Genomic DNA, 208,619 nt, shown 5'->3' on the forward strand with positions numbered 1-208,619 from the left:
CTTTTGAACATCCCTAATTTCTTTTGCTTTACCATTGGTAACCATGCCTTCATCTGTCTTGGCAGCCACACCTAACTATCCTCCCAAACCTGCTAAACCTTTCCCTGACCACACATTTGGTCAATGTACTAATAACAAATTATGTAAATTGATGTCTAATAATATTTAGTAACCCTACAGTGAAAAAAAAAACTTGCAATATTTAGACATTCTGGGGCTGGAAATGTTTAGATATGAGAAGAGATTGATTAAGCTGTGATTAATGTGTTTAGAATGGAGGAAGCTATGGGGATAGCTAATTGAGACATAATAAATTATGAGAGGCCTTAGTGGAATTCTTAGCAGGGAGGGATACTGATTAAATAATTAGTAGAAGGACCAGATGGAAATGAATTCTCTTTTACCTAGATGGAGTGAGGAGTCTAGAATGTACAACCTGAGTTGAGTGAAGGCAGAAGCCCTTGTCACATTTTAAGTGGTTAAGCACTTAAAGAGCTCATATATCTGCCCTATGAGTTTGGATCATTGTGTTCCTTCCCCCACCTCCCCCCCCCCACCCCTTCCAATGCAAGCTCATCCTTGCATCCTCCCATTCCCCCCACTCCCTGACCTTTCTCCAGCTGTCTCTAAGCTCGGGGAAAAATGTCAGTCACAGGTTTTAGGTTGCGAGGAGGTTGCAAGATGAGAGATTCAGTACAAGCATTTGGAACGGGGGGACACCATCTGTGTGGGGCTCACGACTGATCTCCCCTCTGTCAGAACCCTGGCGAATGGATCATTATCACTAAAGGTTTGTCTATGCAAATAGCATCACACTGTCGTCACTGGGCTGTGTGGAAGCTGTGGGGAATCAGTGACACATTGTGCAACAGGTGAGACGTGTAACCTCACACTAAATCACAAAAGGCTTACCAAATGAAAATACTGGTGAGGTTCAAGTTTATTGTCATGGGCATACGTACCCAGGGTATAAATGCCATGAAAATTAGTTTTTTGTAGCAGCAGCACAGTATGTTACACAGCAAACATAAATTAACATAAACTTAAATTAACATAAATTATACATAACCTACACAACAAAATAACCAAAATTAAACATAACAACATTAGCGAAACAAAGGACTGCAGATGCTGGAGTCTAGATAAAAAAACACGATAATGCTGGAGGAACTCAGCAGGCCAGGCAGCATCCATGGAGAAAAGCAGGCGGTCAAGTATCATCATCTTTTTCATAACAACATTACTGTACGTTGAGGTAGAGGAAAAATATAGTCTGAGGTAGAATTAGGGTTTTTCAGGTCAGTTCCAGAACCTGACGGCAGTGGGGAAGAAGCTGTTGTTGAACCTTGAGGTGTGGGTCTTCAGGCTCCTGCACCTGATGGCAGCATCGAGAAGAGGGAATGGCCTGGATGGTGGGGGTCCTTAATGATGGATGTTACCTTCCTGAGACATTGCCTCTTGAATGAGCATTAAAGGCATGCATTTCTGAAGCCTCTTTCACAATCACAAGATGCCCCCAGGTATTTTACAATCAATGAATTGACCCCACTTTTGAAATGTAGGAAATACAGCAGCCAATTCACACACAGCAATCTCCCAGTGTAGTAATAATCAGGTGAGTTGGTTTAATGACTAATATTAGCTCAAACACCCTCTGTTTGAAATATTGTTGTGGGAGATTCCCTGTAGATATGAGAGGGCAAACATGACCTTGGTTTGATGCTTCACCAGAAAAAAAACTGACAATGCAGCCCTCCTTCAGTACTGGACTGGAAGGTTCAGCTTAGATTTTTCTATGGAATTTGAGAATTCAGGCTTCACGTTCAGAAGCAAAGATACAGATTTATGTACCAAAAATATTCTTGTATTTTCTTAAGGGCAACAGGGCATGTGGAGAAACCATAAGTTTCCCCTCCAAGTCACACAACTTCCTGACTTTGGTATCTGTTGCCATTTCTTCACCATTGCTGGGTCTAAGTCCTGAATCTCCCTCTCCACTGTGAGTCACCTTTATTATGCTGACTGGAAGGTGGGTCACCATCATCTTCTCACAGGCAAGTTCAAATGGGCCAGAAAAGCTGGTGTTGTCAATTGTACCCACATCCTGAAACTGTATTATTTTTAAAAGATTCTGTCAAAAAATACCTCATTCTGGAAACAGGATCAATCCCCTGACTTCACTTGACTGGACAAGCTGGTTTTGTGTGTGTGTGTGTGTGTGTGTGTGTGTGTGTGTGTGTGTGTGTGTGTGTGTGTGTGTGTGTGTGTGTGTGTGTATCTGTGTGTGTGTGTGTTTGTCAATGTGTGCGTTTGTGTGAGTGTGTCAATTTGTGTGTTTGTGTATCTGTCAACGTGTTTGTGTGTCTGTGTATACGCATGTCTGTGTTTATGTGTGAATGTCTGTGAGTGTGTGTGTGTGTGTGTGTGTGTGTGTGTGTGTGTGTGTGTGTGGGAGTGTGTGTGTGTGTATATTCATAGTCATGTGCCTTTGTTAGTTCAGAGCTCATGGATCACACCTGCAAATTCAAGACTGGTGCAGAGGTGTCAGAAAGCTCGGGGACTGCATTCACAATTGAACTCTGTTTGTAAACCCCTTCCTTTCCACTCCCTTCCCATAAACAGTGACTCACAGGATGCAGTGTGGATTTTCTGGAACAGCTTGTTGTGTCTGAATTGAGCTGGCTGCAGTTCAGTGGAATAGCCACAGGCCATCACTCATGCACAAATCCTTAGTTAGTAGACCACAGACGACAAGAGGGGCTCTCCCTAAGGGTGGGAGATTCGGGTAGGGAGTGAAGAGGTGGGGGTTACATGAACAGAGTGGACACCGCAGCGCTTGCCCTAGACAGGAAGTTACAATGAATAACCCAATAAAGACAAGGTATTTCGTTCTAAGAAATTCAATGTTATAAACTACCTTATCAGAGGAAGTTACTTGGGGAAAAAGATATTTATTTTTAAGCAACTTTTCAACCTGTTTTTTCCTTTGTGAATAGGCTATTTGGTTGTTGTGAATTTACTGCCTTTCAACCTACATTATTAATAAAAAATAAAGTAATATATCGAGGAGCTGTGACTCAGAGCTGTGACCGGCAGTTGTTATAAGCTGAATCATTGTCTCTTGGACATTTTACTAGCCTCAGACTGGGTTAAAGGTTTTTCTCCCCCCATGCAGGGGACAACCATAGAAGCAAAAGAAGGGGGCCCACCACTGATCAGGGGGCAGCCCCACGTGAGTTCCAAAAGGCTCAAGTCTGTCCACTTATTCATGTTTATTTATGAGTAGGAAAATCTCACTGCTCGGCCAGCTCGCTAAATGTAACAGAGCTCTAACCACAGATACGTGCAGATAAGGGGAGGCCATACTGCCCATCTATTTCTTGCTGCTATGTAACCTTGCAATGTCTTCCATCGTGGAACTAAGCTGTTTCCTGAATGACCCCAGAGCTTTTGGCCTCCTCTATGCTCTCCAGACACCTTTGTAAACTGTGCGCTATCATGTAGTGTGCCTCTTGACTTCAGTCTTGAACTTGCCATTTATCTTATTGTATCTACATCCTCTGAACTGTGGTTAACTTGAGATGATGGTTAAGGTTAACCTTCTCCACCCCACTGTGCATTTCATACACTTCTTGATGAGGTCCCCTCTCAGTGTGGTTTTGCTTTGAATCTGGGTCCAAATTTTTAGAACCTTTTCTAACAATTCAGCCCCCTTAAATTGGAGACCTGACTGATTCTGAGCAATTCTGTGTAGCTACTGACCCGTAGGTCCATGCAAATAGCCCAAATTAACTGACGTTATCAATTGTTCCTTATTCTCTTTAAAAACTACCATCAGCACACCTCTTGTCTAGTAAGCCAATCTTGTCCTGTTTCTTAACATCTTGTGACCATCTTCTTCAGTGTGTTGGTGTGCCTGAATCCATGCCTTTGCTCCTGGGTTGAAACCCTCTAATGAAACTCTTTCATGCCCTGATACACCAATGAAACTACCCCCATCAAAGTCACAAACATTCACTGTGACCGGAAATTTTCTTGGCCACCCTCCAATCTCTGGCACTGTCTCGCTCTTGATCTCTTAATCATCCAACCTCTGCAAAAGTTTCCAGAACTGGCTTTTTTCCAAAGGTTTTACCTCCAAGGAACTTTGCTTGTCTCTCCAATCTCCCTCACTAATATGCTTCATCCATGTCAACATTATTCAAAGGCATAGGGTGAGCTTCCATAAGGTTTTCTTTCCAAGATTAGTCTCTCACAGACGAGACTAGCATTTATTTCCCACCCTTTTCCTTGAACTGAGTGCTTTGATGGGCCATTTGGAAGGACATTTAAAAGTCAACACATTGTTTTTGGCCAGGAATCACATTCAGGCCAGACCAGGCAAGAACAACAGATTCCCTTTCTTAGAGTAGATTAATAAACCAAATAGGATTTTGAGACAATCCAGTAACTTCATGGGCACCAATACAATTTTAATTCAGGATTAATTTAAACACTTGAATTTAAATTTCTGAGCTGTCTTGGGAGTATCTAAACTTTTGTCTTGAGACCTGCAGACCAGGCTTCTGGATGCTAGTCCAGTAAGTTAATCGGTACTGGTTTATTATTGTCACATGTACCGAGATACAGTGAAAAACTTAGTTTTGCAAGCCATCCTTACAGAACATTTCTAAATATAAGTACTTTGAGGTAGTACAAGGGAAATGCAGTAACAGAATGCAGAATATAGTGTTACAGTTACAGAGAAAGTGCAGTGCAGGTAGACAATAACGTGCAAGGGCCATGATGAGGTGAACTGTGAGATCAAGAGTTCATCTTTAACATACAAGAGGTCCACTCAAGAGTTTTATAACAGCAGGATAGAAGCTGTCTTTGAGCCTGGTGATGCATATTTTCAAGCTTTTGTATCTTCTGCCCAATGGAAGGGGGGAGGAAAGAGAATGTCCAGGTTTGGGTGTGCCTTTGATTATGTTGGCTGTTTTTCTGAGGCAGCGAGAAGTGTAGACATAGTCCACGGAGGGGAGACTGGTTTTTGTGATGGACTGAGCTGTGTCCACAATCCTCTGCAATTTATTGCGGTCTTGGGCAGAGCAGTTTAGTGATGCATCTGGATAGGATGCTTTCTATGGTGCATCTATAAAAATTGGTGAGGGTCAATGGGGGCATGCCAAATTTCCTCAGGTGCCATATTCTTATAGACTGAACCAATTGTACCACAAGCAATAGGGGTCCTTGTATTTTCATTGATATCCTGCAGTACTGTTGTTGTCTTTGGTTCCTATCTTTACTCTTCCTGAATTATAGCTTGTGTCTTGGAATGCCGTTGTGCTCAGATCTGCCTGTATATTGGGTAAACCAATTCTGATTTGTTCATGTGCTTTAAAACAATGAGTGCTTAAGGTCTGAAATGCAGCCAGTATGAACTTGTTGGGCTGAAAAGCCTCCAGCGCCATGGTTATTTTCTGTGATTTCGTGAACTTAAATTGCTATATTCACACTTCTTCATCCAATGTTACACTATCAACATTAAATACATTGTATTAAATATTCCCAAAACATAGAAAAGAATTCATAGGAGTATTAGCAAACAACATTTAATCTGAAGCTATATGTGAAGAGGAAATCAAAACCTTGGGCAAATAAATAGCTTCAAAGAGAAAAGGAGGGAGGTGAAGGGGTTTAGGCAGGGAGTTCCAGAGTTTAGGAGCTGATGGCATTGCCTCGTATGGTGTGTGATTACATTTGGTGGTGATCAAGAAGGCATAGGAAGGTAATGGAGGCAGATACGATTACAACGCTTGAAAGGCATTTGTATCAGTACTTGGATGGGAAGGGAGTAGAAGGACATGAGCTTAATGTGGGCAAAGGGGATTAGCCATTGATCATCATGGCTGGTATAGACAAGGTGAGCCATAAGAGCCCATTTCTCTGCTGTGATCCTATGATCTTTGGAAGAGATCTGTGCAATTCACAACTGAACAAGGGTGCAAGGTGATGCAATTGGTTGGAGATTATTGATGAGAGAGCATGGGTGTATTATGCTTTGTCTTTAGCTGGTCCAATTCTTCCTGCATATCTGGATCATCCCAGACACCAAATCAAGAAGCCAGCACTTTTCAGGAGCTTACACCGTAACACTTGAAGTGATTTTGTCAAAGTTTGGGCTGGGGAAATTGAATGATGCAACCTGCCAAGGCAGTGCTGAAGGAGGCCAAAAGCATAGAACCAAGTAAGGCAAATGCAAAAAGGATGGGTTTCTGGGAAACAGAAGGAGCAGATAAAATGGGAAGTATTCCACAGGACAAGGTGCTAACAGTGAGGGCAAGTGCTAGTTGCAAAACAAGCTGTGCTGAGGCAGAGAAGATTAAGTTTCAGCTGTATACTGAGCATGATAAAGCATTGGAGGTCAGCTTATATATGGAAATGTAACTCTAGCATACATGTACACACACACACACACCCAACCACACACGCACGCAAGCACACGCACATATACACACACGCACAGATATTGCAAATCGAATGTCGAAGTGACACTCTTAGGTATAAGGTGTAAAACGTTTTTCCAGAGAAAATGATGACCATTGATCCACATTCTTAAACTTGCAACCAGCTATGACCTCAGTAATTGGCACCCAGCTCCAATTGCCCTAATTCTCACACTGCCAGGTTCAGCTACTTCCCTTCAACCATCAGGTTCTTGAAGTGACCTGCACAACCCTAACCCCACCTCAGCAACGGAAAACAGAACACTTCTTTCACTACCATGGACTTCCCTTTGATTGTGGAGATTTTTTTGCACTAATGTCATGTTTTGTACAGTTTTATTTTCATCACTGTCTTGTATAATTTACATTCTGTGTGTTGTTTGTACCAACGTGCCTGTGATGCTGCTGCAAGCGAGTTTTTCATTGTAACAGTACCTCACCGTACTTGTGCACATGACAATAAACTCGACTTGACTTCATCTGGTTAGACCAATGACATAAAATGGCTAGGTCAAGTTAGACATGTAGATTCCAGACTCTGAGAGAGCTGTGTCATCAAAGAGCAGCTAATGTTTATAAAGAAGATGTTGATAATATTGGAGTGAGTATTTGATTCCACATTAATCAAGCTACTCCAGAACTTCACTAGTGGACCAAAATGCAGTGAGAAGCAGTGTCAGATTGACGATCTTCCAGTGCAACTGAGTCATCGACCCTTTACTCAAATACCTTTGGTCTGAGCAAAATGTTCTAAATGGATTAGCAAACTAGTGAGCAGGGTTTAAGAGGGGGTTGAATTAAGTGAATGTATGTCTGCTCTGTCTCGATGCTTCAGTACCCCATATAAGCAGTCCTTGTCTACCTCCTCTGTGAACTGGTTGGTATTAGTTGAGGTCACACTTCAGCTGGCACAAGAAACTGAAAATGCCATGCTGGTACAGTAGGCAAAGTAGTGCAGAGTGTTGTTGGAGCAAAGTAACCACGGGAATAGTGATTGCCAACTCTCATTGCTAGAGAGGTGTCAAGGTTCCTTTCCCTATTGTTAACCATCCTCCTCTTAATGAGCAGTAATTTAATAAAATAAATCTTTTCCAGCAATGTTGAGTGCACCTTTGCCTGTTGGTGGGCACTGTCACCATGGTAATCAAAACTATTTCAATTGTATGTTTTAAATCCCACTAAAATTAATACAGGTGGATGAGACTGCCAGCATGATCATATCACTGATTATCCCCTTTATGTAAGCATCTTGTGGGGGCTGTTACCATGACAACACATCCCCTTTAAAGGACATCACGGCAGCAGGCTCAGAGTGATGTGGTGGCCTATCATTTGTGATTGAATAACTTAACCTGGAAAGAATTATCTCAATTTATGCTGGTTTGATTTAAGGACAACCATTCCTGTACAGGTTTAAAGAGATATGGTGATTATGATACTGCACAAGCAATCCAGAGGTCATGGATTGATGAACCAAAACATGTGGATCGAAATCCACCATTGGGAATTTAAATTCAGTTAATTAAATAAAACTAAATTTCATGGCTACTTCTAATAATGGGGAACATCATATTACAGGACTGTTGTTTAAAAGACTTGTTTCAATCTGAGGTCATTTCTGCTTTCTTGAAATACCCATGTCCTGAATATGAAACAAATTAAAACAATTAATCTCCCCATTGATTGTTTCTTAAAATAATAGGAGAATTTAGTATGTTTAGATCAAGTTATGAAGTCCAGAAGAACCCATATGGAAGTTAGACTAAGAAAATATTTTCTCCTTCAGCAGCACATAAAAAGCTGGAGGATTCTTTCTGTGTTGCTCTAGATTTCCAGCATCTACAGCCTCTTGTGTCTCCTATTTTTTTCCTCATAGTTCTGTAATTTTGTGATGCATGAACATTTGTTAGAGCTTCCCATTGGTATTGACCTACAGGGGAGTCAGTTGTTATAGGAATAAGGCAGCAAAGAGGAGTTGAGGCCAAAGTTTAGATCACCCATGATTACATCGAGTGGCAGCATGGGCTCAAGGTACCAAATGGCCGATTCTTGCTCCTATTCCCTATGTTGCTATGACACTGGTTCTTGGCCTCATCTACATCCTGCTTCCTGTAAGGAGGGAGCTTGGCAAAAGGTGGCTAACCCTATCTTGATGACTTGGTAGTTGGACAGACATCAATTATTGACACTATTTACAAAACTGAATAGATCACCAGACTGTTTGAATTAAAGTACTGGCTAGTTATTTCTTTACAACGTAGAAGGAAGCCATTTCAGTCCATCAAATCCATGCTAGCTCACAAAGCAATTAAATTCCCACATTAATATTTCCTGTAATCTATTCTCCCCACAATCCCATCAACTCCCCCCAGATTCTTACCAATCAGTTGCACATTGGGAGCAATTTACAGTGGCCAATTAACCTACCAATCCCCACGTCTTAGGGATATGGGAGAAAATGGTGTGGGTGCACTTTACAGGAATTCATAGAGGATAACTGCATAGCACTGAAGTAGGTCCTTAAACCAACCAAGTCCATGCTGACCATCAAACCCCCATTTACACTAATCCTTTTTTATATTCTCCCCATCTCCCAGAAATTCTCCCTGGATCCCACCACTCGTCTACACACTCAGGGCCAATTAACCAATCAACCCACATATCTTTGGGAGGAAACCAAAGCACCTGGGGTAAACCCTCGCAGTTATAGGGAAAACATGCGAGCTCCACACAGACAGCACTCCCACATTGTGCCACTGTGTCACCCCACAACACCAGTTTGGGAGGCTTTACATCCTCTCAGTGAAGGTTGCAATTTTTCATGCATCTGGTGAAGTGTTTAAAGTACGCTGGCTGTATGAAAGGATCTGATGTGGAGAGACATTCTGAAGAACAAGATAAGATATTTAATTATTAGTCACATGTACATCAAAACACACAGTGAAATGTGTCTTTTTGCATTATTGAGAATGTGCTGGGGGCAGCCCACAAGTGTCGCTACCCTTCCAGCACCAAGATAGCATGCCTACAGCTCCTAACCTTGTACGTCTTTGGAATATGGGAGGAAACTGGAGCACCCAGAGGAAACTCACGCAGACACGGGGACAACTTACGAACTCCTTACAGACAGCGGTGGAATTGAACCCGGGTCACTGGCGCCGTAATAGTGTTACGCTATCAGCTACACTACCGTATCACCACATTGTTTGGCCTCGTCTTAGTAATTGAAAAGGTCAGACTTTGGCCCTTTACCTTACACTGTGGGCATGAATAGACAAATGGACGAACATGCAAGGGGATGCAATTGCTTGGAGACTATCAATGAGGGAGCAGAGATGTATTATGCTGTATCTTCAGTTGGTCCAATTCTTCCTGCATTTCTGGATCTTTGCTTTTTAGTTACTGAGTTAAAAATCAATCTGTAGATTAAATGCAGCGAAGTAGGAACAGTCAATGTTTCTGTGCTGTTTGACTCTAATGATATTTAGGGGTAGCACAGTGGCAGAGCTCGTAGAGCTGCTGCCTCACAGTGCCGGATATCCTGGTTCAATCCTGAACTCGGGTGCTGTCAGTGTGGAGTTGGCACGTTCTCTCCCTGTGATTGTGTGGGTTTCCTCCGGGTGCTCCAGTTTCCTCCCACATCCCAAAGACATGTAGGTTGATGGGTTAATTGGTCACTGTAAATTACCCTGAGTGTGTAGGTGAGTGGTGCTTGATGAGAATGTGGGGAGAATATAAAATGAAATTAATGTAGGATTAGTGTAAAGGGGTGGTTGATAGTCAACATGTACTCTGGTTGGTGCTTCTGTCCTGTATCGCTCTATCATTCTATGACATGTAACAGGTTCAAGGTGCTGAATGGTGTTCTCCACTGAATGGGATTATGGTGTCGATGGGTAATTGATGGCTGGAGTGGGCTGTGGGATGATGAGTCTGTTTCAATGCTGTATGACCATGACTCAATGACTAAAAGACATTTGGACAGGTACATGGATAGGAAAGGATTAGAGGGAAGTGGGCCAAATGTAGGCAAATGGGACTAACAGATGGGCATCTTGGTGGGCATGGATGAGTTGGGCTGAAGGGCCTGCTTCCATGCTGTTTGGCTCACCGGGATGTTGCCTGGGATGGGGCATTTCAGCTATGAGAAGAGATTGGAGAGGCTGGGTCTGTTTTCCCTGGAGCAAAGGAAGTTAAGATGGGACGTGATTGAGGTATATAAAATGAGGAGGAGTGTTTGGTAGGATAGACTGCAGGAAATCTTTCTCATATCAGAGATAAAATTAGAGAACATAGATTTAGAGTAAGGGCTGAGAGATTTAGAGGGGATCTGAGGGGGACCACTTTCACCCAGAGAGTGTCCAGTATCAGGAGTACACTGCCTGAAGGAGTGGTGGCAGCAGAGTCATTGACAGCATTGTGGTACAAGTGCTGGAAGATGAGATTAATACCGATTGGTGCCCATTGGTTGGCATGGATATTGTGAGTGAAATAGCCTGTTTCCATGCTGTTCCATGACTCTGTAACCCAAGAAAAATAATGGATTTTCCCAGGGTTGAGGAATCAAGAACCAAAGGGTATAGGTTTAATTTGAGAGGGGAGAGATTTAATAGGAACCTGAGGGGCAACTTATTTTTTACACAGGGGGTGGTCAATATGTGGAATGAGCTGCCAGAGGAGGAGGTTGAGGCAGGTACTTTAACAACATTTAAAAGGTACTTGGACAGGTACATGGATCGGAAAGGTTTAGAGGGATATGGGCCAAATGTGACGGGCTTAGATGGGAATCTTGGTCAGCATGGTCAGTTGGGCCGGAGGACCTGTTTCTGTGCTGTATGACTCTATGATAGATGATAGAACCTGGAGGTTGGCCTGGCTCCAGCAACTGTATTAGTAACTGCCTGCCAGTCTGCATGGAGTGCTTTTGTTTACCGTAGCTTTGCATCCCGTCAATAATCTCCAGTTGTCGACTGCCACTGCCTCCTTTTGCAAAGTTTTCCATCCTCCATCTGGGCAAACTGCACAATGCTGGAGCCCCGAGGGTCCAATTAAAAAGGGACAGATTGTTTTCAATGTTTTGTGGTGAACTTTAATCCAGCTCACCTGTTGGTTCTCAATGCGACGAATCCAGACTCATTAGTGATGTAACCCATCACACCCAGTGAACCAGACAGTTCAAACCACAAACACATTCCCTTGTCTGGATTCAGTGGGGGAAAGAGAAAGAGAGAGAAAAAAAATGAGATAAAGCACAATAACAGACTGGAGAGATAAGCTTCACCTTGTGGACTCCAGAAATATTTGGTAATGTGGGCGAGGTCCAGACACCGGCTGTGATGGATCAGGTTTGAGACAGAATTCAAGGCGAGTTGACAGCTTCATCCCTCTGCAGGTTGTGTGAAGCCAGGTTAGGAGTCCTCAAAGCTTTTATTCGTGTTTATGCCGTCCCTCACTCAGGTGAACGCGACCAAGAGCGCTGACTCCCATTACGCTCCTGGGACACGTCCTTCAAACAACAGCAATTTGATTTCATGCAACACTAAAGAATTAAAATCTGGGTTACCAACCTTACATTTTTAAGTAAGAGATGTTATTATGGCAGGGCTCAAAGGGAAGGATTCCCTGCTGTAATTCCCAGAAGTTCTTGCTGGAAAAATCACCACAGGTTGTAATTAGGCCAATGGCAAGGTTACACCGGTCATTCCCAAAATCTTGGGCCACTGAGTAGGTTCCTCTAAGAACTGCTGACGATCTATAATTTGGCACACTGGCACATTCATCATCTCCCCACCTGCACACTGCAACTCGAAGTAAGGAATGCATCTGTGGTATAAAGATCATTTAATTTTTACTTGAAATCATAGGATATTTAGTGTAAGGCCCAAGTGTTGAAATTCAGAAGAGTCAGTCCGGAATTTAGATTGCGAAAATGAAAGCTTCTTTTTCTCCCCCCCGATTGTCCTGTGTTTTTGTGGTTTGGTCTGTTGGGGGTTTCTCATTTGTTTTGAACTGCAGGGGATACATTAGGGGGATCAATGAGGAGCTGGAGTTGAGGCCATAGGTCAGGTCAGCCGTGACTATTAAATGAGGAGGAATTTCTTCAGACAAAGGGTGGTGATTTTGTGGAATGCGTTGTCACAGAGAGCTGTAGAGGCCAAGTCATTGGGTGTATTTAAGGCAGAGATTAATAGGTTCTTGATTGGTAAGAGGGTTAAGGGGAGGTGGTGGGAGAATGAGGTTGGGGTAAAAAAACAGCCATGATTGAATGGCCTAGCAGACTCGATGGGGTCAATGGCTTAATTCTGTTCCTATATCTTATCAGATAGAACATAACAGCACAGTACAAGCCCTTAGGCCCACGACGTTGTGTCAACATTTTATCCTGTTCTTATATCTATCTAAACCTTCCCTCCCACATTGCTCTCCATTTTTCTATCATTCATGTGGCATCCCCCTTATACCTTCCTCCAATCACCTTAAAATGATGCCCCCTCGTGTTAGCCATTTTCACCCTGGGAAAAAGTCTCTGACTGTCCACTCGATCTATGCCTCTGATCATCGTGTAGACCTCTGTGAAGTCACCTCTCATCCTCTTTCTCTCCAAAGAGATGATCTTATAAATGTCTTACAACTGCAGGCACACCTGACCTCCTGTTACTAACATGTTGGAAACACTCTGCAGATCAGGCAGCATCTGTGGAAAGAGAAACAGTCAATATTTCAAGTCTGTGGCCCTTGGTCAGAACTGGGGATTCTCCATCACCTCCTCTTACATCCCTGGACTCAATGGTGATCTGTAATGGAGTCATCCAAATCCTTCTGGAATGTGCATTGACCAAGATGGTTTGGATAAAGATCAACTGGTCGTTGTTGAGCTTTGTCCTGAGCTGTTGCACGACACAGGGACGCACATTAAGATGGACATTGACTGCTGCTGGAAGATTGACAGCTCAATGAAAGTTGTACTTTGGTCTGCCCAAAACTTACTGGTCATCTGCCACAAGGAGGGGCTGCCCATGACCAAACCTTGTGGGATTGCAAGTGAAGGACAGGATGAACTTTGAGGCAACAAATAAGATGTTGGAGGAACTCAATGAGTCTGGAAGCATCTGTGGAGGGAAGTGGACAATCCACATTTCTGGTTGAGACCCTTCATCTGGACAGCTTTGAGGCAGCTTCTAGGAACAGCCAATAGTTTAAAGCACTCATAGCACACTGAGGAGCTGGAAACTTTGGAGTGTTTGGTCATGAAATGAATATTGAGGGAAGATTTACGTTACACACATATGGTTAATCTTATAAATGTAGTGAGCACCCTTATCATGTGCCATGCACTGTAGAAAAATGTACCATTTATGGCAATATATGAATGTGCTAAATTGTATTTGTATATTTTATGAATATATATTTTTGAAGAAAATAATGAATCATGAAGTCATACAGTACAGAAACAGATCCTTCAGCCCATTATGTCCGTACTGACTATCAAGAACCCATTTAGAAGGTATATCATCATGGAATCATAGCATTATACAGCATTGAAGCAGGCCCTTCAGCCCAACTCATCCATGCTGACCAATGCTTAGCCAAGCTAGTTCCATTTGCCTGTATTTGGCCCATATCCGTCTAAACCTTTTCTATCATGTACCTGTGTAAATATCTTTTAAATGTTGTAATCGTACCCACCTCTCTCACTTCCTCTGGCAGCTCTTTCCATATACCCGCCACCCGAGGTGTGAATAAGTTACCCGTCAGGTCCCTTAGCCTTCATTAGGAGATGGATCCTCATAGTCATAGAGATATACCCCATAGAAATAGACCCTTTGGCCCACCTATCCTGTGCCGACTATCAACAACCCAGTTATACTAAACATACATTAATTCCATTTGTTTTAATTTTCATCCACTTTCCCCAAAATTCTTCCAATATTCTAAACGCTGGGGGCAATTTACAGTGGCCAGTTATCCTACCAACCTACGGAGGAGGCCAGAGTACCTGGAGAAAACCCACATGATCTCAGAGAGAACGTGCAGTCACCACAAATCCAGCACCAGAGGTCAGGATTGAACCCGGGTCTCTGGCACTGCAAAACAGCGCCTCTACTCGTTGCGCCACTGTGGTCTGCTTCCTAGCACGTGCTGCCAATCCGTCTGTGCGTTCTCACAGCCAGCAAACAGCAGGGGTGGTTTGATGCTGAGCTGTTTGATGCTCTGAAACTCTGGATCAGTTTGTATATTGTCTTTCACACTCAAACACAGGAATGAACAAATGAATAAGAAAAATAAAAATATAAAAATAATTGGTGTTAGTTTGCTTCAGCTGCCTTCGTTGAACAGAGTTTGGAGTGGTTCAGGAACATTTGTTGGGTGAGTCATATCCGACTAATCCCAAATGACCCGCAGCAACGTGACCTACCAAATGCGATTACATTATCAGGAAAGGTGAAGGTTGCTGGGTTATCCTGTGTGTGCTTTGGACATCATTGAGGTTAGAGTGGCCATCTGGGGTAATCCTTCACTGGACAAACATTCTCATCTCTGTTCAGCTTTCAAAATAGTATTTTTGTCCCCAAGGTTGCTTGTAATGCAAGGAGTTAAAGGCATAGCAAAAGACAATTAGAAATCTGTGGCCTTGGTAATCAAACAGGCAACAGTGTACCCCCATAACCAAGGAGGTAAGGAGAAGAAGCATTGAGAGGGAAGACAAGCCAATGGTTAATTCAATTTCAAATTCGGCATGGAAAGAAATATAAGAAGAGGGCCAGAAAAGAAATAAATAAATAAATAAAAATTACTTTTGGGAAGCTATGCAGAAACTGGTCATTTGGCTATTGTTTGAGGTACTATAATGAAGCACCTGCTGCTGCGCAGTTCAGCTCATCAAAGCCTGTCATCACCTTAAAAGCTTCCAACTATCAGCTCAGCTGCCTTTTGAAAGGACAGTCAATTTAAAGGACCCCTTCAATTCCACATTTATTGCACTCTGCCCATTAATTGGACCCCTCCAATCCCAAATTTACTGGATCCCTCCCTATTCCCCATTTACTGGGTCCTCCCCCTAATTTCCTATTTATGAGACCACACCCATTTTCCATTGACTAGGCTTATTCCCATTCCCCATTTACTGTATCCCTCCACCAACTTCCTATTTCATGGACCTCTCCTAGCACACATTTATTGGACCCTTCCCCCGGTACACACTTACCGGATCTTTCAGCATCTCCCATTTATTGGACCCTTGCCTCTAATTAGTCATTTACTGATACCCAGTAGATTTCTGCTCCTGGTTCCACCAAGTTCCCTGTGGGATACCCCAAGGACCTTGGGTCCGCACACAATTAGGAATCTGGTCACCTCCTGCAACTCTAAAGATTCTGGTCTGAAACCCCAGACTCAAGGTGCTGGAGACATAGTAGTACTTAAGAGCTGAGAACTCAACAAGGGCGTGCACCACACAGAACAGCTTGGGGAGGGCTTGGGGCAAGAAAAATTATTTTGAAAAACAAAAGTCAAATAAATTGAATAGCTGGTTGAATCACAAGATTATAGTTATAATTTTGCTAAAATGTTTATAATATAGCTATAGCCAAAGTATGGAGATCTTCTGGTCCAAAGGTGATACATTAAATAGCCTCATTATACTGAAAGAAAATCAATACAATACTCACAGGTAACATCTATTTATTGCAGACACATAACTCCATCTTAATCATATGCACACCTTGTGGAACAATCACACATTTAGCTCATTATTCTCCTCCCAGCTTCATCTTATAGGGCTTTTTAGATGCTGGAAGGGTGTAATTGGTCAAGTGGGTTTATTGGTATCTTGAAAAGCAATGAAGTTCTCACTAGCTGCCAATCAGTCGCTGTAGCCTTGTGTACACAAGAGGGAAACTGGCAGAACCTAACTAACAATCCTTCATTTCCCATCAGATATCCTATCACAGCAGGAACTCTGCTTGTTGCTATGGTCATGACTGACTGGCCAATCAATAAGGATGTTGCTAGTTTATTGGCTTGTTGCCCGAGTGGAAAATATATGCTAAGTCTCTCTGTATTCGTCTCTAAAGTTACATGGTTGTGATGTCAGTCTTGTTTAAAGCACACTGTCATGTCATTTGTCTGTGGAATGATTACAGTCATCTAATTCCTTCTTCCTATGTCCTCCTTGTAACAATGCCCACAGGAGTGGCTAACTATACCCACATTAATAAATGCACTTTAAATGAAACTGGGTCAGAATCCTACCCAATTCTATCCCATGCGTTGAAGGCCCATCAGCGTGATCATAACTCCTTTGTAGTCTCACACTCAAGCAAACAAAAAAAAATACTGTTAACGTTCTTACATGCTCCCCCAGGTTTTCCTCATGGTTCATTTATAAAAGCCCAATCTTCACCATTTGTTCAGCCTGCACCTACAGTGCACCAGTATCGATGTGAAGTGCGGTTTGAATGATGACTGCTATCACTGCTGTGTTCCCAGTGTTACTCCTGCTCTGGTGTATCACATACAGTATATATGTGTGAAATGCACCATCCTAAGTTCAACCAGTGATATAAAGTGATGATCGCTTTGATTTATCATACAAACCAATTGCTTAGCATATAAAAATCATTCGCAGTTGAATATCTAGGCCAATCTGTTTTAGTGATGTTGGCTCAGAGTTAAATGTTGGCCAAGACAGTCTGTTGCATTTCTTCAAATATTGTCAGGGTCTTACATACACCAAAGAACAGACAGGAGCATGCTTGTAACTCACTTGGGACTTGAGCCCACAATTTACTGACTCAGAGGCAAGAGTACTGCCCACTGAATCGGAACTAGCTCTATCAAGCCAGGAAGAGCTGAAAGGTATCCTGTTTCAATTCTGCCATTTTAATGAGCGGGTGTCAAGCCACAGGACAGTGCCAGAGGTACTTAACTTGAGGACTGTCCTCCATAAGTTTGGCTATGATGATAACTTGGAACAGACAGATGACTATCTCCACCCTCTGCTACATGTTCCCTATGATTGCACAACTGAGCTGAATCAGTGCACCTACCTGTTCCTCCAGTGTGTCTTTGAGAAGTACGATGCAGATAATGACAGTGTCCTCTCCCCCAATGAGCGGAGGAATTTATTCACTGTGCTCAACCCTGATCTCTAGATTCAATGCTGATCTTTCTGGGTTCAATCCTGACCTCCAGTGCCATCAGTGTGAAGTTTGCATGTTCTTCCTGTGTGGGCTTCCTCCGGGTGTTCTGGTTTCCTCCCACATCTCAGACATGCAGGTTGGTAGGTTAATTTGCAACTGTAAGTTGCCCCTAGTGTGTAGGTAAGTGATAGAACATGGGGGCAGTTGAGGGGAATGTGGTGACATTGGAGTGGGTTTAGCGTTGATGGGCACTTAATGGTGGATGTGGACTCAATGGGTTAAAGTGTCTGTCTCTGTACTGCATGACTATGACTGATCAGTCAGGAATCAGTTTGAGAAGTAGAGGTTGGAGGCACCTGTAGATCGACTTTTATATCTTGCAACCCACGAGAATTGCTGCCTACTACTGGTATGGAGGCAAATGTCCTCTACTAACTCCCCCACTCCTCCAATCCTACCTCCCTCCAATTATATCAGCAGCAAGTCACAACAATCTTCTGCAAGTTGATTTCAATTCTATGAAACCTACAGATACTGAAAGGTCTGGATAGAGTGAACGTGGAGAGGAAGTTTCCATTAGTAGGAGAGTTGAGGATCCGAGGGTACAGCCTCAGCATAAAGGGATGTCCCTTTAGAAATGCGAGTAGGAATTTCTTCAGCCAGAGGGTGGTGAATCTGTGGAATTCATTGCCACAGGGGGCTGTGGAGGCCAAGTCATTGGGTGTATTTAAGGCAGAGATTGATAGGTTCTTGATTGGTAATGGAGTTAAGGGTTATGGGGAGAAGGTGGAAGAATAGGGTTAAAAAAATATCAGCCTTGATTGAATGGCAGTGCAGACTCAATGGGCCGAATGGCCTAATTCTTCTCCTATATCCAGAACAGAAAAGCACCTTCCCTTTTAATATTTCCTGCCAGTTGAAGGGTAGATTTTCTTATGCAATAAAAACTTAAATAAACACAATGGCATCAACTTTCCAAAGCCTAGACGTGGGCAACATTTCCGTTCCTGGAGAGCGTTCCATGCCAGCAGCTGTTTCCTGTTCCCCCATTCTTTGACACCTGTATCCTTTAGCTCACCACAACATAGCTCTACTTAAAAACAAGAATCACATAAATCAACAAGCCAGAAGCACAGTCTTCATGAGAGAGGAGGAGAGACACCAATATTTTTTCTGGGTGGTTAATAAAACATAGTATCTTTAACATGGTAAAACATCCCAAGGAGCTTTACAGGAGCATTGTTGAACAAAAACCTATGGCGAGGCTTGTAAATAAAAATATAAGAGCAAATGATTAAGGATGCAGGTCCTAAGGAGAGTCTTGAAGAAGAAAAGAGAGGGAGAGGGGGATGTTGAGTGTGGAGAGGGATGAAATTCCAGAGTTTATGTGCTTGGCAGTTGAAGGAAAAGTCACTTCAAATGATTAAGTTTAACAATAGACAAGTGGCCTGTATTACAAGTGGGTTGCCAAGCAGGAGGAGGTTACAAGGATAGGGTAGTTAAGAAAGCTTATGGGATGTTAGCTTTCATAAGTCGTGGGATCGAGTTTAAGAGCCGCGAGGTAATGATGCAGCTCTACAAAACTCTGGTTAGACCACACTTGGAGTACTGTGTCCAGTTCTGGTTGCCGCATTATAGGAAGGATGTGAAAGCGTCGGAAAGGGCGCAGAGGAGATTTACTAGGATGCTGCCTGGATTGGAGAGTATGGATTATGAGGAGAGACTAAGGGAGCTGGGGCTGTACTCTTTGGAGAGGAGGATGAGGGGAGACATGATAGAGGTATACAAAATATTAAGAGGAATAGATAGAGTGGACAGCCAGTGCCTCTTTCCCAAGGCACCAATGCTCAATACAGGAGGGCATGGCTTTAAAGTAATGGGTGGGAAGTTCAAGGGAGATATCAGAGGGAGGTTTTTCACCCAGGGAGTGGTTGGTGCATGGAACGCGCTGCCTGCGGTAGTGGTGGAGGCAGATACGTTGGTCAAGTTCAAGAGATTGTTAGCTAAGCATATGGAGGAATTTAAAATAGGGGGATATGTGGGAGGAAGGGGTTAGATAGTCTTACGCGTGGTTTAAAGGTTGGCACAACATGGTGGGCTGAAGGGCCTGTATTGTTCTATGCTTCTATGATAAGGTGGTGTAACACTGAATGGATTTGGAAACAACCTCAAAGAATTTGATGAAATAAAGGATATTGTTCACCATGCTACTTGTCTGACAATGTTGATTCTGCGATTAACAGTTACAACCAGCCAAAGGGATAGTCCTGGGAGACAAGTGTTGGTGGGGCGTTTGTGAACCAAGTTGTCATTGGCCTTTATTGTCCAAGGGTCAAATTCCCCAAATGTAGAAAGAAAATTGGCCAAGAAAATGAAATTAGTTAAGATGTAGCAACTGGTTGATGCCAATTGAGAGTGTGGATTGCAGGAGAAGACAACCCAGGAGCAAAAGGGTGCTGAGATCCAGGAAAGAATTACAGCTGGAGGTGTATTGATAGAATTCAACACAGAGGATGCAAAAAAACAAATGAGAGCAACCAGAATACTGCACTTGGAGACCATGTGTTTGGCCCCTTGCTTTTATGGTATATATCAATGACTTGGATTTAAACGTGGGGACAATGTTTTGCGAAGTTTGTTGATGAAATCAAAATCAACAGCATAGTTGATTGTTCCAGGCTGCTGGAAGTCACTAATGGACAGGGTAGATGAGCACGAAAGTGGCAAATAGAGTTCAGTTCAGAGAAGTGTGGGGCAGTGCATTTGGGAAAACAAAATGCAAAGATGTATTGTACACGGGGAGGATGCTAAGAATCTTGGGATCTTGGCTTGCATGACCACAGACCCCTGAACAGGTAGATCAGGTGGTTAAGAAGATAAAGTTGATACTTACTTTCGTTACTAGCCAAGGCATTGAACACAAGAACAGGAAGATAATAATGGAACTGGACAAGACACCAGTTAAGTCTTGTTAGTGTAATGTGCACTGTTGTAGTTATCATATTACAAGAAGGATGTGACCATACTTGGAGAGATGCAGAAGAGATGCATGAGGATGTTACTAGTTATCGGAAGAGACTGGTTAGCCCGGGGTTGTCTTCTGGGAAACAAGGCAGACTGGAAGTTTGACTAAGAAGTGCAAGTGACCTGTTCTAGGAAAATAGGAAGCACCTACTTCATTCAGCAGTGAGGACAATAACTGGGGCCCATAGCTTTAAGTTAATTGGTGGAGGATTAAAGAGGAGCTGATTAAATTTTTTTTTGATGCCAAGAGTAGACAGAAACCCCCATCACATTTAAAAATATATCTGGATGACCACTTGGAGAACTGCAAACATTGAACCAAGAAATGGGAAATGGAATTAACTTAGATAGTCCATTTCTGGCCAGCATGATCATGATAGGCCAAATATTCTCCTTTTGTGCTGACTTTAACTTGGAGACAGGCGGAGTCCTGTCTATCAATAAAACTGAGAGAGGACAGAATTTGCAAGGACAGGCCAATGTGACGATTCTGAGCCTTTTGACATTGGACATCGTAGGTTTGGAATTGATCAGGATGGATTGAAACAATTAGATAAGCCTCCTCCTTTCCAAGGAGAAATGAATGCTTTGGTGAAACCTAGAGATTGGTTTGGAAGAAGGAATCTAGGGTAACAGGATGGGAACTTAATAAAAACATAACTCATTGGGGAGGGTTGTGCCAGTTAGACAGAAATTAGATTGAAAAAGGAAGGCTTGCATTTCTATAGCACCTTTCACATCTTCATGATATTCCAAAGAGCATTACATTGAATTTTAGTCACTGTAGTAACATAGGAGACACAGAAATAAATTTTCCTGCAGCAAATGCCCACAAACAGTCAAGTCACAATGACACCTGAGAATATTTATTGGTATTGACAGAGGAATAAATACTGCCTAAGTTTCTGACTAGAATAACCCTGCTCTTTATTGGAAGGGTGGCATTGGATCTATCACATCACCTAAGAGGGTAGGAGGGGTTTAATATAACTTAAGGATTGATTGGCAAGGAAGTATAGTCTGAGTATAACCTAGTTCTACTCAGCCCCTCAACATTGCTACTTGGTTTAATTTTCTACCAGCTGTAAGGGTCTTAAGATAAGTGAATTCTTAGTTATTTGAACCTACCAGCTGTCTGCAATTGAGGTTTGAGTCCAGTGCTGTATGGCATATTGCAATGATTTATTTAATAAATAAGCAGTATCTCCACAGATGGCTCACTTAGTTAATAAATAACAGGAGTGGAGGCCTGGGTTAGACGAACCATGATCATATTGAATGGCGAGGAAGGCTTGAGTTGCCAGATGGCATAATCCTTGTTCCTCTTTCTTGTGTCCACATATGACCCTGCCTCTCTCACCAGCTTCTCTCTCTCAGTGGGCAATAGTATGTGGTTTTTAGGTTGGATTTCTGTTCTACTTTGAGGTACCCAAACAACAAAGTCCTCTGCACAATTGGAGACAATATTGCTGGGTAGCTGGGGGTGGGAGAAAGGAGCGTGAGTGGACTCAGCTGAGATTCTTTGCACTTGGTGACAGTCAAGGCTTGAGCCCGAACAGGGACCATGACTATAAATCCCACAGGCGATGAACATGAGAACAGGAGAGTGAAGGCCCATCCTAAATGGCCAAATCTCCCAGCTGATTTTCTAGCAGCACTGGATTGGCAGCAGCTCAGTAACAAAAGTTCCTGATCGTGAGAGCGTAATGGCTCGTTTACTTGGAGCAGACATCTCTGAAGGTGATGCTCAAAGAGCGTGTCTGATGAAAGATTTTAGACTTTTCTTTCATTTTCACAATGGTGACATTCAAAGAGATCACTCACAATGCATGTGAGACACGAGCTAGAGCTGTGGGCTTTTCTCTGTGAGACAACCACATCAAGGAGTGTTCTGCACGAACAGCCCCCTACCTTTCCATTCAAGTAAAGCTTTTGAAAGGTCTCAATACAATGCCTTCAGCAGAATGGCAAGCATCTTTCTCTTTCTTATCTGGTTTTGGTATCTTCAAACCAGTATGTTTCTCAGTTGTATGATTTGGCTATGCCTCACTTTCTGACCCTTGACCCTGGAGTTCCAAGTGCATCCCACCAACTCCCACCTCCCCCAGATCAGGCTGAGGTTCCAACAAGCTTCTGTCGCTGCATTAGATGATATGTAGTCATCTCATTCCCCTTCCCCCTCACGATGGTTCCACTATTGAAACTGAGACAGTCACCCATTCAAGCTGATACTTTGTTTTGCGATCTCTCTTATGTTCTCAGTCTAAAGGCTCACAGATTCCATCAGCAGGTAGAGAAAATCCCACCATGGCAGATGGAAACTTAACTTCAGTTACTTAAATAAATTTGATATTAAAAAGATAGTCTCAGTGATTGTAAATCCACCAGATGTCTGTTAAAGTCCATCCTTAATTGAAAGATATATTCACTCTATCCCCACTCAGTCTGGCTATGAATCCAGACCCACAGCTATGCAGTTGACTTTTAACTGCCCTCTGAAATGGCCAAACAATGTCTTGATTCAAAGTAATTAAGGATGTGGCCATGGTATTAGCAATGCCCACATTTAAAAGTGAACAATTAAAATAAAAAGTGCTGCCTTGTTAAAGTTACTGCTATTCACGTTGAGTTGTAAAACCAAGGCCATGCTTCCTGGAAAACAGTGATGTTAAGATCTGGAAGTATCACTTAAAGGAAAACAGCAAGTGGCAGATTCACACAAAAGGCCAGACTGGATTGTTCAGAATCAGCTGTACTTTATCAGCAATCCTAATTATTGATGTTAGTTTGTCTTTTAAATTCAAGAGTATTCAATTCACAGGATTTATAATTAATATCTCCAAATCATTAGTACTCCAGATTACTAGTCTAGTAATTTACCCACTACACTACTCTCTCTCAACATTATGTAAACAGCTTCGATGGTGTAGTCAAGTTCTGGAGTAGGGGTTGAACCCACAAATTTCCTGACTCAGAAATAAGAATACTACACACTGAGCCACAGATGACATTTGCACATTGTCAAACCAACTCAGGCTTTTATGATGCAGCATGCTTCCATTTTGTTCAGCAAATATGACGACAGCAGAGTCTCTATCACTAAGTTCCTTGTCCATTCACCAGATGCCTTCAGGAGAACAAGATCAAAGGGCCTAATGGGGAAGTGCTGTGGCAGGAAAAAAAAACAAACTGACTGCAAACAAGTGTGGGTGCTACATAACCATTCCGAATGCCAGTGAAAATAGGATGTGCGAGGGGTTGAAATCACTTTGTTCAAAAAGAAATGCGGCATTGAATTTCTATGCATCATGCTCCAACAGCAAAGCAATAATGACACCAAACAAGAACTTGACCATTTTTGGAGGGTACTGCAAGGGATTCATGTTATACACATTATTAAACATAATTACTGGGGAGGGAGCTGGGTTCATGTATCCCCTGCTGGTCCCTCCCTCTTCACACTCCTATAGCTGGATAATCTGGTGATGTTGGTTGATAGGTGGAGACTGAGGACAACTCCTCAAATTCATAATGTAGTAGAGCTGCTGGTGTGTCTTCGTGATTATATCAAAATATTGGGCCCAGGATGGATCCTCCAAGATGTTAATGCCCAGGAACTCCCGTTGCTATGATAAAAGTATCCAAATAGATCTCTGGCAAGATTTAGCTGTGGCTACCAATTGAGCCCACACACAGTACGTTCCCACCATAACTTTAGATGAGCGACTTTCTGCAATGGCAGTTCCGCATCAAGTTCCTCGATCTCGCTTTCCTGAAAGTACCCAGTAGTGGACAAGAGTATTTAGAGCCATTAAATCACTATTCCAATGTTCTGGAGGGTGAATTTGGAACAAGGCTGATAGAAGTTTATAAAACTATGAGAGGTATAGATAGGGCAGACAGTCAGAATCTTTCTCCTGGGGTTGAAATGTCAAATACTAGAGGGCTAGCATTGAAGGGGGTGGGGGAAGTCAGTGCAGGGCAAGTTTTTTTGTTTCACACAGAGTGGTAGGTGCTGGATGGAATTGGCTGACAGGGGTAGTGGTGGAAGCAGATATGATAGCGACGTTTAAGAGGTTGTAGAATAGACACATGAATACTCAGGTAATGGAGGTTAGTTTAATTCAGTATCATATTTCGCCCAGACATCGTGGGCCAAGGGCCAGTTCCTGTGCTGTACTGTTCTATTCTCCGTTAAGATGGGAAGGGACGAAGGTGGAACTGAGATATGGACAAATTCAAAATTGTTAACAAAATTAGACTGGGTCCCTGCAGTGGGCACAGAACCCACAAACAGAAGTGAGAATATTGCTCATTGAAGCTGAAACTAAGCACACCCTCTCAGTGCTCTAGGTGAGAAAGCTTGTAGAAATAAGCACGTCAAAGGCATTGTAAGTCCTTGGGAATTCCTTGTGGATGCTGAATAGCTGAGCATACTCAAGGCTGAGATCTGTTGGGTTCAGGGCAGAGGGAATCAGGGGATCTGAGGAATTAGGCAGGAAAATGGATTGGAGGCACACAATCTTAATGAATGGTAAGGCAGGCTTGAGGGGACTATTCCTATTCTTATTTCTTATGTCTTCAAGGTATTAGAATCCAAATATCTAGAAATAAGGAGAGAATTGTAGCCGTTGGATAGGTCAGAGTCTTTTCTGGAATAAAAGATCTGTCTATTTTCATGTCAAACAGGAAACCACAAGGAGGGAAGAACCTGGATAGTAGTTTAATCCAAGCTGCCAATGCCCAGTGATTATATTTAAACAGGACAGCATCCCTGAAGGAAGGAAGCAGACAGAGTCCACAATGACAATAGAGGCAGTAAAGGACGGGACTGATTATATTGGCAGATTTTGCTGTCTAGCCTGATAAGGATCTGTTGTTTTTTCCACTACCAACCACATCCCCAATCAACTCCACCGAGTGTATCGACAGCTGTCCAGCAGAGAATGGAGAAACAATGGACAGGGACTGGTGTGCAGTCTCCAGATCCCTTTTCCTTGTGCTGAATTCCTGATAATACCTCAATTGGAATCCAGACTAAAAATAGTCTCTGAAGTTTGCCTCCCCTGTGACTCATTTAGCAAATGCTTTCCAGCCACACAGAACCAACTGAGTTTAAGGCTCCACCCTCAAACTATCTCAAAATGAGCTAATGTGGATCAAGGAGAAAAAAAGCATTGAATAACATCTATTTACAGTAAGACTCTGAAATAATTTGCTATCCAACCATTCCCAAATCCTGATACTTCAGCAGCTGGCTCACAAAGTACTTCCTTTCAATTTGTTGAGACCACGACCTCTGTAGTCCCTTTCAACTCAGTAGAGCCCTGGTTTCTGTGCTCACTTTAAACTCTCTGGGTTCACTGGAAAATTTATTAGAATAGTGTAATTTTTTTTTAAAAGGAATTAATCAAAAGCGTGTTGGGATATTGACGGGAATAATATCCAACAGACTGGAAAATCTGCCAGTCCGATTCCGCCAAGTCCCAATTATGCTGGATAGTCGGAGTTCTATTAATAGAGTATTTCTTGTGTCTTCAGGAGAATTTAAAGCATTTTGTGCCAGAGCAAGATGTTACAATATAATAAATCCGGCAGCTAACTTGTACACCAAAAATCCCCAAAATCTAGGTCGCTGGGGAGAGGAAGAGAGAAGTGAAATTTATTGGACACATGTTGGTGCCTAGTTGTGTCCACCCTCTGTGTCACTGTGTATTCTTAAGCTAATGGGGGAATTTTGCCCATCTGTACATTTTTTTCAGATGAATCAATTAAAAGGAAGTATGATTAATTTTAACATCCTTTCCTCCATCTATTTTTGAATTTCTAATATATTCAGTGAATGTCGAAAAAGGCACCAGTTAACCACGAACTGCGATGCCATGTCATTACAGTCAACACTTGCAGAGGTGATCAGTGAGAAGATGCAACTTTTATCACTTAACCTACTGTCCTTTCAGTGATAGGATGCAGGTGATCTGTCTGCTTTGATGCTGCTGCTTGAGGGGTAACTATTAACCAGGATACTGTGAACTCCCTGCTCATCTTTGAAACAAGAAGTAGGACTTTTGTTTCACAGTTAAACTGGAAAAGATAGAATCATAGGGTTGTAACAGAACAGAGGCCATTCAGCCCATTGAGTTTGTACTGGCTTTAGCAGAACAATTCCATTTGTCCTTTTCCCCAGATCTTTCCTCATAGCCTGCAAATTATTTTCCCTTGTCCTATCCAATTCCCTTTTGTACAATGTTTCCACCACCCCTGTAGACAGTGACCTCCAGGTCATAACTGTCCTCTGTGTAGAAATATTTTTCTCACATCTCCATTACATCTTTTGCCTAGACACTTTAAATCTGTACACCTGATTCTTGAACCATTTGCTAATGTGAAGAGCTTCTCTCTACTGTTTCCCTATTTAAACTAGGGGGTCACAGCATCAAGGCTCTTCTCAACCTTTTGTTCCAACGTGATCTTAATTCCCACATCAAACCTGCCTGAACTTGATCCAGCGGGTTTGAATACTGTTGCAAAAGTTTAAAGGGATACAGAGTGATCATCAAATAATAGAGCGTGGAGGAAGTGGCCTCTGCTGCGAAATGTGACCACATTAAAGATACTTAATGAAGATTCACAAGGCCGGATACATGGATGAGAAGGGAAACAAGATGTCCGATTCGATAGCGTGCTGATGCTCATTGCACATGGATAATGACCAACAGGATAGGATATTGGACAAGGACCACTGCCATTGATTCTTTCCAGCAGGAAGCAATGGAGGAGGTGGTGGGAGAGGAGGAAATATTAAAGATTATGAAGCCAAAACAGAATTGGTATCCCACCATGGTGACTATATAATTCATATCTCACCTCAAGCCACTTTAACAGCAGTTCTGTTTCTTTAGGAATCTGTGTGTCTTGGACTTGCTGTACTCTGCAACACTTACCCTCAAAATCAAAGAGAATGAGATCTGCTACTGTCTTATGTAAATCTGCAGGCTTTGAAGACTGCTGTTGGCCTCCTGGACTTTGTTAACCCCCCTCTTCCCCAGCCAATGTTTTACCAATATCTGTCATTTCCCATTCCAGCAAGCTGCAGAGGGCAAGCTCCACTCCTCGGGTATAATTCTAATGAATCGCCTCCACACTGATGTTTACACTTACAACTGACTGAAGATAAAACATCTGAAGTTCCCCCCCCCCCCCCCCCCCCCCCCCCACAGGATCAGAGGATAAATGGGCTAAACTTGAGTCATTAATGCCAAGAAGTGCCGTTCCCCTTTTCTCCCCTTGATCTATCCAGGTGCAGCGCCAACTCACCACAGTATTCGCAGAGCTCAAGAGTTAAGTTATAAGCAAAGTAGGGAAGTATTTCTTGGGAGGTATTGAAAGATTAAGGCTGACTTAATTTGGGCAGTTTGCATGTATTCCATAGATTAGATAGGAACAGACTTGTCGCCTCTACACTCAAATAAGCTGCCAACCCCCGATCAGATATTCTGCATTTTAGAGAGCAGTCAGGTTATTGGACTAACAAAGGAAGAATGGGATGATTGAATCATATGTGGGTTCAAATCCCACAACAGGTGAAGAATTATACTTAAGTAACTAACTCTAGATTTATTGAATTACTTGTACTTAAATAAATCTAGAGTTAGCATTAGTAATCAGAAAAATTACTGGCCTTTACTTATTTGGTTTCACTCATATGTAACTTGAGATACATTAAAACTCTTGATTCTAGAATGACCTTGTCTGGAGGCTCAACAGAGATGGGGTTTGGCAGTGACATTGACATTCTGTGAATGAATGCATAAAATGTACGGACAGGAAGAATTAAGAGGAATCTGCGGAGCAACTTCATGGAGAAGTTGAGTATATGGAACGAGCTGCCAGAGGAAGTGGTTGAGGCAGGTACAATAACATTCAAAAAACATTTGGATATGTACATGGATAGGAGGGGTTCAGAGGGATATGGGCCAAATGTGGGCAAATGGGACTAGCTTTGTGGGCACCACAGTTGGCATGGATGAGCTGGGCTGATGGGCCTATTTCTGTGCTGTATTCCTCTGACTCTATGAAGGGTTGGTTGGGGTTTGAAGGGCAGAGAGAAACAGTGGCCCACCCTGGGTTCCTGCACCCACCATACTTCAGACTGCTTGGACTGTTAAATAAGGCTCTGCCCACAAGGTGGTCAACAGCATGGCAGGCCTCCAACAGGTGTGCATTACCTTTATTCCAGGGTCAGGCGTCTTCAGGGAGAAAGGCCAATAAACACAGCAGTATAGGAAGGGGGATGACCAGTCATTCATTCTGGGGGATTCTGCCCTGTTCTTGTGGGTAGATTCTCTCGAAATCCATCTCTGATGTGTTACCATGGAGTAAGGAGAAAATCTGCTGAGTGATTTCAACCATCTCGTTGTCTTTGACCTTGACATCGAAACCACTTCAAAGATGGAATTTGCGTCAAGCAGATAAGGACAAGGCAAGAGTACAAGAATAACAAGGCATCCTGGTTAAGATAGTGGTTGTGAGGTTTTCTATAAAAATGGTGTGAATCTTTTCCGATGTAGGAATGTGAAAAACTGTGCCAACTGTCATTAGAGTACAAGACCGTTACTTTGCAAACACTGTGGGTTCACCGAGTTTCAACTTTCATGTGTGACTGAAAGAATCAACTGAGAGAAGTCACGAATTACATGCAAAAGTTACAAATATCCTGTCTGTGTAAATATTCTGAAAAATATATTTCTTTTACTGCTATTCTTTGTCAACTTCAATTCAGGTCCTTCATCTTGGAAGATTTTCTGTTCTGCATTTTGTATGAGTCAGAGGGAGAGTTTGGGGTGGGGGAGAATAATTCTTATTTAATTCACTTGTGCTGAGGTGGAGATGGTTGAGAGCTTCAAGTTCCTAGGTGTAAATATCACCAATAGCTTGTCCTTGTCCAAACACACTGATGCTATGGCTAGAAAAACACACCAGTGCCTCTACTTCCTCAGAATGCTAAGGAAATTCAGCATGTCCTGATTGACCCTCAGTTTTTAATCGATGCACCATAGAAAGCGTCCTATCTGGATTCATCACGGCTTGGTGTGGCAACTGCTCTGCTCAAGATCACAAGAAATTGCAGAGAGTTGTGAACACAGCTCAGCACATCACAAAAATCAGCCTCCCTTCCGTTGACTCTGCCTACGCTTCCCGCTGCCTAGGGAAAGTAGCCAACATAATTGAAGACCCCACCCACCCTGGACATTCTTTCTTCTCCCCTTTTGTTGGGCAGAAGATACAAAAGCTTGAAAACACACACCACCATACTCAAGGACTGGTTCTATGCCACTGTTATAAGACTCTTGAATGGACCTCTAGTACGATAAAGGTGAACCCTTGGTTTCTCGGTCTACTTTGTCATAACCCTTGCACCCTATTGTCTACCTGCACTTTCCCTGAATCCAGGTAACACTACCTGCATTCTGTTATTGCCTTTCCTTTGTACAATCTCAACATACTTATATTTTGAAGTGATCTGTATAGATGACATCCAAAACAAAGATTTTCACTTATCTCAGTACATGTGACAATAATAAACCAATTACCAAGAGGACATTGGCATCACTGATGGGACCAGCGGTTATTGTCCATATTTAATGGCCAGTGGTGAAAGGAAGTTAAATTTCTTACTGGCTTGGTTGTATCACCAACATTGCCAATTTAGCCCAAATATACTTATTTCATTGGCCATTTGCATACTGGTACACTGTTCTAGTGACTTTCAGTTTCTGCTAATGGCCTTTGAGGTGGTGGTGGAAAGGTGCTTTCTTGAAGCTCTACAGTCCTCTTGGTCAAAGGGTTGTTGGAGAGAGAGTTGCAGGAATTGGACCCAGTACTGAAGAAGAAACATTGATATATTACCAAGCCAGGATGGTGCCTGACTTGCAAGGGGCGTTTCAGCTATGTGCCTGCATCCCTTGTTGGTGGCAGAAGCCATGAGCTTGGGAACTAAATGGCTTTCTGTGTAAAGACTTCTCAGGAAGTATGCATGTGCATTTCACAGAATCAGAACTAATTGAAAATACAAATGTGCTGACAGTTTCTGCCTCTCACACTTCTTTCAGGCAGTTCCAGACCTCTACCACCCTCTCAACGTTAAAAGGTTTCTTTATCTACCTGCTAATCCCTCTACCAATTATTTTAAATCCACAGTCCTGATTTTTGACACCTCAGTTACGAAAGTGGGTCTCCTCTAATTATTCTGTCTCAGAGCCTCGTAATTGTTATGCACCACAATCGTCAACCCAATCCTAGCCTAACCTCCTTTTTCCATTCCTCATCTCTGAGAGGCCTCCCATCATGGTAACTTATGGCTCCCTTGACCTCACCCAAGTGGAAACATCTCATGCAGGAGCACTGACTATTTGACTGCAGGGAGCATTACCATTCGGCCTGACCCTGTCCATACATCCTGACTTTCTTTTAGGGTAGCAGCTGATAGGAGAACTGAGACTTTATATTTTAGAGTCATCCATGAGGTACAGCAGAGGAAACAGGACCTTCATCCCACTGAGTCTACACTGACCATTAAGCACTCAAGTTCACACTAATTCTATCCTAACCCATTTTATTTTCCCCACATTCCCATCAATTCCACACTAGAGGAAATTTACAATGGTTGATTAATCTATTGGCCTGCATGTTTTTGGAATGTTAGAGGAAACCCACACAGGTACAGGGAGAACGTGCAGACTCCACACAGACAGCACCAGAGGTCAGGATTGAACCTGCATCTCTGGAGCTGTGAAGCAGCAGCTCTACCAGCTGTGCCACTGTTCCACCTTCTGCAGACTTGCAGCTGTGGAGCCTACTAGTTGATGTCAAGAGTTGGGATGTCATGTTATTGCTGTATAGGACATTGATGAGACTGTACCTGGAATATTGTGCACAGTTCTGGTCACCTTACTATAGGAAGGATGTGATTAAACTGGAGAGGGTGCAGTGAAGAGTCACAAGGACGTTGCCAGGACTGGAGTGCTTGAGTTATGCAGAGAGACTAGATAGGCTGGGACTGTTTACCCTGGAGCAAAGGAGGCTGAGGGGTAATCTTGTCAAGGTTTATAGAATCATAAGGGGTATAGAGAAGGTGGATGGTCAGTCTTTTTTCTGGGGTAGGGGAGTCTAAAACTAAAGAGTATAGGTTTAAGGTGAGAGGGGAAAGATTTAAAGGGGACATGGGCAAGTTTCTCACACAGTGTGGAGGGTATATGGAACAAGCTGCCAGAGGAAGTGGTAGAGACATACAATTACAACAGTTAAAAGAAATTTGGACAGGTTCATGTTAGAATGACATAGGCCAAATGTAGGCAAGTGAAACTTGATCAGGAAGCCACATTGGTCAGCATGGATGAGTTAGGCCAAAGGGCCTGTTTCTGTGCTATATGACCCTATAACTATGACTAAACCATTTGAGTTTGAGTCAGGAAAACTGTGGGTTCAAATCCACTCCAGAGGACTATGCAAAAAAAAAGTTGACACTCAATGCAATATTGAGGGAGCACTGTGCCATCTTTTGGAAGAGATGTTAAAATCTGCCCTGTCAACCCAAAGATTCCAATGCAATATTCAAAGAGGAGTTCCTCAGTAATTCCTAGGAAATCTTGTGAATTTGACCTTTGTTTCTTATTTTACTTGCTTTGGTCTCATACTCAAGGCTGGCACCCTGCCCACCTGGAATGCAACAGTCAACCCTCAATGTGGACCTGAGAGTATCTGAGAATGAGGAGCAGAAGAGCTCTCCTGATTGCTTCCAAAGATATGGTCAGTGCAAAAATCATTATATTTAACACACAAAACACTGGAGGAAATCAGCAGATCAGGCAGCATCTGTGGAGGCAAATGGACAGCTGACATTTCAGATTGAGACCCTTCATCTGGGCTAAGAACCTTCCTTGAGACCCTTCCATTGACTGTCCATTTCCCTCCACAGATGCTGCTTGACCTGCTGAGTTCCTCCAGTGTTCTGCTCCAGATTCCAGCATTGACAGTCTCGTGTCCTCAATCATTGTTTTTTAACTGGCTTTGCTTAGAGCTCATGCACTTTCCTCAGTTACACAAGCAGCTAAAAACAATTATATTTAAAATTAACAATTGACATGCTATATCTAACTATTTTTAAATGAATTTTTCTATTGTATTTAAATATTCTTAAACATTTAGATATCTTATTTAGAGTATCACTTATTTTTATATGAAAATATTATAATCAAATCTGTATGGAAATTTCAGTGGAACCAAATGTACAAGAACTGGCTCATATCCTTGTGTGTGCCACCAGAGTTGAGCTTCTCTCCAATTATCTCTTGCTGGAGAGTTTCCAGCACATGGTAAAGTTTATTATGAGAGGATGCAAAAATCTCAGCAACTTTTATGGGGAGGTGTGAAATCACATCTTCAGACGATGGAAGTAAACATTGGACTAGAAATGTTATCCTGTAGCAATGTTTACTTCAGTGCTACATGAATGAAAATGCACTTTGGACTGAATGGAAAGTAGTAATTCCTCAAGTCTGTCTAGAAATTCAACTGAGCATTTCCTGCTTTTGCATCCAACATTATTTCACCATCAATTGACATCATTTCCCATTGCCTGGGAAATTAGTCCACGTTGTTCACTTGAGGCAATCATAATTTCACTATGATTTGGGAATGAAGACTCCAGTAAGGTTCTCATCTTTCTAGTTCCTCACTTTCCGATCAACCCACCCTCTGACCCTCCAACGCCCTCTTCCCCAGGATTAAAACAGTCATGGTCACACCACCCAACAAACAGATAATTCAGTTTGTTCATGGCAGGTGGAGATTGCTTGCCATGCTTATGACACACTGCCCCACAACTGAGGACGTAAACAGATAACCATACTAGAGACTGTGGCCAAGTAGAGATCAGACCAGGTAAGGAGGCAAACTTCCTTCTTTGATGGAAATTGATAAACAAGGCAGGCTTTCACAATTCTGTAGTCTCAGACTCACCGTTACAAGACTTTTTAATAATAGTAGATTTATTCAATTTAAGGTTCCCAGCTACAAAAGTGGAATTTGAACCCATGTTTTACAATCAATGGCCCAGAAGTCTGTGAGTTAGTCTAACAGCTTATCCACTACACAGTTGCATATTATAGCAGTTCACTACAACTACCAGACTAGTACTGTTTAGAAGATCTGTGGGGCTGTTTGTGAATTGTAGCATGACAAGAGACTTCAGTAAGTGGGAAAACCCAAGACCCTTGGCATCAAAGTCTGTAACTGGGGGATCGAGAAAGGTGATCAATTAGGATTAGAGGGAAGTTGTAGAAAATTACTTTCATGTTAAAAAAAATGGGGGAAGGGGGATGTGGAGTGGATTGAAATGGGGGGGGGGGGGGGGTGGAGAGGGTGTGGGACCTCAGACTGGAACGCACCACCTGAAAGTGGTGAAAGCAGAAACCCTCACCACCCTGGATAAGTACCTGAAGAGTCATTGCCTGCAAGGATATGAACCTGGGACTGATAGGTGGGACTGGATTAGTTATTTTCTCTTTAGCTTGCACAGAATCAATGGGCTGAACATCCTCCAATTTCTGTCAGGAGTTTCTAGTCCTATAATACCTGCTTATGTAACTCAATGTCAAATGTTTGTCTGGCAATCCTTCTGTGAAGTGCACTGCATAACAGCAATTTGTTATTGACTGAAGCATTATATAAGTTGTGTACCCAGTCTCCTAACCGGAGAACCAGATCTGGTGGTGTGAAATGTGTTGTCAATGTAGTGAGAAATTTAACAGAATAAAGATCCTCTAAAGCTGCAACAGGCAGAAAAGATAATTGAAATCCACATCACCTGCTAAAATGAAAAGAACAAGCAGGAAATTATTTTAAAGTGCATTAAGTGCAGCTTCCTTTGAACTTGCAGCATTATGGCTGTCAAGTTAAGGAGCTTTTATCATCCAGTAAACCTGTCGCACAAGATGTATTTTTTCCCAAGTCCTCCCCTGTTTCTGGAGGCAGTGACTCACAATAAGCTATGGTTCCATGTGCTCAGAGTTCTTGTTGCATTACAGGGTGTTCCATACCAAGGGAATACCACATTGTCTGAGGTGCAGTTTTTCAGGTAAATCAAAGCTTCTCTGCCCACTCAGGTTGACGTGAAAGGTCCCACAATATTGTACAAAGAAATGCAAGAATGTCCTAGTCATATTTGTCCATCAGTGATCATGACCTAATGAGGTTATCTGGTGCTGTCTGTGGGACCAGTTGTGTTCAGATTGGCTTCTGAATCTATATTGCAGCAGTGACTCAGTAAGGTGCTTCATTGGCTGTGAGGTATACCGAGGCATCCTAATGTCATGGAAAACATTTTTCTTCTACATCAGCTCATCACAGCCTGTCTGAACTTCTAACCTGGAAGTGTATATATCCATATACATGTATAAATGCATGCACAGATATGCATATTAATGTATGCACAAGCATACCTATGATGTCTTCACAAAGACACCAGTGGCTCTACTTCATTAGCAGTTTGAGGAGATTCAGTATGTTAGCAAAGACTTACAAATTTCTATAGATGTATTGTGGAGAGCATTCTGACTGGTTGCATCACAGCTGAGTATGGAGGCTCCAATGCACAGATCTGGAGGAGGCTGACAGTTGTAGGGTCAGCCATCTTCATCACAGACACAACCCTCCTCACCATTGACGACATTTGAGAGGTGGTGCCTCAAGAAGGCAGCATCCATCACGAAGTACCCACACCATCCAGGACATGCCCTCTTCTCATTACCACCAGGGAGGTGGTACAGGAGCCTGAAGACCCACTCAATGATTCAGAAACAGCTTCTTCCCCTCAGCCAACAGATTTCTGAACAGTCCATGAACCCACGAATACAACCTTGTTATTCCTTTTCTTTTGCACTATTTGCTTTTGTCATTTATAGTAATTGCCTGTCTTTGCACTGTACTCCTGCCACAAAATAATAAATTTCATGTCACAAGTCAGTGATAATAAATCTCATTCTGCATTAACAGAGTGTGTATGCACCTGTACTCACATCTACACACAAACCTCCTAGGACAACATGTGGATGACATTTACAGCACGGAGGGAGGCCATTCACCATTTCTATGTTTGCAAAATGAGAATAAAGGCTGAGTCACCACTCACTGAGTGTGAAACAAAGATAAAAACATTCACAAAAGGAAGAAAATTAGCAAAGTTTAAGGTGATTCCATTATAGACTGAGTCAAGAGAAATTTTTATTGGGGGATAAGGAAATAGCAAAGAAATTAAACAGTGTCTATCTTCCCAGAAGTAGACATGGAAAATTTCCTCAAAATACTGCAGAACCAAACGTCCAGAGTGAACAAGGAGCAGAAGGAACTTAGCACTGGTTTAAAAAACAGTAATAGAGAAATTACTGGAACTAATAGGGACTAAGTCCCCAGGACAGTGCCCTGCATCCAGAAGCTTAGAAACTGTGGCTATGTAGATAATGGATACATCTTGCAAAATTCCATAGATTCTAGAGCAGTTCCCACAGATTGGATGGGATCAAGTGCCACTTACTGATTAAGAAAGGAGAGAAAAAAGAAAACAGTGAACTACAGGCCAGTTAACATTACATCAGTAGTAGGGAAATGCTGGAGTATGTTGTAAAGGAAATGATTAGAAAATATCAGAAAATAAGAATGGAATTGGGCAGAGTTGACATGGAGTTTTGAAAAGGAAATGTTTAACAAATCTATTAGTTGCTTGTAGCTGGTGGAATAGAACCTGTGGACAATGTGTATTTGGACTTTTAGAAGATCATATAGTGCCACACAAGAGTTATAAAACAAAATTAGGGAGTTGGGGATGATCATAGCAAGGATCAAGGATTAAATAATGGACGAAAGAGTAGCAATAGAGGGTACACAAGCGACTGCAGATGCTGGAATCTGGAGCAACAAATTGCTGGAGGAACTCAACAGGTCAGGAAGTGTCTCTGGAGGGAAGTGGACAGTTGATGTTTCAGGTTGATACCCTTCTGGTCCAGATGAAGGGTCTCAACCAAAAAAGTCGGTTGTCCTGAATGGCTGAACCTCTATTTTAAATCAGACAGAGGATAGAAGAACTTTCTTCACTCAGGGTGGTGAATCTTTGGAAATTTCTATCCAAGAGGGCTGTGAAGGCTGAGTATACTCATGACAGATGTATGGATTTAGACATTAGGAGAATCAAGCACCAGTGTGAGAAAAGGACACTGACGTAAGATATTAGACATGATCTCATTAAATAGCAGAGCAAGGTGGAGCAGTCAAATGGTCTACTCTTGGTTGTAGTTCTTATGTTTGAATATTCAGACTCAGCAAGGGAGCCTATACTCACATGACCTAGGTTGGGACCCTATAGACAATCTGACTCAGCAAGGGAGCATGGACTTGTACTCAATACAGCAGGGCAATCTTACAGACACAACATAACCAGGGAAACTGTACACACCTATCATAACAGAACCTCAACACATACACAGTACAGCAAGGAAGTCTATTGACACAAGCAAACCCTGTACTCACATGACCTGGCAAGGAAGCTTATAGATGCCATCTGCCACACTATAGGAGTCTGTGGATATACCTGACACAGCAAGTGAGCCCTGATGCAGCCAGGATACTTGTACCTCAGTCTACATCACTAAAGCAGAATATCTGGTCTAATCAAACTGCTGTTTGTGGGCCCAAATTGGCTGTGTTACCTTCATTATAATGGTAGCAATGTTTCAGAAGTTCTTAACTGGTCATGAATTATTTTGTAACATCTGACTGAGGTGAAAGGTGCCAGAAAAATGAAAATCTATCCTTGTTTCAACCTTCCATGAAAACATCTAGCCAACTGTTAATCACATCACAGCTGGTGCACTGCACCAGAACAATCATCTGCCCTCAGTTTGGCCACAAGGAGAAACTAGATAGAGTCATAGACCACTACAGCACAGAAACAGACCCTTCATCTCATCTAGTCCATGCCAGCCTGGTTTTCTGCCTAGTCCCATCTACCTGCATCCAGACCATAGCCCTCTATACCTCTCACCTATGCACCCATCTCAAGTGGGACAATTGAACCTGCATCCACCACTTCCGCTGACAGCTCTGTCCACACTCACGCCACCCTGAGTGAAGTAGTTCCCCCTCAGATTCCTCAAATATTTCACCTTTCACCCTAAACCCATGTCCTCTTGTTCTAGTCTCACCCAACCCGAGAGGGGAAAAAAAGCCTGCATGCATTCATCTTATCCATCCCCTCAATTTTGTGTACCTCTAAGATCTGCCCTCATTTTCCTGAGCTCCTGGGAATAAAGTCATAACCTATTCAACCTTTCCCTATAACTCAAGTCCCCAAGTCCCAGCAACATCTGTATAAATTTCCTCTGCACTCTTAAGCTTATATCTTTCCTGTAGGTAGGTGATCAGAACGGCACACAATACACTAGATTCAACCTCACCAACACATTAGACGACATCAACGTAACATCTCAACTCCTGTACTCCGTGCCCTGATTTATGAAGGCCAAGGTGTCGAAAGCTCTTTATAACTATCCACCAGTAACACCACTTTCAAGGAATTATGGATCTATTCCCTGGCCCCTTTGTTCTACAGCACATCATTCTCTGTGTAAGTCTTACCCTGGTTTGTCCTCAAAGTGCATCACCTCACTTGCCTGCATTAAATTCCATCTGCCATTTTCCAGCCCATTTCCCAGCTGGTCTAGATCACTTTGCAAGCCTAAATAGTTTTCCTTGTTGTCCATCACACCCCCAATTTTGGGGTCATCTGCAAAATTGCTGACCTAGTTCACCACATCTATATTAATGATTTAGGTGATAAACGGTGGGCACAGCACCAATCCCTATGGCATACCACTGGTCACAGGCCTCCAGTCAGAGATAACCATCTACTACCACCCTCTGGCTTCTCCCACTAAGCCAACATTGAATCCAGATGACTATTTCATCCTGAATGTCAAGCAACTTAACCTTCTGGAGCAGCCTCCCATGTAGAACTTTGTTAAAGGCCTTGCTAATGTTCATGTAGACAATGTCCACTGCCTTCCCTTGATCAACTTTCCTAGTAACCTCTTTGAAAAACTAAGATTGGTTAGACATGACCTGCCACCCATAAAGCCATGCTGACAATTCCTAATCAGATCCTGTCTATGCAAATACTTATATCCTATCCCTTACAGGAACTTCCAATAATCTACCCACGACTGACATCAGCCTTACTAGCCTACAATTTCCTAGCTTATTCTTAGAGCATTTCTTAACAATGGAACAACATTAGCAATCCTCCAGTCCTCTAGCACCTCACTTGTGGCCAAGGATATTCTAAATATCTCTGCTAGGGCCTCTACAATTTCGGCACTAGCCTACCTCCAGGTCCAAGGGGACACCTGGTCAGGCTGTGGGGATTTATTCACCTTCATTCATCTCAAAGACAGCAAGCACGTCTAATCCAGATACAGCCCATGACCTCAGTTCTTTTTCCTCAGTTCTATAGACTGTGTCTGTCTCGAATAAATACAGATTGAAAAAATTCATTTAAGATCTCCCCCATCTCTTTTGGCTCCAATGCATAGATGACCATACTGATCTTCAAAAGGACCAATTTTGTCCTTTACTATCTTTTTGCTCTTAATATAGAGATAGAAACCCTTTAGATTCTCTTTCACCTTGTCTGCCAGAGCAACTTCATGTCCTCTTCTAGCCCTCCTGATTCCTCTCTTAAGTGTTCTCTTGCATTTCTTATACTCAAGCACCTCATTTGATCCTAACTGCCGATACCTGATATGTGCCTCCTTTTTCTTTACCAGGACCTCAACATTCATCTATGAACAAGGTTCCCTTAACCCATTAGCCTTGCTTTTTATTCTAACAGGAACATATAGATTCTGTACTCTCAATATTTCACTTTAGAAGGCCTCCCACTTACCAAGCATCTCTCTACCAGAAAACAACTTATCCCAATCCACACTTGCCAGACCCCTTCTGATGCCCTCAGAATTAATCTTCCTCCAGTTTAGAATCTTAACCCTAGGGCCAGTCCTATCCTTCTCCATCTTGAAACTAATGGCATTATGATCACTAGATCCAAAGTGTTCCCTTACACTCACTTCTGTCACTTTCCCTGTCTCATTCCCCAGAGGAGATCCAGTATCACATTCTCTCTAGTTGGGACCTCTACATATTGATTAAGGAAGCTTTCCTGAACACATTTGATGAACTCCAGCCCATCCAGTCCTTTTACAATATGGGAGTCCCAGTCAATGTGGAAAGTTAAAAATCACCTATTATCACAATTTCATATCTCTACAAATTTGTTCCTCTAAATCCTGCTGACTATTGGGACTAAGATAAGATTTCTTTATTAGTCACATGTAACAGTGAAATACATCATTGCATAGAGTGTTCTGGGGCAGCCCACAAGTGTCACCACACTTCCACCACCAACATGCATGCCCACAACTTCCTAACCTGTACGTCTTTGGAATGTAGTCCCATTAACGTAGTCATCCTTTTTTATTCCTCCATTATGTTGTCTGAGCACTGCTGTGACATTTTCCCTGATGAGTAATGCCTCCCCTCCCCCTTTAATCTCAAACAGAACCCCAGAATATTGAGCTGTCAGTCCTGCCACTCCTGCAACCAAGTTTCACTAATAGCTACAACATCATCATTCCACAGACAGATCCGTGCTTTAAGTTCACTGCCTTAACTACAATATTCCTTGCATTGAAATAGACACATCTCAGAACATTACTCCCACCATGCTCAACCTTTCAGTTTCCATCTTTGCTTGTAGCCATAACATCTACTTTTCCCACAGCCTCTTCACTTGCTGCCTGCTACCCACCCTCTGCAACTTAGTTTAAACCACCCCCACCCCCTGCTCAACCTTTCAGTTTCCATCTTTGCTTGTAGCCATAACATCTACTTTCCCCACAGCCTCTTCACTTGCTGCCTGCTACCCACCCTCTGCAACTTAGTTCAAACCACCCCCCACCAGCAGCACTAGCAAACCTTGCTGCAGGGATACTGGTCTCCCACCAACATTTCCCCCCTCCCCCCCCAGTTCAGGTGCAAACCATCCTATTTGTACAGATCCCACCTGCCTGGAAGAAAGCCCAGTGATCTAAAAATCTGAAGCCCTCCCTCCTGCACCATCTCCTTAGCCATGTGTTAACTGCATTATCTTCCTACTTCTTGCCTCACTAGCATGCGACACAGGTAGCAATCCTGAGATCACCACCCTGGAGGTCCTGTCTTTTGACTTAACACCTGACTCCCTGAACTCACTTTGCAGGACCTCGTCACTTTTCCTGCCCATTTCATTGGTACTAACTGGTACCACGACCTCTGGCTGCTCATCCTCCTCAAGAATGCTATCGATCTGAGACATGACCCTGGCACCTGCAAGTCAACATACCATCTGGGAGTCTCGTTCTTGTCCACAGAACCTCCTGTCTGCTCCCCTGACCAATGAATCCCTGTCACTACTGCTTGCCTCTTCTACCCCCTTCCCTTCTAAGGGACAGAGCCAAACTTAGTGTGAGACCTGACTGCTGTGGCTTTCCCCTGGTAGGTTGTGTCCCCCCACCCCCCCTCACCCAACACTATCTAAAATGATAGACTTGTTATTGAGGGGAATGGCCACAGGGCTACTCTGCACTGACTGCCTATTTCCTTTCCCTCTCCTTGATGGTCACCAAGCTACCTGCCTCCTGCAACTTAGGTGCGACTGCTTCCCTGTAACTCCTGTCTATCAACCCCTCAGTCTCCCAAATGATCCAAAGGTCATCCAGCTGCAGCTCCAGTTCCCTAACATGGTCTGTAAGGAGCTGCAGTTGGATGCACTTCTCACAGGTGTAGTCATCAGGGATATTGGTGATCTCCCTGACTTCCCACATCATGTAAGGAGCACACCACTGCCCTGGGTGTCATTCCCACTGCTCTAACCATTCAATAGAAAAGAAAGAAAACTTCACAGAACATCACCTTAGCCTCTGCCTCTATTTACCAAAGCCTCTTGAGCCAAAGCCTCAGTCCCCCACTAACACTCCAGCAATGGCCACTCCAAAGTGGCCAATCTGCTTAACCCCAGCTTTTTATTGGCTGCTGCCAGGATGTTAAAGTCTTTTTAACGCCCCTTCAAAGACTGGACTTTTCTCACTGGAGCACAGGAGAATGAGGGGTGACCTCAGAAGTTTAGAAAATTATGAGCATAGAGAAGGTGGATGGTCACAGTATTTTACCCAGGTTAGGGGACTCTAAAATTAGAGGGCATAGATTTAAGGTGAAAGGAAAAAATTTAGAAGTGACCAGAGGGTCAACTTTTTCCACTCAGAGGGTGGTGGGTATATGGAACAGGCTGCCAGAGGTGGGTATAATTACAATGTTTAAAAGACATTTAGACAGGTACATGGATAGGAAAGGTTTAGTGGGATCTAGGCCAAATACTGGCAAATGGGACTGGCTCAGGTAGACAATTTGGTCAGCATGGACAAGATGGGCTGAAGAGCCTGTTGCTGTGCTAGATACCTCTATGACTATGAAAATTCAAAACAGTTTTGCCTCAAAATCTCTTTTGCAAAGAAACCAAAGTAATGTCCTCACATTGGCCTCAAACCATAAATTTCTGATACAAAGACTGGACCTTGTGCAGTGTCAAACTGTCAGATGGAGCAACATTACTTGCCAGTTTGTGTTCCTCCCCCCACCTTTTTATTCTGGTTTCTGCCATCTTCCTTTCCAGTCCTGATGAAGGGTCTGAACATGAAGTGTCAACTGTTTATTTCCCTCCATAGATGCTGCCTGACCTGCTGAGTTCCTCCAGCTCGTGTGTGTTGCTTCAGATTCCTACAGAATCTCGCGTCAGATGTACAGCAATGGCAGAAGTCACATTATGTGCCTAATTGTGCAGTCAATAGCCCCACCTGGTGGAATTCTGTATTTCGGTTCACATTCCCTTGTTTCCTGCCAGCGGATTCACACCTAGGATATCACAAACACTGACCAACTCCCAGTGCAGGGAAAGTGATCGATTGTCAGAGTTTTTATCTGTTGGAAGAAAACTCAATCGGACTAGTCTGAAATTGGAGGATAAAGAACAATAAGATCTGCCAGTATTCTGGTCAAAAATTTCTCACTCAGCCAACACCACCCAAAAAGAAATCAGCCAACTGATTGGATTAGTCTGTAAAGAGCTCACAGAACTCAATGCAATGAATGACCTTCTGTTCCATGATTATCATATTCATGGTGTCTTACTAGGGCAAGATGGACACATATCTGTCTAGTTATTATTTAGGTGACTGGTCAGTGCATCTGAAGTTCCTCACTGTATATATGGTAGGTGCTTCAGACTTTGTAGTGAGGCTGGGGCTGTAGGCATGGTGAGATACAGTGACAGACAGCATGCAGAACTCAATAAATGGAAGCAGAATTGAAATGGGTGATAGAATTGGCTGGTAGTAGTTAATCCCATCTCTCATACACATTCTCATCCAGCAAAGGCCCACACTGAGAAAGGAAATTTGCAGCATTTTCTCCCCTTCCCCCCCACCATCTAAACCCAACTTTGAGACAGCTCCAGAACTACCTGCTCCTCCAGTACAATTATAACCCTCAACGTTGTGGAAAGTTGCCAAGTATTTCCTTGCCACCAGAGGGAGATCAAAGCTAATTACAGGCCAATAATATTCAGCAAAGTGAAGGAGTTACCACTGAAAGCTTTAAGAAGTGACAATTACTCACCAATAAGCTGATCACTGAGAATTAATCTTGCTAGGACCACACATTTAGACCAAATTGGACTAAATAACTGAATTCTCTAAGAGAGGTGCAAGTGGCTGCTTTGACACGAAGGCTAAATTTGGCTGGATGTGGTACCGAGCTACCCTGTTATACTGAAGCAATGAGCACCAAGGGGGAACTGTTCTGGCTGGAGTTATACTGTGCATAAAGAATGATGTTTGTGATTGTTGGTGGTGAATCATCCCATCCCCAGTACTAATGCAGGCATTTTTAGGGCAGTGTCCAAGGCCCAACCAACTCCATCAATGATAGTCATTCCTTCACAAGGTCAGAGGGCATATTTGCTGATTATACAATGGTGAATACAGGCAGCAGTGATGCAGCAGGTACAACTGGTGACCTGGGTTCAATCCTGACCTCTGGTGCTGTCTGTGTGGAGTTTGCATATTCTCCATGTGACTGTGTAGGTTCCCCTACCCCAGGTGTTCTGGTTTCCTCCTGCATCCCAAGTACATGCAGGCTGGTGGGTTAATTTCTCCTAATATGCAGATCAATGGTAAAATCTGGGGGAAGCTAACAGATATGTGGGGAGAATAAAGCGAGATTATTGTATGGCTGGTGTAAAGGGGCGTGGGCTCAGTGGGTCACAAGGTCTGATCATTCACACATCCTCCATAAACGAATCTGCCCATGGTTATACTCACCAGTGCCTAGACAACATTCAGACCCAGCCAGATAAGTGGCAAGTAATATTTGTCACATATGCCAAGCAATGATCATCTCCCCAAGGGACAACTGAATCACCTACCCTTGACATTCTATGGTTGAGTCCCCCACCATCAACATCCCACACATGAACATGAGAAGGCCATTCTGCCTCTTTGCCTCCTCTACTATAGAGATAGGGTTATACAGTACAGAAACAGGCCTTTCAGCCCAACTCATCCAAGGTGCCTTCCTGAGCTAGTCCACATTTGCCTGCATTTGGGGCATGTCCCTCTAAACCTTTTCCATCCATGAACCTGTCCAAATGTTGTAATTGTACCCACATTTACCACTTCCTCTGGCAAATTGTTCCATATACCCACCACCCTTTGAAAAAGCTTGCCTCTCAGGTCTCCTCTCACCTTAAATCTATGCCCTCTAGTTTTAGACTCCCCTACCGTGGGAAAAAGACCACATCAATCCATCCAATCTACTCCCCCCACCATGATTGCATAAACCTCATTAAGGTAGATTCTCCACCTCCTTTGCTCCAGGCAGGACAGTCCCAGCCTATCCAATATCCCCTCATGGCTCAAGCCCTCCAGTCCCAGCAACATTTTTGTTAATTTTTTTCTGCACCCTCTCTAGCTTAATCACATCCTTCCTATGAGAGTGACCAGAACTACACAATATTCCAGGTGCAGTCTCACCAATACCATGGACAGCTGTAACATGTCCCCAACTCTTGTAATGCCCTGTCCAATGAAGGACAGTGTGCTGTACACCTTCTTCACCACCTTGTCTGCCTGCATTGCCACTTAGTGGAACAATGTACTTGTATCCTCAGATCTGTTCTACAATGTTCAACAGGGATCTGTCAATAAATATTTGGCTTACCTACTTAAATTTCTCCTCATTCCAGTCCTCAATAGTCTTCCTTTATTTTGGAACTGTGATCCCCAATTCTAGATGCATCAGCCAGGGGTAAATCATCCTCCTTGTATCTACGCTACCAGGCCCTCTAAGAATGTTATGTTCCTACGAGCTCACCTTTCATTCTCCTGTTCTCTAGGGATCAAGCTGACTTAATCTCTCATGTGACAGACCTGCCACCCCAGGAACCAATCTGGTAAATTGCTTTATTATTGTCACACATACTGAGGTACAGTGAAAATCTTTCACATGCTATCCATACAGATCATTTCATCACAACAATGCATTGACAGAACAAGGAAAAACAATAACAGAATGCAGAATAAAATGTTGCCATTACAGATAACATGCAGTGCAGGCAGACAATAAGGTGCAAGGACATAATGAGGTAATTGTGATGTCAAGTGTCCATCCAGGGGACTGTTCAATAGTCATAACAGCAGGATAGAAGCTGTCATTGAGTTAGTGGTAAGTGCTTTCAGGCTTTTGTAACATCTGTTCAGTGGAGGGGGGGGGGGGGAAAGAGAAGAAGAGAATGTCCAGGGTGGGAGGGGTCTTTGATTATGTTGGATGCTTTACTGAGGTAGCAAGAAGTGTAGTGTAGACAAGAGGCCAGTCTTACAGTCTCAGGCAGATCAGTTGCCATACCAAGCCGTGATGCATCCAGATAAGATGCTTTCTATGGCACATCGATTAAAATTGGTGAGGGTTAAAGGGGACATGCCAGATTTCTTTGGCCTCCCAAGTTTCTCCAGTCTGGTAAATCTTCACTGCATTCCTTCTATAGAAAGCAAGGAGACCAAAATCATACACAGTATTCCAAGTGCATTTTCCCCCAAAGCCCCTTACAATTGTAGTGACATATCTTTATTCTTGTACTTAAGTAAAGGCCAACATACTATTTGCTTACCAAGTAGTCTGCTGCATGTTTACTCCCAGTGAGTTGTGTATCAATGAACATCATTTTCTGGCATTTTGTCATTTAAAATATTTTCAGTATTTGTGTTTTGTTGAAGGTGGAACAGGTTATAGAGTGGTTTCCAAGCAGTATTTTGTCCTGAAAAAGTGAAGATGGACAATAGCCCCACCTGGTGGAACCCTGTTATATTTTAGCTTGCATATTACTTTTAGCTAGTTCTGGAAAATACCGATCAATTCTCCCACACAATAAGGGATTTCACTACTGCCATAAACAGAACACTACAGCACAGCACAGGCCCTTCGGTGCACAATGTTGTGCCGACATTTTATCCTGCTCCAAGATTAATTTAATCCTTCCCTCCCACAATGTAGCCCTCCCCATTTCTCCATCACTCGTGTCTAGGAACATTTGAGGTTCTAAGCTAATGTTGCCCCACAACCTTTGCTGGCAGTGCATTCCATGCACCCACCACCAAAAAACTTACCCCTGACATCCCCCCTATACCTTCCTCCAATCACCTTAAAATTATGTCCCCTTGTTTTAGCTATTGTCACCCTGGGAAAAAGTGACTGTCCACTCAATCTATGCCTCTTATACACCTCTATCAAGTCACCTCTCATCCTCCTCTCCAAAGAGGAGCCCTAGCTCACTCAGCCTCTCATAAGAGATGTTCTCCAATCCAGGCAAAATCCTGGTAAATCTCCTCTGCACCCTCTCTAAAACTTCCACATCCTTCCTATAAGGAGGCAACCAGAACTAAACTCAATATTCCAAGTGTGGTATAACCAGAGTTCTATAGAGCTGCAAGATTCTTGCAGCCAACTGTTGTCCAACACACCATACACCTTAACAACCCTATTGACCTGCATGGCAACCTTCAGGGATTTATGGACATGGACCCCAAGATCCCTCTGTTCCTCCACACTTTTAAGGTTCCTGCCATTAACCTTGTATTCTGCCTTCAAATTTGATTTCCTGAAGTGCATCACTTCACCTGCCACTTTTCAGCCCAGGTCTGCATTCTATCAATATCCTGTTGTGATCTGCAGCAACCTTCTACACTATCCACAACACCAACCTTTATCTACATATTTTGTCCTGAAGTGAAGATGGACAATAGCCCCACCTAGTGGAACCCTGTTGTATTTTAGCTTATACATTATGTATAGGGACTTAGTGAAATTTGAAATTTTATTTACAACGTGGTAACAGGCCCTTCCAGCCCAACTAGTCCATACCACCCATTTTAAACCCAATTAACCTACTTGTATGTCTTTGCAATGTGGGAGGAAACCGGAGCATCCTGAAGAAACCCACGCAGACACGGGAGAACGTACAAACTCCTTACAGACAGTGACGGGAATTGAACCCCAATCGCTGGCACTGTAATAACATTGCGATAACTGCTATGCTACCATGCTATATTTAAATCCCAGAATACCCAGCAGCCACTCCTGCCCTTGCAACAGCCAAGTCTCTGTAATGGCCACCATGTCATAGTTCCATGTACTTACCTATGCCAAGTTCATAGCCCTTGTTCCTGATACTTCTCACATTAAAGTAGGCACACTTCAGCCCATCCAACTGCAATTTTGCCCTTTCAAATGCCTATCCTTAGTCTCTCTACACTCTGCATCTTGCATCTACTTGTACACTAAATGAACCAACCTCTAACCTATCACTCTGGTTCCCATCCCCCACCAAACTAGTTTTAAATCCTCCCCAACAGTTCTAGCAAACCCGCCCACAAGAATATTGGTCCCCTCCAGTTCAGGTGATACCTTCCCCAGAAGGGATCCCAATGATCAAGAATCTAAACCCTGCCCCAATTCCTTAGCCACACATTCATCTACCAAATCATCCTATTCTTACCCTCACTGGCACAGGCAGCAATCCAGAGGTTACTACCCTTGAGGTCCTACTTTTCAGCTTCTAAATTCCCTCTTCAGGACCATCTCTTTTCCTACCTATGTCATTGGTACCAATATGTACCATGACCTCTGGCTGTTCACCCTCCCCCTTCAGAATGCTGTGGACCTGATCTGAGACATCCCTGACCCTGGCACCCAGGAGGCAACATGCCACCCAGGAGTCTCTTTCAGGTCCACGGAATCTCCTGTCTGTTCCCCTTACTATGGGATCCCCTTTCACTACTGTCCTCCTCTTCTCCCGCCTTCCCTTCTGCACCACACTACCAGGTTCAGTGTCAGAAACATGGTCACTGCAGCTTTCCCCAATAGGTCATCCCCTCCAACAGTATCCAAAGCAGTATACCTGTTACTGAAGGGAACAGCCACAGGGGTACTCTGTACTACTTATTATTTGCCTTCCTTCCCCTGACAGTCACCCAGCTACCTACCTCCCTATAGTTCTTATCTATGTACTCATCATTATTCCATAGAAGCCAAAGGTCATCCAACTGCAGCTCCAGTTCCCTAACAGTCCATAAGGAGCTGCAGCTGGATGTACCTCATGCAGATGTAGTTATCAGAGAGACAGGATGACTCCCAGAACTTCCACACCTCACAAGCTGAGCACACCACTGACCCTGGAGCCATTCTCACTTCTCTGGCCTGGCACCAAAAGGGAACACCAAAGCAAGAAAAGAAAGGAACTTACCTTCACCTCTTCTCACCAAAGCCTCAGCTACCCACTCTAATACCAGCCACTCCCAAAATAGCCACTTTGCTCATCCCTGCCTTCCCTTTATTTGCTGCTGTTAATAAGCCAATCAACTGGTAACAATTTGCAAATGTGCCTCATTTAGACTCTTGCAAGGTGAAACTCACAAGCACAAGCACAGAGACTCACCTCTTTTCAAAGGTCCTGCTCCAAATCCGGGTCCAACTCCCGACTCTGCAAGGTGAAACTCAAATTAGTACAATCTTTTGAACAAAACTTTATATTCCACTCTAGCCTCCTTAGCAATTGCTATATGTGCAAAAAGATGTTTCTACTGAGCACTGTAGACATTGAAGCTCCCTCTATATTGTGCCATCAAACAACTCTAATGCAGACACCATATGGTTTTCATAAATCTTGCCCTACACTCTCATGACATGCTAGGAATGACCACAGAAAATATATGGAAGGAGACTGCTCCAGTTTAAAATTTTTAATGCAGCCTTTTTCCTAATCTCTCTGTTCCTTCCTGGAAACATTCTTTGCCTTTTCCTGAGGAGGTCTGATTGTTGATCCACTGACAATTTCCCCCATGGTCTGACAGGGATCCAAAAGAATAACCACACCACGTCGCAGGTGGTGCACAGATGGAGAATGGACCACACATTTCATGCAGAGGTTCCCTCTAGTGGGAGTTACGGACCATGGAAACGGGCCCTTCAGCCCAACTGGTCCAATGCAACCAAGATGCCCATCTAAGCTAGTCCTATTTGCCGACCATTGGCCCATATCCCTCTAAACCTTTCCTATCCATGTACTTGTCCAAACATCTTCTAAATGTTGTTATTGTATCTGCCTTGACCACTCCTTCCGGCAGCTCATTCCATATACGTACCACCCTCCATGTTAAGAAGTTTCCCCTCAGGTCCCTTTTAAATCTTTCCCCTCTCACCTTCAACCTATGCCCTCTAGTTTTTGATTCCCTTTCCTTGGGAAAAAGACGGTGTGCACTCACCTTATCTATGCCGCTCAAGATTTTATACACCTCTGTAAGGTGACCCCTCATTCTCCTACGCTCCAAGGAGTAATGTCCCAGCCTGCCCAACCTCTCCCTATAACTCAAGCCCGAGTTCAGGCAACATTCTTGTAAATCTTCTCTGCACTCTTTCCAGCTTAATGACGTCTTTCCCATAACAGGGTGATCAAAACTGTACGCAATACTCCAGGTGCGGCCTCACCAACGTACAACTGCGACATAACGTCCTACACTCAGTGCCCTGACTGATGAAGGTAAATGTGCCAATATTGCCTTTCAACATGGGAGGCCATTCATCCCAGTGAGTCTGTGTTGGCTCACAGAACAATACCATTCCCCACTGATCTTCCCTGTAACCTATTCCCACCAATTCCCATCCCCACCCCATGGATTCCACCACCCATCAACACACCAAGGGCAATTTACAATAACCAATTTCTGGAAAGTGGGGGGAAATCAGAGTACCCAAAGGAAACCCATACGGTCACAGGGAGAACATGCAAACTCCATGCAGACGGCTTCAGGATAGAACAATGGTTGTTGGAGCCATGAGGCAGCAGCTCTACCAGCTGTGCCACTGTGCCAGTCTACCACCCAAGTGGGAGAGCCAGAAGCCTTGAATCATAGAACATAGAACAGTACAACAGGGGACAGGCCATTCGGCCCAAGATGTTGTGCTGATCTTGATGGCAATTTATACTAAGTGTCCACCTCCTGTGTATCATTCATACCCTTCCATTCCCTTCATGTTCACGTGTCCATCTAAAAGCCTCATAGACTCCACCAAACTGCCTGTTAACCCATTGCAGGCACCTACCACTCTTTACTTAACAAATTGCCCCTCACGTCACCTTTAAGCTTCCCCCCTCTAACCTTAAAATCATGTCCTCTTGTGTTTGACATTACAAATCAATTTCAAATATACTTGGAACAAAGGATCAAAACTCATAGGATAATCTGGAAAAGCATCATTACCAGCTCAGCAAATCTTATAGAACAAAGGCTCCTTCATTTCTGCCCAGTCATTCCGAATGACATGCATTGGCCCAGACACCATCTCCCATGACTGTGTCTGTGACCACCCAGTGATCATATTATGGGAAAGTAACGCACAGAATTAACCACATAATTTAAGAAGTTTGAATGGCAGCTGGAAAACTTAAATTCAATTAATTCAATAAATATGGAAAGTAAAGCTAGGATCAGTAATAACAACTCTGAAACAATAGGGGTTGGTGTTAAACATCCGCTGGGTTCATTAATGGTCTTAGACAATCGCCAGCTAAATGAATGCTTCTGCTGTTTTGATTGGCATGTTGACAAGAGGTTAACAGGGATCAAAGCTGCTACAAGGCATCATGAGGAAGTCAATATGATGTCTTTATCAGCTTCTGCTGTTTTGATTGGCATGTTGACAAGAGGTTAACAGGGATCAAAGCTGCTACAAGGCATCATGAGGAAGTCAATATGATGTCTTTATCACATTTTCACAGGAGTTTCCAGTGTACACATTGGCTCCTGGCTTTCAACTACTTGCAGTACTTTAGCGTTCGTTCATTATCAAATGTTTTAGGACATCCAGAGCTTATGAAAACCATATAGAATTGACTGTTTTTCCCTCTCTGTATTGAACTGTTTCCATATTGGCACTTGATTAGTTAATGTTTCAGGCTGGGACCACAATACCAGGCACATTGCTCCTCCTTGTGGCCCAGGCTACATTGAAGAGTGAAGATTCTGATGGGATGGCATGTTGTTGTCCATAGTTACACCAGAGCCCTGGGGTATCAGTCCAACCTGAAACATCGCAAATCCTCAGCAGAAGGAGCCTTTAACCATGAAGTGAGACCAAAGGAACCACCTTCTCTGCCGTTTACATAATAGGATAAACTTCAGAAATAAAACGTGATGAAATGACCAGTGCACCACAACCTCTTCTCTTTCTATTTATGGTGGCTCAGAATGGGATGTTCCTGAATTGGGGAACATGGGAAGCTGGGGGCAGTTTGTGGCTAACCCTCAGAGAAGGAACAGGGAACTGTGAGGGAAAGGGAGAAGGACACGTCTTCTGTCTCTGATTTCCAGCACCTCTCTCTCTCTCTCTCGCTCTCTATCACCCTCTCTCTTCACTTCTCATCATTATCATTCCATTTCCATCACTCTATCCCTATCATTTCCTCGCCACCTCTGCTCTTTCTGTCTCTAACTCCCTGTATGTTGGTGAAATAAGGGGATAAAAAGAGTGTTTAACCAGAAGTGAGAGAAATTGATATTGATGCCATCAGGTTGGAAACTACCGAGGTGGAATCTGAGATGCTGTTTCTCTAATCTGTCTAGACTCAATTTGGGAGTAGAGGAGGCTGTGGACAGACATGTTGATGTGGGAATAGGAAGTAGAATTAAAATGGCTGGCCACCAGGAGATCCCGGCTGATATGGCAGACGGAGCGAAGGTGCTCGACAAAGTTGTCTCCCAATCTGTGTCGGGTCTCACCGTTATAGAGGAGGGTGCACCGGGAGCACAGGATGTAGTAAATGACACCACTGGATTCACATTTCCAGCTTCAGTTCCTAGTCTGCACTGAGTTATCAACACCAGATAGGACATACTGAATATTCAAAGGAAGGGAGTCTGCAGGTATTGGTGTTCCCATTTCTCTGCTGCTCATGTCCTTCTTGGGAGTTCACTTGGTGGGTTTGAGAGGTTCTGTTGGAATAGTCTGGCAAGTAACTAAAGTGCAGTTTATGGATGGTTCACACTGGAGCCACTGTGCACTGCTTATGGAAGGAATGAATTGTTAGAGTAATGCCAATGAAGTGGCTGCTTTGTCCTGGATAGTGATGAGCTCCTTGAGAATTGTTGGTGCTGCACTCATCCAGGCAAGTGGAAAATATTCCAACAAACTCCTAACTTGTGCCTTGTAGATGGTGGAAAGCTTTTGAGGTGTCAGGAAGTGAGTCACTTGCTGCAAGATACTATACCCAGCCTCTCACCTGTTTTGTGGCTGGTCCAGTTGAGTTTCTGGGCAATGGATACATTTCACACCCGGTTTCTCAGTTTATGCCACCATATCTGATGGAATCACTGACCTTCATGAGAAAGTTGAGTGAAGGTAAGTTTTAATTAACATATAAGTTGAACATAGTTTAAATTGCACTCATCAGTTTAATTAATATTTTTAAATATTTTATGTTCTCCATGCATACCTTCATAGTTTACAATGTTTAGGTTTAAGACCTGAGTTTTTGATTGAACTAAATCACTTTCAATCTTAATAGAAAATCTTATTATATTGTGATCACTCTTCCCCAAACCCCTTAACAACAAGGTTATTAATTAGTTTTTTCTCATTGCACAATACTAGATCTAAAATAGCTTATTCTGTCATTGGGTCAGAATGTCGATCTAGAAAACCACCTCATCAGAAAGCTATTGGGGTGGTCCAAAGACAAGGCTTTAGATTCAGCTACACATATCCAAGTCCCAATTAATGTTGCAATATTTAAGTTATAATATTAAGGAACAGAATGTAACAATTTTGTACAACATTCAGCTGATGCAAGGTCCCTGTAGTGAGGTGATGAGTCCTCAGACCACTTGTGTCTCCCTATCAATGTTTTGGCCTTGGATATACATTGCTCATCTTGAGGGGGAAGAATCTAACCAGTTGAAAATATTTCAGAAAAGAACATGTTGAGCCCTCTGGATCTGTTTTAATTCTGTTCTGATAAATGACCGAACAATTTGGCATTTGACAGACACGCTTCCAATATGTTCCCCGTTGCCAGTCACTTCAACTCCCACTCCATCACAGATATGTCAGTCCTCGGCCTCCTCCACTGCCAGAAAAAGTCCAAGCGCAAACTGGAGGTACAGCACCTCATTTTCCGTCTTGGAACCTTGCAGCCTAACGGCATGAACATTGAATTCTCCCACTTTAAGTAATCCCCACATCCATACCTCTTCTTTTCTTCCCTTTCCTAGCCTCTCTCTCTTCCCCCCCCTTTTTTCCTCCTTACCTTTGACCCAGCCCCCACCCGATCTGCTCTCCCCTCCTCCCCCATACCTGCCTATCACTATCTCGTACCTGCATCTACCTATCACCACCCTGTGCCCACCCCGCCTCCCCTCTTTTGTCCACCTATCACTGCTCTGCTTTTCCCTCCTATATATTGGGCTTCCCCCTTTCCTATCTTCAGTCCTGACGAAGGGTCCCGGCCAGAAACGTTGACCGCCTGCTTTTCTCCACGGATGCTGCCTGGCCTGCTGAGTTCCTCCAGCATCATCGTGTTTTTTCGTCTAGATTCCAGCATCTACAGTCCTTTGTTTCTCTTCCAATAGGTTAATACCCACACTACTCCTAACTTCCCATATTGAAGGAGCACTATATCCCAGAACACCATAGAGAGAAAAGGGACACTATGACACCGTGGTCAATGCTTTGAGTTTTTATTTATAAAGTACAGACCATTGTTTTAACAGCAAGACATGGGTTCACTCTTTACGGCTGTAGCCTTGCTCCAGTCGGACCCTGGAGAGCTTCGGTCCGGAGCTGCGTCCGGGGATCCTGCACTATAGTGGGTAACAACAATCCCCCCATCGTCACAGCATCTTCTCAATTCATTAAGGCCTGGATCACAAGAGCGAATAGTGCACGTCCCACCGAGAAACCTACAGGTTAGGCTGCTCGAATCTGAAACCAACGTTAATTATTCCAGAGTCACTTCGGTAACCGTTTGTAGCAAGGAGGGCGAGAGTTAGAACTATATAGGCGTAGCACCATTCACAACCTCAGATTATTCCAAGAGCGTTTACACAATGAAATGCTTTTTAAATTCGGTAATAGTGTAACGGCGGCGAGCGAGATGTGGTAAATAGCATGGTAATTAAATAAGTTTTAGAAATGTAAATTGAGAGGAAAATGGTTGCTCCCGAAACACGGGGGAGATAACCCCCCACCCCCCCGGTTCACTTAGAAATTAATGATCCCACGGCAGAGGAAGACGGGGCTCCAGATGATCTCCAAATTTAGCGATGACCTCGAGCAGTTCTTCAGTGTAGCATTCCCTTAGTAGTTGAAAATCAAAACAAGAAAAAAACACCCTGCAGATTCTAGAAATCTGAAATGAAACAGTAAATGTTAGGAATACTCAGCAGGTCAGGCAGCATCGACGGAGAGAGAAATAGGGTTAACGTTTCAGGTCTATAAGCCTTTATCAGAAGAGGCTGGTTGATCTGTCGAGAATTTCCAGCATTTTCCGGTTCTACGTTTAGTCACCCTCAGTTTCCACTTTTGCGTAAACGCCGATGAGATGAAAATCTGTTCAGAAATTGCTGGCCGAGAGGGCGAGCGTGTAATCCAATACACCGCGGTTAATAGTGGATGCAGAGAGTCTGTCGGAATTGCCCGGTGTCTGAGCTTTCGCACTGTGAACAACTCTGCACCCCGTTAAAGAACGAATCCCGACTACCAGCCCTTCCTGTCATTCCTGGAGCAGCTCAGAGCCCCGGGATCGAGCCTCCAGACTGATATTCCGGATCCTCTTGGGTGTGTGAATGATCCTCACCTCCCAGACCCCAATGTTGAATGGTGGGCGGGGGGTGGGCGGCGGCGGTGGAATGCACTGGTTCTGAGTCCACCCCCTATGCTTTCTCAGACCGATGCAGGCAGCCAAAACAAAAATTCAGGCGGGCCACCGAGGAAAGGAAGAACGGACTCACCGACTAATTGAAGTTTTCGAGACAGCAACATGAGACCCAGCAGCAGCAGCAGGGTTCTCATCCTGTCGGGGATAAGTCCTGGGAGTCAGGAACTGTGGGGTGGATTGTAGAGGCTGCCTGTCCTGTCCTCAGAGCTATGGTTTGTACTGTCCTGGGCTCTGTATGTTATACACCATTAGAAACTTGCTCTTTCAGTCACCTCCTGTTCCTATTAAGTCACTTCTCCCTTTGAAGCGCTTTGCCAGTCAGTTAAAGATTTACCCTTCATCCGGTACAGTTATAGTAAGAGGTTCCTGAAAGTCTTTGGACTCATCGACCCTCACCGATTTTTAATCGATGCGCCACAGAAAGCATCCTATCCCGAAGCATCACAGCCTTGTACGGCAACTGCTCTGCCTGAGACTGCAAGAAACCAGCAGAAAGTTGTGGACCCAGCTCAGTGCATCAGGGAAACCAGCCTCCCTTCCATGGACTCTGCAATTCTTGCTGCCTGGGTAAAGCAGCCGGCATAATCAATGACCCCACCCATCCATGTCATTCTCTCTTCTGTCCCCTCCCATCCGACAGAAGATACAAAAGCCTGAAAGTAGGTATGACCAGGCTCAAGCACAGCTTGTATCCTGCTGTTACGACACTATTGAACGATCCCTTTGTAGGATAAAATGGACTCTTGACTTCACAATCTACCTGGTCATGGCCTTGCACCTTATTTTCTGCCTGCAGTTTTTCTGTAACTGTAGCACTTTATTCTGCATCCTGTCATCGATTTTCCTTTGTACTACCTCAATGTATTGGGGTAATGATATGATCTGTATGGATGGCATGCACAATAAAGTTTTTCCACTGTACCTCAGTATATGTGACAATAATAAACCATTTTACCACGATCAGGTGGAAGTGAATCTTCCTTGAACAGGAGTCAGACTCTAACGTTCTTGTACAAGCTAATGGAAGTCACCTCAAACCTAGAGCACAAATCAATCACAAGCGCCAATCATTAAACCTTGGGGTACTGCCTTGAAACAAGTCAGCTGTACATCATGTCTCTGGACATACCCAAATGAGCAATAAAAGTGAGTGAGCCACCTGGTGTGTGCAGCTCATTGGCTGAAGTGGTTGGATGTGAGGGACAGGATGCACATCTGAGAAATTATAATGTACTTTTCAAAGAGTGACATGCAGATCAGCTGTTTCCTCAATGACATTCACTTCTTGTTTGAAGGAAGAGGTGCGTTGGTTGCAAAGTCCAATTTCATTCGCAAGCTGTACACCAATCCACACCTACATGCAGCAACACCTTGACAACATTCAGGTATGGGCTGATAAATGGCAAATAACATCTGCACCACAAAAGACGAATGACGGAGCAAGCATGTGCATATAGGAAGGTGATGGAAACCTCTCAGCTTGCTTCATACAGTTCCAACAAGAGCCAGCTCTGCAGCATTCAGGGCACACCAGCTAGCTTGACTAATACATCATTGACTACCCTAAATATTCATCACTGGGATACAGCATCCATAGTATGCAACATCTACAGAATGCACTCCAATTCATCTGACTCTCCACGGCTTCATCTCTCACTGGCTTTCCACTCTGCTGTTGACCACCTAGACAACCAGAACATGCATGTCAGGCACTTGTTCATCGACAACAGCTTGGTGTTCAACACCACATCCCCTCAAAACTGTCAAACTGGGCCTCTGTACCTCCCTCTGCAATGGGATCCTCGACTTCCTTAGTGGGGGACCACAATCAGTACAGACTGGAAAACTCATCTCCTCCTCATTGACTGTCAACACAGGTGCATCTCAGGGCTGCGTGCTTAGCCCCTTACTCTACTCTCTCTATGCCTATGACTATGTGGCTGAGCATAACTTGAATACCATCTACAAATTCACTGATGACACTGCTGTTGTTGGCAGAATTAGAGGAGTGATATATCAGCTGGTTGAGTGGTGGTGTAACAACAACCTCGCACTCAACATCAACAAAACCAAGGAACTGATTGTGGGCTTTAGGAAGAGCCTGCAGAGGAAATGGTGAGCGACTTCAAGTTCAAGTTCCTGGCTGTTAACATCTTGGAGGATCTATCCGGGGCCCAGCATATAGATGCAACCACGCAGGCAGCACACAAACATCTCTACTTTCTTAGATTTGAAGTGTCATTGAAAACCGACAAACTTCTACAGATGTACAGTGGAATGTATTTTGACTGGTTGCATCATGACCTTTGGGAAGTTTAAGGCATAGGAACACAAGAGGCTGCAGAGAGTGGTGAACTCAGCCAGTTCCATCACAGGTATCCCCACCATTGAGGACATATACAAGAGATGTCGTCTCAGGAAGGCAGCATTCATCATTAAGGACCCCCACCATCTGGGCCACACCCACTTCTCATTGCTGCCATCAGGCAAGAGGTACAGCAGCCTGAAAACCCTCACCTCAAGATTCAACAACAGCTTCTTTCCCACTGCCATCAGGTTCTTGAACCCACCTGGAAAACTAACTCTACCTCAGACTATATTTTCCCTCAGTTTATATTGTCATTATGTCTATTTCTGTTTATATTGTCAAGCATGTATAATTTGTTAATTTAGGCTTGTAATTTATGTTTGTCACATGTACTGTGCTGCTGCCCATGACAATAGACAAATTGTTTGTCTAGGCTACTCATACCACACTTCCTACTTCACCACCAAGAGAAAGGGCTTGGATGCCTAAGAACACCAACAGTTACAGCTTTCCCTCCTTCCTGACATGGAAATATATTGCTTTTCTGTCATTGTACCATTTAAATTCCAGAACACCATCCCCCATGGAACTGACAGAACAACTGCTATAGTTTAAGGTGACTCATGACTGCCTTCTAAAGCAATGGTTGGCAAATAGTCATTTTGTGAGATTCAGATGTCCTAAAAGGTTAAGACTGTTTTTATTTAATTGCACACCTAGTGAAAAGTTGAACCAGAATCATGCTAATCATTGTGCAGTTAATAACCCCACAGCCAGATTCCAACTGTCAATATTTTCCAAAATAAATTCCAATTGTATTTTAAAACTGAAAATTGTAGATGTCATTGAGCCCAACATGTTAACTGCCTATGCTATTAATCTACTACGTTTTCATGATTTCAAACCCTCCCCCTTAAACTTTCTCCACTCCAACTCAAATCATTTTACATCCCTACAACACCACCAGCATCCTCATGGTAGGCTAGGGGTTAATGAAATATTTGCCACTGGCTGTGCTATCAGGATGTTATCTAACACCAACACCGTGACAGCAGGATGTTAACTGAATACAGCTGTATGCAGGCATGGGCATTTGCTGACAAGCTGTAGTTGGAATTCAAATTTGAAGCATTGTTTTTATCTATTTAAACTTAAACATCTATGGGTCTGTATGGACCACAAGTGGTATTGGTCAGGTCCGAGCTTGTATGTAATTTAGAGGCTTATGGAAACACTTTCCATCAGAAACTCCTGAGATTAAGCACCCTTTCAAGATCAAATTTTGGAACACCTTGGTTTTCAATGATCACTCCCCATGTTCCCTGCCTAGTTGGAACATCTACTTTATCATGTCCTCAGGATTTTATGTTTCAATAAGACCACCCTTCATTGTATTCCTGCAACAGGTTACCATCTGAAGACCAAGGAACACAAGCTGGTAAGAAACTATTATGGCTTTAGAATGCAAGCAATGCTTTAAAAATTCACTGTGGATTATCTGTGATGATCACTCTTCATGATCTTTAGGTTAAACAATTTTATAAGACAACAAAATACCAAGGATTGTTGTACCAGGTCATGAACTGGGATAAGAATTAATTGAGCTGTAGGCTCTGTTAGTTGCTTACTTCTGGACAGAAATAAAAGCAAATCAATCCTTGACTGTTATATACCAATTAGGTAGATACAATTCAGCCTAGAAGCAAATTCACTAGTATTGTGCAAGGCTTTGTTTACAGCACTCAGCAGCTAAAGAGAACACATGAAAATGGTAGTTTACCTGGCCCCTTAAGTCTTCCCTGCCATTCAAATAACCATAATTGACCTGCTCCAAGTCTCAATTCCTGTTCCAGTTACATTAAGCTGCAGTTTCCTGATTTTTCAGAACTGCATCAACATTAAATATCTCTGGTTATCTCACCAAAGCTTCCCAGCAGAGTATCACTGCCCTTAAGGATTATTATTCATCTTGGTTTTAAATGATCACTCCCTTATCTTGTAACCATACACTAGTGGGGAAAAAAGTCAACATCCATATGGTCACATCAAGGATTTTACATTTCAATGAGATCTCCCTTCATTTTCCCCAACCTCCACAAAATACATCCCATTTCAGCAAATCACAATCCTCTAAACCCCAGGAATTCACCCAGCTAACCTTTCTGAATCATGCCCAATGTGTAGTACCACCAGGTGCAGATTCAACCTTCTATACAATTTAATAACTCCAATGCTAAACACCAGCCCCTGAACGATGCCAAAAGCCATATTAGCTTACATACTTGCTGCAGCCAAATTGTTTCACGAAAAAGTAGTAACCCTATACTTATTTGTAATGTCCTAATTATATGATAATCTATGTTTTAATTTGTCCTACTAAGCTGCACAACCATACCTTACATTAAGGTCCATTTGCCAAGTTTTGCTCACACATGCCATTTACTTATATCCCATCAGAGAATCCAGATATCCTCATAGCAACATGGCCCTTCCATTTTCATGTGACCAATAACACTTGGATTGCTTATGTAGCCATTCAATGATTAAATTCGTGCAATGAATGGTGCCGAAGAGCCGCTGCAAAATGTTTTTTTCCCAATTTAGCTTACGGGATCAAACTGGCTTTCATTTATAATGCCTGATATCACCTTCAGGCAGCTCAGATGGAGTTGAAATTGATAAGCGATTCGCTAACAGTTAAAATAGAACTGTATTTATAATTTATTGGGGCTTGAAGCAAGACTTCATTCAAATGAAAGTTAAGCCAAAGGACAAAGAGGAAGAATGCTTCCTCAGTTCAATTCAGATTTGGCGACATTGTCTCATTAGTTCGGAATGAATCCAAATTTGTAGAACCAGGAAAAGCCAAAAGGGTAAATTGGTTGTAGGGACCAGTGAAGGCGGAGTACGTCAATCAAAAAAACACGATGTAATCGAACTCGGAGAGGAGTTCAACATTAATGCAGGAAATCCTCAACCACTTGGTCAGGTTTAAGCAGCAGGGTATGATCTGAATGAAGATTAGATTTACCTCTTTAGTCCGTAACTTCTGAGGAAAGAAAAGTGCTTGACGCTAAACGGGGATGTTTGATGTCTAGTCATTGACTACGTTTATGCAGAAGAGAAAACCTACATATATTTCGCAATTTTAAAATCGACTTAATATGAAACAGCTTTTCTATTGTATTGCCGGATATAATCAACTAATTCCAGACGGAGATAGGAACAAAATTGATAAGTGAACAAGTCTCCAGCAGCTAAAATAAAACTTATTTCTCGTCTATTGGGGCCTGAGAGTGACTTAAGTCCACATACACATTTTAAAACCAAACGACGTGAGTTTGTGTATTTTAGCTCAATTCAACAGATTCGACAACGTTAGCATTCATTCCCAATTAGTAAGACAATTGATGGAACTAGGGAAGGCTACAAAGCAAAATGGCTGCAGATAACCAGTGAAGAAATGGAACGTCAGTCCTGCGAAGCGAAACACGATCGAATAAAACTAGAGGGCGTTCCAACATTAACGCAGTACAACTACTCAGCAAGGAACGCCAAGCTTGAAGAATCACATTACCTGCAGTCTGCTACCACACTCATGCAGTCCATAATCAAAGAAAACGGTGTGGTTTTGAGAGTAGACGGATATTGGCCGACAACCTGCTGCCCCAAGGGTCAGGTCAGCAGCTTTAACAAGGTGTTTTGTTCCGAATAAATCCATGTGCACCGTAACCAGCAGATTGCGCTCCCCACACTGTACGACTACAGTAGGCAAACGGGATAAACTTTGAGCCTCAGACGTTCGCAAGTGGGAGCCGAAGTTCGATTCAACGCCAGATTTCACTTTTCTCCATGGAAACCGCTGGCCTCTAAAGTATTGCCAAATATCGGAGCCACAAACTGCCCCAACAAACAACAGTAATAAACCCACACTTCTTCCATCCATGATGCCCAACAACACAAACATTCTTTCGTTCACCGACCACCACCTTTTGTACACGACCTTCAGTCAGCTGACCGGAAGCATGCGTATTGAATCAATTAAACCGCCCGAATTCCCACATTGTTTCCATCCAATGACAGAGCCAATGCATTTATTGTAACGAGAACCGAATTTGATGTGGACCAGCATGAGTGACGCTCTATTTCTCTCGTGTCGTCTGACCAAAATCATTCCCAAACATGCTCTCGTAGGAAGGTAAATGGTTAATTGATATAAATGACATAACAGAGATTGAGCGAACGACAAAAAGAATGTAATATTTGCACTTGGCTTCAGAAGGACTTTCACTGAATTCTTCATATTGACAACAAATACACTTTAGACAAAACTAGAGGGAAAGTGTAAACCTACTTATAATCTCCCGTTTACTACACCATTGTTGGTACCAAACCTCATTGGCTCAGGTTACGCGCCCTCTAGCAGGGACTGAGTTGATTTGTATTGGGACCTGTTACATCACGCTCTGCCAGCATCCGCTGACCCGAGCCACAGCGGTAGATGGGACTTGAATAACTTCAGATCTCCGCCCCTTCTCAGTGAGTCCCGAACCGGATGGTTTACTCCCGAAATGGCAGCAACGGAATCGAAAGCTCCCATAAATGCTATGTGTTAATGACCAAACACTCTTGTGTTTAAAGTTCTTGACCGGTATCCAGCCTTGGCTCGACCACGTTTAATGAACGTTTGCTTGCCAAGTTTTATAACGCACTGCGTGTAAGGGCACTGGAGAGAAGACAGATTGATGAGGATGTCACGAAGGGACAGAAGGAAATAGATATGAAAGACGGGATGCTGATTGTCTTGATAAAAGATCTAGCTGGTGTCCTCAGATGTTAGTAAAATGACAGACACAGAGAGAATGTGGCGAGGAGAGTAACTGAAGGTCATCATTATCAAAGAACAAGACGGCTGCTCGACTATCGGTTCTCAATTTGTGTTTTGCTGCGATCACCTGGCTCAGACCAGCTCACAGTCCTGTTCCAAATATAGAACGGAGAGCTTAATTCCAGATGGTGAGATGACGCTGATCTTACATTCCCGCCACCTAAGTGTTACGCAGTGACCGTTTGTGTAAATCAAAGGCAAAAGACTCCAATATTGGAAATATATCTGCCACAGGAGAACGCGTTGGTGGTGTTGACGGTCAATTATCGCATCCCCAGAACCAGCGCTGGACTTCCATATGGCTGCGTTCTGTGACCTATCATCTCCAGCGATTTCCTTAATTACAATACCTTACTTAACAAAGTTGGAAGTGCGGATGTTTGTGCAATATTCAACCCCATTTGCACCTCTTCAAAATTGAGTCTGTCCTCCGCAGGCACAAGACAACGCAAAAGCCTGGGATGGTGGAAAGTAACATTCCCGCCACCTAAGTGTTAAGCAGTGAGCGTTTCCAAAATCAAAGTCTAACCATAAACCCTAGGCATGCTACTGCCTTCCCATCGTGGAGTACCCCAACATTAAGGATCTGGGGTTACTGTTCACCAAAAATTCAACTGGTCCATCCTGTTTAATAATCTGGGCCAAAGAGCAGATGAAAGGCTGGGAGTCCTGCGGTGAGTGACTCAGCTGATATCAAAAGTCTTCCCATCGCCCAAAGGCATAAACAACACGTGTGATGGAATTATCTGCTCATTATTGGACAGCTTCCGTTGCTCAGTATCATCCGGGATAAAGTAACTTGTTTGCCTGTCGCCACATGCCTCACACTGAACATATGTTCCCTGCTAAGAATGTAATCGGTAAATGATTGTCATATGTTCGGAGGTATAGTGAAAAACTTTGTTTTGCATGCCATCCAGACAGGTCATTTCATCACATCATTGCATCAAGGCAAAAACAATAACAGAGCGCAGAATATCGTGTTACAGTTACAGAGAAAGTGCAGTGCAAGCAGAAAATAAAATGCAAGGCAATGAAGAAGTAGCTTGTGAGGTCACCAGTCCACAGTATCGTACAAGATATCCGATCCATGCTCTTATAACAGCGGGACAGAAGCTGTCTTTGAGCCTGGCGGTTGGTGCTTAAAGGCTTTTGTATCTTCTGCCTGCTGGGAGGTGGAGAAGAGTGAATGTCCGGGGTGGGAGGGGTCCCTGAGTATATTGGCTACTTTTCCGAGGCAGCAAGAAGTGCAGACAGAGTCCATGGAGGGGAGCCTGGTTTCACGATTGACTGAACTTGTGTCTACGGCTCTCTCAATTACCTTTCATTCTTGAGCAGAGCAGTTCCCATAACAAGCTCTAATGCAGCCGGATAGGATGCTTTCGATGTTACATCAATGAAAATTGGATTGTGTTAAAGGGGAAATGCGGAATTTCCTTCGTCTCTTGAGGATGCGGAGGCACTGGTGAGCCCCATTAGCTCCAGAATCAACGCAGTTGGACCAGATCGAGCAATTGGTTATGTTCCTAGATCTAGGATTTTGGAGACGAGTTTGTCTGGAACTATGGTATTGAAGTCGGAGCTGTTGTCAATAAGTTGTCTGACGGAGGTGTCATTGTTATCCAGATGCCTCAGATCAGAGTAGCGTCAGAGAGATGGCATCTGCCGTGGACTGATTTTGGTAGCAGGGGAAGTGGTTACTTGGGAGGCTGGAGTTGATGTGTGTCATGACCAGTGTCTTAAAGAACATTGTGAATGTGGATATCAGAGCCACTGGGCAATAGTTATTAAGGCACGTTTTCTTAGATTAGTAGATTTGCAATTGACACTTAAATTGGTAGAATAGTGGACAGTGAAGAAGGTTATCCAAGATTATAAAAGGATTTTGATCAATTAGGCCAAGGAATGGTACATGGAATTTATTCCAGATAAATGCAAGGTGCTGCTTTTTGGCAAGACCAACACACTAACAAAGCCTTGGGGGGGCTGGGTAAGAAAGGCGGACTGTCGTGGGACACAGACCTGGGAGTGTATGCAACAAAACAGACCACTGAGGATTCTGATTTTAATAGTGGAGAAAGAACACCTCAACAGTATAAAAGTTCCAGAAGGCTATACTTATTAAGAGATAAAATATAGAACAAAAATTAACGTAACGACTCTTCAACCCTTCTGCCCAGCGGGCACTCTAGAGGGCTGGTTTTAAGGATCCGACTTCACCACAAGCACAGAATGCCCCAACTGTCTTTGGCATCCTGCACAAGGGAGAGGATAGACAGTTCACTCGTTTTGGCAGGTTACAGATCCCAGTATGGAAATTGAGACGCAAAGTAACTTGTGATATTGGTTCAGTTTCCCTCTACAGTTTTGCCCGACTTGCTACTTGCAGATTCCGGTAAAACCCTCGTGCTCTGCAATTTACTTCGAACACGGTTCACTTCTGCAAGTGTCTTCCAGTCATCTCTCAGCTAGACGGTACTGAAGACATTTGTATCTGGTCAACCTGGCCACGTTGACGTCGTCTCCACCCCACCTCCGGAACTCAAGGCATTGTTTCAGTTCGGCTGAAGAGTTGAACCCAAATGCTCGCCATTTGGCTCCATTGACGGAGGCTGACCGTTATTTTTATTTTAAAAACAAAACCTAAAAGTTGGCGCATTGCAGGCGTTACCCATAAACCAGAACTGATTAACAGCTGGTATTATCAAGCGCTGTAAATGCTCTATAGACCAATGTACACGTTATCACTATCCACGCCAAGCAGCAAGGGTCGTTACCCAGACTAAAGGAAAAAAAATAGTACCCGAGATCTTAAGTATTAAGTTGTTCTCGCTAAAGCGACCAAAATTAGCCTCACGTTCTTTCACAAAGAAAAAATGCTACCCATGTATGCTTAGCTGGGGGGGGGGGGGGGGGGGGGGGGGGAGGGGGAAGGAGAAGCGGCGCAATTTATTCAAAATAGGCAATAGTCGTCGACACTCGTTTCTCAATCTGACCCCTGCGTCACTACGGTCAGTTCCTGGAAGTTTCAACACATGCAATGGCTAGGTGAAGATCAAATTTGGAAATCTGAGCAAACATGGAGGTATTCATTGTATATAAGAGGCATTAATGCTTCTAATTGAGTTGTTACAGTGCAGTGCTTTGTTCTGCAGCACTGCCAAATTCTGCCACCGTGGGGGGTGGGAGGGAATTGGGTATTGGTTTATTACTTGTGAACTGCATTAAGCAACTTTGACAAAAACAATGTCCCAATGCGGATGAGTCACAGAAAAGTACTAGAAAAGAATCGAGCAATTTAAACTTTATTATTCAGTTGAAAACTAGTTGAACGGAGTTTGCTTGCGTTTCCTGTACAAGAAAATGACGATCAAAGTAGTGGTGGCGAGAAAGACAGCTGTCACGACCAGGGCCACGAGCACGACCGCTTCAGATATCACACCATCTAAAGGAACCAAACAGTTGTTAATGAAGGAAACTGTTGCGAGGGGCGTGGGTAGGAGATTGAAGAACTCTCCAGCTGGCGAAGTCTCCCGCCCACGTTGCTCCGTCTCATGGAAGGACTGGGTTGCCAGGTCGGTCACTTCGGGCTCCAGGATGATCAGTGGTCCAAGGGAGGCATCGACCTCCCAGTTCATTCCACCATCTTTCTATGAAATACTAAACTTTCGAGTTAAGCAGCAGAGCAACCGCCAACACCCAGGAGGAATGAACGACTTACCAGCCTTAGTTTGATGGTCCCTCCGTCTCTGGAATGAACCACACCCTCCCTTGTGGCAGTGCAGTCGCCCACACGACAACAGGAACAGATATCGACGCTTGTTTCTTCCAGTGGGGCCCACCTAAACAACAAAACGTGTTGATCCACTGGGTCAGGCATGACAACCGCAAGCTCTGCGATAAAGAAACAGCTTACATGTTCTGCGTCTTCTGGAAAGTAGAAGCTTTGTTCACGGGATCGATCTGATCAACTGCAGCGACTTTCAAGCGACAGGTGATGAAAATTTGAGGGACACATTGAACAAGTTATTATACGACACTTCGCTGACACGTCGAACCAACCGTTTAGCTTCTTACCAAGGAACGCTCATCTCCAAAGAATCGGAAGGCATCCAAGTCAAAACGGAGCTTGTCCACCTCACGTTCAGCTCCTGCCAACACGAAAGCAGAAAAGGAATCCTCAGCCGCGCTGTCCAGGAGGAAACTGGACAAAAGAGGGATGTGAAAAAAGTGAACACATTGATACGTTATTAGTTGGAGAAATCGAAAGGCTACTTACCCATTGTAGTCAATGATGCATCTTGGGGTGGAGTACTTGTCCCGGCTCAATGTTGCTACACAGCGGTCAATGTAGAGCTTCAGGGGCATGTGGTTAATCATTGAAATAGAAGCCTCGATGTGAATGAGCTCACCCAGGTAGTACGTGGTCGAACTATGCTCTGTCAGCCAGTCATCTGTAGGACAAGACATCTATAGGACAAGACAGCAAGGGTAGAGAGAAATGCATCAACACTGTCAGTTGGTTGGGTCCCGATACTAGCCCCCTCCACATACCATTCATTAGCCACAGGGAGAATGACAGACGTCTCTCTCCGGACCTGGTAGAGCTGAATGGTATCCAGGTGGGTTTCATTGGGTTACTCCTCACGTTGCCTTTCCTGGAAGGACAGATGGTGATAGTAACATTAGAGAAAATACGTTTGATCAGAAACCCACTTTTGATGAATTCATTATGTTACCTGAAATAACGGCATTGAACGGGAACAATTGCTCCATTAGTTCGCACAATAGTCGCTCCATGAGCCTGGGGAGTGTGGTTCAGGTGGGTGGTGTAGACAAGGTAATCGCCAACCATCTGAAAAAAATCATTAAACACAAGGTGATTCAAATGAAGATTAGACGTGGCTTTTTTGGACGCAATTTCTTTTTAAGAATTAATCTTCGAACTATGATTTATCGGACGCTGAATGTGGATGTTGGATCTCCAGATATTGACTAGATTCGTGCTGAAGGGCAAACCTACATGTGCTTTGCTATTTCAAAGTTAACTCGGAGTGAAAACTCAGGGGGTGAAACAGCCTTTCGCTATTCTACTGCTGGATATAGCCATGAACAAAGTTGTTAAGTGAGCATGCCTGAAGCATTTAGATTAAAATATGCTTTTCTAATCTATTGCGGCCCGAAGGAACTTTAAACAAAATACAACGAGAGTTCGAATACTTCAGCTCAACTCGTTACCAGATCAAATGGATTCAACGTTGGCATGCATTCCCAACTAATAAGACCATTTATACAACTAGGGAAGACCAAAGTGGTTACAGACACCACTGAAGGCAGAGGACGTCAGTCGTTCAAAGCAAAACACGATGTAATGAATCCTGGGGATGAGATCCAACATTAATGTAGTGCAACCAATCAGAGTGAAAGCACAAAGCTTGAAGAATCACATTACCTGCAGTTCACTACCATACACATACAGTCCATAATCAAAGAAAATGGTGTGGTTTTGAGTGTAGATGGATGTTGGCCGACAACCTGCTCTCTCCAGCGTCACGTCAGCAGCTTTAATGAGGTGCTTTGTTCTAAATAAATCCACGTGCACCCTCACCAGCAGATTATGCTCCCTACATTGAACAACTACACCACTCAATGGAGATAAACTTTGCACCTCAGACTTTCGGAAGTAGGAGCCAAACTTCGATTCAACACCGGGTTTCACGTTTCTCCATGGAAATCGCTGGCCTCTAAACTGTTGCCAAATATCGGAGCCACAAACTGCCCCCAACAAACACCAATAATAAACCCACACACTTTCCCTCAAAGTCCCACATAATGCCAAACAATACCATACCTTCATTTGCCAACAATCAAATTTTATACACACTCTTCAGTCAGCTGACCGGAAGCATGCACAATAAGTCAATTAAACAGCCCGAATGTGCACATTGTTTTCACCCAATGACAGAGCCAATGCATTTATTGTAAAACGAGCCTAATTTATTGTGGACCAGTAGGAGTGACGCTCCATTTCTCTCGCATCGGCTGACAAAATCACTACCAAAAATGTTCACGAAGAAAGGTAAATGGTTAATTGATATAAATGATATAACATGGATTGAGCGAACGACAAAAAGATAGAAATATTTACACTTGGCTTCATGACCACTTTCACTGAATTCTTCATATTGACAATGGATACACTTCAGACAAAACTACAAGGAAAGTGTAAACCTGTTGATATTCTCCCTGTTAATACATTGTTGGTTGTGCCAAAACCATTCGCTCAGGTAACACGCCCTTTACCAGGGCCAGACTCAGCGTTCATCTGTGTGGGAACCCGTTACATCATACTCTGCCAGCATCCTGACCCGAACCATAGCTTGAGATCTCAGCCCCTTGCCAACGAGTGTCAAAGACAATAGTTTACTCCTGAAATGGGAGCAATGGAATGGAAATCTCCCATCAATGCAACGTGTTAATGACCAAACACTCTGAGTTTGAAGTTCTGAACCGGGATCCAGCCTTGGCTGGACCACGTTTAATTAACGCCTGCTTGCCAAGTTTTATAATGTACTGCCAGTAGGGGCTCCGGAGAGAAGACAGATTGATAAGGACGTCACCAGGAGATAGAAGGAGATAAGGATGAAAGACTGGGTGCTGATTATCTTGATAAAAACATCTAGTTGGTGACCTCAGAGATGTTAGTAAAACAACAGATACAGAGAGAACGTGGCAAAGAGAATAACTAAAGGTCATCATTATCAAAGAATTATCATCATTACAAAAAGTCCAACAGGGAATTTGGGTGGACAATAAACTCTGTGCCAGGTTCAAGGTCTAGACCTCAGAGCACTGCTCTCCTTAGACGGCCAACGGCTGTGCTCACCGATACCTCCTTTCTCTGAGAGGTGTCTCCCGAGGTAGGGAACGTGACACTCATTTTCCAAGGTTTTATCGCGAACGTTTATTGTCGGAGCGCGCGGGGCAGATTGGTAGTTGATCATCGTCTTACGGATGTTTAATATGAGGCAATTGTCTCGTACCGCCAGTGTATTTCATTGAGCTTGGAAGTTCCCAAGGATTGGAAAATGCTGTTTCTTTCTGATTGAGGATGAAATAGAGTACCTCACAGCTTCATAGATTCTGATATGCCATATAATTGACCCGAAAGTTCGACCATCTATTCGCTTCCACAGATGTTGCTTGACCCGCTGACTACCCCCAGCAAATTGTCTTTTTGTACATACAAGATGATTTAAATCGGACATTACTATTTCTGGTTTGAGGTGACGTGAATCATCCTGGGAGGAAGTGACGGTCAAATTTCCAGAACTGAAGCTGTAAATTTCAGAGAGATGGGCAGAGAAAGAGACAGAACAGTGTGTTTACCACCACCAAACCTACCAAATCCCATGTGGGGGCAGTCTTCTTCTAATCAGAAAAATGATCGAATTGTCTTTGACAGTGCTGTGAAGCGGCACTTGCACTACAACTGCCTGACCATTGGTGCTCAATTTGGGTTTCGCTGGGATCACCTGGCTCAGACCGCCTCGCAATGCTGATCCAAATATGAAACAGGGAGCTTAATTTCAGATGGTGAGGTGACACTGATCTCAATCTCAAGGCAGGTATTTAACACGTGTGGCATCTAGGACCCTCGGGAAAACTGAATTCAATGAATAATGGTCAATCAAAGAGAAAAGACTCTTATGTTGGAAATATATCTTCCACGGGAGAACGTGTTTGTGTTTATTGAAGGTCAATTGTCGCATCCCCAGGACCAGCGCAGGACTTTCCTATGGCAGCGTTCCGTGCCCTACCACCTTCAGCGATTTCATAAATTACCTCCCTTCCTTAATAAGGTTGCAAGTACAGATATTTGCGCAATATTCAAACTCATTTGCAACTTCTCTAAATTGAGTCTGTCCATCCCCGCAGCCATAAGACAAGTCTCAGGCCTGGGCTGATGGAAAGCAACATTCCCACCACCATAGTGTTGAGCATTGACCATTTCCAAAATCAGAGTCTAACCTTCAACTCTCAACATGCTGCTGTTTTCCCGTCGTCGAGTACCCTAACATTAATGATCCAGGGATCACTGATCAACAAAATACAACCGATCTATCCAGATTAATAATCTGGGCAGATTGTGACAAACCCCTTTCACTCAGGTAATGCAATCTCTAGCAAAGTCTGACTCAGGGTTGATCTGTGATCAACAAATATGATGCAATTCTCTCCCCTTTCTTGGACAATTGCAGTTGGAACAACCCCCAAGAAGTTTGGTACAATCCTGGATAAAGTAACTCCCTTGACTGGCATCACAGCCCCTCGCTCAATATGTGTTCCCTCCACAAGCAGCCCACACCATCTACAGAATGCACCTTTTCTCTCCTTTAATACTTCAAGAGCAATTGCTCATATTTTATGCTTATTACATCAGTTTTTTCATGATGGAGATTTCGTTGCGTTGCAAATGTTTCTTTCATTTCCACTTCACCCCCTCAGGTCACATTCGCTCCATTTGTTCCACATGCATCCAACATCATCCCCGAATCCAATAGTCACTGACTGGATGCCGTTGCTGCCAAGGCGCCCGAGCAGTAATTAGCCTGCAGATAAGATGCCCATGGAAGCACGTAGTAAACCACTGAAATTGAGGGTGACAGTGGAGAGATTCAATAGTGGCATATTTCCAGCCCCAACAAACTGATGAAAACTTGGTGGAATGTCAAAGTGCCAACTGTTCATCAGCACCGCCATGTATTCATCGTGGAACTGCAGGATTGTATTTGTACTGGTATTGGTTCATTTTTGTCACTTGTACCGAGGTACTGTGAAAAACTTGTCTTGCATACTGTTCGTACAGTTCAATTCATTGCACAGTGCATTGAGGTACTACAGAGTGCATTGAGTTAATATGGAGTAAAATCAATAACAGAATACAGAGTAAAGTGTCACAGCTACAGGGAAGTGCATTGCAGGTAGACAATAAGATGCAGGTCAAACAAGGTGAAATGTGATGTCAAGAGTCCATCTCGTCATATAAGGGAACAGTTCAATGGTTTTATCACCATGGGATTGAAGCTGTCCTTGAGCCTGGTGGTTTGTGCCCTCGGGCTCCTGTATCTTTTGCCTGATGGGAGACGAGAGAAGAGATAATGGCCTGGTTGGTTGGGATCTTTGATTATACTGGCTGCTTCACCAAGGCAACGAGAGGTATAGACAGAGTCCATGGAGGGGGACTGGTTTCCGTGATGCGCTGGGCTGTGTCCACAACTCTCTGCAGTTGCCTGCGGTCCTTGGCAGAGCAGTTGCCATGACAAGCATACCAGGGATTGTTAACAGACACAGCAATTTCATTCATCCTGCAGTTGCATCAAATCAAAAGGTCCAAAATGTGCCTTTCAGGAACATTTAATTTCTTCAGAATAAGAAATGCCACGTCACCTATTGTGGGCGATTCGACTCTTTGATTCAAGGTAATTCCAGCAAGGATTATATATGAACAGGAAATGAGAACAAAATCAGGATTAGGCCATTCGTTCTCTCGAGGCTGCTCTGCCATTCAACATGGTTGTCACTGACCTTTTACCTCAGCACTTCTTTTCGCATGGCTCTTGATTCCCTTAATGTGCAAAATTCTACCCGTATCTATCTTGAACATAATCAGAGATTGAACCTCTGCGGCACTCTTGATTTGGGAATTCAACATCTATTATATTCTGGGTGAAGAAACCTCATTTACTCCTGAAAGGCCGACGCTTTGTTTTGAATCTGTAAACCCAAGCCTAGCCGTTGACTCACCAAGCAAGAGTAAACCAGGATCAGTAAGAACTTTGTCTTATCTGATCTCATTATTCTATATTCGGTAAAGTATAGGGCAACCATCGGATAACCACACACACCTTCTCCGTCGTGGAAATAAATGCCGAGTTGTGTTGCTTCACCTGCATTTCAATTATATCCGCCCTTAAAGTTAGAAGAATTTGATTAAAGGAAAGTTACTTTCTTAATGGCTTCCTGGAACTGCGTGTGAACTAGTAGTGATTCGAGTACATGGATACAAAGTCTCCCCATATGCACACAGTTTTGATTCTCTTAATATTGAACGAAAAAAAAACACTTTTGTACCAAAGTGGATGTTAGTTTATCACATTATATTGCACCTGCCACGTTCTTCGACCTTCGGAACTCCGGCCTGGCGCCTCGCCCCGCTCCACTCTGGCCAGGCGCCCCTCGCCCCGCACCGCCTCTCTGGCCAGGTGCTTCACCTTCTCCCGCCTCGCCGCTCCGGCCCGGCGCCTCGCCCTCCCTCGCCGCTCAGGCCGGGAGTCTGTCGCATCGCCGCGCTCCGGCCCGGCGCCCCTCGCCCCACCCCGCACCACCCGAGCTCCTCCTCCCGCCTCGCCGCTCCAGCCGGGCGCCCCTCCCCGCCTCGCCGCTCCAGCCGGGCGCCCCTCCCCGCCTCGCCGCTCCGGCCGGGCGCCCCTCCCCGCCCCGCCCCGCCCCGCCGCTCCGGCCGGGCGCCCCTCCCCGCCCCTCCCCGCCCCGCCGCTCCGGCCGGGCGCCCCTCCCCGCCCCGCCGCTCCGGCCGGGCGCCTCGCCCCGCCCCGCCCCACCACCTTGCGCCTCGCTTCGCCACTCCGGCCGGGCGTCCCTCGCCCCGCCCCGCCTCTCCGGCCGGGCACCTCGCCCCACCTCGCCGCTCCGGCCGGGCGCCCCTCCCCACCCCGCTCTGGCCAGGCGCCTCCCTCCGCCCCGCCTCTCGGGCCAGGTGCCTCGACTCACCCCGCCTCGCTTCACCGCTCTGGCCGGGCGCCCCTCACCCCGCCCCGCCTCTCTGGCCGGGTGCCTCGCTTCCTCCCACCTCGCAGCTCCGGCCGGGTGCCTCGCCTCCCCCCGCCTCGCCGCTCCGGCCGGGCGCCTCACCCCGCCCTCGCCCCTCCGGCCGGGCGCCCCTCGCCCCGCCCCGTCGCTCCGGACGGGCGCCCCACTCCACTCCACTCGGGCGCCCCTCGCCCCGCCTCGCCTCGCCCCTCCTCGCCTCGCCTCGCCCCTCCTCGCTCTGCTTCGCCGCTCCGGCCGGGCGCCCCTCGCTCCGTCGCTCCGGCCGGATGCTTCGCCTCCCCTCGCCCCGCCGTCGCTCCAGCCGGGCGCCTCCCTCCGCCCCGCCTCTCGGGCCAGGTGCCTCGACTCACCCCGCCTCGCTTCACCGCTCTGGCCGGGCGCCCCTCACCCCGCCCCGCCTCTCTGGCCGGGTGCCTCGCTTCCTCCCACCTCGCAGCTCCGGCCGGGTGCCTCGCCTCCCCCCGCCTCGCCGCTCCGGCCGGGCGCCTCACCCCGCCTCGCCCCGCCCCGCCGCTCCGGCCGGGCGCGCCTCACCTCACCCCGCCTCACCTCTCCGGCCGGGCGCCCCTCGGCCCTCGCCCCTCCGGCCGGGCGCCCCTCGCCCCGCCCCGTCGCTCCGGACGGGCGCCCCACTCCACTCCACTCGGGCGCCCCTCGCCCCGCCTCGCCTCGCCCCTCCTCGCTCTGCTTCGCCGCTCCGGCCGGGCGCCCCTCGCTCCGTCGCTCCGGCCGGATGCTTCGCCTCCCCTCGCCCCGCCGTCGCTCCGGCCGGGCGCCTCGTCTCGCCGGCCCGGCGCCCCTCGCTCCGCCCCGCCCCTCCGGCCTGGTGCTTCGCCTCAACTCGCCTCGGCGCTCCGGCCGGGCGCCTCGCCGGTATGAGAAGACGAGTTATAAGGCTAACTGAAATAGAACGAAGTGTATTGTATTCTGAAGAACTTTCCACGTCCTCCAGCTATCTGAGGTTCAGAATTGCATAGACAGCGGTCACTGTTAAATTGTAAGTAAAGTCAGAATTCTTGCCTCCCCTTCCAGCAATGTTGTTGAGAGCAATGCAACAATATCTGCTGTAAGGAGAGGTCAATTGTCCTTTCCTCAAATACCTAGCCATGGCAGTCATGCTGTCCAGAGATGAGTAATATCTCAAGGTTCTTTCCTAAAGAACATTTGTATCATTTAGTCAACATATTCCAATATACTTGTTGAATGTCGGTTACTGACATTGACAGACTATGAGGGAATGGGTCTTACACCAATCATCCAAGAAACAAAATCTAATATCAACCCACAGTATCACAAATTGGTCTCCAACAAAGATCCACCATGCAAATCTTACAATTGCAGATAACGTTGGACATCCTGGAAGCCACCGCTCACAGAAGCCAGAGATCGGTGATGATATTTACCACCTCATGCATCACAGCCAACGAAGATTTGAGCACCAAACAAAAAGTTAGAAAATTAAGACTTCAAATCTTGCACAAATCTCTTCATCTGTTTGGCAGCTGTGATAACTATCCACCTACACACCTCAGAGATATGGACTATCTGAAGGAGACACTCCGCGCATTGAAAACCTATTGCCAACGTCATCTTCAAATCCAATGGCAAGAAAAGCAAACATACTGAATTACATAGGATACATGACACATGTACAGGTTATTTGGTCCAGCCAGTCTCCGCCACAAGCTTCTCCAGTACTTATCACTTTATGTATATTAGTGTAACACTCTGTTCTCTTCTTCCTCAGATGTTTGACAAAACCTCCATTTAAATGTATTTAAACTGTTGTCTGTGGTGGCACGGTGGCACATTGGCACAGCTGCCTCACAGTCCAGCGATGGGGTTCAGTCCTGACCACAGGTGCTGTCTGAAGTTTGCATGATCTCCCTGTGACAGCATGGGTTTACTCCGGGTGCTTCAGCTTCCTCACACATCCCAAAGACACGTGGGTTAGAATTCTAATTAGCCACTGAAAATTAACCCCAATGGGTAGGTGAGTGGTGGATTGTAGGGAGAGGAAAAGCTGAGGATCAATGTTGGAATAATGTTAATGGTTGGCATAGACTCCATGGGCCAAAGGGCTGTTTGATACAATGACTCTAGAATGACCCTCCTAATTAAATAAAATAGGTTCCTCACAAACTGTTTTTTTTAAAGAGAGATAAGGGACTGAGCCTGTTCATTGTTTTCTTTTTGAGATCTACCATTCTCTTTCAGGCGCATTTCCACGCAGCTTCACTCCATCCTATCCAGAGCTACTTATCTCTTTCATATAACATGATAATAAAAACCAAGTTGGTCCATCCAATATTTAATGCAGGTTAACAGCTTCTAAATAAAATACTTGATTCCATTTATGGAAGTTTGACAAATTCAGTGTCTTCAGTACCAGAGAATCTCACTGGATTTTAAACACTTTGGGACCCTGTGAATTGGTGAAGGGATCCACCGAAACCCGGTATGGTTCTGGTCGGTGGATGCTGGCTGAAGTTGACCAAACACATCTCAGCACATGAAAATAGCGAAAGATATTGCACTTGCTAGAAATCTGGAATAGAGCAGAGTATATTGAAAACATTCGGCAGGCCAGACGGCATCTATGGAAGGAGACTCACTGTTAACATTCATTCCAAAGACTTCTCACCACAACTTGGAAAAGAAAGTGACCATGTTAGCTCTAAGCTGCAGTAAAATAGAGGAAGGACTGGTTACGACAAAAGGAATATCTGTGATAGGGCGAAGTACGGTAGCCATGAGAATATGTTGTAGAGCCCCCACCCAGTCAATAGAGTTAATGGGGACAGTCTGAGGGTGATAATACAAAGAAAGAAGTGTATTGTGTTACAAAATGCAGGGCTCTGTGAAATGAACAGCAGGCCACACTGTACTCATGGAGCAAGAAGAACTGAGTCAATATCACAGCTGGATGTCTGATAGTAGAAATGGTCTGTTCTGATGCAGACAAGATGCTGAAATTTGGAGCAACAAACAAACTGCTGGAGGAACTCAGTTGGTCGAGCGGCATAGTTGGGGGAGGGGGTGAAGGACTCCCGCTCTGCTCTTCATACTGGCCATCTTCTCTCTCCAATCTCAGTCCTGATGCAGGCTTTCGATCTGGGACTTTGATAGTTCCTTTGTCCGACAGATGCCGCTCTAACCGCGGAGTTCCTCTAACAGAGAAAGTGAGTTATCTGAACTTACAGAATTTGATATTGGACCTTCAAGAGAATGCAGCATGACCAGACAGAAGATTAGAACATGTGCAAGAGACTCGCCGGGCCCTGTGAATCCAAACTTTGTTTCATTGCGACATAGTGATTCATTTCCATTTCCTCCAGTCCAGCATATTGCATTTGGTGGTCACTATGTGGTCTCCGTTACATTGAAGATGCCACGTATAGAGTGGGTAACTGCTTTCCAGACCATCTGCATTTAGTCTGCGTGGGCAAGCCTGAGCTTCCCGTTGACTGCCACCTTAATTCTTCATCCCAATCCTACTATGACCTACCTGTCTGCATCCTCCCTCAATGTTATAATGGGGACCAACACAAGCTTGGGGAACATCACCCATTTTGCCACATTACAAAATTTCAGACTCAAAGATTCCAGCATCTGTGGTCTTGTGTCACCAGATTCTGGAGTGTTGCTTTCTCTGTCCGCATCACCATTGACTATATCTTCTGTAGGTCTTCTTTCTTTGATGATAACTCAGATCAGCACAGCCCTGTTATTTGCAACACATTAAGCTTCTTTGTCAGCAGCATCACCCTCTAACTACCCCTCTAACCTGAGAATGTCAACAGCTGATAACCATGACAACGCAGGCCACAGCCTATCACAAACATTCCCTGGGTCCTATCCATCCACGCGTCCCCCACCTTCTCTGCATCTTAAAACTAACCCCTTTTCATGCCTGTCGAAGGATCTTCGACCTAAAACGTTAAAGAATATTCCGTCTGTCGTTTCAGGTATCACGTGAATATATTTCAATATTCCTTTCAACGTGCATACTTGGGGCGAGGGTTCAGAAGAGGTTTACCAGGGTGCTGCCTGAATTTGGAGGATATTGGCTATCAGGAGTTTTTGGAGGCTGATAAAAGTTTATAAAATTTTGAGAGTCTTAGACAGGGTAGGCAGGCAGAATTTTTTTCCCCGCGTCAAAATGTGAAATACAAGAAGTATTAACTTTCGGGTGGAGAGGAGGAGAGTTTAAAGAGAATGCGTAGATTTTTTTTTACATAGAGAGTGGTAGGTTCCTGGAATGTGCTGCTGGGTGTAGTAGTGGAAGCAAATACAACAGTGGCGTCAACGCGGTTTTTACATAGGTTCATGACTATGCAGAGGATTGAGAGATATGGGCCACGTTCAGGTAGAGGGATTAGTTTAATTTGGCATTGTGTTCGGCACAGACATGTTGGGCCGAAGGGCCTGTTCCTGTGCTGTACTCTTCGACGTTCTCTGTTCCTCGTCAAATGTTCACTCGATATTTGAGCGTCTCTGCTCGTTGCCACGTCAGACAAGAAAACAATCGGTTTTGCTGATAATTTATCATGATGGCTCATCTCAACGTGAGATTTCTGTCCAATGGCAACAGGGAAACACAGCCCCGTAAGACCAATGTAAGGAGGCATTAGTTCTGACCCTTGGTGGAAAACGTGGACATTTAGGCCGATAAATTGACTCAATCTGCATGTTTCTGGTCGGGTGGCTGCGGGTCGAGTATAAAAGGTGATGAGGGCGGTGTAAGGATATGGTTGTGTTGGTTAGCATAGTGTGGGTGTTTAAGAGAAAGCGGTCGTGTCTGCTGCTGTTCTTAATTAGAATAGCTTATTGCTCTGATGTGTGACAACAGCTCAGAGGTCAGCGATTTCCATGGAGGAAAGTGAAACGCAATGATGCCTTTCCTTTTGCTTCCTAGTTCCGGGCGCTTGAGGTGCAAAGTGCTCCTCCGTTGCGGACTGTAACGGTGGAGTGCGGGGAGGACAACTTGTTGGCTAAGGTCCACCTGGATTTATTTGGAACTCGACATCTCATTAGAGCAGCTGATTTAACGCTGGGAACCGCAAACCATCGGCCAATCGAAATTTACACTTGGAACTACACTGTTGTCCTTGACTGTGGACTCCACGAGTGTGACAGCAAATTACAGGTTTTTGATTTGTTTGGTTTAAATTCAAATCTCTCTCACAACTAGGCTTCGCCAGTATCTTGGTTCGCAATTTCTGGTGTGATATTGCTGTTGTGGGGATGTCTTGTTCACTTGTTTTACTTTTAAACTAACTTTACATCTCAACACCATTGACGTTGGTTACCCAGTTTTCGTGGGCTCTGCTTTGTAGTTGGAGCTGCCCTCAAAAGAGATCGCTTTAATACTAAGCGACCACTTTAGCGGATAAGTTTGCAAGTACGTCCAACCCCTCTATGCCTGTGGTTGGAATACCTTTTTGCATTTGAAGCGTTTAAGGGCAGGCAGAGTTGAATCTGCAGCTCTTAAATCCTTGAGATTTTGCTATCATTTGAGCAACCACGTTTAAGTTTATCTCGGCACCATCTAGAGATGAATATCCACCATACTGAACTGCAGTTCTGTATTGGTTCAGTGCACTTGCGCAACTAAATAGGCGGAGTATGTATTAACAGCTCTACTTTCCTACACTACAGGGAATGTCCCTATACTCGGTAAATAACGAAGTATCAAAATCTCCCGCATTGGTCTGAATGCATAAAGAGTCACTTTTCTTCTGGACTTGGAGTGGGCGATCGCTGTAATGCAGTGTGGAGTGACTTCCATCTGAGACCAGATTTCTGCTCGTTCTTTCTAGATGGTTGGAGATTACTTTATCTACACCACCCACCTGAACCACACACCCCAGGCTCATGGAGCGATCGTTACCATTCAATGCTGTTATTTCAGGTAGTCCGCGAGTTTTAATTATGTGCGAATTCATGATCAAATGCGTCTCTCTCTTTCATCTGTCCTTGCAAGAAAGGCAACGTGAACAGTAACCCAATCAAACCCACCTGGATCCCATTCAGTTTCTCCAGATCCGGAGAGGGACATCTGTCATTCTCACTGCGGCTAATGAATGGTGGGTGATAGGTGGAGCTGACTGTTACCGGGACTCGACCACTCGCGGTGTTAATACATTCCTGTGCCCTTGCTGTCTTGTCCTATAGATGACTGGCTTACAGAGCATAGATCGACCATGTACTACCTGGGTGAGCTCATTCACATCGAGGCTTCTATTTCAATGATTAACCACATGCCCCTGAAGCTCTACATTGACCGCTGTGTAGCCACATTGAGCCGCGACCAGGACTCCACCCCGAGATACAACATCATTGATTACAATGGTAAATAGATTTTCCGATTTTTCCAACGAATAACGGCTCAACGTATTCACTATTTTCATGTCCCTCTTTTGTTCAGTTGCCTCCTGGACAGCGCGGCTGAGGACTCCTTTCCTACCTTCGTGTTGGCGGGAACTGAACGTGAGGTGAGCAAGCTCCGCTTTGACCTGGATGTCTTCCGCTTCTTTGGAGATGAACGTTCCTTGGTAAGAGGAAACATAACCTGAACTCTATTGTGAAAGGGTCGCTTATTTCAAAATTCGTATTTAAATATCCCTCAGATCTTAATCACTTGTCGCTTGAAAGTCGCTGCCGTTGATCGGAGCGATTCCACGAACAAAGCTTGCACTTTCCAGAAGGTACAGAATAGGTAAGTGGCATCTCATCTTTTCCCACTACCTCCGTGGCCGGGACGTCCGATCGGGTTACCCAAGTGGTTCTTAATTTGGTTTCGGTGGACTCCATTGGAGGAATCGAGCGTCGATGTCTGTGCTTTTTGTCATGTGGACGACTGCACTACCACAAGGGAGTCCGTGCGTTTCCAGAGGACGGAGAGACGTTCAGCCTGAGGCTGGTAAGTCCTTCCTCCTGGATGTGGGACCTTGCATCTTCTCTCCTTAACCAGAAGATCTTCTCTTACAGAAGAAGATGGTGGGCTGAAGTGGGAGGGCGAGGTCTCGCTGGGACCACTGATCATTCTGGATCCTGATGTGATCAGCCCGGAAACCGAGTCGCTGAATGAATTTGAGCAGTGCGCAGTGGAGAGAGCTGCAGGAGGTGAGTTGGTTACCTGGGATACTATTCTTGCCATACCCCGGTATTCCCTTCTTCACCGTTTACTTTGTTTCGTTAGGTGTGGTATCGGAGGTAGCCCTGACTGTGACGGCTATCTTTGATCTCTGCTACTTTAATCGTCCCGTTCCTGTGCAGAGGAAACAAGCGAACTCGGTGCAGCAACTTAAACTAAGCAATAAAATCTAATTAGATTCTTGATGTTTATTTCAACGGATTTGGTGTACGGGTCTTCTGTCCTGGGAGGGGCTGATTTTTTTCGCCCTCTTTGGCGGTTACTTAATAGTATTCCAAGATTTAGTTGTATGCCATGACCGGACACGCCAAGAGTATTCAGCAGCCGAAATGTGCTTTACAACGAGCCAATTTTATGGAAACGAAACTGAAACAAATCTTGCTCCGGTTGGCAGGACAACGTTCTGCCCCTCAAAACGTATTCAAGTCCATAACAAGTTGACTCCTTGTTACGTGTCGGGCCGAGCATAAATGCGAAGACAGTTTACAATTTACAATTTACAGACGTCTTTCATGGGCGAACAGCGCTGCAGCCATTCTTCGTGCTGTAATCCATTTGGGATGGAGGGGCTTAAATCCCTTCGCATTCTTCCAAATGAAGATAAAAGTAGGATTGTATGGACACTCGGAGAGGTTACTAGCACGCTCAAGATCATCATCCTCATCCAGCCCTACTGAGTTGACTTCCTTTGTATCCAAAGTCTAGCAATCGCAGTTTAAGTAATCATCAAACGAGCATCCAAAGCCTAAGGTATTCCGAGGTGATGAAACTTTATCACGTCTTTCATTGCTGACCTTTTAAAGAATTATATTTGGACCCTCACCTCGCCTAGATTCTGCAAGGTGAGGAGACGGCAACTTGACTTCAACCTGTTGAATGTCTCATTAATTCTGCTCATGTCATACCCATAACTTTTGGAATTTGCGTTAAGCTATCTGTAATGGTACTTGAGATATTCATCCCGATTTTTCTTGTATACAAAACATATTTGTTTCACTCCAGATCTGAATTCTTGGTTTGTCACCATGCAGTGACAAACGGCTCTGCCACCACAATTGCATCTTCTGAACTATTTCCACTATTTTTCAGCACCATTCCTGTGAAAAGGGGATTGGATATCCCTCCAGGAAGTATTCTCAGCTGAGAATTTTGCTGGTGTTCAGTGTCCTTTGTATTACTTCAAGAACCTCAGACAACGGTCTGACAATTTAGCACCTTGCAATGCTCATAACTTTACTGTATCATAGCTCTAGTAAACCTAGTTTTGATTTCCTTGTACTCTCCTGTCTTCTCTGGCAAGGGGATAGCCTTCGCCTCCAAAAGGGTAATAAAAATGTAAGATGCCTGCTGGAGTCTTGGATGAGGTCAAGTTGATGTAGGATAAAAATAGAGGGCAGCCAGGAATACATTGGAATAATCATGTGCAAAGGATGTAGATGGGGTTTCAACAACATCTGAAGATGAGGCTGGAGTTGGGTGAAGGAAATCATTCTCAGAAATGGCACTGACATGAGGTGTAAACAACGTGATTTGGTGGTAACTGAATAAGGAACATGGTGCTAGACAAATTCCTGCTTAACAAGCTAGCTGTATGGCAAGCTCTCCAGTAACACTAGATTGTGGATGAGAAGTGGCAGAGATAGTAATAAATTCTTGGCAAACACCAGATGTAACTGTATTAACAAAGGAAGAGGTGCAATTGCTGGTGAATCTTTGGAAGGCTTTGCTAAGTGGTGTCAAAGGCTGCTGATGGCTTGTTCAGCATTTGAACCATCTTGAGTCATTATTGACTAGTTAGTTATCTCAGTGGCTGGAAGAAACTGCCTTGAAGGGATTCAAACAATTCCTTCATGTGTCATTAGGAGGTAATAGCACATTCAAGTAGTTGGGTGAGAGAAGATATTGGGGAAACAAAGCTTTTGAGAACAGGGATGAAGGGTTGGATTTTTGAGGACAGGGTTAGATGTTTGATTAGAAGGGGTATGATGCTTAGGAGGGAGAACTGTTCTCATTGGCCAATGAGATAGTAGGGATGAGCACTTCAGTGGAAAAAGATTGAGGGAGGAGGTGGGAGAAACTAAGACCCAGTGGGTGAGAACAATGCAACAACTGATTTGATGGGATCTCAGACTAGGTAAAATTGTATGAGTTCCTTCCATGCTGAACCTCTAGGGTGGAGGAGGCTAGGGAGAGGCATTCACATGATGCTTAAAAGGTAACGTGGCTCCTCCTGTTTAAACAAAAAAAAACCTCCAGACCTTGAAGTAATGGCATGGTTTGATGGCTTGGCTGCTAATGATTGACCTAGTATTCCCTGCATTGCAAAGGAATGGGAGATGTATTGACCTCTCAGATGGTCAATGTGATCATTTTTCTGATGCACTGAGTTTTTTTAAACTCTATCCCAAATAGCCTGATTTTTTTTTTTCCACCTTTTCTTGCATGGTGATGGCACTTGATGTGGATAATTTCATTGGGAGCTGTAAACCTGTGGATTCTTTTGGAGGGTAACCTTGTCAGAAAGTTGATATTAACTTGTGGATTACTCTTGCTTTGCAAGATGATCATGGGACAATGAGAAACTTAACCCAGAGGCATGATTACCGGCATTGAACCAAGATCTAACCTGGTTTTAACATGCAGTGTATAGTGCTTCAACGTTGATGTCAAACCTGCCCACAAGGGTAGTGTTTTGGCAGGGCTAAATGTTATCTTAGTCACTTCATCATGCCATCACTAGATCCTCACCATTGGTCATTTGTCACCTGGACTGTCACTGATTTTCAGGAAATCTTTCCTCCAGCCAATTACCTTGCCTTACACCCCATTGTCTTCATTTGATGGATAACGCTCCATAATCTCCACCGCTTCCAATGGGATTCCACCTTCACAAACTGTAGCCCTATTGCCAGCTCTTTCATAGGAGATGCAACACCTTTTTATCTTTCCCTACCCAACAGTAGGAAATTGCATTCCTTCCAGGTACAGTAGGTGTTCATTTGCACTACAATTCAGTATCTTCCAGTCAGTGCTTGGGATATGGCCTCCAAACCATCTGCAAGGGCAACAGGAGATTCCAGTTTTCTGTCACTTGAATTATTCATTGCATTCCCACTCTAACCTGTCCTCTTGCATAGATCCAATGATGGCCAATGTAGGCTTGATGCATTTGTCATCTGGTAGAGTACAGCCATTTTAACTTGAAGATAATTTTAGGTACCACCTGCATCTTCTCTTGCTCTCCCAGAGATGTGGATATGCCTTTCCTTCTCATTTTTTGTCAGCAACCACCAGTTGTTAAAGTAATTATCCTGATCTTTGTTCTGCAGCCTTTTATTCTCTCCACCTTTTATCATCTGTTGAATTAAAACATTGTTTTGTTTCTCCATTCTGATCAATAGTCTTGATCTCAAACATTGACACTCTCCTTCCCACTGCTGCTTGATCTAATGATTACCTGCAGCATTTTGCTTTGTTCAGATGGCCTCTGGTTTTTCTTACTGGTCCAATAATTCAGATAACTAGGGTAATATTATAGTATTCTGCCCAGGTATGACTTTGATATGTAACTCTTGTGGATTTTGATTTTAAACTGGTCTTGTGCTTCTGGATAGGAGTCCAATCTGCTTACTACCAGAGGCTAAAAGTGCGAGTTACTTAATCTGCTACACCAATACATAACCTAAACTGAAAATGTGGAACAGTAGCATGGTGTTTGTTACAGTACTAGTAACATGTTTGAATTAAAACCCTAATTTGAAAATTAGGGATTTTAAACTCAAGTGACTACATGTGGAATAAAAGCTGGTGTCAGTAATGGTGACCATTAATCCACCAGATTGTCAGTAAAATCCAACTGGTGCATGACCACTCCTTTTTGAAGTTGATCTACCATTCAGCAACATTCTAAACATGGAAATGAAGTTGACAGATCTTATTGTTTCCATCAATTGACAGCTCTGTTTTAATTAATCTTCCATCTTTGACAGCACCACCATCACTAATGTCATTCACTCCCCCTTGAGCTCCACTCAATTACAAGCAACTATAAAACACTAGTTTTCTCACCTTTCTCCAGTTCTGACAAAAGATCATCGACTTGAAACATGAACTCTACTTTTCTCTCCACAACTGCTGCTTGACCTGCAGAATGTTTCCAACATTTTGTTCTACCACTTAGTTGTTCTGGCCTAATGCAAGTCTAGGCACACAGTAATATATTTGACTCTTAACTGTCTCTTGAAATAGTCCACTCAGTGCAAGAGGCAATTGAGAAATGGTCAATCAACCCAATGAATGAAATGGGAGTAAATCTGTGTGGTGCTATTTGAGAATACAATTTGCATTCAGTGAGATAAAGCCTTTCAATGCCATATTCTTAACCAAACATCTTTGGTGTAAAAGATCACAAACCTAATTCTACAAAATACAGCCATATCAATGCTGTAATTATTGGACACTTAAACACCATCTTAAAGACACACTTCCTGTAATCTTTGAGACAAACCAATCACTAGTATTCTATTATGACTGAGGTTGGATTTTACCATTCAAAAGCTACTGTTAAACTAACTTGAATTGGATACAATACTGGATTATCATTCCTCGATTTTTGCAGTGAAGAAAAAGCAGCTTTGACTCTTCAATTATATAGCATCATTTATTGAAAATTTTATACTGCATGTTTTTGCCCACTTATTTTAAGCTGTAAATTAGTTTCCACACCCATGAAACTGGAGCTGTTCAGAAAATATTACTAGGTCTTGACAGAGTTGCATGTACCTCTCTTCTTGGCATTCTACGTTGTTTGGCCACCTTTCTATCCAAGTGTGTTCTCCAACCAAATATTTCACTCTGAAATGTTGAAATTTCTTCATTATGAGGAAGAACAAGCACAGGAGAACTGATAACAAAAATTTTCTGAATTGACAGTGGCATTAAGATTTTTGAAATTAACGTTTAGATAGTGCTGATGCTGAGAAGATGTTCCCCCTGTTGTGGATCCTGAAGATGGAAACCACTAATGTAAGAGAGTCAGCAATGAGGGATGGTGGGAATCTGGAATTTTTATCTCACTGGGAGTAGTTGAAGTGAACAATACAATATATTCAAATGGAAGCTTCAAAAACACAGGGTGAATTGAATAGAAGATTACATTAATAGGGAGAGATGAAGTTGAGTGGAAAGTGGCTCATGTGGACTACTGTAGGCCTTGGTCATTCAGGACCAAAGTAGGAAAATATTTCTTTATCTAAGGTTGAGAATCTTTCAGTGGAACCCATACTCAAGAGGTCCATGGTTGAGTATATTCACGGCAGTGTCCAAAGACTTTTGGATATTTAGTGACTCCAGGAATATGGGGCTAGAGCGGGAGAGCAGCGGTGAGGTAAAAGATCAGCTTTTGAATGGCTGAGCAGGTGTGAGTGGCCAATCAGCCCACTCCTTGTTTTACTTCCTTTGCTATTATGCAGGAGCATGGGGGTTTCCCAAGAATCCTGTCACAAACAATCGGTTCATTATCAATTTCAGCTCTGTGGAATCTTGCAATGCCAAAATTTAGCATTGACTGCATTCATTGGTTAGAAGGTGTGTTGATTTCAGGGCAGGTGAAATCTGCACAAATGCATCTCCCTTCCATTTCTTATGTGTCAATTTGTCATAAATTATTGTCCAGGGGCTTAAATCCTATTTTTAGTCTCTCTCAATTTGTAATGTCTCTTACAGATTATATAACAAGAAATATGGTTTAAATTTTGAAGTTGGATTCTCCTGTACACATTGTTCATGCAAGAAAACTGGAGAATGAACAAGAGTATCATTGATTCAGATTTTTGCACCTTACCTTTCCTCATCCTGCCACAGATCTGATCTCTGTCCCATTATCAGATAATCTTTGTTCAGTTCCACATTAAATGTTTCATCACAGTTGACATGTGTGATTAGCAGTCTCGTTTCCCTTTCAGTGACTGGATCACTTCCTAAGATGAAAGTCTATAGTGTTAGATGAAAGACTAATCTGATCCATCATGTTTCAATGATGTCAAACTTTTTTGGCAATGTGCGAAATCATGTCCAAGTAACTCTTGGTGCCCAATATGTTTTTGACAAACTATAGGTGGCTAAATTGCCAACGTTGTCCAGTTCATCATTACATGTAATGAATTAGGAATCTTGATTTTTTTTCTAATTAGAAAATAAGTAATAGAGCCTTCTGTTGGGTGTATGATCTCAAGGCTATGAATGTGAACTTTGGCACTTCTGTAATTTTGTGATTTTTTTAAATGATGAAATGTAAAGCAGTGAGTATGTGAGTGGTTTTGATTAGGTTTTAATTCCTTGTTATTGAATGGTAGAAGATGGTTGTTCAGTAAATCATTATGAGAGGTACATTTATAAGCTGTGCAAGTATTTATAAGATGTTCCTGTTCAAATGAAGCCATTTGACTCAACAATGCAACTGTGGTCTTGCAGAAATTCTCTACAGGGTAACACTTCCATTGTTGCATATTCTGTAAAGAAGCCAAATTCTGCATTGGGAATTCAGATCTGGCCACAAATGCATCACCTCAGGTGCTGGAAGTAAGTTTGAAAAGTTAAGGTTCTGTTACCTACTTTTTGCCTGGTTGGAGCAAGGGAGAAATGGGAGAGGTTCTTGGCCTTTCCTTGGAAAGTCCTAATTTGTTCACCTGAGAACTGGCAATAGCCTATGGTGCATGTGTTGGTTTGATTTTAGCATATAAATTATAAGAGAACAGTCAATCCCTGAGGGCATTCTCTACTGTCCAGAGGTGATCTTGACAATTGCGCTGAAGTAAACTAGTCTCAACACCCTGATCTGTGAAAGCTGCCCAGTGTGCAAATTCTATTTCAATACAGTAAATGCTCATTATTTTAGGACATTAAGAGCTAGTTAGGGAGGTGAGACCATCTCTGCTCTGGGATACTTCCCAGGCCTAGTCCAGCTTTCTCCATCTTGCTACTTCATTTAACTTTTCAATTTTTTCTCTGTGATCATGCTTTTGGTTTATATATTTTAAAAGAAACTAAAAATAATGTGCACATTTCTATACAAATAAGAGTTCAGGATACAGTAAAACTTCTGCTGTGCAAGTGTACATCCTCAGGATGAATATTTCCTGATACTTGTCATCAGTTCCAAACACTTACTTAATTGCTTCCAATCACAAAGGGCACTAGGCTTAGTGTTGACAAAATCCTGCAACCTCTTAATTTTAGTCTTCGCCATATTACTAGAAAAAGAACTGTGGGTGTCATCTTCTCCTCCACCCCACCACAGTGGCTTGGCCAATATCTGTTCTTAGTGCAGATGATGAGGTAGTTAATGATACAGCATGATTATTACAATGCAGTCATCTCTCAAAGTCACCTGCTTAAACCATGAAACATGAAATACTAAAACTGGGACAATCAGTGAATATGATTGTTTCAGGTGTCTCGAATCAGCATCACTACTGATCCAGGTAGAACACTCTGACAAGGAATGTTGCCAGCTGTTAGTTCTGAAGTTTCATTTTACCATCAGTTATATTCTTCCTCTTTCAGCCCTATTCCCACCCAACTTCTGGTATCTGTACCAGGTGATTGTGTTAACCACCTCTTTCTCTGCACTGCTCTCTACTCTTTCTTGAACCTGAAGGTACTTCTCAATTCCATGCTAATGTTTCCTTCAAAGCACATTGAAATGACTGTCAACAAAATGATAAATGCCATCCTGTGAGGCATTAGTGGTGTAGAATTCTCTTCTTCATTTCCTCCCCAGCATGTCTGCAGACTGTGAAGTTGTTGATCATTTTTAACTCTACAGTCCCAACCAGAGAATCTCCTGTCACTTTGTTAGAAAACACTCTAGAAGATTTAGTAACCTTCCACCATACTGATACATGTGATTCTAATGAATTAACAATCGCCATTCTGCTCTGTTGTGTCAAGGATCGTGGGATGTGATGGCCAAATTGTAAAGGTTAAGAGGCTCCAGGAAGCAGCTGGGTGCAATTGAGGTATAATATCTAGGATCTGAACTTTGTTACTATATTTAGAATCATGTATGACATTAAATGTTCACTTCACATGCAGAAGTGTGCCCGTGATGGAGTAGTCTGTCCACTTACCAAAGATTTTTTTTGCTTGTGTGCTGTCCATGGTCCTGAAGTATTAAACGTACTCACCTTGTTTGATAAGAGTCTGAATTTGTATTTTGTAGAAAATGTAATTGTCTCTCCGTTCCTTCTCAAGGAATGTCACTTTGTAAACTAGAAAAAAAGAAATTTGATTTCAAAAACAGTGGCCTCAAAGTTGGATTACACCAAGATAACATACTAATGCAAGAAAACATACTTGGGCCATTGAAAGAAATCTTAAATTGGCTAAATCCAATGTGAAATGGAATTAGTAATGATATATACCCTTGAACAAATTCTAAGATTGGACCCTTATGATTCCTGGTGGGAACTCGCCCTTTTCTGAACATCCCCTGCCTCTATGGAACCGCTTTGAGGACACCTTCAATGGCTACTATGGAGGAGAGGAAGGCATGAAGAAAGAACAGGATAGTTCTCACATTTGCTTAAAGGGATGTGCAAGTCCTGGTTAAAGCAATACATGTGTAGTATGAAAGCACATGGCTGTCACGTGCCAGTGACAACACTGACCCCTCCGGTCAGAGGACAGCATGTTTATCCAATCGAAGTGACGCCACTGTCAATCAAGGTTCGACTCCACCCCACCCATTAGGTGCGGGCATAGGGATTGGCCTTGGAGACCACTTATGTTCCTGGGCCTGCCTGACCATTGGTCTTGGTAAACACCTTTGTCCTTGATCCCCAAGCTATTGGCCCGTATAAATTACCTGGCCAGGCTCTACCCAGCCTTCCAGCACTATAAAGAGTGCTGCACATTCCTGGCTCTTCCTCTTTCGACTGCCCCAGGAATAGTGAGACAACACTGCAGAGACCACTGGTAAGAGTGTGCACCACCACATGGTTTGGGAGTGTCTTAGTCAGATTCCAGGGAATGTTGGGGCCAATGCTTGTTTGGGTCAAGGTGTTCAGGCATTGAAGTGTTTATCCCTTGATAAGCTGTACCTTGTTTGTGTGTGTGAGTGTGTATCTCATCCTTGTTGTGATTTCTTTCTCCCCCCCCCCCCATTTTCACAGACGTGTGTGTGTGTGTATTCATTCTGTTCCCTGCTTGCCTTTGCGATTAAGCTATTTTTGAGATCCAAAGACTGTCCAGAGTCCTCCATCTTTGAGATCCAAAAGAACCTTTTCACACAACATGTCATGAGGGAGACCAGGAGACCCACAAGGCCCATCATAACAGCATGGTCATAGGAAAATACTACAGCCTCCTGTGGAGTGTAAAGCCCCACATAATGGAGCAATACTGAATGAAATTTCATTCTCTCTGAAGATATTCCAGGCTGATCTCCATACCAGCATTTACACTTCAAGGGTTCCTAAAAATATATTCTATGCCAAAATCTTAGTTCTTTTAATTGAGGTGAAGAATACAGAAATATTGTAGCAATCTGTTAAACTAACTGCAGCATGGATTTATTCTCTCATTTATTATATTCGGTGCAGCTTGACTTTGACAGCAAGATGCAATGGCATTTTGTGTCATCGAGCCTCTTCTGGCTGATTATTGATATGAGTGTGGAGAAAGTCCTGTATATACTGTAGAATGTTTGGTAGCTGCTTTTGGAAACTCCCTCTCCCTCTAAGGAAACCATTAGCTTGCCCTTCCAAATATGTAGATGCAATATATCAATTGAGCACATCCATGTGGTAAGCTTTTCTCTTCCACCTGCTGCTCTATAGATAGGAGTACTAGATTAGTAAACCAAGGGTTTACTAAAACAATCTAGTAGTTTAACGGTTATCATTACTGATAGTAATCTTTCAAAGGCAAACTTTATTTAATCCCACATCTGCAGTGATAGGATTTGAATGCACATTTTTAGACCAATTGTCCAATCCTTTGTACACCCTAACCCAATCCCATCACTTCACAACTGTCATCCAAATAGCAATAGACATGAAGTGTTAATCAACATGATGATCAAACATGATTAAATATAAGATCATGAAATATGCATACATTTGTGGGATCAGTCAGAAGACTTGTGACATAGTTTGAATAAGGATATCTTTACCATAATCAGTTCCATGGGTACATGACACTTCATCACGTTTTGCAGGGTTTTCTTGATTTGTCTTTACAGAAACGCAACTTCCTGCAGATTCAGAAGGAAGGAGAATTTGTTTTCTGAAATAACTCCGTACATCACTTAAAATTCTTCACCACTTCTTAAAGACAAAGGTGGAAGGCTCCATATTTAACTCTGTTCTCTTTCTCTCAATGGCCTATCAATATTATAATGGATAACTTTCCTAAAGATCTTTAAGAACCACTTAGCTTTATATGACATAAAAACAAAGTGCTGGAAATAGTCAGCAGTGAGACAATGCTCTGTGTAGAATGGAAGCAAGTGAATATTTCCGCTCCATCACCATTCTTGAGTTCTGAAACCTTAACTCTGAATCATTAATTCCATTTCCCTCTCCAGATGTTTCTGAACCTCGTTACTCTTTATTTCAGACATCCAGTATCTGCAGTTTTCTTTTTGATTTTCAAGTTGATTTGTCAATTCAGGATGATTGACACGAACTTTATTTTATTCCAAATTGAGTTAATTAGTTTAATTAGAATGACCCAACTGCCAGAATGAAATTTGATCCCAAGTTATTTATCCTGGCCTCTGGATTTGTTTAGCAACATCAACAGTACACTAACATACCTGAGTTCAAATACTAACCTTTACTGTAATTACAGATTTGTACTCTTTGTTAAACTAGATACTTTTTTCTCCTCTTTCCTCTTCAACACTATCTGCTTGATTCGATCTCCTTTACCAGTTTATTTTGTTCTATGAGAGATCATTGTTAATATACCTACAAAGGTGGAAAGCATTGTGCTTTCTTCCTTGAATATTTTATTCATTAATATCTTTCTAGTGGGGTATTTAAGTAGAAGCTTTTAGGAGATCCTGTTTTAATTCAGGGCTTTGATTCAGAACACCACTGTGTGTGAATGCACCAAACTGAGTTGATTGACAGGTAGCAGTTCTGTAAGGAATCAACAGCTTGTCTTTTCATGGCTCAGTTTGTCTTGGACTTCCACCCAGATGGAGGGTAATGCATTTGACTCTGTCCCACCACTGGAGTCACCATGAGCCCATCAGGAGCATTGACTTGCCGAGCCTTAAATCTTCGAGGGCTCCAGGCTCCTGACTCCACTCATTTGACAGATATTGTCAAATGTTTAAAAGATACATAGGTAAGTGTTGGAGTTACTAATTTTTATTTTTGTTTAACAATTTTTTATATTAGTTCTTCAAAGTGTTTTCAATTACTTAAAAAAAAAACCATACTCCTCTTTAATTGTTTAACATTGTCTGAATAGTAAACTATCTCAAACTTTGAAAAACAGTTCAAAACACTATGACAGTGGCAAGTTGTCAAAGACAGTCAGGCTGTTCCTGGGGCAGAGCCAGGGTAAGTCACCATTCAGAGCTCTCTCCACCAGTGAAATGCCTTGTGGGTTCATTGGGTCTGCTTGTTCAACCCTCTGTATGCAAGTCCAGGTGGGTAGAATCCTCATGCAGCAAGCTGGATTATCCAGCCCAAGAACAGTACAGTTGCTCTGAAACAGGACACTTTGGAGTTGTTTCCACAAACATAATTAAACGCTTTGTTATATTTTTTTTTTAAAAATTGCCTTAAGTTAGATAAACTAACTTACTTAGTTAAAAGTTGCATGACAAAGTTGAAATAGTTCTGCTTTTTTAAAAAAATTTTATGCAAATGAAACAAACACAAGCCTTGCCAACATTTTAAGCATACAGAAATTGAGGACAGTATATCACACATGAATAATAAAGTGCAGGTAAACTCCACAAACAGTCAGGTTTTGGTTAAATAGTACAAAAATCCTTGACATTCTCCGCTTAAGTGTTGTTGAGATTCCTCAGTGTCTGGGCCAGGAAACCTTCACATAACAAGCCCTTACATTTCCCAAACTGACACAGGTTCTGAAAATGTTGCACTCTAGTAAAGCTTAATCACTTTCTTGTACAATTTAATGTTCTATAAGTGTGTTCATATTCCAAAATTTAATTACTGGAATAAATTCTATGTTTAATGGAGAGAGGAGGTGGATGAAATATTTGAAACAACATTTGATTTTTGTTTTACTATTGCTGTCTATTAGAAGATTTTAATGCTTGCTGGATCATTGTTGTCACAAACTCTTTCCTGGAAGTTAAATTGCATGTTGTCTACATGATTTTGTTTGCTTTCCCCATTTTCTCCTGTGGTTTTAATGTCATTAGTGGGCTGCCACAATAATCGGTGCTGGAGCCTCAACTGTTCATGATTTCTATTGATGGCATATGAAGGGACTGGGTGTGCTGTAGTCAAAGATGATGGTTAAAAATAAAAAAGAGATTAGCAAATTGAGGAGAGGATAAAGTGCCTGTTTTAAAAAAAAATAGATCGGTTATGTCAATGGGCAAGAAGTTGTTCAGCTGGAATATAATGCAGAAAAATGTGAAGTAATCTACTCTGGAAGAACAAAGAGCAAATTATTATTTAACTGGATTAAAACTACAAAACATTGTGATACAAATGGATCTGGGGGTCCCAGTAAATGAAATAAAAAGTTAGCAGGCAGTTGCAACTTGTCGTTAGAAAGGCAAATGAAGGTTGGCCTTTCTTGCAAGGTATATGGACTATTAAAGCATCAAACTTGTAGGTCACTGGTGAGACCACAGCTGGAGTAATGTGTACCATTTTGGTCTCCATATTCAAGGAAGGACACATCTGAAATGGGTGTTGTGCAGGGGGTTCACCAGGTTCATTTCTGGAACAATGGGCTGACATATTTAAAGTTTGAGTAGATTGGGCCTACACTCATTCAAGTATAGAAGAATGGAAGGTGATCTTATTGGAGATTCTGAGAGAGATTGACAGGGTGGATGCTGAGAGGATGTTTTCCCTTGTGATGCCAACTCCAACTTGCAGGCATAGTTTCGAAAGGGAGGTCTGTTTTAGATGAAGGAGAGATTTGTCTTCTGAGGCTTGTGAATCTTTGGAATTCTTTCCCCCAGAAAACTACAGAGGCAGAACTATTGAGTACATTCAAGGTGGAGATTTAAACTACAATGCAGGCAAAGTGTTTTGAGAGAGAACAGGAAAGTGTTGTAGACAAAATTGAATCAGCCATGATTTTACCAAATGGCTCAGCAAGTTCAATGGCCCTGCTGTTACTACTCTTTCTGATCTTATAACTATGACATTTAAGGTTGTAAAAAATGTTTGAATAAAACCCTTTCATAAGAATGTTTTGTGTTGGACAAAATGGAGGCTAGGCAATATTGTTTTATAATACAGAGCAACTGTTTTCCAAGCAGGGAGCTATTGAAGACCTGGTAGCCCTACTGTCCATCTAAAGAGCAATCCTGTTCTCACAGGGAATGATCACCTGAGGAGACTGGCTACAACTATTGAATTCACAGTCACACAAGAAGCCGTAGAGGGCTGGAGACACAGCCATCTCCATCATGGGCACAACCCTCCCCACCTTAGAGGAGATCTTCAAGAGGTGGTACCTCAAGGAGGTGGCATCCATCATTAAAGACCCTCACTGTCTGGGACATGCTCTTTTCTCATTACTACCATGAGGGAGGAGGTACAAGAACCTGAAGACCAAACTCAATGATTCAGGAACATTGCTCCACCAGATTTCTGAATGATCCATGAACATAACCTCGTTATTCCTTTGGACTATTTATTTATTTTTGTAATTTATAGATTTGTGTCTTTGCACTGTACTGCCGCAAAACAACAAATTTCACATCAAATGTCAGTGATAATAAATCTGATTCTTAAAAAAAAATCAGAACTGAGTTCTCAAGTTTAGGGCAGTAACACAGCCACAGAAGATTAATGTTCAAACAGCTGATAGCATTCAGTGGAGTTCATCTCATGACACTGGCTACTCGAGCCATCAGAATATTACTGGATTTGAGTTTTATTAAACATCCATGAAACTTTCAAATGTGAAAGCATAGACATAGGTAGACTGCTGTCATGGAGCTGAAGACTGGAGCATGAAGGTGCAAGGCTCCCCCTATTTCAAGTAGAAAACTTGTCCAAAAATCTTGCATTAAGCAGATGAAGGGAACAGCAGTGAAGGACTGAGGTAGATGTTTTGTTGATTTTAATTTCTTTAAGTTTTGTAAAGTCATTTTGTTTTTCAGGTTTCTTATTGGTTTAGGTTTTTAAATTTACTCTTTTCAGAAATGTTCAGTCTTTGACAACTGTGGCGAAGGCAGGATGTGGATGAGCCAATTGTCAAATAATTTTCTCAGGGAACTTGCTGTGGATGCACCTTTGGATACTTTACACCTGAAATGCTTTCAACCACAGAACTTTACCACAGAAGATTGGAGCAGCCTTCCACTAAGTTCTTGCTGGAACAATCATGCAAAGTACTTCAATATTTTCTTTTGTGTGTAGCCAGTTCATTGGATCAGAATTCCTGGTCAGCACTGAGTGAAAGAATAAGATGGTGCAGTAAATAAGCAAAAATAAAATGCATCTTACCTTCGGCACATCTGCACACATCACCTTGACAGATTTTGCTGAGCATCCCACTGTTTCCAGGGACATTGTAGAATCTAGTGCAACTCTTTGCTATGGATGGAGGAAAAATGATGTGAATATAACAAACAGTATCAACAGTTAATCAGAACATTAATATCTGACTTCATAAAAATATCTTCTGTCTGGTACAAGCTCAAACTGACAAGTATAAAGGTTCTCTTATCATCAAAAAATAACAAATTGAAATAAACTAAATTTGGGAATGAATAAATTGAAATCCTTGGCATCCATTGAGCATTTACCAATACTTTGCTATGTTAATATTAATAAATGTGCAATGTGTTGCATTGGAATTTTATCATTAATTAGTAAATCATTTGAATTATCTGTCTTAAGGGAATGTGGCATTGAATTTTTTTGAATTAGAAGCTACTAACATATTTACAATATTTTTTAAGTTCCATATAACACTCTGCTAACAGATCTCTTTACACCTTTTCTTGTTTCTACCTCAAAAATAAATTAGATTCAATTAATAAGGCAGCCTTCTAAGTGCTCACTTGTATCATAATATTCATAGATCTTGACAGAGGCTGGTTGAATGAGGCCAACATTGTAGAACTGGTGCACTTTAAATGCAATGCAAGTGTCTTCGAGATTTGATACCTGTTTGAGACAAAAGGCCACAATGTATGTATCAGAGCACAACTGATCAGTTCCAGATTAGCCACAAGAATTGCTGCCTTCATAGACCAGAAGAACAAGGGCAACAGCTGCATAGGAACAATACTGGACATAGATTCCTTTCTAGGTCACACACTATGCTCTTAGTAGGTTTTACTGTTCCATGATTGCTTTTGGTCCAAGTTCTGGAACCCCTAATTGTATTGTTGGAATACCTTCAGCAGAAGGACATAATGTTTCAAGAAAGTATCTCATTGCCATCTTTTCAAGCATTGTTAGTGATGGGTAATGAATGCACAACTCATAAAAGAAAACTGTTTATGTGAATTTTATGAAACTGGGATAGTATTATTGGTACCATAGCTCTTCAGTAAGGGTTTAATAAGCTGGTTGCTTCAGAAACATTTAAAACAAATAAAACCTGGCACCGCATTGGTGTGTGAAACATCAAGTAATTGACATTGTTAAATAAATGATTAACTCAAGCTGAACTAAATTTTAATTATAAAATTATCAAACACAGAAGACTTGTTAAAACCTTAGAAAGTTAAATCTCATGAGCTGGGACATTACCTGATATCCTTTAACTCTTTTGACAGAGTATGAACTTTTCCAAAGCCAATGAGATGTTTTCTTCTCCTACCTACATCATGCATGATGCTCAAGAAATTGAATCTAATATTTACAATGTCATCACATTGTCTAAGTTATCCCCTTCTATCACCAGCTCATTCCATTACTCAATAAGAATTACACAAGAGCAGTTGAAAGTGGTTTTAATTTATTTCAGATTTTGAGCTACTGAAAAAAAAGATTTGGATTCAATGTGCAGGTTCAACATTTTCCTACAATGATTTGGCTGTTCCCATTTACACCTCCTCTAGACCCATCTTCTGTTTCTTAATGTTCATTTTCCTCAAACTTCCTTGTCATTTGACCTCCCCTGTTGGTTCCTCCTTCCCTCCCCCTATTTTCTGCCTCTTAAAACTCTAATTTCATCTAATCCTGAGAAAAAGGCCTTAACCTGAATGGCCATCTCTGACTCTCTCTCCACAGATTCTGTCCAGCCTGCTGTGTTTTACCAGAAGTTCAACACAAGTCAGGTAGCATAGTTAACAACAAGCATCCTTTCCTGATGAGCTTAACTCATTCTACGTGTGTTTTGAACAGAAAGGGAGTGGATTGTCACCACCCACCCTGACAGCCTCCAATGCAACTGAACCCATGGTTCCATCAGGAATGTAAGATCAGTCTTCTGGAGAGTGAACTCGAGGAAAGCATCTGGCCTGGATGGTATCCCAGGCCTTGTGCTCAGATATTGTGCTGATCAGCTGGCAGGGGTATTTGCAGACATATTTAACCTCTCCCTGCTTCAATTTGAGGTTCCAACCACTATCATCCCAGTACCTAAGAAAAACAAGGTAACATGCCTTAATGACTATTAACCAGTGGCTCTGATATCCACCATCATGAAGTGCTTCGAGAGGCTGGTCATAGTACACATTAACTCCAGCCTCCCAGACAACCTCAACCCACTGCAATTTGCCTGCACGCATAAAGGTCTACAGTGAACACCATCTCCCTGGCCCTACACTCATCTCTGGAGCATCTGGACAGTCAAGACACCTACAATAGACTATTGTTTATTGACTACAGCTCCGCCTTCAATACTATAATTCCAAGCAAACTCATCACCAAACTCTGCAACTGGATCCTTGACTTTCTTACCAACAGATCGCAATCAGTGAGGATAGGCAGCAATACCTCCAGCGCAATTATTCTCAAAACTGGTGCCCCACAAGGCTGCATCCTCAGCCATCTACTCTACTCCCTATATACTCATGACTGTGTGGCCAAATTCTGCTCTTACCCCCATCTACAAGTTTGCAGATGATACCACCATAGTAGGCTGCATCTCAAATAACGATGAGTCGGAGTACAGGAAGGAGAAAGAGAGCTTAGTGACATGGTGTCATGACAACAACATTTCCCTTAATGTCAGCAAAACAAAAGAGCTGGTCATTGACTTCAGGAAAGGGGACGATGTACATGCACCTCAATGGTGCTGAGGTCAAGAGGGTTGAGAGCTTCAGGTTCCTAGGAGTGAACATCACAAATAGCCTGTCCTGGTCCAACCATGTAATGCCACAACCAAGAAAGCTCACCAGCACCTCTACTTCCTCAGGAGGCTAAAGAAATTTGGCATGTCCCCATTGACACTCACCAACTTTTATCAATTCACCATAGAAAGCATCCTACCTGGATGCATCACGGCTTGGTGTGGCAACTGCTCTGTCTGGGGCCACAGGAAACTGCAGAGAGTTGTGGACACAGCCCAGCACATCATGGAAACCAGCCTCTCCTCCGTGGACTCTGTCGCTACCTCTCACTGCCTTGGTGAAGCAGCCAGCATAATCAAAGACACAACCCACCTGGGTCATTCTCTCTTCTCCCCTGTCCCATCAGGCAGAAGATACAGGAGCCTGAGTGTACATAGCACCAGGCTCAAGGACAACTTCTATTCCACTGTGAACGGTTCCCTTATATGATGAGATGGATCTTGACCTCACAATCTACCTTGTTATGACATTGCATCTTATTGTCCGCCTGCAATGCACTTCCCTGTAGCTGTGACACTTTACTCTGCATTCTGTTATTGTTTTACCCTGTCCTACTTCAATGCACTGTGTAATGAATTGATCTGTACAAATGGTATGCAAGACAAGCTTTTCACTGAGCAAGTGTCAATAATAAACCAATACCAATACTTCAGATTTGTAGCATTTTGCTTCCGTATGGTGGATTCTTCTTTGTCTTCTTAGGCAGTGTCTTAGGATCAAAGATGACCTTTGACCACTCTGGTTTACTGGGTTCTGAGGTGACTGATGAAGCCACAGAGACCCCCAGAGATGGACATGTGGTGTCTTGTGCCCCATCTGTGGGGGACTCTATGGCTTCATCAGTCTTTCCACCATTTACACAGGGCTTGTGCAGGACTTGAGGTTGTCAATACCATGTTCATTTTCCATTTTGAGTGGCTTTGAGAAAATCATTGAATCTTTTCCTCTGTCCGCCTGGTCGCCTCCTTCGTGATATAACTTGGAATAGAGTGTCTGGTTCATGTTTCTGTATCCGGTATCAGGCATGTGAATGACATGGGCTACCAAATGGAGTCAACTGATTGAGGTCCATGTGACCATGCTGGGGATGTTGCCCTGGGAGTGGTCACTAGTTTGCTTATGCATCCAGTAAGTTTGAAGGATTTTGTGCAGACAACATCAGTAGTATCTTTGAGGTGCCTGCTGTAGAAAGTCCAGTAGAGGAAGGTAGAGAGCCTACCTGGTAGACCATGAATGGTGTGGTCTTTATCACATATGAGGTCTTTAACTTAAAACACTTTCTCTCAATCAACCATTCATTTCAAAGGAGAGGATAAGCTCCAAGAGGAGGAATTCAGCAAACATGCATAATTTTGAATTGAGTAAATGAATTTAATTTTTACCTAATGTTTTTAATTTACTTTCATTTAGTGTTGTTTTAATCTCTGTGATAACTTTTTTCATCATATGATTAACTTTAAATACTTTTTAAGCATTTAAGTCTTTGTGAATAGGAGAGACATACCAGCTCCTTGTTTTTGTAGCCGTTTGAGTCTTGGAGGGATGGGGCTTATGCAGCTCTCAACATTTCTGGGGCCAAAGCTTGTTGTTTATTTTGAGAAGACATTGTGTTTTGTTTGGATTCACCAATCATGAGCCAGCTTTAGTTGTGCCTCAGTGGGTGACATTTCACCTCCAAGTCAGAAGCTGCAGGTTGAAGTCCTACTCTAAAGACTCAAATACTAATCGTTCTGTGCAGTTCTGAGGGAGAGCTGCTCTGTTGGAGGTGCTCCTTTTCAGACAAGGTGTTAAACTTAGCTGTGAAAGCCCTCTTGCAACATCTGTTTGAAGATGAGCTGGAAGCTATCTCCTGAATTTGAATCAACTTTTCCTCATAACTCAACACCACATAAACAGACTATCTGATCATAATCCCTATAACACATGTGGGAGCTTGTTGAATACAAAATGGGTGTCAACAGAGCAATATATTTCAGAAGTAAGGCTCTTTCTGTCTTTTTTCTCTTAATTGTCAAATACAGGAATCTTCTTACCGAATCTAAATAAATGATCAGTGATCCTCTGGTGGATAATTCCTTGTCCAGTTCAAATCTTGATATATAATCCTCTATTCCATTTTTAAGCTGGAAACAAGATAGAATAATCGTTAATAATGCATAGTTTGTAAAGTCATTCACGAAAGAAACATAAATCCATTAAGCCATTTGAAACTCTCAAACGCACTTGATGGCAGGCTTAGCCAGGCAGACTTCAGGGGGCAGGTGGACAAGAGTGTGAGAAGTACGGGAACACCACCAGGTTGAATTGGTGAGAGAGTGGTGGTGACATTGAAGGGTGAGAGAGGTACCACAGAAACATTGTGTGCTGAAAGTGAGGGGGAGAAAGGTAGAAGCCTGCTAGTGAGGACCAGTGGGTTAATATTTTGCATTAGATTATGCTCCACATATTCTGAATATCTCTTCTAAATTAACACTTCACTGGCAGGTTCTCTCTTTACCTAATGCATCTAGACCAACTTTATCTCATTTGATTTAAATTGTGTTGATAAGGTTCAATAAAGCAATGTGGGCAGCTCCAGTATATTGTGCACACTTGATTCTCTGTTGTTAGGTAGTGGTTACTGTCCATGTAGAAAGTCTCAAAACCTTAAGATTATATGCTTCACTTATCCCTTTTCTAACCTTAGTTGCAAATACATGAACATTTCTGCTAATTAAGTTCAAGTCATTCTTAACGAATAGAACATGACCTACCTGACCAAGATCATTGGTATCCGGAAAGAATCCAGTTAACATGGAAATATCTAAAATAACCATTGAGGATTCTGTATTGCTATGATAGCTGTAAAGGCCAAAGTGAAACAGATTAGTAACAAAACAAATATTGGGAGCTTTAAACAACAGAAGAGAAAGAGGGGAGCAAGTGAGGTTACTCCTGGTGAGGACACTCTTAGGGAGGGCTCTCTCAGTGATATTTCTTGATTAGCGACACCTTGCTAAAACATCTCTGCGTAAAACACCCATTATTGAGCGGATCTCCGCTCTACAGGGTGTAAACAGTAGCGTGCAGATGGCCCTAAGATAACAAAACTTCATTCAGTATTGTTCCATTCTGTGGGGTTATTCACTCTTGAAAGAGATGACTGGCATATTTTGTGTGATATAAATTTCTTTCCACAATGTGTTGCAACTATCATTCCTGAAGAAGACTACTGAAGCATCCACCTGCCAGTGGGCTCAGCAGGTTCTGTAGCCACATGACCATTCACTCCTACCACCATTCTTCTCCGTCAACTCCACCCTCTACCCCACTGTCTGGGCAGACAGAGTTTGCCAGAAGCAATTTACCTCATTGACCATGATGGACGTTTCTCTCTGTCTGCATATGTGAGCTGAATCCATTTCCCTTGCCACCTCCATGCAGCTACAATGTGCGTTACTCCTATCTGGCTGCCATGGGGAATGTGCCTTTAGTGGCTGACGTCCTCTGATTGCTGCACAGGGAAGTGGTTGGGAATCTCAGTGAAGTGAGAGAGGTTCCTTGCACAAGTCCTGTTTTCAGATTTTGTTTCTGGATGTAAACCATACCGGCACTTTCACATTGGATCGTTTTTTTGTGGGAAACTCAGTTTAATGTTCATACAAAAAGCAGGGATGTTCAGCACAGGAAAAAAAAATGCAGTGCGTTTTCTATGCTTTGGAACTTTCTTCAAAAATGGCAAAGAATGTTTGGTCAATAATTCTAAATTTGTGATTAATAGATTTTTGTTAACTGAGGTCACAGATAGATTTGAGGAAAAGGCCAGGATGTGGAATAAGTTCACAGATCAGACCTGACCTGACTGAATGTTGGAACAGAATCGAAGGGTTAAGTGGCCCTGTAGATATCCAAAGTTTCTACATTCTTTTGTTTTCTCTCATTAGCTTCTGAAACCAACTTCCTGCCTGATAACAGAATACAAATGTAACTCCAAACTCATTGAGGTCTGAGCCACTTACCGTGCACAGATATTTATCAGGAGAGTATTCAGAGCACCTTCAGGTCGTTTAGCTATAAATATGCAAAACAAGGTTAATTATTGTAATCACAAATACTTTGATTCCCAGTTGTAACTCAAACATGAACAAAGGGTAAGTGCGTTTTTTAATGTAATTTAATTTTTTAAAAATACTTTCTGAATCACTTGCTGCTGTAATCCAGTAAATGCGACTGCCATTTTGCAGACAACAAGATTTCAGCCCAGCATTTAGGTGCAGGTTTTCAGGGATAAATGTTGACCAGGACACCAAAGAATAACATCCACCTGAGAGATCAACCAGAAGTTTGGATGAAATCATCTCTGACAGTGCAGCACTCACTCGGTACTCCACGAAAGGACAGCTGGACTATGTGTTGAAATATCTGAGTGCAGCGTAAATCCATGATTTTTCTGGAGGCAACACTTTTATCAACAGAATGTGGTTTTTATTTTGAACTTTTAACCTGGTGACCTGCTGCCGTTCCGCTGATTGTTCAGCTGAAAATAGTGCAATTGCTGTGGAAGGATTCCTCTGGCCAATCCGTCATTTTCAATCAAATTCAAAATCTGCAGAACTATTTCCAATGTGGAATTGATGCAATGGGGAGGAGAATAATCAACGTAGCCCAGATCCTCACAATCACTTCTTAGGCACTGGGATTTCTTTCCTGGACTCCTCTGCCCTGCTAAATCCATTCCCACCTTTGAATGCTTCCTGAAGCATCCATAGACTCAAAGAAATTTACAGATCAGAAAGAGGTGGTTTGGCCCTTTGTGTCCATATTGGCCAAAAAGAAACAAGGTTTATCACATTTCTCAGCTGCAGGTTCAAATACTCATCCAGCCACTATTTAAAGATGGCAACAGTTTCTCCATCTGCCACCTTTTGAGGCAGCCAGTTCCAGATCCCCACCACTGGCGAGTGACATATGCTTTTTCTCAACTCCCCTCTCATCTTCCAAATTTTGATCACTTTCAGTGGAACTTCTGCTTGATATCAAGTTCCTGCAATTTTAATCACCTTGGAAAAACATTGCAAAATTTAAGGAGTCATGCAAGAGGACAACTGCCAGCTGCTCCAAAGTCTAATGTCATGAAGTATCTGGGATAAAAATGACTCTTTGTTGGACGATTGTCAAACTATAATCAGGCTTGCTGCTGGTACTTGCAGTTATTGTGTTACTGAAATGGTTGATCACACTCGCCATTTTCACTTGGGGACATGTTTCATACAATCTCACAAACCAAAAAGTATAATTCTTATCCATGAAAGGCTGTGCTCAATGGTAACTAAATTAAAGAGATATTAAAATCCAGGCAGCCCCTTCCTGCTAACTTAACCTCACTGTTTCTTGGCTTCCTCAAATCCCTGACTGACAGTAGATAAGGATAGGGACAGACAGACAAAAGTGATAGACAAGGAGAGAGAGAATTCATTGAGATAAAGAAATGGTTCGAGAGTAAAAAGGAAATATTGAGATATTATTTAACATTTCTAGTCAAAAGCCTAAGAACTACAGCTCTGATTCTTGTTCCGTGATATATTTCAGAGTTTGCTGTGGTCCAACTAATGCTGAGAAGCTCATTGTTAAGAACTAATGCTCCCAGTGCACTGCTCACCTTCCTCAACCTCTTCAACAGTTACTTCCAAATTGAAGTTCTTGCATTCCTTCCTTTCCTTAGGCACCAATGCATAATAAGTTGTAAAAACCTGTATAAAAGAAACAAAATTAGAGCTTACCCATCAGAAGTTAAACCACTGATAAAAGTAGGGAAATACAGGAGAATATTTTTTGAAAGGCTATTGATTGATTTTATATCAAATGACATCACTGTCTTGAGTCCAACTCTTGATCTTCCTTCAATAACCGTTCTGCAAAGGCGGTGAATCTGTTCTTCAAAGTTTAATTACCTTTCCTGCACCATTTTGCTGGTTGGATTGAAATTGTTAACAATATTTGATAAGTTCTTTTGGCTCTTATTTCTAAAGTGAGTGGCAAAGTCTGACAATTCTGGCCTATATACTATAGAGAGATGGAGAAGGAATAAGAATGATTCACAAGAATGACAGGAGAACTGAGAGAATACATATTGGGGAACATAATGACATAATTAGAGTATCAAGCAAGTTTTGTTTTAAATTAACTAATTATGTTCGTTCCTTGCTCTCCCTCCTCCTTCCCCCTCTTTCCTGTCCCTCCTGCTACCCCAAACCCCTCCTCTTTCCTTTCTTCCTCACTCTACAACTCCTGCTCTCTTTCTCCTGTCCATCCATCCCTCCCTCTTACCTTTCTCTCCCACTAGGTATCTCTCTCTCTCTCTCCTTCCCCACACCCCTTGTCCATACCTTCAACCCTTGCATCCTCTCCCTCCCATGCCAAACACCATTTATGTCGTCACTCTCACTTAGTGAAGCAAAGAACTTGGCTGTCCACGATTAAAAAGCATGATAAATTACATATATTGCAGTCACTATGTCAGTGTCCCTGGTATCAACTGAGGTATACTGTTTGATAGTTTAATACAAGTCATTGCATTCCTGTCTCCTGCTCCTTGTTTGCTGACTGTGATTTGTTCTTTTCACATTCTTTGTCGACTTAAATTTGCAATTTCTCTTCTGTTTCCTTATTACAGTACTGACAACTTTCCTAACTTTTTCACATTGTCTTTTGATCATCTTCTCCGGGGTAAATCCAGTGTCAGTGAAGTCTCCTGATTTTAAATTCAATTCTGCTTTGCTTTCTGTAATCATCTGCAGTATCATTATTGACTTGTCTATTCTTGTAAACCAGGTGGATTATATTTACACTATTAGCTGTATTCATAGCTAATTTTCATGGCATTTATACCCTGCCCATGACAATAATCTTGAACTTGAACTTGATTTCCTCTGATCTCTACTGAGATGTTTACTCTTTGTGTTCTATTTTTGTTTCCCAGAAGTATTGTCTTTTGTCTTCCCTCACCTACCTAAAATCAGGTCTTTGCCAAATTATCTCTTTGCTCTTTCTCTTACTCACATCCTTCTCAATTTTGTACCTTAAGTATAAGATTGTACAGGATGGGAAATAAGTGGGCATGAATTTTAATTGTGCAGCTTCTAACCATCGCCTGTCAAAAGTGGGATGGTTCAAACAGTTCTGATCTCTATATTTTATGAAGTATTGCACAACAATGAAAACGTTTTCAGATTTGAGGACACTGGGGCTAAAGGCCTGTACATACAGGAAGGTCATTAGTAAATCCAGTGGAATAAGCACTTGCAACCAACACTTACTTTTAGTGTTCCTTGTCCTGTCCCACTTGCGTGAACAGAAAACTTTTCCAAAGAATTGAGCTGAAATAACAGAGACCCCTGGTTAGTCGTTGGTCCCAAGCAATAAAAATGTAATGAAGCAAAACCCGGAAAATGACTACAAGCTTTTGTGCACCAACTGCTTTGATTCGTGACATGGAAATACTTCACGTTGTCAGACTCTGACAAAAGACAGCAAAACATGGAGATAAACTGCTTGCATTCCTTCCTTGTCCTTAAGATGTGATTGGGAGGGTGAGAGAGGAAGGGAGTCCTTCTTGTGCATTGCTGAAGTCTTTCCTACAGTGGGATTTGTTTTGCCTCTTTTCTCTGCCAGGATTAAATGGTGTTGTTCTGTATTACATTCTGGGGACATTGCATGGTGCAGTAGTGATGGAGATACATGGATGTATCTTGGTACTTGGATGTTCACCACTGAATTTTTTTTGGGAGTTAAATATTGTAAAAGAATTCAGCAATATGCAAACCTTTTGGCATAACTTGTCCATCAACAATCTACGTCTGGTTCTCATCCACATTGTCCTTAGTCTGCTTCTGGGGAGAGGCTGAGAGATTTTCTGAAGATTTTTCATGGAGCGTTAGGGTAATACAGCATGAAAACAGGCCCTTTGACCCAACATCCACGCTGACCAAGATTCCCATCTAAGTTAGTCCCATTTGCCCGTGTTTGGCCCATATCCCTCTGAACCTTCCCTATCGATGTACCAGTCCAAGTACCTTTAAAATGTTGTTAATATACCTGCCTCAACAACTTTCTCTGACACCTCTTTCCGTATACTGACCACTCTCTGGGTGAAAAAGTAACCCCTCAGGTTCGTATTAAATCTCTCCCCTCTCACCTTAAACCTATACCCTCTATTTCTTGATTTCCCAACCCTTGGAAAAAGACTGTGTGCATTCACCCTATCTCTGCCCCTCATGATTTTATACACCTCTATAAGATCACCTCTCATTCTCATACACTCCATTGAAAAAACTCCCAACCTGCTAAACCTCCCTCCATAACTTGTCCTAGCAACATCCTCATAAATCTCCTCTGCACTCTTTCCAGCTTAATGGTATCTTTCCGAGAGCAGGGTTATCAAAACTAAACACAATATTTGAAATGCAGCCTCACCAACATCTTATACAACTGCAAAATAACACCCCAAATTTTATACTCAGTGCCCTGACTGATAAAGGCCAGTATGACAAAAGCCTTCATCACCACCCTGTCTACCTATAGAAAGGATTCAAGCACTATAACCACAGATGCTTTGTATCTGGAGGAGGAGACTCCTGCACAGCAGACACATCAAGACGGACTCATTGAACCAAATGGCTTGTTTCAGTGCCAGAGATTTAGTTACTAAATGGTAAATTTAATTCACTTCGCGGGTTAGTGGTGGAGAAACATTGATGAGCCTATCAACTACAAATTATTAATGTCACCCTTAGGGAACAACAATACACATGATCTGGAACATTAGCAAATGGGAATAAATACACCAACCTTCTGAACAAGAACATGAACAAACCTTTAATGATCTTGTTACATATGCATTTCTTGTATCAAACTTCCAAGGAATACTTCTTTTCCTGCTAGGAATGGACAGCTCCACATCCAAGTCAACCTCCTTGTATTCAGGAACATCAATCATGTACCTGGCTAGTGCTTGCAATGCAACTATTGTCGCCTAGGAAGTAAAAAGGTCTTGTTAAATAGATTTGTAGAAATTTCAGATGAACCTCCCATGATCCACCAAATTTGCACATAGCAGTAATTAACATGTGAACAGTTTCCTTTTGAGTTTCAACGAAAGCACTCAAAACGCTGAGAGATTTTGTTCCAGAAACGACAATGTTGTTACCAAATTGGGAAAAGGGGGTGCACAACTCTCAAGTGTAAATCTTATCAACAAATGGTTTGTACAATCTGGAAAGTGACTTCAGCTATGTGATATTTATTTTGAACTTTAGAACACATCATGAATGTCCAGGAATTATTTTTTTTATACATTGCTAAGTACAGTAACATTCCAGTAAACTGATTTGACTATTTGGAAATCCTGCATTTGTCTCACCAGGTAATGTTGCCTGTGCTTTCCGTCCACTCATCCAAATTGGGTTCCTGTCCCTTTGCCCAGCCTGGGTGCCTGCGCTCCCTTGAAACTTACCAGGTTCCATTTCCCACATCCCCTGTAAACTTAGCGTGTTCACTGGAAAGATTATTATTCTACTACAGTGAACATATAAAAAAGTGAACCACAAGTGTGCTGGAGTGTTAATGGAAGAAATTCCGACAATCTAGAAAATCTGTTAGTTTGACCACCAAAGTCCCAAGTGTGCTACGTGAATGGAATTTTACTGTCTGTCATTATAAAGTCTAAAAGATGTGACAGAATGCATTTTAACCATGGGTCTGCCTTAAGCAGTTGGTGATTTTATAGTTCATCAGGCCAGCCTCCTGACAAACATGAGATTTCAGGCAAACTCCCACATAAATTCATTGTGGATTTGTGTTACCTGAGTGGAGCTGTAGCCTCCTCCATATTCGCTCCTTTTTGACAGCCATCTCACTAATTTACCAGCTTGCTCATACTGCTTCTGCTGCAAGAGGAATAGGAGGGCATATCCTGTGGCCTCAATGGTGTACAGAGAGTTAGCATTTCCTGCCACTGGCCAGTACGATTTGTCTAAAAAAGTGCAAGGGAAAAATTGCAGTTAAAGTGACGAATGTTCAAATTAACTGCACCATCTATTTCAAAGCAGACACCACTGTTTCTCTCCCCCCCCTCTCTCTTTAAACCCTCCAGAATAGGCACATCTTTCATCACGTCTGCAAAGCATGCCGGGGTATCTATCTCCTGACAACAGTACTCATCTCGTACACGTTGAACCCAATGAACTGTTGCAGCTGGAATGAGGACATTCATCAGCCAATGTTCTTGACACACATCTAAAGCTGCCAACAAAAAGTGTTTATCCTCTATGTCTAATGTGTCTAGATCTCTCTTCCAAGTACATTTAGCATCATAAAGAAGAACTTGAAGAGAAGTACATATTCTTGTTATCACACAGGAGGAAGCAGCCATGCTCAATGAGTGCACTGAGATCACTTTGTTTTGTCAAACCTGAGGCTTGTCAGGCAGTGAATAGAATGTGTATCTTGTGCACAATTACTGAAGACAGGGATCAAAATTCAGCTTCTCAATCCCTAACCATTAGCACAATGGTTTGGGATTGAGAAGGAAGGTCTTGCATATGAACAGAAAATATTCCAAAGTAAGAAATCCACATTAAAAAACAGGAAATGATGGAAATGCTCATGTCCATTCAGCTCACAAGCACGACTCTGAGCTTTCAACTGTCTACCGCCTTCATTGTCCGTCTCATTCTGTGACATTCCCACTGTGCTGCCCTGGACCCTATGACTATCTGTGACATTCGCACTCTGATCTCTTTAACCTGGGCCTCCTATTCTGTATCCATGAAACATCACCTCGTCTTCTCAGGAACATTACAGCCTTCCGCACTGTCTTAACACTTAAGATAATATTTCTGCTGTTCCTTTTATACCTTCATTAAACTCATATTTTATTTCTCTGCTTGTCCTATGACTGGCCTTTCGTGTTTGCAGCATGATCTCTTTTGCCATTCTCCATCCTGACTCTCACCCAGTCACAGAGATTCCCTCCTTTTTTCCTTGCCTCAAAATCCTGAGACACAACCGTGCTTCAACAGGTTACTTTTCTCACATTCTCCATGAAAAATTATCATCCACAAACATCAACTCTGCTTCGCTCTCTCTGCAGATGCTCAGTGAGCAGCTGAATGTTTCCAGCATTTTCTGTTTTCATTTCAGATTTCAAACAGCTGCAGCATTTTATCTTTGTGTGTGCAGCACTTGTGGTTTTCATCAGCTGCAACATCTCACTCACTCCTCTCATGAGTTTCACTGAATGTGCTGACATGGCAGGAAAGTTATGAAGTTGGGCAAAGCGTGTGGGCACAGCAACTAATCAGACTTACCTGGTGAAGCAAATTTCATGACAACATCCTCCTTGTTTATACCCAACAGTGAAAGGGCATAGGCTGAAAGTACTGCACTGTACGATCTCTCAAGGCCATCTATGTGCCGTTCCAGGTAATCTGCTGCTTTCTTGATACTGTTTTCATAACTCTGATGTTAGGAAATGACACTTACATTAAACTCTGGACAGACATATCATTATGTGCACATGACCAGCTTGTTAAATATGTATTCACATCAGCAATACATATTATATGGAAAAATCAGTTTTTTTGTGTCAATCCATGTACAATAACTGGGGTTGAGCAGCAATACAGAACAGTTTGTGCTGTGTGACATTTAAAGATGTTCTATCACTTGAAGGAAGGAAAATTTTAAAAGTTCCCACATCATCAGTGGCCAAATCACATACACTTATCCCAACCCCATGTTTAACCAACCCAAGCTACGGGTCCTCACACTCTGCTTGATGCCCCTCACCTTGACACAGCCTCCAATTCTGGCCACATGTTCAAACCTCTTACTTCAGTGGAGGATTGGTTGATGGTTGTATCAACATCCACCTTGTGAATTCAGACAAAGTCTCAGCCTGTCTGTTATTTGTGGGTGTTTGCTGATGGAACTGTATTTTAGTTCTTGCCTCAGAATAAAATAAAAATCCAAATGCAGTCTTAATAAACCTCACATGACTGAGTCTCCTTGAGGGCTTTGATCTGCCTTTCATAGGCTCATCATTTTACAGCTTTGAAGTGCTGTCATGAAGTGCAACAGTTAACTTCTTACAGTCTTTGATGATGTTGATTGAAAGTAAATACTGGCTTGCACTCTCCTGCTCTTCTTTGAAATAATTCATGCACTAGGTATCTTATAATATAAAATAAAAATGATTTACCGTAACATAATGAGAGCAATAACTTTTAGCTTCAATTAGTGCTATCAGCACAAATGCAGTCAACGGCACGTTGCCTTGTGATTGACTGATTCCTCCCTGAAGAAAATCAACACATGAAAAATATACCTTGAATACACAAGATTTGAACAATACCTGAATTAAGACAAATATTACGTTTAATTAAACCAGTGATTTAATTGCTGTTCAAATGACAATGGCCTAAAATAATCTCAGCAAAAAATATGAATTGCCAAATCAAGATTGGATGATGATGCTATATTTAAACAATGAAACAACAAATGAAACAATGGGCACTGAGTCTGTCTCTGTGGCTTTGAAGGGAAGGTGGGGGGGGGGGCTGGAATGAGGCAAGCGGTAGTGACAGGGGATTCATTGGTCAGAGAGCAGGCAGGAGGTTCTGTGGACAAGAATGAGACTGTCAGATGGTATGTTGCCTCCCAGGTGCCAGGATAAGAGATGGTTTGGATTGAGTCTGTAGCATTCTTAAGGGGGAGGGTGAGCAGCCAGATGTCGTGACACACATTGGTACCAATGACCTAGGCAGGAAAAGTGATGAGGTCCTAAAAAGTGAGTCAGGGAGTTAGGTGCTAAGTTCAAAGACAGGACATCCAGGATGGTGATCTCAACACTGCTACCTGTGCCACGTGCTAGCGAGGCAAGAAATAGGAAGATAATGCAGTTTAACACGTGGCTAAGCAGATGGTGCAGAAGGGAGAGCTTCAGATTTTTAGATCATTGGGCCCTCTTCCAGCGCAGGTGGGATCTGTACAAACAGGACAGTTTGCACCTGAACTGGAGGGGGAGCAATATGCTTGCGGGAAGGTTTGCTAGTGTTGCTCGGGGGGTGGGTCTATAAACTAGAGTTGCAAGAGGGTGGGAACCAGAGTGGTAGGGCGTGGGGAAAGTAGATGTTAAGACCATGAAAATTAAAGGTTAAGCATGGTGGGACTAATGTTCTGAGAAGCGTCTATTTCAATGCAAGGAGTATTGCAGGTAAGGCAGATGAACAGAGCATGGATCTGTACATGGAATTCTGATGTTGAAGCCATTAGTGAGTCTTGGTTGCAGGAGGGGCAGAACTGACAGCTCAATGTTCCGGGGTTCCATAGTTTTAGACATGATAGAGGGGGAGGTATTAAAGGGGGAGAAGAGGCATTAAAGTGGGAGGGGAAGCACTATTCATCAGGGAAAATGTCATGGCAGGGCTCAGAGAGGACATGCTGGAGGGGTTGACTACCGAGGCAATTTGGGTGGAATTGAGAAATAAAAAAGGGATCGCCACGTTAATGGGACTATATTATAGAGCTCCCAATAGTCAGCAGGATTTAGAGGTGCAAATTTGTCAACAGATTGCAGACAGTTGTAGGAAGTATAAAGTTGTGATCGTAGGTGATTTTAACTTTCCACATATTGACTGGAACTCCCACATTGTAAAAGGACTGGATGGGATAGAGTTTGTCAGATGTGTTCAGGAAAGTTTTTTTAATCAATATGTAGATGTCCCAACTAGAGAGAGTGTGATACTGGATCTCCTTTTATAAATGAGACAGGGCAGATGACAGAAGTGAGTGCAGGGGAACACTTTGGATCTAGTTATCATAATTCCATTAGTTTCAAGACAATTATGAGAAGGATAGGATCGGTCCAAGGGTTAAAATTCTAAACTGGAGTAAGGCCAGTTTTGAAGGCATCAGAAGGGACCTGGCAGGCGTGCATTGGGATAGGCTGTTTTCCTGCAAAGAGCTGCTTGAAAAGTGGGAGGCCTGCAAAAGTGAAATATTGAGAGTACAGATTTTGTATGTCCATGTTAGCATAAAAGGCAAGGCTAAAAGGTTTAGGGAACCTTGATTATCAAGGGATATTGAGGCCCTGGTAAAGAAAAAGGAGGCGCATATCAGGTATAGGCAGTTAGGATCAAATGAGAGACTTGAGGAGGATAAGAAATGCAAGAGAACACTTAAGAGAGAAGTCAGGAGGGCTAAAAGAGGACATGAGGCTGCTCTGGCAGACAGGATGAAAGAGAATCCCAAGGGTTTCTGCAGCTATATTAAGAGCAAAAGGAAAGTAAGGGACAAAATTGGTCCTCTTGAAGATCAGCGTGATCATCTATGTGTGGAGCCAAAAGAGATGGGAAGATCTTAAGTGAATTTTTTGCATTTGTATTTACTTGAGAGCTAGACATAGAATCTACAGACCTCAGGCAAAAGAGTGGTGAGGTCATGGACCATATCCGGATTACAGAAGAAGAGGTGTTGGCTGTCTCGAGGCGAATTAGGGTGGATAAATCCCCAGGTCCTGACCAGTGTCCCCTCGGACCTTGTGGAAGGCTGGGGATTTATCCACCCTAATTGCTGGGGCCCTGGCAGAGATATTTAGAACATCCATTGCCACGGGGGAGGTGCTGGAGGACTGGAGGATACCGATTGTCGTTCCATTGCTCAAGAAAGGCTCTAAGAATAAGCCAGGAAATTATAAACCAGTGAGCCTGATGTCAGTCATGGGTAAATTATTGGAAGGTATCCTGAGGGACAGGATACATAAGTATTTGGATAGACAGGGCCTAATTAGGGATAGTCAACATGGCTATGTGCGTGGCAGGTCATGTCTAACCAACCTTCTGGAGTTTTTCAAGGACGTTACCAGGAAGGTTGATCAAGGGAATGTGGTGGACGTTTTCTACGTGGACATTAGCAAGGCCTTTGACAAAGTCCCACATGGGAGGCTGATCGAGAACGTGAAGTTGCTTGGCATTCAGGATGAAGTAGTCATTTGGATTCAATGCTGGCTTAGCGGGAGAAGCCAGAGAGTGGAAGAAGATGGTTGTCTCTCTGACTGGAGATCTGTGACTAGTGGTGTGCCCCAGGGATTGGTGCTAGGCCCGTTGTTGTTTATCATCTATATTAATGATTTAGATGATAATGCGGTAAACTAAATCAGCAAATTTGCAGGTGACACCAAGATTAGGGGCATAATGGACAGCAAGGAAGCCTATTAAAGCTTGAAAAATGATCTAGACCAGCTGGGAAAATGGGCTTGAAAATGGCAGAAGAAATTTAATGCAGACAAGTGTGAGGTGATGCACTTTGGGAGGACCAGATAGGGTAAGACTTACACGGTGAATGGTAGGGCTCAGGGGTGTGTGGTAGAACAAAGGGGCCTGGGAATACAGATGCATAATTCCTTGAAGGTGGCATCACAGGTAGATAGGGCCATAAAGAGAGCTTTTGGCACATTGGCCTTCATAAATCAGGGCATTGAGTACAGGAGTTGGGATGTTATGTTGAAGTTGTATAAGATCTTGATGAGGCCAAACTTAGAATATTGTGTGCAGTTCTGGTCACCTACCTACAGGAAAGATATCAATAAGCTTGAAAGAGTGCAAAGGAAATTTACACAGATGTTGCTGGGACTTGAGGACTTGAGTTATAGGGAAAGGCTGAACAAGTTATGACTTTATTCCTAGGAGCTCAGGACAATGAGGGGTGATCTTACAGAGGTATACAAAATTATGAGGGGTATGGACAGGGTGAATGCATGCAGGCTTTTTCCCCTCATCTTGGGTGAGACTAGAACTAGAGGTCACAGGTTTAGGGTGAAAGGTGAAATGTTAAAGGGTCATCTGATGGGGAACAACTTCACTTAGAGGGTGGGTGCGAGCGTGAAATAAATGGGAAGTTGTCTGACTTTTCAGTGTTGCCACAGTGTCACTGGTCTGAATATCCTTTTTTTCTGTTGCATTATCTTCCAGTTCTGTTTTTCACAAAGTGGCAAAGTGTAAAAATGGCATTTTACTTACAGTCATCGATCCCGCCATCACTGGAGCATCCTCCTTGAAATGACCATCAGGTTTCTGTTTGTTTAATATCAGCCACTTTACAGCTCCACAGAGTACATTTGCCTCAACTGTGATCAAGTTATGTGCCATTGCAAACACCTTAACCACATAGGCAGTCAACCTACATTGAAAGAAATGCAACATAAATTTATTTGATAAAAATCCCAGGGTAGGAATTTATCCTTCATTGTAAACTCTAACCTAATATCTTCTAAATATGTGCATTAAAACCCTGGTCCAGAAATGGAAATAGGATCTCTTACTGTACCACCTGCCTGGCACATGTAAGTAATGAGAAATTTAGAACATGAAAGATGACAAACATAATGAAATGACAAAATATTAAAAATAACCAAATGAAAAAAAAAGTCAAGCATTGAGACTTCATCAACACCACTGTGGATGTTGATTCATTCTTGTTACCCTTTGGCAACCAACTGTTATTTTCAAAGGACAATCCATAATTTTATCCAAGTGGAATTGGTTCACAGCACTTAAAACATATTTCTTAAAAGATTCATTCTTCATGTTTAGTGTCGGAGAATTTTGAGCCAATTTTACGCATTTTATACAACTGGCAAAGCATTCTCTGAACAAACATCATTTGAATGGGCATTTTATTCCTAAGTGGCATCAGTAATTTACTAAGGTACTTCATAGAACGACATTCTGAAAATTCAGCTCATACCCGGATAGGAAAGGGAACATTTAAAAGTCAGTTTGAACGTACCATGTGCTGGATGGTCGACTTAAAAATGCTGCAAAAGAACCATCCTCCTTGCGATACGCCAGTTCTTGGACATAACCTGAGTTAAATAAAACAAAAATCTACAAATTCTGGAAATCCCAAACAGAGAAACAAAATGCTGAGAAAACATGTGTCTAGAAATTTAGACAAGTACCACTGTTTTTATATGCACTGTGTTTATGAAAATGGAACTTTTTGCCAAAGCAAAAGGTAATTACATGCTCCTTCATGCTGAATTACACCATACTGACAATTTGACTTTTCATTTAAGCTCTCAAATCACGTTTGCATTGAAGATGCGATTTCTGACCCAGAAGCGAGTCTAAAGTCATCAGTTGTTGTGTCATAGGTTTCCTCAACACGACTGCAGTGATATTAACATTCGGACTCAGGAGCAGGCTAACCAACACACCCTTTACTCAATGTGTGAGCACAACATTGTATCAGGGTTCTGGCATGAGATATGTTCCACTTCTATACCCACATTATACTGCATCCCCTCCAAGAGGAAATAGAACTATACCTTCATTAAACTATTTACATATTGAAACTATACAGTTAATTGTATGTACATATTTACGGTAATACCTTGTCTGCTGACATCACCTCAGCTGCACAGATACATTTGTCACCTTTGAAGTATCCACATCCGGTGCTGGTGATCTTCATGGACCATCTCCTCCTGCAGCCCATGTTATGAGTCTCAACTGGATCCTAATTTGTATCCTGCCCTGCAATTACTGTAATTATCCTTCACCCCAACACCTTGATCATTGTGAACTACATGTTCTCAATCTTCACTTTTTTAACTGTCACCTACTTTCGCTTTGTAGTTCCTGTTTGCCAATATAATCTTTCCCCTTTCCTACCTTGAAAATCTTTGATGACCCGGTGGTCACAATAATCTCTGCAGTCTCATCATCCTCTTAAATTGTGTCTGGTAAGGACTCCATTCCATTCTCTCATCTGACGATGAGACGTTCTGCTGAAGTGCCTCTGTAATGTCTTCCTTCTTCTTGAACCATGGCTTCCCTTCTATCATAGAGCCCTTGATGACATCTCATCTATTTCCCACTCCTTTGCTCTCATCCCGTCTCATCCTGAACTCAGCAAGAACAGTTCCCCTGGTCTTTACCTTCTATCCCATCAGCCTCTGCAATCAACAGATTGTCCTTTGCAATTCCTGCCACTTCCAACAAGATTCTACAAACAGCTAGACTCTCCTTCCACTCAGCTTCGAAAAGGATCGCTCCCTTGGTGTCTCCATGATCCACTCTTCTGTCCCCACCAATCTCTCCACATCTCACATCACTTACCCATGCACTGCAGGAGATGCAACACCTACCCTTTCTCCTCTTCCCTTCCCACCATCCAGAGACCCAAACAATCTTTCCAAGTGAAGCAGCAATCCACTTGTACTTCTTCTAATTTAGCGTGCTGCACTCTGGGTTCACAATGTGGTCACTTCTACAATGCAGAAAGCCAAATACAGATTAAGTGATCACTTGTGGAGCATTCAGCCCACAGGAGTGCCCCTAACACCTCTGGTTCCCTGCCACTTAAATTAACCATCCCACTCGCACTCTGACCTTTCTATCTGTGGCCTCCTACAGTGTTACAATGAGGCCCAAAGCAAGCATGAGGAACAACACTTCATAGTCCAACCGGGCATGTTGCAGCCTTCTAGACTCAACATTGAATCCTCCCACTCGAGTTTCATTTTTCCTTTTGTCTCTGTCAAAACTGGCCAGTTCTTCCTGTCATCATTTGGATTAGTTATTCTCATTCCATTCATGTAATCTGGCCTGCTGGGGATGTCCTTCAGTCTCACCATTTACAACACGTTACACACACAAAGAAGCTTAATGTGCTGGTAAGTGCCCCCAATAACCCATTTACTCACCAATAACCCACCCCATCTGAGATATTCCCTTTGTTCTTCCCATGACTCACACCCACAACCATCCCTCTCCCCAAGCCAAGACTCCAACCCAACCACCACTAATCAACCCTTCATGACTCCTCCCAGAGATGGAACAATAGCCCTTCAATGACTTGTTATTTCCCTCTGCACACTCTAGAATGGCACAGTGTGCAAAGGTAAGGCCAGACCATTTGTAAGTCCCATTCAGCATTGGGCAACAGCCTGGGCATTAGGAGGAGTTCCCAATTGTTTTTTTGCTGTGGGCCCAGGACCAATAAAATTTATTGGCTGGTTTTACCTGGATACGGGGAATTCAACTTACATCAGTCTGTCAGAAATTAGGAGAGATATGGCCTGGTCATAATCTGACATTAGGATGCAAAGAATATGAAAGTCAATATAATAAATTCTGAGACTTTATAAAAGCAAGAAATGTGAACTACCTAAGAAGCAGCGTACAGGTTTGGAGATTGCATAAGGAGCAAGTGGTTTCAGGACTTCTGACAGGCTTTGTCTCTCATTTTTCAGTACTTTCCCTCAGGTAAGGTTAGGTTTCAGTATAAGAGGCCACAGAAGATATCAATGAGAAATGTCTTTATTTGGAGGGTTTTGAAATTCTCTGCCCCCAAGATGGTGAAAATCCTGAAACCGAGCATAGTTATTGTGTGCCTGCAGAGGCACATTCATTTCTGTGCCACAGAAACTCAGTTGCAGAATGTAGAATTGTAGAAAGTATAATCGAAAAAGAACTCAAAGAACATTACAGAGGGATAGGCCAGAAAATCTCTCAAGCCTACTCTGCCAATCATTAAGAATGGCAGTAAATTTACAATGTAGTAGATGGCCATTTGGCTCTGGTGACTACAATTGTTGAAAAAGACATCTTCAACCAAATCCCACCTTCCAGGACTTGGAGCTCAGCTTTGCTGCTTACAGCTCTTCAACTACACATTTTGTACTGTCTAATTGGGTTATAAGGTTTCTGCCTCTATTGCTCTTTCAGGTGTGAAATGAAAAAAATCATAATCACTCTGGCCCTTCTATCAATTATTCTAAATCAATACTTCCTGGGTTTTGACCTCTCTTGTAGAGAAACTGGTCCTTCCTAATTAGATTGGGTTCTCATAACTTTACACACCTCAGTTAAGTATTCACTCAGCCTCCTCGTTCCAAAGAAAACAACCTACCTTAACCAATCTTTTAATTAGCTATATTTTTCGGTGCTGCAATATCTTTAAAATATCCCCTGCAGTTCAATCACAAAGTTCCTGGAATACAGTGACTGGGACTGTATGCTATCTTTAAAATATGGTATCAGTGTTACATAAAGTTCTTGCACACCCTCTCTGCCCTTATATCCTATGTTTTAGTTAATAAAGGCTGCACCCCATATTTAACCACAATGATCTGTTACCTTTAAAGATTTGTGCATTTCCTCCTTGCTGACAATGTACATGCTACATTTTGCAGAATTTTCCCCAACATTTAGATTTAGATCATTAATATATTATTGCAAAAGCAAGGGACTGATACTGTAAGCTCTGGAACTTCACTGTCAACCATGACATTTTGCTTCTTGATAACTTTGGATCCAATTTGTCATTCTCCGCTGGATCCTGACTGATTTTTCCTTTTTTGGCCAGTCTGCCATGTAGGATTGAAGCTGATCCTAAACCTCATCAAATTCCTTGATTAGTCCTGACATCCCTTCATTTCCTTAATGTCCAAATACCTTTCGGTCTCAGCCTTTGGTGAATCGTGTTACGGACTCAGTGAAAGTCCCTTTAAGATAGAGAGTGTGTGTGTTTGTGTGTGTGGCGTGCTTACATCAATAGAAGATAAAGGACATAATGACGTTGTTGAAGAGGTCAGAAGAAGAAGAAGGAGAGAGAGAGAGAGAACACCAGCCTGCTTGTTTTCTCTATCGATGGATGAGAAACAATAACTGTGTTTGCCACTGAAATCCATGTATGGAAGTTGGAAGTAATCCGGTGGAGTTCACTTTGTTGCTGACCTGTAGAAGGAAACAGGTATTTGTGTGTGGACGACCACGGTTCGGATGCATTTCGAGGTGAGGAAGTCACTACCGAGTAAACACTGAAGTGTCGTTTGGGGTTCCATCATGGAACATTTGGATTTCATATTTACTCTCCCTATGTTCTCTACATCTACGTCTTATCTTCTGACAACGGTGGTTGTTGAAGAAGCCCTTGCTCATGTTTCACCTTATGGCTTGCAGAACTGAACTTTAAGAACCATTCCGGAACTTGGAGTTTGGGACTTTGCCACACACACACACACGAAGAGTTTAGTTTTGGGGTTAACGTTCGAGGTTTAACATTTTTGAATTCTAACATACTAACATTTTTACTTTTATTTTACGTATTATCATAAGTAGTAATTAATAAAATAGTTTTTAACACTAAATCATGCTCAGTGTGTTTCTTTTGTTGCTGGTTCGTGACAATCCACATGACCACCATCTATTGCTTTTATCAACATTTAAGATGAAGCATTGTTGCCCTGACGCACAACGTAACCTCCAGTATGAAGCTCGAAACGAACATCTGTGGTCATACATCAACTTTCAAACTGTTTACATACCATTTCTTTCAAAAATGCTTTTCACATTAAACAATGTACATAAAACAGAGGTGCTGTGTACCTTGTTGAATATTCTTCACTGCAGTTTCTCTGAGGTTCACTCCCAACTTTGTCCACTGATTGGTTTTGTCCAGGTACGTTGTAACAATCAGCACTGGGGTCATTGACGCCAGGTTCTGCTCACCACATCCAGTCGGTACTCTGATTAGATGTTTCAGATTCGCTGCTTCGATGACATTTTCAATTGTTTCAGCCAAAAGATTTCCTGTTTTATTGATAAAATAAAGAGTATCCTGTCAAATATCCAAATATATACATACAAGGCTAGATATAATTGATGGAGTATCACCAAATCTCAAAAGCAATTCCATGCATTTACACATAGAAATCTAATCTCTTTCATTCTCTTGGAAATAAATTTTTGAGGAAGCAACTTGAAAGTTACTCCAGTTTTATGCGGTGGATCATTGTGATGAGGAAGGCATTGCTCAAGAGTATTCAAAAGAGAACAGCTGAAGGGAAAAGTATAGAGGCAATGTGTAAAAGCAGGGAGATTAAGGTTAATTGGATAGCTCTGTCTAGGACGCAGCACAAAGACAATGGGCCAAAAATCTCCATCTGTACTGTACCATTCTGTAATTCCACAATCCATACATTTTCTAAAAGAATAAGATACAACAAAATGTTAATGAATCTTTGAGAAACTCTTTCCTTCAGCAGGATAATAAAAATGATTTTTTTTAAGTAGGTAGGCCGCTTTTAATAAGATTATGATTGTTAACATCTCCATTTGCACTCTTGTTATAGAGTGTTGCATAAGAGGTGGTAATTTGGAGCAAGAGATTCCCCATCAGTCTCAAATATCTGTCCTTCTCTTAAAGTTCTTGTTGAATCTGTTTCTAGCACCTGTCAGGTGATATTGATTCCTGAAGAAAACCAAAACATACTAAGATTTGTAACAAAGAGAAATTTACTTTATTTCAAGTAAATAAATACATGAAACTCAGGATGACAAGAATTTGCAGACTGATTTGTTTGCTGCTTTCATGGAGACTATGCAAGAAATCTCTGGAAAAATATAAAGCAACAAACCAAATCACATGGCCATGTTGATCACTGCAATGGTGTTTACAAGGTCATATGTCTGTTTACAAAAGCAGTGTGTTACAGATCACAAAAGTTGCAGCGATAAAAAACATATCTTGGCCCGCCAGACTGTCCTCTGATTACGCACCCCCAAAAGCTTTCTACTGATCAAACTCTGATTTCTTTCTGTACTTTGTGAACAGAATTTTCTTATCAAAAAGAACAGAGAACTGAATGAAGATGTGAAGGGAAATAGAAATTAATGAGCAGGCATGTTAGTGTTGAGGTTAGTGTAACACTATTGCAGTGCCAGCGACCCAGGTTCAATTCCGGTTGCTGTCTGTAAGGAGTTTGTACATTCTCCCCGTGATTGCATGGGTTTCCTCCGGGTGCTCCGGTTTCCTCCCACCTTCCAAAGATATACTGGTTAGGAAATTGTGAGCATGTTATATTGGCGCCGAAAGCATGGCCACACTTGCGGGCTACCCCCAGGGCATTTGACGCAAACGTGCATTTCACTGTGTGTTTCGATGTACATGTGACTAATAAAGAAATCTTGAATGGCTGGGTCATAGGAGGTGTCCCCGGCGTTGTGTCTGTGGAGATTGTATGTTCTCCCTGTGACCATATGGGTTTTCCCTGGGTGCTTCATTTTGCTCCCACGTCCTAAAGATATGCGAGTTGGAGGGTTAATTGGCGACTGTAAGTTGCCCCCAGTGTGTACATAGGTTGCGGAATTATAGGGAACGTGGCAAGAATAAGTTAAGTAAAACACTACTGGGGGAAAGGGATTGCTCTGTGAGCCAGCATGGATTCTCTGTGCTGAAATGATGTCCTTCTATCTCATAAGATAACGTGGAAAATCTCTGTTTTCATTAAAGCTTTAGCAAAACAATCTAAAATATTAGCCAGGCCAAAGCTGGTGTACAGATCAGGACATCACAACGTCCATACTGATGTACTTCATAAGCACATAACTTAAATAAAATTACTTCAGAAATTTGCAGAAGTACCCAGAAACTGGTTGCCTTTTGAAGAGAAGTGAATCATTTGTATAGTGTAAAATGAAGGGCCTGAATTGTGCTGTAGTTTTTCTATGTTCCTAAGATGCCCATTAGTGCCTCAAATCTGCCCAACAAAACAAGGATATGTTGAAAGAACACAGTTACATTGAAACAGTCCAGGAAACATCTTGTCAGGTTTTGTCAGTACCTTATAAAGAGTTAGGTATTGACAATTGGCTGGAGAGAAAATGCTCAAAACCTCATAAATCATTGAATCATAGAAACATACAGCACAGAAACAGACCCTTAAACCCCACCTCATCCACACTGCCCATGATGCCTATCTGCGCTCATCCCAGTTACCTGCATTTGGCTCATTTCCCACAACTTGCTTGTTCAACCACCTGTCTAAATGACTTTTAAAACATTGTAACAATATTTACCTCCTCTGGCAGCTCGTTCCAAATATAAACCATCCTGTGCGTGTAAAACTTACCCATTGTGAATTTAAATTTCTCCCCTCTCTCATTAACCCAGTGCCCTCTAGCTTCAGACACCCCTGCCCTGGGAAAAATGATTCCGACTATCTATCCTGTCTGTGTCCCTCGTATTTTTGTAATTTATTAGATCACTCCTTGGCCTCTTACATTGCAGTGAGAAGAAACCAAGCCTATGTAATCCCTCCTTAAAACTACAACCCTCCATTCCTGGCAACATCCTGGTAAATCTCTCCTTCACTCTCTCCATTGCTCCACATCCTTCCTGGATTATGGCAAGCAGAACTGTACTTGATACTCCAAGTGCAATCTAACCAATCTTTGGTACAACTTCAACATGTCCTCCCAACCCTTGTGCTCGAATGCCTCGGCCTATGAAGGCAAGCATACCAAATGCCTTTTTCACTGCCCTATCAACCTGTGATGCCACAAAGGAACTCTAACCCAAGGTCACTCTAAATATCAACACTCCTAAGTGTTCGAAGGTCAGTCAAGTAAAGCGTTAATTGGTAGTTTTCAATCCAAAGCATGAAGTAGAACATTTATTCTTATGAATCATGGATTTACACCACATGGAAACAGGCCCTTCGCCCAAAATTTTGTACGAATTTTGTATCCAATTGACTAGCTCACTCTGGATCCCATGCGATCCAGCCTCCCAGACCAGCCTACCATGCGAGCCCTTGTCAAAGGCCTTGTTACACATGCAATGAATATTTTTCTGAGCGACATACCTGGAATGTATATCCAGGAAATGATTTTCATCATTCTGGGATTTTTCATCTCATAAGAATTCATCTTTACTTGTCTACAAGATAACTACGTGACAGATTTCTAGCCAGAAGGGGAATGGAAGTGAAAAATGTATCCTAATGACCAAAATAGTGATTAAATATATAATTTTAAATTGAGAAGTAGACAGAAGTCACTGAGAGGAGGAAAAGTAAAAGCAGTAAGCTGTTACAGAACCATATTCCAATCAGAATAAAGAGAAAAATGCCAATGTGTGCATCATTTGAGTTTGATGGACAAAAGTTTTAACCTGTGGAATAGCAATCTTGTAAATTTCCTCTCCAACTTTTCATCTCGATTCAAGTGCTGGTCTTATAGTATGTTTGAGATGGAAAGTACAAATTAGGCAACTCTGAATGCTCTAGCATGAACAGATCAGATAAGACTTAGAAATATATTTGTCTCTTCAGTTCTGACAGGACTGGGTCTATCACCACAAACAACTTACCTTGAGCACTGATGAGCATCAATGGTTCTGTATTCGGAACCATGTCATTGGGGGCTTCGATAGAAACATCAAACTTTTGAACTTCACCTAAGTTGAAGGAAGAATATATTTATTTATTCATAATATATTCTCAATACACTGCCATATCCTCCCCAACTCAAACACCATCCAAATTTGAAATGTATACATGTTCTTTCATTGTCAATTTCCAAAATTCTCTACCCTGGAGGGTTGTGGAGGCAAGATGAATGGATGTATTTAAAGAGAAAGAAGACAATTTTCTGAAAGATCAGGGAGTCCAGGACTGTGGGGATTGGCACAGAAGAGGAGATGAAGGTTGGGGCAGATCAGCCATGATGAATGGCGGGGCAGGTTTGACGAGCTGAGTGGCCTCCTGCTACTCCTATTTTCCTGCATTCTTACTATGCTAACTATTTGTTTGTGTGTTTTCTAAGTCTTTTAAAATCACCTTTGTTGTCTTCCTAACGAAGATACCAACCCTCCTGCAGTTTACAGAATTCCAGTACTTTAGTTCATCTCAAGTATTCGCAAGATAACTCAAGTAAGGTAAACTGAAGGTGGTTGAATTTTCTTTTATCCCCTTTGTAATGTAAGATCAGAAATCCCTGGATGAAAGTTGAGAAATGATTTATGACGTTAAAAATGAAGCAGAGGATTTAGACCAAACATGCAGAATCTTGCTTTAACCAGATAACAGTACTGTGTACAGTTCTGGTCTTTACATCATTGAAGGACATAAGGTCATTGGAGAAGATACAAAAATGAGGTATGACGATGAGGGCTGAACTGAGAATATCCATCATTAAAGAAAGTTTGTGCAGACTGTTCCTTTCATTTTGCTCTGGAAAAGAAAGAGTGACCGGAGAGATGGTCAGGAATGTGGATAGGAAGATTCCACTTCTAATAAACTCCAAAAGGGCTACAAATATAAGATCATGATTTGTAAATTCCACAGGGAATACAGCAGAAATATTTCTATTCACTGCAGTGAGAATGTGAAACCGGCTGTTCACAGAGTTACTGCAAACAGGTTAAATGCATGCAATGGAAAGATAAATGAGAGAGAATGACACAGATTACGCTGTTAAGAGTTAATGGGTTACATTGGAGGGTTGGAGGGGGTCTCAGGTGGAGCATGAGCCAAGCAGCAACCAGATGGGCAAAATGGCCTGTTGTTGCAAGAAAATATTTCAGATATTTATTCTAACTGCTTTCCTATTTCTTTTTGATAGCTTTTTACATGACCCTGTTGGAGTATCCACTTTGGTAACGGACTTTCTTCCTGGAATGCTCAATGAATGCTTTAATGCTCTTAGCTTCCAATTTATTTTACTGAAATTTTGATAAACAAAGTGAAGATAAGACTCACCTTTGGTATTCTCAGGGGCTGCCCACCAATCGCTCTAAATATTCCCAACCATACAAACCACCAATAACACCAAGTGTCCTTTTCCAATCAGATTTTCCAGTTTCTTGGTCCAACCACATTCAAAGTGCACAAGGAACACTCTTTGAACAAATGATGATGCAGGAGCTCAGAGCCATTCTGAATTAACGCATTTTATTCACCATCGCCACAGTCAAAAGGGAAGAATTTCATCAAATGTATTTTTGCACCCAGGTCTCTGAGATAAACGGTACCGCATCCTGATCCTTGGAAAACCAGCAAACTTATCACAGTGGATGAGTGTCACATTGCTGCAATGTCTAGGATGAGGAATTCCTCAGTAAAATGCATCAACAATCAAAGTGATCCTTGTCCACATAACACACTGGCTGATATTATCTAATTCCTATTGCTGCTTGGAATAGACTCCACGCCATGCCCACAGAGAAAGACAAGGAGGCAGATCCACATGCACTAGGAGTTACTGTTCCACTGCAGCCAACTTTAATGGAGCACAAAAGCCATCCATGGCCACATCCTTCCTTATGCCTGCAGCCATCCCTCCTTATGCCTGCAAAAAGCGCACCAGCGCATCTACTTCCTCAGGAGGCTAAGGAAGTTTGGCATGTCCCCTTTGGACTATAGAAAGCATCCAATCTGGAAGCATCACGGCTTGGTATGGCAACTGCTCTGCCTGGGTCCGCAAGAATCTGCAGAGGATTGTGGACATAGCTCAACACATCACGGAGACCAGCCTCCCCTCCAGAGACACTGTCTACACTTTTCAATGCTTTGGTAAAGCAGCCAACATAATCAAAAACCCCACCCACCCCAGACATTCTCCCTTCTCCCCCTTTCCATCAGGCAGAAGATACAAAAGCCTGAAAGCACAAACTACCAGTCTCTAGAACAGCTTCTATCCCACTGTTATAAGATTGTTGAATCGTCCCCTAGTGTGATAAAATGGACTCTTGACCTCACAATCTACCTCGTCATGGCCTTGCATCTTATTGTCTGCCTGCTCTGCACTTTCTCTTTAACTACAACAGCTATTCTGCATTCTGTTATTGCTTTCCTTGATTCTACCTCAATGAGCTGTTGTAATGAAATGATCTGTATGGATGGCAGGCAAAACAAAGATTTTCACTGTACCTCGATACATGTGACAATAATAAATTGATAATATTGAAATAAAAATGTGAGAATTTACTTACCCTGTGATTTCTGCATACCTCCAATATTGACCTCACATACCTGAGCCATGCCTTCAACTTCCAAAACTCTGAAATTTCTCAGCACTCCCACAAACTTCACTGCCTTTTTATTTATGTTGTAGGAAGCTCTCTACCTCATGCACCAACACTGATCCACAATGGGGAGGCCAATCACAGATTCGGTGACCAGCTTTGTTCCATTCACAAAAGCTACCTGAGTTGCCAATTCCCTGTCACGTTATGTCATTGTCTCATTCCTGTTAAACTATTTGCTCTTAGTCTTCTACATTTTGCAACCAAGCTCAATGAACATCACACTACAACATAGTCTGAATTAACATTATAGTTTTCTGAACTCGACACTGAGCATTACAATTTCAGATATTTATAATTTCTGGCATCTGTATTTCAGTTTTCCTCCATTTCATCCATATCCATTTGGTAATTTCAGATAATTATTCTGCTGCATGTCTGTTCTCAAATTTTGTAAGGTTGAATCATCACTCCCTTCGTCCTCTAACCCCTCCTGTCTTCCACCCCATTACAGAACATTTCCTTTTGTTCATCCCTTTCATTCCCTCTTTACTCTGCATCTTAAATCCTGCTTCTCTCTAGCTTTTCCTCATGGTCATGAAAGGTTACCGACCTGAACCGTCAACTCCGTTTCTCTCTCCACAGATGCTGCCTGAACATTTGCTGCAGTTCCTGTTTCTAGCTGTTCTGATTAAATTCTTGGTCATTTGCTCTCATATCGTCTTGGTTTCTCAGTGTCAAATGTGGTTTGATAACACTCTGGTAAAGCCTGCTTAAGGAACAATTTAAGTAGAAGATGCTGTTCCTGACAACTGCGTATTATGAGGGTTAGTGACATGGTAGAATCTTACCTTTAGGTTCCAAATTGTGAGTATCCACTGGGAGTTCCACTTTAACTCCTTCTGGCTGTAGAAAGAAACGATACAGTGAGTTTACTAAGGTCTGGTTTCTTCTGGGTTTAGACTGCTTAAGTTATTATAAGAACTTATATAAACATATCATTTGTAAAACTTCTGCACTCTCTGCCACCCTCCATGTAATACACCTTCAATTATAAGTGTGGGAGAACTCAGAATTCACCATCACTTCTGATGAAAGATCTGCTTCAACATCCCCTTCAAAACCATTCACCTCTGCTGCGCAGGACACTGGCAGCAGGCACACAGGTGCACCATTTCCTGCAGGTTCCACATCATCTGACTTAGAAATCTATCACCATTCCTTCATCATCAGTGGCTGGAAATAAATTCACTGCCAGTGAATTAAAACAGGAACCTTGGCAACCGCTGGATTATCCCTCTGCCCAATCGCTACTCCTCAAATCCCTCAAAATATATTCCCAGGAATACTATCAAATGTTCATGTTTGCACCTTTCAAAACCCAGATTCTGAACAATTCGAAGTTCTGTGTCAGCTGTTCAATTCTATTTCAGATGTCTGACTTTAGGTGAAACTGATCTGTTACAATCACTTAAATTCCTGGACCTTGAAAGTTTAATTAAATTGAACTTACCACCACTTGGAGGGGCTTTCTCACTCCGTCATGCACAATTGCAGTCAAAACCGCGGCCTTGACTTCGATCAGTATTTCTCCAACTGTCAATGGAACTACAACATAAGGCACCACGGTGGATGATTTTGCAGGAATAGTGGCTCTAACAAGGTATCGCTTTGTTGGTTTTGCATTGCTGCACAGGTTCTCATTGTAAGGAAACTCCACACGAACCTGGAATTTAAAGAACTAAACTGTAATAGCAGAAAATGTGAAAAATAATCTCATCTCAGTCCTATTATGAGGGAGCACTACGTAATGAAAGACCCTCTTTTCAGATGTGGCATTAAATGAGGTATCATCTGCCCTTGGTAAGGGATTCCTTTGCAATTAATTTGAAGAAATGTAGAATGGTTCTGGGACCAATATTCCTGCTTGAAATATCACCAACATAATTTATCGGGCCATTACCATCTTGCAATTTGTGGAATCTTGCTGTGCACACTGTGCTTTGTGCTTTCTACAATTCACTGGTGACTAAATTTCAAACAGTACATAACTGAGTTGTCCTGAGTGGTGAACAATGCACATGTAATTATATATAACATTATTACATAACAGATAAAAGTTGTGAATATAGCAGCAGTAATGATAGTTTAATGATAGATAATTGATATTAAAAGATAGATTAATTGATAATGATCTCAAGCAAGTAATAAATAAAGTCATCTGATGGAGGTTAATTAGATTGAAATCTGGGGTCAGCAGGCAGTCCTATAAGAAAAGGTTTGTAGATTGGGCTGAGGAATGAAAGATAAGGTTCTGAAGCAGCCTGATAGGGTGGATGATGTGGGGATGTGTCCACTGACTGGAAAAATGGCACAGCCTTGGGATCAGGGGTCCACTCTTTTCACACTACAAAGGAATTACTTCTCTGAAAGACTTGTGTATCTTTGGAATTAGCTAACCTGGGTTCAATGGAAGAGTTCGTTCCAGGCTAAAATAGCTAGATTTTTGGAATGCAATGGAATCAAAGGTCTGGATCAGATAGGGTGGCACAGGGACATAGCTTGTAGAGACGCTGCCTCACACTGCCAGAGACTCAGTATCAATCTTAACATAGGTTGTTGTCTGTGTGGAGTTTGCACATTCTCCCTGCGATTGCAAGGGCTTCCTGAAGACTCAGGTTTCCTCCCACATCACAAAGACATGCTAGTCGGTAGGTTAATTGGCCATGGTAAATTGCCCTTAGCCTGTAGATGTGTGGTAGAATCTGGGGGGAGTTGATGAGAATGTGGGGAGAAACTAAAAGGGATTAATGTTGGATTAGATGGGCATTTGATGGTTGGTACAGACTCTGTTGGCCTGTTTCCCTAATGTGTCTCTCTATCACTGTAAGATCCACTTGAGATAGTGGATCGGCACAGCAGGTTCGAATGGTTGTATGGCCTGTTCCTATTTTATTAAAATGTGATGGACTTTGACTCTATTAACTTGTTGGCCTGAAAGTTGCATAATGGCATGGAATAATGTGTGGCATTCAGGGTGAAATTCAGACCCAGAACTGGTGTTAGAAGTCAATACAGTGGTCTCATATTCCCGTTGTCTGTCAGTTGGTTCGAAGGACAATCAGTGTTGGCTCAACGTGTCAAAAAGTTTTAAATTCATATCACATCATTATAGTTAAAGAACACCTATAGGATGCTAGCAAACAGGGATTCCATCAAGCGAGCAACTAGCCAGCAGCTGAGGTGTCCACTAACTGAAGATATCCTTCTCACAGTGGCTCCTGCATCTGACAACAGCACCCAGAGCTACAGCACCCAAGGTCCCAAGTATTAAATGGCTTCTGCACCCAGGTTCTTCAATGCTTGGTGGCCTCCCAGCACATGGAGACTTGAGCCCAGTGACAATAGAAACCATGGTCCAGCACCTGAGGTCTTCACTCAGGGACTCCAGCATCTAACTCTAATTTCCCACAAAATACAAAGTGATTATTTTAAAAAGACACTTAAAAAAAACAAACACTACATGTCCCAAAGCCCTTTACAGGCACAATATTATTTTCAAGATGTGGTCACTGTTGCGATGTCAAGAAAGCGACAAACTATTTACACATAGCATGAAATCAACAGAACATCTGTTTCAGGGTGGCTGAAAGGCAATTGTTCAGGAAATTATAAGTAAATAAAAATTATCAGCAGTTCAGTACATTCTGCCCTTCTTATCTTTTGACAAGGTCTCACTAGAATTTTGCTGGTGATGAATAAAGTTTCACATCATCTGGAACTTGTTATCCTGTAACTCATTGAACTTCCCAATTATTGATCTGCCGCTTTTTCACTGAGGCACCTTCTCAGTGCAGATTAAACCAGCTCTCAAGGAAACCTCTGGTACCAGATTTTCCTTTGCAGACTTTTATTAACATGCTGTTGTTACAAATAAAACTTGGTTCTAATATTCCCCCAACAGGAACCATCTCACCCTATGTACTTTGACTGGACTTTGTATGATTTTAAATAGTATCAGATTCCCTCTCAATCTCCTTCGTTTCAAGGAAAACAAACCCAGCTTCTCCAACCTGTCTACGTCACTAAAGTCCCTCATTCCTGGAATCAATCCAATAAACCTCTTCTGCATATTCTCTTCACACCTTTCCGAAAGTGCAGTGTTGAGAACTGTGCACAATACTCCAGTTGAGGCTGAAGGTTCATCATAACTTCCATAATCATTTACTCTGAGGCATCATCTGCTCCTTTAATGCTTTCTCAATCTGCCCTGCCACTTTCAGCATTTCACATACATATAACCCCAGATCTCTCAGTTCTGAAACCCCTTTTATAATTCTGTCCTTTCTATTTTCTCTCCTCATTCTTCCAACTGAAATAGAGTCACGAATGTTAAACTGACATCTCTGTAGTTACAAGAAATGTTCTTGCACCCTTTCTTGAACATGGTTGTAACATTTGCTACCTTCCAATTCTCTGCTACCTCTCCCCCTATCTAAGGAGATTTGGAAGATTACGACTCCTTCTACTTTTCCAGTCCTGTTTCCTTGACCAACATGGGATGTAGTTCAATGGGACCAGGTAAGCTTCCCTCCCTAGTGATAACGAGATCTTCTATCACATTTTACCTCCATTGCACCTTATACCTGCTCTCTCCAACTGTCAATATATTGCCAAAATTATCCTCAATAAACCTTCAAAAATTATCCCAGTTTTGTCCCGAGCCTCTGAACATACACCACTCCATTTTTTTCTTGAATAGGTCCAACCCAATCTCTTACCACCATCTCATTATTTGTATACCAGCAGGACACGTCTGGATTCTCACTTATTAAAACTGCTTTCCTATGCCTAAATTCCCACTCATTTTCCTTGTCACATCTCCTCTCAATTTAACGCATTTAGCACTTGAAGAATTTGTATGACATGCATCATGCAAACTCTTTGTGGTTTAATGATATTCTCTACCTCCCTTAACCTCAAAAGAACCCTACATTTTGTTCCCCTACTGTTTCATGTGCCCAGTCTGTACCTGAAATACCTCACTGAAGATCTCCTATTTTTCCAGTCAATAATTTTTCCTGTCAATCTTTGGTACCATTATTCTGGATAGATTCCCCTTCATTTCATTGCAGTTGGCATCTTCCTCTTTACAAATTCAACTTTTAAGTTCTACCTTTCCCATCTCCACCACTAATCTAAACCTTATGATAATGATGATCACTCTGACCAAAATATTTTCCCATTGACATTTGGTCCACTTGTCTTACCTCATTCCCTACCACAAAAATTGGCAATGCCTCCTTCCTCAATGAGCTAAAATAATATGGGCTAGAAGTATCACCAAAACACGTTTCAATAATTCCTTCTCTTTATTCTAATTATCCAAATACCAAAATGGTGTAATATTGATTGAAATCTCCCAATATCTCCACTCTATAGTTCTTGCACACCTTCAGATTTCCCTCTCCATCTCCCTCTCACTATTTGGAGTTCCATATAATATCTCCAATGTTATCTTTATACACTTTTTGCTTCTTAACTATAATGAATTCTGTCAACCCATTTCATATTTTTCTGCATTAACGTTCATTGACCATCCACCTGTCCATTTCATTTCACGAAAACATCCATATCTTCTTGAATTGTATTACCAGTTTCCTCAACTATTTTAACTTTCCCCTGGTCAGCCTCTTACTCTCCGTCCCTAATCTCTACTTAACATCTTCTATACTGCTGCAAGACTTGTTCTTTACATTGACCTGCATTGGACCTGCGACCTCTGAATTTCACATGGATTCTTATTTAGAATTCTCTTGTTAAAATCCTTTCATGCCCTTCATCCTCCCATCTGTTCTCCCCACAGACCTACAGCCTTGTGAAAATGTGTATCACTGAACTTTGTTCTCTTGCACATCCATTGTTCCCAACACCCCACCAATGATCAACACGCGTTTGGCTATCTATATAACCTTGCAGAAAAATATTAAATCTTTTGCCTCTTCATTTCAACCTATGGTCTCTCTTCTGTAACTCCTCTTTATCTAACTACACTCGGACCTTGAACCATTCTGATGGATGCAGCACAATTTCAATTAATTTCTTCAACAACTCATTACACAATGTTACATTCGTTCCAGGAATTACATTAATCGCCTTGAGACTGAAGACGTTCAGATATCTCCGAGGCTTTTGGAGCTATTCCAAGTAAAGAAGCCAAGCTATGTTGCCAAACCTACTTGAATTTCATCATCATAATAATTGTAGAGGATTGCTCTAATTTCCACTTGTTCATTGCGGACAACTGAGTATGGAAGTCGAAGGTCAATGAAAAAGTTTTTCATTACTGTCAATTCGTAGGGTTGAGCAATGCACACTCCTGCAGGAAGAAAACAGTTAAAATTCAGAATAGGCACCCATTCATTTTTGTAAAAACAGTAACCCACTGATGTTAGATTTCACAGAGAAACCAAATTACTTCCAAAGCTGAAAAAAGATGATAAATTTCATTTCCTTCGCAGTTTATCTCGGTGTTTTGAGAGAGTGACTTTCACATTCCCATGAATAGGTACGGTTTTAAATTGACCACTCTGCCAATGATGAATGACAAATCATTTTTGGTTTGAAGTAGAAACTTTCACAATTGTGAGAGTTTTATGTTACACAAATAACCATTCACATTCTGAAAGGTTTCTTCTTCAAATTAAAGATGGTTGTTGAGGTTTGGTAGCATGATGGTCGGAGGCATGGACCAGTAAATAATCCAGAGCTCAAATTCCACCATGGTTATTGTTTATTTTTCAATTCAATTGATATATTACAGCTGGAATAAATATTGATGATTGTAACAGTGCAAGAACGTCCTGATTAAACAAGGTCCATCAGATACCAGTGCAATTTATCCATTCCCTTTCTCCTCGAGCCATTCTGCCCTTTGTCATTTCACCTCTCCAGTCTTCCACCCTTTCTATCGCTCTCTTCTTTCCTTTCTCTCCACATTTTAAAATTTGTTTTATCTCTAACGTTTCCCACATCCCAAAACATTTGTTTTCTTTCCATAGATAATGCCTGGCCTACTAAATATTTCCAGCATTTTCTGTTTCCATTTCAGATTTTTGGCCTTCGGAATATTTTGTTTTCGTATAAAATTGAACCTGCATCGTTATATCTTTTGCCCTTCCAAACTACGCTTTCCAATGGTATTGCAGAACTTTATCAATGATCAGCACATTTTCGCATTTTCAGTCAAAGTAAACAGGTGGAGGCAATTTTCTTCTGTCTTTAGAGCTCTGGTTGTTCCACATCTCCACTCCCACAACTTCCAGGTGTGAAAAGAAAGAGAATACTATTCTTTAATCAAAGCCTTGCCTATTGGTGCCCTTTAATATGTTATGTAGCAATTGATTTCAACATTCTTGTAATCCATAAAAATCTTGCCTTTTGTTGGAGACACACTGACAGCTTGTATTTCCCAAGTAGTGATCGAGTCTTTAAGGTATTGAGCTATCTCCATTGATGCATGGCTGTTTAAATAAAAGGAAATGTCTCTTTAGCTCATTTTGACACATACAGTCAACCTGTTGCTTTTTGTGGTTAACAGCGCACACTTGTGAAAATTTTAAATGAGAACTTACTGAGTTGAAGGTTTGGACATGTTATACCAAGTAGTCTTATTTTTCCATATGTCACTACCGTAACTCTTGTTTATTTAGTCACAGAAAGCATTAATGAGCAATCCAAACATTAATCAGTATCTCCAGGAACCATCCATAGTCTAATCATAGCATGTTATATGAGGGTCAGTGTACCTTTAGAAACTGGGCATGCTATGATTTTTGACATGTTGTTGTAATAGCCGCTAACTTTAGTTAAGAGTTGACTACCATCAGTAAAGGATCTTTTGTTAGAAACTACCTCTACTATTGGCCAAAAGAATGAATAACACCAATGCGCCTGCAGGTATTGGACTTCTTGGACAGTTGGCTGGGGATTTCTTTTTTACTGAATTTCATTTTGATAATATGTTGCAGTGTTATTCAGTTCTGTTATTCCCACGACACTAAGTTATTACATGCCAATAAAATCAGTGCATTTGAAATTGTTTCCTGCACAACAGGTTTTTCATGAATGTGCATTCCCAAGCTTTGCATCTGCTGCTAAGACTAGTGCTGTGTCAGCGATGATCCAGCGAGGAGCACTCCTCCTTCTCAGTCAGAATGTAGTGGGTTCAAGTACTGCTCCAGAAAGTTAAGTGTAAACAGGTACATCTGCCCTCATGGTGCTATTCTGACAAAAAAACTAGGAAGCTTTCCCACAGTTTATCAAAGCGAATTCCTCATTGCTGTTGGCTGGAGCTTGCAATGGGCAAAATACCTCCTGTGTTTCCTAAATTGAAAATGTAATTCTATGAACCACATTCCAGTCAAATGCTAACAAAAGAAACCTTCATTGGATGCAACTCTTGGCAACATCCACAGAGAATTTTATTGAGTTGTGCGGTATAAATAACAAGCATTAACTGAAATTTTGAAGATCTCAGAATAAATACCCATTTCTGTCAAGGGCTGTTGGAAGAGAAATTGTCTGCCATAGCCAGCTTTCCTGGAAGTTAGTCCTGGCTGTTATGTGCTCATAAGGAATGTAGTATTCATCGTCAGCACCTAAGGGAAAAGAATGAGTTATGGATTTAGATATGATTTAACCTTGGAGATAAAGAATAAAACATTGAAAACTATAAACTTGCATTTGGGAACATAACTGGGAACATAACGCACCAAATTCACAGTTGCCAACCAAGAGATGTTTGTGTTTCTGAAGCCAACTTAACATTTCCCAGGGTCATAAACAATGCTTATTTCTTCATGGTAGGATGGATTGTAACATGTACATTGTCCTAACTGAGCAGCAAAAGCAAAATTGTGAATTTCTGGCCCTTTAGCTTTCCAACAAAATATGTATGTTGGGTTTCCAGAACAAATCCTTGCCTCCCACAACCTCCTGCAACCTCCTGACCCTAAGGTCAGCAACATGCTATGTTTATGCTTCTAGAACCCTGCAACACTGGCCTAGAGATGGAACGGCAGGTGCAGGTAGTGGCCAGTCAGTGCCGTCTAAAGTATCTCACACACAACCAATTGCCAGACAAAGCTCAATTACTTTAACAGAATGGGCAAGTTATGTAAAGTTGAGCACATTGACCAAGTATTTGCTAACTGTGTCTGCAACTTATAACCATCTTCCTCTCACCATAGACGTCTTGTGTTAATTATGACTAAGGCCACAATGATCCATTAGATCAATTAGATCTAATGTTGTACCTGTGAATGTTCTCACTCACCTCTTCCTAAACCTTCTCTTGATGAACTCCCGGCTTTTGTTTGCAGCCCCTTCTAAGTCCTGAGATTTTCTCATTGAAAAGAGAAGCTATTTTAACTTTTGGATTCTGCTGTAAGAAAATAATATGTACACCCCTTTCTTTCATTCCTCCTCTTCCTGGAGGAACAAAAAGTAGACTGGAAGAGCCAATGAGAGACCAATTTCATTCTATGTGAGACGGAAGGAATGGGAGAGCTGATGGCAAGTTGACACTTGCATTTTCCTAAATTACAAATATTACATGGGAAAATGCAAAAACAAAATCATTAGAACTGAGAGGAAAGATTGAACAGAGAGGGGCAAACTTCTTCAGTAAATTTTTAATTTAATTTTAATTCAAACCATTTTTAATTGCAAGGGATCAATTAAGTTGTTTTTAAGTCAGAACATCTTAATTGATCCCTTGCAATTAAAAATGGTTTGAGTTTTGGTGACCAGAAAACTAACAAATTTTGTGAAAACCTATGTAACTCTTAAAATCTTTCTGGGGAAGAAATTTATCATCCTTGCCCGATCTGACATTTTTAGGATCACAGTCCCACAGCAGTACAGCTGACTCCAAACTGAAGTGGACAGGTCAAGGACATTCTGAGACAGGGAATAAATGTTGGCCCCACCAACATCACCCACATCCAGTAAACTAATACAAGGGCAATTATGCTAGCTACCTTGCTTGGTAGATGCAGAAAAGAATTGACAACAATTAAATCTGAGATAGAAACAAAAAATGCTGGAAACACTCAGCACCTATAGAAAGAGAAACATTTAACATTTCAGGTTAAGAACCTTCCATCAGAAGAGTTCTCTGTTAACTCTCTCTTTCTTTCCACAGATGCTGCCTGACCTGTGAATTGTTTACAGCATTTTCTGTTTTTGCTTAAGATTTCCAGCACCTGCAATTTTTTGAGTTACGTTCACTGATTTTCAATGATAATGTCAGAGAATGGTATGTCCATTCATAAAGAAAAATATCAAACCTGAATCCAACCTGGATCTAACTAGGCCAGAGCCATTTCCAACAAGGGAGAAGTTACTTCCTGATTGAAATGTTTTGCCCCACATCTCAGGTTTTTTTCTCTCTTTCAGCATTAAAGCTGATAGACTGGGTTTCCCAAATTTTGGGAAAACCATCAGCTAAAGAGAAATTATATCTGCTTTGTGGAGCAGCTACGTGTTATCCTAACATGGCATGTAGGCCTGGAGCATGAGTGCTTCCCATCCACCAACTTTCAAGCTGCCTGATCCGTTGAGATCCTCTGGTAGATATCTGACACCTTGTCCTGTAATCCCCAGCTTCACACTTTCCAGGCAGGCAATAGAGTCTTTCAGCATTTGCCCTCAGTCTGTCTGATTCATTGATGTGTAGAGGACTTTGGATGTGTACAGCGGTGGCTAATAATGTGCAGAGAGGCTCATGCTGTCCAAAGGACACATTGCAGAGGCTTCTCTGTGAGCAAGTCACATGAAAACACTGCGAAGTCCCCTTTATTAATTTACTTACCCAGATCTCCATTGAATGCTGTAGTTACTCACCAGCCACTCCCCGCAAAACCTGTGGCTCTCAACCAAACACCAATCTGCAGTCTAAACAAACTGAAAATCCCCGATCTATCACTGATCCCAACCCCAACTGTGAATACTTCACGGGCACATCCTTCCCCACTATTGGTAGAGAAGGCAACAGGTACCATCAAAGATCCCCAAAATTCAGGCCATGTCATCTTCTCGCAGCAACCATTGGGCAGGAGGTACAGAAGCCTGAGGCCCCACACCACCAGGTTCAAGAACAGCTACTTCCCTTCAACCATTCAGTCCTTGAACCAACCTGCAGAACCCTAATCACTACCTCAGTATAGCAGCACTATGACCAATTTGCACAACAATGGACTGTGTTTTTTGGTTCTAATTCTGTTCATTCTTGTGTAATTTTGCATAATTTACGTTGTTAATTTATGTATTTTCTGTGAATATGGTGTATCTTATCAGATGCCATGTGCCTGTGATGCTGCAGCAAGTAAGTTTTTCATTGCACCTGTGCACACATGTACTTGAACATTTGACAATAAACTCAACTTTGACTTTGACCCCCACCACAACATCCACTAAAACAACCAACTCCTACACCTCAGCAGCTGATCAAACCCTTCCACCAGTGGACCCCCACTCCTTACACCCAATAACACCCCAAACCACCAATCCTCAATATCTAATCACATAGCTCAGCTCAGCTCGTTCTGCCCACAACTGACTCCTGCTCCTTCCACCTCACTGATCCTGATCAGTTCACACTCATGCCTCACCTTCAAACAATCCTTTACTTTCTAGCCCAACCTCCAACCAAACACCCTCCCCCACTTCCAGGCCTGTCTCCCTTGTGTTCCTGAGACCCAGCTTCCATCCTAGATTTATCACGTTTCCTTCCTGTGCTCCACACTGGTGAAGCATAAAAAGGGAAGACCTCATATGCTCCTGAATTTCCCAGTGGCGGAACCACAACTAAATATCGCTTGGTCCATCACACAAGAATAATTTACATCGGGCAAAAGAATTAGCAGGAATGCACCTTTGACTCTTTGAGTGTGCTCTTTTGTTTAATAAGATAATGGCTATTTTGATTTCAACTTCAGCTCCTCATTCCCTTACACCCACAATAACTTTTTCACCTCCTAACTTATCAAGACTCTAACAACCTCCTTATAACATTCAAACACATTGTTCTCACTGCCATTTGAGCGATAGAGTTTCAACCTTCAGACAACAAAATGCACATTTAAAGTGATTTTGCTGAAGCCATCAAGTTGCATTGAGAATGAGATCATCTCTCATTTTTCTAAACCCTACAGAATACTGGAACATCTAATAATGATGTGCAGAATCTGTCCAGAGCAGATAGGAAATACCAAATCTATTGAACAAACGTTCAATTACTTTCCAATATTAATCAGTCAAAATTACTTTACTGATCTGGTTTTGATTTCTCTAATCTAAAGAGGTAGTCACTGTTGTTGCCAACACAAATTCGTAGCTCTGCTTTCCTTTCAAAGGCAGATATTTCATGTTCTTCCTCATTAGAAAGTTCATAAAACTTTTACTTTTAAAAGATAATATAGTATTTCACATCACTCTTTTATTTCAACTGGGATGTTCCCCTCGAGAAAAAAAGCCAATACTTACTCCGGGCTAAACTCATCATGCTTTCTTGAAGCTTCTTCTTATATTGGTGAACATGCTCGCAACATTCTTTGAAGGCATCTGCACATGGTTTTCCAAGTGTTATCCTTCTCTGTCTTTTACTGCAGCTGAAACGCATGAAGTTCTCCTTCATCCCGGCTTCGCAACACTGACGCAGAAGTTTGTCTGTGAACTTCCTCACTGAAATACAAAGCAAAATTACGTATATATATGTACCCATTTTACAGGATCTGAGCATTGCTGCAAAGCCAGCATTTCTTGCCTATCCCTAAACATCCCTTAGAAAATGATGATGAAACGCACTCTTGAAACACTGCAGTACCTCTGGTGAAAGTACTCCCACTGAGTTGTTAGGCAGAGAGTCACGGGATTTAGACATAGTGATGACGAAGAACCTTCAGCATACTTCCATATCATACTTCCATGACTTGGAGAGGAACCTGCAGCTAATGGTGTTTCCATGCCTTTGGTGTCTATGTCCTTCTTGGTGGTGAAGACTCTGGGTTTACAAGGTTCTAATGGAGTAGCTTAGACAAGTAACTGCAGTGTTTATTAGATGGTACACCAATGGTGGAGGAACCAAGTGTTTAGAATGGTTAATGGGGTGTTTTGCCCTGGATGTGCATTGTTGGAACTGCACGCATCCAAGAAAGAAGAGATTTTTCCATCATGCCTTGTGAATGCTGGAAGGCCTTTGGTGTGGGTGCTGAGTCACTCACAACAACATACGCAGCCTCTGACCTAACTTTATAACCAGGGTATTCATGCTGGAACAAAACTTGAGTGACCTCTTTGCAGAACATCTCTGTTCAGTCCACAGCGACAATCCTGAACTTTCATTCACCTGTCACTTTTACTCCCTCTCCCAATCTCAGTTTAAAGTCTCTGACTTCGGTCTTCTGCCTCCTGCTTTTCTCTAATAATACTCATCAAAGATCGAGGAACAGCATCTCATCTTATATCTTGGTTCATTTCAGTCCTTGGGATTTAATACTGAGTTTAGCAATTTCATGTCTCCCTCTTTATCTTTTCTCCACGGACATGCTGCATCTCTTTGTCTCAGTTTCCGTCATTTGTATCTTAAGTCTCCAACTGCCAGTTGTTAAAGAAATTGACACCTTGACAACTTAGTCTGCAGCCTGTCACAGATATTCTCTCTGTTCTCTCCATCGTCCCCTTTATGCTTCTCTTTTCTATTGCAACACACACAAAATGCAAGGCACACAGACTCTCGGCCTGTAACGTCAACTGTTCATTTCCCTCCACAGATGCTGCCTGACCTGCTGAGTTCCTCCAGCAGTTCCCTTTAATGATACTTTTAAGTCACGCCAGCCAAGTATGGCATCTTAAAGCAGTCAAGGAACAGCAAAACCAGCCCTGACTGAATGAAGGAATCATAACAGACTGGTTGCAATGAACAGACCTGCGATGATATATCTCACAATACACACCTGATCTCTCTCCTTTAAATGTTAATTATCATTTTAAAACTCACTTCTGTAGCATTACATTTTAATTGGATTACCATCATTTGAAAAAAAAGCTGCCATATTAACAATTCTTACAAATGTGATTTATATCAGTGAACCATTTCTGAAATTGAAATTACATACATTTCTCTTCCTTGGCCTCCCCCAAATTTGCTGCACGACGCTTGCGTTTCTTTGGCTGTTTACACTTCAGCTCTGCAATAAATGATTGAAACATACGGATGTGAATGTTTAATTTGCAGCCCTGTTGTTTCAGAAGTGTCAAGTAGAATTGAATTTTACAAACACAAATGAATACATTAAATATGCTCATTTTCCAAATATGGAAATATAAGGCTTCAAAGATAAAACTATCCAAGAAGGAGGTGACAGCATTCAGCCATTGCTAATTTGTTTCTTCAGCCAAGACTCAGGAATTTTGAGAATGTGAAGCAAATTTAAAATCTAAAAATTGAAGACTGAAACAGTCAGAAGCAGGATGAAACTGTGTGCCGGTGTGTTTGATTATTCACAGTACAAGTGATGAAGTGGCAAGAGGTAGACACCATTTCTATCGTACCTTCCACCTCCCAAAGCATTTTACAGCTAATGAAATACTTCTGAAGCAGGAAATACGGCAGTCATTTTGCGTACAGGAATGTGATAGGTCAGTCGGCTGAGTGGTGTCACGACAACAACTTTGCCCTCACTGTGAGCAAAACCAAGGAACTGACTGTAGACATTAGGAAGGGGAAGTCCGACGAACTAACACCAACCTCATTGAAGAGTCTGCTGTAGAAAGGATGAGCAGCTTCAAATTCCTATGTATCAACATCTCAGAGGATCTATCCTGGGCTCAGCACATATATGCAATCATGAAGAAGGCACACTTGCATTTCTACTTTCTTAGAAGTTCAAGGAGTTTCTGACTGGTTGCATCATGTCCTGGTATGGAAATTCCAATGCACAGAAATGCAAGAAGATACATAGAGTGGTGGACTCAGCCAGTTCCACCATGGATACAGCTCTCCCCACCATCGAGAACATCCACAAGAGGTGATGTCTCAGGAAGGCAACATCCATCATTAAGAACTCCCAGCATCCAGGCCATGCCCTCTTCTCATTGCTGCCATCAGACAGGAGGTACAGGAGCCTGAAGACCCACACCACAAGGTTCAACAACAGCTTCTTTCCCACTGCCATCAGGTTCTTCAGCTGACCTGAAAAACCCTAATTCTACCTTGGACGAGATTTCCCTCAACTAGAACTGATGTTGCTATGTCTATTTTTATTTTATCATGTAAACTATGCATAATTTATGTTAATTTCAGTTAATGTAAAATTTATGTTAATTTAAATTTCTGTAATTTATGTTTGTCATATTTGTAATGTACTGTGCTGCTGCTGCAAAAAGCCAATTTTCATGGCATATATATCCTGGGTATGTATGCCCATAACAATAAACTTAATCTTCAACACAGCAAGCCTCCATAAACTGCTATTGTTAATCATCAGATACTATTTTTTTTGAATGATATATATTATCCAGGACAACAGCAAGAACTCTCAAGTTCTTCTTCAAAATAATGCAATGGACTCTTTTACATCTTGCTGAGAGAGCTGTCATGAGTTTAGTATCTCATTCAAAATATGATACCTCCCATCACTCCGTTGGAGTGTAAATTAGATTTTTATGCTCAAGTTTATGTAATGAGGTTTGACTTGACTGCCTCAAAGGCAAGAACATTGACCCACTGAGCCACAGATTTGATACAGCTACATATAAATAAATGGTGAATTTTACAGAAAGAATATTGTGAGGACTGTTCAACCATCATTCAAGAACAAGTGGACCAAACTGGTCATGATCAAATAAAATAAAAGATAGAGCATTAGTGGCCAGATGCCCCATATCTAAGGAACAAAATAAAAATTGAAGGTCGAAGGACAATCCTCACTTAGGTCATTGGTGCAATATTGAGGATTACTAGAGATTGATGAAGAACTAGTATCTTTTCCCCAGTACCTTCAGAACATCTGATGTATCTAAATTTGTTCTTCCTACAATCACCTCAAGTACAAATTTATATATGGGTGCAACTTTAGGGAGTTTCAATATATTCAGTAACCTCAGTTTATTTAAAAATCCCTTTCCTAGCTTCATGAAATCAAGAATGATTTTGTGAGAAAGGAAGCCAATTGCTGCATCAAGCCCTCTTTGAAGCAGCTAATTACACTTTTCTGCAATGGTGTGAGAAATAACTAAAGGTTTGAAGTTACTAATAGTCTAATGAACTAATTAGGTGCTAATATTCAGACTGAAATATAATGGCATCAGCTGCCTTGGGATATGAGGGAACATTGGTAAATTGGTTTATTGTTGTCATATGTACCAAGGTACAGTGAGAAACTTTGTTTGGTATGCCATCCATACAGATCATTTCATCACATCAGTAGCAGAATAAAGTGCTACAGTTACAGAAAGTGCAGTGCAGGCCACATTTAAAATAATATTGTTAATAATTCAGAGTCATGGAATTTCGATTTAAAAGAGCAGAACAATTGTAATAGAAGTAATGAGTAAATCTGCAGAGAGCAGCTTGTAAGGAGCCGCTGCACTCTGACACCAACATGAGCAGGCAAACTGATGCCTGTTAGTGAACTAAATATGGGTTAGGTACTGATCCAATGTCTTCAGATTATTACAAGAAATGACTTTGCAATAGAATATATGAAACAAATGGTCAAGGTGAGTGAGTAATATATTGCATTAATGATTGGTGTGGCCAAATTAAACAGTGCATTTGTAGTGATGTCAAATACAACCTGGATGAATAGTTGTACCTTCAACAGTCTGGGAGGAATTCACAAGTCTATGGCATTTGGAAATAGATAATCATGAGGGAATTATACAGCTTATGTAAATTTGATGTGATCAGCTAGGATGTCAAAAAGGTTTCCAGGTGTAGCCAAGTAGCTGAAAAGAAAGAAGGAAAGTAGCTGAAATTGTACATTTTGGCAGGAAAAGTAAAAAGCGAATGGTTAAATTGGTGAGAGATTACAGACCTCTCAGAGCATCTAGCCCGTTATTATCCAACTCTTGAATGGACCCCTCGCATTCTCAAAGGTGAACTCTTAATCTCCCAATCCATATTGTCCTAGCCCTTGCACTTTGTTTGTCAACCTGCACTGCACTTTCTTGGTAACTGTAACACTGTATTCTGCACTCCGCTTTCCCTTTGTACTACCTTGACGTACTTATGTATGGTATAATCTGCCCGGATGGCACACAAACTAAAGCTTCTCACTGTATCTCAGTACATGTGATAATAATGAACCAATTCCAATTCTAACTCCACATACAAAGGAGTTTGAGTGTCCCAGGACATGGTTTGCAAATGGCTAGTGTACAAGTATAGCAAATAATTACATATGTAAACACAATACAGTCATTAGAGAAACAAAGGACTGCAGATGTCGGACGAGGTAAAAAAAAACATACTGGAGGAACTCAGCAGGTCAGGCAGATGGTCAATGTTTTGGGTCAGGATCCAATCTCAAGACTGAAGGTAGGATAAAGGGAAGCCCAATATATTGGGGGGAAAAGCAGAGCAGTGTTAGGTGGACAAAAGAGGGGAGGTGGGGTGGGCACAAGCTGGTGATAGGTAGACACAGGTGAGAGATAATGAGAGGCAGATGCAGCGGAGGAGGGGAGAGCAGATCCACCAGGGGATGGGTCAAAGGTATGAAGGCTGATGCTCCATGTTGGGAGGGGAGGAGAGGAAAAAAAATTGGGGAAAAGAAATAAAGAGAGATAGGCTAGGAAAGGGAGCAAAAGAACAGAAGAGGCATGGTGGCGGGTTGGATTAAAGTGAGAGAATTTGATGTTCATGCTATTAGGCTGCAAGAATTTTTCTTTATTTCTCCTCGCCTATCACTGCACTGTTTCCCCGCCCCCCCCCCCCCCACTATATATCAGGCTTCCCCTTTTCCTATCTTCAGTCCTGAAGAAGGGTCCTGACTCAAAATGTTGACCGTCTGCTTTTCTCCACAGTCTGAGTTCCTCCAGCCTCTTGTTTTTTTCACAATACAGTCATTTATTGCAAGACAAATGGATACAAATGTAGGAGGTTTTGTCTCATTTATATTGGGCAATGTTAACACCACATCTGGAGCACTGTGTACACTACCGTCTTATTTTAGGATGGATGTGAATAGGGTGGAACCAATTGAAGCAGCTTTAAGACAAACACCTGGAAAGGGTGGCTGTCTTTTGAGGCAAGGCTGCAGCTTAGAAGATTAAAAGGGGAATTGATTACGAGATAAAAAAATCCCAAGTGATCATGAATGGATGTGGAGAGTATGTTCCTTCTTCTGGGTGAAAGCTAGAACAAGTGCTCACTGCTGAAAAATAAGGGGGAGCCTATTTTAGATTTTGATTAATTTTTTTCTCGCTTAGACAGTGATGAGCCTTAGAAACTTTTTTCCTCAAAGAGTGGTGAAAGCAGAGTCTTTGAGTATATTTTTAAGGCAGATAGATACTTGATAAGCAAGGGTGTTAACAAAGCCAAGTTTAGCTGCGAGTCAGAAAAGCCATTATATTATTAAATTGTGGAACTGGGTGAATGGTTGATGGGTTACTCCTGCTTCCATTTCACATGTTTGTATGTTGCTACCCATGACCAGTCACTGTACACTGATCTACTGTGGAGGGATCGACTCTTCCACATAATGTCAATTGTTTCATCAACATTTTGCTCAACAAGTGAAGCAAGTTGATAGGATAGTTATAGAAGTTATGAATGTGGGAGATAAAACTCCAGTGGTAACCAGAGATGTGCATGATGTACAATATCATGTTTTTGAAAATGTTTTTACATATATTTGATGTAAAAACTGTTGGGTGTGCATTTCTGTAATGACAATAATAACAACAACAATCTGCATTTATATGACCCAAAACAGCAGTGTTATCAAAGACCAACACAGAGAGCACAAGTAGAAATTTGGACACATGACTGATCACGTGACCAAGGTAGGTTTGAAGAATTTTAAAGGGGGAATTCCAGAACTCAATATCTTGGCAGCCGACAGTGCAGCCACCAGTGGTGAAGCGGTTCAAAGCAGGGCTGCTCTTGAGACCAGAAATGGACCAGAATTTTTTTAGTGGACAGTAGAGATGGAAGGGTTTAGAGATAAACAGGGAGAAGACATAGAAGAACGAGAATACAAGGATGAGAATTTTAAAACTTCATCAAGAGCCAGTGCAGGTCAACATGTGACTTAGTTTGTGGAAGGACATAAACAACTGGAGTAGCTCAAGTTCAAGAGAAGGAAAACAAGGGAGACCAACCAGGAGTCCATTAAAATAGGGAAGTCTTAATGTAACAAAGCGACAACTCAAAGGTTTCAGCAGCGGGTGAGCTGAGGCAGTGGCAGAGATGGGTAATATTACAGTACTGACAATACGCTGCATTGGCGATGATGTGGATATGTGATCTAATCCAATCTCAGGGGCAATATGGCACCAATGTTGTGGACAGTCATCATCAGGCAGTTGGCTGGGAAATGAATTAAATCGCTAGCGGGAAAACAGCATGTAAAAGTGACCAATGACAATAGCAAATCTTAATTGATTTGGCAAATCAAATCTTCTGTTCGTGTAGCGCTAAATGTTGGGTCGGTACTTTAGCAATTTAGAGACATTGAAGGCATCAAGAAAGATGGTGAGAAGGGAAGCTGGCTATCATCAACATATGTGGGGAAACCAGGACTACTTTCAGGTTGCATTGTTGAGGGACAGCTGGTGAATTTGAAATGGGGCCTTAAAATAGATCCTTGGGAGACACCATGGATAATGACTCCAGGGCATTTACAGGGCATTGCATTATACATTTACCTGCACTGATCTCTAAACAAGCTACTATCATAAATAGAAACTTAGCATTAACACAACATTCACTTTATAAAATGTTAATTCAAAACTGAGTGCTTCCAGAAACCAGTACCTGCTCTTGTTTCGGTCTTGATGTCAGTGCTTGTTGCAAAGGCTAATCCTGCATCTGAGAAAACACCGAGGAAATTTCTACCACCTCCAGGAGTGCAACCAATATCACTTTTCTCCACCACACTCCAGATCTGTGTGAAACACACACACACACACACATGAAGCATGTGAACCAAGCTGAAAGTGTGCTGATGTACACTAAATTGAGTTAGCAGGTTGTGCAGAAATACCAGAGGCAATTGCATAGCCACTGGCTGTTATTTCCTTCTGAGATGATATGTGGGCAATGCTCCCAAGAGAGAGTTGGAAACAGACACATTACTGATCTGGCAAGTTAGTCATCCAGCTTGGGCTGATAATGTTCAGCCAAGTGTTCAAGGCCTACAAGTGTACCTGCAAAATCTAAAACCAGTTAATTAAATAAGCTTGACTAAAAAGTATCATTGGGTAATGGGGACCATAAAACTAATAGATTGTCATATTAAAGACCACAAGAAAGGAGCAGGAGTAGACCATCAGGCCATTTTAGCCTGCTCTGCCTTTCCTCAGGATTATGGCTGATTTTCTATGGCAGCACTATTTTCTAGCTCAATCCTCAAATCATTTAATGTCCAGAAACCTATCAATCTCTGTCTTCAATGAATGACTCAGGCACCACAGCCGTCGAGTGTAGAGAATTCAAAGGTTCAGCACTCGAGTTCAGAACTTTCTTCATTCTGTTGAAGGCCTTCCTCCGAACTCAATTTAGGAACTGAATGAATGACAATTAATTGCTGGCAGCATTCTTTAAAATAAATTGTTGGAAACTGTCAAATGACAAGTATTTTCCTGTATGCCTGTCACGAGTACTTTCTAGATATAAACGTTTTGAAAAAGATCAAGACTTTCTTACCTTACTCTGCGTTATTTTATTCTTCTTACTCAGTGCAAACACTGCTTTATCAACGGCAACAAGTCCGACCCTTGCTCCAGGATCCCCTGTCACTTTCATTTTGAACCCACTTCCAGGTTTGTATAATTTTTTGTCATCAATTGGATTTGCAGCAGAAACCTTCAGCTGGGAAGAAATGTCACAAAACCACATTGTCACAAATAGCAAGTTACTGCTGAAACAAGAATTGCTGCTGGCTGCCATCAAATTTGGCTCTGCTTACTCAAATTACATCCACAGAAATTGTGACTGGGGCAAAGTGACAACACTCAATGAATGCTGACTTCAAAGCCATTCCCAAACTCCCAGCAATATAGTTGCATGGACATTCTTTGCCCAACTCCTGTTATTGTCAAATGTCAGTTCAAAGGTTTCCCTGGTGTCCAGCAGCCACAAAGTTATCAATTTTGCCAACAATTTACAGCATCAACAAATTTTCATTAATGGCAAATCAGGAACAAAATACGAAATTCTTAATTTTTAAAAAATATTTTGTATAGAATTCAAACTTATACGATTGAGAAGCAGGTATGTCATAAACATTTAAAAAAATTCAAAGCATCTTACATTTTGAAATATTCACAAGAAATCAGATCAGTCAAAATTAACAAAATTAACTTATTTTAGGGGATGATGGTTTTACAAGCAGTAATTAATACATTAACAATTTGCTTACACCTCACAATACTAAATGTATCATACTCAATTCTAGTGCAAGACTAATTTGCAGCCTCCTTAAATTCTCATCAGTTTCAGTGACTTCACTTGATTTCATTGGAGTAAACTGTATGAATGGACAGATTTCAACTCTCAGGTCTGTCCCAATCATCATATGAGTGGCACCACACTACAATATGGAGATTGTCCGCACTGCAGGTATCTGTCAAAGCCATCAACAATTGATGACTCTCAAATTCCCTGTGAGCTCAGATAGCAGAGAGGACATTCATCAAGCACATCCCAGAAGATTCGTTTCAGACCGCAGATCTGATGGGTCGCTATGGAAGCCAATACTTTAGTACTTAATGTGGAATTGGGTGGGTTGGGAAGGAGTTGGGTTGAGGGTCCAGAATCCAGTTTCCTCTTTGTATGACACTGGAAAAGTCCACAACAGAAAGAGAAATCTCACTCGCTGAACAGATTGTGTGCAGACAGGCACCACCTGCAGACTGACTTAGTGTGAGTTCTTCTTCTTAGACAGTTTCTCTGGGTCAAAGACGAGCTGCTTCCATTCCAGTTTTTTTCCATGTATTTTTTTTAAAAGCAAGCACACTCTTAGCACTACAATTTATGAAAAACAAAGGATCTTTTGTTATTGTGCATGCATTGTTGGCTGCAGAAGCAGTTGACATGGCATCTTAAGATACAGATGACTTGCAAAGTCTCTTGTGACTAAATAATCCAAGATTTACATCATCTAAACCAGGCATCACAAATGTATAAATCCTGTTTGGATAGTTTGAATGCCACATGGTTTATACAGGCTCTTTTATCTTAAAATAGTTGGTACCAATAGGTACATGGATTACACTGTTGTTTATGGTCGTAACAGAACTTACCAGATACTAAGACGCTCAGGTTTTACAGCAGGAAGCAGTGGTGGTGAACTTTGTGAAGCATTCACTGCATACCCTTACGTTTTAACACCACCATGTGATGCTACTGTTGTACACACAACTGCACCTTGATTTCTGAATAATAATGAGCAAAGAAAGTACACACTCTGTCCTTGTTAAACAGCTATTCCCCAACCTACAGCAAGCTGCAGATGAGGTGCAACATTGCTATGAGCAAGACTGAGAAGTGAACTGAAGCAAAGACAAAGCCTTGCTTGATCCCAGCTGCACTGGGATTGGGTATGAATTGGAACCATTCATAAGAATCATGGCTCGTGTTGTTAATCTTATTCCCAAATAATGTTTCTGGTGCTCTGAGCCTTGAGTTCCTAAATGTTAACATTCTACCACCCTCCTTGTCACAGAAAATGGGATACTTACTGTTCCCATGCATGTGTCCTTCACATCAATCCACACAGAATCGGCAACAACTTCGACCTGTGATCCCTTTTCAATGTAGTAATAAACTAAGAGTCGGAATGATGGAATTAAATTCGGGTTGATTGGAATTTGCATGGTCACCATGACTTGATTCTGCATTCTTTTCTGTCTCCCGAAGCTGACTATCCTCCCTTTGTTAATCAACTGCCAAAAGAAAGCACAACAAAATAAATTAAGAAATATAGAAATTTATTGAACAAACATTTGTGAAGAGATTGGTAACAAGTTTGTTTCAGATGGGGGCACAGATGGAGCAGCACTGGACTGGTTAAAGCCAGTGTCTGATATTTAATCCCATTGATTCAAATTGAATAAAATATTGACTTGTTTTGTAACAGCCTCAGGCGAACTTTAACTTTGATACACAGAGGGAAATAGAAACAAAATGGAACAACCATCTGAGTGAATGAAACACTCATCCCCAAACATGAATAAAATCCACAGAGATAACTTTATCACTGTATTCTTTGCACATACTTTTAATATGAATTAAAGTATCATGAAAAACCATATCTGTTGCAGCAAGAATTTGAGCAAATGGTCAACAGAAGGATCCTGGGCTCTGAAGAGCCCAAAGGTATTGAACATTTTGAAAAAGATGACAGAATATTTATGTTGGCAGTAGATACTTCAGGCAGAATGTCAGGGCTCCTGTTTTCCTGCTACTCATGTCTCATTCTCATTGCTTTTTTCCCTCTCTAACAGATCACCCATCTGCATACCAAGGACTCCTTCAGTGTCAAATCAACCCCTCAATTCCCCACCCAACCACTGTTACAGGCTGAGCCAGACTTTGCAACCTTGGCTCTTATTCAACTTCAGATAACTTCCACAGCTGTATCCTCTTCATCTCACTTTGTTCTCTGTAACTCAGAGAAGAATGTGCTTGCATTCAGGAGCTTTCTCAATCTCGGAGCTTCCAAAAGAAGTTTGCAGCCAATCAAGTTTTTCAGCTGCATGAAAATATAGCCACCTAATTGTAACACAGGGAGTCACACCAACAGCCATGAGATCTAATCACATACTCCATTCCAGTATTGCTAATTGAGGGATAGAAGAGTCCCTACTTCTTTAAACAATATCCATTTGAGGGGAACAAGGCTTGGGTTTAACCTTATCGCAAATCATCCACCTCATCAAAACAAGTTATTCCTCCATCTTTCCCCCAGCTACAAGTTGAACCATCACCCATACACAACATGCACTTGGCAATTACACTGTGATTGGGCAGCTATCCTGCAAGTATACCTTGCAGGATAGCTGGAAGGACAAATACATAACCTCAAAGTTACAGAGGAAGTTGTACTGGGACATAATGCTCACAGAAGTTTGAGTTTTATGAAAGCTGGCAACTCCATGACATAATACTTCATTCACGAAGCTTTGCCAATACATTACCAAATGAGTAAATCAACAGCTAGTAATCAGGAAGAGATATTGGTAAATTAAAATTAAATCGGTAAATTGGATTATTATCACGTGTACTGAGGTATAGTGAAAAACTTTGTCTTACATGCCATCCATACAGATCATTTTATCACATAAGTACATTGAGGTAGAAGAACGGTAAGCAATAACAGAATGCAGAATAAGTGTTGCAGTTACAGAGAAAGTGCAGAGCAGGCAGACAATAAGGTGAGAGGCCATGACAAGGGAGATTGTGAGGTCAAGAGTCCATCTTATCGTAAAGTGGACCATTCAATAGTCTCATAATAGTGGGATAAAAGCTGTCCTTCAGCCTGATGGCACGAGCTTTCAGGCTTTTGTATCCTCGGCCCGATGGGAGTGGGGAGAAGAAAGAATGTCCAGAGTGAACGGGGTCTGTGATAATGCTGGATGCAAGAAGCAAGAAGTGTAGGCAGAGTCCATCGAGGGGAAGCTGGTTTTCATGATGTGCGGAGTTGTATCCACAACTCTGCAGTTTTTTGCACAAGAAATTGAAATTGAAGAATTGCAAAAGAATTTGAAATTGGAACAAGAGGTAGTCATTGAGCCCCTTGACCCAGTTCTGGAACTGAGTTAGATCATGGGTTACTGTTATTTCACCCTTACCTACCAGTCAGTTTCACGTCCATGACCGACAATGTATTTAACCTCCTTAGCTAACAACAAATCTGAGAGAAAGATTGCCAAAGAACATTGGCATATAATCAGGGATCCATAAGAGCCTCTTAAGTTACAGGAATTTGCTTATATAGGTAAGTACAACACAGGTACTGAGTTTCCCAGTGTTTAGCCAGGACACAATTGGATAGGTTTCATCAGCCCATCAAAGCCACTACTAACTCCCCCAAAACTCCTCATATCATCCCCCAAACACCCTTTTTTTTCTTGGGTATGTCACTCATATAGTCAAGCTGTGGCTCAGCAGTAAAAACCTCACCCCTTGAATCAGAATATCTAAACACAAGTTGCTTTGTATATATAATTTTGATGTTTATGGGAGGTTATTGTGTGCAAATCGAATGTGCTGTTTCAAACAATATAACAGCAACTTCACTTCAAAACTAGTGTAACATACATATTGCTGGGGAACTCAGCGGATCAGGTGGTATTTAAGGAGAGAAATGGACGGTCGACGTCTCAGGCCAAGGCCCTTAATCTGGACTTGCAGCATTTGCAGTCTCTCCTGTCCTAATTTCAAAACTAGTTCATCATGAACACTTCTGAAAATTATTAATGGCATACAAAAGAAGCTTTGGAATTCACATATTTTTTCCCCAGTAGCACAAGTGTGAGGCCAATTGATTTTGAAGCAGAGGACACATAAACATCTTGCCAGTGAAAGAACACTGCTACAGTATTCAGCAGCATTATTTTCAAGAGTCATCTCCATGGACCCTCCCCTCCTTGTTTATTCATCCTCTGCCCATGATCATCTCCCAACTACCATGGTATTCTTCATCAATCAACTCCCTCTCTCACCCCAAACTTACTGCCTCTGTGACCTGCACAGTGATTGCAAGATTTCAAAGCAATGCATGTGCTGTTATGCACAATTGATCATGCAAACTTGGTCTGCAATGCACAAGACCTTGGTCCTCAGTGGCTAGAGAAGCCTTATCTCCTTCAATAATTAATTAACTGAAATTTTTATCCTTGCCTTTGTTAGCTCCAGACTTCGCCAGGAACCCCATTTATCCCTCAGTTAACAATGCTGGAATGGATAATGTGGTTGCATCTCATTTCTGTTGGTGTGACCTCACTGAGTTACATTTTGGAGGTTCTACAGGTATCTTGGCTCTTCTTTTGCTCAACTTTTCGTAAGCTTGACATCATGCAAAACTCATCAACCAACACACACCAACACATGTTAACTTACACTGGACCACAGTGACACAAAACCTTGATTTTATTTTTTTTAATCCTTATTTTCCAATATCTCCATGATCTCACCCCGTTACAAACTCTGCAATTTCCTCCTGTTCTATGGCCCTCTGAAAACTATATTCACACAATTCTAGCCTTGAGCTTCTCAAAACTGAACCACTTCACCATTCATACCTTCCAGGAAGTTTAGTTAGTGAAACAAACATTTTCCCAGATACCTCCCAGACTCAATGTCAATTCTTCTTTAATAAGATCTAAAATGTATACTACGTTAATTGGCCTATATAAATGCATGTTGTTATTTTCATTGAGGTTTAATGAATTCAAAATGAATGCCAACATAGTAGGGCAAGACGTGTGCAGAAAAACGTACCACGTAGGTGAAGTATTTTATTCTCTCCCGGACTTCTGAATTGTCATTTCGGAGGTTCAGGCTAACCAATAAATCTTCACCTGGACTTAGATCTGTTTGTGAAATGCCAATGTGCAGGTAGTTCGCTGAACTACTTTGTGTCGTATAGGGCTCTGCAGTCATCATTGCAGATGCCTGTTGTTGACGGGGAATGCCGGGAACTTCTGTTGAAACCTGTAAGCAGAAAGACAAAAGGGAAAATTAAGTTCCAACTGTGAAGCACACGTTGATCTTCCGCCAACTTTTAAAAAAAATTGTTGTATGCTTATCATTCTGTGAAGTAAATTAGTAAATGACATAGCTGAGATAGGTTTTTAAATTTACATGTAAGATCACCAGGTGATGTGCTGTGGGAGGTCTTGAAGCCTTTGATACCTCTTTTCCAATTCTGATTGCTGAACACAATGACTTGCCTTTGATAAGTGTTTTCACCCAGGGTGGGAATATTTTTGGAACCTGTTATCTGTTACAACTAGATGTGGTAGGATGATAGAACTTCAACACATTGACATGTGCTTAGCTCTGTCAATTGTCCGCCATTTTTGCTGTTTAGCATGACTGAGGATGCTGCCCCGAGGAGTTTAGCATACATGTACTCAAATGTTGCAGCTTCACTAAGTTCAAGTTCCTAACTGTTCCTGAGGTGTTCTTCTGTACACTTTGTTGAACCAGGGTTAGTTTCCTGACTTGATATCGGGGGTTATATGCCAGGCCAAGAAGTTACAGGTTGTGGTGGTGTATATTTCTGCTGCTGCAAATGGTCCACAGTACCTGATGGATGCCCAGTTTTGAATTCCAGCTACATTGTTACAAACTGTAAATATAAATGGTTTCTTTATTGGTTCCACGTACAGGAAATATTCAGGAACCCAAGCGCACCTGAAATGTGTAAAGTCGTATTATGTAAGTTAGCTCATTCAAGTATATGCTAACTTAAAATAATTATAGTTTTTTAAATCGTTGTGAAAATTGGTTGATGTTTCTCCAGAGTTTGATCTGACCGACGAGAAAATCAGCAGATGATGTAAAAGGGCTTTTCTAAATTAGGCAAAGTTTGACAGAGTAAGAAGTGGTGGTGACAGAAGTGTCAGTAACCAGAGAGCAGAAGTTTAACACAGTTAGTGGAAGATCCTGCAGAGTACAGTTGTTATGATCTGACATGTGCTGCCTGCAAAGAAGGTGTATGCCAATTTAACAGTAACTTTCAAAAGAGAATTGGATAAACATTTGAAGGAAAATAATTTACAAGGTGCAGTGAAAAAGGAGTGGGACTAGTTGAAAGAACCAGCACAAGCACAGTAGGAAAAAGTCGTCCACTTTGTTATTTCATCCCTATGAGTGTATATTGAATGGCTTATTTCTTACTCTTATATCAAAGTTCCTTGGCTCTCCAGGCGTATTTATTGTCAACTTAGCAATTCCATCAGCATGGGTTTTGGACTTGACATCAGCATTGTCATACTTCACAGGAACTCCACTGGCAGGGGAACCATCAGGATTTGTTACATAGACCTTGGGTAACAAAGAACAAGAGAATTATTGAGCAAAGACATACTGTGAAGTTATGAAAAGGAAAGAGAGAAAGATGAAGAGAATAGGAACAACTGTACCATCATGTCGAAGGGCATCCCAGGCTTGTAATACTTGGAAGTTTTGGTGAACAAGATTGCATATGGGCTGACAACTATTTTTATGCCTGTTTTTTCTGCTTCTACAAGGTCACTGCCTGCAAAAAAAGAGTAAAAGGCAGAAATAAGGAAAAATACATGAGGTGTTTTACACAATTGCATATGTGAAAGGTTTCTGCTCTGGGTTTGCTAAAATTGCAATATTGGCATAACTACATTTTAAATATTGCTGATGGAAACCTTTACAAAATAATGCTTAGATTCAATGGAGAGCATTTTACATTAATAATGAGCTGGTGGGAATCTTTTAGTCCCCAGAGTGAAAGAATTAAAAAGGCACTCTGAGGCAATGTGTGCCATCATTCTTGCTGGGTATTGACTGTCACACAGAAGTATTTGACCCATTCTCTGCTGGAGGAGAGTTTGACCACGTTTTCTATGAGAAATCTTGGTGTAGTTCAATCTGTACCAGAATTTACAAAATAGGTCAAAACACTATGTCAGATTATCAACTAGATGAAATTTTAAAAGACGTTTCACTCTTTGCAGATGCCACCTGACCTGCTGAGCAATTGCACTATTTTCTCTTTATTTACAGCATCTCTGATGTTTTGTTTTTGTGGGTCAAAACCCTGTAGTTCCACATCTGGATCAGTAACAAGAGACTTTATTTATAAAGGTCAAAATGCCCTACGCAACTCTTCATTGTCCATGTTTGGTGTGAGGGTCTCAGCCTGGGTCCAGAGTGTACTTCAAGATTTTAATAATGTCAGCATGGCTGCTGATAAGCAGGTTCCAGTGAAATAATGTGCAGATTTAGAAAATAAAATCCACAGCATGACTTAAAATCAATAAAATAGTTACATTTGTGCATTTTTATTCAAGAAATAGTCTTGAGAAGGTAGTGCTGAGCTGCCTTCCTGAACTACTTTGTTCCATGTGGAGAAGGTACTCCTAGGATGCCATCGGGTAAAGAAATCCAGAATTAGAGTAGCATCGATAAAGGAATGATTCATATCCAACTCTCCACCAGTTAACAAATATCTACTTAAGAAATCTGATGGACGGTCAGTTTCCTAGTACAATAAAGTGGACTCTTGACATCACAATCTACCTCGTTATAACCTTGCACTTTATTGCCTACCTGCACTGCACTTTCTCTGTAGCTGTGACACTTTAATTTGCATTCTATGTTGTTTTACCTTGTACTACCTCAATGCACACTGTAATGAATTGATCTGTATGAATGGTATGCCAAGCAAGTTTTTCACTGTACCTCATTAAAAGTGACAATAATAAACCAATTCCAATCCGAAACGTCAACCATCCCTTTGCCTCCACAGATGCTGATTGACCCGCTGAATTCTTCCAGCAATTTATTTTTTTGTTTTCATTTAATTTAGTTTGTTGCTTGACAAAGGATTTGTTTGCTACAACAAAGGGTAGAGAACTCATTTGGAAGTTACCTTTCAAGCAAAGATCCGTGAAATCCAGTAATGTCTAAGTCTTTTTGACTGGGTCAATGAGAATGAGTCATAGAGTCATAGTCATAGAGTCATACAGCATGGAAACGGGCCCTTTCGTTCAACTGGTCCACGCTGTGCATAGAAGGCTAAATAAGCTATATAGGGAGGGGGGATTTTCACATAATAATGGTTCTTTAGGAATCTAATGCCTTCTAGTGCAGTGCAGGTAGACAATAAGGTGTGAGCGAGCTTTATTTCCACATGAGGAGGGCAAATTTCAGGTGGTCTCATTTCTATGAGTTTTCAGGGCTTGTATTTCAAGACAGTAGCAGTCATGCCTTTAGAAGTTAAACCATTTGGTAATTCAATTGAAGATTTTTTGACAAATCTCTGGTGTCTGTGTTTCCAGAACAAAGGGGTAAATTTAAAGTACTTTCCTGAACTGCTTCAACAAGCAAAATCTTGCAATCTAGACTTGTGGATATGGGTAGTTTCATGGTTTAGAATGTATGCAAATTGACCTTAAACGACTGCAGTGCAAAAGTTCGTCAGAAATACAAATGCAAGGTAGCCATGGGGATAACTCACTTATTTAAATTTGACCAATCTTTTGCTTGTCTAGCTGATTCTGACCAGTTTAAGCTGATAACATGAGAAGAGACTTGACCACACTATACAAGCCAGAGATAACTAATACATATACAGTATAACCAGGCATGGCCTTACATCAGTACATAAGCATCATTTCATTGTTCTTTAAACTGCATTAAGATAAACACTCACCTGTATGTGTGATAACACTTGCAGTAACATAGATTGAACTTCCAACCAGTGAGTTAATGTCTTCAAAGCTGCCAATCAAGTGGTCCTTTTTCAGGACAGCTTCTCCATGGCCATTTATAATCTGCAAGTACAGAGTTTAGAGAGTTCTCGATATTGCAGCTGATTTTCTGCAGCAATGTTAATGGTAAAACTTTTTTAAGAGAATGCACCTGCCACCTGTGTGTCTATCTCTTATATTGATTCACTGTTACTTGTACTGTGTCCTCTCAGGTCTCTTGTAATTCTCTCCCCTCTTATCTTGTATCTGTGCCCTCTAGTTATGGACTCCCTAACCCTGGGGAAAAGACTCTAACCGTCCAAGTTTTTTAAGAAATTGTACCTGCCACCTGTGAATCTACCTCTTACACTGATTCACTGTTACTCGTACTGTGTCCCTTCTCTCTTATCATTTATTTTCACTGTTCTCATTGTTTTCTGCAAATACTGATTACACCTTTTGTTTTAATATGGTATTTTTTGTTTTTTTTAAATCTAAAATCAGGAATATGTGAAGAAGCCACCTCAAAAACTGTCACAGTTAAGTTGCAGTTTAGGGAAAAGACCAGTCACATCTGTTTGTACAAGTATGTGAAAAGCTTGTCAGTGATGTTACTGAGCATCTCAGAGATGTTGGGGCGGTGGGGGGTGAGGGGAGGGGTAGAGAAGTAAGTTGGGGGGAAAAGGGGCACAGACAGCAGTTGGTTTTGAAAGTACTGACATTATTTATTTCTATTATCAATTTACATTCCATTTATTAGAGAAACTGAAGGTGAACGAATTTGTGTAAATATTTTTTGAATAAATAAAAATATCCAGTTTTGCCAAACAAGGAGAATTGGGCCGATCCTCTGACCTGAGCAAGCAGCAATACAAGCTTGAACCAGACCCAGTGCAGCAGTTCCCAGTCAAATAAGGAGACACAATGGCTTCAGAAATGTTAATTATGCTTTTTATTTAGTTGTTAATTTTAATGAGTTAAGTTAATTTTTAGTGTTGTAAGTGCTTTTCAACTTCTTAGATGCAAAATAATGATTATCTTTAACTTTTCAAACCTTTCTTTATGTGGCCCAAGTTTTACTGAGTAGTTGTGAATGTCAAAAAGACATTTACAAATATTCAACTGCCCTAACCATACAAACAGCTTTGAAAAGGCTGCAGTTCATTTTCACAACATTGCACTTCTTCCAGTCTGTTGTTCAGGATGTGGTTTTGTCTACACTTATGAGACCAAATACAGACCAGGTTTCCTCTTTGCAGAACTCCTGCATTCAGTCTGTAACGGCGATGCAGAGCTTCCAATTGCCTCTCATTTTAATTCTCCATCCCACTACCACCCTATCTGTCTGTGCCTCTACAGTTTTACAATGAAGTCCAACATAAGCCTGATGATCTGCACCTCATTTCCATCCTGGTACATTGCAACATTTGGGACTTAAAATCAAATTCGACAATTTCAGATCACTCACTTTTTCTGTTTGTATCAAACTGGCCAGCCTTGCTGCAAGATTATCCAGCTGTAATATTGTTTCTCTCTACCCAGAGACTGTCTGATGTGCTGGGCATTTCATTTTGGTTTCAGCTTTCAGCAACAGCTCTAACCTGCATTTCACAGCATTACCAAATCTCTTTGTTATTTCTCTCTCATAATCTAATAACCAGATAGCCCAAAAACATCAGCAGCATCTGGGCAAATGCGGCCCCACTCCATCAGTGACAATCTCTTTGTCCTCTCCATCCTTCCCTCAATGCATATTTAACATAATTAACTTGGTTTCTCACATTCCCAGTTCCAACAATATATCTTCTGTTTGAAATGTTGGCTCTGTTTTTCTTTCCACAGTTGTGTCCTGACCTGATGAGTGCCTCCAGCATTTTCTGTTTTTATTTCCGATGTCTAGCACCTGTGTTTTTTTTTCATTTTCATGGCTGAGCTGAGAATAGATTGAGTTGTTCAAAATCACAATGCGTAAAGACTGATTTCAGTCAAATTGTTTCCAATGACTGAATGGTCAATAACCAGAAGACAGGTATTTAAGGTAATGTGCCAAAAGCAGTGGCTTGGATCCACCACCTGGTAGGATGATGAATGGAGACTGCAGTTTTCAGAAGGGTACTGAAATACAACAAATTGGAAAAAACATGCACGTAGACACCCTCTTGTGTCTTCAAGCCATTGCTTAAATATGGGGAAAAAGGAAGGTAAATGGTCCGAATTGGATTGCTCTTCATGACAGCGGTTCAGATTGCTTGGGCCAAATGGGCTCTTTCTATTTTGTACCAATGAAAACTGATGCTGCTCAGCAGCCAGATTGTAACCTGCTTGGTGACACAAAGGCACTTAAAGCATCACTTCTATGAAAAATCCATGAAGAAGAAAGCTCTGCTGAATTCTCACTGAGAGCATGTTTTCTTGAACAGACCCTCCTTCTTCCACCTGTATGTCATTTTCTTGTTGTTCCATGCCTCAGAGTCAGCCCTTCCTCACTCATCGATGATGGGACCAAACTTTTTTCCAAACTCATCCCTGCAACTGTCAAAGCCAAAAAGTACAGCCCAGAACTGAAGCAACAGCCCAAAATTAAAAAGGGCATCCAACATTTTATCACACAAAATAAATAACTAACAGCAAAATAAAACATCCAACCTTCAGTATTGTGAAGAAAGCAATTAGTTTTCTAAGATGATCAATATTAAACAATTTCTCTGTGACCTTGGGTGAGTTGGAACAAACAATAAATTTTCCTTGAGATATCTTGAGGACAAGACAAGATTAGAATTATCCTGGATTCCTAAAGTTTTGGAAAACTTGACAGATCCTACTTACAGGCACTGTTTGAAGTGACTTTGCAATGCTCAACTTTTCACCATTTTTCAATATTCCAAACAGAACAAAGGCTCGACCTTCAACGGCTTTTCTATAAGTGTATCTGAAACGAATAAAACCAGGATAAAAATGTCTCTGAAACAATTGTAGTGAATCATGAACATGTGGAATTGTCACAGCAGAGGAGAAGGCTATTGAGATCATTGTGGCCATTATGCCTCACCAGTACAGAAATCTTTCCATTCCCATTTCCCCAGTCTTTCCCCATAGTGCTACAAATTAGTCTCTAAACAGCCCATCCAAATTTCTTTTGAAAGCACTGATTTCCTGTTAGGTTATTCTTTGTATATTTCTCCTCATATCCCACTCATAACATTTACCCAAAGTTTTAAATGTGTCCCTCAATCCTTGAACTATCCCCTGATAGGAACAGTTTTTGCCTGTCTATCTAAAGGAAACTGGTCAGTTTTGTACATCTCTGTCAGATCTCCTCTCAATCTTCTTTGTCTGAAGAGAACAAGTCCATCAAACCATGCAGCTGAAGTACTTCTCTAAGCCTAGGACCATTCAGGTAAATCATTTCACCTGCCCTTCCCTCTGGTTGCCACAAATAAACCCCCCAATGTGCAGCAACCAGGATTGAAGACAGTACTCCAGTTGTGGCTGAACCAGCAATTCAACCCCAGCTAACACAAACTGCACGGCAAATTCCATTTGCTAGTTAGACCAATGCAGAAGTGAGATCAACACTACATCCAATTTATGCACCAATTTGATGTCACCAATTCAAGCCAAATTTCTCTCCCAATTTTTCCAAGAATCCCATTTTCTGATAGAAGACAATACCAACCTTGCAGAGACAGTAATGTATAATTCTTTGTCATCAATGTAGAAAAACTGCCTCTGTGAATCCAAGGTAACTTCAAAGCTTGGCAACACTGGCAAAGATACAAGAAGAACAATAATATTTATTCCCATGGACAAATCCAGACAGCTCCAAAGGACTTAGACAATGAAAAAGTATGTATCACTCCTGACCACATCAGCTTTCCCCAAATCTCTTTGCAACAAATAGGTTAATTACTCTTGAAGTGTGCAAAAAAAACAACCTCCATTTCTATGTTGTCTTTAATCTCACAAGCTGTCTCAACTTGAATCTCAATAATGAAATCAAATATGAATGCTGAGCCACATAAGGAGTTATTGGGATTAAAAACTAACAAATATGAGAGATACTCAGTACATTAGACACCTTTCCCACTCTTCCAGTTCTGATGAAAGACCATCAAGCTGAAATATTGTTTATCTCTTCATAATGCTGCCCATTCTGATGAGTATTTCCAGAACTTAGGTTTTATTTCAGATTTCCACCATTTGTGGTATTTTGCTTTGGAAGATATTGCAACAGGTGAACAAAATCTTGAGAAAAGAGATAGTTACAAAGGGTATCTCAGAAGATAATGTAGAAAGGTTCAAGGAAGGAACTCCAAAGATTAGGGCCTTGGCATGTCAAGGATTGACCAACAATGATGGAACAATGACACTTAGGGATGTTTAAGAAGCAAGTGTTGGAGGAATGTAAATATCTCAGAGGGATGTGGAGCTGGAGGAGATTATGGAGCAAGGGAGAGATGAAATCAAGGTGAGATTTGAAAATAACAATAACAATTTTAAAACCTATTGATTGCATATCCAAATGCCATAGTCGATTAGAAAGCAGAGTAGCGATATGTGAATGGAACAGTGTGAGTTAGGATACAGAGCCAAAACAACACAAAGCTAGAAAGCCTACGGTGACATTCAAAGGGTACTAAAAGATTGTTGCTGGTTATCTTTCTGTCATGAGAATGACTCTGTGAAATTCAGTTATGCACAAGACTCAAAATAGGAAGACACAGGTCTTGAGGCCAAAGCTAGGGCCAGATTGATGGAGGAAGAGAACACCTGGTATTGAGTCCTTATGATTTGTGGTGGGTGTTTGGAGAGCTGGAACTGTGCCCAAGTATCAGGAACTAGGCAGTCCCTGGGAGGTTGTGGTGAGGGTTTGGGTTCAGCATGATGACCACATTTGTGCTGCCACACCCTCCAAGGAGAGCAGGATAATTAAAAATAATTAAATGTGGCCTTCTTGGGTTGGGAGCCTGCACTGGTCAGGGAACTGTTGCAGCAGACTCCTTTAAATAGAGTTAATGCCAAGGCACCAGCATTGCAAAAGAACTGTTGTTCCTCTTATAACTTATGATGGTTGCATCTTTGAGCAAGGTGAATACAGTTATTACGTCAGTCTCATAAATGCGCTGCTGGCTTGAAACTAGCTGTGAGTATCATGAGATGGGGCATTTGAAGATGTGAGAGGAAAGCACCGTCTGGATCATTAAGAAAAGAATCAAATAACTTCAACCAAAATACTTGCTTGAACATCCAATTGACAAAAGACGTATCAAAGTGGGAACAACGTATCACACTAAAGCATTCTGCTATGGGTTTCACGTCAGCTCTAAGCTTTCTATCATAGGAAACTATGGCTTTTAATTTCAATCACCATGGTTGATCACAATGGTTAATTTTCCTCACCGTATTCCTTCACTTCAAATTGAGTTGTGAAATTTGCGTCGGGGGCATCTTTGTAACTTGCAAAAATCTTCCATGTCCCAATACTGAAAAATATATCTGATAAGTTACTTAGCATTATTAAAGCACTGAATTATTTAATATTTATATCAATTTTGTGAATAATTGCTGCTCACAAATCAACTTTTAATAAAAATATTTTCACCCTGAAATCCAATGAAAATGAACAATCCTTGGGTGTTGATTACATCTCCACATAATACCAAACAGTAAATTCCCAATTTCATAATAAATTCTCCATTGGAAAAAGAAATATAGCAGATAATCTTGGGACAATTGTTGATGGACCTCTCGCTCCTCACTACTGTACCCAGTTACTGTGGGATATTCTAAATGGCTCAAATAAATTGGATTATAAAACATGTCTGGAACACATTGAGATTATTGGACACATTATCTTCAGCTGACAAGGTGAAACAGCTTTGGAAATCAGGCACAGAATATATTAACTCAGGATGCCAAACCAGTTCTACTTGAAATACAAAGGAAATAGCCAAAAATCAATCGACCGCTGGAAAAATAAATTAATTATTGGGATCGAGTTCAGTGGGAGGTGTAAGAGTGGAAGAGACAAAAAGGAGTCAAGCCCAGGGGAGTCGTTAGCTTCCTAGTAGAGCCCTCGGGGCATTTGTGCCTTATCTAATTTTCTTTGAACTAAAGGCCTCAAAAGTCAGGCAAGAATCAGATATGGGCCAAAGCAAGGAAATATATCTAAATATTAGCTCTATGGTCACTGTTACTGATGTTAGCAGCTTAGTCCAGATTTATTTTATAAACTACATTAAAATGTGGTAGGATTCCAAATTTTAGTCCCAGCCTCCGGATTACTTGTTCTGAAATTCCCTCATCTAGGAAATGAGTAAACAGATTCTTTCATCACAGTGGGGTCAGGAAAACTGAAATCAGTACCCAACATCAGAAAACCATCCACATCACTGTTGACTTGCCCTAAAAACAGAAGAAACACTGTAAGGGTCTGCCATGCAGTTGTTGAGCCTGCTCTATCATTTAATAAGATTGTAGCTGATCTGATCTCGACAGTTCATGCTTGACTTTGCTATGGACCTAAACTTAGTCTAAGTCTGCATGAATATACTCTATAAAATGATTCAGTTTCCACAGCTCTGAGGTAAAGAATTGCAAAGATTCAAGACTGCCCTGAAAAGAGATTCTTTCTCATTTCCACTCAAGCTCCTGTTCAGGCAAAAGTTCAAGCAATATCTGAGTTCCCTATTCCCACAGGTACGAGGACTGTTAGAAGATTTTTGGGAATGGTTGGATATTATAGAAAATTTTGTAAAAATTTTGCTGATATTGCTCTTCCCCTAACTAATCTTCTGAAGAAGGGAGTAAAGTTTGTTTGGACAGATTCTTGTCAAGAAGCATTTGAGAAGCTGAAAGCCATTTTATGCTACCATCCTGTGCTCAAATCACCTGACTTTGAAAAGCCATTTTTATTAGCAGTAGATGCCAGTAATAAAGCTGCAGGAGCTGTGTTGTTGCAGAAGGGTGACCTTGATGATATTGACCATCCTGTAGCTTACTTTTCAAAGAAATTTAATGAGCATCAAAAGAATTATTCCACCATAGAGAAAGAATTACTGTCGTTTGTTGTAGCCTTGCAACATTTCAGTGTATATGCTTGCACCGCTCAGAAACCATTGACTGTATATACAGATCATAACCCATTGGTGTTTCTGAGCCGAGTCAAAAACAAGAACAGAAGGCTGTCAAACTGGAGTTTAATTTGCAAGAGTCTGATCTCATGATAACTCACATTAAAGGTAAAGATAATGTGATTGCTGATTGTCTTTCCCGATGTTAAATGGGAAACATGTATCTGTACTAATCTGATAGTCTGTAGTTGTGTAGCATGATAATTATTAACATTACTAACTGTATGCGCGGTTAAATTTTTCTTGGGAAAAATTCTTTTTAGGTGGGAGGTGTTATGGACTCAGTGAATGTCCCTTTAAGATAGAGTGTGTATGTGTGTGTGGGGCGTGCTTACGTCAACAGAAGATAAAGGACGTAATGACGTTGTTGAAAAAGTCAGAAGGAGAGAGAGAGAGAGAAGGGAGAGAGACACCAGCCTGCTAGTTTTCTCTATCAATGGATGAGAAACAATAACTGTGTTTGCCACTGAAATCCATGTATGGAAATTGGAAGTAATCCAGTGGAGTTCACTTTGTTGCTGACTTGTAGAAGGAAACAGGTATTTGTGTGTGGATGACCACAATTCGGATGCTTTTCGGGGTGAGGTAGTCACTACCGAGTAAACACTTGTGTCGTTTGGGTTCCATCGTGGAACATTTGGACTTCGTAATTACTCTCTCTCTGTTTTTCTACATCTACGTCTTATCTTCAGACAACGGTGGTTGTTGAAGAAGCCCTTGCTCATGTTTCACCTTATGGCTTGCGGAACTGAACTTTAAGAACCATTCCTGAACTTGGAGTTTGGGACTTTGCCACACACACACACACACACACACACACGAAGAGTTTAGTTTTTGGGGTTAACGTTCAAGGTTTAACATTTTTGAATTCTAACATACTAACATTTTTACTTTTATTTTACATATTATCTTAAGTAGTGATTAATAAAATAGTTTTTAACACTGAATCACACTCAGTGCGTTTCTTTTGTTGCTGGTTCGTGACACAGGTAATGCCTTATCCTGAAACCATGCTTCCAGTTCGAGATTCTCCAACAATGTGAAACATTCTCCCAGCATCTATCCTCCAAATCCCCTCAGAATTTGATGTTACCTAACCTGCTGTGTTTTTCCAGCAGTTTGAGTTTTTATTTCAGATTTCCACCATTTGCAGGTTTTATCCCCTCCGAGTTTCATATGTTTCATTCAGATCGTCTGTCATTCTTTTAAACTCCAATAAACATAAGCCCACAATCATCTCTAACTGTGGCAAGAACTTGTACATACTTCACAACCTCTGGTATTTTATAGGTACTTCCAGCAATTCCGGTGGAATCTTTGAAAATGACATCAGTCCGTTCTACAACAATATCTTGGGGATTCTGAAAGTAGAATTAGAAGTGAAAAACAAATTGGAGAATTAATTACACCAAGCCTGAAGTCGCACATTAAAGTGGTGAAGCACAGGATGGGGAGGCTGCCAAGGTCAGTATTTCACAAGGGTCTCTTGCAGCAGTCACCTGTGGCACACAAGGTCCAAAGCTTTGTAAACTTAAACATGCATACATGACTTGCATATGCAAGCTCCTGCCATTACAGATCTCAACAAGATAATCAATTGGACCATGAATCACATTGGGAAGAGAGAGGAGAGATAAGTGGCATTGGGCAGCAGAGAGGATCTCTGATGCTCACGGTAAGGTTCTAGATACTGAATGTAAAACATAAGATGTAGAAGCAGCAGTGGACCAGATGGCCCCTTCTGCCTGCTGTGCAATTCAAACAGTTCATAGATGATCTCACCTTCCCTCTTTCCCAACCTCAGTACCTTGATTTCCTGTATTCCAAATATCTATCTGCTTTAGTCTTAGACATACATAATGACACTTTGCAGCAGAGGATTCCTAAAATTCACAATACATTGGGAAAGGAAGTTTCTCCTTACCCAATCCAACATAGAAGACCCCTTACCTGGACATTGTATCCCCTAGTTCTAAATTATTCCACTAGGGGAAACATATTTATAGCAGGAATGATGGAAAGATAATGACTTCTACCAGAGTGAAACACATGCACAAAACTCTATGTTAGGTAAGACTGCCTGATACAAATGCATGTCTGAAATTTATTTCTTGAGAGCTTGTTTCTCTTTTTCATTTGATGTCAGTCCTTTTGAGCTCTGGAGTTGTATTTCACAGCACCTGCAAAAGACAGTTGCAGGATAGATATTAAAGAAATGTCTATTAAAGCATGGTTTTAAAGTAATGGGTGGGAAGTTCAAGGGAGATATCAGAGGAAGGTTTTTTACCCAGAGAGTGGTTGGGGCATGGAATGCGCTGCCTGGGGTGGTGGTGGAGGCAGGTACATTGGTCAAATTCAAGAGATTACTAGATACACATATGGAGGAATTTAAAGTAGAGGGATATGTGGGAGGAAGGGGTTAGATAGTCTTAGGCGAGGTTTAAAGTTCGGCACAACGTTGTGAGCCAAAGGGCCTGTATTGTGCTGTACCGTTCTATGTTCTATCTACCCAGTCAAGCCTTGTTAGAATCTTGCAAACTTTGATGACATCACCTGTCATTCTTCTAAAGCACAGGGCTAATCTACTCAAACTTTTCATCATAAGACAACATTTTCAATGCCTCCGGGTGCTCCGGTTTCCTCCCACATTCCAAAAGACGTACAGGTTAGGAAGTTGTGGTCATGCTATGTTGGCGCAGAAGCATGGCGACACTTGCAGGCTGTCACCAGAACACTATGCAAAAAGATGCATTTCACTGTGTTTCGATGTACATGTGACTAATAAAGAGATCTTATCTTATTTCCTTCAATACGGAGACCAAAACTGTAAGCTGTTCCCCAGTACTGTTTCTATTTTCCCATAAGCCGTCAAGTGTAAACAGCGTGTTAGACTGTGTTAGATTTGAGGAAGTTACAATGAGATGTTAGCAATCCTGGGTCTTTGGCCAGGGAATTTCAAAGCTGCATCTCCTTCATGCTATGATTACTGGAGATCAAAAAAAGAAATGTAGACATTAAATTGTTAGCTGCAGTACAGACTCATAATAAATCAAGCCTTAAACAGAAAAATGTAAGAGCAAACCCTGGCAAAATTCAGACAGAGAATGCAGAGTACTTGGAGTTAACAGAGCCTGTTGACATGGGGAGGCCTGACATTCTCACCATCTTTGTATTATAACGTAAGTGCAGGCTGTGCTGACTGACTGAAGTATTTACTCATAAAAGTAGAACCACTGCATTGATTCATTTGTTGTGAAGTAGGCAGCTTCATGAGTTGCACCTAACCCAGCTGAGTAGATGTGTCCTCAATCTACCTTCAGAAGCCTTGATCCAACCATCTAGCTCAGACAGCAGGGGTGTATACGTTTAGTACCATTGTTTTAAGACATCACCTCTGCAAATATTGGGTACTATCACTCCAGTTGAATCTTTTGGAAGAGCAACAGTGTATAGGGGCCCATCAGGTGTTTTCTAATTCACCGGCTGTAGTGAAGCAAATTGATAAACCACGGTTTCCTCATTGCTGTTTTTGTTTCATTATTAATTTTCTTTCCTCTCTCCTGAAGTCCTCACACTAATGTTCTGTTCCACCAGAATCAACTGGTAGCTCTCACAAGCATTCATTCATCGGCAAGAACAGTGAATATCTAGTATTGCTCTTACTCAAAATCCACACTGAGGATTAAATGTCAGGAACCCCATCCCTCAGCCCTACAATGTTCCAGGGTCTGTGAATGTGCTCAGTTCTGCTCCCCTGCTCAGCCCAGATTTCAGTTGCTCCACAAAAGCCAAGGGCACTTTATTACTCCCACCCAAAATTTCTCTACTTTTCCATCTCCCCTCCTTCAACATGTTCCATAACACCGATCTCATCACCTGTCCTAATATCTTCATGCAGTTCAGGGTCATAATTTATTTGATAGCACTGCATTAAAGACTCCTGTGTTGTTGTGATCCTGCTGAAGATCAGATGTTCAGAGAATGTAAATGCCATTTTTCATTGTTCCTCAGCTCCAGCCTGGATAATACCTTTACAAATGGAGTCAGTGAGAAACTACAAATCTCCACACACTCCAATGGGGAAAAGATGTTACTTTTTGATATTTATAGAACAATACACCTTACCACAAATTCAACAACTGTTGGGTTTCTGCTTGGCTTCAGCTCACTGTCCACCGTGAGCAAGCGATAAAGTACTGGAAAAAAGAACAACGCAAAGATTAATCCATACTGCAGCTCTCACAATCTAATCACCTACTCTTACCATTCCAAGGTATTACCACCATCGATTCCCTTGTCATCAATATGCTGGGCATCGGTAATGATCAAAAGCAACAGGACCAGCCATATAAAGACTGTGATTACAATAGCAGGTTAGAGACTGGGATTCCTGTGGTGAGTGACTCACCTGCTGATACGCCCAGGCCCTTGCACCATCTCTTAAGCACACGTCAAGAATTTGCATGGATGAGTGCAATGCCATAACTCGCGACATGTTCAGCATAAAGCAGGATGAAGCAGCCCATTTGACAAGCACCTCATCGACCATCCTACATATTTACTGCCTCCATCACCAGGCACACAGTGGCTGGAATGTCTAACATACACAAAATGTATTGCAGTAATTTGCCCAGGCTACTCCAGCAGCACCTCCCAAACCCTTGACCACCAAGGAAAGCAAGAGCTTCAGGCACGTGGCCTACCACCACTTGCAGGTTCCCTTCCATGTCACACACCGTCCACACTGAGAAATATATCATCAGTACTCATGACAGTTCAGTTTCCAAACTTATTTAAACTAGCCAAATTTAAATTCTCCAACAGCTGTGGTGGGATTTGAATTTGTGTCAAGAGACAATTAGAATAGTGGAGGAACATAAACACCATGGTATTGTGTCACCTTTTCAAGGGCAATTAGGGAATGGGCAATATTTGCTCTATTTGCCAGTGATGCCCACATGAAAGTTGTAATATATGTAATCTGCCATTTTATATCATCAGACAGACTAAAAGAAAATCAAATAATGAAAAAATATGCCTGATGAAAATGAGGTGATGCAATAGGTTGCAGTCTCAGATCTGTTCCAGTTTAGCCCAGGATGAAGAGATGAAACACTCTCCTTGATGTACAGTGCTCAGCTACATGAATTTGAGATCGAGCAATCCATGTGATAATTCATGAAGGGTCTTGTTAAATCTAAGGTTACTTGTTAAAATTTCACTTGTGATACAAGTCTTCCAAAATCCAGTTCTCACCTGGATATCCCTCACTCTGCCTGCTCTCCTTCCAATGTGAAGTTGAAACCATTTGGGAAAGCTGGACAGACCTGCTTTTCTCCAGCACTTTTCACACCTATTGCAGGGTCTCGAACAGAATTAACAATAAAGTATTTTTCTTCCAAATGTGATGTTTCCAATTTGTGCAAAGCTCTCACAACATGTGAAAATGACCAGGGTTAATGGCTGGGAGATCAGGAAGAATTCCCCTGCTCTTCTTCAGAACAGTGCCATGGAATTTTTTGATCCACCTAACAGGTTCATGCTTCATCTAAGTGATGGCATCTCCAAAAGTTCAGGTCTTCTCACTGAAATCTCAGCATAAATTTTTGTTCATGAATTGCTGGACTGGATCTTGAACCAACAAACATTTGACAGAGGAAGAAATGTGACCTACTGCTGACAGTGAAATTATAAATTCAGGAGAAATCTTTAACATGACTTCACTTTAACTCTTCACTGGACCCACTTTTATACCCTCACATACGACATACCCTGTGATCATTTGTGAAGATGGCGTATAATAAATCCCAGTTTAACACTTTCACATAAGCTGACTCAGAACCTGAGGGAAAATAGATCAGATTGGTGTGCTGGTGCTGTAGGGACAGCTCCATTGAGAGGCTAAGGTTTGCTTTTGGGATACTACAAAGATCTGTTGGAACTGCATATGAATTGGGCATGTATCAGTAGGGAGCTACCCACTCCAAAGACCTGTACAAAAAGTCCAGGCAGATAATCTACTGCTTGCTGGAAAGACATTACCTATTGCTGCACTGCCAATACTGGACTCTTTTGGAGAAAATGTCAAATTACCCCCAGTCTTTTCTCTCAAGTAGACAACAGATCCCTTGGTACTCTTTCAAGGAAAGGCAACCCAGAATCCTGGGACGATTTATGTCTCAAGCAAATCACTAAAATTGATTATCTGACTGTTGTCACACTTCTGTCTGTGCAAAAAAAATCTGCTGGGGTTCTTGCAATTTACTGTGATTACTTTTCAAATCTGTGCTTCATTAGCTGTTGGAACACTGGAATGTTCAGATAGTGCTAAGTAAATTGTAAGTCCTTCTTTCTGGATTGCATGGAAGAGGAATAGTTACATTCTCTATTAAAGCAAATTTCCTCAATGATCTTCATGCTTCTCCCACCCCACCCTTACAGCAGCGTTATGTGCTGGTGTCGTGCAGATATATCAAAAAAAACCTTTGGACCATAGTTACCAGTTTGAGTCGGTGTGTAGATTGGTTTGTCAGTCTGGATAAAGATGTGTCCTGTTTGACGTGTAATAAGGATAACACTCTGCAAATTAAAAAGTCCTGATTTTGCTTCCAAAATTACAAACTGGCCTCTTCTGGATTCCTTTGGAAGTTTATCTGCAGGTATCTGACAATAATAAACAAAAAAATAAACAAAATGGGTGTGGTTTCTTTCAATGTTGTATTTCCCCCAACACCTTTCACCCCAAAACTCAGCCCATGAAGAATCCACAAGGCACAGAAATTCATCCCTGCCTCAATAGTGTTAAGTGCACCATGGAGAACTATCCATGCATTGTGCTCCACTTCAGAAATTTACTTCAGTTGAACTGATTTTCAGAAACGTGATTCCAACCAACAGTCACTTTCACAGTTCACATTTAAAGCTATCAACCTGAGAATAAATTTCTACCCCATAATCCCCACCATTGAGCAGTTTGTCAATATCCTGAAGGGATACAAGCTGGGTACCGTTGGCATTCATGAGCCATATATCAGCCAATCTTCAGGTCTGGAGGATGTAGAATGGGCCAGAACTGGCATGCAGAAATCTTTGAGACTTGTGAAGCTAATAGAGATTACAGGTATAGACATGGACAGTGACAAGCAGGGATTGCCAGTCTCCTTGTGTTGTTTCTAGTCACTAAAGAGGTAAACACATTCTGAAATTCCAGCCCCAACTTTCTAATTTATTAGAAGTCTCTCCCTTTCCAATATTGCTGAATAACTTACACAATGTTAATACTAAGATGCATTAAACATGGGAGCAAAATCTCAACCTGCTCTGCTTGAAGTGAAAACTATAACCTTGGAGAGCTATTGAAAGATTGAGCCAGTTTAATTTATCTGTCCATTTACCTTAACAGTGGCAGAATCTAGATAGTTGTTTGCTGATGTCAGACGTGTTTTGGTTTGACATAATGAGACCTGCCTTTCGGGGAAGTTCATCAAATGAATATCAACATCAATATCAGCATTGACATTGTGGGCTTCCACAATCACAGTTTCTTCACTTTCAATTCGCAAAACATTGGGAGCAGTCAATGTGTATCTGTAGGAACAATGGAGAAAACAAATGATTCATCACAGCCGTGACAGGAGTCAAGAAAACATTTTTTTATAGAACGTGGATGTCACTGGTAAGGCCAGCATTTGTGAATATTTCTAATTACCCTTTGAAAATAGCAAGATAGCCATTTTCTTTAACTAAAGCCATCCAGGTACATGAAAATAGTACAAGGTGTGGGGCACATAAGTTGAAAGCAATCTAAACAGCCAAGATACATCTTTCAACTAGGGTATTTAAAGAAATAGGGATACCGTGCTTAAATTCCTGACCAGCAATCTAAATGCCCAGAAAAATAATCCAGAGACTTGGATTTAAGTCCCACCAGAGGATCTGGGGAATTTAAATAGTTAATTAAATATCTTCAGTAAAGAAATTGCATCAATAGCTGAAACTTTCCAATCATCATAAACACCTTCAAGAAGTAAATCTGCCATCCCCACAAAGCCTGGTTAAATGTGCTATCCCATACCCACAGTAAGGTGAACAACTCTCAAATGACCTCAAAAAGGACCTGGCTGTTTAAGGATAGTGACACCCATATCAGTGACTTGTTTGAAACAACAGTCTTTTCTAATTACTTTACCAAGTTGCCCAAGAAGACCGTAAGGTGTACGTGCAGTGAAGGTACTCCCACAATGTGACTGGGAGTACCAGGTTTTTAATCTATTGACAGTGAAGGAATGACCATATAATTCCAGGTCAGCATACTTGGAGAGGACCTTACATTTTGTGATCCTACCATTGTAGGACCACTGGCTGCAGCAGTAAATGTTCATGATGGGGGTTGGTGCCAACCTTGCTGACTGCTTCATCTCAGATAGCATCATGTTTTTCAAGTGAATTGGAGATACATTCAACCTTGCAAGTAGAGGGCATTCCATCACACTCTTTGCTCATGTCTTTTGAAAAGGTTGCACAGTCAGGAGATGAATCAGAACTCACAAGAGGTAGGTGGGGTAATTAAAGAGGCAAAAATAATACAGCACGTCCAAGTTCAGACTTGGGTGAACTGTAAATTGAGGCTGGAGTGTGGGCAATGGAAGTATTGCAAATTCATCACCAGGGAAACACAGCAATTTCACTGGAGTTCACTGACAACTTCTGCATTGTAGTCCTGGAGATGGTAATTGGGACAGACTGCAGTGAATATGATCCCATTCAAAAGCCCCATTCATATGCTGCCAGTAGGGACTGTGGTCCCATACTGAGTGCTGGTGGTGACACACAACCACAATGAGGTGATAAGGCACCAATAGTCCTTGCTACTTCAACCTTTTCAATCATCCTCCACCTCAATCCCTTCAGAGCATAGGCAGAATCATGAAGACAAATGTTAAACCATTGTCAAAACTAAGAAGGAAATTATCTCAAAGCTCTGTGCAAAATGACACTGCACATTTTGAACTTCCAGTATGACTCTCAAGCACAATTGTAATTGCCCTGATAAAGAACGGATAGTTCTTTTCCTTCGATTGTCGTTATTCAATGGAACATGCTGCAAATGTTTTAAATGATCCAGTGGAAAATGCTTTTCCTTCACGATGGTCCAATGAAAGAATTGCGAGTGTAGCGGTTAGCGCGACGCTATTACAGCACCAGCGATCGGGGTTCGATTCCCGTCGCTGCCTGTAAGGAGTTTGTACGTTCTCCCCGTGTCTGCGTGGGTTTCCGCTGGGTGCTCCGGTTTCCTCCCACATTCTAAAGACGTACGGGTAGGTTAATTTGGGGGTTTAAAATGGGCGGCGCGGACTCGTTGGGCCAGAAGGGTCTGTTACCACGCTGTAAATAAAATCTAAATCTAAATCAATTGCGTACTCCAGAGCCAGGCGTCTGGGAAGACCCAACAAAACACTCTACTGGATTTGATCTGCAGGAGATACTGCATCAAACTGTTTTATACAGCTGCATCTTTTATTGTTGTTCTAATAAAAATTAACAAATTAGTTCCAAAGACATTAATACTGACTCTCATCATTGATTCACTGACAGCCACCAGTGTCTGGATCCTAAATCTGTGACCTAGATCAAAAACAGCAAAATGGCTGTTTAATAATTTTAATTCAATGTTAGATGGAATAAAATGTATTAGGTTTGATGTCAGTGAACTCCAACTGGGACAAAATGAGTAACGGCTATGCTATCAATGTGCAATGATTAGCATGATCAAAAGAACACTTTTGCAAGTGTGGTGCAGCATGCAATTTGTGCTGCACTGTGAGAATAAATTTCCACCCTGAGTTTTGTTCTCTGTCAGCAGATTAGCTGATGTTATTGCAGAAATCTACTTTTCTATCGAGGTCAACTGCACAATGTGACTTAGAACATAGAACATTACAGCACAGTACAGGCCCTTTGGCCCACAATGTTGTGCCGACATTTTATCCTGCTCTAAGGCATGCTCTCCATTCCAGGCAGTATCCTGGTAAATCTCCTCTGCACCCTCTCTCAAGCTTCCACTTCCTTCCTATAATGAGGGGACCAGAACTGAACACAATACTCCAAGTGTGGTCTAACCGGAGTCCTATAGAGCTGCAACATTACATCGTGGCTCTTGAACTCAATATCCTGACTAATGAATGCCAACACTCCATACGCCTTCTTAACAACACCATCGACCTGTGCTGCAACCTTGAGGGATCTATGGACGTGGACCCCAAGATCCCTCTGTTCCTCCACACTGCAAAGATTCCTGCCATTAACCTTGTATTCTGCCTTCGAATTCAACCTCCCCAAGTATATCACTTCACACTTATCCAGGTTGAACTCCATCTGTCACTTCTCAGCTCAAGTCTGCATTCTATCAATACCCTATTGTAATCTACAGCAACTATCTGCACTATCCACAACACCACCAACCTTTGTATCATCAGCAAACTTACTAACCCACCCTTCCACATCCTCACCCAAGTCATTTATAAAAGTATCAAACAGCAGGGGTCCCAGAACAGATCCCTGTGGAACACTACTGGTCACTGACTTCCAGGCAGAATACACTCCATCTGCTACCACCCTCTGTCTTCTATGAGTGAGCCAATTCTGAATCCACACAGCCAAGTTTCCCTGGATCCCATACCTCCTGACTTTCTGAATGAGCCTTCCATGAGGAACCTTGTCAAACGCCTTAATAAAAATCCATGTACACATCCACTGCTCTACCTTCATCAACGTGCTTTGTCACATCCGCATGAGGCATGACCTGCCCCTCAAAAAGCTATGCTGACTGTCCCTAATTAGCCCATGCTTCTCCAAATACCCATAAATCCTGTCTCTGAGAATCTTCTCCAGTAATTTGCCTACCACTGAATTAAGACTCACTGGTCTGTAATTCCCAGGGTAATCCCTAGTCCCATTCTTAAACAAAGAACAATATTTGCCACCCTCCAATCATTTGGCACTACTCCTGTGGCCAGTGAGGATGCAAAGATCATCGCCAAAGGTGCAACAATCTCTTCCCTCGCTTCCCGTAAAACCTTGGATATATCCCATCCGGCCCCGGTGACTTATCTATCCTAATATTTTTCAAAAGTTCCAGCACATCCTCTTTCCTCACGCTGACATGCCCTAGCGTATCAGCCTGTCGCATGCCATCCTCACAAATGTCAAGGACTCTCTCTCTGGTGAACACTGAAGCAAAGTATTTCTTAAGGACCTCCCCTACCTCTTCTGACTCCAGGCATATTTCCTCTTTTATGCCTGATCGGTCCTACCCTCACTCTAGTCATCGTCCTATTCTTCACATGTGTAGAATGCCTTGGGGTTTCCCTTGATCCTATTCACTAAGGACTTCTCATGCCCCCTTCTAGCTCTCCTAACTCCATTCTTAAGCTCCCTTCTGGCTACCTTGTAATTCTCCAGAGCCCTGTCTGATCCATACTTTCTCAGGTAAGCTTCATTCTTCCTCTTGACAAGATATTCTACATCTCATGTCAACCACAGTTCCTTCACTCTACCATCCTTACCCTGCCTCAATGGGACAAACCTATCCAGAAGCCCATGCAAGTACTCCCTAAACAACCTCCACACTTCCACTGTGCACTTCCCCAAGAACATCTGTTCCTAATTTATGCTCCCAAGTTCCTGTCTAATAGCATCATAATTCCCCCTCCCCCAGTTAAATACTTTCCCACATCATCTGCTCCTATCCTTCTCCAAAGCCATGGCAAAAGTCAAGGAGTTATGGTCACAATCTCCAAAATGCTATCCCACCGAGAGATCTGAAACCTGATCAGGTTCGTTGCCTAGTACCAGGTCCGAAATGGTCTCTCCTCTAGTCGGCCTGTCCACATACTGTGTCAGGAATCCTTCCTGGACACACCTAACAAACTCTGCCCCATCTATCCCCTTAACACTGAGGAACTATCTTGATTTGAAGTTATTCTCTTTGTGATAGGTGCATGGGGTGACTATCCTCAGCCAAGCAGTTTCTGTTCTTGCTTCGTGGCATAAGGAATAGAACCACAAATAGCTATGGCCCATCAAACCTGTATTGGCTCTCTGAAAGCATGGTACCCATCTTTTCTCAAAGTACAGTAAATCTTTTTCCCTTCGAGGATTTATCCAGTTCTCAGGAAATTATTATTAAAACAGCTTCCACCACACTTTCAATTCCGGATCACAACTCGCTGTGTAAATAACTGTTCCTTCATGTTTAGAGCAACACACAAAATGTTGGAGGAACTTGTGTCTTACAGTTCTTTGCCAATTGCCTTAAATCCACATCTGACTACCAACCATCCTGCCAGTGGGAATATTTGGTTAGTTTTTAAAAATGCACCTGAATAAAATGTAGCTTTAAAAATATTGCTTGATGTAATACTCCCCACAGATTAAAAATATGAGCTCTCCTTTTAATCTTTTCTGCTGTAAGGAGAACAACCCCAACATTCTCTGGTGACTCCAAATAATAAAATTCCCTCACCGGTGGAACCAAGTCTAATAAATCTCCTCTGCAGACTCCCTAAAATCTTAAGATCTTTCCTTTGACCAAAGTACATCAGCACATAGAAAAAAATGTCATTGAGAAACAACAAGGATTTAATAAGCAAATGAGAAACTAAACCAGAGATAAATTCCCATCTCATTTACAGGAGAGGATCACCTCAGGATGCTGAATAACAGGAAATGTTCTAAGTACCAGAATATAATGTACATTAAATAGAACCATTCCCTAATACTTACAGAGGATCACACAGGAACAGTGCAGGAAGAGACACTAAGAGAGCAAATAACAGCGAGGTTCCCCCCATGGTGAGTGCTTCACCAAGGCAAACTTTTCCAAATCATGTCATCGGTTTATATAAGAATTCATCACAGTTATTAATATTTCACAAATGAGATGTTTATTCTGCTGGTTACAAAAACACATTTTTGCTCTCCATACTTGTTTAATCAAGAGTTAATTTAAACCTGGGAATCCGGGAAGAATAGTGGTTTCTCGCATTTGTCTGTGATTTGGAATTTGACCTTGACTTACCCAGATAAGTAGCACAAACAAATCTTGCAAAATATTATTTCCAAAGTTTCAAATTAAGCAATTTTAAACTCCATCCAGAATCACAGCTTGGGGGAGTGCAATGTGATATCAGGTTTGCAGTGATCACAAGATTATCTGCAGCTGAAGCAGCTCAGATTCTCACATTGCATCCCATAAAGCCACATTTTAAATATCATCGGCCACTTTCTTACTGGATTACCGCACCCTGACCCTAAGCTCCCTGAGAGACAAGAAATGGGTCATAGTAAGGAAGTAGGTGGAAAGTCAAACAGATTAAACCATTCACAAATTGTGATCAGAAGAAATTGTGAGGTGACCAAGGATTGGATTGCAAAAAGACAGTTTAGGTATGAGTGCAATTTAATTACTTTCAATGGTCTCTTTGTCACTGATAGCCACAGAACTTCTTTAGATATACCCATCACTCTCTCTCACTAAATATTACTGACTTCATGAAAAGTCATTGGTGAATAATTAGGAATTTGTAGCACCTCTGAGACTTCGGTGTATAGACCGGAGTACTGCTATGTATATGGAGTTCCAGCAGGATAATGTTCAGCCTCAGCACTAATTGATGGAAAATTGCCATTGTGGGGTACGTGGCACAGGACAGTGTGTGAGAGTAGGCAAAAGAGTTACTAGGATATGAGATTTTTTTTGGCCACCTGTCATTAAAGGCAAGTCTTAACAACCCCCAGAAATCTTTTCTTTTTATTGATTCAAGGGATGCAGTCTTAGCCACAATGTTTAATTGCACTTTCCTAATTGCCCTGGAGAAGGTGATGAGCTGCCTTCTTGAACTGCTGCAGTCCAGGAAGGGTATAGCCCCCGATGCTTTTAGGGAGAGTTCCATGATTTTAAACCCAGAGATTATGAAGGAACACCAAGCAAGTTTGGTGTGTGGCTTGGCAGGCATGTTACCTTTGGTGGTGATCTCATCCTTTCACTGCCCTTGTCCTTCTAGGTGGTAGTGTCAAAGGAGGCTCAGTGAATTACTGCCATGTATCCAGTATATGTTACAAACAGCAGCTACTGCATATCAGTGGTGAAGTGATTAAATGCTTGCAGACAGGGTACCTACCTAGCAGGCTGCTATGTGTTGAAGCTACATTCATCCAGGCAAGTGGAGAGTATTCCAATTACACTTGTAATTTGAGCCTTTAGGGAGGTAGGGGGCATAGTTATTCACATGCTGGATTCCTGACTTGTTTCTGTAACCACATGTATATAGCTGATCTACTTGAATTTTTTGGTCTATGGTATCCTGCAGGACTTTAATAGTGGGGAATTTTGCAATGGTAGTGCCATTGAACATCAGGAGGTGGTAGCTAGGTTTTCTTTTGTTACTTCCTACCTTTCAGCCCACAATAGTACCTCGGTCTTACTGCATGTCACACTGGACTGCTATTGAAGATGTAGTGACAATTACAAAACCCATGATGCCATAGTTGGCAGATTCAGTCTACACAGATTACCAAATGCTTCTTGTTAACTGCTTTTTTATTTACCAAAGAACATCATGTGCCAGATGAAACACCTCAGCTGCTACCTGAGCACATTGGAGCCAGCCTGGTTTGATAGCGAATCCCCCATCTTTAGAGAGCAAGCAAATTATCCAAGAAATAATTCTGCCTGGCCTCTGTCCCTGTATATAAGCCGGGTTGGGAGAATCAAATCAGCAACAAGTCACAACCCTTCTACCACATCTTCAGTCTTAGAAAATTTCCTTTAACCCACATTTCAATGCCTCTTATACTAACTTTTATCGTTCTCATGTCTGATGTGAGAAACGTTAACCGTTTCTCATTTCAATAGATGGTACCTGACCCCTTTAGCTATTCCAGTATTTTATTCGGTTGGCTCAGTTTTTTCTGCTTACCGAACTCGCACGTCCGGCCTGCCTCCGGGAAGGCCCCACTGTCTCACCACGAAGACCTGCTGATAACTGTCCTTAAGCCATTTCTACTCGTCCGGCCATACATCCCACTTCACCACTTACTGAGGTATCTTACATTTGTCAATTCCGTTAAAGGGTCACAGGAAAAGTTGAACCATTTTATCTTTCCACAGATTGCCTGTGGAATTACACCCAACCCCAATTTTAGGATTCCAGCAGCTTCACAGGCTTAATGGGTGTGAACGATTAGGAGGGGGCCGGTCGTCCGAGTCTCCCTTTGGATATTACAAGCTCGTTACCCTTTTAACTCAAGTGCAAGGAGATGATACCACTGTAAGCAAGTCATCCAATCTCAGGTTTGATTTCAACGCCAGTTGGAGGGCAAAAGGGGATGGTTCTGTGCCAACAGCACAGAACCAAGTGAATAACAATCTGCAAGCATTTCAAAGAACTGCGCGGAGAAGGCCAAGAATAATATTCAGTCACTATCTCTGGAGACCACGACAGAATGGTCAGTCAAGAAAAATGCTAACTTGCAACAGTAAAGCAACCGCCCAACAGAGAATTCTTGCCACCAAACCCACACGAGTACCGTCGCTATGCAACAACTGGACTGCGTCCTGGGAACTTTAGAACGGGAGCAAACCACCCCCTCCCCAAATAAAAACATTCCACGGATAAGGGAAAGTATTAATGATAAAAACGCAGAAATACACTTGAGAATCCAACAATTGGGTTTTATTGCTTAGTTGAAGTTGTTGCACCGAGTTTGCTTGCGTTTCTTGTACAGAAACAGGACGATTGAAGTCGCAGATATCAGAGAGACAGCCGTCACAGACAGGGCCACGACCAGGACCACCTCCGATACCACACCTAACGAAACAAAGCAAAGGGTTGTGAATGAAATACCGGTGTGGGGAAAAGAGGAGAATCTCAGGTAACCAACTCACCCCCTGGAGCCCTCTCCACGGCGCGCTGCTGAAACTCATTCAGCGACTCGGTTCCCGGGCTGATCACATCAGGATCCAGAATGATTAGTGGTCCCAGCGAGACCTCACCCTCCCACTTGACTTCATTTTTCTCTGTAATACAAAAATTTTGTTAAAGAGCAGAGGGAACAACCTCCCACATCCAGGAGGAAAGGACTTACCAGCCTCCAGCTGAACGTCCCTCCGTCCTCTGGAAGGAAACAGACCCTCCTTTGTGGCAGTGCAGTCGCCCACACCACAACAGGCACAGATATCGACGCTCGATTCTTCCAGTGGGGTCCACCTAAACCAGAGAGAAACAGTTAGTTAACCAGAACGGACGTCACGGCCACACAGTAGAGGGGAGGGGCGGGCAAGAAGCGACTTACATATTCTGCACCTTCTGGAAAGTGCAAGCTTTGGTCGTGGAATCTCTCCGATCAATTGCAGCAACTTTTAAGCGACAAGTGATGAAAATCTGAGGGATATTCAGACATGAATTAATGACATCAACAACCCCCTTTAGCATGGACAACCGGTCGTTTGGTTCCCTCTTACCAAAGAACGTTCATCTCCAAAGAAGCGGAAGGCATCCAGGTCAAAGCGGAGCTTGTCCACCTCACGTTCAGTTCCCCCCAACACGAAGGTAGAAAACGAGTCCTCAACCGCGCTGTCCAGGAGGCAACTGGACAAAAGAGGGACATGAAAAATAGAGAACACTGAGATATTATTAATTGGAGAAATCGAAAATCTACTTACCCATGGTAATCAATGATGTTGTATCTCGGGGTGGAGTCCTTGTCCCGGCTCAATGTGGCTACACAGCGGTCAATGTAGAGCTTCAGGGGCATGTGGTTAATCATTGAAACAGAAGCCTCGATGTGAATGAGGTCACCCAGGTAGTACGTGGTCGACCTGCGCTCTGTTAGCCAGTCATCTGTAGGATAAAACAAGGGAATGCATGAACAGTCAGTTAGAGCCAACTGATTCTGCAGATGTTGGCATCTGGAGCAATACAAAATGCTATAGGAACTCAGGTCAAGCGCCATCGATGGCGGGAAATAAACAGTCGATGTTTCGAGTCGAGACCCTTCATCAGAACTGGAAAGGAAGAGGGCTGAAGACGATAAGATGGTCGGGGGAGAAGCACAAGGCGAGTCCCCGGGGGGGGGGGGGGGGGTTGCAGTGGATGTGGGAGGGATGAAATGGAGTGATGCAAGAAGCTGAGAGGTGATGGGTAGAAGAAGCAAAGGGCTGAAGGAATCCAGTTGGAGGAGGGGGACAGTAGACCATGGAATAAAGGGGAGGTAGTGGGGAAGAAGGCGGGGGGGGGGGGGGGGGGGGGGGAGGGCGCCACAGGAATGAGGGAAAACAGAGGGAAGAGGTTACCGGAAGTTCAACAAGTGGACGTCGAGGCCATCAGATTGAAGATCAAAGCAGACTATCCGGTGATGTTCCTCCAACTGCATCTGGTAACGTGGCAGTAGAGGCGGCCATGGGATGGATACGTCATTATGGGAGTGGGAAGTTGAACTGAAGTGGCTGGCCACCAGGAGATCCTGGCTTTTGGAGCAGAGAAAGCAAGGTTCTTGACAAAGCGGTCGCCCAATCTGCATCGGGTCTCACTGATGCAGAGGCGGCGGTACTGGATGCAATAAGTGACACCCTCGGGTTCACAGGAAAGTAATGCTCACTTGGAAGAACTGTCTAGGGCTCCGAATGGTGGTGAGGGAGGTGTAGAGACTAGTTGCAGGGATAAGTTCCGGGAGGGTCAGTGGGGATGGACGAGTGGACCTGGGAGTTACAGAGAGCGATCCCTGCAGAAAATGCAGGGGAGGGAGAAAGAATAGAAGGGGAGGATATGCTTAGTGGTGGAAGTTGCAGAGAATGACATGTTGGATGCAGAGTCTCGTGGGGTGGTAGGCGAGAACAAGGGGAACCCTGTGCCTAGTATGGGGGGGGGGGGGGGGGGAAGAGAAGGAAGAAATAGGAAACAGATGCAGGGGGGGGGGGGGGCTGCAAAGTAACACTGTCAGTTGGTTGAGTCCTACAATCAGGCCCCTCCGACCATCACATACCATTCATTAGCCGCAGTGAGAATGATAGATGCCCCTCTCTGGACCTGGTGGAGCTGAACGGGATCCAGGTGGGTTTTATTGGGTTACTGCTCACGTTACCTTTTCTGGAAGGACAGATGGTGGTATTAGCGAGATTAGAGAATATGCGTCTGATCACAAATTCACCTACAATAGCTTCACTTTGGGTTACCTGAAATAACGGCATTCAATGGGAACGATTGCTCCATTAGTGCGCGCAATGATCGATCCGTGAGCCTGAGGTGTGTGGTTCAGGTGGGTGGTGTAGACAAGGTAATCTCCAACCATCTGGTAAGATTAAGCAGAAAACTTCTCTCAAATGGATGTCACTCCACAGACTGCTCGGCCACTTCAGGGCGAGATGACAAGTGTTACATAATGTCAGTATAATCTTGAGGTTTCACGGAGTTTACGCATGGACTTGATCTGCCGCCATTCTTTGTATACCAGTTCTGATTTCCTCCACTATATGGTTCGCCGATTTTTCTGCGGCTAATGAATAGAACACTTACAGCAGTACCAGACCTTCAGCCCACAACGTTGTGCCGACATTTTATCCTGCTCCAAGATTTATCTAACCCTTCCCTCCCACATAACCCCCCATTTGAACTGTCCCAACATGATGATTTGTATTGCGAGATTGAATAGCCCTTGCAAGTGCCAAGATAAATTGCAAGTGGCTGCCAAGTGACAGGAGAAATATAGTTGGAGGTTCGAATCCCGCCTGCCCATTGACTCGTTAGACCTTAACCTAATGTGTTGTAACCACACATGGGTTGGGGGCTCCATAAAGGAGCAAGAGACCGCAGATGCTGGAACGCGGAGCGCAAGAAACTGGGGAACTCAGCCGGTCAGGTAGCATTTGTGGAAGGAAGGTCGACATCCGGCGTCGAGACCCTTCAACAGGTGTAGGCGAGAGATAGCTTGATTTAGGAAAAAAATACAATGCAGTTTGGAGACCCGAATCTAACAGTAGATAATGTAGTTTTCGTTTAAAGTAAAACATTACACTGATTTGCAATACTAATGTGCCCAAACCAAAAATTAGTGAGTGACAAACGATATGCATTAAGGGTGGTTGTAAGAATCATTACCTGTAGTTTGCTGTCACACTCGTGGAGTCTATAGTTAAAGACAACAGTGTAGTTCCGAGCGTAAATTCTGCTTGGCCGACAGTTTGCTGTCCCCAACGTTAAATCTGCTGCTTTAACGAGATGCCGAGTTCCAAATAAATCCAGGTGAACCTTAACCAACAAGTTCTCCTCCCCGCACTCCACCGTTACAGTCCGCAACGGAGAAACACTCTGCACCTCAAGCGTTCGGAATTGAGAACCAAAAGCAGTTGCAACATTGGGTTTCACTTTTCTCCATGGAAACCGCTGACCTCTAAACTGTTTCCAAACATTGGAACAATAACCTACTCCAATTAAGAACAGCAGAAGCCCCAAATGCTTAAACACCCACATTATGCTGACCAACACAACCATGTCCTAGCACCGCCCTCATCACCTTTTATACCCGATTTGCAGCCACCCGGCCAGAAACATGCAGATTGAGTCAATTTATCAGCCTAAATTTCCACGTTTTCCACGGAGAGTCAGAACGAATGTCCCGTGACATTGGACTAATTGGGCTGTGTTTCCCTGTTGCAATTGGACAGAGATCTGCAGCCCAGGGGCTCACGTTGAGATAATGATACACGAGAAGTACATTGTTTCCCTGTCTGAGATGGCAACGAACAGAGACTTTCAAATATCGAGTTTGACAAGGAACATAGAACGTAGAAGAGTACAGCACAGGAACAAGCCCTTCGGTCCACCACATCTGTGCCGAACAGGACGCCAAATTAAACTAATCCCTTCTGCCTGCGCACAGTATATCCCTGCATATTCGTGTGTCTATCTAAAAACCTCGAATGCTCCTGTTGTATCTACTTCTACTACCACCCCTGGAAGCACACTCCAGGCACCCGCCACTCTGTGTCAAAAAAAACTTTCCCTCTCTGCACCTTAAAGCTACTCGCTCTCATATTTGACATTTCTACCCTGGGAAAAAAGATTCTGGCTGTCTACCCTGTCTAAGACTCTCATAATTTTATAAACTTCTATCAGCCTCTGACGCTCCAGAGAAAACAACCGGAGTTTGTCCAGCCTCTTGTTACAGTTAATACCCTCTAATCCAGGCAGCATCCTTTTGGAACCCTCCCCCAAGCCTCCACACTGAAAGGTACATTGAAACATTCACATGCTGCTTGAGGTCGCAGACAGAATCTCCTTTCCCTTTCCAAGGTGTGGGCAGCTCCTCTGTTCAAAGCTATTTTTGCTGTGGCCCATTTCACTGAGATGTTGCCTCTCAGCCAGGAATTTGATTCAGAGCCCCTATGTGCTGGAAACAGGTCAGAGGGCATCTGTAGAAAGAGAACCTAAAACATTACAGCACAGTACAGGCCCTTCAGCCCACAATGTTGTGCTGACATTTTATCCTGCTCGAAGATTTATCTAACCCTTCCCTCCCACATAGCCCTCCAGTTTTTTATCATTCATGTGGCTATCTGAGAGTCTCTTAAATGTCCCTAATGTATCTGCCTCCACCACCTCTGCCGGCAGTGTGTTCCACACACCCACCGCCCTCTGTGTAAAATACTTGCGTCTGACAACCCCTCACACCTTCCTCCAATCACCTTAAAATTATGCCCCCCTCGTGTGAGCCATTTTCACACTGGGGAAAAGTCTCTGTCCAATTGATCTATGCCTCTTATCGTCTTGTAGACCTCTATCAAGTCATCTCTCATCCTCCTTCTCTCCAAAGAGAAAAGCCTTAGCTCACTCAACCTATTCTCATAAGACATGCTCTTCAATCCAGGGAGCATCCTGGTAAATCTCCTCTGCATCCTCTCTAAGCATCCACATCCTTCCTATAATGAGGCACCCAGAACTGAACACAATACTCCAAGTGTGGTCTAACCAGAGTTTTATGGAGCTGCAATATAGTTAATGTTTGAGGTCGAAGGTCCTTCATCACGAATGAAAAAGAGTTAATTTTAAGATGCAGAGGAGGTGGGGGACAGGTGGGTGGATAGGACAGTCTGAGACAGACTGAGGCCAGGATTGTCATGGGTATAAACTGTTGATGTTCTCGAGTTAGAGGGACAGTTAGAGGGTGATGATATGGACAAAGAAGTTGAATGTGTTGCCAATAACAGGGCTGTGCTAATGGAGAAAGGAAAAACTGAGGAATCATCAGAGATAGAAGACCTACAGAACATAGAGTCAATGCTGATGCAGACAGAGAAAGCAACACTCCAGAATTTGGTGACACAGGAGATTGAAATGCTGCAGTGTGGCAAGATGGGTGATGTTCCTCAAATTTGTGTTGGTTCCCATTATAACACTGAGGGAAGGTACAGATAGACAGGTCAGAGTGGGAGTGGGATGGAGATTTAAAGTGACAGGTAACTCAGGCTTGCCTATGCAGACTAAACGCAGATGGTCTGCAAAGCAGTGACCCACTTTATATTACAATGTAATGTGACCAGCAAATGCAATATGCTGGATTGGAGGAATGGAAGTGAATCACTATGTCACCATGAAAGACAGTTTGGATTCCCGGGGCCAGCGATTCACTTGCACATGTTCTAATCTTCTGTCTGGTCCTATTGCAGTCTCTTGAAGGTTCAACAGCAAATTCTATAAGTTCAGGTAACTCACTTTCTCTGTTAGAGGAACTCTGTGGTTAGAGCAGCCTCTGTGGGGTAAAGGAATTGTCAACGTCCCAGGTCGAAACCCTGCATCAGGACTGAGAGTGGAGACGGAAGATGGCCAGTATAAAGAGCAGAGGGGGAGTCCTTCACCCCCTCCCCCTCCCGAAGGTGTTGCTTGACCCACTGAGTTCCACCAGCAGTTTATTGCTCTAAATTCCAACATCTGTAGTCTCTTGTCTGCATCAGAACAGACCATTTCTACTATAAGACATTCACCTGTGATATTGGCTCAGTTCTTCTTGATCCATTTATACAGCCTGACCTGCTGTCTATTTTCCAAAGCCCTGCATTTCATAACACATTATACTTCTTTCTTTGTATTATCACCCTCCAACTGTGCCCATTAACCCATTGACTGGAGGGCCTCAACAATGTATTCTCATGGCTATCCTGCTTCGCTCTGTCACAGATATTCCTTTCCCCTGATGGAGATGTCAAGAACATGAGGTCACAGAATCAAATATAAGATGTTATCTAATCATGATTGAAATAACATATGCTAAAGATAGTGGAACATGGTTATGTACATCCAGATGCTGCTTAGCCTGCTGAGTTCCTCCAGCAGTTTGTTTTTTGCTCCAGATTCAAGAATCTGAAGTCCCTTGTGTCTCTATATAATCCTTGCTGGGTTGCTTTGAAGCAGTAAGATTGATCGTCCATAATCAATGTCATGCTTTCGTTTCTCTGAAGAGGCTGAATACTCTTGTAAAACACCTTCAGCCCTTTTGCTGTGCTGTAGGCACCGTACAAATGCAGTTTTGGTGGGTGGCATCGATCCTACAGTTCCATTGTGGCCACATAGTGGCACTACTGAACAATTATCACTTTGAGAAACTCTGAATTTTCAAGAACTTTCAGTGTTTGTCATAACAGACAGTGGCAAAGTATGCCAAGCAGTCCCCTGATCCTGGGAAGATTCAGTAAGATTCTGGATGATCCAATCTTATTGTCTATGTTACTTTCCTACATCATGCCCATACCTTTGTAGTTTAAGTATATATTAATATATTCAGTGGCTCCATATCTCTCTGGTTCAGCTACTGAAGCCAGATAGGAAGTTCTAAATTTGGAACAGGTGGGGGTGGAGCTGCTGGGATGGATGTGATGTGAGAGAGGTGATGAAGGCATGCTGAAACGATGTGATACATATTACAATGCCCCTGAATATTGAATGTTACACTCATCTTTGAATCCTGTTTAAATATATTTCTGTGACAACCTCTCCACACAAACATTACAGTCACTACCAGGAAGAGACAAATATATCAATGATGGACAAATCTTGTTCCTTCAATGCTTGTTGTTGCCAGCTCTGGGGAAAGTCCAGAGATTGTGAATGATATCTCCTTGAGAATAATAGTTCCTGCAAGATCTTGGTGTCGGATATTTTTTAAATAACTTGCATACAGAAACAAGGATACATATGGTCTTGTGATAGTAATTCAGTTGCCTTTATATTAATCTCTCTCTCTCTCTCTCTCTATTGTTTGATTTTCAGATATAAGTGAATAAAAAATATGTTCAAACTATTTAGCTACTTGTCAATAATGGATTACTCATTTGTTAATACGTGTTAGCACAAAAGTGTCATTCAGTGCAATGAACAACCAGTTCTAACCCATCCAGCATGTTTTAGATCTGAATAAATCAAACTATAAAAGTATGAATTCGCCTTGTGGGTTGGGAATCTACATTGAAAGATATGACAGTAAACACACAATGGCTATTTTGTTAAATAACTAGTATGTATATCTCAAAGCCCAATCAAAAACAACAGGAAAAATACCTCAGGGGCTGTTAAAGATAATTTTAGCTAAATGGAAAAAGTTTATAACATTGCTAATAAAGCAGCAAAAGTATATAAAATATTTTTAAAAATACACCTTCTAAATAGATACATTATTTTTTTCTATCTTCTTTTCTTGACTGTTACGTTCCTCATCAGGATGGAATGAAGCAAAGCATAAGTCGGTTCCGGTAGATAGTTTTAGACCACCTTATGCTTGGCTGGTCATTTTGGCCACATTTGCGGAGGTGCTACTCATCATGATGTAGAACCAGCAAAACGGCCATGACTTCAAGTATCTGATTGCATGTCTGGCCTCTGACAACACACTCAAGTGTAGTCAGAGTCATCACTCCAAGAGAACCATAGTTAGTAAATGCTAGAGGAACAGCACCTCGCAGTCCTCTTGGGTAGTCTTCTACCTACCTGCATGAACACTGAATTCTCTAATTTCAGGTAACCTGATCCCCTTCTGTCCTTTTCCTCTCTCCTCCTAAACAAGACCCCAGTTCCTTTAATACACACCCAACGCCCCCCCACCCCCATCACCCTGTTGCTTTCCCCTCCTCCACCCACTCCAGCTGCCCATTATCCACACACACGTCCCACTGGGACCCCTTTCCCTGCTGTCTGCCCTCCATCTGTTCCTTATCTGGTTCCACGCTCCACCTTCCTCTCTTATCAGATTCCATCGCCTGCAGCCCTTTGTTGCCTCCACCTATCACCTCTCGGCCTCACTATTTCCACCCTTACCTCATCTATCTGCCCATCACCCCTCCTCATCTGGATCCACCTATCACCTGCTAGCTTTTCCTCCACCCCTTCCCCTCCTCTGTACTGACTATCTCCTCTCTATTCTTTCAGTCCAGATGAATGGTCTCAACCTGAAATGTCCTTTTCCCTCCACAGATGCTGCCTGACCCACTGAGTTCCTCCAGTAGATTATTTTTTGAGCCATAGTTAGTTCCATCTTTTATTTCCTAGCCATTTTTATGGTTCCTTCTTGGGGAAAATCTCTGCATGTGGCTGTGGGAGTATTCAGTCTGAAGAATCATTTCCCAGACTTGTGGTATTTAAATTAATGAATGTTTGAATTAAAACAACTGAGCAATGCTACTCATTTTAACTTGGACGGGACGAAACACAAGCAATTTCTTTGTTGCAGACGAATTATCGAACTTTTCTAAAGACTCCGTTGGTTTTAAACCAGACACTGTAACTTTGAACTTCAAGGCCAGATACTTATTTCCCATAATGATCAAGAACAATTTAGTTTAAATAAACCATGCCAGTGACTGAAAACAAAACTTTAATCTTTAATTCAAAATTACTTCCAGTCTGGGTGTACAGTCTTTAAAAACTGACAAATTAAGGAAAAGTACACCTCTTACTATGACTTAGAAATGTTGATCCTTAGGAGTTCTAAATCTCCCAATTTTTAACAGCAATTGATGTCATGAGATTACTGAGTATTCATGCCATTAAATCAATTAAAAACCAAAATGACACAGAAGAATCTAAGTGAAATACTCATGCATGTACAGAAATGAACATTTGAACAACAAAAGCAACGCTACAAAGGGTTAACAGCTTGCAGCATAATGGTGACTGTACACAAGTAACAGATAGTTTTTAGAGAAATGCCCTAGCAAACAATCAGATGTATTTTCACTGAAGTGACTGAAATTGAATCTAGATTCCTTTTACTGCATTAATATTTTTGGTGACGTTTGTCATTTTAACTATCACTTGCCTTGCACTGGTCAAGTTAGGAAGTTCTGACGATGGACCCCCCCCCCCCCCCTTGGTTATGGATGAAATTCCCACCTATCCTCACTACACCCAGTGGGAGTCATTTATTTTGCTGTAACTACTGCCTAACATTTGTCCAACAGTTATTTTAGCTCAAGAATCTTATAAGGAATAGTCTGTTTCTTGATGGGTTGCTTGATGGCTTGCCTATGTACTCCATTTTCATCCCCTATCTTTTATTTAAGGACCACATTTTCAGCCTGGCTTTTTTCCACTACATCGTTAGGTCCTGAAAAATGCCAGCAGCTTGCAAAGTTATTATTCTTAACGTGCACGGATGTGGCAGGGAGGATCTAAAGCTGCAGGATGCTTCAGTTTCTTGTCGTGATCAACCCGATGATGCTCCATTGTCACTGCCACTGCAACTGTGTGACTCTTTTCTTAGCTGTTTCTAAAGTTCTCAATAACAATGCTTATGGTGTTTGGGAGCACAGGAATGCTTCTTTTAAAGCTCCCTGTCTCTATTCTAACCATCTCATAAGGCAGTCTTTATCTTTAGTCCTGGTCTTTCAGTGATACCTTTACCTGACAGGGACATCAGGCTTCTTTAAGACTCTGCCGAAAGTGTATGCATACACTTCTGCAACATAATCACAGTGGCTTGGCTACTTGGCACTGCAGAAGTTCAACCTAATTCTGTTGCTCTGATGTCTTTTCATCCTGCTTGGATATCTTCCCATCCTTAACAAGGGTAGCCTCATGACAACAGTCCATACAAGACAGAACAGCATAAACCATCAAATCGTTTCCCCTATCTGGCTTCCACTTCTTATTTTAACCTGTTCCTCAATGAATCCCACTGAACCCTGAAAGATACTCTCCGCGATTTACTCAGACATTTCTCTAAGGGAGACACAAGAGACTGCAGATGCTGGAATCTGGAGCAACACACAAAACACTGGAGTAACTCAGCAGGTCAGGCAGCATCTGTGGAGGGAAATGGACAAGTCCAGCTGAAGGGTCTTCACCCAAAATGTTGACTGCCCATTTCTCCATAGGTGCTGCCTGACCTGCTGAGCTCTTCCAGCCCTTTGTGTATTTCTCTAAGGGTTTTTCTGAACGCACATCCACACTGTTCTAACTCATCCTAACTCTCAAATCTTTTCAAAGATCCTGGTCAGCACCTTGGTGCACTTTAAAGACATATTATTGCTCAGCAAACTAACATCCCTCAATGATCCAGTTGTCAAAGAGTGACCATTGCCTCTCTATTTTCCTAAACCCAATAATGCCTGGCTTCAGTTGTTCTGGGGTCACCACTGTGAGGTCCTGCCAATATTAATTATACTTTCATAATTCAGTTCTTACTTTAACTGAAGTCACTTGCTTTGACTTTATCAAACCACAATGGCTACAAGTACATTAGTTATAAGCACAGCAAATTTATTAAGTAAGTTCTATCCAGTACAAAGAAGCAATACCTTCCAGAGAAATGATTAACAATCTGTTTCTGGCTGACAGTGTGAACCTTCACCATGTGCTGCCTAAGTGATCTCATTGACATTTAAAGGTTGTATTTCACTGACCAATCTCGTGCCCCTGAAATTTTACATTTATAGCTATGTAGTTACATTGAGCTCAGGAAAGGGCTACACTGCAAGATACAGCATCAGAATAGGTAAGGTGTTTGTAGCTTTTATCTCAATGGGTTCACTTTGGTTCATATTTTCGTCTTATTCAGTTGCCTCTTAGCTGAACATTTCTTTTTCAACCTTCATGTGGGCTGGCCAAGTTCCCAGTTGACTACATAATGAATGGAAGGGCCCTAGGGAATATTGAAGAGCAGAGGGACCTTGGTATACATCCAAAGATACCTGAAGGTAGCAGCACATAAGGTGGTTATAAAGCATACTTGCATTAGCCATGGCATATAAGAGCTGGGAGGTTATGGTATAACTTTATAAAACATTGATTAGGCCACAACAGGAGCATCATGTGCAGTTCTGGTCTTCACACAATTGCTTGAAGAGGATTCAAAGGAGATCCATCAGGATGTTGCCTGGGATGGAGTGTTTCAGTTGTCAGGAGATACTGGGTTTGTCTTGCTTGGGATCTACCACTAGCTGGCAAATTGGTTCCAAAATTTATTGGTAATAGGAAGCAGGGGATGATGAGGAGTGTGAGGAGAGGCTGGGGGGATGGTTAGTGGTGCAGGGTGACTGCTGATTGAGGTATAAAAGTTGAGGAGTGTAAAGCGTAGATAGTAAGAAACGTTTTCCTATAGCTGAGGTGTCTAAGGGAAGGGAGCATAGATTTAGGGAAGAGTAGGGAGTCTAGATGGGATCTGAGGAAGAAATTTTCACCCAGAAGATGGTTGGGAAGTGGAATGCACTGAGTGGATAGTGGAGACAGAGACTCTCACAAGAGGTTTCTAGGTGAGAACAGAAATGGCCAAGGTATATAAGGCTATGGAACAAGTGCTGGTATAAGGGATTAATATAGTCAGATGATTGGCAATGGATGTTGGGGGCTAAAGGATGTTTGACTCTAGATTCTTTATATGCATTTAATATTTAGTTCAGAATGAGTGCAAAATGCAACGCTGAAAACTAAAGAATAATCAAGTACATGTAGAAGCAACCGGCAACATTTGCCCTGAATAAGAATGATCTTCCTTTGATGCCCTGTTAATAGCTGGTATAGGGACAATGGTGGGTAAGGACCCATCAGTGCTGTGACCGACATGGGAATGTGTGATGAAATGTTCAGTTCATGAAAGATTAGAGATGCTTATAAATGCTGGCCTTGTCGGTAAAAGCCACAATTCATAAAATATTATCATTAATACCCAGGTCAGAAGCTGGGTTTTGATATAGATTGCTCACTTATCAATACATTAATACGAAAACCTGAGATGGGGCCTCAGCATCCCTAATCTCCCTTGAGCTGATGACAGCAAGCCATCTTCCAGGACCATTGTGTTTCCTCTGTTGAAGGTTCCCTCTTGCCTTTGTTGGGTAACAAGATCCAGTGGTGATAAAAAACAGTGATATGTTTCTAAGTCAGAGAGGAAGCTGGGTGGCAGTACACCCATTGTCCTGCTGTCCTTGTCATTCTGGATACATAATCAGTTTGTGAGTTGCAATCGAAGAGGTACAGGGTATTAACTGTAGGTATGCAGTGGAACTACAATGCACTGGTAGTGAAGGGAGTGAATGTTTAGGGTTTTTAATAGGTTGCCAATCAAAGAGCTGCTGTGTCTTCAATAGTATTGATCATCTTGGAGCATTTTTGAAGCGCTACTCATCCAGGCAAGGGAAAGATGTTTCATCTTGCTCGCAACATGTGCCTCGTACCTGCTGAAGATGTTTAGGGATTTCAGGAGACAAGTAACTCATTCCAGGCTACACAGTCTCACCTGCTCCTGCAGACTAGGATTATGTGGCTGGTCCAGTTAAGTTCCCAGTCAGTGATGGTTAATGATGTGGATGATTTGGTAATGGCAATGCCATTGGATATCAAGGGTAGGCTGTTAGTCTCTCTTTTGCTCTAAATATCATTGGATCACACTTGTATGTGGTGAATATTAGTTGCCACTAATTGTTCCATGGCTGAGTTGTCCATTTCTTGCTACATGCTTCATTCTCTGAGGAGCTGGGAATGAAATTAAATATTTTGCAGTCGTCAGTGAAAACCCCAATTTCTAACATGATGGAAGGAATATCATTGCTGAAGCAACTGAAAATCATTGGGGCTAGGACATAGGTTTGAGGAACTCCTGCAGTGGTGCCCTGGAGGTAAGGATGACTGACCTCCAACAACCAGGCTCATTACTTTCAGTTTTACCAGCAGGCACGGTAGTGTAGCAGTTTGCATAATGCTGTTACAGCGCCAGCAACCCTGGTTCAATTCCAGCCGCTGTCTGTAAGGAGTTTATACGTTCTCCCCATATCTGCATGGATTTCCTCCAGGTGCTCTAGTTTCCTCCCACATTCCAAAGATGTATGGGTTAGGAAGTTGTGGGCATGCTATGTTGGAGCCAGAAGCATGGCAACACTTGCGGGCTTCCCCCAGAACATTCTATGCAAAAGATGCATTTCACTTTTGTTTTGATGTACATGTGACTAATAAAGATATCTTATATTATCTTACTTGATGACATATTCTGTTCAATACTGCCTGAATGTCAAGAGCCCTCACTATTCAAGGAGTTAAGAGATTCAGACCAATGTAGCCAAAACAAAACCCAAATCAATATTTGGCAGTCAGTCTATTGGCAGGTAAATGCTGCTTGATAATAATGCTGGCTATACCTGCCATAACTTGGAATGAAATTGGGAATGTAAACGCTAATTGGGAGTGGCCAGCTTGGGTGGATTTGGTTGGCTCCTGCATGCTGTGGAAAGATCATACCTATTTGAGAGGCGCACTGTTCCATACTAGAACTGCCTGGCAAGAGTTGAGGTTATTTCTGGAAACTGTCTTCATTACCACAGCCTAGATATTGCGTGCACTCATAGTTCAAAAGAACAAAGGTTTACTCTTGAAAATATATTTTTGTTTACTAAACATGAAAACTCACATACTGCAATCTGTCTTCAACCAATGCAAATTGTTGTCTCTTGTTCTGTTTTATGCTCTCCACACGCTTCTCCCATACTCAAACAGAACATGCCACCTTCTCCAGGGTAGGCGATGTTCCAAGACATGGTGTGCAGGTGACAGTACTCTTTGTTTTAAGGCAATGTGCACAAGGATTAATGATTAAAAATGGAGATGCATTTATTTTATGTGAGCTCTGGTGAAGTGTGTCTTCCTTCAGAGGAAGTAACTGGAGTCTGGCTCCGATTCAGGAAGGATTCACTTGAAAACTAATCCTGGTTCCAAGACCTTTGCAAACCTGACACTGCACCTTTTCCTTTCATGGGCAAATTTTTAACTGACTGGCAATTTGCTTCAAAGAGAGAAGTCATTAAATGGGAGATGAAATGACTTGTAGCTTGTTCACGATGTGTGGCATACAGTTCATAGATCGGACTCAGCAACAACATACCAAATAGTTGCACCTGGCATAGGACAGGACAGGACAGGACAGGCAACCTCTGCACTCCAGGCCACAGCTCCCGAGCCCAGGATTCTTCTCAACATGATGAAAGCACTGATCCTGGTTCTTGGCCTCCTGTTGCTTCCTCCAGACCTGCAGCTGGTGGGTGAGTGTATTCCTTCTGTTTGTCTATCCATAAAAAGTTTGTGTTTAAAAATAAAATGACCCTCTGCTGTCCGCATTGGTATGAAAAAAGGATGAGGGATTGATTTGGAACCAGTCTGCCCATATAGTCCCTGATTACTCAATGAGTTACTGAGTTCAATACTAGCAATTCTGAGGGTTGTAGGCAATGATACAAAATGGACCAAATAACAGCACTGGAGTCCCAGAGTGGTGTGATATGCTGGATCTCTATCGCAGGGTTGTATTATCAGCCCCAAGACCCAGTGAGATATGAGAGGAAATTTCATAAACAATGTACCATAGTGTTAATGAGCGGTCTCTCTTGAAGTAGAAGAGCACCAACACACTTTGCATAGTCACTTCAATGATGACTCAGAGGGCAGACTTCTGGTTTCCTGATTCAGAATTCAATGGGTTCATTCCCACTCCTGAGCTTTCCACAGAAATCTACAGTGCAGAACCGAGAGAGCACTGTACTGTCAGAGGCACTGTCTTTTAATCAGAGCCCTCTCATATCCCTCTCAGTTAAATATAAGTAACCCCACAGAACTATTTGGAACAAAGGTGTTCTTCCTGGTAATTTGAGCTTAATACTGATCCTTCAAAGAGTATTTTTAAGAACAAGGTTAACAAAGATCATCACAATCTTGGTGTGGTCTTGCTGTGATTGGCTGCAACAGTTTATACAACAACTCTGTGCTTCTGGGTGTCCTGTGGTTGTGAATGGTGTTATAGAATTATTAATCAGAAAATTGCAGATGCCAGAAATCTGAAATAAAAATAGAAAATTTCTGGAAACACTCAGCAGGTCAAGCAGCGTCTGTGGACGGAGGAACATTTCCTTTGCTCCCCCACTTTTTCTGCTAACTTGTTTTCTCAATTCCCAGTTCTGGCAAAGGGTATTGGACCCCAAACCTCAACTGTTTCTCTTTCTGTGGATACTGCCTAACCTACTGAATGTTTCCAGCATTTTCTGCTTTTATTATATTAAAAAAAATGTTCATCTGACTTTTTCTTTCTGATAACGAATAGTTCCTGAATTAACCCTGGATTTGTTGATGTTGGGTTTCCAGATTCGAGCACCATAACCTGCAAATATCTCAAAGGAATATGCAGTGCTCTCCCTTGTCAGCCGGATTATAATGAAGGAAGAAGACTGTGTGATGATGGGACCGATTGCTGTTATCCATAATTGTGCATGGTTCCTGGGATGTCGTTTCAGCCTGAAGCTCCCCAAAGCCCCACTGGGATAGAAATTTATCCTTGAGGGCAGTTTATTGGGTGGGTTCCAACTCCCCTTCAGTGTTCCTCTGGTGATTGAACAATGGGTGAACTTAAGAAATAAAACTCCATTGAGTGACCACTCAGTGTCCTTTCTCTTTTTGCTGGTCATGTACAGATATGTGGTACATATGAAATAAAAACAGAACATGCTGGAGGCACCTAAAGGTTAGGCAGCATCTGTAGAAAGAGAAACAGTTAATGTTTCAGGTCGGAGACCATTCATCAGATCAGTTAGTTTTCAACAGGAGAGAAGTTGGAGGAGGCATGTTACAACACACAAAGCGCTGGAGGAACTCAGTAGGTCAGTCAACATTTCGGCTCAAGACCTTCCATCTGGAGGAGGGATGGTAATTGGTAATTGGTTTATTATTGTCACATGTACTGAGATACAGTGAAAAAACTTTTGTTTGCATACTATCCAGATTATCCCGTACATTGAGTTGGTAAAAAGGGGGAAAAAAACAGAATACAGAATATAGTTTTACAGTTATGTCCCAGATAGGATGAGTCTAAACTGTTGATAGGGGCAGTTGCTAGTATTTCTTTGTGTAATATGTTATAAATGGTGAGACTAGGATATGCTCAACAGACTAGACAATATGAATACAATAAGTAGCATTTATGAAGAAAGGGATGTGGGGGTGATGTGGTGATTAACTCCTCAGGGAAAGAGGGATTGTGGTGGGAAGAGGCTTGAGGAGACATCTTGTGTTTTCTGATATTCACTATCACCCTCTTTCTCTTGTAGAGCTCTCTCTCCACCCTCTCCTTCTGTCTCCCCCATCTCTCTCCCCCCATCTCTCTCCCACCCATCTCTCTCTCCCCGTCTCTCTCCCCTCTCTCTCTCTCCCCACCTTCTCTCTCTCTCCCTGTCTGCTCAATCTCTCTGTCCCTTCTCTCTTTCCCCATCTCTCTCCCATCTCTCTCTCTTTCTCTCCACTCACCCTCTCTCTCTGTTCCTCCCCCTCTCTCTGTCTCCTCCCACCATCTCTCTCTCTCTCTTTCACTATCTCTGTTTACCACTCTATTTTTGTCTCTGCTTCTCACCTTTCTCTTGATCATTTGAACCCCTCCTCCATTTTGCACCCCTGCCTATTTTTAATTTCTGTTCCCTCTCGCTGCCCTCTCTCTCTACCCATCTGTGGCTCTCTGTCTCTCATATATACTTGTACATCAGTCTTTGAAGCAGATAAACAGAGTGGTTATTTTGATGTTATTAACCCCCAACAAACCACGCTTCTAAAATTCTCCATATTCTTGTTTTGACCCCTCCATTACCTGAATTGCTCCCTATCCCTGTAATTTTCTCCAAATACCATGATATCCCCCATCTCTGGAATTCCAAATGGCCTCAGAACCTTCTCAGTTCTTGTGCTCATCCAATTCTAGCTTCTTGAGGATCCTCAATTTCCATCGTTACTGCCCAGGTTGGCAGTAAAACTGACCTTGAAGCTATCAAATTGTCACCAGAATGTTACTGGTGTCCTCAAGAATCTCACAGCACAGAACAGCCGTGTGGAACAACATGGCTCTTTGAAAGAACGATCTACTTTTACCAGCAGATCATTTCCATGTTGGATTGGTGTTGGTTTATTATTGTCACATGTACCAAGAGACAGTGAAAAGCTTTTGTTTGCTTTCCATCCAGACAGATCATGCCATATATAAGTACAATGAGGTAGTAAAAAGAAAAACAGAATGGAAAATATAATGTTACAGTTACAGAGATAGTGCAGTGCAGGTGGACAAATAAAGTGAAAGGGCCAAAACAAGGTAAATTGGAAGATCAAAAGCTCATCTTTTAGTGTATATCCTTGAGCCTGGTGGTATATGTTCTCAAGTCATAGAGTACTACAGCACAGAAACAGGCCCTTCAGCCCATCTAGTCCATGACGACCTGATCTTCTGCCTAGTCCCATCTACCTGTATCCGGATCATATCCCTCCAAACCCCTTCCATCCATGTGCCTATCCAAACTTCTCTTAAGTGTTACAGTTGAACCCACATCTACCATTTCCACTGGCAGCTCATTCCACACTGGCATCACCCTCTGAGGGAAGTAGTTCCCCCTCAGATTCCCCTTAAATATTTCACCCTTCCCTCAAAACCTATGTCTTCTAGTTCTAGTCTCACCCAATCTGAGGGGAAAAAGCCTGCGTGTGTTCACCCTATCTATCCCCCTCATAGTTTTGTATGCACTATAAGATCTCTCCTCATTCTCCTGCGCTTCAGGGAATAAAGTCCTAACCTATTCAACCGTTCCCTATAACTCAAGTCCTCAAGTCCCAGCAACATCCTTGTAAATTTTCTCTGCACTTTTTCAAGCTTAGCTTTCCTGTAGGGAGGTGACTTGAACAGCGCACAATACTCTAAATTCGGCCTCACCAATGTTTTGTCAACAATACTTCAACAAAACATTCCAGCTCCTATACTCACTGCCCTGATTTATGAAGGCCAAAGTGCCAAAAGCTCTCGTAACGACCCTATCTACCTGTGATGCCACTTTCAAAAAACTATGGATCTGTATTCCCAGGTCCCTTTGTTCTACCACACACCTCAGAGCCTGACCATTCACTGTGTAAGTCTTACTCTGGTTTGTCCTCCCAAAGTGCATCACCTCACAGTTGTCTGCATTAAACTCCATCAGCCTTTTATCAGCCCATTTTCCTAGTTGGTCAAGATCACACTGTAAGCTTTGATAGCCTTCCTTGCTCTCCACTAAGCCTCCAATCTTGGTGTCATACACAAATTTTCTGATCCAATTTACCACATTATCATCTAAATCATTAATATGGATGATAAACAACAACAAACGCAGCTCCAATCCCTGCAGCACACCACTAATCACAGGCCTCCAGTCAGAGAGACGACAATCTACAGCCACAGTCTGGCTTCTCCCTCTAAGCCAATGTTGAATCCAACTGGCAACTTCATCCTGAGTTCCTGAATGCCAAGTGACTTAACCTTCTGGAGCAGCCTCCCATGTGGGACTTTGTCAAAGGCCTTGCAAAAGTCAATGTGGAGAACGTTCACTGCCTTTCCTTCATCGACCTTCTTGGTAACCTCCTCGAAAAACTCTATAAGATTGGTGAGGCATGACCTACCATGCACAAAGCCATGTTGACTATCCCTAACCAGGCCCAATCTTCCAATAATTTACCCATGACTGACGTCAGGCCTACAATTTCCCAGCCTAAAGCCATTTTGAACAATGGAACAACATTAGCTATCCTCCTGTCCTCTGGCTCCTCACCCATGGCTAAGGACATTTTAAATAACTCTTCCAGGGCCCCTGCAATTTCTGCACTAGCCTCCCACAAGGTCCCAGGGACACCTCGTCAGGCCCTGGGGATTTATCCACCTTCATTCACCTCAAGACAGTCAGCACTTCCTCTTCCATAATCCGGATACAGTCCATGACCTCACTACTATTTTGCCTCATTTCTATAGTCTCTGTGACTGTCTCCAGAGTAAATACAGATGCAAAAAAATCATTTAAGATCTCCCCCATCTCTTTCGGCTCCATGCACAGATGACCACACTGAGCTTCAAGGGGACCAATTTTGTTCTTAGCATAGCTATGGAATCCTTTGGGATTCTCTTTCACCCCGTCTGTCAGAGCAGCCTCATGTCCTCTTTTAGCCCTCCTGATTTCTCTCTTAAGTGTTCTCTTGCATTTCTTATCCTCCTTAAGTGCCTCATTTGATCCTAACTGCTGATACCTGATTTGAGCCTCCTTTTTCTTTACCAGGGCCTCAGTATCCCTCGATAACCAATGTTCCTTGAACCTGTTAGCCTTGCCTTTTATTCTAACAGGAACACACAGATTCTGTACTCTCAGTATTTCACTTTTGAAAGCCTCCCACTTTCCAAGCGTCTCTTTGCCGGAAACAGCCTATCCCAATCCATGCCTGCCAGATCCCTTCAATGCCATCAAAATTGGCCTTACTCCTACTTAGAATCTCAACCTCAGGACCAGTCCTATCCTTCTCCATAATTGTCTGAAACTAATGGAATTATGATCACTAGATCCAAAGTGTTCCCCTTCACACACTTCTGTAACCTGCTCTGGCTCATTCCTAAAGAGGAGATCCACTATCGTGCTCTCTCTAGTTGGGACCTCTACATATTGATTAAGGAAATTTTCCTGAACACATATGACAAACTCTATCCCATCCAATCCTTTACAGCATAGGAGTCCCAGTCAATATGCGGGAAGTTAAAATCACCAACTATCATAACCTTATTTTTCTTGCAATTGTTTGCTATCTCTCTACAAATTTGCTCCTCTAAATCCTGCTGACTATTGGGAGGTCTATAATATAGTCCCATTAATATAGTCATGCCTTTCTTTTCCTCAGTTCCACCCATATTGCCTCGGTAGACAAGCCCTCCAGTACATCCTCTCTTAGTACTGCCACAACGTTTTCCCTGTGGAGTAATGACACCCCTCCCCCATTAATACCTCCCTCTCTAGCATGTCTAAAATATCAGAACTCTGGAATATTGAACATCCAGTCCTACCCCTCTGGCAACCAAGTCTCACAATATCATAATTCCACGTACGGATCCATGCTCTAAGTTCATCTGCCTTACCTACAATACTCCTTGCTTTGAAATAGACACATCTCAGAACATTACTCCCACCATGCTCATTAACTAGTCAATTTCTGTCTTTGCTTGTGGTCTTAACATCTACTTTCCCCACAGCCCCTCCACTTGCTGCCTGCCACTCTGGTTCCCATCTCCCTGAAATTCTTGATTGAACCCCCCCCCCCCCCCAAGCAGCACTCGCAAACCTTCCTGCAAGGATATTGTACCCCTTCCAGTTCAGGTGCAAACCATCCGATTTTTACAGGTTCTACTTGCCCTAGAAGGAGCCCAATGATCCAAAAATCTAAAGCCCTCCCTCCTGCACCATTTCCTTAGCCACATGTTAAACTTCACTATCTTTCTATTTCTTGCCTCACTAGCACGTGGCACAGGTAGCAATCCTGAGATCACCACCCTGGTGGTCCTGTCTTTTAGCTTAGCACCTAACTCCCTGAACTCACTTTGCAGAAACTCACCACCCTTCCCGCCTATGTCATTGGTAATGATGTGGACCATGACTCCTGGCTGCTCACCGTCCCCCTTAAGAATGCTGTGGACTTGATCCAAGACGTCTCTGATCCTGGCACCTGGGAGGCAACATACCATCCAGGAGTCTTGTTCTTGTCCACAGAATCTCCTATCTTTTCCCCTAACCAATGAATCCCCTATCACTACTGCACTCCTTCCACTTTCTTGCTGAGCCACAGAGCCAGACTCAGTGCCAGAGACCTGGCTGCTGTGGCTTTTCTCTGGTGGGTTGTCCCCCACAACAGTATCTAAAATGATATTCTTGTTATTGAGGGGAAAAGCCACAAGGGTACTTCTCACTGACTGCCTAACCCATTTCTCTCTCCTGACGGTCACCCAGCTACCTGCATCCTGCAACCTAGGTGTGACTACCTCCCTGTAACTCCTGTCTGTCATCTCTTCAGTTTCCTGAATGATCAAGAGTTCATCCAGCTCCAGCTCCAGTTCCCTAACACGGTCAGAAAGGAGCTGCAGCTAGATGCATTTCTTGCAGATATAGTCATCAGGGACATTGGAGGTCTCCCTGACTTCCCACATCCTACAAGAGAAGCATACCACTGCTCTGACTGACATTTCACTGCTCCACTGTGGAATGAGAGAAAAAGAAAGACCTTACCTGAACCTCACCTCAGCCTCCACTCACTGAAGACTCCTGAACCAAAGCTGAGTCAATGATAACAACAAAATAAAATAAACCTGTTCTTACCTTTGCCTTATCTCTGAAGCCTTCTTACCAAGAGAGCTGCTCTTACTCTCTAAACTTGGGCCATTTACTCTGCCCCTTCACACCAAAACCTCTTGAGCCAAAGCCTAAGCTCCCCACTCTAACACTGTCCACTCACACAATGGTCACTCCAAAAAAATTGAATCTTCTGCCCAACGAGAGAGGGGAGAAGAGCAAATGACCAGGGTGAGAGGGGTCCTTGATTATGTTGTCTGCTTTCCCAAGACAGTGGACGTGTAGACGGAGTCAATGACAGGGGAGTCTGGTTTTTGTGAAGGACTGGACTGCATTCACAACCCTCTGCAATTTCTTGCAGTCTTGGGCAGAACAGCTGCCAATCCAATTCCGTCCAAAAGTCCTGATGAACTCTGTTTCTACCACCCAGTCAATGAAATCCAGACCATAACTCTGAATATTTTAGGGCGTAGAACATTGAACAGTGCAGCACAGGAACAGGCCCTTCAGCCCACGATGTCTGCTGAACACGATGCCAAATTAAACTAAATTTTTTTTGCCTGTATATCCCTCCATTCTCTACATATTCATTAGTCTATCTAAAAACCTATTAAACGTCACTATCATATCTTCTTCCACCACTACCCCTAGCTGCTCATTCCAGGCACCTACCACTCTCTGTGTAAAAAACTTGCCCCGCACGTCTCCTTTAAACTTTCCCCCTCTCACCTTAAATGCATGTCCTCTAGTATTAGACATTCCTACCCTGGGAAAAAAGCTTCTGATTGTCTACCCTATCTATGCCTCTCATAATTTTACAAACTTCCATCGGGTCTCCCCTCAGCTTCCAACACCCTGCCCTTCCCTGCCTAGTGCAATTAACTCCACAAAGGTCAACAATTGAACTTGGCAACTCGGTATTTTCTGAATGAAGAAAGTCATCCAGCCAATGCAGCAGCTATGTTAGCATGACTTCCCACAATGCAACATGGGCTGCTGGGCAAGAATGTTTGCAATGTGCCATTGGCTCCCAGCAACTTTGTTTGGTGACAAGATTGAACTCAATATGGATCCCCAGCACCTATGGGTGGAGATTTTACCCATACTCATTGGGCACCAAGATCTGACTGCACGTCAGCCTCAAATTCACCATTGTAGTTCCAGTCTGCTGACCACCCAGCATTATCTGTAGTTGGTATTGTACACACTTTTTGTGTTTTTTTTCAAAGCTGGAAGTTATCTGATAGCAGTTCATAACCAAATAAGTCATTCTGCTGTGTCGCCATTGTTGTTACATTAAACTTTGTACCTAGCAGGATCCCACAAACATTGGGACAATTACACGATAATTTGTAAAATAAGGTGGAATTCTTCCTTTTAACTTGGTGAAAGTTGCAACAGTGGGTGAAATGTAGTAACATATTGTTTTGTAGATGTGCTCACATTAGTTGTCAGGAATTTCGACTGTGAATTGCACTGTTTTCATTTACTCATGGATATGCACACAGATACATAAACGCATCCACACTAAAAGACTGAAAATAGACCTAGGTAGTAAACCAACTTTGAAAGTTTAATAACTTATTGAGGTATTGACAAAAGCAGACATTGTCTTTTTTATCCGTTCCCCTAATGACTGCAAAGTGTCTAATGGGTGACATAATACCTTACTCATGCAATTGTCACTCTGCAAAGAAATAATTATTCGATAAGCAAATAATAATCTTTAGTCTATAAGATACATAGCCCAGTATTAGCTGAATAATAAATTTAATTAGATCAATTAATAATATTTGCCACTTCAGCTTGCTTTTATTCAAAAAATCTTCTAATTATGTATGGTAATGACAACTGTTAGAATTTGAGCAGAGTTATGCTGGAGTGTTCATATTGAAAGTCCCTGATCATTGATTATAGGGTCATGTTACCCAGTTCAGAATTAGATAAACATAGCTTCTTGGATACGTTTGATATAATCTATTTTTTCTATCAGATAGGATAAAGTGTGCAGTTCCATTCGGTGTTTGCATATGGTGCAATAACTAATGTCAGTTTACAGGAATGAGGACTTCTGGTATTATGAAAATTTTAAAAGCAGATGTTAGTTCGAACGTTTGTCATTATTTCTGTAACACCCGCATCATTTTTCTTGGGATGTCTTAGCAGCTACTCAACCTGACCTTTAGTTAAAGAAATTAGTAAATTAGATGCCACTCAAAAAGGGGTATGCAGTGCAGAACCAGCTGAGATAGCCCCATACAAACAGTGAGAAATGATTACATCTCCTGTGATGTGCCTTTGTATGCAATGAAAGTAATACTCAGCACATTGCTTCAGCATAGAAGGAGGGTACCTGGCCCATTGATTTTGTGCTGACTGGGAGGTGAGTAATTTCACCTGTCCCATTACTTTGCTTTTTATCCCTACAACCCTACAGGTTATTTCTGGTGAAATTCTAATTCCCTTTGAAAGTCCTGATTGACTCTGTTTCTACCACCCACTTAATGGAAATCTAGATCATAACTCTGAATTGTTTAGAACGCAGAACACAGGAACAGGCCCTTCAGCCCAAGATGTCTGTGCCGAGCATGATGCCAAATTAATCTCTTCTGTCTGCATATAATCCATACCCTTTCATTCCCTGCGTATTCATGTGTCTATCTGAAAACCTCCTAAACATCATTATCATATCTGCTTCCACCACTACACCTGGCAACTCATTCCAGACACCTACCATTCTCTGTGTAAATATCTTGCCCTGCACAGCCCTTTCAAACTTTCCCCTTCTCACGTTAAAGCTATGTCCCCTAGTATTCAACCCTGGGAGAAGGATTCTGGATGTCTACTCTATCTATGCCTCTTATAATCTATCAGGTCCCCCCCTCAGCATCCGACACTCCAGAGAAAACAACCCAAGTTTGTCCAACTTCTCCTTATATCTAGTACCTTGTAATATAGGCAGCATCCTGGTAGACCTCTTCTGAACCCTCTGCAAAGCTTCAACATCCTTCCTGTAATGAGGTGACCAGAACCACACACATTATTCCAAGTGTGGCCTGAACAAAGTTTTATACAACTGCTTCATGACTTCCTGACTCTTATATCTTATGCCGCTAGCAATGGTGGCAAGCATGCCATGTGCCTTCTTTACTACACTATCTACTTGCATTGCCACTTTCAGGGAGGTATGGACTTGGACCCAAAGATCCACCTATGTCAATGCTGTTAAGGGTCCTGCTGTTTACTGATAATTTTCCCTTACATTTGACCTCCCTAAGTGCAACACCTCACACTTGTCTGGATTAAACCCCATGTGCCATTTTTCTGCCCATGACTGTAACTGATCTGTATCCTGCTGTTTCCTTTGACGACCTTCTTCACTGTCCACAACACCACCAATTTTTGTGTCATCTGCAAACTTACTAACCAACCCATATATCACAAACAAAAGAGGTCCCAGCACTGATACCTGCAGAACACCACTGATCACAGATGTCCAGCCAGAAAAGTACCCTTCCACCACTACCCTCTGTCTTCTATGGGCAAGCCAATTCTGAATCCAAACTATCAAGTCACTGTGCAACTTAATCTTCCTGATCAACCTACTATGAGGAACTTTGTCAAATGCCTTACTGAAGTCCACGTAGACAACATCCATTACCCTACCCTCATCAATCACCTTTGTCACCTCCTCAAAAGACTTAGTCAAATTTAATCTGATTGGTCATGACATGCCCCACACGCTGCCACGCTGACAGTCCCTAATTAGTCCAGGTTCTTCCAAATGTGAGTAAATCATATCCCTAAGAAGCCTCTCCAATAGCTTCCTTACCACTGATGTGAGGCTCACCGGTCTATAATTTTCTGTTTTTTCCCTATTTTCCTTTGTAATCAAAGGAACAACATTGGTTACTCTCTAGTCCTGTGGCTAGAGAGGATACAAAGATTCTCGTCAAAGCCCCAGTGATCTCTCTTGCCTCTCTCAACAACATGGGATATATCACAACAGGATCTAGGGATTTATCCACCTTAATGCTCTTCAAGAGACCCAACACTATCTCCTTCTTAATTTCAAAATGCTCTATGATATAAGAATAGCCACACTGATCTCACTATCCTCCATCTCCTCTTTAGTGAATTCCCATGGAGGTACTTGTTTAATATTTCACCAACATCCTCTAATTCCAAGCATAAACTCCCTCCTTTATCCTTGAGTAGTCTTACCCTTTCCCTAGTTACACTCTTGTTTTTAACGTATAAGAAAAATACTATGGGAATCTCTTTAATCCTACTTGCCAAGGACATTTCACGTCCCCTTTTGGCCCTCCTAATTCCTTGCTTGAGTTCTACCAAGGGCCTCAAGGACTTCATTTGATTTCAGCTTCCTAAACTTTATACATACTCCCTTTGTCTTTTTGCCTAAATATATAACCTCTCTCGTCATCTAGAGTTTCCTTAACTTACCATCTTTATCCTACCTCCTGACTGAACTCTGGTCAGCTGGTCTTTAAGTGACTCCCACATATCAAATGTGGACTTCCCCAATAATAACTGCTCCCAACTTACCCTCCCAAGCTCCTGTCTAATAATGCTATAATATGCCCAGTCCCAATTCAATACTTTCCCCTTAGGTCCAGACTTATCCTTATTCAGAACTATCTTAAAACATAAGGAGTTGTGATTACTGTTTCCAATATGTTCTCCCACTGAGACGTCAGTCACCTGACCAGGCTCATATCCCAATTCAATGTTCAATATGGCCCCTCCTCTCATCAGACTATCCACGTACTGTTTCAAGAAATTCTCTTGGATGCACCAAACAAATTCTGCTCCATCTAAGCCTCTTACACTAAGGAAGTCCCCATCAATATTGGGAAAGTTAAAATCACCCACTACAAAAACCCTGTTGTTTTTACATCTTTGCATAATCTGCCTACATACAGTATCTGTTCCTCTATCTCCCGTTGGCTATCGGGAGGACTATAGTATAGCCCCATCAGAGTGATTGCACCTGTCCTGTTTTTGAGCTCTACCAATATTGCCTCATTGGATGAACCCTCCAGTGTGTCCTCTCTGAGTGCAGCTGCGACATTCTCCCTTATCAGTGATGGAACTCCTCCACCTCTTTTACCTCTCTCTCTATCACGTCAGAAACATCAAACTCCAGGAACATTGAGATGCCAGTCCTGTCCCTCTTGCAACCATATCTCTATGATGGCCACAACATCATAGCTACATGCACTGATCCAGGCTTTGTTCTTCTGCCTTGTCTCTAATATTCTTTGCATTGAAATAAACGCACTTCAGCCCATCAGTTCCACCATATTCCTTGACCTGTCTCTACCTGCCCTTCCTTCCAACTTACTTGTCATGACTTCTACCTTCCCATCAATCTCTCCACCTCCTGGCCTACTACTCTGGTTCCCAACCCCCTGCCATTCTAGATTAAACCCTCCTTGTAGCACCAGTGAAACTCCTTGCAAGGATACTGGTACCCCTCCAGTTTAGGTGCAACCTATCCCCCCTGTACAGGTCCCACCTGCCCTGGAACAGAACCCAATGATCCATATATCTGAAGCCCTACTTCTTGCACCAGTTCCTTAGCAACATACTGAACTGCACTATCTTTCTATTTCATGCCTCACTAGCACGTACCATGGGTAGTAATCTGGAGATTACAACCCTGAAAGTCCTGCTTTTAAATTTACTACCTAACTCCTTAAATCCTCTTTGCAGGATATCTCCCTTCCTGCCAATGTCATTGGTACCAATATATGGACCACAACCTCTGGCTGTTCTCCCTCCTCTCTCGGAATTTTCAGTGCCCACTCAGAAACATCCTTGGCCATGGCACCACGGAGGCAACACACCATTCTGGAGTCCTGCTTGCGGCCACAGAAACACCCGTCTGTACCCCTGGCTATTCCCTATCACTATTCCTATCACTATTGCTTGCCTAAACTCTGCCCTACCCTGCTGTTCAACAGAGTCAGACATGGTGCCACTGTTCTGGTTGCTGGAATTGGAATCGGTTTATTATTGTCACTTGTACCAAGGTACAGTGAAAAACTTGTCTTGCATACCGGTCATACAGATCAATACATTACACAATGCATTGAGGTAGTACAAGGTAAAACAACACAGAATGGTAAAGACCTAAACTGGTTTATTATTGTCGCATATACCAAGGTACAGTGAAAAACTGTTTGGCATGCCATCCACACAGATCATTTCATCACGTTAATGCATTAAGGTAGTACAAGGGAAAACAATAACAGAATGCAGAATAAAGTGTTACAGTTACAGAGAAAGTTCAGTGTAGGTAGACAAAGTGCAAGGTCATAACAAGGTAGATTGTGAGGTCATGAGTCCATTTTGTCGTACGAGGGAACCGTTCAATAATCTTATAACAGTGGGATAGAAGCTGTCCTTGAGCCTGGTGGTACGTGCTTTCAGTCTTTTATATCTTCTTCCTGATGAGAGGGGAGAGAAGAGAGAATGTCCCGGGTGGGTGGGCTGCTGCTATTTTCCCCAGAGAGGCCATCTCCCCCAATAGCATCCAAACTCATATATTTGTTTGAGATTGGGATAGCCACAGAAGAATCCTGCACTAACTGCTTGCCTCTCCTGGCGGTCACCCATCTAAATGGCTGAACCTTTGGTGTGACCACCTCCCTAAAACTACAATCTATAATTACCTCTGCCTCTTGTATGCTCGTCAGTGAGTCTAACTGCTGCTCCAACAGACCTGTGCAGTCTGAGAGGAGCTGCAACTGTACACACTTCCTGCAGACTTAGCCATCAGTGACAGCTGACTGCTCTCTGATCTCTCACAGGAGATCCCTGACAGGAGGAGCATACTACTCCACCGATTGCCGTTACTGTCCACTTAATACACTAAAAAATCTAGTGGACTTAAAGAAAAACAAACAATTTACCTTGTTGTTGCTCACCATCTTTATTGAAGCCCAAAATTAAACTTGCACAAACTTAAATCTATCCTCCTCGTCATTAAATTACCTGTTGATTGGAATAGCTTCCTTACATCTACTGTAACTAAATGATCTTGTACAACCATATCAAATCTATCAACTTTTTTTATTTCAACTTCAGATTTTTCAAAATAAACAAAACTGAAATTTCTCATCATTCAAGTAGATCTTTTCCCGACTTTCTCAAGGATATTTATATCCTTCCTAAAGCATGATGCCCATAAATGAATGGAATATTCCAGTTGGGACACT

At 42.2% G+C, this 208,619-nt stretch overlaps 4 protein-coding genes across 4 annotated transcripts; 1 reads left to right on the forward strand and 3 right to left on the reverse strand.

Annotated features, from left to right (window-relative positions):
- Nucleotides 1–65,853: 65,853 nt before the first annotated feature.
- LOC127584868 (zona pellucida sperm-binding protein 3-like) lies at nucleotides 65,854–69,534 on the reverse strand. Its single transcript, XM_052041837.1, has 9 exons — nucleotides 69,417–69,534; nucleotides 67,983–68,305; nucleotides 67,270–67,385; nucleotides 67,085–67,188; nucleotides 66,810–66,984; nucleotides 66,608–66,734; nucleotides 66,447–66,532; nucleotides 66,252–66,372; nucleotides 65,854–66,180 (listed from the first exon to the last, which is right to left on the reverse strand). The coding sequence occupies exons 1-9, from the start codon at nucleotides 69,532–69,534 to the stop codon at nucleotides 65,854–65,856; spliced, it is 1,497 nt and encodes a 498-aa protein (XP_051897797.1).
- A 3,138-nt stretch (nucleotides 69,535–72,672) lies between these two features.
- On the forward strand, nucleotides 72,673–74,358 carry LOC127584869 (uncharacterized). Its single transcript, XM_052041838.1, has one exon. The coding sequence runs from the start codon at nucleotides 72,673–72,675 to the stop codon at nucleotides 74,356–74,358; it is 1,686 nt and encodes a 561-aa protein (XP_051897798.1).
- Nucleotides 74,359–85,186: 10,828 nt separating this feature from the next.
- On the reverse strand, nucleotides 85,187–176,607 carry LOC127585095 (complement C3-like). Its single transcript, XM_052042288.1, has 41 exons — nucleotides 176,487–176,607; nucleotides 171,098–171,290; nucleotides 170,204–170,366; nucleotides 167,829–167,899; nucleotides 164,970–165,064; nucleotides 161,971–162,053; nucleotides 160,247–160,334; nucleotides 159,397–159,499; nucleotides 156,534–156,654; nucleotides 154,267–154,382; nucleotides 154,022–154,168; nucleotides 152,618–152,830; nucleotides 148,855–149,058; nucleotides 146,819–146,983; nucleotides 145,928–146,057; nucleotides 140,064–140,135; nucleotides 138,433–138,630; nucleotides 134,432–134,543; nucleotides 133,321–133,406; nucleotides 132,123–132,262; nucleotides 127,397–127,609; nucleotides 126,735–126,789; nucleotides 123,229–123,315; nucleotides 119,463–119,666; nucleotides 114,856–114,931; nucleotides 114,087–114,246; nucleotides 110,270–110,365; nucleotides 109,377–109,527; nucleotides 107,871–108,040; nucleotides 106,883–107,041; nucleotides 105,327–105,386; nucleotides 103,670–103,760; nucleotides 102,030–102,081; nucleotides 100,785–100,872; nucleotides 100,065–100,154; nucleotides 95,788–95,893; nucleotides 95,228–95,317; nucleotides 90,715–90,795; nucleotides 88,727–88,810; nucleotides 86,383–86,518; nucleotides 85,187–85,394 (listed from the first exon to the last, which is right to left on the reverse strand). Exons 1-41 carry the CDS (start codon nucleotides 176,552–176,554, stop codon nucleotides 85,253–85,255), a joined length of 4,959 nt encoding a protein of 1,652 aa, XP_051898248.1. The 5' UTR covers nucleotides 176,555–176,607; the 3' UTR covers nucleotides 85,187–85,252.
- A 2,808-nt stretch (nucleotides 176,608–179,415) lies between these two features.
- Nucleotides 179,416–184,112, reverse strand: LOC127585097 (zona pellucida sperm-binding protein 3-like). The gene is made up of 9 exons (XM_052042290.1): nucleotides 182,858–184,112; nucleotides 181,936–182,051; nucleotides 181,746–181,849; nucleotides 180,427–180,604; nucleotides 180,226–180,352; nucleotides 180,057–180,145; nucleotides 179,850–179,971; nucleotides 179,650–179,781; nucleotides 179,416–179,572 (listed from the first exon to the last, which is right to left on the reverse strand). Exons 1-9 carry the CDS (start codon nucleotides 183,248–183,250, stop codon nucleotides 179,445–179,447), a joined length of 1,389 nt encoding a protein of 462 aa, XP_051898250.1. The 5' UTR covers nucleotides 183,251–184,112; the 3' UTR covers nucleotides 179,416–179,444.
- Nucleotides 184,113–208,619: the final 24,507 nt, after the last annotated feature.

The sequence above is a fragment of the Pristis pectinata genome, chromosome 31 (assembly GCF_009764475.1).
Source record: "Pristis pectinata isolate sPriPec2 chromosome 31, sPriPec2.1.pri, whole genome shotgun sequence".
Classification (NCBI taxonomy): domain Eukaryota; kingdom Metazoa; phylum Chordata; class Chondrichthyes; order Rhinopristiformes; family Pristidae; genus Pristis; species Pristis pectinata.

Bases quoted from the DNA above. Each gene is read 5' to 3' on its own strand.
- LOC127584868 (XM_052041837.1), bottom strand. From the start codon at position 69,534: ATGATCAACTACCAATCTGCCCCGCGCGCTCCGACAATAAACGTTCGC. The intron at 66,533-66,607 runs GTAAGAAGCTAA...GTCCCTCAAATT, and splicing joins TTGGAGATGAGCGTTCCTTG to TTCATCACCTGTCGCTTGAA. The intron at 66,373-66,446 runs GTAAGCTGTTTC...TTTGTTGTTTAG, and splicing joins TTCCAGAAGACGCAGAACAT to GTGGGCCCCACTGGAAGAAA.
- LOC127584869 (XM_052041838.1), top strand. From the start codon at position 72,673: ATGTTAGTTTATCACATTATATTGCACCTGCCACGTTCTTCGACCTTC.
- LOC127585095 (XM_052042288.1), bottom strand. From the start codon at position 176,554: ATGGGGGGAACCTCGCTGTTATTTGCTCTCTTAGTGTCTCTTCCTGCA. The intron at 140,136-145,927 runs GTACTGGTTTCT...CATTTATTGCAG, and splicing joins CAAGACCGAAACAAGAGCAG to AGCTGAAGTGTAAACAGCCA. The intron at 138,631-140,063 runs GTATGTAATTTC...TTTGTATTTCAG, and splicing joins GGAGGCCAAGGAAGAGAAAT to TGAGGAAGTTCACAGACAAA.
- LOC127585097 (XM_052042290.1), bottom strand. From the start codon at position 183,250: ATGGTTGTGTTGGTCAGCATAATGTGGGTGTTTAAGCATTTGGGGCTT. The intron at 181,850-181,935 runs GTAACCCAAAGT...CTGTCCTTCCAG, and splicing joins ATTGAATGCCGTTATTTCAG to AAAAGGTAACGTGAGCAGTA. The intron at 180,605-181,745 runs GTATGTGATGGT...TTTATCCTACAG, and splicing joins CTCACTGCGGCTAATGAATG to ATGACTGGCTAACAGAGCGC.